Raw genomic sequence first — 239660 nt, 5'->3', positions numbered from 1 at the left:
TGCTCTGCTCTTTATTATTTCTCTTCTCCTGCTGGGTTTAGGCTTTCTTTCTTGTTCTTTCTCCAGCTCCTTTAGGTGGAGGGTTAGGTTGTGTACTTGAGACCTTTCTTGTTTCTTGAGAAAGGCTTGTATCACTATATACTTTCCTCTCAGGACCGCCTTTGCTGTGTCCCAGAGTTTGAACAGTTGTATTTTCATTTCCATTTGTTTCCATAAATTTTTTCAATTCTTCTTTAATTTCCTGGTTGACCCATTCATTCTTTTTTTTTTAAAGGTTTTATTTATTTGACAGAGAGAGATCACAAGTAGGCAGGCAGAGAGAGAGGAGGAGGAAGCAGGCTCCCTGCTGAGCAGAGAGCCCGATGCAGGACTCAATCCCAGGACCCTGAGATCATGACCTGAGCCAAAGGCAGTGGCTTAACCCACTGAGCCACCCAGGTGCCCGACCCATTCATTCTTTAGTAGGATGCTCTGTAGCCTCCATGTATGTGAGTTCTTTCCAACTTTCCTCTTGTGATTGAGTTCTAGCTTCAGAGCATTATGTTCTACAAATATGCAGGGAATGATCCCAATCTTTTGGGACCAGTTGAGACCTGATTTGTGACTCAGGATGCGATCTATTCTGGAGAATGTTTCATGTGTGCTAGAGAAGAATGCGTATTCTGTTGCTTTGGAATGGCTTTCAGCACTTTGAATGCATCATCCCAATCCCTTCTGGCCTGTGAAGTTTCTGCTAATAAACCTGCTGAAAATAGTATGTGGGCTCCTTTGTACATAACAAGTTGTTTTTCTCTTGATGCTTTTTAGATTATCTCCTTGTTTTTAACTTTTGACAATTTAATTATAATGTGTTTTACTCTGTAGTCATCTTTTTTAAAATCTGCATTTCTTGAATCTACATGTCTCTTAGGTTAAGGAAGTGTTCAGCCGTTATTTCTTTGAATAGACTTTCTGCCCCTTCTTTCTCTCTTTGCTTCCTGGGCCCTTATAAATATGTATGTTGGTCAGTTTAATGATGTCCCCTAAGTCCCTTAAGCTATCTTTAATCATTTGTCTTTTGCTCCTATAATTGGATGAGTTCTACTTCCCTGTCTCAAGTCCACTGATTTTTTCTTATAGTTTAGTCTTCTGTTCAATGCCTCTATTGAATTTTTAAGTTCAGTAATTATATCCATCAGCATTGTAATCTGTCAGGTATTTTATTATATTTCCTTTCTCTATCAGTTAATTCCCTTACCTCTGTTTCATTAAGATCTTTCTGGAGATTCATCTTGTTCTTTAGTTGGGAATATAGTTTGTTTCATCATTTCCTTTGACACTCTGTGTTCGTTCCTGTGCATTAGATGAAACAGCCACCTAAATCAGTCTTAACAGTGGTCTCATTGTAGGAGACAAAATTCATCTATCATCCTAGTCCATGTTCTTGGTTGTTTTTTTAATCATTGTAAGTGTTCAAGCCACTATCTTTATTCCTACTAGCTCCCAGTAGTTGAGGGTTGCCAAAACTTGTCAGGGTTCCAAAGGGAAGGATTGCAGTCAGCACCTACTTGCAAGCAAGTTGGAAACTGGATCCTTAGGCAGCACCTAGGAAAGTATGTACTTGGGGGCTCAATTTAGGGAGAAATGGAAGGGGGTGTTTTTGCTTCTCTCTTTGCATTGGGCCTAGGAATGTAGCTGTGTGTGTAAGGGTATTCCTGAGCCTGTTAAGAACTGCTTTGTATGCTACAGTAGGACTCATGAATGCAAGCCTCATTCTCTATGAGACCCTGGTGATTGAGAAGCCCATCCGTTAGGTGGCAAACACAAAAGCTGGACCAGAAGCATGTACAAGTGCATTCTAGGGAGATCTTAGAGCAGGTAGAGGGATAGGCCAAGATACCAGATGTCTGCTGGCATCCCTGGTCTTCAAAGAGGTTCCAGTCAGCCTCTAGGTGCACAGTAAATTAGAAGTCTGGCCCCCCAGGCAGCAGCTTTTGAAGTATGCAAATAGACCCCTTTCAGGGAAAGATTGGAAGATGGGCATGTGTGTCTACTTCCTCTATACTGAGTTTGAGGGGGAAGGGGTTAAAAATTACCTTTTTGTTTCTTGACAGTTCTGTGGGATTCCTGAATGGTAGCCCCATTGGCTCTCAGAGTCAGGTGACATAGAGACCTGTCTGTTGGCAGCAGCCACAGAAGCGGGGCCTTAGATGTGTATAGAAGTTCTTTCTATAGGGATATTGGTAACTTGGAGAGGGCTAGTGTGAGAGAGCAGAGTTTGTGTCTACTGGTTTCCTTGGTCTTTGAGGAGGATCACAGCTCCTCCCTGGAGACTAAACCAAAAACTGCTTCTCAGGCAACAATTTAATTGAGTAACTGATATAAAATATTGTATTATTTTCAAGTATACAATGTAGTGGTTTGATATTTATGTACTTTAGTAATGCACCACAATATATCTAGTTCTCACCTGTCACCATACAAACTTGTTACAATATTATTGACTATATTCCTTATGCCATACATTATATCACTGTGTTTTATATATTTTATAATTGGAGTATTCTACCTGTTAATAGGATACCTATTAATCCCCTTCACCTATTTCATCCATCCTTTCATACCTCTCCCTTTCAGCAATCATCAGTTTGTTCTCTGTATGAGTCTGTCTTTGTTTTGCTTTGTTTGTTCTGTGTTTGGTTTTGTAGATTCTACATATAAGTGAAATCACAATATTTTAATTTCTCTTATTGACCTTAGGACAAAACCCTCTAGGTCCATCCATGTTTTTGTAAATGTCAAGATTTCATTCTTTAATATTATTTAATATTCCATGTGTGTGCATGCACACACATCTTCTTTGTCCATTTCATCTATTGATGGACATTTAGTTTCCTTCCATGTATTAGCTATTCTAAATAATGCTCCAATGAACATAGTTCATATAATTTTTTGAATTAGTGTTATTTTCTTAAGATAAATGTCCAGAAGTGGAATTGGTGGATTGTACAGTATTTCTAATTTTTTGAAGAACCTCTATACTGTTTTCCATAGTAGCTACTATAATTTATATTCCTACCAACAATGCATGAATCTTTCCTTCAGGAGGTTTTATACTTTTCAGATTATGGGTCTTTGTTCTGTTGGTTAAATTTTTCTTTGTTTTTTAATTTTATTTTGTATTTATTTATTTTTTAAATTTTTCATTGTTCCAGAATTCATTTTTTATGCACCACACCCATTGTTCCATACAATATGTGCTCTCCATAATACCCACCACTAGGTTCACCCAACCTCCCAACCCCCACCCCTCCAAAACCCTCAGATCGTTTCTGAGAGTGTCTCATGATTTATCTCTCCCTCCAATTTCCCCCAACTCCCATCTCCTCTCCATCTCTCCATGTCCTCCATGTTATTTCTTATGCTCCACAATAAGTGAAACCCTACAACTGACTCTGCTTATTTCACTCAACATTTTAAAATTTTTATGTTAGACACCATACATTAGTTTTTGATGTAGTGTTCCATGATTCATTGCTTGCTTATAACAATCAGTGCTTCATGCAATCCATGTTCTCCTTAATACCCATCACCAGGCTAACACATCCCCCATCCTCCTCCCCTCTAAAACCCTCAGTTTCTCAGAGTCCATAGTCTCTCATTTTTCATCCCCTCCCGACTTCTCCACCTTCATTTTTCCCTTGCCTCTCCTAATGTCCTCCATCCTATTCCTTATGTTCCACAAATAAGTAAAACCATATGATAATTGTCTTTCTCTGCTTGACTTATTTGACTCAGCATAATCTCCTCCAGTCCCATCCATGTTGATGCAAAAGTTGGGTATTCATCCTTTCTGATGGCTGAGTAATATTCCATTGTGTATATGGACCATATTGTCTTTATCCATTCATCTGTTGAAGGGCATCTTGGCTCTTTCCACAGTTTGGTTATTGTGGATAGTGCTGCTATGAACATTGGAGTGTATATGGCCCTTCTAAGTATTTTATTATTTTTGATGCAGTTGTAAGTGAAATTGTTTTCTTAATTTCTCTTTCTGATAGTTTATTAGTGTGTGTAAATGCCACAGAATTTACTATATTTTCTATCTGGCACTTTTATTTATCTCACTTATTAGTTGTGACAGTTTTTTGGTGTAGGATTTAAGGTTTTCTATATATAGTGTCATGTCATTCTGCTAGTAGTGACAGTTTTACTTTTTCCTTTCCAATTTGGATGACTTTCTTAAAAAATTGAAGTATATCAACATACAGCATTGAATTATTTTCATATGTAATAGTGGTTGATATTTTTATATACTACAAAATCCCCACAATGTCCAATTACCATCTGTCACCATAAGTATATTACCATATTATTGACTATATTTCCTACACTGTATATTACATCCCCATGATTTATTTTGTAACTGGACATTTGGATATATTAATCCTGTTTACCTCTTTCACTCAACTTTATCCTCTTCCCCCTTAAATAGCCAACAGTTCATTTCCTGTATCTTGGGTCCATTTCTGGTTTTTTCTTCATTTTCTAAAATTCTACATATAAGTAATCATATGCTATTTGTCTTTTCTGTCTGCCTTATTTCTTAGCATAATACTCATCTTTAATTTCTTTCACCAATGTCTTGCAATGTCAGTGTTCAGATCTTTTAACTCTGGTTAAATATATTTCTAGGTTTTCTTTTTCATGCAAATATAAAAGGCATTGTTTTAATTTTTTCATAGTTCTATATTAGTATATAAAAAGATTTTTGCTTATCAATTCTGTGTCATGCTATTTGTTTATTCTAACAGCTTTTGGTGGCCTCTTTAGTGTTTTCTATATATAACAGCATGTGATCTGCAAGTATTGACAATTTTGCATCTTCCAATCTGATGTCTTTCATTTGGATGCCTTTCGTTTCATTTTCTTGTCTAATTGCCAGAGCTAGGACTTCCAGTACTATACTGAATGAAAGTGGTAAGAGTGAATATCTCTGTCTTAATATTGATCTTAGAGGAAAAGCTCTCCATTTTTCACCATTGAGTATGATATTAGCTTTGGGTTTTTCATATATGGCCTTCATTGTGTTGAGGTATATTCCCTCCAGATGCACTTTGTTGTAGTTTTTATCATAAATGGATGTTTATTTTGCCAAACACTTTTCCAGTATCTATTGAGATGATCAAAGTTTTTATCCCTCCTCTTGCTAATAGGAAAATTACATGGAATCCCACCAAATAACATCTCATTTATGACCTGCATTGGGTCTTTGTGGGCACTTCTATCTTGAGTGCTTGGAGAGTGTCAAGAACCAAGCTAAGCATTTAAAGGAATGATTTTATTCAATCTTCTGAACAGCCTTTGAGGGAGAAGTGTTTACTAGCCTCATTTTACATGAACAAGTATAAAGAGGGAAATCAAGATGGAGTTGAATCTTTGGCCACTTTATACTACTTGTGTTTCACTGGGCAATTAATCTCTTGAAACTCCAGATTCCTCTTTAAGCATGGGGAACATGACAACTATTTTATAAAGTTATAAGAAACAGTAAATGAGAATATGGTAAAGGAGCCTAATACACACTAGGTGCTTGATTTTTAAGACTATTTTAGAATATGGACTGTTGCTGAATCAACAATTTAGGTTATCTCTCCCCTAAGAGAGATGGGGCCTTGCATCACAGATGTGAGAATCCCTGTTACTGGGCAGGTACCAGGAAAAGTGTGACATCAAAAGAAAAAAAAAATCAGTAGGAACAGTGGTCTGGACATTCATATTTAAACACACAGTGGAGGCCCAAGAACTACCCCACGCTAGCTGTAGCTCACATGGTGACCTGTGATTCTAGATTCTGACAAAGATTCTAGATTCTGTCTGCCTCATTTCGTTTGTGACTTTGGGGTTTGAGAAGGCCAAGTGACTTTTCCAAAGTAGAGCTCAACAGTGGTCTGCATCTCAGAGATATGCTCAACCAACCTGTTGTAGCATTATCAATTTTGAAGTACTTGGATTCTTCTTGCATAAAAAATTCCTGTGGGTACAATAAACAGGTTGAAAGGGCTCCAGTAAGATGACAATGCAGCAGATAACAGGGACCTGGGGGGCTTCCTCCTTTGGCAACAGATTCAAGTATATTTTTGCAGACATTGATTAATGAAGCTTCTTCTCCCCTATGAGGAGCAGATACCACTGTTTTTCTGCAGGTGGGTTGAAAGGTGGGAACCCTGGGACAGAGAGGTTCAGCCATATCCCCCCACAGGAACATCAAGAGATTTGAGCTCAGTCTTCTATGTGTCCCAGGTGTTACTCACAGATGCTTCCCCAGAAGGATATAAAAAGTACTTTTCCAGGCCAAAGCTGGAATCTCCCTGACCCCAAAGAAACACACATCACCTTACCATTGTGGCTGGAATACTGCTCGTATTTATTAAAAAGGCAGAACATAATGCATCTGTAGGGATCCAGGTTCCACAGTTCTCAAAACATTAGCTGTAAATCACCCTTAGGCTTGTCATTCCCTTGGGTGGAAGCCAAAATGATTTAATGAAATGGCCCCAGAAAGACTAAACTATTGTACTATGAAGGATACAGCTAATAAAGGAGTAGTAGAAGCTTGGAAATGAAGCAAAAACCGCCATTCTATCCAGTCCAGAGTGCAAACAACCCCTTTTAAGCAGTAGCCTCAAGTGACACAGGTACATCCTCCCAACCAGCTGCCAGAGCCAAAAAATGTGGTTTTCCTAAAGGCAGTGGAAGGGAAATCTGACCATGTAATTGCCATTTCCAGTGGTGGAAGTGGTCTGGGGGCAGATTTCCTGATGAGGAACCTGAAAGTTCTATCTGGAAAAGCAAGAGGGACTTCGAGATCTGAAGGTCCATCAGAAGGTAGTCACAAGATGACCACTTGGTTGCCTTCTTAAGAACCCAACTGCCACTGGATGAAATGTACCTAAATTAAGGGCTCAGCTGTTCTATATGTGGATACCCTTCTTACTGGCAGTACTGTCTTTACAGGTTCTTTCCAAACAGGGGGAAGTGCTCTGAGGTCATGTACAAAACCTGATATGCTGACAGGTGGGCTCATGTGCAAACATTATTACTCCCAGGGGTGGGCAGTCCTGGTGGGTAGAAGGTGTTTGCATACAGAAGCAGAGACTGGAATGCCTGGAACCCTGTCTGGTATTTCCACCATAAGCATTTTCACTGCATAACTCATTGGGCAGAAGGCAATTTGGCCATAAAAGATAAACTAACAGAAAATACAAGAGGGACCTTACTAATTTCTTTATTATGTCCTTTCTAAGAGAAGTATCTGTTTTCCAAAATCCTAGGATGCATGTTTGTAACTGAGCTTTGTATTACATTATGAAAGATGTCTACATGACTGTTCATTCTTAGCATAACGATACATGTCTGGTGATAGACATTCAGAAGTTCTATGGGACAGACAAAAAAGCTGTAAAGCATTTGAGTTTTTATAACTGATAATCTTTTTTTTATATATCTCAGTTATTTTTATAACTCATATCTATTACAGTATGGTATGCAATCTGGCCTTCCAGTCTTATTTCACACTCCCAGTTACTGTATTTTCTATCAAGTTGATATATGGAGTTATCATCCACTGTTTTAAAACCACTATGTGGACTGGTCATAGACTACTAGGAGGGCTAAGCTTCACGTAATATAAAAATGAAACTTAGTTTGCTTTCATGTCTCTATTGACAGTTATTTTCTCTCTGAGAACAAAACTACCTTACAGCCAGTTTAGTTAGGTGGTGAAAATGCTTGCATCAAGCCTCTGTAGAACCACCTGGAACAAGCTCTTTGGGTGCCTGGATGGGAATGAGGCAAGGTCACTTGATTCCAATAGGTAAGGAGGTATCTTTGCAGAAGTTAACAGTGTACTGGGTCAACTCACCTCAAATTCAGAGCAGCTGGAAGGAATTAATGAGCCGACAGTAAGTTTGCATTTAGCAGGGGCTGAGATATTGTGCAGGCTCTTGCCAACTCAGCAACACAGTTTGATAAAACATGACCAGTCCACAAAGGCAATTCCCCTTTAGATTAAAGTGACCCATAGGTATCCTCTTTAACTCTGGGTAACTGGTCTTGGAAATCAGGTATAATTCATCTTGTTCAATTACCCCTGTCTCCCCACTGCACTGTTACAAGCTGTGCTTCAGCTGGCTGGAGTAGAGACACCATGCACGTGGTTATTTACAGACATCCTTGGGTGCTTTGCAAGGTTGCCATCCACCTTCCAAAAGTTCCAAGACTTGCTGCAGATCCCTTCTCAAAACCAATGATGGTCCTGGAGCTCAGAGCTGGAGATCTCACAGCCTCTTCTGCAATAAGGCTGAGCCCCTTGATTCTTGTATATCTAAAGATTCTAAAATATTCTTTCCCCAGACTTTCCAGTGTGCTCCTGAAAGCTGAAGACAGGCCCTAGGAGAGCACATGACATTCCAGGATCATGCTGCCTCTGGACTTGTAAGCACTGAGTCTGGGAGCGAAGCAGGGAGGAGAAGGAGCCCAGCAACTGAGAAAATAACAAGACTTGCCCCTTCAAGTAACTAGCCACTACCAAATGCATATTTAAAACATCTACAAGACTTTTTGACCTATGTGCACATTAAAACCTACCATTAATTTACAATCCCTGGCAAGAGGCAACATGTTCCAGCAGAGTCAGGCAAGACCACTACTCAAGGGCTGTTACCCCCGCAGGTACGTGGTACCTGGTGGCTCCTGCCCCAGGGCATTAATGTGTGGGAGGGCACCTGCTGCAGCTGCTAACTTCTCACTGAGCTTCTGGTTCACCAGCTCCAGGTGGCGACCATTCTTTCGTGCCTGCCTCAATGACCTCTTGACCTTCTTCACCCGATCCCGAAGTTGCTTGTTCCGCTTCTCCAGAGTGGCCACCTTCTGCTGCAGCTTCTTGACATGGTCCTCCTCCTCAAACAGAGCCTTCTGCACTGATGAACACATGAGCTGTGGGGGAAAATGCCATGGGAGAAGTAGGTGAGGTTCATAAAACTTCCCTAGAGCAATTTCCCTGGGTGCTATCAAGTACCCAACAACACAGACTCTGACAGCCAATGGCTCCAGCCCCAGGAAGAGGACAACCCTCAAGCGCCTTTCTTTTTTCACCCTGTGAACCCTGCCCTCTCAGCAAACACAAAGGACCCTCTCTGTACTTCCATAGTTTAATTTTTAAAAGCTATTGCATGGTTTATCTTTTTGCATGTTTACCAACTTGTGTACTACTGATTCCCTGAGGGGGTTGGTGAGTCTTCACTTTTTTCTCTGATTCAGCAATTTTGCCTATTGAATTCTAACCTGAGTTTAAAACATTTTCCAGGGGAGCCGGAGTGTGAGGATCAGCCACAGAGGGCCTTCAAGGTATTTCTACTTATAGGGCTTTGCTGTACTCTGCATCAAATACTCCCACTCTGCAAACTGTTTTGGTCATGGCAGGATCAGCTTGAAGGAAGAGGCACTTTTTAAAACAAAGTTTTTCTTTCTTAACAAAGCCACCCTGGTTCTTTTGGTTGTTGTGGTTTTATGGTTTTTGTTTTGTTTTTACAGAAAACAAAGATGTTCTAAATTTTGTTATGCCAATAAACCAATAAGCAAAAGGCCAGGCCCCCAAACAAAAATATACAAAGTGGGGCATCTGGCTAGCTCAGCTGGTAGAGCATGTGACTCTCGATCTTGGGGTTGTGGGTTCGAGCACCACATGGGTGTACAGATTAATTTAAAAATATCTTTATTTTAAAAATTTACAAAGAATTGGGATAGTTCACTGGAAAGGAAGCATAAAGATACATGCAAATGAGAGGTATAATGAATTGCTATTTTCCAGACTGACAAAATCAAAAAGTTAATTAGAGAAATAGGCACTCTTATACTGTGGATAGACTATAAACCTCTATAAAAAGTGATTTGGCTTTATCTACAAAAATGAGAACTACATATACACCATGACCTAGTCATTTTGGAACTTCATCCCATTGTAACATTCCCACTTGTACCAACATATACCTACAACAAATAATACTGTCCTAAGGTTGAAGAGTGATATTAGCATCACAGCAGCCTAAGATATCCCTCGTTTTTGTCCCTCAACGCAACAATAAATGAGCATCCATTACTAAATGTTAGTGCCTTTGAGAGACCTATGGGATCTAGCATCATATGCCAAGGGATTCAGGAGGAGTCTGGGCCACTCATGTATCAGAGAAATCTCATTCCTACCTAGGAACCAGTTCCAGGGTCTCTCAGTCAGAAGACCTCAACAGATTTCTCCAAAGATGACATAAATACAGCCAATAGGTATATGCAACAGTGCTAGACATCACTACTCATTGGAGAAATGAAAATTCATACCACAATTATCATCACTTCCTACTTATTAGAAGGGCTATTATCAAAAAGACAGAAGATAGGGTTCCAGTTTAAGATAGTGACAATAAGCAATTCAGTAATATGGCAGGATACAAAATCAATGCACAGAAATCAGTTGCTTTCTTATATACTAACAATTTAACTGTAGAAAGAGAAATTAGAGAATCAATGCCATTTGCAAACTATAAAAGTTGCTACCTGAAGTTCTGCTTTCCAATCAGCATGAATCCAGATGCTGACTGAGATCCTCCCCTTTGAGACAGTGAAAGGTCTTGGCACAACCTCCACTTCTCGAAGCCACTAAAAATAAAGTAGGCTGCTTGGACAGTCACAGGGGTTGAGAGACAGCCAAGAGCTAATAAGCCAGAGAAGAATGGGAGATGTGACTCTTTTATCTAATGCATAGAAATCAATACCGAGAAATGAAGAAATAGAGGAATATGTTCCAAACAAAAGAACAAGAGAAAACCCCAGAAAAAGATCTTAATGAAATGGAGATGAGTGATGTACCTGGCAAGGAGTTCAAAATAACAGTGATAAAGATGTCCACTCAATTCAGGAGAGTAACACATGAACCAAGTGAAAAATTCAACAAATATAAAAGAAAGTACTTAATAAAAGGGACAGAGCTGAAGAACACAATAACTGAAGAGAAAAATACTACAGAGGGGTTAAACAGCACACTTGAAAACACAGAAAAAAAATGATCCATGAATTCAAAGGACAGGACAGTGTAACTTATCCAGTCAGAACAGCAAAAAGAAAAAAAAAGATTAAAAAATAGTGAATATAGCTGATGGAACTTTGGGGACCCCATAATGTGAATGTTGGTCTGCTTAATGTTGTCTCCTAAGAAGAATAGAGAAAGAGGTAGAAAATGTATTTAAAGAATAATGACTGAAAACTTCTTTAACCTGGAGAAATAGGCATGCAGATCTAGGATGGCCAGAATATTAACCAGCATATGAAATAAGATGAACCCAAAGAGATTAGCACTGAGATACACTGTGATCAAATTGTCAAAGACAGGAGAGGATCTTAAAAACAGGAAAAAAAAAAATAAAACTTACATACGAGGTGACCCCTACACACACACAAGACTATCAGATTCTTCAGAAATTTTCCAGGCCCATAGAGACTTGCATGATGTATACAGGAATACCTGGTTTTGTTGTGCTTCATAAATACTGCATTTTCTGTCAATTGAAGATCTGTGGCAATTTGCTAAGCAAGTCTATTGGTGCTATTTTTCCAACATTTTTTTACTTTGGTAATTCTGTGACACAGTTTGGTGACTCTTGAACTATTTCAAACTTTTCCATTATTATATGTCATGGTGACCTCGGATCTTTGACGTTACTTTTATTTGTTCCATATCCACATAAGAAGGCAAATTTAAATGTATGTGTTTTGGCTGCTCCACCAAATGGGGGGCAATTGCCCCCATCTCTTTCCCTCACTCTGGGTCTCCCTGTTCCCTGAGAAAAAACAATAGTGAAATTGGGCCAGTTTATAAGCCTACAATGGCTTCTAAGTGGATAGTGAAAGGAAGAGTCATATACCTCACACTTTATATCAAAAGCTAGAAATAATTAAGCTCAGTGAGGAGGGCATGGCAAAATCTGAAACAGGCTGAAACCTAAACCCCTTATATCCAATAGTCAGCCAAGCTGTGAATGCAAAGGGAAAGTTCTTGAAGAAAATTAAAGGTGCTACTCCAGTCAACACAAATGAGAAGAAAAAACAGGTTTTTGGCTGATGTGGAGAAATTTTTAGTCGTCTGGAGAAAAAAAAAAAAAAAAAAAAAAAAACCAGCCACAGGATTAAGCCAAAGCCTCACCCAAAACAAGGTCCTAGCTTTCTTAAATTCCATGAAGTTAGAGAGGTGAGGAAGCTACAGAAGAAAAGTGTGAACTTAGCAGAGGTTGGTTCATGAGGTTTAAGGATGACACCATCTCCATAACATCAAAGTGCAAGGTGAAGCACAAAGTGAAGATGTAGAAGGTGCAGCAAGTTCTCCAGATCTGAGATAATTAATAAAGGTGGCTATACTAAATAAGAGATTTTTAATGGGGATGAAATAGTCTTTTATTGGAAAAAGATGCTATCTAGGGCTTTCACTGATAGCAAGGAGAAGTTAATACCTGGCTTCAAAACTTCAAAGGACTGGCTGACTCTTTTGTTAAAGGCTAATGCAGCTGGTGACTTTCAGTTGGAGCCAATGCTCATTTATCATTCTGAAAATCTTATGGCTCTTAGATATTATGTTAAATCTACTCTGTTCTATAAATAAAACAAAAAAGCAAGCTGAACACACTTGCATTTATAACATGGTTTACTGAAGATTTTAAGCCCACTGTGAGACTTGCTCAGAAAAAAAAAAAAAAATTCTTTCAAGATATTATTGCTCATTGACAATGTAGCTGGTTACCCAAGAGTTCTGATGGAGATGTACAAAGAGATTAATGTTTCATGTTTACTAAAACAATAGCCATCTGCAGCCCATGGATCAAGGAGTCACTTCATATTTCAAGTCTACTTATCTAAAAACTATATTTTATAAGGCTATAGTTGCCACCGACAGTGATTCCTCTGATAATCTAGGCAAAATAAAAACTATTCTAGATGCCATTAAGAACATTCATCATTGATGGGAAAATGTCATAAATCAACATTAACAGGAGTTTGGAAAAAGTTTATTATTCCAAACCTCATGGATGACTTTAAAGGGTTCAAAACTTCAGTGGAGGAAGTCCCTGCAGATGAGGTGGAAGTAGAAAAGAACTAGAATTAGAAACAATGGATTTTGGAACAACATTGCTTCAAAAACTAATTATTTTTATGGTGACTAACATAATACAATAAAAAATGTAAAAAAAAAATTGTAGCCTAAAGATTGGACAGAATTGTTGCAAAGTCATGATAAAACTTGAACAGATGAGGAGTTACTTCTTCCGGACAAAGGAAGTGGTTTCTTGAGATGAAATCTACTCCTGATGAGGATATTATCAAGATTGTTGAAAAGAAAATAAATGACTCAGAATATTATGTAAACTTAGTTAATATGCAGCAGGGTTTGAGAGGATTGACTCCAATTTCGACAAGGAGGTTCTACTACAGGTGAAACACTATCAAACAGCATTACATGCTACAGAGGAATGAAAGGAAGAGTCACTTGCTCTGGCAAACTTCACTGTCATCTTAAAGAAATTGTCCAGTCACCTCAACCTTTCACAACTACCACCGTAATCAGTTAGTAGCCATTAGTGATTACTACTCCCTGCAAGTTCAGGTGATGTTTAGCAATTTTTAACAAAGTATTTTTAAATTAAGGTATACAGATAGACAGATATAGATATAATACTATTGTGCACTTAGCAGACCACAATATAATGTAAACACAACTTTTATATATACTGGGAAACAAACAAAAAAAACCCCCTCATTTTACTTCCTTTATTGCAACATTCATTTTGTTGTGGTAGTCTGCAACAGAACCCACAATATCTCAGAGGTATACCTATAATGAGTGGAAAGAAAAAACTGCCAACCAAGAATACCCTATCCAACAAAACTGCCCTGCAGAATTGAAAGAGAATATTTTCCAGAAAAGCATAAAGCACAAAGAATTCATCACCACTAGACCCAACTTTCAAGAAATATTAAATGTCGTTCTTTAAGCTGGAAAAAAAAAGGCAGGTAAAAATATATAAAAGTATAAATCTCACTGGTACAGATAAATATAAACTAAAATTCAAAATCAAGTAAGTTTGGGAGTGGGTTAATCACTTATAAAGTCTGTATAAAGGTTAAAAAACAAAAATGGTAAAGATAATTATACACATATTTGTTAATGGATTAAAATGATGTTGTAAATTGTGATATCAAAAACAAAATAGAAGGGGAGAGTTAAAGTATAGAGATTTAGAATGCTTTCAAAAATTAGTTCTTATGGTCTTTAAAAGAGTTTTTAGTTGTTTTATATAGACTTCATGGTAACTACAGTACAAAAACCTATAGTAGATACATAAATGTCTCTAAGCATACCACTACAGAATATCATCAAATAACAAAGAGCAATAGAAAAATAAAAAGGAATAAGAAAGCAACTGACTCTGCTGCTTTCTTATACACTATCAATGAAAATATAGAAAGGGAAATTAAAGAATTGATTCCATTTACTATAGCAACAAAACCATAAGATACCTTGGAATAAACCTAACCAAAGAGGTAAAGGATCTTTACTCAAGGAATTACAGAACACTCATGAAACAAATTGAAGAAGACACAAAAAGATGGAAGACCATTCCATGCTCCTGGATCGGAACAATAAACATTGTTAAATGTCTATACTGCCCAGAGTAATCTATACTTTCAATGCCATCTCAAGCAAAATTCCACTGGCATTTTTCAAAGTGCTGGAACAAACAATTTTAAAATTTGCATGGAACCAGAAAAGACCCCAAATTGCTAAGGAAAGGTTGAAAAAGAAAAACAAGCCTGAGGGCATCATGTTGCCTGATTTCAAGCTTTACTACAAAGCTATGATCACCAAGACAACATGGTATTGGCACAAAAAAAGACACCTACATCAGTAAAACACAGTAAAGAGTCCAGAGATGGACCCACAACTCTATGGTCAAATAATCTTTGACGAGCAGGAAAAAATATACAGTGGAAAAAAGACAGTCTCTTCAATAAATGGTGCTGGGAAAATCAGACAGCTATGTATAGAAGAATGAAACTTGATCATTCTCTTACACCATACACAAAGATAAACTTGAAATGGATAAAAGACCTCAACTTGAGGCAGGAATCTATCAAAATCCTAGAGGAGAACATAGGCAGTAATCTCTTCAACATCGGCCACAGCAACTTCTTTCAAGACATGTCTCCAAAGGCAAAGGAAACAAAAGCAAAAATGAATTTTGGGACTTTGTCAAAATAAGCACAGCAAAGGAAAGACTCAACAAAACAAAGAAGCAATCCACAGAATGGGAGAAGATATTCGCAAATGACACTACAGATAAAGGGCTGATATCCAAGATCTATAAAGAACTCCTCAAAGTCAACACATAAAACAGATAATCACATCAAAAAATGGGCAGAAGATATGAACAGACACTTCTCCAATCAAGACATACAAATGGCTAACAGACAATGAAAAAAATGTTCATCATCATTAGCCATCAGGGAAATTCAAATCAAAACCACATTGAGATACCACCTTACACCAGTTAGAATGGTCAAAATTAACAAGACAAGAAACAACATGTGTTGGAGAGGGCATGGAGAAAGGGGAACCTTTTTACACTGTTGGTAGGAAAGCAAGTTGGTACAGTCACTTTGGAAAACAGTGTGGAGATTCCTTAAGAAATTAAAAATAGAGCTACCCTATGACCCTGCAATTTCCATTACTGAGTATTTACCCCAAAGATACAGATGCAGTGAAAAGAAGGGTCATCTGTACCCCAATGTTCATAGCAGCAATGGCCACAATCGCCAAACTGAAGAAAGAGCCAAGATGCCCTTCAACAGACAAGTGGATATACGAGATACGGTTCGTATAGACAATGGAATATTATACCTCCATCAGAAAGGATGAATACCCAACTTTTGTATCAACATGGACGGGTCTGGAGGAGGTTATGCTGAGTGAAATAAATCAAGAAGAGCAAGTCAATTATCATATGGTTTCACTTACTTGTGAAGCATAAGGAACAACATGGAGGACATTAGGAAAAGAAAAGGAAAAGTGAATTGGGTTAATTGGAGGGGGAGATGAGCCATGAGAGACTGTGGACTCTGAAAAACAAACAGAGGGTTTTGGAAGGGGGTAGTGGGAGGATGGGTGAGACTGGTGGTGGGGATTTTTGTTTTTTACTATAATTTTATTTTTCAGTGTTCTAAGATTCATTGTTTATGCACCACACCTAGTGCTCCATGCAATATGTGCCTGGTGGTGGGTATTAAGGAGGGCATGTATTGCATGGAGCACTGGGTGTGGTGTATAAACAAAGAATCTTAAAACAGTGAAATAATTAAATTTTAAAAAGACAAAGAAAGGAATAGAGGAATTACAAAACAACCAGCAAACCATTAACAAAATAGCAATAAGTACATATCTATCAATTATTAAATGTAAATGGCCTAAATGTTCTAATCAAAAGGAATGGTTTAATGGATCAAATACATAACCCATCTATGTGCTGTGCTGCCTACAAAAGACTCACTTCAGCTTTGAGAACTGCTGCTTCCAGTCGGTGATGGGAGAAGAATTAGGCACAAATAAGTCAGCTGCAAGAGATTGGGAGCAGGGGACACCAGTCGAAAAGGACTGCTGCCACGAGCAACTCCACAGTCTCACTTTTATTTGATAGAAACAATAGCCAACAGAAGGACTGATGAAGGTCAAACGGGATTGTCTTGCGGACAATCAAGGAGGAGGATAAAGTTAATAGTTAAACAAGCACATTCAAAGGACTCATCTAACTAACAACAGGCGCTTCGCTTTGGGGAAGAGAAAGGAGCGATAAGGGAAAAGGGAAGCAGGCGGTTTTCCTTCCACCTTGAGCTGACCCCGCGTTCCTCCCGGGTGCTCGGGTGATCGGCTTCCCCGAAGCAGGCGGTGTTCTGCCCGGGGCGGGCCGGGCGTTTCCCGCTGCCCGGCTTCTGTGAAGGGGTGGCATTGCGCCCTGAGCGAGCCGGGCATCCCCAGCTGCCCAGCTTCACGGTCGTACATCGTCCTTCTCCCCAAAGACCCGTTGCCAGTATACGTTTTTCTTAAGGCCATATCTAAATGTGCTTGGCAACTAGTAAAATCCTCCAGGGGTTACAGTTTAAGTAACAAATTGTTCCACGGGGCAGCAGCAAGATCACACAGACGAAGGTGAAAAGATGGGAAATGATACCCATGTAAATGGAAACTAATGGAAAAATGGGTAACTACATGGTTATCAGAAAAATAGACTTTAAGAGAAAGGCAATAATAAACGTAGATCATGATATAATGATAAAGGAATCAATTCATCAAAGGGATATAACATCTGTAAATATTTATGTACCCTACAGAGGAGCGCCCAAATATATAACAGAAATAATAGACCTAAAGAGATAAATAGTCATATGATAATAGGGGTCTTTATTATCCTTCCATCAAAAATGAGTAGACTATGCAGACAGAAAAAGAAGGCAACACTCAACTTAAACTGCATGTTAAACCAGATGGACTTAAGCAATATATATAGACCATTTCATCCAGAAACCATAGAATATATATTCTTCTGAAATGCACATAGAACATTCTCCATGATCAACCCTGTATTAAGATTATTTTTTAAAATTTATTTTCAGTGTTCAGATTAAACTGCTTTTCTAACCAAAATGATATTAATTACAAGAAAAAATTGGAAAATTCACAAATATGTGGAGATAAACATGCTGCTGACAAAACAAAAGTAAACATGCTGACCAAAGGTAATCAAAACCAAACCAAACAAAAACATGCCAAAACTTACAGAATGCAGTAAAATCTGAGAAACAAGAAACTTCAAATAAACAACCTAACTTTACACCTCAAGGAACTAAGAAAGGAAGAAAATACAAAGTACAAAGTTAGTGAAAGGAAGGAAATAATAAAGATCAGACCAGAAATAAATGAATTAGAGAATAAAAAGACAACAAAAAAAGATTAGTGAAACAAACAGAATAGATCAGTAACCAAAGAGATGCTTCAACTTTTACCACAGAAACTGAACAATGAAAAGAAATAGATAAATTCCTTGAAACATAAAACCTACCAAGAGTGATTCATGAGTAAATAGAATATCTGAACAGATTACTGGCAAGGAGATTGAATCAGTCATCTTTAATCACCCCCTCCAGAAGTCCAGAATCGTATGGCCTCAGTGATGAATTCTACCAAACATTTAAAGAAATATTAATACCACACCTTGTGCAAACCTTGATACTGAATCTGACAAGGACACTACAGAAAACAAATTACAGGTCAATATCCCTGATGAACATCTGTGAAAAAAATCCTCAACTTACTAGCAAATGAAATTAAACACAAGATCATACATCACAATCAAATAGGATTTATTCCAAGGATGCAAAGGTGGTTCAACATCTGTAAATCCATCAATGTGATACATTAATAAAATGAAGGATAAAAACCATATGATCATCTCAACATAGAACTAGAAATTGACAAGATTTAACATCCCTTCATGATTAAAAACTCTCAGTGTTACACAGGGAATATACCTCAATATAATAAAGGCCATGCATGAGAAACTCCCAGCTAACAACACACTCAGTGTTGAAATGCTAAGATTTTCCCCAAGATGAGCAACAAGACAGGGATGCCCACTCTCACCACTTTTAAGTCCTAACTATAGCAATTAGACAAAAAGAAAACGCATTCAAATTGGAGTAGAAAAAGCTGTCTATTTACAGGGGACATAATAATTACATTTAGAAAACCCTGAAATGCCACAAGCTGTTAGAATAAAAAAGTTCTGTAAAATTAAGAAAACCCATTTACAACCACACCAAAGGGTATATAAAATCTAGGAATAAATTTAACCAAGGAGGTAAACGGCCTGTACACCAAAACACTGTAAAATTAAATTCAGTCCCTATATAAATTCTAATGAATTTTTTCACAGAAATGGAATAATCATAAAGTTTGTATGTAACCACAAAAGTCTCTGAATAGGGGCGCCTGGGTGGCTCAGTGGGTTTTAAGCCGCTGCCTTGGGCTCAGGTCATGATCTCAGGGTCCTGGGATCGAGTCCCGCGTAGGGCTCTCTGCTCAGCAGGGAGCCTGCTTCCTCCTCTCTCTCTCTCTCTCTCTGCCTGCCTCTCTGCCTACTTGTGATCTCTCTCTGTCAAATAAATAAAATCTTTAAAAAAAAAAAAGTCTCTGAATAACCAAAACAATTCTAAACAAAGGTGGAACAACACATTTCCTAATTTCAAACTGTACCACAAAACTCCAGTAGTCAAATAGTATGATACTGGCATAAAAAGACACACAGATCAATAGAAGAGAGTCCAGAAACAAACCTATGCATATACTATCAATTTACAACAGGGAGAGAGGAATATATAGTAGTAGGGAGAAGACAGTTTCTTTGATAAAGGGTGCTGAGAAACCTGGAACCCCATCTTACACCATACACAAAAATTCACTCAAAATTAATAAAAATACTTAGATGAAAAACTTGAAAATAAAAAACTCCTGAAAGAACACAAAGGGTAAGCTCCTAGACACTGGTCTTGGCAATGAATTTTTGGATTTAACACCAAAACAGAAAAGCACCAAAATCAAAAGTAAACAAGTGGGACTCCATCAAACTAAAAAGCTTCTGTACAGCAAAAGAACCATGAACCGAATGAATAAACCTCCTAGACTGGGTAGATGGTGGAGTACAAGGATCCTGAATTCAACTTGCCCCACAGACAGAGACAACCACATGTATTGCAACTCTCCCTGAAAAACAGGCAGAGCAGATCCTCCACAGTTAGTTGTAGAGAGAAGCCCATACTGAAAGGGGTAAGAAGGGGTAGAAATGCAATCAGGAACTAAAACCCTGGTGCAACCAACCACAAAATTAGGAAATATCACAAGCATGGAAAAGAGAGGGTATCACACTCCACATGGGGCACTAATCCCCTGCCCTAGGGACTCACACTAGGAAAACAAATCCCCATAATGTCTGGCATTGAAAGTCAGTGGTTTTTTTTTTTTTAATTTTTAATTTTTTTTTTTTAGGATTTTTTAATATTTTTTTAATATAATTTTTTATTTTTTATAAACATATATTTTTATCCCCAGGGGTACAGGTCTGTGAATCACCAGGTTTACACACTTCACAGCACTCACCAAAGCACATACCCTCCCCAATAATTTTTTATTAACATATAATGTATTATTAGCCCGAGGATAGCCAGCATTCCAACCAATTCAGCCCAAACAGTTTGAAAAGCACCTAGGATATATGTGAAAAAAAATATGTTGACTAATTTTAAGATGAGGGCCAGAAGTGCAACCACCTGCAGATTCCTCCAGGAACAAAAGTGCTGACAGGTACCGTTTTTCCTGCCCTTCCCCAGCCTAGGCAGCCTGACACTTGGAGAGAGTTAACACTGGCTGTCACGTCTACCTTGCTAGCACTGCAAATCTCACCCCAGCAGGCAGTCCTCCAGAGTGGCTCCTGCACCACCACACCCATCAGGCAGCCCTGGATGGGACTGGCACCTTTCCAAAGTGACTCCTGCCCTGAGGTGGGGGTTAGCTAACACCACACACTAGTATACCCACAGCTACTGCAGCCAAGCCTCTCACTGGCTGTGCAGGGAGCAAGCCGTACTCCTCAGTATACTCACAGCTGTCCTAGTATTAAGTCCTAGTGGTAAGTACCTAGTGGTAACTCAGGTTAAGTACCAACCCCACCCACCAGCCAGCCAGCCTCTAAATTGCACATAGGAAGGAACACCTATATACTAGTGTGCCTACAGCATGTAAAGTGGGTCATTGCAGCCAGCTGAGCTGAGGGCCAACTCCACTTATGAGCTTGCTCACATCAATCATAGTTCAGCCACAACAAGAGCACATATACAGCCCACACAGGGGACACCCCTGGAGCACCTGGTTCTAGTGACCTGAGGGAACAAGACCACAGGGCACTATAGGATCCCATACACATAAAGCCACTATTTTCAAAACTTAATTTGGCCTACCTAATACATAAAAAGAAGCACAGAGAGACAAAATGAGGAGACAGAGACATGTATCTCAAATTAAAAAAAAAAAAATCACAGTAAAAAACCAAAATGATTATCTGTTTTTGTGTGTGTTGATTTGAGGAGTTCCTTATAGATATTGGATATCATCATTGAGATACCACCTTACACCAGTTAGAATGGCCAAAATTAACAAGACAGTAAACAACATGTGTTGGAGAGGATGTGGAGAAAGGGGAACCCTCTTACACTGTTGGTGGGATTGCAAGTTGGTGCAGCCTCTTTGGAGAACAGTGTGGAGATTCCTCAAGAAATTAAACATAGAGCTTCCCTATGACCCTGCAATTGCACTAGTGGGTATTTACCCCAAAGATACAGATGTAGTGAAAAGAAGTGCCAATGTTCATAGCAGCAATGGCCACAATTGCCAAACTGTGGAAAAGACCAAGATGCCCTTCAATGGACGAATGGATAAAGAAGATGTTGTTGTATATACTATGGAGTATTATGCCTCCATCAGAAAGGATGAATACCCAACTTTTGTATCAACATGGACGGGACTGGAAGAGATTATGCTGAGTGAAACAAGTCAAGCAGAGAGAGTCAATTATCATATGCTTATTTATGAAGCATAAGGAATAACACAGAGGACATGGGGAGAATGAGATGAGAAGGGAGTTGGGGGGATTTAGAGGGGGAGACGAACCATGAGAGACTGTAGACTCTGAGGAACTAAATGAGGGTTTTGGAGGGGAGTGGGATGGGAGGTTGGGTGAGCCTAATGGTGGGTATTGTGGAGGGCATGTGTTGCATGCAGCACTGGATGTGGTACATAAACAATGAATTCTGGAACACTGAAAAAAAAAAAGTAAAAAAAAGAGCAAAATGAAACAGATAAGTAATATGGTTGATACTCACTGGACTTGAGGGAAAAGTAAATTAACTCAGTGAGAACTTCTACAATGGGACAATATAAAACAGAGCCAAAGAATACGCTAATGGAATTGAAAAGTATACTAGAAGGAATCAACAAGAGATTAGAGGATGCCGAAGAATGGATCAACTTACTGGAAGATGGAGTAATGGAAAGTAATCAAGCTGAGCAGCCAAAAGATGAAAGTATATTATAGGAGAAGGGAATATGACAGCAGGCAGAGGACCCTTAGTTTGCCCCACCCCAAGAATACAATTAGATAATTATCAAATCATCCTACGTACCCCAGAAATAAGCCTGAAAACTCACAGAACAAACTCCTTAACTAAAGGTAGAGAAAAGGCCACATTGAAGAAGATGGAAAGTGCAGAGACATGGTTTGGAGAGAGAAACAGATAGTGATCACCATGGACACAGAGAAGGGTGAAAGGCAGGAGTGCATAGGGGAAATTAATCCCCACAGCAAGTGGCTTAGAAAGCGAGAGAGGCCAAATTTTCTGATTTTTGGAAACCCATGGGCTTAAAGTCCGGAGTTTTAAAGGTCATTGGGCTTTGCTTTGAGACAGCCCAGATGCTGCTCTTGGAGTGAAGACAGGGAAAACACCCCACAATATACAGCATGGAAACTGATCTGAAGAGCATCTGGGAACACAGTGGGGAGGTTATTTGTACCTCTCTGAGTACATCCCAGAGAGGCAGCATTCATGGAGACATCCCTCACAGGGAACAAAGGAACTGGCAGATGCCATTTCCCTCCCTGGTCCCATAGCATAACTGCAGGAATCAGTGTAGTGCAGACACTGGCTGACTACTTTGCTTACACCAAACTTCCCCCGACCCACTCTAGTGGAAGTGCCTTCCCAGTCATGATTGCATTAGTCCCAGCATGGCAGGCCCTATTTCCCAGATCAACCCAAACCCTTACCCACACCATGTTTCCTGACCCAGGAACTTTGCAGGACATCAGTTCTGACAGTGGTGGTGACAAATGTCATTTCACTAGCAGGCCAGAACATAGCTAGTTAAAAATTGCCTCATTCAGTCCAGGGACAAAACATTGCCCACAAATAGAGCCTCTGCAGGTGACTGGCTTGAAAGACAAAGGGGCAAGTGCTAAACAACATAGTGCACACAGCACACACTGGAGATACTCCCTGAAGGTAATCCCTGAGGAATAAGGAACACTATATCAGGGAACTACAGAATTTCTCCATAAAGCCATTACCCTCATGAACAGGAGATCTAGCTGACTTTCCTGACAAAGAAGCAGGCACAGAGACTTAGACAAAGTGAGAAGACAGAGGTATTTCTCCCAAATGAAACATCAGGACAGGACCACAACCAGAGACATATGTGAAACAGATATGAGTAAAATGCTTAATAGAGAATTTAAAGTAATCATCAAGAAGATAGTCACAGGGCTTAAGAAAAGAGTAGAAGGCATCACTGAGACCAACAAACAGAGATGAATAACATAGCAGGGATAAAGGACTTAATCAACAAAATGAGAAACATGTTTGGTGAAGAGAACAGCAGGCTGGAAACTTTCAAAGCAGAGAAATAATGACCTAGAAACCAGAGTAATGGAAAGTAATCAAGCTGAATGAAAGAGAGAAAATTATGCAAAATGAGAATACTCAGGCAACTCAATGACTGACTTCATCAAATGCAGTAATATTCACTGCATTTGTGAATATTACCCAAGGAAGAGAGAGAAAAGGAGCCAGAGAGTTTATTTGAAGAAATAATAGCTGAAATTTCCCTTATCTGGGGAAACAATCAGATATTCAAATCTAGGAGGCACACAGAACCCCCAACAAAATCAACAAAGGCAGATCCATACCAAAACATATTGTAATTAAAATGGCAAAATATAGTGACAAAAAATATTAAAAGAAGCAAAGGAAGACATTAATACACAAAAGAAACCCCTTAAGGCTAGCAGGGGATTTTGCAGCAGAAACTTTCAAAGCAGAAGAGAGTGGCATGATATATTCAAAGTACTGAATAGGAAAAACTGCAGTCAAGAATATCTTTTCCAGCAAGGATATTACACAGACTAGAAGGAGAGATAAAGAGCTTTCTAGACAAGCAAAAACTAAAGGAGTTCATGACCTGCAAGAAATATTAAGGGGGATTCTTTGAGTAGAAAGGAAATCCAGGAGTGATAGTATAAAGGTAGGAAACACAAAAGCCAGGAGGGGAAAAAATGAGTGTTTCTGTAAAAAATAAAGGAACTCACAAAATAAAAGATTTTTTTTTAAAAGATTTTATTTATTTTATTTGACAGAGAGAGAGATCACAAGTAGGCAGAGAGGCAGGCAGAGACAGAGGGGGAAGCAGGTTCCCTACTGAGCAGAGAGCCCGATGCGGGGCTCGATCCCAGGACCCTGAGACCATGACCTGAGCCGAAGGCAGCGGCTTAATCCACTGAGCCACCCAGGCGCCCCCAAAATAAAAGATTTTTAAATATGAAGCCATATACCAAAAACATGGAGAGGAGTAAACAATGGGTTCAAATGTAAACAACCCTCAACTTAATATAGACTGCTATGTACAGAAAGTGTTACATAAAAACCCAACCACAAACCAAAAACCACTAATAAGAGGCATGTGGGTGGGTTGAGCATCCAAATTATGATTTTGGCTCAGGTCATGATCTCTGGGTTCTGAAATCAAACCTCAAGTCAGGCTCCTTACTCAGCAGGGAATCTGCTTAAGATTTTCTCTCTCTCCCTTTCCCTTCACACTACCCCCCTACCCCGGTAGCACTCTCTCTTTCTCAAAATTTTTTTTTAAAAACCACAAATAAATATGTAACAAATAAGAAAAAAAAATCGAAACAAGAAAGGATGAGAGAAAATCTTCAGAAACAACTGCAAAACAAGTAATCGCTATAAATACATATCTTTTGGGCGTCTGGGTGGCTCAGTGGCTTAAGCCTCTGCCTTCAGCTCAGGTCATGATCTCAGGGTTCTGGGACTGAGTCAGGCCCTCTGCTGAGCAGGGAGCCTTCTCTCTCCCCACGCACCTACCTCTCTGCCTACTTGTGATCTCTCTGCAAATAAATAAATAAAATCTTTAAAAAAAATAAATACATATTATGCCTCCATCAGAAAGGATGAATACCCAACTTTTGTAGCAACATGGACGGGACTGGAAGAGATTATGCTGAGTGAAATAAGTCAAGCAGAGAGAGTCAATTATCATATGGTTTCGCTTATTTGTGGAGCATAACAAAAAGCATGGAGGACATGGGGAGTTAGAGAGAAGGGGGTTTGGGTAAATGGAAGGGGAGGTTAATCATGAGAGACTATGGACTCTGAAAAACAATCTGAGGGGTTTGAAGTGGCCGGGGGTTGGGAGGTCAGGGTACCAGGTGGTGGGTATTATAGAGGGCATGGATTGCATGGAGCACTGGGTGTAATGAAAAAATAATGATAATGTTATGCTGAAAATAAATAAATTTTTAAAAATTTTTTTAAAAAAGAAAGATTAAAAAAATTACTTTGAATGTAAATCCTCCAATCAAAAGACAAAAGGTGAGAGGAGGGATAAAAACAATTAAAAACTCATCTATATGCTATCTACAAGGGATACATTTTAGACCTAAACCCACCCACATATTGAAAGTGAAGGGATGGAGAAATATATATTATGCAAATGGATGTCAAACGAAAGCCAGCCTAGCCAATCTTCCATCAGACAAAACAGACTATTTTTGTGATCATTTTTAAATTTAAATTCAATTAGCCAACAGATAATACATCATTAGTTTCAGATGATAAAACAGACTTTAAAACAATGACTGTAACAAGAAACAAAGAAGGACATTAGATAATAATAAGAATTATAAATATTTATGCACCAACATGGAGGGACTCAAATTATAAAAACAGGTAATGAAGGAGCAAATTGATAATAACACAGTAATAGTAGGGGACATTAACACCCCACTTAAATCAATAGATCATCTCAACAGAAGATCAGTAAGAAAACAATGGCTTTTCAAGTACACAGGGAATATCCTCCAGAATAGATCACGTATTAGCCCACAAAACAGCCCTCAACAAATTCAGGAAGACTGAAGTTATATAGGCCATCTTTTCGGACCACAATGCTATGAAAATAGAATTCAACCACATGAGAAAATCTGTAAAGATCACAAATAAATGCTATTAAATGATCAATGGGTCAAGTGGGAAATAACAGAAGAAATAAAGTACATGGAAACAAATGAAAATTTTTAAAAATGATTCAAAACCTTTGGGATGCAGTGAAAGTGGTACAAAGAGGGAAGTTTATAGCAATAGAAGCCTACCTCAAGAAGCAAGAAAAATCTCAAATAACCTAACCATATACCTAATGGAGCTAAGAAAAGAACAACTAAACTGAACAGAAAAGAGAAAATAATAAAGATTAGAGTAGAAATAAGTTATACAGGAACTAACAAAACAATAGAACAGATCAATAAAATTGAAAAACTTCTAGGCAGACTTACCAGGAAAAAAAAGAGAAAAGACTCAATAAAATCACAAATGAGAAGAGTAAGAATAACCAACACCACAGAAATACACTTATAAGAGGATATTATTTAAAAAAAAAAAAAAAACAAAAAACTATGCCAGCAAGTTGGACAACCTGGAAGAAATTGATGAATTTCTAGAAACATAAACTATCAAAACTGAATTAGGAAGAAATAGAAAGTTTGAAAAGACTGATAGCCAGCAAAGAGATTCAATCACGAATGAAAAAACTCCCAAACAAAACTCCAGGAACAGACAGCTTCAAAAGAAAATTCCAAACATTTAAAGAAGAGTTAATACCTATCCTTCTCAAACTATTCCACAAAACAGAAAAAGGAAGGGAAACTTTTCCAAATTCATTCTATGAGGCCAGCATTACCCTGATACCAAAACCAGATAAAGTCACCACTCAAAAGGATAACTATAGGCCAGTATCTCTGATGAATATAAATGCAAAAATCCTCAAAAGGGGCACCTAGGTGGCTCAGTCAGTTAAGTGTCCAGCTCTTGGTTTCAGCTTAAATCAAGTTCTCAGGGTCATGAGATCAAGCCCTGTGTTTGGCTCTATGCTCAGCAATCTGCTTGAGATTCTCTTTCCCTCCGCCCCTACTCCCATCTCATATAAATAAATATTTAAAAAATCCTCAACAAAATACTAGCAAACCAAACACAATACATTAAAAAATTCATTTGCCACAATCAAGTGGGATTTATTCCTGGGCTGCAAGTATGGCTCAATATTTGCAAATCAATGTGATAGATCAGTAAGAGAAAGGATAAGAACCATATAATCATTTCAATAGATGTGGAAAAGCATTTGGCAAAGTACAACACTCATTCATGGTAAAAACCCTTAACAAAGTAGGTTTAGAGAGAACATACCTCAAGATTATAAATGCCCGATATGAACAACTCATAGCCAACACCATCCTCACTTGGGAAAAAGTGACCTACCTTAAGGTTAGGAACAAGAGAGGAATATCCATTTTCACCATTTCTTTTCAGCATAGTACTGGAAATCCTAGCCACAGCAATCAGACAACAAAAAGGGATGAGACATGCAAATCAACAAAGAATTAGTAAAACTTTAACTATTTGCCAATGACATGATAGGATATATAGAAAACCCAAGACTCCACCAAAAAACAGATGAACTGGCCCAAATTCATTGAAGTCACCAGGTACAAAATCAATGTACAGAAAACTGTTGCATTTCTATACACCAATAACAAAGCAGCAGAAATAGAAATCAAACAACCATGCCATTTTCAAGCATACCAAAAACACTAAGATACCTAGGAATAAACCTAACCCCAAATAGGTAAAAGACCTGTACTCTAAAAACTATAAAATACTGATGAAAGAAATTGAAGAGGACACAAAGAAATGGAAAGACATTCCATGCTCATGGATTGGAAGAAAAATATTGTTAAAATGTCTACACTGCCCAAAGCAATGTACACATATAATGCAATCCCTATCAAAATGCCAACAGCATTTTTCACAGAACTGGAACAAAAAACCCCAAAATGTGTGTGGAATCACAAAAGTCTCCCCAAATAGCCAAAGCAACCTTGAAAAAGAAAAGAAAGGTTGGAGATAGCACAATTCCAGACTTCCAGTTCTGTTACAAAGCTGTAGTAATCAAAACATTATGACACTGGCACACACAAAAAAAGACACATAGATCAATGGAAAAGAACAGAAGTCCCAGAAATAAACCCAGTATTACATGGTCAATCTTTGAGAAAGCAGGAAAGAATATCCAATGGGAAAAACACTGTCTCTTCAATAAATGATATTGGGACAACTAGATAACAGCATGCAAAAGAATGAACCTGACCAGTGTCTTACACCATACTCAAAAATAAATTAAAAATGGATTAAAGATCCAAAGACCTGAAACCATAAAAATCCTAGAAGAGACACAGGCAGTAACTTCTCTGATATTGGCTATAGCAATTTTTTTCTGGATAGGTCTCCTGGGGCAAAAGAAACAAAAGCAAAAATAAACTTTTTGGACCACATCCAAATAAGAAGCTTCTGCACAAAAAAGAAACAGCAAAACTAAAACGAAACCTATGGAATGGGAGAAGATATTTGCAAATGACATATCCAGTAAATGGTTAGTATCCAAATATGTTTTTTAAAAAAACTGACAAAAATCAAACACCTCAAAAACAGTCCAGTTAAAAAATGGGCAGGAGACATGAACAGACATTTCTCCAAAAATGACATCCAGATGGCCAACAGACAAATGAAAAAATTCTCAACATCATTCATCATCAGGGAAATACAAATCAAAACCATGATATCACCCCACAGCTGTCAGAATGGCTAAAGTCAACAACACAAAAAACAGCAGGTGTTGGCAAGGATGTGGAGAAAAAGGAACCCTCTTTCACTGTTGGTGAGAATGAAAACTGGTGGTGTAGCACTATGGAAAACAGTATGAAGGTTCCTCAAAATGTTAAAAATAGAACTACCTTATGATTCAGCAATCATACTACTCATACTGAAAGCATACCAAAACACTAATTCAAAGGAATACCTGAACCCCTATGTTTATAGCAACATTATTTATAATAGTGGAGATATGGAAGCAGCCTAAGTGTCCATCAGTTGATGAATGGCTAAAGAGGATGTGAGATGGATATATACATACATCTATGTATGAGTAATATTGAATATTATTCAGCCACCAAAAGGAACGAAATCTTGCCATTTACAACAACATGGAGCTACAGAATATTATGCTAAGTGAAAGAAATCATTCAGGGAAGAACAAATACCATATGATTTCACTGATGTGGAGTTTAAGAAATGAGCAAAGGGAAGAAAAAGATTCAAACTAATACATTCTTAACTAGAGAACAAACTGATGGTTACTAGAAGGGAGGTTGGGGATGGGAAGGAAATTGTTAAACAGGCGATGTGGATTAAAAAGTGTACTTGTTGGGAAGGAGCTGGTGATGTATGCAATTGGTAAAGCACTCTATGTACACCTGAAACTAACAAAATAAAAGCTTAAGAGAATATTAAAATGGGTAGGTTAAGGAGACCTCTGTGACCTCATCAAGCATAATAACATTCCCATTCTAGAGGTCCCAGGAGGAGAAGAGTGAGACAAAGGAGCAGAAAACCTATCTGAATAACTAATAGCTACCAACTTCCCTAATCTGGGGGAGGAAACAGAAATCCAGGTCCAGAAAACACAGACCACCCCTAATAAGATGAATTCAGTGAGGTCCACACCAAAACATATAATAATTCAAATAACTAAGATTAAATGTAAAGACAAAAACTTAAAAGCAATAAAAGAAAAATAGTTACATATAAGGGAAACTCCCTGAAGCTATCATGTGATTTATTAGCAGAAACTTTGCAGGCCAGAAGAGAGTGGCACAACATTTTCAAAGTGCTGAAAGCAAAATACCTACAGCAAAGAATACTCTACCTGACAGGTTTATTTAATTGGAGAAGAAAAGGCCATAACTAGAAGAAAGTTACAGAAGGAAAAAAATTGACAGGTAAAAGCAAACATATAGAAAAAGTAATAGATTTATTACTTATAAAGGCAGTATAGAGGTGAACACACAAAACTAGTATAATTACATCTATAAAATCTAGTCAGAAGATACTCAAAGTAAAAATATGTAACACGTGACATATACATAAAATGTGGAGACAGCACTAAAAATTGGTTCTTTTAGAATAGGTTCAAACTTAAGTGACCAGCCACTAAACATAGACTGCTATATACATAAGATGTTATACATAAACCAGAGGGTAACCAAAAACCTGTAACAGATACAAAAATAAATAAATAAGTAAATACATAAGAGAAAGGAAACATGGGAGCCAACCATAACTGTAAAGGAAACCATCAACCCACAAAACAGGAGAGCAAAAGAGAAAAACAGATTTACAAAACATCCAGATAACAATGAATAAAATGGCAACCAGTATATACTAATCAATAATTACTTTAAACATAAATGGACTCAAGACATACAGACCAAAAGGATTAAAAAAACAAGACCCATCTGTATGCTGCTTATGTGAAACTCACCTTACACCTAAAGACACAGACTGCAAGTGAAGGATGAGAAAAGAGCTGCTGGTTGTGCACAAGGTTCTCCGAGTTCACTCCCAAGTGCATCTGCAATTCAAAATGTCACTCTCATCCCCCCAAACTACGCCCTCCAACCCCAGTAACCTCAGAGCCTGCCTTGACATGGACATTAGAGGTGAATAAGTTGGTTGAATTGTTTGCAGATTTGTTTGCAGATATGTACCCAAAACTGCAGAAAACTTTCACACATTGCATACAAGAGAAAAAGGCATTGGACCCACCACCGGGAAAACTGTCCATTTCCTAGGATGCCCTTAATATCAAATTACTAAGAAATTTATGATTCAGGGCAAAGACTTCTCAAATCAAATTGAGACAGGTGGAGAAAGTATTTATGGTGCTAAATTCGAAGATGAAAATTTCTATTAGTGTGATTGGGAAGGTTTTTCAAACATGGCAGATGCAAGCTGCAGTATATCAGTGGTTCTCAGTTCTTCATCACAACTATCCTGACTCCTCACTTGGATAGGAAATATGTGGTATTTGGCCAAGTAATTAAAGGAATGGGTGTGGCAAGGATACTAGAAAATGTAGAAGTGAAAGGTGAAAAACCTGCAAAAGTAAATAACAGAAGACAAAAAATATTGGGAATACTTTTTTCAAATCTCAGAACTGGGAGATGGTTATTTAAAAAATACACAAAATTCCACCCCCACCAATTATCTCTCTGCCTGCTTGCTATCTCTCTCTCTCTCTGTTAAATAAATAAATAAAATCTTTGGGGTGCCTGGGTGGATCAGTGGGTTAAAGCCTCTGCCTTTGGCTCAAGTCATGATCCCAGGGTCCTGGGATTGAGCCCTCCATCAGGCTTTCTGCTCAGCAGGGAGCCTGTTTCCTCCACCCCCTCTGCCTGCCTCTCTGCCTACTTGTAATCTCTTTCAAATAAAAAAATAAAATCTTTAAAAAAATACACAAAAGTTTTAAGATATGTGGAGGATTCAAAGACTGTTATTGAGCCAGCGGATAGAACAAAGCGGTAACCTATAGCTTTAAGTGGCACGCTGAATATTGGTGCTTGTAAACTGAACATGTCAAATTGGCAGGGAGCCATCAACATTTATTTGGAGGCACTTGAAGTAGACCCATTCAATACCAAAGCACTGTACCGTAGAGCTCAAGGATGGCAAGGATTAAAAGAATATGATCAAGCATTGGCTGATCTTAAGAAAGCTCAGGAGATAGCACTGAATAAAATAAAGCTATTGAGGCAGAACTGTTGAAAGTCAAACAAAAGGTAAAAGCAAAGAAAGAGAAAGAGAAGACAGCATATGCAAAAATGTTTGTCTAACAAATTCAGTTTTATTTAGATATGCACTGATTCTTGTACAAAGGCAATAAGAAAATTTAAATGTTTTTGCCTGTTACATATGATCTCAGAAAATCTGAAAAGACTAATTACTAGTAACAAAATTCAATGGGTAATCAAAAAATTCCAGACCAGAAGGCTTCACATGTGAATTCTATCAACATTTAAAGGATAGTTAATACCTATCTTTCTCAAACTGTTCCAAAAAGTATAAGTAACAGAAAAGCTGTTCCACAAGTCCAGCATTCCACAAGGCCAGCATTACCCTGATATAATCTGTAAGGCCAGCATTACCCTGATACCAAAACAAAACAAAGACATTCCAAAAAAAGCATAATTAGACCAATATCCCTAATGAACATAGATGTAAAAATCCTCAACAAAATATTAGCAAACCACATTCAATAATATATTAAAAGTTTCATTCACAATAATCAAGTGAGATTTATTCCCAGGATGTAAGGATGGGTCAATAAATCCCAATCAACCAAAGTGATAAACCACATTAACAAAATGTAGGATTAAAAGCATATGATCATTTCAATACACGCAGAAAAAGCTTTGGACAAAATTCACTATCTCTTCATAATGAAAACCCTTAATAGGTATAGAAAACACATACCTCAAAAGAATAGAGGCTATATATGACAAACACACAGCTAACATCAAACTGAATGGTGAAAGCTTAAAGCTTTTCCCTAAGACCACAAACAAGGAAAGGATGTCCACTCAACATAGTACTGGAACTTTAGTTCAACATAGTACTGGAAATCCTCACCATTACAGTCAGACAAGAAAAGCAAAAGGTATCCAAATTGGTAAGGAAGAATTGTTTATCTCTGTTTGAGAGGACATGACACTATAAATAGAAAACCTTAAAATTCCACCAAAAAATGATTAGATCTTATAAATCCATAAAGTTGCAGGATACAAAATCAATACAGGAAATCTGTTGTGTTCTGGTACACTAATAATGCAATAGCAGCAATAGCAGAAAGGGAAATAAAACAATCACATTTACAGCTGCAAAGAAAATAAAATATTTAGAAATAAATTTAACCAAGTAGGTAGAAGGACCCTTTATTCTGAAAACTATGACAGTGATAAATGAAATCAAAAGTGACACAAATAAATAGATATACTATACTCATGGACTGGAAGAGTATTATTAAAATGCCCATACTACCCAAAGTAATCTACAGGTTCAATAGCAATCCTTATCAAAATACAAATAGTGTTGGAGTTCCTGGGTGGCTCCGTCGGTTAGGCATCCAACTCTTGATTTCTGCTCAGGTCATGATCTCACGGTCAGGGGACTGAGCCCTGAGTCAGGATCTGCACTCAGCATGGAATTTGCTTAAGATTTTCTCTTTCTCTCCCTTTGCTCCCCACCTCAAATAAATAAATCTTTTTAAAGAATACAAGTTGTGTTTTCACAGAACTGGAACCAAAAAAATCCTAAAATTTGGGGGCGCCTGGGTGGCTCAGTGGGTTAAGCCACTGCCTTCGGCTCAGGTCATGATCTCAGGGTCCTGGGATCGAGTCCCGCATCAGGCTCTTTGCCCAGCAGGGAGCCTGCTTCTCTCTCTCTCTCTCTCTCTCTGCCTGCCTCTCTGTCTACTTGTGATTTCTCTCTGTCAAATAAATAAATGAAATCTTTAAAAAAAAAGAATCCTAAAATTTGTATGGAGAGAAGACCCTAAATGGGCAAAGCAACCTTAAGAAAAAACAAACCTGGGGGTTTCACAGTATTAGAATTCCAGATATACTACAAAGCTATAGTAATCAAAACAGTATGGTACTGGCACAAAAATTGACACAAAAATAGGCACAAAAAATTTGGTACTGGCACAAAAATTGATCAATAGAACAGAGTTGAGAGCATAGAAATAACTTAATTGACCATATATGTGTGGTTTATGACAAAAGAAACAAGAATATACAACTGCGGAAAAACAGTCTCTTTAGTTAATGGTGCTGGGAAAACTGGATAACTACATGCATAAGAAAAACTCTAAATGAATTACAGACCTAAATATGAGACTGGAAGTCTTAAAACTCCTAAAAAAAAATGCAAAGGCAGTAATCTATTGGACCTTGGCAGTTAGTTTTCTGGACCTGTCTCCTCAGCCAAGGGAAACAAAAGCAGAAACAAATTGTGATTACAACAAACAAAAGCTTTTGCTCAGTGAAGGAAACCATGAACAAGATAAAAAGGTGATCTACCAAATGGATGAAAATGTTTGCAAATGATGTTATCTGATAAGAAATTAATATCCAAAATATATCAAGAACTTGTTACAACTCAATACCAAAAAAGCAAATAATCTAAATTAAAAATGGGCAGAGAATTTGAATAAATACAGAGAACTGGTGCTTGCCGAAGTGGAGGAAGTAGAGGGATGGGCAAAATTGGTGGAGGGTTAAGAGCTACAAACTTCCAATTATAAAAGAAGTCAGTCACAGGGATTAAAAGTAGAGGATAGGAAATACAGTCAATAATATCGTAATACACTTATCATGGCATTTCATAATGTATATAATCACTGACACACTATGTTGTATGCAGGAAATATATATCAACTTTACTTCAATTAAAACTTTTTTAAAGTAAAAAAACAAAGCCAACCTATGGAATAGGAGAAAATATTTGGAAATTATTTATCAAATAAGGGGTTAATAACCAAAATATATAAAGAACTCCTACAACTCAATAGCAAAAAACCATTTAATTAAAAAATAGACAGAGGATCTGAATAGATATTTTTCCAAAGAAGATAGCTAACAGGTACACAAAAAGGTGCTCAACATCACTATTCATCAGGGAAATGCAAATCAAAACGACAAGGAGATATCCCCTCAAATCTGTTAGAATGGTCACTATCAAAAAGACAAGATAACAGATGTTGGTGAGGATGTGGAGAGAAGGGAACACTTGCGTACTTCTGGTGGGAATATAAATTACTACAACCACCATGGAAAACACAGAGGTTACTCAAAAAATTAAAAATAGAACTACCATAGGACCCAGCAATCCCCCTTCTGTGTATATAGAGATAAGAAATAAAAACAATCTTAAAGAGGTATCTTCACTCCCATGTTTACTGCACCATTAGTCAAAATAGTCAACATATGAAAACTACTTAAGTGTCCATCGCAGGATGAATGGATAAATAAGATATGGTATACATACACAATGGATTATTATTCCCACTGTGAGAAAGGAAATCTAGCAATCTGTGACAATACAGATGGACCTTCAAGGCATTACGCTAAGTGAAATAAGTCAGAGAAAGGTGAGTCCTGTATGATATAACTTACATGTAGAATATAAAAAAAGCTAAAACATATTCTGAGAAACAGAACAGTAGTTACCAGGGGCTGGGAGGTTGGGGAAATGGGGAGGTGTTGTCAAAAGTTACAAGCTTCCAGTTATTAGATGATAAGTTATAGGAATCTAATGTAAAGATGGTAATTTTAGTTAATGATACTGTATTATATACTTGGAAGTTGCTAAGAGGGTAGATTTTAATGATCTCGCTGCAAAAGAGAAGGGGTTATTATGTGACATGATGAAAGTGTTATCTAATGCTCAGGTGGTAATCATTTTGCAACATATAAAGCAGTCAAATCAACACGCTGTACACCTTGAACTTATATAATGTTAGATTCCAATTCTATCTCAATAAAGCTGGGCAGCAGGAAGAAAATTGAGAGCAATCCAAAACTCCCCATCAAGAGGGATGGTTCAATAAGTTATAGTAAATCATACAACGGAAACACCTCTTCCATCTGAAAGAAAAAGACAGCTGTATATAATTGGTACTGTAGCAATATCAAGGTTATGTTCTGATTATAAAATCAAGGCCTGGAGCAGTGTGAATCTTGTGATACAAGAGTATGAAAATATAATAAGGTATCCATATCTGTCTATACCCAAGTATACATACACTGTGTCTGGAAGCAGACAGAAGAAACTGGTAAGGATGGCTGTATCCAGGGATCAAGGGAACAAGAGTGAGGAGATTTTCACTGTGTATGCTTTCATACTTTCAGAATTTTCTCTTTTATGTGAGTATTTCCTTTATTGTAAAAACAAAACAAAACAAAACCTTCAAATCCCTCTTCCCCTACTTACTCTTCATGTCACCATTAAGACTTAGGTCGCCAAAGTAAGGCTTGAGCTGCAGTTTACTCCTACTTCAAAATCTCCATCGAAACCCACTGTATACACTGCAGTATAGTACAATGGTGAAATGGCCAGCCTCTGAGGTCAGGCTACTTTAGTTTCAGTTCCTCCTCTTCCACTGATGAGTGGTGTGACCTTGAGCAAGCTTCTTAAACTCAGTGTGGTGGGATCTGTGCTATACCACCCAGATCCTGCTGGCCCTACAGCCCTCCACTGAGTCTCTCCAGAAACTGCCCCTGCCCTCAGACAGCCACCTCACCAGAGGTCGCCGCACCTCATTCCTGGGCACCCACATCCAATGACTGGCTGACACAAGGGAATGAAGAGCAGGACCCGCATCCAAACTTCGAACATGGCTGAAGGGAACTCAGCCTTGGAGCTCCCCATGGGGTAGTTTACGGCCTTTGCTAGACTGCACTGCAGTCCAGCTTCCTCTGCCCAATCCCGCTCTTTCCTCTCCTTCCCACCCCTTCTCCAGAAGCAACCTAAAAAATCTCAACCTAAAAAAATCTCCAAAAAAAACGCAAACAGGGGCACCTGGGCGGCTCAGTGGGTTACGCCTCTGCTTTTGGCCCACATCATGATTTCAGGGTCTGGGATCGAGCCCCACATCGGGCTCTCTGCTCAGCAGGAGCCTGCTTCCCCCCCGCCCCCGTCTACTTGTGATCCCTCTCTGTCAAATAAATAAATAAAATCTTAAAAAAAAAAAACAAAAACAGGAACCCATCCTGCCCTACTTATCTCAGTGGGGATAGTGGCGGTTCACAGAGTTGTTTCAAAGATTTCATGAGTTTTACTTGTAAAATGCTTAGAACCACACCCCATGCTATGGTTTGAATGTATCCCCTCCAAAATTCCAATACTGAAATCCTAATGCCCAATATGATAGTACTGTGAGGTGGGGCCCTTGGGGATGATTAGGTCTTGGCAGCAGAACCCTCATGGATGGGAGTGATACTCCTTTGCTCCTCTTATCCCATGAGGTTCTGACAAGCAATCTGTGACCCAGAAGAGGCTCCCCACCCAATGGGGCTGTCACCTTGATCTCAGACTTTCAGCCTCCAAAAGGAGAAAGATACATTTCTGTTGCCTGTAAGTCACCCAGTCTGTGGAATTTCATTATGGCATTTCTGACAGATGAAGACTTCCTGGTCCAGCATAGATGCTCACTAGATGTTAGCCATTACTCTGATATCAAGGTCAATCTTTAAAATCCTTAATTAACCTTTGTGATTGGACTCAGCCAACATCTCCCATCTTACTTTTCATTCTTCTGTTCACACACTTTATGCTCAGAACAACCTGGCTCCTGGTTGTCTTGCTTTTTTCTCATCTCTGGGCCTCTGCCATGTTCCTCCTTCTTCCTAGAGGGCTGGGCTTGCCCAGTTGTGTCTGGAAGTTCTATAACTGTTCCCCAGACCACCTCTATGCTACTTTCCACAGAGCCTCCAACCATACATCACATCTGCACAGCACACACCAAGTATCACACGACACTGGCAAGATACTCACTGCCCTTGTCACATGACAGACCCCTCAAGGCCTGCTTTACCTTTGCCCTTGTAGACTCATCATGCTGGCCATTTGAATCATACCCTGAAAAATCTGAACCCAGTTAAGCATTCCCAAAACATCTGTCATTTAATAGAAGGCTTTGGTCCCCTGGAGCTGCCACCCTTAGCAAGGGGGAGACCACACATTCAACAGTGCCCTCTTCTGGCCAAAATGAGCCCCTTTGAAGAGAAAGGAAGGTGGGCACAGGTGACGTCACAGGACTTTTTATGTTATATATGACCAGACATTATCTGTATAACTTACTGAGGCTTTCCTATGGCCACATACTAGGGGAAGCACTTTATACCCACTCTTTCATTAAGTCATGCTCTTTCTAGAAGGTACAGCAGATTCTTCAACCAAGAACAGGATCAAAGCATCTAAGCAAATTCTATTACAACAAGAGTACTGGGTTTTAACATGTTTGTTCAAACTTTAGAAGGACAGAATCCAATATTGTGTTGCAACATAATATCGAAGAGAAGGTTAAGTTCTATTTTATGACATTCTTCAAAAACTACATTTTAAAACAGTCAATAAAAGCAGACAGAGTGGGATGCAATGAGATCTGTCCTCTTGGTAGCACTGCAGTGATCACTGCTAAGACATCAACATTCTCCAAGGGGCCAGGTGTTCCCTACTCTAAAAAGTTAGACCACTTTCTAAGAGGAAGACTACTTTGACAATGGCCTGAAGAAACCAAGATGGAATGAAGGGTCACTTGGTACTATGTGGCAGGGGTAGTTACGACGGGATGGACTGGGGGACTGGAGTTCCTTAGTGAATATGTCATTCCTGATCCCCGCGGCCTCTCTTTGAGCTGGATATGGTTTGAGTCGGAGCAGAAAGACACAGAAGGAATCTTGGTAACTTGTCCAATGTCACCAATCCAAACTGTGACCCAGGACCCATTCCCAGGCAGAAGGTCTTTCTCTGTGTGGAAAGTGGGCTATGGTTGCAAGTGGAGAGACTCTTCGCCCTAAGAATAAGGCTAACCCTACAAAGTTGAGGAGGCCATTATCAACAGCTTCTCAAGAAAGCCACCTGAATCCTGCCCATCACCTCTTAAGGCAGCAAGAATTTCTACACAAGAGCTATGCTTTCAAATACATGTGTTTCTTTAAGAAGAAATGGGCTGCTTTCCAAATGAAATTAATTTCTTTATAAATTTGCTTTTAAAACATATATGAAAAGAGGTCATTTGTTCATTTAGCTTTGTGGTAGCTTTTGGTAAGCTGAGGTGGGGAAAGAATGAGTCAAGCTGAATTAGGTATTGCCATATCTTCTTTGAAGAAGAACAAAAGAGAAACAAACGATACTATCAGGACCCCAAAACAACAGACTCCTAATCACCACCACTGACTGGCTCAGGAGGGGAAAGAACTCGCCCAGCAGAGTTCTGTGTGGCCCAGCATTAGCCTATGGCAGGGATGTCTTTCTCAGGGAAACTTTACATTACCAATGGGATGCCTGCTTCAGGGTAGATGGGGAGCCTACACTCCTATTCTCAGCGAGACCAAAGGTGGGCTAAAGATACCTCTTCTTCATCTTTTCAAAATAACACCTTTGGAACCATAAAAGCAATGCTTGTTTATCACAGAAAAACTTTTTTAAACTATGGGACCAAGAAAGAGAAAATCGTCAGTCATTCTATTGTACCGAGATAGCCACTGTTAACATTTTAATGTATTTCATCCTAGGACTGTGTCTGTGGGTACAGGTCAATACTTAAACAGAGTTGGGATCATGCCACGTTAGACTGAGAACAAGCCACTTGGATCACGCCATCAGTTCTAATTGTTTCCCTTTGGCATTTTGTCTTAAATAGTTTCAGGACATTCTTCTGCGCGCGGCCATTGAGCATTTCAGTGGGAGCTGGGGGAGGGGGAGTCGGGTGGTTGTGCCCAGCTACCATGAACTACAAGACTGCTCACTAGTTGCTAATTCTCCTTTATCCTTAGGACCACAGGCTGACAGGGAAGGACGCCAGAATGGGCCTCCCTGTGTCTGTGAGGCTGAGTGCTCTTAGTATGGTCTTTGGGGTGGTCGCCTATCTCCCACAACAGGACAAACCTGGACAGTTTCTCACCTGTGCCTCTACCTCAAACCTTTCTATGTGTTCTCCACTTCCCCTAGGACTCTCAGATGCTAGAAGAATGTTTCACAAGAATATGAAAGATAAAGGAATGCGTCCTTGTTACCATCTAGATTGACCACACAGAATCACCACAGAGAATCCATATACCATCAGGTCACTTCTAAATGATTTTTAAATTTCTAAACGGTTTCAGCTCCTGTAAATGCACTCATTCCAACCAGAAGCACTTATTATACCATGCCTGGCAATGTATGGTATAACATTTTCCTGAATTATTCTGTGATATACCAATAAACTCTGTATGTAACTAAACAAAAAGTGCATTAAAAATTACTATTTCATGGCAGCAGACATAGCAAATACTTAGGATTCTTGCCTTCCACAGCTGCTTTCAATTTAAATAACCAGCTATAAAGACAAGACAAAGTGTATTTTCTGAAATGTTAAAAATGAGGGAAGGCAAGTCCAAAAGAAACAGCATAGACCGACAGCTTTCCTTTTTAACACTTTGTTCCTGTTCTTAGGATTCAAATAAGAGAATGAAAAAAAGGAGAGGATTAAAATCTCAACCAGGGGGCAGCAAACTACGGTCAGTGGACCAAATCAGGCCCCCTGCCTACTTTTGCGAATAAAGTTTTATTGGAACGCAGCCACATTCATTTGTTTCCATATTGTCTGTGGCTACTTCTGTGCCACGGTAGCAGAGCTGAGTCATTGCAACATAGCATGCATGGTCCAAAAAGCCTCAAATATTTATTATCTGGCCCTTTGCAGGAAAATCTCCCAAGCCTTAATCTCCAGAGGGGTCCTGGACTAATGGAGATGCAAAGACAACAGCTGACAACTGTATGGGTTTGGAGGGGAAACCGCCTGCAACTGAAGAATGAAGGGAGAGCCAAGGGACAGGAAGAACACCCGATACCCAAGTCCTCCCCCCTCCCCCAAGCTCCTCACTGCTCATACCTCGCGCTTCTCACACCACTCTCAGATCACCAATTTATGATTACTAGTCCCAGCTCTCAGCAATCCCTGTCAAAGATCCTTTTCACGCCATCTACTGGACTGCTGCCAATTACAACCCTCCAGGCAGAAATGAACAGATCAGCTCTCTGCAAAATGATTACCCAACTTTTTCTAAAATGCTTCCTGGGAGACCCTGGAAAGATAAGTTCTCTAGAACCTACAAAGGTGCACTGCTCAGGAACGTTCACTATCGGTATGGAGATCCAGGGATCAGATGGTCATACAATTTGTCAGTTCTGAATGTTTACATTGTGCTGTGTTTTCTGACCCAGGCAAGGGCAGAAGGAGGGATTCTTTTATTCTCTGTATGATTCAGGAACTCTTGGGGGCGGGGGGAGTTGGGCAGGGGTGGGTAAGCCTCAGCCCAAATTGTCCAAGGTCTCTTTGCCCTTGTCTTTGTTCCATTATTCCATCATTTGTTCCTTGTCATTATTTTAAACCCCTGAGAGGCAGAGATGTGTGAGGAAGTGGGCAGCAGGGCCAAATCCATGCAGAATGGTTTCCTGAATGATTCAGCACCAAAAGGCTGGATGAGACCCAGAGCTACTGGGAGAAAAACAAAAAAAAACAAAAAAAACCTCCCAAGCCATGGAAATGACAACAGGGCAGTTCTTTTGAGGACTCTCTGGAGAAACAACCTGAGACTCCTACAACTGTATTTGACTTGGCGCCTGGTTTTTGGCTCCACCCAAAGTCGAAAGAGTTACCTCCCTGTGCCAGAAGCCCAACAGATGGGAAAGTGGATGTCCCAAACAGGCTGTGGCTGGAAGGGGAGGGAGGGAGGACTGGCAAAATGGGGTGTGGGGAAAGGCAGGGGTCAGGAGAGGGAGCTGGGGCAGGAGCAGACCAGCGCCCCCTCCACCTGATTCCCCTGCTCCCCCACGCTGCCCAGGCAAGCAGGAGGTGGTTAGTATCCTGGGTAGGAGCGTGGGGATATGAACACCTCCACCGTGGACTTACTTGGAAGGTGAAATCGGGTAGTATGTAAAACACATTTGACACAGCACCTAGTATACAGTGAACAATAAATGGAGCTTTTACTAGTTATTATTCACCTGCACTTGAGCTTTCCTAATCAAAGTACTGCTCCCTAGCCAGACTGGGCTCCCTCCCATAGCCAGGCCTTTGCACATGTAGTTTTTCTTTATTTTTTCATGGAAAATCTCCACCAACCCACTCCTCACATTTTTATCCTACTGATAGAATTCTTTGGCTTCTCCAAGTCTCAGTTCAAGAGTCACCTCCTCAGTGAAGCCTTCCCTGACTCCTCCAGACAGAGCCCTGTCACCATTCCCTGATTCCATTACGTTTTACCCCATTGTGCTCTCTTGGCAAGCCCAAGTTTCTCCAAAGACCATGAGCCCCTCGAGTACAATGGTTCCAACTTTTGTGTCCAGGACCCCAGCACACAGCATGCACTCAATAAAGGAAGGGAAGTGTGCAGACTGAAACAGAAACAAGTTCAAAGGACTTAAAAGTGAGTAACAGAGAAGCAGAAGCTACCTTTTGAAAGGGGGTACTGAGCTCATCATGATCTTTCTTATTTTTTAAATTTTTTTAAAATTTTATTTTTTATTATTTTTATTTTTTTATTTTTTAAAATTTTTTAATTTTTTATTTATTTTTTAATTTTTTTAAATTTTTAAAAATTTTTTATTTTTTTACATCATCATCTTTCTGAAGTCCTGATTCTTAAGAAAGTCGGGTTTGACTACCTGTTCCGGGAAAATCGGGAACTGCTGAAATTAATGCATTTCACTTTTCTGATCTCCCCATCCACCCAGCTGGCTGGGTGGTTTGCTATATCCCCATACCAAATCCCACAAAAGTTGCAGAATAAGAAGGAGAAAAGACCGTGAGTTTTAAGAAGTAATACTGAGCTACAGGACACCTAGGTTAACCCGTTTCGGAAACTGGCTCCAGGGAGCAGCCATGGCTGGGTGGGGATAGGACGGGCACAGGCCCGTAGAGAGCCAGGGCTTAACTCCTCAACTGACCCTAATTAAAACCAGAAACTTCTGTGCTGCCTTAGGTCACTAGCTGCCATCACGAAAAGGTAAATTTATTGGTTCAGTTACAGAGAAGTAAAGTTCTATCTTGAGATAATTTCACTACAAAGTGTTGCCCCAAGTGAAGACTACAAGGGGCTTCTCAACTCCTGAGATGCTTGCATGGGGACAAAGGGATTTTTTTTGGTCAAAAAAGTTAAGAAATGCTGCATATGAGGTCTCTCTCTTTGATGTAACACTAACATATTAGCCATGCACGTGAGTCCTACATTAAATACACCTCTTATAACTCTGTTTTACCCCAAATCTTAGACGACTATGGTAGAGCCCAACAACAGACAGCAAGAACAGACTACAAGAGTGTGGACACTTGGATCCTCTTGGCTAGGGAGGCGCCCAGAGCTGCCTGCAGGTCCCCTGCAGCCCACAGCATTTCCCCTGGGGAACTGCTGCTCAAGGTCAACTACAAAAATCCTTTGATGTGGTTGGAAAATGCCATGAGTCTAGGAGTTCAGTAACTTTTAAAATTAATTTTGAAGACATTTTTATTTCCATTCATACATAAGATGAATGAATTTCCTCATTAAAGCCCCACTGTTCTTTCTCTATAAATGTTACATAATTGCATGCAAGTGGACCTCACGATGGAAACCGAACTTGTCCCGTTGTGACATTTCAATCTAGTTGCTAAGTTTCTTGTGGGTGAATCTGCATTCTTCCAGAGAGTTTGGCAAGTATCATTTTCCACTGTCTAGGACATAAAGGAGACTGGAGAGCATTAGATCACAGAGTACAGACTTCAATTCTCAATGCTTTTCCAGACCTACTAAGGGGGAAAAGAGTGACCTCACAGATCCCTGAGTAAGAAGACTGCCAGCAGCTCTCAGCAAATGCTATGCACTCTCCAAGGTGCAGTGGAGACAAGACTCCCAAGTAGGCCCATTATAGACTTGCTGATGCCGGGAATCCCTGGGGAGGGATGAGTGCTGTTCGTGGTCACTGGCATCTCAGGTTTTTGTAAATATCTGACCACTTGCTTTCCGATGTGTATGTGCTCGGCCTCTATGGCATCTCAGACTCTGGGAAGGAAAGCAAAGGGCCTGATAACGCAACCTCCTCCCCCAAACCCAGCTAATGACAGATGTGCTGGCAACTGGGGATAAGGGGCCAAGTCCCTTCCTGCTCCCGCCTGGGGGTGCTGATTCTGAGTGAGATGCACTGAGCTACTTAATCTCCACACCTTGGGTCGCTACTGTGCCCAAGGGAACGGGAGGTCATTAAACAAGTCAAATCTTCCACCTTGCTCTGTGGGCCTCTGAACTTGATCCAGGGTGATCTAAAGACAGTCCCCTCTGATCTCAGTGCCTGCCCCTGAGGATGCTGAGAGTGAGAGGGCTGGGCCATGGCCCCGGCTCCCTACTGAGGAGGGGAACCCAGAGCCAGACTGCTCCACCCCTGCTCTTTCCCCAGTGGCACCAGCGGCCTGGCTCCCCTCTAATCTGATGCTCATTTCACGGACTGTCTTTCAAGGTCTTGGGTTCTGAATACTTGGGAGTCAGTCTTTAAGCTCTTGCATGAAAAGGGCAGCTAGGGACCAGGCTCTACTTTTCCTGGCATCATCACTGGCTGAAAACCCCAGAGAGCTCCTGCCTCCCACCCTACTGGGGAATGTGGCGGGGATTTACGAGCTCTGAGTGGCTCCTGTTTACTTCTCAGTGACCGGTGACTTGTCCACATGGCCTCAACCAGGGCCTAACTCAGCCTGAAGTCTGTCCATTTGGGAGAGTTTATCAAACCCAGAAACAGGTTTTTCTGCTACTGAATCAAGACAGGGGGCCCTGGAGCAGTCTCTTCTTCGAGTAGAGAGAGCTGGGGGTGGGATTTGGTGGGCTCTGGCTTCAAACCTGGCTCTGCCATTTGCTGGCTACATCGAGGTTTTCCTTCTTTTGTCAAGTAGACCTACCGATAATATTGGTGAGAATACGCGCAGACATAGTGAGCCTTAAAGCCACAAAATCCCGACTAGTGTTCCTACACATTGTCGGGCTCAATCAGCTCATGTCCCAGAATCAATTCACAGTTAATATTAGGTAAAAATATTGGAAAACCTTTAAAGAACAGATGACAAATAGATACTAAAGCAGTGATGGGTTTCTGCCAACTTTCAAGGCCTGTCCTTTCCGGTGTGGTATCTGGCACAAGTCCTTGCTAGCTTGAAAGTTTCAGCAACATGGTCCAGGATAAATTTACATGTGAAAGGCATGACATTACAGAATTCTGCCCAGAGCACAGTTACAGACTCTGTGACAAATGAAAAGTGGCTAGTAGCTGCAAGGAGAAATTTTAAATATGCCTTCATGAGGATTCCATTAGATAAACCTACGTTATTCCTAGCCACCTTCTTCAACAATTTGCTGTTCCACCTTTCTGGAATGCTGTTCCATGACTCTGCATGGCAAGCTCATCTGCAGCGTTCTGGTTCCTATACCACCTCCTCAGATGTGTTCCCTTACCACCCTGTCTGTCACCTCCCTCATCACTTATCTCAGCACCCTGCCTAGGCTCCCAACAGCACTATCAAGTCCGCTTATCAGTGGTTAATGGTTTCTTTCCTCCGTGACACCATAAAACGAGGACCTCTCTCATTTTTACCGCTATAGCACTACTGCTTAATACCGTGTCTGGCACACAGTAAGTGCTCCAAAGAGTAACTGTTGGCTGACAACAAGCTATAAAACTATTACATGCTAATTCATTTAAAAACTGGAAGCTACTGAAAAACAGAAACAAAATAAAAAGTCACCCTCAAAGACAACTTTCTTTTTCAGTGCATGATTTTTTCTTAACCTGGCTATAAACTTGCTTTATTTTCAATTTTCAATTTTACTTGTAAAACTTACATTTAAGAAAATTACAATCTAAGAATGTCATTATTCTATTCCATTAACTTTAATATTTTTTATAATTTTTTTATTTCAGAGAGAACACGGTGGTGCATGCACCACCACCCCCACACACAGAGGCATGCATGTGTGCCTGTGTGGGGGGGAGGGACAGAGACAGAGACAATCTTTTTAAAATTAATTAATTAATTAATTTTTAATTTCTTTTCAGCATAACAGAATTCATTGTTTTTACACCACACCCAGTGCCCCATGCAATATGTGCCCTCTTTAATACCCACCACCTGGCTCCCCCAACCTCCCACCTCCTTCCCCTTCAAAACCCTTGGGTTGTTTTTCAGAGTCCATAGTCTCTCATGATTCACCTCCCCTTCCAATTTCCCTCAACTTCATTCTCCCCTCCATCTCCCTATGTCCTCCATGTTATTTGTTATGCTCCACAAATAAGTGAAACCATATGATAATTGACTCTCTCTGCTTGACTTATTTCACTCAGCATAATCTCTTCCAGTCCTGTCCATGTTGCTACAAAAGCTGGGTATTCATTCTTTCTGATGGAGGCATCATACTCCATAGTGTGTATGGACCACATCTTCCTTATCCATTCATCCGCTGAAGGGCATCTTGGTTCTTTCCACAGTTTGGCAACCGTGGCCATTGCTGCTATAAACATTGGGGTACAGATGGTCCTTCTTTTCACTACATCTGTATCTTTGGGGTAAATACCCAGTAGTGCAATTGCAGGGTCATAGGGATGCTCTATTTTTAATTTCTTAAGGAATCTCCACACTGTTTTCCGAAGTGGCTGCACCAACTTGCATTCCCACCAACAGTGTAAGAGGGTTCCCCTTTCTCCACATCCTCTCCAACACACGTTGTTTCCTGTCTTGCTAATTTTGGCTATTCTAACTGGTGTAAGGTGGTATCTCAATGTGGTTTTAATTTGATTCTCCCTGATGGCTAGTGATGATGAACATTTTTTCATGTGTCTGATAGTTCTCCAATGAAGACATACAAATGGCTATCTGTTCATATCTTCTGCCCATTTTTTGATATGATTGTCTGTTTTGTGTGTGTTGAGTTTGAGGAGTTCTTTATAGATCCTGGATATCAACCTTTTGTCTGTACTGTCATTTGCAAATATCTTCTCCCATTCCGTGGGTTGCCTTTTTGCTTTGTTGACTGTTTCCTTTGCTGTGCAGAAGCTTTTGATCTTGATGAAGTCCCAAAAGTTTATTTTCACTTTTGTTTCCATTGCCCTTGGAGACATATCTTGAAAGAAGTTGCTGTGGCTGATATCGAAGAGGTTACTGCCTATGTTCTCCTCTAGGATTCTGATGGATTCCTGTCTCACGGTGAGGTCTTTTATCCATTTTGAGTTTATCTTTGCGTATAGTGTAAGAGAATGGTCGAGTTTCATTCTTCTACATACAGTTGTCCAGTTTCCCCAGCACCATTTATTAAAGAGACTGTCTTTTTTCCACTGTATATTTTTTTCCTGTTTTGTCGAAGATTATTTGCCCACAGAGTTTAGGGTCCATATCTGGGCTCTCTACTCTGTTCCACTGGTCTATGTGTCTGTTTTTATGCCAGTACCATGCGGTCTTGGTGATCACAGCTTTATAATAAAGCTTGAAATCACATAACGTGATGTCCCCCGTTATATTTTTGTTTTTCAACATTTCCTTAGCAATTCGGAATCTCTTCTGATTCCATACAAATTTTAGGATTATTTGCTCCAGCTCTTTGAAAAATACCGGTGGAATTTTGATCAGAATGACATTAAAAAGTATAGATTGCTCTAGGCAGTATAGACATTTTAACAATGTTTACTCTTCCGATCCAGGAGCATGGAATCGGAAGATTTGGAATGGATGGAATGGTCTTCCATCTTTTTGCATCTTCTTCAATTTCTTTCATGAGTGTTCTGTAGCTCCTCGGGTACAGATCATTTGCCTCTTTGGTTAGGCTTATTCCCAGGTATCTTATGGTTATTGGTGCTAATAGTAAATGGAATCAATGAGAGAAAGACAATCTTAAGAGGCTCCATGCCCAGTGCAGAGCCCAGTGAAGGACTGATCCTGGTGACCCTGACTGATCATAACTGATCAAATCATGACCTGAGCCGAAATCAAGGGTCAGATGCTTGGGGCACCTGGGTGGCTCAGTCAGTTAAGTGTCTGCGTTCAGCTCAGGTCATGATCCCAGGGTTCTGAGATCAAGCCCCACATTGGCCTCCCCGATTTTCCCTCTCCCTCTGTCTCTTCCCCTGGCTTGTGCTCTCTCTCACACACACTCTCTCCCAAATTAATAAATAAAATAAAATTTAAAAAGAGAGATGCTTAACCAGCTGAGCCACTCAGGCGCCCCTTCATTAACTATTTTTAATAAAGTTATTTAATTTACTGATCCATACTCCTTATATTGGGTATACACCCTGCCAAATGCTGTACTATTTCAAATGATGTTAAAGAGAAATGAAATTATTAGATTAGATTCTAAGTAAATAAACATTCCAAAGAATTTTACTTTGTTACCAAATTGTTTTCTAAAAGCACTGTGTTTGTTTAAAATTTAATTTTTCACATGTATTTCCTGAATTTACCTAGAGCTTATGTGGGTATATGTGATATGACTGCATAAATTTGGGGGCCCAATTTTTTAAATCCAGAAGAAGGATGCGTGAAAAACCTTAAAACGGATGGGCGCCTGGGTGGCCCAGTGAGTTAAGCCTCTGCCTTCGGCTCAGGTCATGATCTCAGGGTCCTGGGATCAAGGCCCACGTCAGGCTCTCTGCTCAGCAGGGAGCCTGATTCCCCCTCTCTCTCTGCCTGCCTCTCTGCCTACTTGTGATCTTTCTCTCCCTGTCATATAAATAAAATCTTAAAAAAAAAAAAAAACCTTAAAATGGACCTATGCTTCTCTGTACATATTTTGAGTAAGTCAAACACTATAGACTAATATTTAATTTCACATAAATTTAAAAATTAGTTCCAAGTTTAGCCATTCAGACTGGTGTGAGGTGCTATGTTGCTGGGGGGTAGTTGGGTGGGGGATGGGGTAACTGGGTGATGGGCATTAAGGAGGGCACGTGATGTGATGAGCACTGGGTGTTATACACAACTCATGAATCACTAAACTCTACCTCTGAAATGAATAACACACTCTATGTTAATTAATTGAATTTAAATTTGTAAAAATTAAAAATTAAAATTAGCTTCAAGTATATTCTTTTCTGATCCACCTCCCTGCCCATTACTTTTCTTTAAATACACTCTTGATTCTATCTCTGTCTTGTTCCTATGGAGGGAATAAAGCCAGGGAATTTTATGTTTCATACCGGATATAACCTATAAAAGTTGAATTATCCCCTCTTCTCATGCCCTAGCTAGAAAAATATGCACAGTTGTTCCTAATGACACAAACAAGGGTGGTCACTGCAGAATTCTTTGTAGGACTGAAAAATTGGGAACAACTTTCCTGCCCATCAATTTATAAAGGAACAGCTACATAAACTATAGCCCATCCACTCCATGAAATGCTATGGAAAATAAAACATAAAAGGGGACAGAGTTCAACATATATTATCAAGCTGTCAAAAACCATCATGCTCAAGAGCCATTCATGTTGTAGGATACCATTTATTGGGGAGGGAAAGCCCAAAAATTATCTTTAAGGGGGCACCTGGCTGGCTCAGTGGGTTAAAGCCTCTGCCTTCAGCTCAGGTCATGATTCCAGGGTCCTGGGATCAAGCCCCACATCAGGCTCTCTGCTCAGCAAAGAGCCTGCTTCCTCCTCTCTCTCTGCCTGCCTCTCCGCCTATTTGTGATCTGTCTGTCAAATAAATAAAGAAATATCTTTAAAAAAAATTATCTTTAAGGTTCACAGATTTGTATATAAAGCCCTGCTTAGAGATCTAGAAAGATCCTTACCATTAGTAAGGTTGCCTTTGGGAGAAGCTTGGGTCTGAGTGTATAAAGGAAGCTGTACTTTTATTTGCAACACATTTTTTTTTACACAGATAATGTATTCAAACCTTCTCACATGGGCAATTAGACCTTATTAAATAGGGGCACCTGGATGGCTCAGTCAGTTAAACATCTGCCTTCAGCTCAGGTCACTATCCTTGGGTCCTAGGATGGAGCACCGTGTTGGGCTCCCTGCTCAGCAGAGAGCCAATTTCTCCCTCTCCTCCCTGCTCATGCAATCTCTCACTATCTCTGTCTGTCTGTCTCTCTCAAATAAATAAAATCTTAAAAAAAAAAAAAGAAATCATTCAATATTTAGAGGTCATGCTCTTTGAAGGAATAATCAGCTCTTGGGTCACATACTCTCACATATACCTCGATGCCACAGCACCATGCAGGTCCTTCTGTGGGCGCTCAGCACCAGCTCTGCCCTGGTGAGCACCCACAGCGTGAACACTCTGCAGAGCAGGAAGACATTCAGCCCCCAGGGAGATGTGCTAGGACAGAGTCCTCACCCTGCAGGAATCACAAAAGACTCTGTCATTTTAGGTAAGATAACCAGGATCAGTAAAGAGAAGGGATTGCCCAGTGACTGGGAGCCTGGCACAAGTGGCATCTAGGCTAACCAACAGATGGGTCATGAACAGTTGCTACACATACTAACTGTCCCAGCCCATCAATGCCTAGTCAGAGTCGGTAAATGGCTCTTGGAGGGTGTCCCTGGTGATATGGGTACCTCCTTCCCCCAAAGCACTAAGATCCCCAGACTTGGGACTTCATCTTCACTATATGCCAGTGTTCAACAAAGAGTAACAGTAAGGGCCATTTACTGAGCATCTACTATGTGCCAGGCACTGTCCTGAGGTCTGCGATATATTCTCTTAATAAATTTTGACATCCAACCCCTACAGTAGGTTGCACTCTTTCCCCCATTTTAGAGATTATACAAACGATACCCAGATAGCTGAAGTAACTGACCTAGGGCCCCATGCGATGGGATGGAGCTTGAACTTGAAATCAGACCATCTGTCTTAAAAGGCGTGCTCTGCACTTCTCCCCTAAACTACCGAGGTTTTCAAAGAAGGAGATTTATTTGCAAACCTGAAGCTCACATGGAGTTTCCAGAGGGGCTTAGCTTTCCTGTCTCGGCTTTTCCCCAACCCCCAACAGCAAACACAAGGGCACACTCTTCTTGCACAACTACCCCCTCCCAGCTGCTCCCTGAAAACAGAAACTACATAGGATACTCGCTTGGGAGACAGTGGTTCTAATTACCAGAAAGTAAAATTTGAAACCACCATTCCCAAGGACCGCCTTCTCCTCCTGTTCCATAATCCTACTTGCGAGCAGTCTGGATATTCCATTTAAAACAAATTAGGACAGCAACCTGACTGAGGAAGGACGTCAGCCCCAACTTTAAAAAACTCAGTTAAGGAACACAGAATTCCACACCTGTCCCCGAGAAACGTGACCATTTGTCTCATCAACTTGATACACCCTCTGTGGCCAAAGCCGCCCCTGTGCCTTGATGCCGTCTGCTATGAGGGCAGCCCAGAGCAGGCAGCAGCGCCCCCATGTACCCCGACATGGCCACTCACTGAACAGGGAGCCAGAAAGTCCCACCCACTGACTGACTTCACTGCCCAGTGGAAAAGTCAGGCCTTGATTTTTTTTAATGATTTTTTTTTTCCTATTGTGGTAAAACACAGAGAATATAAAAAGCACCCTTTGAATCCTTTGTATGTATGAAGTTCATGGGCATTTGGTGTGTTCCTGGGGCTGTGCAGCTGCCATCAGGCCATACCTTCAGACTCCTAAAGTGTTTCCATCCTGCCCTAACTGCTCTCATTTGGTCCATTTCTCCAGATGGTTCTCTGGTTTCCACAGAGGTGCTGTGTTTGTGAGTGAAGCCTACACTGTGACCAGTCCACGCTGCACAGGCTCCTGCGTGATCCCGGCTCCACCAGCACACCCGGCTCGACACTGCCCACCCCCCACACCCAAGCAGAGGGCTCAGGGGCTGCCACCTGCACCTGGCCAGGCCCCGCACCCACCCTCCTCCTCCTCCTCCTCCTCCTCTAGGCTCTTCTGCACCAGGAGCCCCAGGTTACTGTCCAGCACCTTCCTGAGCAGCTGCATGGCCCTGGGCAGTTGACAGAACCTCGTGGAGCCTATTCACCTCTCCCCAAAATGAGGCCACCATATCTAGCTGGGGCGGGGAATGGGGGTGTCAAGTTCAGGCACTGGGGCAGCTGTATCAGATCCTGATGTCCTGCCCTATCTGTCCAATAGCCGAGACCTCCTGCTCCCACTCTGGTCCATCACGTTCCTCCCTGTTCTCATCTCCTCCTTCCCTGCTCTCCTTCTCCCGACTGCCCCACTCACTCCCCTTCGGTGGGACCCCCCCCCACTCCACCCCCATGTTCAAGGCATCCCAGGAAGTGTAGAAAGTAAATCTCTCAGTTATCTGAACCCTAATGAGCTTGCCTTTCCAACCTCTTCCCTTAGGCAGAATCTGGTAAAAAAAAAAAAAAAAAAGTGCCCACTTAGGTGTCACATCTCATAGAGCAGAATATGCAAATAGGGCCAATTCCCCAAAAGCCAATTCACAGCCTAGAAGGGGAGCCTTCGAGGCTCTGGAAAATGTACTCATGTTCTGATTCTTGCCAAACCATTGATATTCAGACTTCTGACAACCTTTCTTTACTTTCCCTCTTTATGAGACAAGAGAGACAATCCCTTGACAGACTGGAAGAATAAATCGTTTATTTTTAAAAGTCAGTGGGGGGGGGGGGGGGGAGATGATCCAGAGCCTCTGAAAGCCTCAGAACACAGGAAAGAAAATGAGTAGACAAAACCAGATTGGAAAGGCCTTCTACAGACGTCCCATGAGCCCACTGTCTGTAACTTTAATCTTCTAGAAGGGAAAGTAATCTCTGGGTGATGTTCCCTTGTTTAGGGGAACAGATGCTGGTCACTGGCATTAGGTCATTTCTCTGCTCAGAAACCATCAAAGGCAGTGAGAGCTGCCAGGAGATGATCCTCACTTAGCTTCCTGATTTAAAATTCCTCTTTCCCAAGCACTAAGTTACAGGCCCACTGAACTAAGATCGCCCCTGAGTCTACTCCAATGCTTCTTCCGCCCGGCACGTTTCTCCGCCGCCATCAGCTTAGCCAGCACCCTCCCCCCAGCCAGACTCGGAAGCCACCTGCAGTCTCTCCGGGATCCCTCCGCTGCCTGGAATCTACTCGCTTTGAACCCCATGGCACTAGGAGGTTCTCTGTTTGCATCTGTCTTGCGGAGGCAACGATGAAAACCAATTCCGTTCTATTTTGTTATCAAATACATAGGTCTACCTTTGGGATAGACATCATAGTCACGTACACCTCGTTCCTCTCTTCTACACTCAATCATCAGCTCTTTCAAAGCAACAAGTGTGTCTGCTCTTGTCTTCCTCACTCACCACCTCACTCCATGCCTGGAACGTGCTGGGGGCTCAAGAAATCTTACTGTATCTAGCTTTGCAAGTCATAGCTCTACTCTGAGTCTACAACCTGTGGACAACCTCCCCCTGCCACGTGGATTTTTGCCAACATTGATAAGGACACCTGAGCTCAGCAAGGCTCACATCCCCATGGGATGGCTGCACTTTGCGCAGAAACCAAGAGGGATGAGAACTTCCTCCCTTCGGCTGATGAAACGCTAGTTCTGGTTTGAGATGGATGTGTGAGTCCAAGTTTGTGCCCTCGAAGAGACTGGTTTCAGATGCTAGAGAATTGCCATGGCCTCAGTTTCTGCTTTACATATCTGGCATCATTAGCTTAGGCTATACAACCTCCTCGATGAAACTGTGAGTTTTTAGATCCCTTCTCAATTGCCCAGAAAGCTGCAAAGAAGTCAAAGAGCTGGACATTCCTTATTTCCAATTTAACTTTAAACCAATTGCCCATACATTGTGGCTTAAGACAAAACATGTTGCACCAGGAGCCTGCGAAGACTTTTGAGCAGAAACAAGCTTGTTATAGGTTATGCCTTAGGAAATCCTATGCTTGTGGGTTGAAGTAGAAATCCTAGAATGCCTTCCGAAGTAGAAATTCGTTGATAAAACAAATGTATAACTCAGTTGCCATGGCAGCCAATCTGTCACGTTTCACTCAGCCTGAGAATATTTAAAACCCGATGGTTCTGAGAAAAGGCTAAATGGGACAGCCAGGTGTGATCACTGTAAGGGGCCCAGGTTAACATCCATTTTCCTGCTCTTAATCCCCTGCCTTTCTATGGATTAAAAAAAAAAAAAAAATACCTGACTTCTTCCTCACAATGTCATTATTGGGACGCAGGCTTTAACTCCTACTTTTCTGATGCATTCTCTGCGTGTATGCATAGGTGTGAGACTCTCCAAAATATGTGAGAAGCTTAGGTCTTGAGAGCATGCAGGATGACCATGGATGAGAATGGGAGAAAATAAATTGAGAGTAGCTACAGATTTTCAAGGGAAACTTTACCGTTCTGGAAAAGCCTGCAGAGGACAGTGGAAACACTGTCACAGGTATAAAGGATGGGGGTTAGCCTAAAGTTCTAGAAGCTTCTGTGTGCTGAAGGAGAGGGAGCCACCCATGCTGTTCATGGGGCAAGATAGGTTTGGGAGGGAGAGATAGTGTAAATAAGATGTATAGTCTCAGGAGAGTCCAATCGGGGAGCAACAACCCAGAGGGTCTCCATTAGAAAACAGGTTGGTACAGAGGGGGATCCCAGAAAGGCTATAAGCAGCAAAGTGTGCAGAGATGGCTCAAGGTGCTGAGAAATACATCCAGTGGGGGCCTGTACGTGTCCCCAAACTGGGGTATACTCTGACTCTCTAGCTTATATTCAACAAGTAACTGATCCTAGTTGAAAGAACATCAAGACTTCATTTCCACAAAATCCTTTGTGGCCCACAGTTAATCAAGAATAATTTCAACATCCAGACCCACAGAATCACATGTTTCAAGGTCCCATAGGCAACCTCTCACCCAGCGAAGGCAACCTTCAGTATCTCCTCTGACAAGTTGTCAGTCTCCTGTGGCAAGACAATCCAGGCACACCTGGTATCCAGCCCACTATTTTTTTCTAACCCAACAACCTAACCCAAAGGTGAATATACCCACGTACCTTATGACAAAATGTAATATAATTGGTTTTGCCTCTTGCTTCTGGAGTCACACAGACTAAAGCCATTTCCTTTTTACAAGGTAGCATGCCAAAGGTTTGAACACACATCTTACCTTCCCCATGTCCTCTCTATTCTGTGGTAAACACCCCTGAGTATCTGGACCATTTCTCAGCAGAGTTTTCCAGACCCTTCATGGTCTGACCCTACATCAAAAGAAATTCTCCAAGTCATCCTGATATGGTGCCCAGAGCTGAGCATTGTACTGAAAGATAGTTTGATGACGGGTGTCAAAGCACAAACCTTATATATGAGGAAAGAAGGAGCAGGGAGAGAAAAACTAGGAAGGCCTAGGACTAATGCTACTTAAAACAACAGAGATGATCAAATTGGACACTAAAGCAAAACCCAACTATATATACTATTTACAAGAAATGAGCTGTAAGTATACAGACATGAATAAGTTCAAAGTAAAACAATGGAAAATGCATACATGCATATCCTGGAAACTATGCATAAGATAGCTGGTGTCACAGGGCACCTGGGTGGCTCAGTCAGTTAAGCATCTGACTCTTGATTTCAGCTCAGGTCATGATCTCATGGGTTGTGAAATCAAGCCCTGCCTCGGGCTCCACGCTGGGCATGGAGCCTGCTTCAGATTCTCCCTCACTCTCTCCCCTCCGACCCCCCCCACCCCACTCACAAGCGCTCTTCTCTCTCTTAAGAAAAAAAGGTGGGGGGCCCTGGCTGACTCAGTGGACCAAGCGTTTGCTTTCAGATCAGGTCATGATCCCAAGGTCCTGGGCCCCCCATCGGGCTCTCTGCTCAGCAGACAGTCTGCTTCTCTCTTTCCCTCTGCCTGCTGGTCTGCCTACTTGTGCTAACTCTCTGTCAAATAAATAAATAAAATCTCAAAAAAAAAAAAGTTGGTGTGGCTATAGTGTTATCAGGAAAGTAGACTCTAGCACATGAAATTATTACCCAAGATAATAGAGGATATTTCATCAAAATAGAGGATATAAATATCAAGGATATTTATATAAGAAATATAAAACATTAATATTAAACTGTAAGGGCCTATTCAGTCAGAGCAGCCCCACCCTGGTTGAACGGCCATTTTGCTGTAAAGCTTAAATTGACCTTGCCCACCCCCACCCCTGCCCCGGAACTTATTTAAAAGCAAGTCCTGGAAGCCAGTCCCAGGTAACAAAGTCCAAATACAAAGGTGGGTCAGGCCAGGTGGAGGTATTCAATCAGTGGGGGCACATGCTGTCTCCTAGTTACCAAGGAGTATGGGCCCCTGCCTTTTGGGAGCCTTTTGGCACCAATCCTAACCAAGTATGATAGGCTGGTTCAAATGTCTACTAGGGTAAATTGTAATTCAGCTGGTCGCCTAGCATCACTGTGGAATTTCCTGTGTGTGTGTTACAATCTCACTGGCCACCTGTGTGTGGCCAGGCCCAACCACATGACCTTTGCTCTATAAAAGTTAGTCTGGAAAGCAGGGAGGGGTCGTCCTCTCTGGAGGGGCGGCCCCGACCGGTCTGGTTGACCGTCGATATGATTCCTGATGCTTGATGCGAAATAAAGCTTTGCTTGACCTTCGCTTTGTATCAGTCTCGCTCCTTTAATCACGGACCCATTACTGGGGTACCCAACATTGGGGGACCCAACAAAACATTAATCTTCACTTAACGTGAAGATACTATAATCAAAGACGTTTATATCCTTAAAAAAAAAAAAAAAAGTATGCCAAATCAGGAAACACGATTTAGCACTGAGGACATTAGAAGATTAGTAAAACTGGGATGCCTGGGTGGCTCAGTTGGTTAAGCAGCTGCCTTCAGCTCAGGTCATGATCCAGCGTCCTGGGATCGAGTCCCACATCGGGCTCCTTGCTCAGCAGGGAGCCTGCTTCTCCCTCTGCCTCTGCCTGCCATTCTGTCTGCCTGTGCTCGCTCTCTCCCCCCTCTCTCTCTCTGATAAATAAATAAAATCTTAAAAAAAAAAAAAAGAAGATTAGTAAAACATAGTCACTTCCCCAGGGCAACTTCCATCTTGTAAATAAAAAAATTACAAACACACGAACACACACACACATAAACCCCTAAGTATTTAAAGACTTTCAAAGTGGATATTAACAGCAAAAAAAAAAAAAAAAAAAAAAAAGCACCCTAATATCCCAGTCTTCTTCCTATCAGCTGATGTGATATTTTTGCCAGCTCCTATTTTCCATCTCCACCCAGAAAAGGAATCTTTTTTAAAAAAATCTTTTATTATGGAAATTTCCAGGCACACATAAAAGTAGAAAGATTGGTATAGTGAACTGCCATGTACCTATCATCATTGGCCTTCAACACTCCCCAGAATTTACCTTTTCTGTTTTATCTACCCAGTGGTCCTTCTCTTACTATTTTCTGAAAAAGTATTTTAAAGGAAATCCCAGATATCACATAATCTAACCTGCAATTACTTTTGTAGGCTTCCCTAGCCGATAAAGGCATTTTTTAAAAAGTGTAACACCACAAGTACCTGGGTGGCTTAGTTGATTGAGCCTCCAACTCTTGGTCTCAGCTCAGGTCTTAATTTCAAGGTCCTGAGTTGAGGCCCTGTGTTGGGCCTAGCATGGAGTCTATTTTAAATTAAAAAAAAAAAAAAAGAAAAGAAAAAAAGCATAACCCCTATAATGTAATAGAATAACAACTCCTTACTATTAGCTAATGCCCAGTACAAATAAATGCCTCACAGATGTCTTTTTTTTTTTTCTTTTGGTTTGTTCAAATTATGATCCAAATAAAGCCCCTATATTGCATTTGGTTGTTTGAGTTCCTGAGTCTTCTTTTATGCTATAATAATCCTCTTTCTTTTTTTTTTAATGCCACTGATTTAAGAGAAACTGGCTCGTTTATACCAAAAGGTACAAAAAAGAGCTCTTTCTGATTTAAAAAAAATCTCATCTAGAGATGATTACGACCACCACATAAATAAGGAGCAATAATATGAAAGTTAATGAGTGAATTCTTTAATACATACTCTTTGTTCCAAAACACTCCAAAGAGATTGCTTCTTGTTTCACAAGGAATACACTAAAACTATTTAACTCAATTTGAACCACACTGGAATCCCTTAGACCCCACTCTAATCATCAAGGGCAGAGACATTTTTTTCAATTCAATCTCAAGTGAAATTGCATCTGCATTTCAAAAGCACTAATGAGATGCATTAGACTCTATCCATCTCAAACTACAAGCAAATTCCAGAAAATATAATAAAGCAAGGTCTTCAGAGAGCCCCCTAAGTCTGAAGGAGATGAACACTGCCAAGTCCTAAATAAGTTTCTTCTAACCTCAAGGCCTGCTGGGGCATATGGGAGCCATCAAGGAATGCAGGTTTGCACACCCAGGGCTTCAGCGTGTTCAAACACAGCCAAGGATATGGCATCTCCATGCTTTTCAAACATAGCTTCATACAGACATACTCAGAGCTTGGAAGAAGTGCCTATGAAAACCATGGCCCAAGGCATGCCGTGTTAGCTAGCCGGCACCACAGGAACTATTTCCGACACTTGCCCACAGCAAACCCAAACTTTATTCTCTCTTAGAGAGCTTAGAAAGCCAAAATCTTGGGAAGAAACGTTCAAAAGGCCCAGGCCCAGAAGAGAAAAATACACGAAAGAAAACAAGAAAAGAGAAGAAAGACAAAGCCTGAAATGACTCCTTTTCCTGGCTGTTTCCTGCTGAGTATCTGTTTTTTTTTTTTTCAGGAACTGCAAGGCTTGAGAGCCTCAGTAGACTGCATCAGTGAACTGAAGAAGTGAACCAACAGCCACGTATCATGCCTCCTCCTGCCCACTGGCAGGACTGCAAGCAGTCACCAAACAGGACGTGGTCTCTTAAATAAGGAAGGTTGCATAACCTCAGTAAGCTCCCCCTGGAACTCCTTTTTGAGATGTGTAATTTATACCAATAGTCAAGTCTTAATTTGGATTTGTATCACCTGATCTTCCAGTCTGCCTGCATGCCTCCCTACAGGAGGGGTTTCTGCACACAGGAGCCCCGACTAGAATGGAGTACGAGGTATCTAGATCATCTGTTCTCTGACCCCCATTCCATTCCCAGAGCAGTAACTGTGAAGCATCACCCCTCCCTGCAGAGCTGATTCTGACATGGCAAGGAGGTCCTGTTCCACTGAGGACATTGCTACTCCTCCAACATCCAAGAGAGGGTCTCTATCACCAAAGCACCATTGCTAAAGGAGCCTCTTTGGCACCTGTCCCAGAGTGGGTAACAACAACTTGATGGGCACTTGCTTGACCTCAACTGGAGGGGAGTATGATGGGTAACTTTATGTGCCCATTTGGCTGAGCTGAAGGATGCCCAGAGTTAGTAAAACATTTGTGGGTGTGACTTTCAGGGAGTTTCTGGAAAAGATTAGCATTTGAATTGGTGGACTGAGTAAAGATCACCCTTCTCAACGTGGGTGGGCATCATCCAATCCCTTGAGGGCCTGACTAGAACAAAAGGGCAGAGGAAGGGCAAAGGCTTGTTTTCTGCTTGAGCAGAAATGTCCACCTTCTCCCGTCCCCTGACACCTACACTCAAGACTGAGGCTTACTCCACTGGTCCCCTGGTTCTCAGGTTTTCGGGTTTGGACTGGAATTACACCACTGGCTCTCCTGGGCCCTCAGCTTCCAGAAGACAGATCATATGAGCCAACCCCTTCTAAGAAGTCTTCCCATATTCCTCTTGGTTCAGTTTCTCTAGAGAACTCTGACATCCCCACTGAGGATCCAGCCAACTGGGACCATCAAACTAAAAGAGAACTCTCAAGTTCTACAGGGGGAATGTTGCCTAAACAGGACCCCGCCCAACTCCAAGTTTTATTTTTGCACCATGTCATTTTAGACAAACTACTTAACTTGCCTCTGCGTTTTCTTAAGGTCACAAACTTTGATGTGCCAAGGCCACGTGGAGCTCTGACAAGGCCCTTTTACAAAGCAGAGCTTGGGGGCCTGGGTAAGACTGTAAGGGCCTATTTAGCCAGAGCAGCCCACCTCGGTTAACAGCCATTTTGTTGTTTATGCAGTAAAACTTAAATTGACCCTGCACACCCCAGGGGAATTTATTTAAAAGCAAGTCCGGGAAACCAGTCCCAGGTAACAGCCCAAATACAAGGGTGGGTCAGGTCAGGTAGAGACATTCAATCAGTGGGGGCGCATACTATCTCCTAGCTACCAAGGACTGTGGTCCCCGCCTTTTGGGCGCCAAATCTCACGGAGGTGATAAGCTAGTGCAAATGTCTACTATGGGGTGAATTGTAATTCAATTGGCCACTGGTGTGTGACCTAGCATGACTGTGCAGCTTCCTTTGTGCATTGCAATCTCATTGGCCACCTGTGTGTGGCCAAGCCCAATCACATGGCCTTTGCTCTATAAAAGTTGGTCTGTGAGGCCGGGACGGGTCCTCCTCTCTGTAAGGGGCAGCCCCGACCAGTCTGTGGACGGTCGGTCTGATTCTTGATGCTTGGTGTGAAATAAAGCTTTGCTTGACCTTCACTTTGCATCAGTCTCGCTCCTTTTGACCATGGACCCATTATTGGGGGACCCAACATTGGGGACCCAACAAGACAGCTGCCCTGCTTCAGTAACTCTGTGGTTTCCCTGTGATGACACCCATGTACACAGATGCTGGTTAGATTCCACTCTGACCCTTTCTGCCAAAACTTCTCTCCACCACTGTCAGCCACATGACACTGACCCCAGCAGGATTGCCTCATCCTTCATGGCACCCCAGTTACTGGCTTACCCCTTCTCCACTGGTGCATAAGACCAATATACCTCAAGAATGACCTCATTTAGACAATCCAACACCACGGTCCTGAGCTTGTCAGCTCTACCTCTTTTTTTTTTTTTTTTTTTTAAAGATTTATTTGGGAGAAAGGAGAGAGAGAGAGAGAGAAAGCAAGCATGAGAGTAGAGGGGAATGGCAGAAGAAAAGGGCAAGGGATAGGAAAAAGCAGACTCCTTGCTCAGTGGGGAACCCAAGGCCAGGATCCAGCCCAGGACCCTGAGATCATGACCTGAGCCAAAGGCAGCTGCTTAACCAACTGAGTCGCCCAGGTACGCCTAAACTCTACTTCTTGAGACTGTTTCTGTAGATTTAAAATGGGAGTAATGATGCCAGTCTGATAGAATTTGGGGGAGTATCCAACATGGAAAAGTGTATGGAAGGTCTCTGAAAACTGTATAATGCTATACAAAAGCAGGCTAAGAAATCCAAGTGGGAGGGGTAACGTAATCCTCTGCAGGGCCCAATAGGAGAAAAGCTAGAATGAGAAAGAATGTTCTGTTTTTTACCTGGCCCCTGAGATGTCTTTTAGTAATGAGTACATGGAAAGGTAAAGAGCAGTAGAAAGTGGTTTGCAAACATAAAATGAGAAATGACAATTAACAGTTACATTTTCAAATAAAAATCACTGTTTGCATATGCTTTTATATGTATAGACAAGAGATGCTAACTCGGGAGCAAGTTACAATGATGATTTTCTTAGTGTTCCGTAACTGAACAGTTAGAACAGAATTCCAGATGTCATGGAGCTCCTTCCTGCTCCAGGCCAAACCTCAGCCAAATCATTCTCATCAAATAGGTCTCTAATCTTTTTTTATTAAAAAAACTTTCCAGGAAAGGGAGATTGTCAAGTTTTTTTTTTACAAAATAGCCCAATATTTCTGTTTCTCTCCTACTCCGGGACAATAGCTCATCTACTTGCAACATGCCCTCAAAAAACATTTATCACCACAAAAAGCCGTTTGCAAACATTTAACAGCGGAAAGTATAATCATCTATTATTTGGAGGGAAAAGCGTTACCTAATTTCTAGTGATGAACACTGGGAACAGGGGGAAACAGGCTCTACACATGATCAGAGTAACAGTGCCCTTTGATTTGTCAATGTTCCCCTGTGTTATTAGTAACAGGTTAACATGACAAAGGGGATGGATGTCATTCCAAAATATGCAGAGCTGTCTTCCTGTGAAAGTGACGACTGCCATAGCAAACAGGGGCTGTGACAATCGGGTCAACAGCTGAAAATGTGTCCTAGAACAACAGCTCTCAATCAGGAAGGATTTTAGTCCCTAAGGGACATTTGGCAACATTCAGAGATAATTTTGGTTGGCATGACTTGGGGAATAATGCTACTTGCCAGGAGTGATCAGGGTTACTGCCAAACATCCCCAATGCACATGACAGCCCCACAACAAAGAATTATCCATCCCTAAATGTCACTAGTGCTAAGGTTGAGAATCCCCATCCTAGGAAGAGATCTGGAGCATAGAGCAAAGGAGGGACTTGTAAGAATGTGGCTTCAGTGTGAACTCCAGTGACCTGTGTTTGTCCCAGGCTCTGAGTGACACAAATCACTCTAAAGCTCTGATAATGATATTGTATTTGCAATATTTTATGAATGAGGTCCACCCATTAAATGCAACCATTATCAGCTCTATTAGTTTCTAATTAGTTCTTTACAATGTATGGTTGATACAGTGGAATGGGAAAAGCCAGAAATCCTCAAATGTCAGCATTTCAAGAATATGGTCCTACTGGTGAGCTTCCTCTACACTGGGTTCTTAATCTGGGCTTCTCACCACCCAAAGGGTCTGTGAGTAGAATTCAGAGGCTATGTGGATCTGGGTGGGAGAAATATTACATAGTTTTTTCACTAATCTCTAACTGAAATAGAGCATTTCACTGTATTATGCATGTAGTGAACAGACCACAGCAGTATGAACAACTCCTGACATTTTGTCAGCAATAAAAATCACAGGAATCTTGGGGCACCCTGGTGGCTCGGTCAGTTATACCTTTGACTCGTGATTTTGGCTCAGGTCATCATCTCAGGGTCATGAGAATGAGCCCCACCTCAGGCTCCATCCACACCGCAGAGCCTGCTTTAAAGTCTCTCTCTCCTCCTCCTCCTCTCCTTCATACTCACCCCTTCCTCTGCTCATACTCACATGCTCTCTCTCAGGGTTCGGGGGAGGGGAATCACAGAAATTTTCATGTCAATGTATATCTTATTATTTATGTTCATCATTTCTTTGACATTTTAATTGTTACTAGACCTGCTGCTGGTTCTTATCTTAGTAATTAGTGTGTTAGTAACAAAGCATGTGCCTTTCTACATTGCAAATTTGTTTTTCATAATCTGATAACCTATGTGCATTAAATTGGTTGCCTCTGTAATCCTGGGTGTCTCATTTGATGCATTTTAAAATAGTCATCTGAAAAGGGGTCCATTAGCGACTGTCAAGAGCTACAAGATCAAGGAGCTTAAGAACACAGGATTAAAAATCCTGTTGTGTAGGGATGGAGTATAACTCAGAATAAGCCCATTTCACAGCTTCTTGCTGTGGCTAAGGGAGAACTGATGGTCCTGTGGAAAGTGTGTTCATTGGTCCAGTTCATATGGAAGGCCTAACTTGGTACCCTTGGACGAAAGCTGGTAGGGAGCCCTTGGCCTGCACTGAGGCCCATGCAATCTTATACAAGTCCACACTTGGCCTTAGGCACTTTCTCCTACTGCAACATCACCTGGAATCTTCCACCTGTAACATCCTGCATCCCATTCTGACCACAAGCTTCGAGAGACAGTGCAGTATGGAAATACTGAGTTTTGATGCCAGACTCCTTGGGTTCAAATCCCAGCTCTACCACAATGGTAAATGGTAAACTGGGAAATGATGGACAAATTACTTGATCTTTCCATGCTTGTAAAATGTGAGTAATAATAGTTCTATCCCATAGAGTTACTAAAAGATTCAAATGAGTTTGTGTGCAAAACATCCATAATAGTGCCTGGCACAAAAACAGAACTACTGAAACACTGGCTTCCATTTTTGTACTTTCAGATTTCTCATGCCCTCACTTCCTCGGTTGATCCTCAAACCTTGCGAGGCTTCTAATCTCCCAGTCCTCCATTTCTTCAATAGTATCCTTTTACTCCTATCTTTACCTCCTTCCCTAGCCAGCCATACTGTCTCAATGCTCAAATTCATTGTCTAATGAATATTAGACAAATATGGATGACTGAATCAATGATCTTTGGCTTCCAACTACATTCCTATCCATATCTTTAGCTCTCCTTGGTCCTTTCTATTGGACACCCTCGACAATACACCAGCCCTAGATCTAACAAAAAAACACCTATCTTCTCTCTTCTTACTCCTTTTGACTGCATTCAACACAACTTCAGCTCTGCCCGTCATTCCTTTGTGTGTCTAGCCAACTCTCTTTCCTGGTCCTGACAACACTGATGTCTTGGCAGATAACTTTGCTTCCCACTTTACAGAGAAATAAAGGCTGACACATACACAAACACATACAGAAGTAAATGCCCCTCAACTTTCTTCCCCATTCTCTAAATGTATCTCCATCCTCTAATCTTCCCATTCTAGTAGAAAAAATAGCCTCTTTTTGAGTAAGGTCAGTTTCTACTCCAGTGCTCAACCTCTGTCTAACCCATTGGATCTGTAGCTTTTTCTTTTAGTCTTTTTATGCTTTTTTATTAATTCCAGTATGGCTAACCTACAATGCTATGTTAGTTTCAGATGTACAATATAGTGATTCAACAATTGTGTACATTACTCAGTGCTCATCATAAGAGCACTCTGAATCCTCTGCACCTTCATCCATTCCCCCCACGCAGCTCTCATCTGATAATCAGTTTGTTCTCTAAAATTAAGAGTCTACTTTTGGTTCATCTCTTTTTCCTTTGCTCTTTTGTTTCTTAAATTCCACATATGAGTGAAATCATATGGTATTTGTCTTTCTCTGACTCACTTATTTCACTTGGCATTATATATTCCATCCATGTCATTGCAAATGGCAAGATTTCATTCTTTTTTCATAGCTGAATAATATTCTTTATCCATTCATCTATCAAACACTCAGGCTACTTCCATAATTTCATTATCATAAATAATGCCACAATAAAAGTGGGGATGTATTTATCCCTTTGGATTAGCATTTTAGTAAAATAAATTTACTAAATTACTAAACTGTAGGGTAGTTCCATTTTTAGCTTTTTCAGGAACCTCCGTATTATTTTACACAGTGGCCGCACCAGTTTGCATTCCCACCAACAGAGCAAGAGGGTTCCCCTCTCTCTAGAGGCTTGCCAACACCGGTTTCTTGTGTAGTTGATTTTAGCCATTCTGACAGGTGTGAGGTGATATCTCATTGTAGTTTTGATTTGCATTTCCCTGATGATGAGTGATACTGAGCATCTTTCCATTTGTCTGTTGGTCATCTATGTCTTCTTTGGAGAAATGTCTGCTCACAGGATGTCATGTCATCCCATTTTTAATAGGATTATTTGCTTTTTAGGTGTTGAGTTTTATAAGATCTATTTTTGATACTAACCCTTATTGGATATGTCATCTGTAAATATATTCTTCCATTCAGTGGACTGTTTTTTAGTTTTGTTGATTGTTCCCTTTGCTTGGCAGAAACGTTTTGGTGTAGTCCCAATAGTTTATTTTTGTTTTGTTTCTCTTGAGACCTGTAGCTTTTAAGCTCTATGAGAAGGAAGCTTCATATTTTATAACTAAGATTATTAGTAGGTAATAAATGGCAAGAGTGGATTAATTCTGTCCTGACATCAGCTGGCCTCTAAGAATAAATTAATAAATTAGAATAAATTGTGAAGGTCCATCTCACACATGGAAGCCATATAAAAAAAAAAAGTATTGCATGACTTCACAGCAATTCTGACCAAATCATAATGATGAAAAGAGTGACAAACTCAAGGCTGGTCAATCGCATTAAGACTTACAAAAAACAGTTCTTCTTACAGAGAATGACTTAATAAAAATATTAATTAATTGGCTAATCCTAAGAATTTCCGGAACATTAAAATTGTTTGGTACCAGCACAACTCACCAAAGGAGGTTGGAGGCCTTTAAGAGTAGCATAGACCTGTCCAGGATGGATTAAAGGCCTGTCTTAGGACCCTCACCATTTCTAATTTTTCTTCCGCATGAATACACCAGACTGAAATGTCTGGAAATACGCAGATTTTTCTGAAAAGCACAGGACCCTGCTAGCAGATGTTTTACACAGAAAAGAAAACAGCTCAAAATAACCAGACTATTTCAGTTACAGAAGCAACAACGCAAAAAAGAAAAGTAAGGCATCTGGGAAAAGAGTCATTGAAATAGTTTTTTCCCTAAGCCACAGCCCTGTTCCCTGTTTCTCCCGGGAGTGAGACTATACCACCAGGACACGTGACATGGACAGAGCGGCTGCCTTTCAGGTATATGGCTGGCACACAGGAGACTGCAATGACAGGTTCTGCAGGACCTTCCCACCACATGACCCTCGAGGGCTTCAAGTCTGCAGAAGTATCCTGAGTTCCACAGCCCTAGGGGGAAAGTGTAGCAGAAATAATCCAGGGTGTGCAGTCAGACACATCCGAGTTTAAATCCTGCCTAGCCACTAACTAGTTGCCTGACAACCACTCACTTAATCTCTCAGATCCTTATCTGACCATATAAGCACATTTCCTCCCTACATTGGTGGTGAGGATTAAGCTAATGACATAAGTCAAGTGTACACAGAAGGTAGATAATTGACCCTCTCCTTTGTCTCCTGACTTGAAAGCCTGTAGCCTGACTTGTGGTGTTACTCCTACTTCTGAAGAAAGAAATGATCAACAACAGGGAATGGCCTTGGGAAAGTCTGGAAGTCACCGCATAATTGGACATACAGCTGCCCAGAATAAAGCCCACATATCTCCACCAGCCTTGAGCCAAATGTGGCCATGTATATAAGTTCTAGCATGGGATGTTAGTGGGAGGACTGTACACAACTACTGGGAAGTGCTTCATAAAGAGAAAAAGCATGTGTGTACCCTTTTCTCTTTCCCTTTGGCTGGAAAGCAGACATGATGGCTGGAGCTGGAGTGGACACCTTGGACCATGAGGTAAACTCCATAGTAGAGGCTATGCATAGTGCAGCAACTAGATGGAAGGCCTTGACCCCATGGAGTACTGTTCCAGTACGGGACTGTCTAATGACTGTTGCATGAGAGAGGAACAAACTTCTCTCTCAGCCTCCTGAGTTTTCTGGTCCTTGAGTTGAACCTACTCCTATAGAATACAGGCCAATTGACCCAATGTGACATGACTGGCTCGCTTGCTGTGAGAGAAGTTACAACAGGCTCACTATTCTAAGTCAACGGAAGTAATAGCCTGGCCTGGCTCTTTGAGGTCAGGGTAAATTCTTAGACAAAAGACTATTCAATGAATACCGCTATGCCTAGGTTTTCTGACCAGACAAGTATAACCATGGACTGCTCTGAAAGCAGATCACAATCAGTGCAGAGACTGTCGAGAAAGGAAACACTCACACCAGGTTGAGGTTATGATGTTTAGTAATTGTGTAGGCCCAGAGACTTATGCATCAAAAAGATGTCAAGAATGCACTGGGGATTGCACTGTAGGTCTGAACATGTTTCGTGTGCTCATCTGACTTCTCTCCTAACGCACCAGCACTTCCTATGTCCCTTGGCTCTCTCCTCCTTAGAACCTTTTGACTTCCCCTTCCTGCATCTATTTTCTTCAAGAAAGATCCAGCCCCATCCCCTCCTGAAAGCAGGTCCTTTTCTCATCCATCCTTCCAGAAGCTCTCATCTGTGCACTGACCAATCCAAGGGCTCCCTCTGACAAGCTAAAGCTCGACAAATACTTATCAAAACCAACTAAATATGATCAATAGGAATTCAGACCTGAGAAGTTCAAGCTAACAGAAAAGTCTATTCAAAGCATCCCCCAGAAGCCTGCAAGTGTGTATATCGGAGAGAGAAAATCAATCCAAGGAGTCACCAAGCTGGTCTGCCTAAGGGATTGTTTTAATTGAAAATAAAGGACACTGCAGAAATGCTAAGCAAGAGCCCAAAGGAAGGAATCCATCCATCATCCTATCAGATTCTAGCAATTGCGACTGAGATTAGTCCAGGAGCAAACAGCAGAACGAGGTGAAGTATTCTCTATTAAAACCACATGAAATCCTTGGATATGTCAGGGTTGGTGATCCCCAGAAAAATGCATATTTATCATTTTCCCCCTCTTATCCTAGATTTTCTGGGTAAATCTTCTGAACACCTTTAGAATAGAGGAGACAAACATTTCTAAATTTCCCTCCTCCTCACCCATATCAGAAACCCTTAAAAGAGTCCATGTACTCCAACCAGAGCCAAACACACAAGCTCAGACCTGCAGTCTTCTCTGGGGAAAAGTGTTCTGTCAGGATAATTTATTTACTCAGACCTAACAGTGAGGCCCTCTCTAAGGAACAGAGTGTGGCGAGGCCACTACTTTCCCACCACATCTGAGTCTGTTTAATGCCCAAAGTCATTACCATAGAGCAGCCTGGCTTACCCCACTAGGGGCAGAGTCTGCAACAGGGCAAGGAGGGGCTGGGTTTCCTCCGGTAACACAAAGACTCAATGATCTATAGCTCAGTTTGTATACAGTTGCTTGGGTTCTAAAAGGCCAAGTAGAAGCTGAAACAATTCGTCAACAGCTACTTAGTGAGAACCGAGAGAAATAAAGCTTAAAACCCCATGTCAGCCAACAACGAACGTTCAATTTCATGCAGTGTTTCTTAGCTTGGAGGCAGTGACCCAGTCGCGATGGGTTGTGAAATCAATTTGGCAGGTCCCTGCCAACATTTGTAAGTAAAGCAGGATCAGACAGGAAGTCTCAGGGCATCACTTGCATGATTTTGTGAAACTTCTTTCTTGGATCTAAAATGTTGTTCTTCGAGCCACAGCCAGAAAATGTTCGGAAGCCACAGACTGAGCAAATAATGGATCAGCCCATGTTCTCCTGGGAACTTTTCCTTTTATGTTTCATGTGTGTTCACCTGCCACAGCATTCAGCCCTGACCTGTAGAATGACAGATACCATCCTTCTGGTTTTTGCACCAAAACAGTCATGAGGATACCCTTTTGACCGAAAAGGGATAAAAGTACAAAACAGAAAATGACTTCCTGTGGCGACACAGAGAAGAGAACCAAAATGGTTGAGCCAACACAGATAAAACCAAACAACAGGTTCGTGTGGTTCTCCCCAAACCTTCTAGGTGGTCAAACAATGAAGGACCACAGACAGCCCATGGGCACCAGCTGAAACATAAGCTCCACAAGGGAAAAGTTTGTTCAGATCACTGCTCTATCCCTTGTTCCTACCATAGTCCCTGGCACAAAGCTGACCTCAGTAATTGTCACTTGAATGAATAATGAATAAAGAAATCAGGACAATCCCCAAACCCCAAAATAATTACTTACTGATACAAACATTTACCTAAACCTACAAAGACATCATGTTTCACAGCGGTGTAACAAATACACTCAGCTAGATTTAGAAAACTAGTTAGGAACAGAATGAGGATTATCTGCCTCTAGCTTAAAATGTTTGGTTGGCATCTTTTAGACTCAACACTAAAGTGGCCCATGACACCTCTTCCTACCTTCCTAGTTCCCATCTACCTTTCTAGCGGCACCTTTACCCTCCCTCTTGTTCCATCTTAAAACTTCTTCTTTAGCAATAACGAACTATTTTGAATTCTCCAAACACATGGGGTCTTTCTAAGACTTAGTGCCATTGCACATTCGGTCTCCTTTGCCTGAAACTGTTGCCCTTTCTATCCTGCAGTCCATTCTATCCTGCAGTCCCAGGCCAGGTATGACTCTTCAAAGCCTTTCCTGACCACATGCCCTTTAACTCCAGCCTCGACAGAATAAACCAAGTTCTCGTCCATGCTATCTCTGCACTGTGCTCATATCCATTTTATTTCGTATATCCTGTTGCACTTTATTTGGTTATGGTTTTATTCCGCTATGGGATTTTGAGTTTCCTGAGGGTCACATTGGCTCTTCTTCAATAAGCTTTTGCAAGAGGCTTGAATAGATGAATGATCCAGTCAGTCCTCTTGGAGCCCTCTCTGCCCACTCTTAAGTAGCCTTCCTCAGCATATCCCTGTAAGTTATACATGTGGGGGAATACTGAGGAAATTAAATGATTAAAATATACACATGCAAATAAAATACTCATATGCCCGGAGGCAAAAGGAAAATAGGAAGTAAATGATTATTCATGTTTTCACAGGAATACCATGGAGATGTTATTCATCTGCTATTTGGGCATCAACTATTTAAATGTGGACAGGGAAAATTCTTCCCCCGAGTCTCCCTCTTCATTTGCTGAGGAACAGTGAGCTAAAAGGAGGGCTCACTCAGGTTTTAACCCTGTGTGGTTGTAATTTGGGAGGAGCCCCAGGAGCTCATGGGCACTCAGCCCAAGGGAATGCTCAGACAGGTTGGCCCCAAGAGAAAGGAGCTTCCTTCTCCTATGTGGGAAGAAGAGAACAACAGAAGTCATTAAAAGACTCTAGTGAAGAAATAGGCACACTTTTTCTGTAAAGGGCAAGTTAGTGTTTTCAGCTTTGAAGGCCATGTGGCCTGTGACCATTATTTACTTTGGCCATTGTAACATAGAAGCAGCCATATACAAGATGTATGGAAACAATTGACCAAAGCTGTGAACCAATAAAATTTTATTTAAACACACTGAATTTTGAATTTCATTCAGTTCCCATGTATCATAAAATATTTTTTTACATTAAAAATTGTGAAAACCATACTTAGCTGGGCGTCATACAGAAATAGGCAGTGGACTGGATGTAACCAGTGCACCACGTATGGCCTGTGGACTGAAGTTTGCCAATCTCTGGTCTAGTGTGAAGTCCTGATACATAATAATATCTGAAAACCCTCAGTCAGGAAACAAATACTGTAGTAGTTTACCCAAAATGCCCATTATCTGATCTATTCTAAATTATCGGCATTTCCAGAACTTGGATATTTTAAATCCAAACAAACATGATATTCATGAAAGACTTCATGCAATCCAAACATTTATTTTGAATGGTCTTATGTGTCCTTCAATGATATAGATTATTGGATAGGATATATAAAATATATTTGCCCAGTTATAATCTAACACTCCAAAATGACTGTTATTTGGAAAAACTTAAGGGACCTATACAGTCACGATGCATTTGTCACCTGTGAGACTGCCATGAGAGCCCTGCCAACATCCATTACCATCTGCCTCTCCATTTTTAGCCTGTTGACTAGCCCACCTAGACATCACCAGTTGTCACTCACCAGCCCAGTACTTCGCGCGATCACTACACACCACCCACGACAGCAGACTGTTTTTCAAATTTGGGGGGATGAATTGTCACTGATTTTTTTAAATGTTTGGAATAATTCTATTATTGTTCAGATGTGTCTGGCCTTTAGACTTTTTGATATACCAAACAGAGTTATGATTCACCAAAATTGTTTACTTCTATTTCCATAAAGAGTCACTATGAGATCCCTTTAAATACTAAATTCTCCTAATTCAAAATCTAACTTTTCAAGGACATATTTTTTAGGCAACCTGTAGTCTTTTGCTTAAGAAAATCTTCCTACTTGTTCTCCAATAAGGATTCTACTTCTCATGCCTATCCAGAGTTATTACAGGGCAGTGAAGAGGGGGTCAGTTCAAAGTGAGGCCTGTGGATCATTTGTTTTGCGACTAAGACCCAGATTCAGTAGCTTCATCCTTCTTTCAGTGACTTGTGGCTACTACCTTGCTGTTCTGCCAAACCACCATCCCTGTGTCAAAAAGAAGAAAACATTCTTACCCCATCATTCTATGCCTTTCAAGATATATTGGGCTGTCCCTGAGGAAGCAAAACAAATTAGGCTCTTTAGACCATTCTTCCTCCCTCTAGAATTTTTGTGGAACAGGAATGTGGTTAAGGGACAGTAATAGGCCTTCTGCCCATCACAGCTGGGGAACTGGCATAGAGACCCACTGGGAGACCCAAAGCTGACACTCATCCCCTTCTTCCAGCCCATGGAACTCAGATTTTGTTCACCAGCTCAGAAAAACAGTCTTTTCCAGCTCCAGGAGAGAATCCCGAGCAGTCTAAGTTTAGACTCTATGCTAATAACAGAAATCACCTCCCTTTTGCCACACTATAAGCCTGGAGCTTCTTAGGGCTTCATCTATTATGGACTGGTAATTTAATTCTAGCCAAGGAAGTGGCAAAGACCTCTCCTTGAGCAAGCTTTTGGTCATGCACCTTGGAGCCCTGCCCAACCAGGCCTCCATCTTATGCTCAAAAAACAGCAACTTCAGGCACAAAGGACTTGGTCCACTCTACCACACCAGAAAACTCAAGCAAACTCTAACATGGCTTCTAGCTGCCTTCCATCATGTCCCTTGCTTGAACCGTCTCCCTTGAGTTTCTGTCTGGGGAAAAACACACACACACACACACACACACAAACTCAAGGATCTCAGAAGAATTTCCCATTTTTTCCATCCAACAACCTCAAAGGCCTCTGATCTTGCTTTTTATAATGTATTTAAAAACTTAGAATTGTGATTCTTTCCACTGTCCATTTGAGATACGTATGTATCTCCTACAACCCTGGCATATCTTTCTCAACAACCTGAAAGACTTATTCCTTTAAAACATTATTATCAGGAAGGATAGGACCCCGTAACCTAGTCTCTATGGGACAGTAGGTGGTTAACTTCGATAAGCACGCATTAGCAAGTCCAGATGTCCTATCACACTGACCAAGGCCCTTGGTATCCGTTTTTTTTGGACTTTCTACTTGTCTGTCTCTGTTCAATCCTCACTTCATCCCCCTCATTCTCCCTTTAAAATACCCAGTTCACCTCTACACAGATCAGATGTGCACTTGCATCTCTTTCCCCTATTGCAAAGGCAATGAATGAAATCCGCCTTTACCATCCTTAACTAGTGTTGGGGTTTGCTTTTCTTTAACAGAAATATAAAGGTAAGTCTGCTAAAGGGCTGTGAGAATTTCTTCCCTCTGATCTTAACAAAAATGGAACCAAAAAAGTAAACAAACCCAATAAAACAACAACTCAAAACAGTGAAGGAATTTGGGAAGAAATTTCCATTTAAAATAAAGCAGCCATGTGAGGAGGCAATTTCTAGAGTTGCAACCTTGCACCATGAGGGGGACAACCTTAAGGGCCAAGCCAGAGAGGCAGAAGACAACCTAAGCATCTGATGACCCTAAATACCAATCCTGGACCCATGCAGCCTGGGGCTCCTTGTTGTAGAAGACTGATAAATACCCTGCCTGTTTAAGCTACTGTGGTATAGTCTTGAAGTCAATAGATCTTGATTGAACCCACTTGGTAAAAAGCTACCCAGAGGACATGACAGAAAGACAATAGTGCCTGAAGAGTTATACTGAATAAGACTCAACTGTAGGTGACAGACAATCCAAAATTTGAACATGGGAAAACAGAATATATTGGCCAATATAACTGACAAGTCCAGGCCCCACTTTACATTCTCACATAGCTGGACTCAAGTGAGCTGGGCTCAAGAGCTGATGATACCTTCAAAAGCCCCCTCTTCTCCTCTCCTCTTTCCCCCAGTGTCAACCTCACTCTCAGTAAGTCCATCCCATTTCAAGGTAAAGGTGACCACCAACAGCATCAGGGGTTCATTCCTCTTGCCTGGCAACCCCAGTGGGAACAGAGACCCTCTGTCCCTGCAGTTCCAGCAAATCTCATGGCTTGGGTTTCTGAAGAAATGGCTTAGGTTTCTGCCCATTTCTTAATGATTGAACATGGCCAGGGAATATGGGCTCTAAATTGGCCAGACCTAGATCAGAGATGTGATCAACCCAGTGAAAAGGGACAACCAAGGAAAGGCAGGGTGCCATTACCCAAAACAAGGCAGACAGAAGCAGAAGCTGTCCACAAGTGGGGAATAAAGAATTCAATCCTAGGTTCTAATGATACTACAACTGCCCTAATTTATCATCAACTAGAGCAGGCCACCACTCCCATTCCATTCATCCTCATATATTTTATAAGCTACGAAGAATAGGACTATGCTTTATTATTCCTCAGCAAATACTAATTACCCAAGTGTTCTATATATACTAGGGTGAGGTTGAGCCAAAGATCAGCCCATGGGAAGTCATCTTTATGGACACAGTATCGCCTCCACTCAAACAACAGAATGTCAGAGCTGAAAGACACCTCAAAAATCATCTAGTGCAAACCCCTTGTTTAAAAAAAAAAAAAACATACAAATACCAGAGCCTGAGAAGGTAAGTGCTATGGCCTTATTCTCAAGGCTAGTCAGGGCAAAAGTCAGGGCTGGGGCCTCTTCCAGCCCAATGCTTACCATGATGTCACATGGTGCCCAGAACACATTCATGTGAGACTCAAGGAAAAGTAGAATTTCCTTTGCTTTCTTAAAAAAGTTTTCTCAGCATAACCATACTGTCCTTGGAGCGAAAGCAATAAAAAGAACAGACATAAGGCTTCTGAATAACTGTTGTGTTTTTATCCTTTAGCTCTACAGACTTTGGCATTGTTGTATTGTTTCTTCCTGTTTCTGTGTGTTTGGGAAGAGGTCGGGAGAAAAGCCAGAATGGAGGAAGGTTGGGCAAGATAGATCACGAGGAGCCAAACCACACGTCTGAGTCCTGGTGCCTCAGAACATGGAAATCCCCCCATCCCTTGGTTCAAGGCTTATCTGTTTATTGACTCAGGGCAGGCAGCTGCCAGGCACAAGAGATTTATAGGTCATTCCAACCCTGACCTATGTGGAACAAATGGAAGTCTGCAACACTCAGTATGTGTCCAGAGCTTTTGTACAAGGCTCAAGAGCTTTCCACCAAAATGACAAAATATACAGAATCAAAATAGAAGGTGGGGAAGGGGAACACAGCAGTGGGGGTGGGAGAGGCAAAAAATTGTGGGAAGTGGCTAGGAAGCCCCAGAAGGGGTCAAGTTTGCACAACCCTGCCCTAGGGTCTGGAAAAGTCAATACTGATCCCAAGTACCACTGCTGCCCAAACTCCAACCACCATATCACAAGGTTGGGATATCTGCCCTGACTCCCAGAATGAGCCCTACTGACCCAACCAAGCAGGACAGTAAAAGGAAAAGCATTCTATAGGATAAACAGTGTTCTGCACAAATACAAGGGAGTTTTGCTAACAATTAGATTTTCTTATCCTTCACGATTTGAGTCGGTATTCTTAGACTATAGTATCTCAGTAGGAGAAAAGTAGGTAGGAGGGGGAACAGAAGTGCATAACAGCAGGGGTGGAGCCTAGAAATACACCGTCCACTTAACAACATGGATATTCTTTAAGATGTTGGCAGAGAGCACTGCCACCAGGAAATAGCTCTATGTCATGCTGTGAATGAGCATGGGCTTAGAATCCCACAGACCCAATCCCCAGGCAAGATTCTGCCCCCACTAGCTCAGTGGCTTCAACAAGTGGCTTAGCCCTATCATGCCTCTGTTTTTACATCTACAGTATGAGGCTAACAACAGTATACACATCACAGGGCTGTTGTGAAAACGTAGCATCACTAGAGCCCTACAAGTGACCGTTACCCACACTATGTGCCGTTCCCAAGAACATATCAGGACAGAATAGAGCAGATGGGTCAACTCGTTTCTTAAGACTAGTATTTCCTTTAAAGCCAAAAAATAAAAAAATAAAATAAGAATAAACCCAAATAGCATGTAGGGGAAGGGGAAAATCTTTTATCTGTCTTAAATCATTCTAGCTACAGGTGTCTACCTGACAGTAGAATGTGTCATGTCAAATTATCCTAGCTACAGTCTTTGTAGCAAAACTATTAATACAAAAGGTCACTATGAGCCTTTGCAAAGATGTTGGCATACATAATTTCAGGTGTTTTTCCTGTTGCTTCTTCCCAAAGACTCTGGGACCATGGCATACATGTATCCTAGCTCCCATCCATGTTTGCTCTTAAGCCTACAGCAACTTAGTACAGCTGGCGAAGTCCATTAGATTGATTTCCAAAGGAGGGCTTTGCATCAGGAAGTTAATGGATTTTATGCTCATAGAACAGTGGACACACAAAGCCTCTCCCACCCCCAAGTACGCAGCTTGAAATCAGTACAGTTCCCATTTCAACCCTCTCCTGGTGTTGGAGGTTTGCTCTAACTACCCTCTAACAAAGCTTCCAAATAGCTGGCTGCCATCTCAATTTCAAAGAGACTATTCCAGAAACAGAGAAACATCCCTGATCCCTTTTTGAAGTGTATAAGTAGGAAGAAACGTGAGCCTCTGATAAAGGATGATTATTTGGATTCGTAGATGCTAAGTGCCAAACCAGATATAGTGGCAAACATCAGATTTCCTACCATTGATTATAAATAATGGGGCATTACTTTCCGATAAGATTCAAAGTAAAAAAGCATGAAAATAGAAACTGCAGTTTTCACACCAGAGTAAGACCTCCAAGATTTCTCCCTGGCTTCTTTGGCCTTCCTGAAGTAGAAGGATTTGACATGATACATTCTACTTTCCTTTAAAGTCATTTGCTTTGCATTTAAGAAAAACACATAATAGGGTGCCTGGGTGGCTCAGTGGGTTAAGCCGCTGTCTTCGGCTCTGGTCATGATCTCAGGGTCCTGGGATCGAGTCCCACATTGGGCTCTCTGCTCGGCAGGGAGCCTGCTTCCTCCTCTCTCTCTGTCTGCCTCTCTGCCTACTTGTGATCTCTCTCTGTCAAGTAAATAAATAAAATCTTTAAAAAAAAAAAAAAAAAGAAAAACACATAATAGAAAAACACTCAAACATCTCTTCAAGGCTGTGAGAATAAAACTCACTCAATGCATTGGTGTGAAATGGGTTTTTACGTTTAGAACTGCTGCTTCCGATCTTCTAAAGAAATAGTTTTACAGTTGTCACCTGTCACACTTAAAACGCCATATCAAGTAGCCACAACAAAAACCTAAGACCCAAATGGCATCAAATGCCAGCAGATACAACAGGGACCCTCTTTAAGTCACACAGCATGAAAATGAACTCTAAAATTCAGAATACAGAGGCGATTTCTCAACGAATGCATCAAATGTGGACCAGAAAGATTATTTTTAGTTACAGCTAAAAAGTTTCAAGAGCCAATTTTTTTTTTTCTTTTCCTTTTTCTTGGCTAAGACAGCTATAGTTTTTACATGGCTCCTTTCAGTGTGTGTGTGTACATCTCATAAAAAGGTATTTAAATTTACACGTATAGACATCTAACACACGATTTTTTACCTCCGTTCTCCCCTCACCCTCCATGAAAAGCAATAAAGTCTGAAGTTTTTATTTGGCTAAAAAGCCTCTGTCTGTCTTAAAGACTTCTGCTGTTAAATACCATTTTCAACCAGTGAAAGAAAATAGCTGTGGGAAAGAGACTAGTAGGACTGGAACTCATTAACACTTTGGGCAATAGCATTTTTCCTTTATTTAGAAGGCTGTGCTAACTCCTCCTGATGGAAAGAGCCAGCTGCTCACCCGGCCTCCTCTTCGCCTCCAAGTATCAACTAGATTTCCTCTTGTTTACCTTTAACGCCCACCTCTTTTATCTCTAATAAAACACCACCACTCATAATGTTATTTTTCATTGGTGAGCCACTCAGTATCCAACATGTAAACTCATTACAATAGGCACACACAGGTAAAGCACTTCCCATTTCCCAAGCAGTGTTTGAAGAGTTTTGTATGTGTTCACACATTACGCCGTACGTTATGCCACATAGTCTTCACAACAATCCACTGGGTTTATTTTATTGGTTGGTTCAATCTTTTCCCCACCCTAATTAACCCTAATGTTACAGTTCCACCCTTTTTCTCTTGGCCATTACTTCTGGAGGGGCTCTCCCAGGAGGTAGGTCTTTTGTTCCAAGCTAATTAAGGAGACCCCACTAGGTACAGGTATGGGACACCGTTATGGCCAATGACACGAGAGAAAGCCTGCTGGTTGTGGGGAAGGGGGGCTGTTTGTGAGAATAATTTTTGTTTTTAATAAAAGCCACATAGAATGAGAGAAGGTCTCCCTCTTTTGGATCCTGTTAGATCTGGAGTTGATGCTTAGAACTGCTGTAGTCTTCTTGCAATGAAGAGGGAAGCTAGTCTGAGGACAAGGGCACCAGAGACAGCATACCAAACCAAGAGAGTCACCTGGGAGGAGCCAGAGCCCTGATTATACTGTGTTTGGAGCTGCCATAGCTTTTGTTCTTGCCTCATGTGATAATACATTTCCTCATTGTTTTTCCATGAAGTGATTTCTCTTTTACATGCAGCCAAAGGTATCCTTTATGACATAGTTAACTCTACACACAAAGAAAGAAAAACTAAGAGGGCGAGTGACTACTGAAAATTGCACTACTAGTAAATGTGCCAAGAACACATGGGCTTTCAGGACTAAAGTATATATAAAATTATTCTAAAAGGTGATAAGAGAAGGACTCTCAAATAACAACATTTTACAAATTGTATACATGCATGTATGTATAATTTTTCAACCACACAAATATACACACTAATCTTGAAATTATGGTTAGCAAGTTCATCACCTAGGGTTCAATAAATATTTGATTCCTACTTCTAAAGATTGTTAGATATTGGTTGTATGTATGTGTGTGTTTGAGTGTGATAGAGAAAATAGATATAAGCCACTAAAGGTCTCATAAGGCACATGGAAAGCAAATATATTGTCATTTGTTATTAAACTCTAATGCTTTTGACTCTAACAGTTCATCTTAACAAGTGATTAACCATGATAGGCAAAGTATATACACAGGCAGTAATTTTCTGTTAATCAAGGCTTCTTTTCTCCTGAAATCATGAGTCATTAACTTCTGGATACTCATCTTTAAAGAAAAGACTTCATTACTATATACTAACTATAAAAATAACATGTGGAAAAAGGAAATCCGACTCAAGTGGGCAGCAAATGGGATTCAGAATACCATTTGCTTTGGATCATCAATCACTGAATTTTATGAAAATGAATAAAGAGTTCATATCATTAAGAGTCTCCAGCACAGAAAGTGCATCTCCCATCCAGGCATTTTTCATATAGGTCTTCTTTGCAAGCCTTTTCCCAGATGTTCCTACAGTCATGTCTCAATATACCTGTCATGGTCTATAGACAAGAAGCATCTGGAAGTGATTTAAATCGGCTGCACTGAATTCAGAGCCCATAGCATCTATTCTTGGGCAATCAATTACTTCTAAATGGTGCTATATATAGGAGGAATCTCCTCTCCCCTGATGTCTAGTTTCTCTGTAGAGGGTCTTTCATCAGATATAGTTCCTGGTCTCCACTGGGACACTCACTCACACTGCTCTAGGGACAGGGAGTGAATTCTCACTGGTGTGTTCAGGAACAGGAAGTGAGCATGCATCATTCTACCCTACCCTCACCCCTTATCCTCTTGAAAGCTGGATGATCACAGGGAGCTGCCAGTCCAGTCTTCTCATCAAAGCTGAAACTGTTACAGCATCTGAGCCCACAGACATGGGCCATGGTTTTCCAGGGCTGCCTGCGCTCACCTAGGTGGGCCAATCCATAGAATCGTGAGTTTGGGAATCAGACCACTCACCTACAAAGAGGAATGCCATTTTCCAATGGCATCTTGATCATTTAAAAAAGAACTTTTTTAAACCAATCATCTACACATTTAAGTCAGAACTTGGATGAAGAAGCCAAGGATGACTTACTGAGTTCATCCAAATCTCAACATTTTCCAAAAATGGAGAGGCTTCACTGCACCATGCTTTTGTATAGTGCTTGATGGCAGTCAAAGCAATCTCTGGTATTTTATCTCTTTGGACCATCTCAACAAACCTGGGAGGAAGACAGGTTTTATTATCCCAATTGGACACCCATGTGGAAATGGAGACCCAGAAATTTTAAATGATCTGTCCAGGGTAGAGTTCCACACAACGTTCCAGATCTCAATGTTCCATGCTTCTTGGTTGTTTTTCTTTTTCTCTTTTCTTTTCTTTTTTTTTTTTTTTTCCTGGAATAGCTTTCCCTCCCAGCTTCCTCTAGCACCATAAGAGTCTAATGAGCTGAGTGACTTGTGCAAGATGTGGACACAGGCTCTTTTTAACTCCCCAAAATAGAAGTTCTGCTTTTTAAAGGCTACCTCAATACATAACATAATGCATTGACTTTAGTGCCACTTCATAAATAGCCTAATTTACCAGAATCCCCAAGTTTTGCAAGCTTCAGAGTTTTGCAAGCTTCAGAGGCTTCCACCAGGCAAAAAAGATAATTAAATTACTTTTTGTGTCACTTTAAGTGACCTATTTTTCATTCTTAATCAGTATGTCTCTACACAAATTAGAGACTCTTACAAAGTTCTTTAAAAGTCACTCTATAAATTGACTAATAAACTAAGTAATTATAAAGCACTTTGAAAAGCCTGGTAAATCATTAAATCCTAACTTCTCAACTTCTTGGTGTCATAATTTAAATTGAGAATCTATCTACTTACAGGTGTAGTGTCAAGGCTCATCTCTCAAATACAGAAATCGACTAAGTTAGCATATTTTAAAGGGAAGTCCTTGACAGCCATTACATGGCATCAGACACTAAGTTATCTACTGCCTCCCTGCCATCCCTGGGTAAAGCCTCGTAGACTCTATTTACACCATGGAGTAAAACTACCTTGCTAAATAAATGGGAAAGGGGCCATTGTGATTAGCCGCACCAATGCCTAGGCAGAAGACACAAGTGGCTAGTATCCTTTCTAAAATGAAGTAGGACATTTTGTCCTAACAGGTCCTGCACAGTGAACAGAAATCTCTCTTTGAGGACCTCAGACCACTCTCAGAGCACAACTTCTCATCATAACCACTGTAGGTAGAGCTTTCAAAAACTGGGAAATTGTCCCCTCGGGTCTTAAATGACTTTCTTCTTGCCAAATCCAATGTCCTATCCATGCCTTGAATTTCAGTTCTTGACACTACTGCCCTCTTCCTCCTGATTGTCTCCGTATGTGGATGCCACCACACTATGGTCTTCTGCTCATCCACCCATGGTTCTCATGGGTCGCCAACTGTCTGCTGAGTCTTATCCCTGTTTTCAGCCCCAGCTGCAGCCATGCCCCAAGGCTGGGTTCTTCCCTGTCTTCTCTGAGATGGACTCACTCTTCCTCATGGCTCCAACCATCTCTCTCCCAGGTTGGGAATGTATCTTCTCACCTCTCATCCCCACTGCCTATAAGCAATCCTCATTGTCAAACCGTCACCTTAAACCATCCACAACCTGGACCAAGCTCATTATTTCCACCCCAAGGCTTCCAAGGCAGCCCCCCTCCCCAACTTCATTTGTGGTATTTTTTGTCATTATATTCACAGCCACACAGGCTTACACTCCAAGAAAGCACAGAATACTCAGGATTCATTCACACCTTACCCTCACTTTCCAAACCAAACTCTGAATGCCCTCCAGTTTCCGCCATAGGGCTGGGCCATTTATTTGAGCTTCTCCCTTATTCTCCAGCCTGGCATTCTAGATGCCCTGCTGGACCTCACTACCTACCCTGAGCTACATCCTTTTTATTGTTGGAGCCCTGTCTTAGTTCTTGCCAAGTCCCTACCCACCAAGGTAAAAAACCTATCCCATAGTCACTTAGAACCCCCAGATTCCTTTAAAATATGGAACCCCAAAAATCAGCTCAGTCTGGGGTGAACAGTACAGCAGAAGGAAATGGAGTGGTACAGAAGAACGCCAGCTTCGGATCTGGACTGACCTGGGTTTGAATCCCACTGATGCAACTCACTTACGAATTTGACTGGGCAGACCTCTCCAAGCCTGGTTCTTCATCTGTGAAATGGGACAACACCAACCTTACTTTCAGAATTGTGAGGAGTAAAGGAAATCCTAAGAACAATGATAGCAACTATTATTTATGGAGCCCTTAATTGTGCACACCTAGGGACCCAGAGTAGACAAAGCAAAGCTTACGGCTTGTTTCATTTCTTGAAGACCTGAGATCTCTTGTGCTAATAAACAGTCTGCTGGATCACAGTGGGAATAAGAGATTAGCTGAGACTTGTCCTTAAGTGTGTAAGAAGCACAATACCATAGCACAACACAAACACCTAACCCAGCATGGATCCTGGTACAGGGTCCACTGCAGCAGCCCAACCCACAAGGTGAGTTACAAGGCTGAACAGAGGCGGCTCAACAAAGAGTCCAATCAAGGTGGGAGACCAAAGCAATGGAAAAGAGCAGGACAACAAGCAACACATTTTGACCTCTTCCCTAAGGAGATACTTTGGGGAAGGCCGCTGGTCCTTGTCTGTCTGTCTGGACTGGCACTGTCTGTTCAAGGAAGGTAGGGAAGCAAGCATATTCTTCCAATATGGAAGTTTCCTCCAAAAGGTCAGAGGCAGTGATTATCTTACGGGCTCCCAGTGCCACCTGAAAACTTGCTGTTTCCATGTCAATGAGGAGGTAGCCTCTCAATCATGGCACGAAGTTTCCCAACTTGTACTGGACTTTGAATTTCCAGATTAACATGATCCAGGTCTCATATGCCCAAGACCTCTTATAAATGATACCTTAGCTCTTTTCCAAGCAGCATGATGTTGAAAAAAGGAAAGGAAAAAGCACCAAATAAAACATTAGAGAATCTGAATTTCTTTTCCTACCTGTTACCAAGCTGTATGACCTGGAGTATGTAGGTCACTTACTTCCAGGTTCTCACCTATAATGTCATCTGTGGTTGTGAAGTTCCAAAGAGAAGTAAAAACACCCAAGAAATAAGCAGACAGCCACAAAGGTCCAAGATGGTCAAAGAACACATCCAGCAGCCCTTCTAATGGTAGAAAAGAAGGAGCAATGGCCAGAGCATCCCAAATCTGAAATAACCTCAGCCACTACAATGAAATTTTTTGGACAGGAAAGGCCTGTTGGGTACACTGAAAAAAGTAATAATTGTATCCATGCAGAAATCCATGCAGGGCCAGATTCTCAAACTTCCTGTCTGGAGTTTCCATTTATTAGAAGGGCTGCTTTCTGAAGCAGAAAGCCAGTTGGCCAAGCCAGTTGGCATGCTTCATGAAAAGCGTCATCAACAGAATATAAGAAGAGGACAGTTCAGGGCAGGCCACAGGTTTCCACTACCACCAAAATGGCTATCCTGCTAGCAGGAACTGGCCACATTCCTCTCCTCCCATTGTTCTGTAAAATTGTTTTTACAGTTGTTATCTCTACCAGCAGAGGGGATGGAGCTGACTGATAGTAGATTGATATATTTAAGTGATAGCAATCATATGGAATATGGAAAAAAATACATGTGGCCTTGTATCCACTGAAAGTTGGCCTCATAACTTTCTTGAAAAGACAGAGGGGTGTGGAGGGCAGGGAAGGAAGAAAGGAATAGTGACCCAGCCACAACAGGAGGTAATGGCAAGTGAAGGGCATGGGGCAAAGACTGAGCTCTGGTTGTGAGTCAACAAAGAGCACTGAGACCTAGCTCAGAGTTAGGAAGCCCCAAACTGAACTGTGTTCCCAAGCCAACAGGATATCCCCAGCTTTCGAGGAGAAAGGAAGGTAGGCCAAAGGGTCATTAAAGAGAACTAGTTTTTGATAGTAATAGGATCTCCCCCTTGAATCCCAAAAAAGAAACCGGTGTATTGTTTTAAGAGAGTTGTTCCCACAGCCCAGAAAAGCCCCATGTGTATCCGAGCCTATGGTCTGCTTGCTTCCTTCTTGCCCTAGAGGCCTATCCCTCAAGGTCTCATAAGGACACATTCCTACCAGCTCCTACAATGGTAGCAAACTACCTTATGGAGAGCAAGATCTGATTTCTCCCAGGCACATGGGAAGAAAACTGGGCTGACTCAATGCAACAGAGATGGGTGGGGGAGAGAAGAGGGGCAGGATAAATACAGCATCCACAAGGCAACTGGTCCAAACAATCCACACCCCTCCCTGGAAACTTCTTGAAACCCAAACTGAAAGTAGAGTAATGGAAGGAGAAAATGAAAGTATGGGGGAGAAGATAAAAGATAATCACAGTAATAAAAATAGAGCCATTATTCACTGAACCCTTACTGTAAGTACATTAAGTATATGCAGGAGTTAATATAAAGTAGGTTATATCATCCCACCTTTCCACATTAGTAGACTGATCCCAGAGCTCATACTGACATTCACATTCATGGTTCACATTCACAGGTCTTTTTAAAAAAAAAAAAAAATACCCCTGAGACTTCAAGACGTGATTAACTGTCACTATGAGTAACAAAATAGAAAATGGTAATGTGTCTTGAAATGCCATTCTGTGTCACAAAATGGGAGCATGGCATGCTGCTGTTGAAAGCTTCTGTAAGGCTGTAGGTGAGAGAAATAGATGCAGCCCTGAGCAGCCCTGGCGCACCCTCTGGTTCTGAGCCACCAGCAGAAGCACGTCCCCTTCTGAGCACCTGGGTCCTTGCTGCCCACTACATGGGTGGGGTCCCATCATTTTAAAGCTTTTTATTTTTTTAATATTTTATTTATTTATTTGACAGAGATCACTGCCCAACTTTGGGCTTTCTATGGGCTTTTGGGTCTTGATATCTTGGATTCCTAATTGAGTCTCAGTAGAGCACAAAGCACAGCCATATTCTTGAATCCTATCCAGGGGCAATGACTGATGACCAGATATGGATCTTCCTGAGATTTCATTAGAGTTAGAGCATAGTCTCCTCTATAACACATCTAACAGTCCTCCCCCAGTTTAAGAGTTGACAGGAAGTGTTTGAAAATGGTAATTTTATCAGAGACTTGTGGTATTTAGTGTTTTACATACACTAGCTCATGATATCATAACCCTATCAAGGTAGGTATTATTGTACCTTCCTTGCAGGTCTCTTGACAAATGAAGAATCTCAGGCTCTCATGGTTAAGAGATTCTCCCTTCAAAAAGCTAGCAAGGTCAGGAGTCAGCTCTATCCTAAATGATTATCATTACATGGGCTTCTCTGATCTCTCCCACCCATAGGTTTAAATTGTTTAGTGCTGGGATACCCGGATTACACCATTAAGTGTCCAACTCCTGGTTTCAGTTCAGGTCATGATCTCAGGGTCATGAGATCAAGACCCACATTGGGCTCCACCCTCAGCAGGGAGTCTGCTTGAGTTTCCCTCCCTCTCCCTCTCCCCCTGCTCACATGCTCTCCAAAATAAATTAAAATTTTTTTAATTGTCTAGTGCTGTAGGCTTTAACCCCCTGTTCACATCTTCTTCTCAAGCCCCTAACTTGGCAGACAGCAGGGACTGGTCCCCACCCCACATAAATATCTTCTACCCAAGTCTTTCTGTCCTTGGCCCATCTCAGAGAGGCTAGTGAGGAAGGTCCTCACTAACCCTCCCACTAACCCCTTACACACACATGCACATCCCAGGCCTCTGTAAGCCCTCCAATAGAAACAAACCAAGGATTTGGGGGGCTGAGCCACCAGCCCAAGTTCTGAACATACAAGAACCTTCCCATATTCTGCTCAGCTCCCACTCCCCCTGCTATGTGGGCATTAGTTCAGCCTTATAAAGGAATAGGAAACAATGGGCTTCAGGAGGCTTTGAAGAAAAAGGATTAAAGAGAAAGCAAATCCACCAAACCAATCTACCCTTTATTGCTTTTCAGTTAGAGAAAGGATGGGCATAACAATACTGAACCACTGCTCCCCTGGTCTTGGGACTCAAAATCTTCCTTTGTGTAGAGGACCAAACCTGCAGCAGGAAGCTCTGAAGGCAGGTACCCACTGCCAGGCCTCAGGTGGGCAAGTCCTGCTAACAGTAGTTCTTTTGTTGCCAACACCCTCTGCCACTCAAAGGGGTGCCCCTAGCAGTTGACGGAAAAAATGGACACATGGTACCTTCAACCTACAACTTTCACAGAACTACCTTAAGGCATTTCACTCTTATTAACCTTTAACTATGTTACTGAGGGTCATAGAGTTAACCCAGTCCCAGTTTGCATATGCAAAATTTAACTTCCCCAGGTTTCAATGAGGTAGGCTAGAAATTCGGGATAGGGTGCAGTCATGGGAACTTAATCCCTAAAACATACACTCCCATACTGCTTCCTAGTGACTTAAAGACAAATGAGAATGCCCAAAAGGCTAAGATTGCTATTATTTGCAGCTAAGTCCCTATATCTCCCCAGAAGAGGTCCAGACAATGGACCAATGCCATCCCAACCAACTCACACCCTTGCTTTCACTCAAAGCCATGTGCCTTGGTTTGCTGAGAAGAAACCTTGTTCATGTCTCTGGAAACTCGGGCCTCTGCCCTGTTTCCCTTAGATGAAATGGTAGAAAAATGAGCAAGGGCAGTAGCTTAAGTAAGGGAAGGGCAGACTATGGTCAGCAGATTATGGAGAAGCTTCAATGAAAGCAAGTGACAATTTAGGAGCTGGTAGGTGAACATTCACTCACTCGCTTACTGAGCATTTGCTGAGCAAATGCTGTGTGTTAAGCTCCAGGAGACAAAGATGAGGAAGACATGGTCCCTAACAATTGACTATGTACTATAATGGAGAAGTGAAAGTTGAGGAGTGGCAGAGATTGGAAACAGCAGTAACTATGAATTCTAAAAATTCTACCACATTAAGTTTAATTATCAAGATAAGAATCCACAGCCACAAAGAAACAGGTTATAAAATTTATTTTTCTTCATCTGATCCATGAACCTACTTTTATTCATAATCTCACAATGCAAATAGATAAAAAAGATACATAGATCTCTAAATATGCCCTGTCCGGGGCGCCTGGGTGGCTCAGTGGGTTAAGCCGCTGCCTTCGGCTCAGGTCATGATCTCAGGGTCCTGGGATCGAGTCCCGCATCGGGCTCTCTGCCCAGCAGGGAGCCTGCTTCCCTCTCTCTCTCTCTCTCTCTCTCTCTGCCTGCCTCTCCATCTACTTGTGATTTCTCTCTGTCAAATAAATAAATAAAATCTTTAAAAAAAATAAAAAATAAATATGCCCTGTCCAATATGCAAAATCATTTAATACTAGCTAAGAAATCCAGTAAGACTGAGGGGGAGAGAGGAATGAATTGACAGAGCATAGGGGAATCTTAGGACATTGAAACTACTCAGTTTGATACTATAATGATAGACACATGTCATTGCACATTGGTCCAGACCTATGGAATGTACAACACCAAAACTGAACCCTAATGTAAACTATGGACTTTAGGTGATGATGATGCGTCAATATAGGTTCATCAACTGCAACATATACACAACTCTGATAGAGATGTTAATAATGGAGGAGGCTGTGCCTATTTTGGGGCAGAAGTTATATGGGAAATATCTGTTCCTTCTATTTGATTTTATAGTGAACCTGAAACTGATCTAAAAAATTGAGCATTTTCCCCTTCTTTTGGGGAAGTTTCTTATACTGTTGGTGGGAATGCAAATGGGTACAGCCACTCTGGAAAACAGTATGGATGTTCCTCAAGAAGTTAAAAATAGAGCTATCCCACAACCCAATAATTGGGCTACTGGGTATTACACCAAAGAAGGGGCATCTACACCACAATGTTCATAGTAGCAATATCCACAACAGCCCAACTGTGGAAGAGCCAAGATGTTCTTAACAGATGAATAGATAAAAATAATGTGGTTCATATATACAATGGAATATTACTCAGCCAGCCATCAGAAAAAATGAATAACTACCATTTACATCAACATGGACAGAACTGGAAAGTATTAGGCTAAGTGAAATAAGTCAATCAGACAAAGACAATTATCATATGGTTTTACTCATATGTGAAATAGAAGAAACTGCACAGATAATCAGGGGAAGAGAGGGAAAACTGGGAAGAAGTCAGAGAGGGACACAAACCATGAGACCCTTGACTCTGGGAAATAAACAGGGTTGTGGGAAGGGAGATGGGGGGGATGGGTAACTGGGTGATGGAAATTAAGGGGGTACATGAAATGATGAGCAGTTAATATTCTATGCAACTAATGAATCACTAAACACTACATCAAAAATTAATGATGTACTGTATGTCAGCTAATTAAAATATTTTTTTAAAAATCCAATAAGACCATTGGACCATAATATTGATATGTGGCTTAGTCTATTTAGCCTACTTTAAAAATTACTAAATAGGGAATATTATCAATAATTATTTTGAATATAAATGGACTAAACAATCAAAAGACAGAGGATGCCAGTACCATGCTGTCTTGGTGATCACAGCTTTGTAATAAAGCTTGAAATCAGGTAGCATGATGCCCCCAGCTTTATTTTTGTTTTTCAACATTTCCTTAGCGATTCGGGGTCTCTTCTGATTCCATACAAATTTTAGGATTATTTGCTCTAGCTCTTTGAAGAATACCGGTGGAATTTTGATCGGAATTTTGATGGCATTAAAAGTATAGATTGCTCTAGGCAGTATAGACATTTTAACAATGTTTATTCTTCCGATCCAAGAGCATGGAATGGTCTTCCATCTTTTTGTGTCTTCTTCAATTTCTTTCATGAGTGTTCTGTAGTTCCTCGAGTACAGATCCTTTACCTCTTTGGTTAGGTTTATTCCCAGGTATCTTATGGTTCTTGGTGCTATAGTAAATGGAATCGATTCTCTAATTTCCCTTTCTGTATTTTCATTGTTAGTGTATAAGAAAGCCACTGATTTCTGCACATTGACTTTGTATCCTGCCATGTTGCTGAATTGCTGTATGAGTTTTAGTAGTTTGGGGGTGGAGTCTTTTGGGTTTTCCATATAAAGAATCATGTCATCTGCGAAGAGAGAGAGTTTGACTTCTTCATTACCAATTTGGATACCTTTTATTTCTCTTATGCTGAGTGAAATAAGTCAAGCAGAGAGAGTCAATTATCATATGGTTTCACTTATTTGTGGAGCATAACAAATATCATGGAGGACAAGGGGTGTTAGAGAGAAGGGAGTTGGGGTAAATTGGAAGGGGAGATGAATCATGAGAGACTATGAACTCTGAAAAACAATCTGATGGGTCTGAAGTGGCAGGGGGGGAGGTTGGGTACCATTTGGTGGGTATTATAGAGGGCATAGATTGCATGGAGCCCTGGGTGTGGTGAAAAAATAATTAATACTGTTTTTCTGAAAATAAATAAATTGAAAAAATTAAAAAAAAAGACAGAGGATGATAGAATGGATAAAAAAAATAAGACCTACCCACAAGTTGCCTACAGGAGATTCATTTTAGACCTAAAGACACCCACAGATTGAAAATGGGGGATGAAGAAATATCTATCATGTAAATGGATGTCCAAAGAAAGCTGGAGTATCAATACTTATATCAGACAATTAAAGCAAAGACTGTAACAAGAGACAAAGAAGGGCACTATAAAATAATAAAGGGTAAGATCCAACAAGAAAATAGAACAATTGTAAATATTTATGCATCCAACATAAGAGGACCCAAATACATAAAAAAGTTAACAAACATAAAAGAACTAATCAATAATAATACAATAATAGCTGGGGATTTTAATACCCCACTTACACCAGTGAGCAGATCATCTAAACAGAAAATCAACAAGGCAACAATGGCTTTGAATGACACACTGGAACAGATGGATTTAACAAATATATGCAGAACATTCCATTCTAAAACAGAATAGACATTCCTTTCAAGTGCACAGAATATTCTATAGACTAGATCACTTATTAGCCCACAAAACCAGCCTGAACAAATTCAAGAAGATCAAAGTCACACCAAGCATCTTTTATGAACACAGTGCAATGAAACTACAAACCAACCACAAGAAATCATCTAGAAAAACCACAAATAGCATAGAGGTTAAATAACATGCTACTAAACAATGAAGGGCCAATCAGGAAATGAAAGGAAGAAATAAAAATGCACCTGAAAAAAAAATGAAAAGGAAAATGTAATAGTCCCAAACCTTTGGGATACAGCAAAAGCAGTGTGAAGAGGAAAGTTTATAGCACTACAGGCCTACCTCAAGAAGCAAGAGCAATCACAAATAAATAATCTAACCTTATACCTAAAGTATCTAGAAAAAGAACAAACAAAACCTAAAACCAGCAAAGGAAGAAAATAATAAATATTGGAGCAGAAACAAATGATACAGAATCTTAAACAATACAATAGAACCGATCAATGAAACCCAAAGCTGGTTCTTTGAAAAATAATTTTGATAAAACCTCTAGTCAGACTCATCAAGGAAAAAAGATAAAGGACCCAAATAAATAAGATCACAAATCAGAGAAGAGAAATAACAATTACCACCACAGAAACACAGTCATATTATGAAAAACCATATGCCAACAAATTGGGTGACCTAAAGGAAATGGGTAAATTCCTAGAAACATGAACTACCCAAATTGAAAAAGGAATAGAAAATTTTAACAGACTGATAACCAGCAAAGAAATCAAATCAATAATCAAAAAAATTTCAACAAACTGAAGTCCAGAACCACTTGACTTCACAGGCAAATTCTAGAAAACATTTGAAAAATAGTTAATAGTTATTCTTCTCAAATTATTCCAAAAAAAATAGAAAAGGAAAGCAAACTTCCAGATTTCTTCTATGAGGCCAGTATCATCCTGATACCAAATTAGATAAAGATACCACTCAAGAAGAGAACTGTAGGCCAATATCCCCCATGATCATAGATGCAAAAGTTCTCAACATAATATCAATAAACTGAATTTAATAATACATTAAAAAATATTCACCACAATCAAGTGGGAGTTGCAAGGGTGATCTGATATTCACAAAAATCAATGTGATACGTCACAATAAATAAGGATCAGAACCATACAATCATTTCAACAGATGCAGAAAAAGCATTTGACAAACTACAACATACATTCAAGATAAAAAACCCTCAACAAAGTAGGTTTAGACAGAACATACCTCAACATAATAAAGGCCATATGTGAAAAATCCACAGCTAACACCATCCTTAATGGGGGAAAACAGAGCTTTCCCCCTGAGGTCAGGAACAAGACAGGGATGTCTACTCTCACCACTTTCATTCAACATAATGACTGGATCTCCTAGGCACAGCAATCAGACAATAAAGAAGACATCAAAGGCATCCAAATCAATTAGAAAGAAGTAAAATTTTCACTATTTGCAGATGACAGGATACGACATATAGAAAACCCAAAAGACTCCATTAAAACAACAACAACAACAACAAACTGCTAGAACTGATGCATGAATTCACTAAAGTTGTAGGATACATGATTAATATACATAAATCTGTTGCACTTTTATACACCAATAATGAAGCAGCAGAAAATTAGGAAAACCATCCCATTTACAATTGCACCAAAAATAAGATACCTAGGAATAAGCCTAACCAAAGAGGTGAAAAACTTGTACTCTGAAAACTACAAACACTGATAGACGAAATTGAAGAGGATGCAAAGAAACGGATGAACATTCCATGCTCATGGATTTGAAGAATATCATTAAAATGTCTGAACTAGCCAAAGCAATCTACGCATTTACTACAATCCATACCAAAATACTAACCTCATTTTCTACAGAACTAAAACAATTTCAAATGTGCATGGAAGCACAAAAGACCTGAAGAGCCAAAACAGTCTTAAAAAAGAAAAGGCAAAGCTGGAGACATCACAATTCCGGACTTCAAGTTATATTACAAAGCTGTAGTAATCAAAACAGTATGGTACTGGCACAAAAACAGACACATAGATCAATGGAACAGAATAGAAAACCCAGAAATAAACCCACAACTAAATGGTCAACTAATCTTGAACAAAGTAGGAAAAAGTATCCAATGGGAAAAAGACTCTCCAGTAAATGGTGCTGGGAAAACGGGACAGCAACATGCAGAAGAATGAAACTGGACCACCATCTTTCACCATACTCAAAAATAAATTCAAAATGGGTGAATGATCTAAATGGAAGACCCAAAACCATAAAAATCCTGGAAGGGAACACTAGCAGTAACCTCTTTGACATCAGCAATAGCAACTGCTTTCTTATCTTGTCTCCTGAGGCAAGGGAAACAAAGGAAAAATAAACTCTTTGGACTACATCAAACTGAAAAGCTTCTATATGGCAAAGGAAGCAAAACTATGGAATGGGAGAAGATATTTGCAAATGATATATCTGATCAAGGATTAGTATCCAAAATATAGAGAAAACCTTTAAAAACTCAACACCCAAAAAACAAATAGTCCAATTTAAAAATAGGAAGAATACATGAATAGGCATGAAAAGCTGTTCATCATCACTAATCATCAGGGAAATGCAAATCAAACTACAATGAGATCTTACCTCGTACCTGTCAGGATGGTTAAAATCAACACAAGAAACAACAAGTGTTGATGAGGATATGGAGTAAAAAGAACACTCTCACACTGTTGGTGGAAATAAAAACTGGAGCAGGCACTCTGGCCAACAGTATGGCAGTTCCTCAAAAAGTTAAAAATAGAACTACCAGCAATTACCCTACAGGGTATTTACCCAAAGAATACAGGAACACTACTTCAAAGGGATACTTACATTCCTAAGCTTACAGCAATAGTATTTACAATAGCCAAGGTAAGGAAGTAGCCCAAGTGCCCATCGACTGACGAATGGATAAATCTATACAATGGAATATTATTCAGCCATAAAAAAGAATGAAATCTTGCCATTTGCAACAACATGGATGGAGGTGGAGTATAACGCTAAGCAAAATTAGCCCAAGACAAATACCATGTGATTTCACTCATACATATAATTTAAGAAACAAAACAAATGAACAAATTAGGAAAAGACAAATCAAGAAATAGCTTCTTAATTATAGAGAACTGATGATTAGAGGGAAGTGGGGGTGGGGAATGGGTTAAATCAGTGATGGAATTAAAGAGTACACTTGCCATGAGCTCCAGGTGATGAATGGACTTTTTTAATCCCTATATTGTATACCTGAAACCAATATAACACTATGTTAACTAACAAATTACAATAAACTTTTTAAAAAATGACTACACAGGTGGCTTATAAATAAAAATTTACTTCTCACAGTCATAGAGTTAAAGAATTCCAAGTGAAAGTTGCCAGCACAATTGCTGGCTACATAGGACCACTTACCTTGCCTACCATCTGGGGGGGGGGGGTGTCTAAGATATAAAGAGATGAGATGTCCCCTTGGAAGTCCCAAGTTTCTTGATCTGCAAGGTCTACACACACACACACACACACACACACATTACATTCTAAAATGGTGACTAAATGACCCAAAATGCATGCCATTTGGGGATTTACCAAATTATAGATCTCCCATTCACCAGCTAGACACTTCTAACTCTGCACCAAGTGTTGCATATATATCTCATTTAAATCTCAAAATAATCCTGTGAAAAGAGATCGTGATCCCAGTTTTGTGAATAAAGCAGCTGAGGCTCAGAGAAGCTGAATGACCTGCCTACCGTCACACAATTAGTTTGGACCAGTACTAAGATTCAGCCACTGGGTCTGCCTTAGTCCATCACTCAAGATGGTACACATCACTTGAAATATACACAAAAAAGCCCAAGTTGCACCTTCTGTATTATTCCTCAATCATCCTAGTGCCTGGTGAGATCAACACTGATGAGGAGAGCAAACCCACTGCCCCACTAAGTAGCCGATCAAAATGATGCAAAACGATCTAAAGCTAATTTCCTCAGGTCTCCAGAAAGCAGAACATTCTAGCCGTGAAGGAAACCTATCAGCAACATGAATTGACTAGAGGGGGGAAAAATGACCTTCACTAGAGCATTTCAATGAATTCATGTTTCTTCTAACATAAAATCCAAGCCTTCATGGGGTCTTTCCAATCAGGCTTTATACACAGTTTGCAAACACAAGGAAAGACTCCTTCGGTCATATTACTAGTTCATCATTGGTAGATACATACTAAGTTCCTACTGTCTATGAGAAGAATCACATTTAAAAGATAGGATTCCTGCTCTTTAGTAGCTTATAACCTAATTATACAGATTCTTATAAAAGACACACCTAGCATAAATGTGGCTGAATATTCCTGAGGAATAACCTTTTTCCTAGAGAAAAAGACTCAGGCCTGGGCTGTGCATCACTAGATCAGCCACATGGCTTGAGTGACCCATTGTAGCATCAAGAAAAGCTATTTTTCCCCTCTTGCTTGAAAGACCTGCTCTACTTACCTTAATTCTTTAAAAAAAAAAAAAAAGTATCAAAAGCTTTCAAATCTACAAGCTTACAGAAAGCAAATAAATAACGTCCCTCCTACCGTTTTATCACTTAACCTTGACCAATTCCATGGGATGAGTTCAAGTGTCTAGCAAAGCCTAGGGGTTACACAACATGGATCAGCCAAGTGCAGGGTTGGGGGGCGGGGGATGCTGGACAATGGTACGCTGAGAAAGAGACAGGGCAGGAAGCCGTGGGCATCCAGCAGGCAGCCAACCTGGGTCTTCGGGGAGATTCCAGAGAGGAAAACTAGACAGATAGCACAGAGCCCAACCTTGTCTCCAAGAAAATACAACCATCACTCAGAAAACAGAGACATCAACCCTTCTCTCCAGCCAGAGAACAAGTGGAAAAGGACCCTCTCCTCAGAGGAAATAAAGAGACATAACTCAGAAAGCACATACAGAGTTACCATCTGATACTGTGCAAAAAATGTCCCTCCTTTACTTTTTGTGTGCATGTGGGTGGCTGTGTGCACATGTGTGATTTTGTATGTGTGTACGTGTGCGTGTGTGTGTTCACCTCCCCCTTTGCTATGACTGTTTGGCTTTACTACAAAGCTGTGAAAAGGCTTGCACATTTTTGGAACCCTGTATTAGTTTCTAATTGGTTAATATTTGTATCACTCAGTTTTGATCATTGTATTTAAAATCAAAATAACATCAGTAGGGCACATGCTAAGAGTTATAGCTGTGGGTGGGTCTTTGTTTTCCTAGGAAATTCTTTGGTGATGTTGCATTAAGAGATCAGACAGCTCCTTCTAGCCCCTGACATTCTTCATCCTGTATCTGTGCAGAAAAAAAAAAAAAAATGGACTGACCCTGAGTGCACCCCAGGGACAGTGACCCTCGGAACATTTTGGCAGCATCTAGGTCTGCCCAAGCCCCAGGAGGGAAAGCATGGCTCTGTCCTGTGTCACAGCTGATTTAACTGAAAGAGGAGAACCAGCCAGGGGAACCGAAGCTTGACAGTGTCCCTGAGGGTCTGTCCAGTGACAGCCAGAGCAGTATGGGGGACACAGGGGAGACTTCCTATGGCCCAAGATTCACAAGCAGCCTTTGTTCTAACCACTGAGATCAACCCCCAGAAATGTCCCCTCCCCTGCAAAACCACAGTGTGTGTGAGAAAAACGAGAGCTGAAGCTGATGTGTTGTAAGGTAGGAAAATGCAGAAGCAAAGGGCTTACAGAGAGGAGGAGAGGGTGTGGGGATTAAGGCAAAGAGATTTTTCCGCCTTTGCAGGAAACCTTGCATGAGCTAAGACATCCACAGGGAGAGCTCAGATGGTGGCAGATTTTCCACTTCTAAGACAGAAGGGGGAAAAATGATCACCATTTTTTACTGAAAACCACATCCCGATGGCCAGAGATGTTACAAAACTCTTGTGCCTCTTTGCAAAGCCCCTGCACAGACAGTCAACACATTCAGCCTCCTTGTCCACAGGGGGACAATGAAACATTAAGAAAGTATTTAAGAAACAAAGAAACTGCAGGAGACTTTGGGAATAGAAATCACAACTTCTATTTCCCAGACTGGAAGACTCTAGGAATGCTTTATTTCCTTCACCTCCCGTCCTGGAGCACATTTCCATAGTAACTCTCCATGACCATGGTGCCTCCTATGGCCAAGTAGATAGAGGCTGGCTAGAAGATTCTCCACCAAAAGGGCGCAGCAATCCCTTCAAGAAACACACTCCCATGATTCCCTCTCTTTCCATATCAGTATACAGAGATGGAGGTACTCTAGAAAGGTTTTGGGATTGAAGTGTGAACTTCGTTATGGAAGAAATGAAGAATTAAGGAAGAAATGAAGCCACTCAGTGAAGCTTCTTAACAAACTAGGATGAGCATTTGTCTGTCTGACTTCCAACTTTCTGGAATGGGTGTTATAACTGATGGCATCTGGGAGGCAGTCCACAGGACCAGAGCACAAATTATGTACAAAGCTCTGAGTTTAATTACTTCTACGTTCCATGCCATAATGACCTACCATGGCCCATTCTGCTGGTGGAGGAACAGAGTCATGTTGAGATCGTGTGTTTATCAGTGAATTAAACATGAGAATTGACCTAGCATGGTTCAAAATCCGCAGCTATAGTAACGGGCTACAACATGGATAAAGTTTGGGGACAACATGTTAAGTAAAATAAGCCAATTACAGAAGGACAAATACAGAATGACTCCACTTATATGAGGTATCTAAAGTAGTCAAACTCCTAGAAGCTACAAAAATGGTGGTACCAAGGGTTACGGGTGAGGCAGGGATGGGGAGCTGCTATTCAGTGGGCCTAGAGTTTCAGTCATGCAAAATGAAAAGTTTCAGAGATCTGCTATAAGGCGATATGCATATAGTTAACAAATCAGGGTGTACAGTACAGTTTTAACAGGATAGACTTCATGGTATATATTTTGTACCACCATAAAAAATTTATAGCTGTGAGTGGCTTCACAGCTATGTCTCTGATCCACTTAAAGTGTTATTTCAAGAAGTTTGAGGATGGATTCCTGTCTCATGTTGAGGTCTTTTATCCTTTGAGTTTATCTTTGTGTACAGTGGAAGAGAATGGTCAAGTTTCATTCTTCTACATATAGCTGTCCAGTTTTCCCAGCACCATTTATTGAAGAGACTGTCTTTTTTCCACCGTATATTTTTTCCTGTTTTATCGAAGATTATTTGACCACAGAGTTGAGGGTCCATATCTGGGCTCTCTACTCTGCTCCACTGTCTATGTGTCTGTTTTTCTGCCAGTACCATGCTGTCTTGGTGAGCACAGCTTTGTAGTAAAGCTTGAAATCAGGTAACGTGATACCCCCAGCTTTATTTTTGTTTTTCAACATTTCCTTAGCGATTCGGGGTCTCTTCTGATTCCATACAAATTTTTGGATTATTTGCCCCAGCTCTTTGAAAAATACTGGTGGAATTTTGATCGGAGTGGCATTAAAAGTATAGATTGCTCTAGGTAGTATAGACATTTTAACAATGTTTATTCTTCTGATCCAAGAGCATGGAATGGTCTTCCATCTTTTTGTGTCTTCTTCAATTTCTTTCATGAGTGTTCTGTAGCTCCTCAAGTACAGATCATTTACCTCTTTGGTCAACATGAGACAGGAATCCATCAGAATCCTAAAGGAGACCATAGGCAGTAACCTCTTCGATATCAGCCACAGCAACTTCTTTCAAGATATGTCTCCAAGGGCAAAGGAAAAAAAAGCAAAGATGAACTTTTGGGACTTCATCAAGAGCAAAAGCTTCTGCACAGCAAAGGAAACAGTCAACAAAACAAAGAAGCAACCCACAGAATGGGAGAAGATATTTGCAAATGACAGTACAGATAGAAGGTTGATATCCAGGATCTATAAAGAACTCCTCAAACTCAAAACACACAAAACAGACAATCATATTAAAAAATGGGCAGAAGATATGAACAGGCACTTCTCCAATGAAGACATACAAATAGCTATCAGACACATGAAAAAATGTTCATCATCACTAGCCATCAGGGAGATTTAAATTAAAACCACATTGAGATACCCCCTTATACCAGTGGGAATGGCCAAAATTAGCAAGACAGGAAACAACATGTGTTGGAGAGGATGTAAAGAAAGGGGAACCCTCTTACACTGTTGGTGGGAATGCAAATTGGTGCAGCCACTTTGGAGAACAGTGTGGAGATTCCTCAAGAAATTAAACATAGAGCTTCCCTATGACCCTGCAATTGCACTCCTGGGTATTTACCCCAAAGATACAGATGTCGTGAAAAGAAGGGCCATCTGTACCCCAATGTTTATAGCAGCAATGGCCACGGTTGCCAAACTGTGGAAAGAACCAAGATGCCCTTCAATGGACGAATGGATAAGGAAGATGTGGTCCATATACACTATGGAGTATTATGCCTCCATCAGAAAGGATGAATACCCAACTTTTGTAGCAACATGGACGGGACTGGAAGAGATTATGCTGAGTGAAATGAGTCAAGCAGAGAGAGTCAATTATCACATGGTTTCACTTATTTGTGGAGCATAACAAATAGCATAGAGGACAAGGGGAGATGGAGAGGAGAAGGGAGTTGAGGGAAATTAGAAGGGGAGGTGCACCATGAGAGACTATGGACTCTGAAAAACAATCTGAGGGTTTGAAGTGGTGGGGGGGTAGGAGGTTGGGGGAACCAAGTGGTGGGTATTAGAGAGGGCACGGATTGCATGGAGCACTGGGTGTGGTGCAAAAACAACAAATACTGTTATGCTGAAAAGAAATTTAAAAAAGAAGAAGAAGAAGAAGAAGTTTGAGGATGTTTAATTTATAAAGGGAAAGGTCTACAGCCATAGGTATAGTAGGAAGAAAGGACAAACATAGATAAAAATACCTGAATAGATATGGCTTCTTGGGTGAAATATGGATGAAAAGTTGCTCAACATCATTAGTCATTAAGGAAATACAAGTTAAGGTCACAGTGAAAAGACAGCCCTCAGACTGAGAGAAAATGTGTGTAAATCATATGTCTGGTAAGAGTCTACACAGTGGAAATTCTTGACATTAAGTTTTTCAATATCATGAAAGTTTCTGACATTTAACTTTTGGTTGGCAAGGCATCCATTTCAAAGACCTCCATCTTGAATAAATACACTGCCAACTAGCTAAACAACTAGCTGAACAACTAGATAAGAAACCAGGCTGCTCTCCCACCATTAAGTTCTCCTTCTATAAAGCCCTGGGTAATCTAGATAAACAGCCATGTGAGTGACCCCACTTTCCCCTTCCCATGCCTAATTCCTGTTCTTATGTTTTCAATTGCCCAATGAAGAATAAACCTTTAAAACCCGAGCCACTTTGCCCTCAGACCCTAATAAATGTAGAGACCTGGATCCATGCTCCCCTCTCTCTCCCTCTATCCCTGTGACCTTGCTGTGTAGCTCTCAGTGTGCTGTGTCCTCCAGAAACTGCAATAAACCCCAGGGCTCCCTCTTCCCCCACCCAGAGTTGCCTCATGGTTGCTGCTGAGGTCCATTTTGAATCATAATAAAGCCACAGGGTTCAGTCCAGCCACAACATGGGCTCCAGTAGGTAACATGTCTGTGGGGGCTTTAGCCCCAAGAGTACAGGGCTGGGCAAACACCTCAGACTTTCCTAGCCAGAAGCATTAGTATCAATAGGCTGTGATCTGATGCATTAGTCTAGTATTTGGTACATTTTAGGAACTATTACAATCCAATGACAAAAAGACAACCCAATTAAAAACTGGGCAAAAGACTTGAATAGGTATTTCTCCAAAGCAGCTACAAACAAGTGGCCAATAAACACAGAAGATGCTCAACCTTAGTTATTAGGAAAATACAAATCAAAACCATGAGATATCACTTCATTCCCAGCAGGATGGCTAGAATTAGTAAGAAATACTAACAAGTGTTGGTGAAGATATGGATAAAATGAATCCTTCATACACTGGTGTGGATGTAAAATGGTATAGCTGCTGTAGGGCAACAGTTTGGTAGTTCCTCAAAAGGCTAACTATAGAGTTACCATATAACCCAGCAATTCCAGTCCTAGATATAGACCCAAGAGAAATGAAAATGTGTATCTATACAAAAAACTTCTACATGTTCACAGCAGCATTATTTCTAAACAGGAAAAGTGGAAACCATTCAAATGTCCATCCTCTGATGAATGAACAAAATGTGGTCTAACCACAGAGTGGAATATTAATCAGCCTTATAAAGGAATGAAGTACGGATTCATATTATAACATGGATCTCTGTGAAAACATTGTGCTAAATTAAAGTAGCAAGACAAAAAAGGCCACATACCATAAGACTCTGCTTACATGAAGTATCCAAAATAGGCAAAACCACAGACCTGGAAGATTAGTAGTTGCCAGAGGCTAGGAAGAAGACAGAATTCCAAGGGACTGGTAGTGGTACTGGGTCTCTTTTTGGATGGATGGAAATGTTTTGGAAACGGATGATGGTGATGGTTGCACACATGTGTGAATGTATTAAGAAGCCACTGAGTTGTACACTTTAAAAAGGGGAGTTTTTGGCCTGTGAATTAGAACTCAATAAATAAAAAGGAAGTTGAAACTGCTATGTGATAGCACCTACACACCTATCTGAATGGCTAAAAGCAAAAACAGTGGCCAAAACCAAACACTATGAGAATACCAAAAGCTGGCAACAATGCAAAAAACTGGACCACTCACACTCATTGTGTGGGAACATAAATGATTCAGCCACTTTGGTAAACAGTTTATGTGTTTCTTTCAAAATGAAAAATGACCTTCCACATGACTTTCCACATGACTTTCTACATGACCCAAGAATTTATTGCAGAAAAATGAAAACTTAGGTCCACATCAAAACCTTGTCTGAATATTCAGGATAGCTTTATTTATAATAGCTAATCACTGGAAACTACCTAAATGTCCTTTAGTGAGTGAATGCTTTAACAAGGATGGTATATCCATAATACAGAATATTACTCAGCAATAAAAATCAATATAACTCAGATTAAGCCCAGAGAAAAGATGCAGAGTCAAAAAAAAAAAAATCTCAAAATGTTACATACTGTGTGGCACACTTCTAGAACCCCTGAAACAAAATTCTAGACAAAGAGGAAGCAGATTAGTACTTGCCTGTGCACAGGAATGGTCAAGAGAGAAGGTATAGTTATAAAGAGGTAGCACAAGAGAACCTTGGGGAGATAAGATAGTCCTGTATTTTAATTGTGGTGATAAGGACAGAAAACCACGCATGTGACAAAATTTCACAGAGTTTTGTGTGTGCTCGTGTGTTAACTGGTAACATCTGAATCAGCAGGTTTTATCAGTCATTACCTGGTTTTACTACTGCATGTAGTTACCCAAGTTGTTTGCAATACAGGAGAACAGGTGATGGGTACCAATCACCTCTCTCACTTTCTTTGCAAACACCTGTCAAACTAGTTTTTCTAAATTAGTTTTGGAAAAAATTAGGTTTTTTAAAGTAACTATACAGTGATAGCATTAGTCAACGTTGAAGAGTAATGGCTGTGTTTCAGTAACTCGTATTTGAATGCAAAGGAAATGATGCCTGCATGGTACAGCCACGAGCTATCACCTCTGCATGTCAGAGGGAATCCTCCTCTTAGTGTGAACTGCTCATACTCAAAAATGAGTGAAGAACTTCCAGTGTGGACCCGTCCTATATGTATCCTCATTTGCCCCGGTTGCCCCTGCATGCAGCTCTATTGTGCTCTAACACACGTTCAGTCTGAACTCTAGGCCTTCATTCACACCCCTCTTCCCCACCTATCCAAACCCATCCCATCACATAAGGCCCAGCAGCAGTATCCAGCCTTCCATGTGGGTTAACAGTATCTCTAACTGGATACCGGAGTTCATATATGTGCTGCCGAAGAGAGCACTGGATACCAGAGTTCGAACTCCAGGTTTTCTTCTATTATTTTCCACAATACATGACACAGTGCCAAGAATCCAGGGGGTACTCAAAAATCATCATTGATAGAGAATCAAGGTCTATCACCCTCAAGATTCTTATGCTTATTCTTATTCTTATGCTTGTGCTTTATGTGATGAAGGAGACCAGGCATATACATAGAGGCACGAAAGCCATGCTAGAATGTTTCACACATACTTGGTACTTTGCATATGTTTAAATAAGTTCTTTCATTTATTACAGTGCCATGGATGGAGCCTAATAGGTATTATCAGACCCATTTTGAAGACAAGCAAAAAGAGTTCAGAGTGGGTAAGTGATATGCAATGTCACACTTGGTACTGACTTGAGTTAGAATTCAAGACTCACTTGAAATCCTTATCAAGATGCAAATTGCCACTGTAAAACTTTTTTTTAATTAATATACAGTGTGATGTTGGTTAAGTATCGATATGATTCAACAATTCTACACATTTCTCAGTGCTCATGATGTTAAGTGTACTTTTAATCCCCCATTTCTCCCATCCCCCCCCCCCCAGCAAGCACCAGTTTGTTCTTTGTATTTAAGAGTCTGCTTTGTTAGTTAGAATGGCCAAAATTAACAAGACAGTAAACATGTGTAAACCTGGTGATTCACAGACCTGTACCCCTGGGGATAAAAATATATGTTTATAAAAAATAAAAAATTAAAAAAAAAACACAAGACAGTAAACAACAAGTGTTGGAGAGAATATGGAGAAAGGGGAACCATCTTCCACTGTTGGTGGGAATGCAAGTTGGTGCAGCCACTTTGGAAAACGGTGTGGAGATTTCTTAAGAAATTAAAAATAGAGCAATTGCACTACTGGTTATTTACCCCAAAGATACAGATGTAGTGAAAAGAAGGACCATCTGTACCCCAATGTTCATAGCAGCAATGGCCACAGGGACCAAACTGTGGAAACAGCCAAGATGACCTCCAACAGACGAATGGATAAGGAAGATATGGTCCATATATACAATGGAGTATGATGCCTCCATCAGAAAGGATGAATACCCAACTTTTGTATCAACATGGACGGGACTGGAAGAGATTATGCTGAGTGAAATGAGTCAAGCAGAGAGAGTCAATTATCATATGGTTTCACTTACTTGCAGAGCATAAGGAATAACATGGAGGACATTGGGAGATGGAGAGAGGTGAGTTGGGGGAAATTGGAGGGGGAGATGAGAAACTGTGGACTCAGAAAAAAACTGAGGGTTTTGGAGGGGAGGGGCCTCGGGGGATGGGTGAGTGGTGGTAGGTATTATGGAGGGCACGTACTGCACGGAACACTGGGTGTTATACATAAACAACGAATCTTGGAACACTGAAAAAATTAAATTTTTTTAAAAAGAGTCTGGTTTGTTGCTGTCTTGTTTCTTTGTTCTGTTCCTTAAATTCCACATATAAGTGGAATTTTTAAGGATGCAAATTATTAGTTGGTAGATGCAGATCTTAAAGCAAGTGTAACATTTTGCTGCACAAAATAGTATATTTAGCCAACACCTTAATGATGGCCGAGGCACACAGCAGAGGTCTTAAAAAGTAGGGACAGAGGATTGCACCAATCAAGAGCAGATTGGAAGAACACGCTCTACTTCCAAAGTATATTCTGAATCCAGCCATTTCTCTCCAGTGCCAATGCTGCCCCCTAATCAAGCTATTATTACTCAGATCAGATTGCTCCATTCAATGGCTCCCCAGAGCACAAAGGGTTACCCTTCTTACCCTTGCTTGGGCAACTCTCAACAGTCTGGCTCCTGCTTACCTCTCCTAATTAACTTTGTTCCATTCTTTCCCCAGCAATGCTCCCTTCTCATTTTCCCATCCTTCATGTATGTCAAGCAGTTTCAGCCTTGGCTAATGACATTGGTTTTTTCTTTACCTGAGATGCTCTTCTGCCTGATCTTTGTATGGCTGGCCCTGTGGGATTCAGATTTCAGTTTGTTATCTCCTCAATCTTAAGTACCTACCTGTTCTTGTCCATCATACCATCCTCTTAATTCTTCGTCAAACACCTATGATTATCTGACATTTTTCTTGTTGACCCAGGTATCAATAAATGTACTGACTGCCCCTCCCTTGCTGGCTCCAATGTAATGTAAGCCTCAAAAGAGCAGGGAGCTCTTTTCCTCTGGTCTTTTTTGTTGTTGTTATTGTTTGTTTGTTTTTTATTATGTTCAGTTAGCCACTGTTTAGTACATAATTCGTTTTTGATATAGTGTTCAATGATTCATTAATTATGTATAACATCCAGTGCTCACCACAGCATGTGCCCTACTCAATACCCATCACCCTGTTACCCCCTCCTCCCAAGACTGGCAGGATGTTTCTCATGTTCCATAGTCTCCATGGTTCATCTCCCTCTCTGATTTCTCCTCCTTCAGATTTCTGTCCCTTCCTATGGTCTTCCGTGCTATCGCTTATGTTCCACATATGAATGAAACCATATGATAATTGTCTTTCTCTGCTTGGCTAACTTCACTTAATAGAATCCCTTCCAGTTCCGTCCATGTTGATTCAAATAATGAGTATTCATCATTTCTGATGGTTGAGTAACATCCCATTGTGTATATGGACCACATCTTTATCCATTCATCTGTTAAAGGGCATCTCAACTCCTTCTACAGTTTGGTTGTTATGGGCATTGCTGCTATGAACTTTAGGGTACACATGTCCCTTCTTTTCACGTAAATACCTAGTAGTGCAGTTGCTGGGTCCTAGGGTAGCTCTATTTTTTTTTCCAATTTATTTATTTTCAGAAAAACAGTATTCATTATTTTTTCACCACACCCAGTGCTCCATGCAATCCGTGCCCTCTATAATACTCTTAACATCTTGAGGAACTTCCATACTGTTTTCCAAGAGTGACTGCACCAGCTTGCACTTCCACCAACAGTGGAGAGGGTTACTTTTCTCCACATCCTCTCCAACATTTGTTGTTTCCTGTGTTGTTAATCTTTGCCATTCTAACTGGTGTAAGGTGGTATCTCAATGTGGTTTTTATTTGTATTTCCCTGCTGGCTAATGATGATGAACATTTTTTCATGTGTCTGTTAGCCATATGTTTATCTTTTTTAGAGAAGTTTCTGTTCATGTCTCCTGCCCATTTTTTGACTGGGTTATTGTTTTTTTTGAGTGTTGAGTCTGAGAAGTTCTTTATAGATCTTGGATATCAGGCCTTTATCTCTTGTGTTTTTTTTTTTTTAAATCCTCAGTGCCTCACATATGATATGTATTTAATAAGTATGCATCAAATAAAGGTATGAATGAATGAAAGAGACTACCACCCTATGTACTTCAGTTTTGGCTCTTTCTGGCCAAAGAAATGGTCTATTAATGATAGTCTGAGAATAAGTTAAGAGTTTTCACCTAAAAGGTAAGTGAATATTTATCCTTTCTGATAGCTGAGTAATATTCCATTGTATATATGGACCACATCTTCTTTATCCATTCATCTGTTGAAGGGCATCTTGGCTCTTTCCACAGTTTGGCTATTGTGGACATTGCTGCGGTGAACATTGGGGTACAGATGGCCCTTCTTTTCACTACATCTGTATCTACATCTGGTAGTATGTACTACCCAGTAGTGCAATTGCCAGGTCATAGGGTAGCTCTATTTTTAATTTTTCAAGGAATCTCCACACTGTTTTCCAAAGTGGCTGCACCAACTTGCATTTCCACCAACAGTGTAAGAGGGTTCCCCTTTCTCTACATCCTCTCCAACATTTGGTTTTTCCTGCCTTGTTAACTTTTGCCATTCTAACTGGTATATGGGACTGGAGGAGATTATGCTGAGCAAAACAAGTCAAGCAGAAAAGTCAATTATCATATGGTTTCACTTACTTGTAGAACATAAGGAATAACATGGTGGTTATTATGAGAAGGAAAGAAGGGATTGGGAATTGGAGGGGAAGATGAACCATGAGAGACTGTGGACTCTGAGAAACAGGGTTTTGGGAGATGCAGATGGGTGAGCCTGGAGGTGGGTATTAAGAAGGGCACGTACTGCATGGAACACTAGGTATTACAAATAAACAATGAATCTTGGAACACTGCATCGAAAACTAATGATGTACTTTATGGCGACTAACAGAACACAATAAAAAATTTTTAAAAAGAGATACGTAAAAAAAAAGGTAAGTGAGTAACATGACACTACATACCTCAAAAACACTTTGAACACAGTTTATTACAGGTCATCTTACAACATCCAGATCAAGGCCCCTCTCCTCTCTGAACTCTTCCTAGACCCCAAGACCTTACTGATCCCTTCTTTCTCTGACTTTCTAAAGCTTTTATTGTCTTCATCATCAGTCATGTAAATTTGGAGATTAAGTAGCACAACAGTAGGAGGGCCTACCATGTGAGGGAACTGGGCTAGGTCCTGGAAATACAATGAATTAGTAGTTTATGTAGAATTTATACTGTGGATGGGAGACATAGGTATTAAAACAGTATTTGCACTAATGATTACTTAATCATATTTGCAATAAGTACCACAAAGAAAATTGAAGTTGTGCCAATGGCATAATTGGAGGACAAACCCAGACCAGCTGGATAAAGGAAGGAAAGAGAGTACAAAGTGGGTCAGAGATATAACAGTTACTTTACAGGCAGATTTGGGAGGCAAGAGACCACTGAGCAGGAGGGATGAAGATCATAAATAACATTGACTTGAAGTAAGGAGATCATGGTCTCACTTCCAGTTCTGTCACTTGACTTGTCCAGGTTCATGTGATTCAATGGCGTTATTAAGAACAGAAGTAATGTTTAGTGTTTGTAGAACCCTCTAAAGAATAAAACCCCTTCATTTTCTAGAGATGAAATAATTCCAAAGAATATTAAGCATATATTATTATGTCCTAAGCACAAAGATCCATAAAGGTGAATGGCTTTGCCCAAGATTAACATTAGTTAGTAGGTAGTGTCTCAATTAGAAACCTTAGCTCCCGAATCCCAGCCCTAGATTCTTTCCAAAGGCATCCAAGGTCATCCACAATGTGATCCAACCATAACTATGCACTTTTCCACTATTCTCAATCCTGGATGCCCAGCTGCTGAAATCACCCCCAGCTCAATGCTTACTCCAGGTCTTCTGAAATTTTGGCCCCCAACGTGAGGTCACATAGTTTTACAGTTCAGACTGAAATGTCCCCCACCCTTGAGCGCTCAACTATCACTTCCTCTTGTACTACTCTCCCATCACTAAGTTGGTCTATAGCAGTGGTTCTCAAAGAGTGAGGATTCTTGGGGAAATCTCAAGATCCTTTCAGTGCATCCAAGAGATCAAACTATTTTCAGTATAATACTGAGAGGTCTTTGTCACTGTACTGAGATTTGCACTATTGACACGGAAGCAAAGTTAAGAAAAACTACTGGCACCTGGTACAAATCAAGGCACTAGCGACAAGTTATACTAATAGTTAATTGTATTCTTCAGTGCTATGTTGGCAGAAAAGAAAAGTCACGCTTAATGTTTTTGATGAAGCAGTAAAAATCATTAATTAAATCCTGACCCTTGAACACACATTAATACTGTGTGTGAAGAAATCAGAAGTATACATAAAGCACCACTGCTGCTTATCAAAGCACAATGGCGATCTCAAGGAAAATGATTACTTTTGCCATTCTAACTAGTATATGGGACTGGGTTCTGAGCTGATCTAGTGGCTTTCTTCCTGAAACACTATTTTCACTTAAAAAATTGCAAACTACACTTACTCAAATTTGAGTATCCAATAGACATTCTCTTTAAAAAGGATAAAGTGTGGGGCGCCTGGGTGGCTCAGTAGGTTAAAGCCTCTGCTTTCGGCTCGGGTCATGATCCCAGGGTCCTGGGATCGAGCCCCACATCAGGCTCTCTGCTCAGCAGGGAGCCTGCTTCCTCCTCGCTCTCTGCCTGCCTCTCTGCCTACTTGTGATCTCTGTCTGTCAAATAAATAAATAAAATATTAAAAAAAAAAAAAAGGATAAAGTGGGACACCTGGATGGCTCAGTGGGTTAAGCCGCTGCTTTCAGCTCAGGTCATGATCTCAGGGTCCTGGGATAAAGCTCTCTGCTCAGCGGGGAGCCTATTTCCCCCTCTCTCTGTCTGCTTGTGATCTCTTTCTCTGTGTCAAATAAATAAATAAATGAATAAAAATAAAATGGATAAAGTAAGCCTGTCACTTCAAAGAAAAACACTCACAGTATTTGTTGCCAATGACAAAATTCGAGATTTCAAGCAAAATCTGGAATTTTAAGAAACCTGCCTCTGTGTGCTTATTTTCCCAATGCTCTAAGACTTGATGAGATTGATGATGATATTCATAGGATTTTTTAATATTGTGTAACTAAAAGTCTCAACATTTGCAAGATCTGTGTAACTCTGTGAACTAATTTTCCATATAGTCAATTCATTGTGTTACAAAAATCACGCATGGGTCAAAAAAATTACATTTAAAGTATGAAACAGACTGAAGATGGATTTTCCTGTAGGAATACAAAAAGTTCATTGATAAGGTTTCAGTTTCAGCACTGAAGCTAGCTTTTAGGAGACCCACTTTTTGAGTTCTGATGTGGTATTTTCTTGATTTTATTATTTTCTTGATTAACTGTGGACTCAAACCTTTAAAAACTTTAAAAACTACCGATCCTCTTTCCCATTTCTATTTGCTTTTGATCATGAAGATGGGAGGGGGAAATCAAGTAAATGCTGTTCTTTCCCTTCCTGCAATGTTCTACTCAAGCTTGACCAGATGTTCTTAATGGACCAAATCAAAGATGGACTTCCAGTGCCATTCAAAACAAAATAAGCTGAACACAGCCTATGGCTCCTCCTGATTACCATTAAAATCTCTGCACCAAATACAAAAGGCAACCACCTGAGGACTCTGAAAACTACACAGTTAGAGACAATGAAACCTGAACCAACAGAGGCTGAATCACTTATTCAGAGGCTGAATAAATAACACTTACGCCAGGACAAATCCCTCACTCCTATCCAGAAGACCTAGAAAAGGGGTCCCAGTGTACAAAACAGTACAGACTAAGTCTCTGTATTTCTTCTCTTTTTCTCATGTTTCTTCTAACTCAGCCTCAGGTCTGCATGCTCATCATGATAAAGGGAAGTAGAAATGGGTAACCTGAACAGACTCATTAAAGAAATTTAATGAGTGGTTAAAAACCTTCCAACAACTCCAGGATCAAATAACACACTGGAAAATTCTATCAAACTTATTACGGACCTAATTGTGTCCCTCCAAAATTTGTAACTTGAAGCCCTGATCCCCCAATACCTCGGAATGTGACTCTTTGGAGACAAGGCCTTTAAAGAAGTGAAGGCCATTCAGGTGTGCCCCAATCTCACATGAATGGTATCTTTCTAAGTAGAGGAGATGAGGCTGCCTGAAGAGACACTATGGATGATCACATACAAATAAGATGTGAAGAGGCAGCAAGAGGGCAGCCATCTGCAAATTAAGAAGTGAAGCCTCAAAGAAACCCAACCCTACTGGCACCTTGATCTTGACTTCTTGCCTCCAGAACGGAGAAAAAAAAATTATTGTTTAAACCAACAATTGTGGGGTGCCTGGGTGGCTCAGTGGGTTAAGCCGCTGCTTTCGGCTCAGGTCATGATCTCAGGGTCCTGGGATCGAGTCCCGCATCGGGCTCTCTGCTCGGCAGGGAGCCTGCTTCCCTCTCTCTCTCTCTCTCTCTCTCTCTGCCTGCCTCTCCATTTACTTGTGATTTCTCTCTGTCAAATAAATAAATAAAATCTTTAAAAAAAAAAATAAAAAAAAAATAAACCAACAATTGTATGGTATTTTGTCATGGTATCTCTAGCAAACTAGTACACAAATATTTAATAACAACAACAACAATAAACATCAATTCTACACATCTACACAATCTCATCCAAAAAAATCTTAAATCTAAAACCTCATCCAAGAAGAAGGAACAAAACTCATTTTGTGAAGTTAATATTACCCTAATACCCTTTTTTGAGTATAAGAAAACTACAAATATTTCTCATGAACAGAGGTGTAAAAAAAATCCTCAACAAAGTATTAGTTTGTTAATAAAGGAAAACTACATTGATATTCAAGTACAGAAACACATTTATATTCTTAGGATAAGCCCTGCTATTCATATGTTGATGGACTTACTTTCAACTTCAACTCATGGTTAAAGTTCTTATCTAACTAGAAAGAAAAGTGAGCATCCTTAACCTGATAAAAATTATCTACAGAAAAAAACTACAGCTAACATAGGCAGTCCATTCTCACCAACACTATGCAGATCATATGGTAAGTCCTAGCCAATGCAAGAACAAAGTCACACAGACCTGAAAGGAAGAAATAAACTATTTATTGACAAAATGATCATTTACATAGAAAATGCAATCTATAAAAAGCTTTTAGACTAATAAGCGAGATTACCAAGACTGTGAGTGACAAGGTTACTATGAATATATCAATTGTATTTCCATAGACAAGCAACAGACTACAAAAAATGAACCCTAAAAGGAGTACCATTGATTATAACAACAATAAATAATGAATAAATAATGAGGTATAGAGCTAATAAAGTATGTACAGGATCTGTATGCTGCAATTTTAAATATGTAAAAGTACTAAAGAGGAATCATAGAGCTAAAGAATACAATAACTGAACTGAAAATTTCAATAAAGTAGCTCAATACCAGACAAGTACCAGAAAGGTACTTTCTGACAAGTGCCAGAAAGGACTGGTAAGCTTGAATACAGATCAGTGGAAATCATCTAAACAAAGGAACAAAAAGAAAAAAATTAAAAAGAGCAAAGAAAGCTTAAGAGACCATTAAGAAGACTAACTGAAAAAAAAAAAAAAAAAAAAAAAAAAGAAGACTAACTGATATGCATTATGGGAGTCCCAAAAGGAGGAGATAAAGGGGCAGAAAGCTTACTCAAAGAAATAATGGCTGAGAATTTCCCATACGTGAAGAAATAGATATCCAGATCCAGGACACCTAACAAATACCAATAAGATAAACCTCAAGAAGCCCCTACCACAACGCATTATTATCAAACTGTCAAAATTTAAAGATAAAGGTAGAATTTTGAAAGCAAGAAGAGAAAGGTGACTTGTGACACTCCCTTGCCAAAAAGACTATCAGGGGATTTTTCAGCAGAAAACTTGCAGGCTAAAAACAAGTGGGTAATATATTCAAAGGACTGAAAAAAAAATGCCAACTAAGAATAACTTTCAAAAATGAGAGGGAGATAAAGGCTTCCTGAGTCAAACAAATGCTTAGAGAATTCACCACATGCCTTACAAAAAAAAAATGCTAAACAGAATTTAAGTTGAAATAAAAGACCCTTAACAGAAACCTAAGGGATTAAGTATAAAACACATTAGTTTAGGTAAATATATAGACAAAAATAGAATACTACAGTAATATAAAAATGGTAGACAAATTACTCCTACTTCTATAAAAGCTAAAAAGCAGAAGTATTAGAAACAAAAACTAAATTTTGTTAATGACTTTATCAAAGTAATCGTGACATTATGAACACAGCATGTGGGATTAGGATCAAGATGGCAGAAGAGGGGAATCCTGAGCTTACCTCATTCAACAACACACCAAGTCTGCAATTACATATAGGCAAATCTCTCAAAGAATAACCTAAAGACTACCAGAACAACTCTTCCATGCCAAAGATATAAAGATGGCAATGAAAAGGGTAGGAATGGCAGACATAATCTAGTCAGGACCATACCCCTACCATGGGATCACACAAGCAGAAGGGATTATCACGGGATTGAAGTCCTCCATGAGAAGGGAGGGGCTCAAACTCCATATAGGGCATCCTAGGGACCCACACCAAGATAAGCCACCACAATGTCTGGCTTTCAAAAAAAAAAAAAAGGGGGGGGGGGGGGGGGGGACTCTTGGGTGGCTGAGTCAATTAAGTATCTGCCTTCAGCTCATGTCATGATCCTAGAGTCCTGGGATGGAGGCTTGCATTGAACTCACTGCTCAGCAGGGAGTCTGCTTCTCCCTCTACCATTCCCCCCTGCTCATAATCAATCTCTCTCTCTCTCTCAAATAAACAAAATATTTACAAAAAAAAAAAAAAAATCAGTGGAGCTTAACTCTAGGAGAGAAGGGCTATATTGAACACCATGACTCCACTATTAAAGGGCCCATATATAAACTCACTTGTTCCAAGACCCAGCTGTGAGAAAACAGTTTGATAACCACCTGGACCACACATGAAGGACATTTGTTGACCAATTTTAGGGCATGTGCCAGAAGGGCACGAATCTAAAGAAATTTTATCCAGGAATGTAATTGTTGGCAGGTGCCATTTTTCTTGCTCTCCTTCTGCCTAGCTAGATGGAAACGAGTTCTGACACTTCTCATCTTCCTTGCTAGTGCCATTGGCCCTAGCCCTGCATTCCACTGCAAATATGTCCTACCCAACCCACCCACTCCAGCAGGTACCCATCCAATGCGGCTCCAGCCACACCACACCTGGAAGGTGGCCTTGACAGAATGCCCCTCCCCACACTGAAACCACCTCCTACCAAGCACACATCCCCAGCCAAAATCAGTACCCCCCCCATCAGCTCCTCCTGTGTCAGACGTGCCCCCCACTTCAGTTCCTATCCAGTCGGCCACACCCAGCAGGTGGTCTCAGCTGGGACCAGCACCTCTACAAAGTGGCTCCTGTCCCCCCATACCTAGCCAAATGGCCTCAGAACCAGTGCTCCTCCAAAGCAGCTCCTGCCCAGGGAGAGGGAATAAAGCCTTATGGAACAGTGCACACTACAAGTGCAGATAGGACTTTTGGCTAGCTACTCTACTTGTCAACTCTACCTGCAATCATAGCCCACATGTCTCAGCTCAGCCACAAGAGGAGGGTGCATGTACCTACTCAGGGGACACCCCTGGAACACGTGATTCTGGGGACCAGCTGAACTGTACTTCTGGGCTCCATGGGACTCCTTCAAGAAATGTCTTTCATTTCAAGAAATGTCTCCTGTCTCCTTCAGGAAATGTCTTCCTGATCTACCTAATATGCAGAGACAACATATCTACCTGTCTAGCTAACACACAGAGAGCTAGGCACAATGGAGAGAGAGGAGAATTTTCCAAATGAAAGAACAAGAAAAAAAAAACCCAGAAAAAGAACTAAATGAAATGGAGATAAACAATGTACCTCTTGGGAATTCAAAGTAATTATCATAAAGATGCTCAACAAACTTAAGAGAAGAATGGATGAACACAAACAGAACTTCAAAAAGAAAATATTTAAAAGCAGTCAGAGCTGAAGAAAACAAATGGAGGGTATTATGCTAAATGAAATAAGTCAATCAGAGAAAAATAGTTATCATAGGATTTTACTCATATGTGGCACATAAGGAATGGTGCAGAGGACAAAAGGGGAAAGGAGGGAAAACTAAATGGGAAGAAATCTGAGAGGGAGAAAAACTATTGGACACTCTTGACTCTAGGAAACAAACTCTAGGTTCTAGAAAGGGAGGTGGGTGGGGGAATGGGGTAACTGGGTGATAGGCATTAAGGACAGCACATGATGTGATGAGCACTGGATGTTATACACAACTAATGAATCATTGAACTTTATATCAAAAATTAGTGACGTACTTTATGTTGGCTAATTGAATTTCAGTCAAAGAGAGGGTACCAGGTGGTGGATATTATAGAGGGCACGGATTGCATGGAGCACTGGGTGTGGTGAAAAAATGATACTGTTATGCTGAAAATAAATAAATGGAAAAAAAAGAGAGAGGATATGACAACAAATGAAAAATCTACTAGAAGGAATAAACAGCATATTCAAGGATACAGAAGAAATGAACAGTGATCTGGAAGAGAAGGTAGTGGAAAAGTTACAAGATGAACATCAAAAAGTAAAACAAATTTTTAAAAATGAGGCTAGTTTAAGGAACCTCTGGGACAACATCAAGGAGATTATCTTTCTCATTATATGGTTCCAGAAAGAGAAGAGGAAGGGGCAGAAAGCTTGTTTAAAGAAATAATAGCTGAGATCTTCCCTAACCTGGTGAAGAAAACAGACATCCAGGTCTGAGAATTGGAGAGCCCCAAACAAGATGAACCTGAAGATGTTCACACCAGGACACATAAAAGTTATAATGTCAAGAGTGAAAGATAAAGGAGAATCTTAAAGGCAGCAACAACAACAACAACAAAAGCAACTAGTTATGTACAAAGGAACACCCCTAAGACCATGAGCAGATTTTTCAGCTGAAACTTTATATGCCAGAAGGGAGTACAGGGAAGTATAATCTACATGCTAAAAGGGAAGAAAAAAAAAAAACTATAACCAAGAAGACTCTACCTTGTAAAATATATCATTCAGAAGTGAAAGAGAAGGAATTTCCCAGAGAAGCTGAAGCTAAAGGAGTTCATCATCACTGAAGTGGCCTTATAAGAAATGTTAAAGTACTTCTTGAAGCAGAAAAGAGGTCATAAACAAGCTTAAAACTGTGAAAGGAAAAATCTCATTGATAAAAGCAAACATAAAGGTAGGGTATTGACTATTTATAAAACTATTATGAAAATTTAAGGACAAATAGCAAAATCAACTAGATCTATAGTAATTATTTAAGGCATACACAAATTAAAAACTTAATATATGGCATAAATTACATAAAATGTGGGGGATATTAATGTAGTACTCTTAGAATGTGTTAGACCCTATATAACTGACAACTTAAAATAGACTGTTTTGCACAGGATATTTTATATAAACTTCGTGGTGACCACAAACCAAAAACTTTTAATAGATACATAAATAACAAAGAGAAAGAAATCCAAGCATAACAATAAAGTCATCAAAGCACAAGGGAAGAAAGCAACAGAAGAACTATTAAAAACACCATATACGAAAAATAAACTCAAAACGGATTACAGACCTAAATGTGAAATCTGAAACCATAAAATTTCTAGAAGAAAATACAGGCAATAATTTCTCTGACATTGACCACAGAAACATTTTTCTAGATATGTCTCCTCTGGCAAAGGGGAAAAAAGCAAAACTAAACCATTGCGACTATATAAACATAAGAAGTTTTTACACAGCAATGGAAACAACAAAACAATATGGCAAGTGAAAGTAGATATTCACAAATGATACATCTCATAAGGGGTTCGTATCCAAAATATATAAAAGAACAACTCAACACCAAAAAAACAAATAGTCCAATTTAAAAATGGGCAAAAGATCTAAATGGACTTTTTTCCAAAGAAGACATACAAATGGCCAACAGACACATGAAAAGATGTTCTACAACACTCATCATCAGCATAATGCAAATTAAAACCACAATGAGGTATCACTTTATACCTGTCAGAATGGCTAAAAATCAAAAAGACAAGAAATGACCAGCATTGGCAAGGATGTGGACAAAAAAGAACCCTGGTACACAATTAGCAGGACTGCAAATTGATGTAGTCACTGTAGAAAACAGTACGAACAGTTCTCCAAAAATAGAAAATACAGTTACCACATGACCCAATAATTCAACTACCAGGTATTTACCCAAAGAATACAGAAATGCTAACTCAAAAAGATATATGCACCCCTATGTTACTCCAGCACTATTTATAACAAGATATGGAAACAACCCAAGTGTCCATTCACAGGTTAACAGAAAATGACGGGTATATAGACACAATGGAATATTACTCAGCCATAACAAGGAGATCTTGCCATTAACAACAACATGGATGGATTTAGAAGATATGATTAGTGAAATCAATTAGTCAGAAAAATACCATATGATTTCATTCATATGTGAAATTTAAGAAAACAAGCAAACAAAAATTAAAAAACAAAATGTCTGTTTTTTTAATTTTATTTATTTGAGAGAGAGTGAAAGCAAGCACATGAAAGAGAGCGAGAAAGACAGAACAAGCAGGGAGAGATGCAAAGGGAGAGGGAGAAGCAGACACCCACCCCAACCCATACCCCCACTGAGCAGGGAACCTGAGGTGGAGCTCGATTCCAGGACTCTGGGATCACAACCTGAACCGAAGGCAGATGCTTAACCAACTGAGTCATTCTATGTACCCCAAAACAGACTCTTAAATACATAGAACAAACCGGTTGTTGCCAAAGAGGAGAGTGAGGGACTAGGTGAAATAGATAAAGAGAATTAAAGGTGCACCTATCATGACAAGCACTGAGAAGTATAGAGAATTACTGACCAAATATAACATTATATGTTAGTTCTATTTTTTAAAAAACTAAAGTACTACCAAAAAAAATCCCATAAATCAACAAAATAAAAGTACATAGCTACCAATGATTACTTTAAATATAAATTGTCTAAATGCCCCAATCAAAAAACATATGGTAACAATAGATTTAAAAAAATAAAAGACTCTATATGCTGCCTCCAAGAGACTCACTTCAAACCTAAAGATACATATAGACTGAAACTGAAGGGATGGAAAAAGATATTCCATGCAAATGAAAAGTTAAAAAAACAACCTGGGATAACAATACTTACTAGATGAAATAGACTTGAAACAAAGACGGTCACAAGAGACAAAGAAATGCATTGCATAACAAAATCAATCCAACAAAAGGACATAACAATAATAAATACCTATGCACCTAACATAGAAGCATTTGAATAGATCAAGTAAATAGTAACAGACATAAAAGAAATTGACAGTAATACATTAAGAGTGCAACTTTAACACTCCACTTATGGCATTGGTACATTATCTAGACAGGAAATCAATAAGGAAATGGTGGATTTAAATGACACATTAGACCAGATGGGCTGAACAGACATATATGGAACAATTCATTGAACTGCAAAATACACCTTCTCTTCAAGTGCACATGGAACATTCTCCAGGATACATTACAAGTTGGGCTACAAAACAAGTATCAATAAATTTAAAAGGACTAAATTTATATCAAACATCTTTTCTTATTTTTATTTTTTCAGCGTAGCAGTATTCATTATTTTTGCATCACACCCAGTGCTCCATGCAATCCGTGCCCTCTCCAATGGGTATTGAACCCACCACCTGGTTCCCCCAACCTCCCCGCCCCTTCAAAACCCTTAGATTGTTTTTCAGAGTCCATAGTCTCTCATGGTGCACCTCCCCTTCCAATTTCCCTCAACTCCCTTCTGCTCTCCATCTCCCCTTGTCCTCCATGCTATTTGTTATGTTCTACAAATAAGTGAAACCATATGATAATTGACTCTCTCTGCTTGACTTATTTCACTCAGCATAATCTCTTCGAGTCCCATCCATGCTGATACAAAAGTTGGGTATTCGTCCTTTCTGATGGAGGCATAATACTCCATAGTGTGTATGGACCACATCTTCCTTATCCATTGTCCGTTGAAGGGCATCTTGGTTCTTTCCACAGTTTGGTGACCGTGGCCATTGCTGCTATAAACATTGGGGTACAGATGGCCCTTCTTTTCACTACATCTGTATCTTTGGGGTAAATACTCACTAGTGCAATGGCAGGGTCATAGGGAAGTTCTATTTTTAATTTCTTGAGGAATCTCCACACTGTTCTCCAAAGAAGGTGCACCAACTTGCATTCCCACCAACAGTATAAGAGGGTTCCCCTTTCTCCACATCCCCTCCAACACATGTTGTTTCCTATCCTGCTAATTTTGGCCATTCTAACTGGTGTAAGGTGGTATCTCAATGTGGTTTTAATTTAAATCTCCCTGATGGCTAGTGATGATGAACATTTTTTTGTGTGTCTGATAGCCATTTGTACGTCTTCAAATATCTTTTCTGACCACAAAAGATATGAAACTAGAAATTACAAGGAAAAAAACTCAAAAAATTACAAACACATAGAGGCTAAACAACAGGCTACGAATCCAATAGGGAAATCAAAAAATACCTTGAGACAAATGAAAATAGAAACGCTGTGTTCAAAAATCTGAGACATAGCAAAGGCAGTTCTAAGGGGATGTTTATAGTGATGCAGGCCTATGTCAAAACATAACAAAAACCTCAAACAATCTAAATTTACACCTACAGCAACTAGACAAAGAAGAACAAAGCCCAAATTTAGAAGATGGGAGAAAATAAAGATCAGAGGAGCAATAAATAATATAGAGATTAAAATTACTATAGAAAAGATCAATCTAAGAATGGGTTTCTGAAAAGATAAAACTGATAAACCTTTAACCAAGACATCAAGGAAAAAAAAAAAAGAACTCACACTGATAAATGAAAAAGAAGTTACAATTAACATCATAGAAGTACAAGGGATAAGACAGGACTACCAACAATTATATACCAACAAATTGTAAAACCTAGGAGAAACAGATGAATTCCTAAAAACATATAAACTTCCAGGACTGAATCAGGAAGAAATGTAAATTCTGAATGCACTATTAGCAACAAAACTGAATCAATAATCAAAAATTCCCAAAATTCCAGGAGCAGACAATTTCACAGGTGAATTTTAGTGAACATTTAAAGTAAAGTTAATACCTATCCTTCTCAAACTATTCACACAAATTAGAGCAACGTTTCCAAATTCATTCCACAAAGCCAGCATTACTCTGTTATCAAAGCCAAAAACACTACAAAAAAAAATTATAGGTTAATATTCCTGATGAGCAGCAATGTAAAAATCTTCAACCAAATATTAACAAAACCCAGTTCAAAACTTTATTAGAAGAACCATTCACCACAAACAATTGGCATTTATTCCAGGAATGATCCAACATCCACAGAAACCAGCATGATAATTTATGATAAAGAATCTCAACAAAGTGAGTACAGAAGGAACATACCTCAACATAATAAAAACCATATATGAAAAACCACAGGTAACATCAGGTAAGCTGAAAACTCATCCTTACAATCAGGAACAAGACAAGATTATGTCCATTCCCATCACTTTAATTCAACATAGTACTGGAAGTCCTCACCAGAGAAATTAGACAAGAAAGAAAAGGCATCCAGATTGGAAAGGAAGAAGTAAAATGGTCTCTATGTGCAAATGATAGGACAATATATATAGGAAATGCTAATATACAAAATTTATATATATAGACATCTGTTCCATTTCTATACACTGATAATGAATTATCAGAGAAATTAAGAAAACAATCCCACTGACAATTGCATCAAAAATAATAAAACATTGGGACACCTGGGTGGCTCAGTGGGTTAAAGCCTCTGCCTTCGGCTCAGGTCATGATCCCAGGGTTCTGGGATTAAGCCCTGCATCGCGCTCTCTGCTCAGCGGTGAGCCTGCTTCTCCCCATCTCTCTCTGCCTGCCTCTCTGACTACTTGTGATCTCTGTCAAATAAATAAATAAAATCTTTTTTAAAAAAGTAATAATAATAAAATACCTAAGAATAAATTTAACCAAGAAGATGAAACATCTGTACTATGAAAATTATAAAGCACTAATGAAATAAGTTGAAGACACAAATGTTAAGATATACCATGCTCATGGATTGGAAGAATTAGTATTGTTAAAATATCCATACTACCCAAAGCAATTTACACGTTCAGTGTAATCCCTATCAAAATGCCAACAGCAAGAATATGCTATAGGGAAAAAACAGTCTCTTCAATAGTGTTGGAAAAAGTGAACGGATACATGAAGAATGAAACTGGACCACTTCCTTACACCACATAAAAAAATAAACTCTAAATGGATTAAAAACTCTAAGTGCAAGACCTGAAACTAAAAAACCCCTAAAAGAAAACATAAGCAGTAAACTCTTAAACGTCGGTCTGAGCAGAATTTTTGTGTAAGTCTCCTTGGGCAAAAACAAAAAAAGCAGAAATAAAAAATTGAGATTGCATCAAACTAAAGCCTTTTGCACAGTGAAGGAAACCATTAACAAATAAAGAGGCAACCTACTGAATGAAAGCAGATATTTGCAAAGGATATATTCAATAATAGGTTAATAGCCAAAACATACAAAGAACTCGCAGAACACCAAAAACCAATTGGATTTTAAAATGGGCAGAGGACAGCAAAGGAAACAATCAACAAAACTAAAATAAAGCCTGTAGAATGGGAGAACATATTCACAAATGACAGGTAAAGGGCTAGTATCCAAAAATATATAAAGAACTTACCAAACTCAATACCCAAAAAACTAAGAAAATCCAGTGAAGAAATAGGCAGAAGACATGAACAGAAACTTCCCCAAGGAAGACATACAAATTGCTGACACATGAAAAAAACACTCAAATCACTCAGCATCAGGGAAATCCAAATCAGAACTACAAGGAGATACCACTTCCTACCAGTCAGAAGGGCTAAAATTCACCACTCAGGAAACAACAAATGTTGGCAAGGATGTGGAGAAAGGGAAATCCTCTTACACTTCTGGGGGGAATGCAAGGTGGTACAGCCACTCTGGAAAACAGTATGGAGGTTCCTTAAGATGTTAAAAATAGAGCTACCCTACCACCCAGCAATTACACTACTAGAGATTTATCCAAAGGATACAAAAACAGTGATCCAAAGGGGCACACGCATCCCAGTGTTTATAGCAGCAAAGTCCACAATAGCCAAAAAACAGAAATAGCCCAGATGTCCACTGACCAATGAACGAATAAAGATGTGGTGTATATATGTATGCAATGGAATTTTACTCAGCCATCAAAAATAATGAAATCTTGCCATTTGCAACGTTGTGGATGGAACAAGAGGGTATTATGCTAAGCAAAAGAGTCAGAAAGACTGACCATGAAAAGGCTGAAAGACGGACCAGACAAAGGCATACCATGTGATTTCACTCATGAGGAATTTAAAAGACAAAGCAAATGAACAAAGAGCAAGGGAAGGAAAAATAAAATAAGACAAAAACAGAGGGAGGCAAATCCCAAGAGACTGCGAACTACAGGAAACAAACTGAGGGTTGCTGGAAGGGAGGTCGGTGGGAGAATGGAGTAATTGGGAAGATGGGCATTAAGGAGGGCACTTGACATAATGAACCCTGAGTGTTAAATGCAACTGATCGATCACCACATTCTACCCCTGAAACCAATAATATGCTATATGTTAACTAAATTGAATTTAAATTTTTTAAAAAATGGGCAGAGGACCTGACTAGACACTTTTCCAGGGGCACACAGAGGGCCAACACACACACTAAAAGATGCTCAACATCACTAATCATCAAGGACATGTAATCCAAAAGCACCATGAATTATCACCTCACACATGTTAGGACAGCTATAATCCAAAACCTAGAAGATACCACGTGTTGGCAAGGATGTGGAGAAGAGGTAGGTCCCTCAAACAGTGTTGGTACAAATGTAAACTGATACAGCTGCTATGGAAAAACAGTATATGGACCTTCCTTAAAAAACTAAAAATAGAACTACCAAATGACCCAGCAATCCCACTTCTGGGTAGAAACCCAAACTGGATGATAGCAGTACCTTGAAGGTTTAGTTGCATTCCCATGTTCAGTGAAGCATTTTTCACAAGAGCCAAGACAGGGAAACAACCTACATGTTCACTGACAGATGAAGGGATAAAGAAACTGCGGTATATATATATGCACAAAGGTTACTTAGCCTTCATAAAGGAGATCCTGCCATTTCCAACAATGGATGAAGGATGGACCTTGAGTGCATTATATAACGTGAAATAAGTTAGAGTAAGATAATTGCCATATGAGTTTTTTTAAGATTTTATTTATTTGACAGAGTGAGAGATCACAAGTAGGCAGAGAGGCAGGCAGAGAGAGAGGGGGAAGCAGGCTCCCTACTGAGCAGAGAGCCCCATGCAGGGCTCCATCCCAGGACCCTGGGATCATGACTTGAGCCGAAGGCAGAGGCTTAACCCAATGAGCCACCCAGGTGCCCCATGAGCTCATTTTTTAAATTTTCTTATTTTTTTATTATGTTACATTAATCACCATACAGTACATCATTAGTTTCTGATGTAATATTCCGTGATTCATTGTTAGTGTATAACACCCAGCACTCCGTGCAACACATGCCCTCCTTAATATCCACCCAAAGATACAGATGTAGTGAAAAGAAGGGCCACATGCGTCCAATGTTCACAGCAGAAATGTCCACAATAGCCAAACTGTGGAAAGAGTGGAGATGCCCTTCAATAGACAAATGCATAAAGAAGACGTGGTCCATATACACAATGAAATATGACTCAGCCATCAGAAGGGATGAATACCCAACTTTTGTATATGAGCTCATTTATATGTAGAATCTAAGAAAAAACCAAGTACACACACACACACACACACACACACACACACGGAAATACTACCACACACCTATTAGAAAGTCTATTTTTTCTGACCATAACAAGTGCTGATGAGGATGCAGAACTGGAGCTTACATACATTGCTAATGCAAATGCAAAACATTACTTCAATTCCCAGAACAGTTGTACAGGTTCTTAGGAGTTAGACATACACCTATTATATGACCCAGCAAACCCGTCCTAGGTATTTACAGAAGACACACTGAAATTTATGTGCATATAAAAACCTGTACATGTGTCTTTAGGGAAGGTCTAGTAGCCTAAATTCATAAACTTAAATCTCTCTCAGCTGGTGACTGGGTAAATCAAACCAAGGTACATCCCTACAATGGAATATCCCACAAATAAAAATAAAGTGAACTACCAATAAACACAAATAAATTTCAAATGTATTATCCTAAGTAAAAGCATCCAAACTAAAAAAAAAAAAAAAAAGCAACATACTATATGATTCCATTCATTAGACACTCTGGAAAATGCACTACTAGTGTTGGAGAACATATCAGTGGTCCCCCTGAGAAGGCAAAAAGGGGAGAAGGGAGGTTCTTACAGTGATGGTACTTTTCCACACTGTGGTTGTAGTTGTGATTATACAACAATGTGCATTCATCAAAACTCTTAACAGCATATGTAAGAGAGTGATTTTTACTGTATATGGATTTTTATTATTAATGTAGAAAATGAGACAGAAAGAAGAGGCTTCTTCTGCTTCCTTAGACATCAGCTATCTCTGGATTGGAGACAGGATTCATTTAACAACCATTTGAGACCCATTTTAAAAAATGCACCAAATATAAACAGTCAGCAAAATAGACATCCCTGTCCTTGGGTGGTTCAGTCAACTTGACAGTATCTGAAGAGTAGGAAAACAGAGACCAAGTGGTGTGAATACCATGGCTGCCATCCTTAAATACAACAGAACCCTGCCCCTCCACTGTTCTACTCCCTTCACCTGAAGCTTTTTATGTATTAAACCGTCCACAGCAAACTTCATCAAAGAGTTGTCTACCCTCATTCATGCCCACCACCCAACTCCCTCAATATTATGGAAACTGTCCTCATTTAAGTCACCAAAGAGAGGTTACTCCTCAGTCATCATTTTACTTGACTTCTCAACAGCTTCTGACTCTGATCATCACTCATCCTTCTAGAAATACTGTGTACCCTAGACTCTCCTACTATTTTCCTTCTCAAGCAGTATTAGCATTCCACAAGGCTCAGTCCTACCCTGGGGCCTACGCTCTGCTCTCCCTATGTGCTCTCTCTTGAAAATCTCATTCACTTCCAGTCTCAACTGACATCCAATTATTGTTAAGTCCCAAAGGTCTATCTTCCACTTAGAGCTCTTCTCAAAGCTCCAAACTTAGAGATGCAACCACTATTCAAGATCTCACTTGGCACCAAATGGCTCAGATGACTCAAAAACACCTCAACTCCATGTTCAGCATCTGACATACAAATTCCTCTCGCAAACCTTTCCTATTCACATTTCTCAGTGTCGGTCCTGTCATGAAGTTCACATGACAGAAAGCTAGAAGTTATCGTTGACCATCCTCCACCTCCTTTGCAACCAAACCATCAAGAATACCTACTTATTTCCTAAATAACTTCCAAATTTTTCCACTTTATCCTTACTGCCTCTACCTAGTCCATCAACTATCTTGTAGCTTTGTAACTACTACCTGTTCACGTCACTTTGATTCCTTCCAACCCAGTTGGTTTTTCAAAATGCAAATTTGACCCCCATCACCACTGCCTTTCACAACATAAAAGGTTTCCCATTAAAGTTAGAACAAAATGCAAATCCTCACTAGGTCTGGCACCACTTCCAGTTCTTGTCCCATCCTTCTCACTCACTCCCTTTTCTCCATCCAAGTAGCTTTCTTTCATTCCCTCAAAGGCACCATGCACTCTGCCACCACAGGGACTTTGCACAGACTGTCTTTCTTTGGACTGCACTCATCTCTCCTTGATCCCAGGGGTAGCTAGGACACCTCTTCACCCATCAGCTCTTAAATCAGTATCAGTTCAACAGAGAAGGCTTTCTTTACTCTGAAGTCCAGGTCAGATTCCCCAATTTCTTTTTCTTGGAGCATAGGTTTCCATTTAAAATTAACCAATAATTAGCAGGATGTTCTGATTCTGTCCATCAACACTAGGACTATAAGTTTCAGGAGACCAGGGACTTTGTATTTTTGCCATTGCTACTGCTCCCCTATCTGCCAAGAGTTGAATTTCCTCAATTAGTTAAGCTTCACTATTCCAGTCCATAAAAAGAAGAGAATAACACCTTCTTGCTGGTGGTGGAAGGTTTTCAACATTGAAAAAACTAGCATCTAATACAGTAGCTGCTGTATAGTGGACACACAATATAGGCTAAAGATTAGACACTTGCAGTCCCACCAAATGAGGTATGTATAATATCCTACATGTCCACACTCTTTGGAATAACATACTGGAAACCTATTAACAGAGGACTTGATTAAATATATTGCGACATATGCACACAACAGAACATACTACACACTACACAGCCTGTAAGGCAACTTTATCCGTATTGATGTAGAAAAATCTTCAAGATCTACTTGTGAATAAAAGCAACATATAGCCAAGTGTGCATAGTGGGCTGCCATTTGTGTCAAAGACTACAGTAAATAATACAAGTTTGAATTATCTTTTGGGTGAAAATGCTCTAACATTTATAAGAAACAAGTAACAGTAGCTACTGGTTGGAAGAGGAGGAGGGAGAGAAACCTCACTACCATTTTTTTTTGTATTTATAGTAAGATTTTATTTAATAAATTATTTTAGGCAAGGTGAAAGTGACTGTGACTATTTAGACTTTTAATAGGTAAATGAGCTAGTAATTTTTAAATTAATTTTTTATCAAAGTAAGCCATGCATTTAGTATGTTTATGAAGCTTAATAATGTTGTAAGACTTATAATGAAAACTAGCAGACCTTTACTTTGACCTCTTATTCTTTACTTTAAGTCCTGCTTCCAAGGGCAATGACTTTCCGTTCTTTTAGATATTTCTCTTGGTATTGCCACCATATTTCTAAGTAACACAATTATAATTTTAGTTCCTGATTCTTCAGTTTTAGAAATTATAAATTGAGTTTCTCTTATGAAGGGGAGTATTTAGCCCTCTTAAACCCTTTTGCCCCCAGCACACATTCTCCTCCTCCTCTTTGTCACGGGTTTTGGTGAAAAAAATCAGATGATTTTCAATGGGGGCAGGAATAGTCATTCTTAAACACTATTCATTGAAAGATTATAATAACCTACGTTAAGGAGCATGAAGGCCTAATACTACGGTTGAGACCGAATGATACACAGAACATAAAGAAACAAGCTGCTTCCTAGACTTCAAAGGAATGTAGCAATAGCATAAAGACATGTGCCCACAAAAGGAAAGCAGACCTAGACACTCTCCTGGAGAGGGAACTGGCAGGTCTTATAGTCCCTTACCTAGGTGACCCCACCACTTTTTTTAAATTTTTTATTTTTTATAAACATATTTTTATCCCCAGGGGTACAGGTCTGTGAATCACCAGGTTTACACACTTCACAGCACTACCATTTTAACACTTCTAGATCTGGGGACCCATGTGAGCCTCTTAACATGTGCAAACTAGTTCATCAATCCATCAAGATAGTCCTTGTCCTGGGACGCCTGGGTGGCTCAGTTGGTTGGGCGGCTGCCTTCAGCTCAGGTCATGATCCCAGCGTCCTGGGATCGAGTCCCACATCGGGCTCCTTGCTTGGCGGGGAGCCTGCTTCTCCCTCTGCCTCTGCCTGCCACTCTGTCTGCCTGTGCTTGCTCTCGCTTCTCTATGACAAATGAATAAATAAAATCTTAAAAAAAAAAAAAAAAAAGATAGTCCTTGTCCTATTAGATACTTAAAACCGCACATCAGAATGCTCCCAACCATCTGTCACACTGCCCTAAAAACATCTCAGATGGGAGACTGGGTCTGGCTACTTCCTCTACAGTCCCAGTCCTACGATCATCCCAGCTCAAGTATAGCAAGGCCGTTTGGGAAAGGGACAGTCTTTAAAATCTCCCAGCTTTGGCATCGGTCTCAGATGGGCAGATCCCTTTTATATTTTCAGATTATCTTAACTCTTACATTCCAGCCCGCTTTGGCCACCCTGTACCTCTGAAGTCTTCATAACTAGAGTTAACGATCGTGGACGTGTTAGCTAAGACAACCATTTCCTTGAGGACTTTCTCTTCAGCCTTAGAAGAGTCCCTAGATTATGCCATCAATAAGAGTAATGATATAATAGTCATAACGGCTCTCAGGTACTGAGTACTTTGTCAGTCACTAGGTTAAAGGCTTTAACATTTTCATTTTTTTACTTTTTTTCTTTAAACAAAGTTAAGTCATATTGCATCAACTCTATGATGTAGATTGTTTCCATTTTACAGGAGAGGAAACTGAGGCTGTGTGCCAAATTTCATTCCATCTGTTCTCTCACTTTATGAGGAATCCCAAACAACTAGTCAAGCCTCAGGAATCCAGTTTATGAACAGTGTTCTTTTTCTTTTTTTTTTTTTTAAGATTTTATTTTTATTTGTCAGAGAGAGAAACGGAGAGCGAGCATAGGCAGACAGAGTGGTAGGCAGAGACAGAGGGAGAAGCAGGCTCCCTGCCTAGCAAGGAGCCCGATGTGGGACTCGATCCCAGGATGCTGGGATCATGACCTGAGCCGAAGGCAGCTGCTTAACCAACTGAGCCACCCAGGTGCCCCAACAGTGTTCTTTTTTTTAACTTTTTTTTTTTTTTTTTTTTTTTTTTTAACCGCAGGGTAACAGGAGGGATAATACTCTTTGGTCTGGGCTTCTAGACGAGTACACTTGACTCCTTTGGTCATAATATTCAGACAACATGTAGCTAGTCTGTGACTTTGCTGTGACACAGGGAACAGCCAATTCTTACCCTATTGTCTTCCTGGATCTCCCAGTCGCTAGAAAAAGCTGCCAGTTGCTGCCCCTGAGAACAGTTCGAAAACTGGAAAAGACTGGAAAACATCCTTCGGTTCTCTTGAGTGTCCGGAAAGATAGCATCTTGGAAATTGACTCCGTGAGGCAAGAGATTATAATTCTCATCCATCCTAATGGGGAAAAAAAGAAAAATCTCAACTCTAGACTGGACAGCCATAGGGCATACCAGCTTTCATCAAGAGTTGTAAAGACTGGCAATCTCGCCATTACACTAGTTCTCACGTGGCTCTCATTTGAGGACTTACCATTTCTAAATGTTTCTCTGCCTCACATTACAGGAGGTAAAATCCTTAAGGTTTTCCCAAAGGGGAGTTTGGGTGAAGGGTTGTGGGGGTGGGGGAGTGCATATAGATTTGTCTACTTGTAGATCTCCCAAGTGGCGTTCTTTCTCACCGAGTGTTCCTCGTTTTTTGACCAAAGGAAAGCCAGTTCTAATGACCCAGGTTCGAATCCTGCCATTGCTACTGCTCTTCTGTCAAGAGTTGAATTTCCTCGATTAGCTAAGCTTCACTATTCCAGTCTGTAAAAAGAGAATAACACCTTCTTGCTGGTGGTGGAAGGACTGCACTAGATCAAGTAGCTGGTATAGAGTGAGTACAGTAGAGATCTTAACATTTTTATAGAGCTCAGAGTAAACTGTGTGTTGGAAAGAGAAAGAAATCCCATAGAGGAAGAGGAGGTCGAAGTTACCCTTCAGTACTAAGAAGGGATGGAGGCCTCGCCAAGGAACCTCCACTGCTACTTTCCCCTGTGACACTGCCCAGAATCTGTTCTCATCTCACTGGGTCCCAGAATAACAGGGGAGGAATGATTTGTATGCGGCTGTTAACGCACTTCAGGGCAACACAGCCCTGTGAAATGGAAATCTGTCAGACTACCAGTTGACTCTATTTCTGCCCCTAACTTTTTGTAAATATGTCAGAGGGAAAGATGAAAGAGCTGGCTGACCACCACACAGCCACCGGACAAAGCTCTTTCATGATAAAAATCAGGGAAAAAATCATGTCTGCTCAAGTTCTCCAGCTCTTTTTTTTCTTTGGAAAAGAAAGTTTCAGTGATTAATAGTTTTATAGCTGAGGTCTCAGTGTCCTTCCTAAAGAAACACATGAAAAAGCGGAGTTAAGTTTCTTTGCATCAAGGATACTATCTCACTCCTTGCTGACTTTATTTAGAAACTATACTTCCTCAGCAATTAAAGAAAAAAAAAAACTTAATCTCACTAAACCACTCAAGCCAACACGAAGCACGCCACGTATTCTAAACTTAGAGGTTCTGGCTTCAATACGGGAAACATGTGTTGCCATGAGCTTATGAACGCCCCCCGGGTGCATCTTACTTTTTTTTTTTTTTCTTTCTCAGCAGGATATGAAGTCTCAAGAACTAAAAATTGAGTCTGCAGACTGGGGTCACAGTCATTCCAACTGTCCTTGCTGCCACTTCACAGACTGGGAAAACTGGAACCATTACCAGTCTCAACTGTGGATTAATTCCCTCACTAGTTTAATACGGAGTTTACATACTAGTTCAAGGCTTCGCTCAGCTGTCCTATATCACCCTGATTCAACTGGAGACAGCCAATGCATTCAGGGTTCCACCTGTTCTCCATTTCAAACTGCAAACCCATTGACTGAATTCTTATACACGTGAATTCCGTCTTGACTGCAGGCCAACTTTCATGGAACTTAACAAGATTCCAGGAGCCTCCGGTCAGAGCACTGCCTGCCTGTTTCACCTATACTCTTCAAAGCACTCTGAACCAGACACCCCTCTAGAAGGCCCCCACAGAAACCTTTGCTATTGTGCAAAGCCCAGAGCTGAGGTCAGATGGTGGTGGATAGTCAAACAAAGGAACAGCTGGGCTGCATTCCACACCATGCCCATCTTGGCATTTCAGCAGGTGGGGGAAAGAGGGACTATTCCTTCCACATCTAACCTGCACCAGGTGTTCTGCGTAACTGTGCGCTAGTCTCAACTGAGCTGGTTCCTCACATTATGGAAGTGAGGATAGGAAGGTTCTTCAAAAGACAATTTTCTCAAAAAAAAACAAAAACAAAAAAATCGCAGGAGGAGCAGAGCCAGAATTCCAACGAGTCTGATTTCAAAGTTTGGGGTTTTTTTCCCCCTCCTCACCATCCCAAGCTACTCCCAGGGAATCCAATTAAAAGTATACATTTAAAGGAGAAGAGTCAAATGGATTTTTGGAAACCACCTTGGGCTTTTGCCTGAAACAATCTTCTACGCTTTAAGCACAGAAATCAAACCTCGTTTTGTTTGTTTTTAACAGCCTTAGCCAAATGCACCCAGGACCTTTGTCAGACGTCCCGCGGAGCAGGAGAGAAAAAAGAGGAGGGAAAAGGAGCCCAAGGCGTATTCCCGAATGGCACGGACAGGATTCCCTGTTGTTCCGGGCCTGGCTCCAGATAACGGTGCCCTCGGGAGGTCATGAAATAGCTGGAAGAGGAGGTGTGGGCGGGAGGTGCCGCGCTCACCTGAGGAAGAAGAAATAGGAGTAGTCCTGGACCACGGTGTGGGAGTGACATGAGAAGTAGCCCAGGCCCGTGAGGTTGAGTCTGGAGCCTGCGGGCACCTCGAGCATGCTGCCCCACGCCTGGTCGCAAAGCATCTCGATCTCGGCCGAGTAGAAGAGCCCCGCGTCGCTGGCCTCGTACTGCCACGGCAGGTAGTTGTACAGGCCGTGCACCTCCTGGTGCAGCGCCAGCACCTTGGCGTACACGATGATCTCGGCCAGCTCCGCGCGGCAGCCCTCGCTCAGGGGTCTCCACTCGGAGGGCAGCTGGCAGCCGCGGGCGGCACCGAGCCGGCCGGCCAGGCAGAGCGCCGCGAGCAGCAGCGGGCGCAGCATGCCGGCGGCGGGAGCTGGCGGCTGGCGCTGCCGGGTTCGGCGCTGCGCCCTAGGCGCACTAGCCTGGGCGCATGGCAGGGACGCCGGGGACTGGCAGGACAGAGCGGGGTGGCGCGGCCGCGGCGAACAGGAGGCGTCGGGGAGCCCGGAGCGCCCGCCCCGGCCGACAGCGCCGCCCCGCCGGCGGGCGAAGGGCAGCCCTGAGCGCTGCGCTCGGAGCCGCTCTCTCCGCAGCCGAACTTACCGCGCCCGGCCCTCGCCCGCGACGCTTTAAAGGGTCTCGGGGCCGGCGAGATGCCCGCCTCCTGCCCAGCCCCCCGCGACGGGGCGTGGGCGGCGGCGGGAGAGGGCGGGGAGGCGGCCGGGGCGGGCGTGGGCCGCGGGCCAGGGACGCTCGGGAGTCGCGGAGTGCGGTGTCCATACCCCCAGGCCCAGCGCGGAGTCGGGGGAGTGCGGAGCCTGCGCGGGAAGGTCACTTGCTGCCCAGAGCGGCGGCCCAGCCCTCCTCCCTGGCCCCACGGATGCGCTGGGTCAAAGCTTTCCAAGCGGAAAGCCTGCTCCAAAGTGGCCTGCAGACGACAATCGTTGTGGCTTTGCATGAGTCTTCGGCAGACGCGTTTACATTTTCTGTGTCATTCTTTTAGAGTCAAAATGCGTAGAAATCAACTTCTGTTTCACGGAGGTTCATTCGGAAACTCAGCGTGGGCTAATAAACTTTTTTGGAGATCTCTCTTTTGCTCTCCTTCAAGTCGCTTATTTCATGATAATCTTAGAAAAGCCTTAATAAAAGATCTGAAAAGCCATTTTGTCCTGATTTTGCTAAAGCGACATGATTTATATAATTCCTACTTCCAGATTCTGAACACCCTACACCCGAGGAATAAATTACGAAGTAAATTTCAACCAGCTTTTCACAAGTCAGTGTGTGAGTCTGATGAGACTCAGGCTCAGCAGTCTCTCTCTCTCTCTCAACTCAGTGGCTCCGTTTATGTCCAAATGGCCCTAAGTGTTCCTGATATAGTAAGAAAAAGAAAAAAGAGGACATTTATTTATAACTATATAATATTTTATATATGCATTACATCATGCATATAATCATGCACGTAATATGCATTCCATGGCACTTCTCCTACATATTGTATGTAATACATATTTATAATAAATATGTAAGCAGAACTGCCTTAACATGGAAGACTCCTTGTGCCCTAATCATCTTATTTACTTGGGTTTCTGCAAGTGTGAGTCTCGGAGCCCAGCTAAATTTTTCCATGTCTTGAAGGGAAAGTTCTTAGGGAATTCTGTAAGGAAAGGTGAGGAGAAAAGAGGATAAAGCAGCAGGAGAGGAAGTTTCAAGGCTGGGCTTCACCTCCCTAAGGCCCCCATCTTCTTCCTCTGATCCTTAAATCTTTAGTGCAGTTTAACTCGTGAATGCTTGTTATGACTGTAGTCTTTCAAAGGCAACTCTGTCGTCCAGCCCTATAGGACTGAAACTGGAGGAAGAAACCGTGAGAAGGGCAGGCTCGGGCAAAAGGGGACAAACAAGGGAGGGCTTCAGGCACCCCCAGAACTGGAATGATCAGGACTTCACCCAGCACTGCCCAGCTGGTAAGGGAATGGGAGGCTCCAGTTGTCCCACAATCACATTAGCCCAGAATCTGATCAGTGACTCAGTCAACCAAGTTATTCCTACAGAGTCCTCTATGATGAGCCTAAAAGCAGGCAGAAGTAACAGTGAAGCTTCTCACAGATAATAACTTGTACTTACATATCTAGTAGTCAGCCTAGGGCTTTGATGAATTTTTCAGGGGAAAAAAAAAAAACAATTATCGTTAGAGGGAATCCAGTGAACAGTAGTCCTAATAGTGTATATGACCCCCCCAACACACCCCATGGTAGATACCAGACTTTCACACGATGGGTAAATTGTGTTCAAGGATGATCTTGGACACCATATATCAGCACTGCTCATTTGTCTCACTGAGCATGTAAGTTAGGAAACTTCATCATGTCTTGCTCTTAGACCACTCGGGCCACCATGACAAAATACACAGACTAGACAGCTTAATCAGCAGACATTTCTCTTGTTGCAGTTCTAGAGGCCAGAAGTCCAAAATTAAGACATCATCAGGGTTGGTTTCTGGGGAGGGCTCTCTTCCAGGCTTATAGACAGCTGCCTCACACTCTATGTCTTCATGTGGCCTCTTCTTCCCTGCATGGAGAGAGAGAGAGAGAGATGTGATGTCTCTTCCTCCTTGTATAAGGACACCAATCCTATCAGATTAGAGGCCCACCCATGTGACCTAAAGAAGTAATTACCTCCCTAAAGTCTTCATGTCCAAATGCAATCTCTTTGGGGGTTAGGATTCCACATGTGAAACTGGGGGGAGAGGGAAGGAGACACAATTTGGTTTGTTACAGATACTTAGCAGGCATTCTGAAGGTTTGCCAGAGAAAGAGAAATAGAGGATATAAAATGGTCTGTATTCCTGGCAAGCAGACGTTGAGCAAGCATGGCTAAATGATTATATTACTTGCTAAAGTGTATCCATTGCTTACTGTGGGCCAAGCAATACTGTAAGGACTTTGAATGTGTTATCTTAATTAATTCTCCAAACAACACTCCGAAGTACATACCACCATCATCCTTGTTCTGTAAATAAGGAAACTTGGGCACAAAGAGGTTACTTGACATACACGAGATCACAGAGTTGGAAAGTGACTGAGCCAGGATTCAAACCCCAGTATCAGACACCAGAATAGGTGCATTTAACTACAACATGAGAATACAGATGAAAGAGGCACTGTTGTAAAGGTGCAAAGAGGGACATCTGGGTGGCTAACTTGGTTGAACATCCAGCTGGTGATTTCGGCTCCGGACACCATCTTGGAATCATGGGATCGAGTCCCACACCCGGCTCCATGCTCCACAGGGAGTCTGCTCGAAGATTCTCTCCCTCCTCACCCCACTCTTTAAAATAAATGGGGCACCTTGGTGGCTCAATCGTCAAGCCTCTGCCTTTGGCTCAGGTCCTGACCAGGGTCCTAGGATGGAGCCCAGCATCAGGCTCCCTGCTCAGCTAAAAGCCTGCTTCTCCCTCTCTCACCCCCCCCCCTGTTTGTGTTCCATCTATGGCTGTCAAATAAATAAACAAAAATCTTTAAAAAATATGGGCGCCTGGGTGGCTCAGTGGGTTAAGCCGCTGCCTTCGGCTCAGGTCATGATCTCAAGGTCCTGGGATCGAGTCCCGCATCGGGCTCTCTGCTCAGCAGGGAGCCTGCTTCCCTCTCTCTCTCTGCCTGCCTCTCCATCTACTTGTGATTTCTCTCCGTCAAATAAATAAATAAAATCTTTAAAAAAAAATAAAAAAATAAAGGTACAAGTGGGCCATTCATCTAGAATGTTTGCATAGTAATAACATTAGCATAAACACCAGGGATGGCTAAAGCAGTATGTCACCAGACTAACATTAATTTTGTGTTAACCAGCAACCCAGCTCTGTGTTAGTCTTATGCCATAACTTACAGATAGGATGGTATGCAAGCTTTTCAACGGCATCTTCAAAAGTCTCAGAAGCCTGGGCAAGATTTGTCCACTTCAACAGTTCTTGAAACCCTGACTTTTCTTTCCATTTAGACAAGCAAGTAAAAAATCTGTATGCATGGCTGATTTCTCTCTTCTTGTATAAACCTGACAGAATCCAAACTCTTCCAATACTACCCAGAATGTATTATCCAGAAATGAGCACCTTTGAGAGATTGTCTTTCTCCTGGACTCTTCACAGAAATGTCAGTGATGCTTCTCTTCTCCTCAGTCAGGTCTGGCAGAGCGCCACAGTGACTGGGGTGATTCACCTGGGGCCATAGGGAGTCCTCTGGAGAGCATCTTCTCTTTGCAGACTAAGAATTCCATACAAGTAGAACACACGGCAGCCAGGGTAGGAAGCAAAAATTCTACCAGTGAATGATTAGGCTTACAAGTCAATGAGCCACTTCCACTCCTTGATTCCAAGACCCATATGTTCTGATTGGGGGGAAACACCACCTTGGATTATTCTCTGTTTCAAAGCATATCCGGTATTCTTTTTCTTTTTCTTTTAAGATTTTGTCTAGTTATTTGAGAGAGAACGAGAGCCACAGAGGGAGAGTGAGAAGGAGAAGCAGACTCCCTGCTGAGTGGGAAACCTGATGTGGGACTCTATCCCAGGCCCCTGAGATCATAACCTGAACCAAAGGCAGATGTTTAACTGACTGAGCCACTCAGGCAGCCCTTGGTATTCTTTAATATAGCACCCATTTCTTTTAAGGCATGCCTCTCAACTGACACAAATGAGTCTTCAGTGAGCCATTCTATTACATTAGTAAGCTTTCAAAATTTGCCTAATTGCTTCTAATTGATGGAGTATGGAGAAGACCAGTTAATTTCATGGCCAAGAGCCCATTGCTGCATTCCTTTTGCTATAAAAGAAGCAGTGCTATGGAAATCACCGATCAGAAACAGTTTTACGGGAAATACCACGATGGGGGTAAGGGGTTCTGTGAGTCCATAGACAGTGCTACTGGCGGAGGCATTGTCGGGCAGGAAAGGTGTATTCAGGTCCGGAACATGTCTATTCCACTGAGGACAAATCTCTGCCCTCTCCAGGATGGAATAGGTCCAATGTAATCAGCCTGCCATGAGGTGACTGGTTGGTTCCCCCAGTGAAGGGGACCATAGTAGGGAATCACTATTGGTCTCTTGCTAACACAGTAGGCTCTCAGCAGTGGTGTTTGACAGGTCAGTCTTGGTAAGAGCAAATCCATGCTGTCAAACCAATGCATAGCCTCTATCCCTATCACCATGGCTGCTCTTTTCATGCACCCATTGAGCAAGCACTGGAGTGGCTGGGAAAAGAGAATGACACCCACAGAATACATGATTTGTCCACCTAATTACTGAGAGCTTCTCTTCAGTGAATGTCTTTGGTTGTCATTTACTTGGGACACAAACATCTTTATAATCTGATCTTCTAAGAGGTCCATCCACAGACCTCCTCCCCAGACATCCTTGTCACCCATTTTCCAAATCTATTCTTTTTTCAAGTACCTAGCGATCTGTGATGGTTAATTTTATGTATCAGTTTAAATGGTCCACAGAGCACCCAGATTAACCATTTCTGAGTGTGTATGTGAGGATGTTTCCAGATGACATTAGCATTTGAATTAGTGGATTCAACGAAGTAAGCAGCCCTCCTTAGTACAGGTCAGACCCTATCCAATCCACTGAGGGACTAAATAGAACAGAAAATGGAAGGAGGAATTTGCAACCCTGTCTTTTTTCTCCCTGCATCACTCCTTTAGCTGGGACATCTCATCTCATCTTCTCCTACCCTCAGAATTTACACCATTAGTTCCCATGGTTCTCAGTGCCTGGGACTCAGACTGATATACATACCACTATTTTTTAAAAAGAAAGTGGGCATATCCAGCACAAGGCATAGATATGCTCCAAAATCCTAGAGCTTGGTGTTGTGACTATATGGTCAGTGCTTGCCCACAGGCTCCTTATAGCATAACCATTTGCCACAGACACTTTAAGTATCATTGGACCTAATGGGTAAAATGTCCCAAGGGATAAAGTGGCTTATACTACAGCCTGAACTTGTGGCAGTGGCAGAGCATTCTTTTGCTCATCTCTACTTAGAACTGGTAGCCTTATCGTTGATTCTGTAGATGATCCAAATAGCACATGCAAATGCTGTGTATAATGTATATATTGCTCCCCAAATACAAAAAGGCTCACCAAGAATTTTGCTTTTTTTTCATTGTAGGTGGTTCAAAGAACAGCAACTCAACCATCCCTCGGGAAAAGTGACATTTAAACTTCCAGAAACTTCACCGAGGTCACAGGCCCGTGAATTTTTCTAAGATCTATCTCTTACCTTCTAGTTCCCATTAGGAAGGCCCCTCAAGTATCTGCTACTTTGTGAACATCAGAGCCAATCATCAGAATGTCACCAGCAAGGTAGAGTTTGATGTTTTGTAACATGTCAGGACAATCAGGGTCTTGGCAGAATAAATGCAACAAAGAGCAGAATTGGCCTAGCCTGGGGCAGAACTGGGAAAGTATACTGTTAGCCCGGACAAGAAAAGGCAAACTATTTCTGGTGGTCTTCACAAATTGGTATAGAGAAAAAGACATATGCCAGGTCAACAGTGGCAAAGCAAATGTCAAGGAACATGTCATTTTGCCCCAGGAAAGATACTATACCTGGGTTAGCATGTGAAATTTTAGTTACCACCTCAATAGTTTGCAGTAGAAGTTGCTCCTTTTTCAAGATGCATGTGATTTTTGCCCAGGCCAAACTGATGAGTTCAATGGAGATGTGATAAGTATCGTGTTTTGTGTCAGTCTCAGCTGGAAACCAGGGTCTGGACCAACCCCATGTGGTTCTCCTATTGATTGCAAGATGCCCTCAGCAGTAACCATCAGGACACTTTGAAAAACAAGTTTGTTACTTACAAGTCCTGCAAATTACATAGCACACCTGAGGCTACACAGCAAGGTCACGGGTAGAAAAAGAGCAGGGACCTGGAGTTCTGCTTTTATTGGAGTTGAGAATAGGTTGCCTAGTGTTTAGCAGGCTCCTTCTTCATCAGTGAATTTCAAACACAAGAGCAGAAATTTATAGCCTGTGACTAGAAAAACCAACAGCTTCAATGCTCAGTTATCAAAATCAACTGAGATCTCTAAAAAGAATGGAGCCTGGGGGCAGCTTGATTCTTCATCTAGCCCTGTGGCTGGCACTGTATTTATTCAAGATCCCTGTCTTTGAAGTGCAGGCCTCTATGAAGTGCATGCTTCAGCCATCAGAAAAAAGGAAAAAAGAAAAAAATAACTGTCATGTCTTCCACGACTTGCATTTTTTTCATGCCTTCAGCAGCATTATTTTTATGATCACCCTGGGGTGCAGTATTACTTCTGACTTCCTTTCTTGTTATGACTGGAAATCCTAGGAGCTTCCACGTAACCCTTCCTACCCTAATAGCCATCGCCCAAGGGTCAGAGAGCACATGTGGGGATTCTGCCAGTTGTCAACCCTGTCTATTCCATGTGTACCTCCAGAAACTGGGAAAATAAGCACTAGCTGAGTCTCTGAACCAAGTGGCCCAATATGGGTCTGATTTGAGCTACACATCATCTATAATCTGAACATCATAAAATTTCACTTTGGCTGTGGGGACCTCTGGGATTAAGATCATTTCAGAACTGGTTTCTAAAAATCCCCAAAACATTTTGGTATTTCCTTTTTCCAATGGACAGTCATTCTAATAAATTGCCTCCAGTCCTTTTAAAGAAATCTTAGAAGATAATTACAATGTATGTTGGTGGCAGTGGTGTGGAGTCCTTCCTCAAGGGTCCCTGGTCTACCTTTCAATCAAAGGTCTCTGTCTCTGTGACTTTACCTATATCTGGAAACTGGGTAAGAGACCTCAAGCCTCCTTGGTAGCAACTTAAGTCTGGCTTTCTACTGTGAGGCTTACAGTTTTTCCTGTTCTGTAGATCAAGCAATATTCTAGTAGACTCCTTGTAATTACTTCTGAGTGACACCATGATCAACTAGCCACTGCCAAAGATCTCCAACATTCAAAACATTCTGATTAGTAGTATGTACCTCCTGTCCTTTATAATATAGGTGCTAACCTTACCTTAGGCAGTTAAATGTGCTGCTTGTCCCCTGCTACTTCAAAATCCCATCACCCCCTTTAAAATCAGGGAACCCAGTGGTGCCTGGGTGGTTCAGTGGGTTAAAGCCTTTGCCTTCGGCTCAGGTCATGATCTCAGAGTCCTGGGATCGAGCCCCACATCGGGCTCTCTGCTCAGCAGGGAGCCTGCTCCCCCCCCCCCCACCTCTCTGCCTACTTGTGATCTCTGTCTGTCAAATAAGTAACTAAAATCTTTTTTAAAAAACAACTGAGGGATTTGAAGTGGCGGGGGGGTGGGAGGTTGGGGTAACAGGTGGTGGGTATTATAGAGGGCACAGATTGCATGGAGCACTGGGTGTGGTGAAAAATAATGAATACTGTATTTCTGAAAATAAATAAATTAATTTAATTTAAAAAAACGAAATATTAAAAAAAATCAGGGAACCCACATAAATGGTGGCATCCCCTAAAGTCAGACCTTGCCTAGAAAGGAGAACAGGCACAGAGATTTTTAGGGAGGCAATGGCTTCCCTCATTTATATTTCATTGCTTTTGTGAAGGGAGTGTCTTTGGGCCATCTTGTGAAATATATTTGGGAGCTGGATGTGCAGGTAACATAAACATTCAGTTCAATATTCCCAACTTCTTAAGCCTTTGGAGTATCTCCTCCACATTAAGCTATGGAAGCTCTGACATCTCAATCTCATTAAATATATGCTATCATTGAATCTAAATTTTCATCAACCAATCAAGAAAACTCTTAGAGCCACGTCTAGCAGTACACTGAATCTATACTCTCTAATAAATACATCAATATCAATAAATTTGGCCAGAAATAGTGTTACACCCCTCCCACCTTAGTTCTGTCCAGATTCTGTTGATACATATTGGCAAAGTCTTGCAATTCCTTTAGTGCGTAGGCTATTTCCTTCTGGGTCATAGTCATACCTGTCCACTGAAGTATACTGAGGTTTGACCTAATTACAGCTCTAGCTGACTTTAACTGTGGCTACAGCTGCCCTATGGGAGACTCTTCTGCACTAATTGAGCAGGACCATCCAAAGATGGAGAGACCCAGTACTGCCAATATGTCATTTCCTTCTAAAATAAGTTTAACAAAATCCCAATCAAAAGCACAATGGAAATTTTTAAAGTTTGAATTTAAAAAATTATTCTAAATTAATCACAATAAGTAAATGAGTGAGTTCTTCCATTCTTTCTCCTCTTCATATCATTTCCTGAAAAACTCAGTCCTAAACCCCATGGGACCAAACCACATTATATGTCCAAGTTGGGGTGGGAAACGGAATATAGGAGGCCACACAAAATAAGTAGAATTCTGAATACAGCTGCCCATCACAGGAATAAGCCACAAAGGCTAAGGACAGCTCCATGCAAAGGAGAACACAGCACAGGATATCAGAGCTCCAGCAAGGTTAGGAGGGAGTCTCTGCTTATAAACTGTATGTCATGGGACTCTGGAGCCCAAGAAACTGAGGAAGATAACCATGGGGGAAAGCAGCCTTTGCAAAGATGCATGTCTAAGTAGGGCAAAGAAGAAGCTCTATAGGGGTATAGCCCAACATGAGTTTCAGAAGCCAACGGGGTGAGGACATTCACATAATTGTCTGGTACAAGATGTCAGTCCATAAACCAGTGGGGAGGGCTTTCATGTAGAAGGTGATAACAAGTGCAGAATGTCAAAGCAAGGTCAGAGTAAGGTGGTGACCATACAGAAGAGCAGCTTAGGGCATGGAGTCAGAGGCTTAGCAAGGTAAAGAGAGTGTCCATATCAGGGAAGGCACCAGCAGTCCAGTGAGTGTCAGAGCCCAAGTACATCTGCAAGAGGTATGGGATGGTACAGTGGTGGGAGAATGGATAGACACAGGAAGTTGGCCAAATAAGCAAATATCTTAAGGATAATGGAAGCTGGGTTTCTACTGTCAGAGAAAGGAGTTACAAATATGAAAACAGAGAAAAACAGAATAAAGCATGTGGTTCATGGTCCTCAATATAATACAAATTGTTTTTAAATAATGTAAAAATATAATGGTATATGACTGTGCATGTATGGATATACATCTTTGTCTCAAAGTCTTAGTGCAATTTTGAGTTTTAATAAACTCAGAAATATACATGTTACATGCTTACAAAAGAGAGAGAGAATTCTTGATTAAAGACTCTCAATAGGGGCGCCTGGGGTGGTTCTCAGTTAAGCGTCCAACTCCTGGTTTCAGCCCAGGTCATGATCTTACAGTTGTAGGATCAAACCCCACACTGGGTTTTGTACTCAGGGCAGAGTGGGCTTCAGATTCCCTCTTACTCTCCCTCCTCCTCCTCCTCCTCCTCCTCTCGCTCTCAAATAAATAAACTCTTAAAAAAAAAAAAAACTCTCAGTAAACTAGCAGTAGAAGGGAATTTCCTAAATCCAAGGCACAGCATCTGTGAAAAATGTATTGCTAACATTAATGCGAGAGATTGAATATTTCTACCTAAGACTTCTCTTACCTCTTCTATTCAACACATTACTAGAGGCTCTAGACAGTGGTAAGCAATAAAAAGAAATAAAAAGCATTGTGAAAAGGAATACTTAAAATTCCATTTTTAAAAAAAATATTTTATTTATTTATTTGACAGAGAGAGAGATCACAAGTAGGCAAAGAGGCAGGCAGAGAGAGAGGGGGGAGGCAGGCTCCCCACTGAGCAGAGAGCTGGATGCAGGGCTCAATCCCAGGACCCTGAGACCATGACCTGAGCCAAAGGTAGAGGCTTAACCCACTGAATCACCCAGGTGCCCCTAAAATTCCATTTATTTACAGCTGACATAATCATCTATGTAGATAATAAAAGTGAATCTAGAAAAAAGCTACTAGGACTAATAAGCAAATTTAACAAGATGCAGAATGTGTGACCGATATACAAAAATCAGTCTATACTCTAACAATGAGCAATTGGAAATTGAAATTTAAAAAATAATACAGTAGCATCAAATACATAAAATATCCAGAAATAAATCTGGGAAAAAAAAGTCAAAGCCTGTACACTGAAAACTACAAAATATTTAGTGAGAGAAAACATTGAAAAATGATGATACATGCTTTGCTAATAGGTTAGGAAATTCAGTATTGTTACAGTGCCAATGTTAATCAAATTGATCTGCAAATTCAATGCAATCCCGATCAAAATCTGGCGGACTCTTTAATATAAATTAACAAGCAGATTCCAAAGTTGATACAGAATGCAAAGAACTTAGGGGTGCCTGAATGGCTCAACTGGTTAAGCATCTGCCTTTGGGTTGGGTCATGATCTCAGGGTTCTAGAACTGAGACCCACATCAGGCCCTCTGTTCAGTGGAGAGCCAGCTTTCCCCTCTCTCTGTGTCTGCCTCTCCACCTGCTTGTGCTCTCTCTGTGTCAAATAAATTTTAAAAATCGTTTTAAAAAAATAATGCAAAGATCTTAGAATAGCCAAAATTACTAAAAAAATAAAGAGCCAAATTAGAAGGTTAACATTATCTGGTTTTAGAACATAATAAAGTTAGCGAAATCAATCATGTGTGCTTTGTTGTGAACACAGACACATAGTCAATGAAACAAAATAACAAGTGCAGAAAAAAACTCATATATATGATTTTCTATAACTGATGTTCTGCAAAGATACAGAGGCAGTCATTGAAAAAATGGTAGTGTTTTGAACAAATGGTGCTAGAATAATTGGATATATGTATGCAAAAAAGAAAAAAACACAACAAATAAAAACAAAATAGAAAAAGAAGTCTTCAACCCATACCTTGCATCATATACAAAAATTACCTCTAAAGCTTTTAAGAGAAAGCCTCTGCTAACTTGGGTTAAACAAATATTGGGTTTTGTCAAAATTTAAAACTTCTACTTCTCTAAAGACATCACTAAAAGAATGAAACATCAAGCTATAGACTGGAAGAAAATATTTGCAAAGCATATATCTTATAAAGGATGCATATCCAGATACAAAAAGAAATCTCAAACCCAGTAAAAAACCCAATTAAAAAAAGATAAATTACCCAATATAAAAATGGCCAAATACTTGAACAGACACTTCACCAAAGAAGATGTAAGGTTGGCAATTAACTATACACAGAAAAATACTTAACATTGTTAGTCACTACAGAAATGCAAATTAAAATACTTAACATTGTTAGTCACTACAGGAATGCAAATTAGAGCCATTGCAAGATACTCTACAAACTTACTAGTATGGCAACAGTTAAAGAGACTGGCCAAACCAACTATTGCTGAAAAGGTGGAAAAAATTGGAACTCTCACGCGCTGCTGGTGGGAACATTACAACCGCTTTGAGAAACATTTTGATAGTTTCTTAAAAAGCGAAACATATGATCAAGCCATTCCACTCCTAGGTATTTACCCTAAAGAATTATAGCATATTTCATACAAGGATCTGTATATCAATGTCCATAACAGTTTTATTTGAAATTTTTATAAAACTGGAAACAATCCAAATGTCCATCCTCAGATGAATGAGTAAAATGATATACAATGAAATATTACTCAGCAGTAACAAAGAATGAACTATTAATACACACAAAACATGGAAGAATCTCAAAGTAATTATGCTAAATGAAAAACACTGGATTCTTACAAAAGGAATATATCATATGGCTTCTTTATATAAAATTCTAAGAAATACAAATTAATATATAGTATCAGAAATAAGATTAGGTGTTGCCTAGGGTCTAGGGAGATGTGAGAATTACAGAGAGATATAAAGGAACCTTTGGGGATGATGATGAATAGGCTAGTTATTTTCATTGTGGTTATATTCTCATGCGTATATTCACATGCCAAAATTTACCAAGTTGTGCATTTTAATATGTGCAGTTTAGTTTATGTCAATGGCAATGAAGAAAACTGTGTTTTATTTTTTAAAATTTATTTATTTTGTATTTATTTTCAGCACAACAGTATTGATTATTTTTGCACCACACCCAGTGCTCCATGCAATCCATGCTCTCTATAATACCCACCACCTGGTTCCCCCAACCTCCCACCCCCCACCACTTCAAACCCCTCAGATTGTTTTGCAGAGTCCATAGTCTTTCATGATTCACCTCCCCTTCCAATTTCCCTCAACTACCTTCTCCTCTCTAACTCCCCATGTCCTCCATGCTATTTGTTATACTTCACAAATAAGTGAAACCATATGATAATTGACTCTCTCTGCTTGACTTATTTCACTCAGCATAATCTCTTCCAGTCCTGTCCATGTTGCTACAAAAGTTGGGTATTCATCCTTTCTGATGGAGGGATAATACTCCATAGTGTATATGGACCACATTGAAAACTGTGTTTTAAATTCACATAATTACTATATTGTGCTATACACAATTCTAGTCAATTTTCAAATTGTGTAAAACTTTCATCAGCTATTCCTCAATAACATAAAAGATTTCCTTTTAATTCTAGCTTTCAGACCATACAAAAAAATAAGGGCTTTGGACTCATTGGTTTTGCTTTATTTTATTGAGACATAATTGACATTCCATAAAATTCATCCCCTTAAAGTATAGGATTCAATGGTTTTTAGTATATTCACAAGGTTACATAACCATTGCTATGTAATTTCCAAATATTTTCATCACCCCAAAATGAGACCCCAAACCCATTACCAGTCACTGCCAATTTCCTCTTCCTTCAATTTTTGGCAATTAATAATCTACATTCTATATCTATCATTTTCTTATTCTGGACTAAATAGACTAAACAGTTTGTGGCCTTTTGTATTAGGCTATTTTGATTTTGCATAATACTTTCAAGGTTTATGCATGTTTAATATGAATTAGTGATTCATTCCTTTTTATGGCTGAATAATATTCTGTTGTATGGATATACCATATTTTGTTTATCCATTCATTAATTACTGAACATTTAGGTTATTTCCACTTTTTGTCTCTTATGAGCAATGCTTCTGTCAACATTCATTTACAAGTTTTTGTATGAATATATGTCTTTAATTCTTTCAGGTAAAACGTAAGCATGGAATTGCTGGGTCATAAGACAAATATATGTTAACATTTGGGGAATTGCCAAACTGTTTTCCCAAGAAATGACACCATTTTACAATCCCACCATCAATCTATGACGGTTCATATTTCTCTACATCCTCAGCAACATTGGTCTTTGTGTTTTATTCTAGCAATTGTATGTTAAACCAATCTTGCATTCCTAGGATGAATCTGTAGATCCCTTTGGGGATTATTATCATCTTTATTCAATGTACATGGGATACCCCTCCATTTATTTAGGCCTTTAATTTCTTTTAATTTTTAAAAAATTTTTAAAATTTATAGATGTTTTGTAGTTTTCAGTGTGCAAGTTATGCAGTTGTTTGATCCAATCTATTCTTATGCATTTTATTCTTTTTGATATGATTTGTAAATGGAATTGTTTTTCTAAGTTCATGATTTGCTTCTTCGTTGCTCTGTGTAGAAATACAACTGGTTTTTGTATATTGATTTTGCATCCTACAACCTGGATGATCTCCTATATCTGCTCTAATATTTTTTGTCAATTTTTTAGGATTTTTCTATAAAATACCATGTCATTAGCATATAAAGGTAGTTGCACTTCTTCTTTACCAACCTTAATGCCTTTTTATTTCTTTTTCTTACTGAATTAGCCTGGCTAGAATTTCCAATACAATGTTGAATATAAGGGGCAAGGACAAAATCCTTGTCTCTTCGTGATTGTAGACAGAAAGTTCCTAGTCTTTTAACATTAAATATAATGTTAGCTGTGAGCTTTTCACAGATGCCCTTTATCACATTAAGGATGTCCCCTCCAATTTGTAATTTCTAATTGTTGTATTTTTTTCTTTAAGGTGTTGTGTTTTGCCAAATGTATTTGTCTATTGATTTGATTATGTATTCTTTTACTTCTATTAATATGGTGTATTGATTTTCATGGGTTGAACCAACCTTACATTCCCAGGACAAATCTACTTGGTCAAGGTGTACAATTCTTTTTATTTGTTGCTGGATTCAGTTTGCTAGTGTTTTGGTTTTTTTTTTTTTTTGAAGATTTTTGCATCTATACTCACAAAAGATATCAGTCTGTATTTTTCATTTCTTGGGGGTGATGGGGGTTTTTCATTGTTTTGTTTTGTTTTGGTGTCAAGGTATGACTGGTCTCATAGAATGAGTGAGCGAGTCTCCCAACTTTTTTTTTTTTTTTTGGAAGATTTTGTGATTTATTGGTATTAGTTCTTCTTTAAATGTTTGATAGGATATACCAGAAAAATCATGTCTACCTGAACTTTTCTTTGTGGAAGGAGTTTTGATCACTGACTCAATCTCTTTACCTGATATATACCCATTCAGATTTTCTAATTCTTTTTGAGTCAGTTTTGGCAATTTGTGCCTTTTTAGGAATTTTTCCCTTTCACCTAGATTATCTAGTTTGTTGGAAGAATGTTGTTTTGATGAATTCATGACAGTTTTGATGTGATCCCACAAGAAAAAGTTTAATGGAGAAAGATAGGTGACGGGGTGGCCAAACAAGGGAACCCCCACTACTGAGAACCAATTCACTGGTCTTAGAAATTCTCATCCATAAAACTATCACAAATAAAACATTTAAATAAAAATTTTTTATTCAAAATTCAAAAAACTAAATTTAAAGAAGTATAAGAAACTAACCTTCCCAGTGATTTTTGTTTATTTGTAGCTCTTGCACTTCTGAAGTTATTAAAACCTAAGACTACACTAAGATGTAAGGACACCATGATACACACAGACACACACACACACACACACACACACACACACACTCCCCAGCTCTGTCCACTGAGAGAGCCAGGAGCACCTAGTGACAGATCTAGGTTTCTAACTATCATCCTCCAATAAAGGAACCAGGGCTTTTTGGAGAAATGACTGATTCCATAGAGTGGTTTTGAGAACATGCCAGGAATATTGCTGTGCCAAAAAAATAAAAAAGTAAGAGTATTCAGTGAATAACAGGGACATGTCAACACACATACCCATGCACACACATACAATCTAGACTGAAGGAACTCGCAGTCATCAATTAAAATTAATAATGATAATAATGGATTACAACCTATAATTTACTATTTATGATAATTGTAATTATAAATAGCTTACTATTTACAATAGTAAATGCATGAATGAATAAACAGAACATTCTAGGGACATTTACCTAGTTACAAATAGCTCCCAACAACATATTTATGTATTACAAAGAAAAAAAAAGAATAACTTTATGATTCAAAAAGCGTGGCAGATACCACCTTCATCAAAATAAACATCCTGAGTAATGAGACACATTAAAATCACATGCTACCTGATAAAATGCAATGACAACATCACTTCTATGATGTTCTTAATGAAGGTATGTAACACAAATATGATAGTGAAGAAATATCAAAAAAACTGATGAATACCCTACTAGTCTTTGAAATTGTCAAGTTCACAAAAAATCAGCAAAAGATCCAGTAGCTGTTCCAGATTGAAGGAAATGAAAAAGACATGCAAAAACATAAATGCAAACATGATTCTGAACTGGGTCCTTTTGGTATAAAGGACATTATTGGGAGAAGTGACAAAACTTGAGTAGAATCTGACATTTCAAAGATAATAATACATCAAAGCTAATTTTCGATTTCTACAGCCTTGATTGTAGGAAGCGCACACTAATACATTTGCAGGTAATGGGACATTATGAACCAAATTTTTCTCAAATTGTTCCAGAAAAAAATTTGTTAGTACTGAATCTGCAACTTTTCTGTTGATTTGAAGATGTTTCAAACTAAAAAAGGGAAGGAAAATTAATAAGGGGAATAGTTAAGATATGTTTAAAAGAGGACTGGCAGAAGGGGCGCCTGGGTGACACTGTCGGTTGAGCATCTGACTCTTGACTTCGGTTCAGGTCATCATCTCATGATCTGGATTTGAGCCCTGCACTGGGGCTCTGCACTCACACAGAACCTGTCTCTCTCTCTCTCTCTCTCTCTCCCCTTTCCTCTGGCCCTCCCCCAACTTGAACATACACACACTCTCTCTCTCTCTTAAATAAATAAATAAATAAATAAGGACTGGCAGGGATAATTTGCCCTTCTAGATATTCAAGTATATTGCATAGCTGCAATGCTTGAAAGGGTGGTAACTATGCAAGGAAGCAACTGGCATATTAGGAGAAAAAAAGAGATCTGTGTTTATAAGAACTTAATACAATATGTGGGAATGACCCAAATTGCCAACAATCAGGGACTGCTTTATAAAATGTCACACGTTTATAGATTTATCACAATTAAATATAATTTAACAAATTCCAAATGACAAGCACACGATGTAATGTTAAGTGAGGGAAGAGTAGAAATGATCTATGTGCACGTGATGGGTTCTTCAGGTACTGGTAACGTTCTGTGTCTTGACTATAGTGGTAGCCATATATGGTCATTAATTTTGTTTCATAACCCTGTCCTACGATTTGTCCTGATGTATGTTACAACAAAAGATCTTTAAAGGACATTAGGACCCTTTATCATACTGGACTAGATTTCAAATATGCTAAGCAGATCAAATTTCCATACTTTCTTACACAGATGAGGAACCACGTTCCAAAAAAGTTAAACCATTTCTCTCTGGGAGCTGTTAGATACCAAGGCCAGGATATAGACTCCTCTGAGCTTTGGCTACAGCACAATCCTGTGTCCCCAACGTTAGTGGTAAGAAAGACAACAGTTCCTGGGTTACATCACAACAGTTTCTGTGATTATATGCCCCTAAAAGTGTCAGAGAGTGAGCTGAGCACTTTGCAGGTATCACTCACATAGCCCTCACGGTAGCCTGAAAAGAGGGTATATTACTTCCAATTTACAGTTAAGGAAAAGGGGCACAATATTGGTAAATGAAGCTGCAATTCAGATCCTAGTGCACTCATTAGAGAAACACTAATTTGCAGGTCTGTGTAAAGTTCTGGAAAGATACCGGAGACATAAAGATGTTAAGACACAATTCCTACCCTCCAGGAGCTTACCATCTTGATGAACTCCAAATTTAGGCCATTCCATCTATGCCTACTGCTGTTCTCCAACAGGAGTGCCTCTCTGTTGTACCTAAATACAGTCCAGAGTCAAATACTTCTCCCAACAGCAATCCAGTTACCTAACCCCAAAGTTAACAAATGAACAACCGTCCCCCCCAGCAGCTATGATTCAGAATTATCCTACCTGAATTAGGTTCAGAAGTTTCTTTTATGTTTGCCTCTTCTTTTACTACTATACATGGGGAATCAACCCTGAAAGACTAACCATAGATCAACTTAAAAATAGAAGATGTTCTTCCTATTATATCATATTTCCTACTCATGCAGTGCCTTTCTTGGAGGCTCCCAATGCAGCTATGTAAATGTTAACTCATTCTTCCTTCTGGTATCCTTGGGAGGCAGGAAGCCAATGTTATTTCATAGATAAAGAAGCTGGAATCCCAAGAGGTGAAATGCCTTACCCGGGGTCACATAACTATAGGCTGTCAGGGGTGCTGGGAATGGGGCAAGGGGTTAGGAATCCCTGCCTGGGGCCCCCTGGCTCCCAAATGGGGCCTCCTCCTCATGAGATAACTTTGTATGTTAAAACTCTGTTGGAATCTTGCTCTATTGCAGGAAAGTTATGGGACTGCTGAGAAAAAACATTAATGCGTGGTACATTTTCAGGAGATGGGTTTAAAACATGTAGCCACTGACTACTTAGTTGAAAATACATTCAATTTAGAGATAGATATTTAGCCCAAATGACCCTTCCAGTGACCATGAGTCTATGACTTGAGTCCATGAGTCTTGTCAGGAAAGGACAGAAACAGGATAATTAACTCTCAATAGACATCTTAATCTGTGTCATTTTGGCATCTGCATTTCAGGGGGGAAAATCGAGCTAAGTTTGGGGTCAACAAGCACCCCATAACAATGCGCTATGCTTCCCTCCTCACTCTACTGCCTTGATGAAGACACTCCCAGCAGCCCTTTTCACAGTTGGCAAAACAGAAACAGTTGATTTTTCAAGTAATCAAGATGAGGCTCCAAGATTCCTGTGATATTTTTAAGTCCATCAAATCAAGTTCCCAACATTCTCTTGTATAAATTTTTAGACACTAAATGGAAATATGACGTATGGGTTGAGCATTTTATACTCTATACTCTACAATCATCACTCCGTATTTATTTCAACAAATAGCTTTCAACCTTTGCCTTTCAACTACTATGTGTCAGGCGCTATTCAAGTCCCTGAGGGAATAGAAATGAATAAAACAAAGACCCTGTGCTCAAAGTTAAACTGGTACCATTTATAAATTGAGGAGAGAAAAAAATCACCTTTGAAGGCATAGCCTTTATCTAAAAAAGAACACCTTGAAAATCTAGTTCCACATCCTCTGAAACATCTTCATTTAAATGTCGGTGTATGGGGCACCTGGGTAGTTCAGTGGTTAAGCCTCTGCCTTCAGCTCGGGTCATGATCTCCAGGTTCTGGGATTGAGTCCTGCATCAGGCTCTCTGCTCAGCGGAGAGCCTGCTTCCCCCTCTATCTCTCTGCCTGCCTCTCTGCCTCTGCCTACTTATCATCTCTGTCAAATAAATAAATAAAATCTTTAAAAAAAAAAAAAGAATTTTAAATGTCTGTGTAACTGACAAGGTAGGGTTAAGAATGCCAGATGTCAGGTGAGTCTCTAAGAACACAAACTTTCCTTTTTTACTTTTGAGTATAACTAACCCTCAGACCTAAACAAGCTGGTTTTCACTGATCTTCTTTTCACATCAATGTCCTTGGAATGAAATGGGGGAAAAAATAAGCCAGAGTTAAGTAAGGGTGGAGAGAGAGTATATGTGTGATTATCATAAAGCTGCCCTGAGTTTCCCTGAGATACTGTCAACAAGTGGCTCTTTCCCATAGGAAGTGAAGTCTCCTGGGGAGGTGGTAGAAGCCATGGAGGCTGGAGTGGAACAAAGTTCTTAAAAGGGACGAGCCCTCCTGCTGAAGGGAAGGCCCACAGCTGGGCCCACTCAATAGAATGTAAATCCACAAACGGCACATACTAGACCAATTTTCACCTCTGAGCACTTGCATGATATCTCAGCTCATCAGTATCTGCTCTGGGAATATGCAAAGCCAATGGAAGAGCATGCATGGGAAAGTTTACAAAGACTCCAAACATACATACCACTGTGTGTTTTCAGTCTGCTGGGTCAATGTTTTTGCCAGTTGACAGAAGAGTTAAAATCCTGTTGAAAATCTTGTTGGAGAAATGGTCTCTTACTCTGGAGGAAGGATCTCACAGGATTTTTGGTTTGGTAGGACATTGTGACAACTATTAAGCAATGAATAGAAAGTGTGGAAGAAATTGGGATATTACGTTTACTATGAAAGCACTGTATTAAAGGGCTTAACAAATATTGCTCTGAAACATAAATGAAAGTACATGCCCTTCTTTGGGGCATCAAATTGATTCATTTATAACAAAACCCTGAAAACATCACAGTTAGTGCTTTTTCCTTAAGTGATTTTTCACTTGCCCTCTGTGTTTACTTGTGATCTCATTGCAAAGGCATAATTGTGGTATTTCAGCAATTTCTATGCCTAAGGTAAAGTACTTTGTAGAAGAATATCTGTTTTTCTGTTTTTTTCCAAATTTTCCATTACTGACTTTGTTCCATTTACAAATATTATGACTTAATGCCAGTGACCCCTCCCATTTTATACATTACAGCTATTAAAAAAATAAGTTATCTGAATCTGCTTTAATAATATGAACACTAGGTATAGTGATTGGCACTCATCAGGTGCTCAATATTTGTTGAATGAATTAATGGATTCAACCTCAGCTTTCCAAAAGTTTGTTCCACACTAAAACTGTTTATTCCGTTTCAATGTTCTCTTGTGTATTGAATTTGTATATTTAAACTCAGGAGGGTGGGCTTTGAGGGGTAGATTATAGTTAATTTATGAAAGAAACATAGATGTTCTCCTACTTATTTACAAAAATGAGTTTTGTGGGAATGACTAAGTTTAATATTGACTAATAGAAAATAGATCTAACTCTCCTGGAACAACCGTTTAAAGGAAACCAACTCAAGTATACCTGTTCCTTCCTATCTCTGTACTATTCTCAATCATAGCTTGATCCTGTCCCCATCTCCAGATCCTCACTCAAGACTTGTTCCCTCCATTTCAAGCCTCCCTTGGAGTCAATGCCCTCCTAGCCGCAGTGCCATACTTTAGGAAAATTTGGCTTTAAAAAACATTGCATGGATGTAACGCAGTTTTTGGACATTCGGCTACTGAAGGACATCTTGATTTTTTCCAAGTGTTGGCAATTATGAATAAAGCTGCTATAAATTTTTTAAAAATTGCAGCTTTTTAAAAGGTATTTTTTATTAATTTTTATTAACATATAATGTATTATTAGCCCCAGGGGTACAGGTCTGTGAATCGCCAGGTTTACACTCTTCACAGCACTCACCATAGCACATACCTTCCCCAATGTCCATAAACATTGCAGCTTTTTTCCACAATAAGTTAAGAGAACTTCAATTCAGAGAAGCTCGGGTCCTATGAACGCCTTCTTTAGTCTGTTGCTAAAGTGGTTCTGCCCAGAGAAGCAATTCCTTTGCTTAGTTCTCTCTCCACAGTTCCATGGGGGCAAACGGGGAGAAAAATACAGAGTGATATGCCCTCACAGTGTAAGGCCTCCCTTATTCCTCAACTGGTGATTTGATGAGATGTGGGGACATCTCAACAAAATGGGTAGATTCTCCCCTAGTAAGATGGATATTGCAGAGGGATGGGATTCATCAGTCTTCTCTGTCTACTCTTCTATTTCTCTACCCCCCTACCTCCACCCTCCCACAAGAGATGAAGATTTACTAATTTTATTGATGAGAGTCCAAGACATTCACTAGGTCCCATCTACTAGGTTCTTGGTGCCTTTAAAGGCTACACAGGTTAACAGACCTCTTTCTCTTTCGCCCCTCCCTGTGCAGACTGAAAAAACTGAATTCTCAGAGCATTCATCTGTCTTTTTCCCACCTCTTCCATACCTATAATGGCATGCTAAAATGGGCTTGGGAATCTAGACATCTCTCTAGTTCTCGCCCTCCTCAAAGTTTAACCTGACTGGGTCGTGCCATGATCTAAATTCATGGTAAAAAAATATGAAAATCCTGGTCACCTGGGTGGCTCAGTTGGTTAAGCAACTGCCTTTGGCTCAGGTCACGGTCCCGGAGTCCCGGGATCGAGTCCTGCATCAGGCTCCCAGCTCCATGGGGAGTCTGCTTCTCCCTCTGACCTTCTCGCCTCTCATGCTCTCACTGTCTCTCTCTCAAATAAATAAATAAATAAATAAAATCTTTAAAAAATATATTAAACTCCTCTTAGATCATGAGCTTAACACACATGCTTCAAACTCAGCTTTTAACAGAGAGCCCAGCATTGTCTGGTACCAGGGTCTGCTCAGCTATAAATATAATAGTACAGGGAACCTCTCATTATATGAACATACATTATCTGATCTGTTGAAGAAAAGCAAAGGATCATAAAGTAAAATATGTATTAATAAACCAACTTCTTATAAAATTAATCTCTAACCAAAGCCCCTTCAAGACATCAATATCTACCTCACCATTATAACAAATAATAAGTCAAATATGGTAGAGGTCTACTGTGAAAAGAAATTATAAATAATGCAAAAGATGCAGAATTTCATGAATTTGACAGAAGAAATATTGCAGAACTATTTAAAATATAGTTAAAGAGAATCCAGTTAAAGAGAAAATAAACAAGAATGATAACATAAGGGATACCTTAAAATAAAGATATCCAACTATCAAAGGATTAACAAGGCACTTGGGGAAAATTAAATACAATTTTTGAATATTTTTACAAAAATAGTCCTTTTGTGATTATATGATAAAAGTCAAATATGAAGCAAAAGATATTTTCTCCTATTGTTATACAATTTTATCTAAAAATTATTAACTTCCTGCTTGGTTTATTTATGGTTGTGTAACAAACCAGTCATACATTTAATAATTTAAAAGAATGACAATGTAATATTTCTCACAGTTTTTTTTTTAAAGATTTTATTTATTTATTTGACAGAGAGAAATCACAAGTAGATGGAGAGGCAGGCAGAGAGAGAGGAAGGGAAGCAGGCTCCCTGCTGAGCAGAGAGCCTGATGCGGGACTCGATCCCAAGACCCTGAGATCATGACCTGACCCGAAGGCAGTGGCTTAACCCACTGAGCCACCCAGGTGCCCCAATTTCTCACAGTTTTATTAGGTAATCTGGTAGTTCTTCCACTTCACAAGTTATTGACTTGATTGACAAGAAAATCCAACATGATATCATTCACCTGGCTGCAAGCTGGTACTAGCCATTGGCTGGGAGTTTAGCTTTGAGTTTTTTCTGAGGTCTCAGTTCTCCTCCACATGGTTGCTTGGGCTTTTTCATAACTTAGTGTCTAGGTTTCAAGAAGTACTGTCCCAAGAGAGTAACACCCAATGTACAAGTGCTTATCAAGTCTCCTATTGCATCAAACTACACCAAATTTCCATTTTCCAAAGCTAGTCACATAGCCAAGCCCAGAGTCAATGAGGAAGGAATACCAGGAGATAAAATTCACTGAGGGCTACCAAAGTACAGTCTACCACAAAAATCCCTCTGGCCCCTAGTGGGTCATGTCCATTCCACATCCAAAATACATATACCCTCTCCAAAGCTCATCCCATTATGGCATAAAGTACAAACACTCAGCATCCAAGTCAGGTCTAGAAGCAACCAAATTCTCCCGAGCGAAGTTTTATGATTTGAGGTTTTTTGTTTTGGTTTGGTTTGGTTTGGTTTGGTTTTTTGTCTGAAGAAGTATTAACTAAAGAGACAAGTTTTCTGGCCCTTACATGATCAACATGCAATGAAGAGTCAAGGCAAAGAAAGCTGTAATAGGTACTTCTACTCAAAAATGTGGAAAAAGGGAAAAACATAGTAGTTACTGGTCCCTAGCAATTCTGAAATCCAACCAGGCACATGTAGCCAGTTTCTTGATAATGACCCAATTCTATTCCCTGAGAGTGACTTTTTGTGGCTCTTACTTCCACCCTCTGTGCTCTAGACACTGTTCTGAGCTATCATTTTGCCAAGAGAAATGACCCAAGTGTACAGCTGAATTTTCTTCTCAGCTTGCTTCCTCCTACCTATAGGAGTCTGGGGATCTTAAGGCATCTTCTCATTTTGAATTATCTCTGTCCTTTTAATCTAGGCTTGTATAATTTCATTACATCTTTGTATTTTTTCCATATCAAGTTATATGTACCTTATTAAACAAAATAACACACAGGAATCTCTTTAAGACAATCTTCTGTTTGGGGCTGCAAATCAGAATCCTATGGGAAAATACCCTTTAGATCTTAGAAGTCTTCCTGTCTAGCTGAGGAAATCTTTGAGATACTCCTCACATCTTTCAGATGCCTTAACACAGACCTTGACCCTGAGGGAATATTTCACTACCAGCACCCTGGATTTCATCTTCAAACCAAAGCCATTTCTTACTTTGAGAAAATTTTTCTTGCAGAGACTGGGGATGAAAAAATTTTTATTATCAAACTCATACATTCTAGCTCCTCTTGAGCTCAAATTCTGCTTGAAATCTGAACAATTCATTCTTTTGCTCAGCATGTTCCTTCTATGCTTCAGCATAGGCAGCTAAAAGAAGCCAGATGGCACTTTCCACATCCTTCTCAGAAATATCCTTAGCCAGATTCACAGTTTCATTAGGTACCCTATTTCCCATAATACCACAAGCAATTTTGATCATTATTCTGCCAATACATAACTCAGGTTCCCTGCTCTTCAACCTCCAGTGGGAATTTCCTCACTAACTTCCAGCCCCTACTAACAGTCCCCTTGTAATTCCTCTAAACTTCTCTCTTCCTTCTACCAGACTCAAAATCAGTATCTCAAGTTTTGGCAAGACCTCACTTTCAGGTAGTAGTTTCTGTTTTAGTTATCTATTGATGTATAACAAACCACCCCAAAATTTAACCAGTCATTACAATTTACTACTTCTTACAACGTTCTGAATTGACCTAGAGGTTATTATGCCACATGTTTTTGGCTTGGAGTCAGGATGTCTAGAAGATAAAAAATGGGCTCACATTTGTGGTTGGAAATTGGTACTGGCTACTGGCTGGGAACTCGGCTGGAATTGGCTAGAAGGCCTCATTTCTTCTCCATGTGGGCTTCTTCGCATGGTTGCTTTTGCTTTCTGATAGCATGGTAGATGGGTTCTGAGAAGCTTCCCAAGACAATAAGGCCCATTGTGCAAGGATTTACCAGCCATTCATTTGCATCACTCTTGCTAATGTTCCGTTGGTCAAGTCCAAAATCAATATGTAAAAGGACTCATAAGAATACAAATACAAAGAAAAATGGCTCATTGAGGGCTACCAGAGTTAACAGAGTATCACACTCCTCAAACCAATACTTGACTTATTTTTGGTTGAGCAAATGTTTAGTGCCTAATTGTCATTTTAGAATTATTTTGTCAATTATAAGACAAAATAAACTTGTTTTTACAAATTTTCATTTTTTTTTTCAAAAATCATACCTATCAAACCTCTTTTACATTGTCTACTATGACATTCTGGTCCCCACTTTATGTGGATTCCATTTGAGTGAAATTTTTCTGGTTATTCTATTTGCCCATTTAGTTTGTGTGCCTTAGATTCACTCTTCAGTCAAGAACCCTTTGTTTTGCAGAGGAGGAATGAGTCACAAAACAGAAGTTAGGTATCCGTGGTTCTTAGAAATAATATCATCATAATAGCACCCACATATCAGCCCTCATCCTGACATAGTTTCCTAACTTCACTTATGAAAAATTAAATGGTCACTCTCCTAGCAGCTGACTAGGCACTGATAACCAGATGTGGCTTGAAATTATATACAATAGTACCTACTGCATCAAGCCTCAATAACCTACAGCTTTTACAAACTGCTTCTGTATGAGAGTTCTACACAAATTTGTTTTGAAAGGCCTATAGTCTATATGAAGAAAATTTGAACAAAGATATACTTTTTGAATAGAGGTTTAATTTTGTTCTCCACTACAAATGTAAGTTTTCAATGCAACTTTAAAGAATAAGAATAAGAGTATTTTGTGTTTTATAAGACTGTGCAGTCTATACTTGGCATTACATAATAGAAAAAATCTGAAGTGTTTGAATTCACTGAGACTTAGGAAACACTCTCTATTCTTATTTAATCCTTGATGAAATTACAGGAATTTGTTTAAAAAAAAAAAAAAGGCTTTAAAGTCCAACCAGAAAGTAAATTTGTTGACCATTTCTTCTTCTCCCATGAGATTCTCAGTTTAATCATACACTAGTCAATGTAACATAAGCTGTCTTTTTTTTACCCTAGCATAAATCTGACAGGTAGCATAACTGAAACTAATCAAAATGCTCCCACAGAGCCAATGATTCCAACAGTGCTGTTTTGGGCCTTCCCAGGGGTGTTGTTACCTATGTTTTCATTTCCTTTTCTTGAACAGATCTATCATTTTACCAGACCCAAACTTTCCATTCCTTTCACATATCTTCATAAGCAATTAACAAAGGATTCCCCCACCCTGGTGTTTTGTCATTTTGACTTCAGTTTCCTGGTAATCTCAGTCATTTTTAAAGGACCTATAAATGCTGCTTCAATATGATCTCTGTTTCTGTCACACTTGAAAACAAAACTGCCAAAGGCAAACCAGCTAGACTGTCGCCAAGTGAGAAGGAAAGACCTTTATTAGGGATGAGTTTATGAGAAGCATCAGTGTCTAGGTTCACAGATGATTTCAATAGCAATTCTTCTGTTAATAGCATTTCCCAGAACCCAAAGTGCACCTGCGGAGGTAATCCACTCTACAGCAAACTCTCAACAAATGGATGCTGTCATATTAAAGAATCTAATGAGAAAGAGATTCAGTAGCTTCCTTCAGAAACAGTTTCCATTAGTCATGATTTATCAGGAATTTCTTCACATCCCTTAATATTGTGAAGTCTTCCCCTTTGTAATCTTTCTCTCTGAATTCTCACTGCAATAAACTCTAATCATTCATTCATTCACAGACACAATTCATTGAGCAGCTACCATATGCCCATATTATACATCAACACTCTACCGGGTGTTGTATCATTTCATCACTGTGACCTTACAAGGTAAATATTATTAGCCCCATTTCACTGGTAATGAATTAAAGCGATAGCTCAAAAAAGGTTATATTAATTTGCCCGAGTTCTCACAGTCATACAGTGAATAAATTTTGAAGCCAGAATTTAAACCTCATATTCTATCTTCTCAATTAGTGATGGAAGCCAAGGTCAACACTCCTCTTGGGAAGATATCATTATTCTGCAGTAGAATGTTTACCACATGTTTAACTAGGACCCCTTGGCTTACACGGCTAAGTTGAGGCAATAGGCAGCATCACAATGCCAATAAGTCAGGGGAATAGCTCAGGACAGAATTTAGAACACATGTGACCCGGACCACCCAGACACTTGAATGACCTTACTGGGATTTCAAGTTTATTTTTTTCTAATGTGAGAACTCAATTCTCAGTTTATAGAGCACCCACAGATGACAGAGAAGAATCAAATCTTAAGGAATTTAAATGGGTTGTCCTATTTCACATACACGCACGCGCACACACACACACACACACACAAAAGGTAGTAGAGTGAATTTACAGACTATTACTAGTTCCTAGGCCTCATCTGCTAAATAACTTGTTTCGATGAAAGTCCTATGAAGATGAATTGATGACATACAAATATGCACAAACAGAAATTACGACAGTAAAATCTAAAGGCACTGTCTAATAGTTAAATCTACCAAAACCAAGTTCTACTCTTTTAAAAAGAAGTTATTTTCCCATCCAGACAAAGACTATAAATGACCTAAGGACAGGAAGCACAGTGTTTTTATCCCTACCACACCATAGCACCCTACAAAATGACAGCTTATTGTCAACTCTCAACAGATATTGACTGCAATTTCCCTTTAATTTAGAGTAACCTGTTCTACAACTAAACCAAATGTGTGGGTATGTGATCAAGGATGAAAGTGGACTCAGATGAGTTATCACCCTCTCTCCTTATACTGCTGTGGTATATTCTGATACTACATCCTTCATCACAGATTTCACCTCCAACTCCCAAACTTCTGGAAATTTCCATGGCATAAGAAAAGCTGTTTTGACATTGCCTCAAAAATCAGTTTTGTTTTGTTCATTTGAATTCAAAACACAAATGACTGAAAGAAATACTACTAAACCCAGTCTTAGCATCATTTTAGGGTGCCCAAATAGAAAGCACCATTGCTCTTTCCATTTCTGAAAGCAGTCTTATAGATGGAACTTTACAGATGGGCTTGCATGGCTTCAGTGCATTTTGCTCCTGTTTCTGCTTTAGTGTGTCTTACATTATTTTTTTCTGCTAACATCCTGGAAGCTAGACCAAAAAAAACCCCAAAACCAAAAACCAAACAAACAAAAAAAAACCACTTTTTGGCATGACTGTTATCATGGTCTGGTAACTTGGTTCTGGAAAGAATGGCCATATTCTTCAAAAACACTTTGCCAGGATAGGCCCCCTACTGTATGGGACCCTTTCAAAAAGTTTCAATTTTCCTGTGGTTCCACATTTATCATTTTGGCTAGACCTGTGAGCTTCTCAACGGCAAGAAACATACCGTGTTTGTATATGTTCTGCTGAACCAAGATTACTCTGTTTGAGTCATACTAAGAAAGGTATTTGTTAAAATATCAAGAAAACCAAGGATCTCCTAAATATGTAAGGCAAATATTAACAGATGTAAAGGGAGAAGTAGACAGCAATATAATAATAGTAGAGGACTTCAATACCCCACTTCCATCACATATATAAGATAAGAAATAAGTATTACTTTGAAGACAGAAAAATGAAGCCCATATGTACTGTGGATGGGAATGCAAACTGGTGCAGCCACTGTGGAAAACAATATGGAGGTTTCTCAAAAAATTAAAATAGTACTACCATGTGATCCAGCAATTTCAAAATATCCATTTCTGGATATTTATCCAAAGGAAATGAAATTCCTATCTCAAAATCATACATGCACCCCCATGTTCATTTTAGCATTATTTATAAAAGCCAAAACATGGAAATCACCTGAGGGTCCACTGATGGATGAATAAAGACAATGTGACATATACATGTAGACAATGTGATATATATATTTCTAAAATATTTTATATATGAGTATATAGAATACATGAAATATTCCATATATTATTCATGTAATAATCCATATAATAAATGGGATAACGGAATATTATTAAGCCATAAAAAAGAAGGACATCTTGCCATTTGGGACAACATGGATGGCCTTTCAGGATATTACATTAACTGAAATAAGTCAGAGAAGGATAATGTTGTTATGATCTTACTTATATACCAAATCAGAAAACAAAAACCAAACTCACACACCCAGAGAACCAATTACAATTGCAGGGAGTGAAGGGGTTGGTGAAATGGGTGAAGGTCATCAAAAACTATAAGTTGCCAATTCTAAGGTAAATAAATCGTGGAGATATAATGAGAGCATGGTGATTCCAGATCACGATACTGTATCACCTATTTGAAAGTTGCTGAGAGTGTAGATCTTAAAAATTCTCATCACAAGAAAAATCTTTTGGGACTATATGTGGTGATGGGTGTTAACCCAACTTCCTGCAGTGATCACGGTCAGATCATTATGTGGCACAGCTAAAATGAACACAATGTTATGGCCATTTACATCTCAATACAATAGATATTATTTTTTTTAAAAAAGAGAAGAACAAGGTCCTACAGTCACCAATCACATATATGATTCATGGTTCCTTGACTTCAGGCAACCTGGTGTTGGAACCACTTGGGAAGACACTTCAGAAAATTGACTTGAATGGAAATGTTTGGACAAACAAAACACACAGCCTAGGATCTGCAGATTCGAAATCATCAGGATGCTGTTTGTACAGCACCTTGTTCCAGGTGGTTTGGAGCACTTGGCAGGCAGCACCTTGCTCAAGATGCAAGAACTCCCAGGTGGGAGGGATTTATGGGCTGGCGAGGAGACTCCTCCATGCACCCCACCCAGCAGCCCCAAAGGCTTATTTGGCCACCTCCTGCACACCTGCTTTCCAGGTGACTCCTTTAGTTCCCACTCAATCTGGACTTCTTTTCAGGGTCAAGTTTCCTTACCACAATCCAAGCAAGCCCCAACCTGGGCCCCTGGAGTAATTAGAAATGAAACTCCAAAGAGATGCCTTTTGATAAACTGGAAGAATAGCTCAAATGCAAACATGCCTTTGCCTCAGATCCAATGAACAAACATTGGCCCACTGGCAGCTTCAGGCCAGGCTTCCCGCTTAGCACTGGGGTGTAAAGAGTATATTCCATACCTGTCCTCGCACAGCTGTCATTCTGGGCACAGCTGTGTTCTTCTACCCATCCCTGATCTGTTTCTAAAAAGTACTTCCCTAAAGGATTACATGTAAATTTTTATCCTCTGATGTATATGCTTGTTCATAGTGCCTTGTGCTATACATAGATTAAAAACATAATTTGGGGTCTTTTGCCTAGGACTTTAAAGCATTTCACAAACACCGCCAGTAAATAGTAAATTAACTAGTATGTTACCTCTTTGTTTACAGATGGATAGTAGTGGTAGGGTGATTAATGTCCCAGATGTCAGAGTAAAAAATCTGACTCCACTGCTAATTTGCATCATGACCTCAGGCAAACCACTCCCTGTCCCTGAACCCTGGTGTCCTACCCGTACACAGCACTGTCACCTGAAAATCTTCCGACCCTCTCCTCCTAATCTTTGGAAATGCTGTCACGGGAACTGCAGCAGATGCATTATTAAGATGTAGGGACAGAGGCAGAGTGCTGTTCTCCTGCACGAGAATATTTTGCAGAAAAAGATTTTCTTGCCCCAAATGCCAATAGCCCCAAACGACCCTGGGTGGTCAAACCCAGGTCAATTACCTCTAACGTCCTTCCCAATGTGACAGACTATGTACATCTGTCTTGGGAAGTTCAGCCACAAAGGGATTCAGTTCTACGTTCCAGTAGTCTGTCCCGTGCTCAGTGACATTACAGAGGGCAGATCAGAACCAGAGGTGAGCAAAGAGAACCAGCAAGGTGACGACCAGCTCCAAGTTTTTCAGGTCACCCAGATTTTGCTCCAGGAAAGACCCTACCCACTGTTTCACCCAGATTTGCTTTTAATCCATATAATAATTTAGTATTTGTAACCCTGTCAACTTGTGCTAACATGTTCACCAGCCCTAGATCAATTCTAACAAAAGCAAGCAGGTCCCACTTACCAAAGGAGCCTGAGTAACTGTCACGTGAAACTGTACTCAGAAGTAAACAGCTGGAGCCAACTAGTGAGACGGGTTTAATACATTCCAGGTGGCTAGCCTCCTACTTAGCTGCACCCTTGAACTTCCAGGTGGTCTTTGAGGCTGATCCCCGACTGTTTACAATGCTGTAGTCCTTTCGTTAGTAAATTATTTCTGTGTGTGCTAAGAGGCCGTTAATTATTTACTATATATCTTCACACATTTACTCCTTTATGACCTAGAGAATCCATCACTTTCAGAAATCCCAGTTATAATGTTCTTGAAGGGTCAGCTTCAAGAAACATCTCACACTGAGGAACCAAAAATCAAGACCCCAAAATGGAGTAATTATTTTTCTAATATATATATGTCTAGCAGCCTGAGTGCATTTAAAAAAAAGAAAAAGTTTTCCTCCAAAGTTTGCAAAAGAACATGTAAAACATAGAGAAAGTCAGCTTCTTCAGCCAAAAATACCTATTAATGTGGGCTTTTTGAGGTTAAATTGAAACAGATTTAGCCCTGCTCTTGGTTTTTGAAAGTCTTTGTCTTCAATTAAAACTAAAAACTGAAGCTAGATGATTGGTATTTTGACATCCAACCAAGTGTTATTTCTGGTACAACTATACAGACTAAAACACCACTCGTGGCAAATCTTGTGCATTTTTATGTGAATGTTTGTTTATACTCATCTCATCTTGGCTCCGCACCATCATATCTTGTTCCACATCAAGCATGCATATGTGTTGATTTCCCTGTCGCCATCTGCATGTCTATTCCAAGTTTCTGGCAAAGAACCTTGATGGAGACCCGAAGGAGGGCCCGGCAGACTAGGACACTGTGCTAACACCCCCCACCATCTCCAGCAGGTGGGCCACTCCAGCTTCGGGGAGATCCCAGTTGGTTTGCTTTGAACTTGGGCTGAAAAAGTCTCCCTAGCAGCAGTAAGACATCATGGATAAAGCAAGGATTTCAAAGACGGATGACCCGGACTCAAATGTTAACTCCCTCACTTCTTGCAAATCACTTAAATCCTCTGAGCCCCAACTTCTTCATTGAATGCAGCAGGTTGTGGTAAAGAATAAATGAGAGAATATAAAGAGGGAAGAATCTTGAAGACTGCGAACCTACTCATTAAGCTAAGTGTCGAGATGGTGATGGGTGGACTGGGGCTCAGGGGCCAGGATCAGCTGTGGGATTCTGAGGATATACGGGATGGGGGCAAGAATGAGGTGGGAAGTGTGAGGTAGTAGACTAGGCTAAGTTGACATGGTCGGTTGTCAAGTCTAAAGGGAAAGAGTGCTGGGTCCAGGAGGAGGAGGAACGGGGGGAGGAAGTCAAGGGTACGGTGGGACATTAGGTTGGGAGGTAAAGGACCCAGACCAGGTGGATGGTTGTGGGTGCCAGACCAGAATGAGGACTCCATAGAGGAAGGAAGAGTAAAGTAGGCATGAGGCAGGAGGGACAACCCGAAGCCGATTCAGGCGAAACATTGCCATCTCTAGACCCATACCTTCTCCTTCTCCTTATGTGCTATTGGACACAGAGCCTTCAACTTCCCGCTCACTTACCCCTGAAACTAATTTTTGAAAACAACACATCTTCTCACACCCTTTGAGGTTAACATCTAAAATATATCTTTATCAGTTTAAATAGTTACAAAGGGTATAATTGCTGGTGAATGGATATAATTGACACTAAAAAATAAAACTCATATGCCCTTCAAAAATGTTTCCAGTGCAATAGCAATTTGATATCTATCATAATTCATTTTAAATATACACAAGGAAAAAATTACTTCATTTACTCCTAAAATTATATTTGCATTCTACTTTCTCCACATACATGTATGATGTGGTATTTTCTGCCTGAAATCCTTTTATTGATCACCCAGAATCATGTGCAGCAAAAATCTGTATATAATTTGAAATTAATCTTGTACATTTTAATTAATTTAAAATTAAAGTTTAAAATTTCCTGTGACTCCATAGGTCTAGGTAAAGAAAATATTGCTGGACTGAATTGTCCTTATAGGTATTATTAACACACAACTTATGAAAATTAAAAAATGCTATTTTTATAAGTAATTATTCAACATAAGTCACAAAATTTCATTGGAAAAACTACTCTTCATCAGACTTTTTAGTAAAGTTGATGGGGTTTCTTATTAACATTATTCCTATCTTGCCATTACAGTTGTTATATTTTAAGCATCAGGAGACCATTTTCATAAAAATAAGTTTAGAATGGAACGGTTTTATCATAGCTATGTCAATTACCAAGCCCCTTCTGGTATGGGGATCTATCATCAAAATTATTATTAATGATCTAATTCTCTGACAACTCAATTAGGTCTTCCCTCAATTTGCATGAAAGCAGAGAAATAGAAATCATCTGAATTGCAAAAAGATTACTCCTTCAATAAGCACAATGACTTTCTCAAAAAAGCAACATTTGTCGGCCCCCAGGGATTTGTCTGCCCTGGGGCAATGAAGCATTACAAGAAGCTTTGCCAGTGTACAAGAAGATCAGAAAGGGGGCGTAGATCCTCCCTGCCGTTTAGGTCTCTGCAGAGCAGGTGGAGGGAAGTGTGCCCATGGAAGTGGAAGACCTAGAATGTTTTTTTAATCCACATATATTTATATACTCTTAACAAACCTTTGTGTGCCCCCACAATGCAGGTACCCAGATGTGAAACCCATTGGGCTAGGACCTGAGTGTCAGTGAAGTTGGTGACCCTGGGCAGCTAGGGCTTCCCTGACTTCTCCAAATGGCATTCTCCAAACTGGGTTTTGCAGAATTTTAGTGCTCTTCAGAATGTCAAAGATTCCCAGGGAAGAGGAATTCCCAGATCAAAAGAGTTTGGGAAAAGCATCCTGTTATTCCCCCCCTTAAGAGATTTACAGTAAAATCTGAATATTAAAGGCTGGGGAAACCTATTTCACTTTATTTAATGCAGAATTTCCTAAACGAACTTGACCCAGTCCCCTTTCTCCCCCAAAGAATACCTAGTTATATTTAAAGGCACCTTTGTAGTCTGCGCTGGTCCTGATGGCTCCAAGCTGAATCCCCTCTGTCTTGCCTACATGGCCTGACTTATCCATGACAACTACAGATTCCCTAAAACATTCCAGAGGGAACAAGACCTCCGATTGCTTTGTTCCATGGACTCCAGTATCTAGAAAGGAAATATTACCTTTTGCTGTAGCTTTCCTATTGAGTTCATCCATTTTTTTAAAAGATTTTTAAGATTTATTTATTTATTTTAGAGAGAGAGTGTGATCACAGGTGAAAGGCAGAGGGAGAGAGAGAATCCTTAATCAGGCTCCCCCCAAGCACAAAGCCTGACACAGGGCCGGATCCCGTGATCCTGAGATCATGACCCCAGCCAAAACCAAGAGTTGGACGCTTAGCCAGCTGAGCCACCAGGTGCCCTGAGTTCACCCATTTTTAGGTAGAGGCCCTGATATACTAGGAAGACTTCTGTGCTGTTGATTTTGGCTAGCATCCATTGGGTCCATGAACTTGAAAGTGTTTCCCTAAGAGCCACACATGGATGGTCAGCTTGGTGCTTTCCCAGCTGTCCTTCTGGGTCCCCCGGACATTGGCAGTATGGAACAACCCAAAAGAGGATTATAATTAGATGCAAAGTAAAAACCCAAACATATATAAATGGGACGTGGGTGTGTGTGAGTGAGACACTGTGTCTCCGTAAAAGACTGTTTTTCATTACATCCATAGCCACGTGGGTTTTAACCATCTAATTTGAATTTTCCATCTTTTCATTGCAAAACATGAAGAGTCAGCTATATCATAATGATGATTAGGAGTATACCGAGTTCACATACTCCTAATCATCACTCTCTCCTAGTCACAGCTGGAGAGAGCAGCCTGGGAATGAGGTCTGGGTCACCTGACCTGGCTCCTGCTTTGGGTCATTTTGGGCATCTGACCCCTGTAAGACATCACCAATGAAGATAAACAAAACTAGGTCCCTGCCACCCTTTCCCTTTATTCAGCAGAAAGACTACAAGATGAGAAGTTAGAAATTACTCAGTAATCTGTACATAAGCCCTGAATACATTGGTTAGCATGGATATCCACTTAGATTCTCCATTCCCGACTGGAGCTCAAAACTCAAACAAATCAGTCAGTACCTGTGGAAACGAAGGTTGGAGAGTGGGCCTCCAGAGCTCCCTCCAGAGCTCTTGGAATAGAGGAACCACAAAGCATTTCTGTGTCTCCATTCCCGCTACGCACCTCCTCAGAGCAAGCAAGGTGGACAGAGCCAAAGGCCAACAAAGCTGGTTACTGACCCAGCCTCAGCCAGAACCCACCTGGCTCTTTAAAAACCTCTGCTCTCGGTTGTGAAGCTGGAAACTAATGCATTTTTATAAGCCTCTACAAACCAAGGAGAGAAAAACTCAAAATAGCTGCAAGAAAAGAGAAGAATCAAAACTAGTGTCTGATTGAAACCGCTTGAGATTTCTTGGAGAATTCTCCCCCAAAATCCCTTTGGTGGGAAGACAAAGGCAGCAGAAACCAAATGACTGGCCTGCCATCGAAGAGGGCGTTGGCAATGGGAATAGGATGGAAATAAGAGCTTCCACTTACCCCAGGTCTCCATTCTAGGAGCCAAGGTTCAGAGAAAGCCTCCCCTGAAGGACCTGGAAGTAAACACCAGCAGCAGGACCATCAGCTAGATTCTCACTTGAAGGAAAGAATGTTTTCTAAAACCCTCAATCACCTAGCCATCCTCATCTGTGTGGAGGAAATGTACAAGCAGCCGGGGTTGTTACCTTTCCTTTGGCAAGGAAGGGATGCCCACCCTGTTTCAGGACATTTGATGCATCAGGTCCTCATTAGATGAATCCCAGGTGTGGAGAGCAGCTGTAGCAGGTTTTCAGGATGCTTCTGACTATTTCCCAGGAACGATGTTCTCCTCTCCACCAGCTCCATTCTTCAGGTAGTAGCTAAGGGTGGGGGAAGCATAGAAGAAACGTGTTGCTCAAGGACACTGTCTGGTCTAAACCCACAGCGTCAAGTAAATCTGTGGTTTGGATCCCACGGGAGGGACAATGGCAAACCTGAAAGGTGGAAAGTGAAATCCGTCCAGGTATCAACTGGGGTGTGAGGCAGAGTAGAGGGAAACATTGTGATGTGACCCCAGAGGCCCATGGCTGGGGAGGGTCTGTTTTCAGCCCGTGGCCATGGCCGTGGCTGTGGGTGTGGCTGAGCTGAGCTGCAGGCAGTGGCAGCCTGGCTGGGCTGGGCTGCTGCACCCGCTGTCTGGATGTAGAGGAACCCATCAATCCTGTGGACTACCCAAAGCTCTCGACTTCAGAATTCCTTTGGAATATTATTCTGAGTCCACCCCAGATGAACATCAAGTATCTCCAACCAATCTAATTTATTTATTTTGATCACAGCCTGCAAATTAGATCGTGTGCTTAGAGAGGAAGGGGATATTTCTCTTGGAGTCCTGATTTGACATAACTAATCCCCACTACGCTGCGTACTGGTGAGAAAAGGGATGGGGTGTGGCAGAAAGATCCAGACTTTGGTAGTAGACAGGTCATTTGTGTACAAATCCCAGCTCAGATATTCAGGCTTACAGTCTCAGCTTCAACTGTGGCATCCCAGAGGTGGGAATGACAGACCTCCCCTCAAAGAGCTGTTGTCAGTGTTGGAGATTATCGTAAAGCACAGGTCACTAGCAGCACACAGATGGCAGCTGTCACTACGGTTATTATTGTATAATTACTATTCCTTCAAAATCGGGGAAATGCTCACTAGGAGAGGCACCACTCCCTAAGGACAGAATGTAGATACTTTTGAGACAGGGCTGGGGTAGAAGCCAGCAGCCGGCTGCTGGAGATTGTGGGCAGGAGGAGGTCAGGAGGTGGTGTGTCTGAGACCAGTAAGGATCGGTGCCCCTCCTCAGGCAGAAGCGAGGGCTGGGGAGGATAGAAGAAAGGTAACGATGAAGTCACCAGTACTCAACTGGGCAGGAGCAGACTTCAGGACCAAAAGTTCTGCCAGAACAAGATAAGCAGGCATGGACTGGAGCCAAGGAATGGGCTGCAGGGGAGGAGACAGGAGAGGCTCACTTCCCTAGGTTACTCCTTCAGAAGGTGTGCAGCTGCTCACCTGAGGATAAGGAGAGGACGCCCGTCCTGTGGGACTTTAGGAAGAACCTGGAACATGCAGACGACGAGGGTATATGTTCTCCAAACTTTGTTGATTGCTCACCTGATAAAATCAGGTACCTTCCATACACATATTTTTATTTACACATTTTTCATTTGCATTATTATATATTAAGTATGGTTTAGATTAAACACACACACACACACACAAATGGGGCACTGAGATGGCTCGGTCAGTTGAATGACCACCTCCTGATTTCAGCTGGGGTCATGACCTCAGGGTCCTGGGACAGAGCCCTGAGTCAGGCTGCACGCTCAGCAGGAAGTCTGCTCCAGAATTCTCTCTCTCCCTCTTCCTCTGTTCCCCACCTCCCGCTCACTCATGTGTGCTCTCTTAATAAATAGATCTTTAAAAAAACACACATAAAGAGATGTCCTGTACAACACTCTACCCATAGGTAACAATACTGTATTGTGCACTTCAAAATTTGTAAAGAGGGGAGATCTCACGGTAAGTGTTCTTACATAATTTTTTTTAAAGGGAAGTTTCAGTGTTTTCTTTGTCCTGCCCCTCAGTGGATTCACTTGCACACCCAATTTTGGATACTCCTCACCCCTAAAATAAGGAGTGGCCTCAGAAGGAAGGGCACTCACCTCCATTCTCAGAAAGATCACAACTCACTTTTCTTTCTCCAACACCAGTAGTCTGAAAGGGAGTTACCTGTTGGCATTTTTGTTTCTGTTTCTGTAGGCCAGAGGGTTAAAATCAGACAGAGAAAAACATTTGACTTGGGTAATAAAGGCACATGGAACCCACATTAATGCTCTTTAGAAAAACACAAAGTGATAGAAACAGAAGGATGACCATTTGCTACAAGTAAAGGATGTTGACTCATTGTTCTTGTGTCGCTCACAAACCCAAGCCCGATACTTCATCTGTACACCACTCAGACCAAAACAGGAGCTGCCTCATTTGCTCCTAGTAAGGTGTGTAGGCAGGTTCTTGTCACACAACTAACTCACTGTGTCATCTGGCACAGTGTGGCGCCCGGCACAGCCAGGTAGCCATGTTAAGAACAAGGAGACTCAGCAAAGGTGAGCCTCACCTGGTTTGCAGGCTCTCGGCCCAGCTTTAGCAGAGTACTTGCATTCCTCCTGTTTACAGCCCTGATTCACCTCTCTTTGTCTATGTGCCTACCCATCCCCTGTCTGGAATGCTTAGGTTCCTCCCCTGCAATTCCCTCCAGCTACTCATTAAATCTCCTCAGCTTATAAACCCAGTTTAAGCTTTTAAAAATGGATCGCCTCCCTTGTGTTGCCCCCCACTCAATATCAATTCCAATAACTAGTTGTTTGTGAGAATTTCTGTCTCCTTCTGCTCTGCCACGAGCTCCAGGAGGGCAGGGAGTGGGTCCTCCTCGCCCAACAGACTCAACTGTAGGGGACTTCAGTAATTCATACTCATGTAACACCCCAGTGTGCGTCCAAATCAGGAAGGGTCCTCAGCTCCATGAAATCATTCAGGGACCCAGGTAAGTACCAACTCTGCCATCTTCATCTTGTGATTTCCAAGGTCATCTTGGGCATTGATATCCAGCTAGAGGATGGGGCGGGGGACAGGGGGGAGGAAGTCCAGGAGACTTTCATTGGCCAAGGCTGGAAGTGGGGAAGATCTCTTTCTCCCACACAACCCTGGCCACAGCTCCGTCCCTACAACAGAACCAAGAGATATAGTCCAGTCATGTGCCCAGGAGGAGAGGCAACAAGCTCAGTGATGAACCAGCAGCCTCTGCCACACCATTCTGGACCAGCTCACCCTCGCTTTGAGCCCTGGAACCCCAGAAAAGGTGGGTGAGCTTGCCTGTGCCATCGAGGCAGGGTTTTGTTGGGAGCTTGAGTGCGTTTGGTCTCAGTATCTTCCCAGACTTGCTCACAGCGCCATCTGCTGGTCAAAATTAGAAGCAGGAAGGAAGGTGGCCCTAGGTTTGGGGGATCTGAGGAACCCGGTTAAGAGGAGCCAGAATTTAGTGCTCTGGAATCTTCACTGGCGTGTACCCAGAAGAGGAGACTAGAGTACATTCATAAGGCTGTCATTTTCATCTAACAGACAACAACCAACAACTATGAGGACAAGGAAGAAGAGTTGCCTAGATGGTTTTGCCGACTTCGTTTTTCTGTGACATTACTAGGAGGTAAACAGGATGAGAATCAAGAGGAATATATGGACGTTCTTAGATGGGAGGCGCTAAGTCCAGTGGAGCACTTGACTCGAGTCAAAAGACCTAGATTGGAGTGCCAGCTTTGTCAAGAGCAGGCTGCGGTTGTGGTTTCCTTGGTTTTTTGTTTGTTTGTTTGTTTTGTCTGAAGAAATCATTTATTTCTTCAGCTGTCAAAGAAGTTGACAAAAATTAAAAACAAAAAACTAAAACATTTAAGTATCAAAAAATATTCAGTGTATAAAAATATAAACAAATAGGACCTTAAAGGTGTAACTCAAATTTCAGTCTTGGCTACTGTATTAAAGGACCTTCTGATGATTTTGTGTGTGTGTGTGCCATTTCTTTTTTTCTTTTCTTTTTTTTTTAATTTATTTTCAGCGTAACAGTATTCATTGTTTTTGCACCACACCCAGTGCTCTATGCAATCCGTGCCCTCTCCAATACCCACCACCTGGTTCCCCCAACCTTCCACCCCCCCACCCCCCCACCCCTGCCCCTTCAAAACCCTCAGATTGTTTTTCAGAGTCCATAGGGAACAGGGGTGCCTGGGTGGCTCAGTGGGTTAAGCCTCTGCCTTCGGCTCAGGTCCTGGTCTCAGGATCCTGGGTTCGAGCCCCGCATCTGGCTCTCTGCTCAGCAGGGAGCCTGCTCCCCGCCCCCCTCTGACTCTGCCTACTTGTGATCTCGCTCTCTCTCAAATAAATAAATAAAGTTCTTTAAAATGAGGGATCTGGCTCTCTGCTCAGCAGGGAGCCTGCTTCCCCCCCCCCCTCTGACTCTGCCTACTTGTGATCTCTCTCTCTCTCAAATAAATAAATAAAGTTCTTTAAAATGAGGGAACAAGGAGACTTTCGTGGATCCCTGCTGGCTGGGAGTTTGAATCCAGTCATACAAGACCCTTTTTAAAAAAAAATGTGTTTAAATTCTGGTTTGTTAACATACAATGTAATGTTAGTTTCAGATGGAGAACATAGTGATTAACACTTCCATACAGCACCTGGTGCTCATCACAACAAGCACGCTCCTTAATCCCCATCACCTGTTTCACCCATCCCCCCCACCCCAACCTCCCATCTGGTAACTATCCATTTATTCTTTATAGTTAAGAGTCTGGTTTTGTTTTCTCTCTTTTCCCCTCCCCATTTTTGCTCATTGGTTTTGTTTCTTAAATTCCACATATGAGTGAAATTATATGGTATTTGTCTTTCTCTGACTTATTCCACTTAGCATTATACATTTTCCAGCTCTATCCATCCATGTGGTTGCAAATGGCAAGATTTCATTCTTTGGGAGGGGGTTGAATAAATATTCCATTGTGTATACATACCACTTCTTTACCCATTCATCAAAGGATGGACACTTGGGCTGTTTCCATAATTTGGCTGCTGTAAATAATGCTGCTATAAACATGGGATACATCTGTCCCTTTGAATTTGTGTATTATTTGGCTAAATACCTGGTAGAGTGATTGACAGGTCATAGGGTAGTTCTATTTTTAACTTTTTGAGGAACTGCCATATTGTTTTCCACAGTGGCTGCACCAGTTTGCATTCCCACCAATAGTGCACATGGGTTCCCCTTTTTCCACATCCTCGCCAACACTTGTTTTTTCTTGTTATTAATTTTAGCCATTCTGACAAGTGATATCTCATTGCAGTTTTTGATTTGTATTTCCCTGATGATAAGTGATGCTGAACATTTTTTCATGTGTCTGTTGGCCATTTAGATGTTTTCTTTAGGAAAATATCTATTCGTGTCTTCTGCCCATTTTTAACTGGATTATTTATTTTTTGGGTGTTGAGTTTCATAAGTTCTTTGCAGATTTTGGATACTAACCCTTTATCAGATAAGCCATTTGCAAATATCTTCTCCCATTCTGTAGGTTTTGTTGTTTCCTTTGCTGTGCAGTTTTTTTTTTTATCTCGATGAAGTCCCAGAAGTTTATTTTTGTTTTTGTTTCCCCTGTCTCAGGAGACATATCTAGAAAAAAAAAAAAATGCGATGGTCAATGAAGTGCTTTTTCTGCATCTATTGAAATAATCTTATGGTTCTTATCCTTTCTTTTATTAATGTGATGCATCTCATTGATTGATTTGCAAATATTGAACCACACTTGCAACCCAGGGATGAATCCCACTTGACTGGGGTAAATGATTTTTTTAATACATCGTTGGGTTCAGTTTGCTAGTGTTTTGTTGAGAATTTATGCATCTATGCTCATCAGAGATATTGGCCTATAGCTCTTTTTTTAAGTGGTGTCTTTATCTGCTTTTGGTATCAGGGTAATGCTGGCCTCATAGAATGAATTTGGAAGTTTTTCTTCATTTTCTGTTTTTTGGAATAGTTTTAGAAGAATAGATATTAACTCGTCTTTAAATGTTTGGTAGAATTTGCCTGTAAAAGCTTGTGGTCCTGGACTTCTGTTTGTTGGGAGTTTTTCAACGACTGACTCAATTTCTTTGCTGGTTATCCGTCTGTTTAAATTTTCTATCCTGTTTCACTTCTGGTACTTTATATGTTTCTAGGGATTTACCTATTTCTTCTTTTCATAATATCCTCTTGTAACTGTATTTTTCATAATATTCTTTTGAATATTTTTATAATATTTTCCTATTTTCTCTTTTTTCATAATATTCTCATATAACTGTATTTTGTGGTATTAGTTGTTATTTCTCCTCTCTTATTTGTAATTTTATTTCTTTGGGTCCTTTCTCTTTTCTTTTTGATAAGCCTGGCTAGGGGTTTATCGATTTTATTGATTTTTTTCAAAGAACCAACTCCTGGCTTCATTGATCTGTTCTGGTTTTTTAGTTTCTATATCATTTATTTCTGCTCTAATCTTTATTATTTCCTTCCTTCTGCTGGCTTTAGGCCTTGTTTGTTGTTCTTTTAGCTCCTTTAGGTATAAGGTTAGGTTGTTATTTGTTATTTTTCTTGCTTTTTGAGGTAGACCTGTATTGCTATAAAATTCCCTCTTTCCACCACTTTAGCTGTATCACTAAGGTTTTGGATTGTTGTGTTTTTGTTTTCCTTTGTTTCTGTGTATTTTTTTAATTTCTTCTTTTATTTCCTGGTTGACTCAATAGCATGTTATACAACCTCCATGTATTTGTGCTCTCTCCAGATTGTTTAATTTTTTTAAAGACTTTATTTATTTATTTGACAGAGAGAGGGTACACAAGCAGGAGAACAAGAAAGAGAGAAGCATCAGCAGGGAGCACAATGTGGGACCCGATCCCAGGTCCCTGGGATCATGACCTGAACAGAAGGAAGATGCTCAACCTACCGAGCCACCCAGGCACCCGCTCTCTCCAGATTTTTACTTCAAGTTTTATAACACTGTGGTTCAAAGAGACGCATGGCACGGCTTCAATCTTCTTGAATTTGCTGAGTCTTGTTTTGTGGCCTAATGTGTGATCTATTCTGGAGAATGTTCCATGTACACCTGAAAAGAATGCGTATTCCACTTTTTTTTTTTTTAATAAAGGTTTTATTTATTTTTTGACAGAGAGAGAGGGGTCACAAGTAGGCAGAGAGACAGAGAGAGAGAGGAAGGGAAGCAAGCTCCCCAGTGAGCAGAGAGCCTGATGCGGGGCTCAATCTCAGGACCCTGGGATCATGACCTGAGCTGAAGATAGAGGCTTTAACCCACTGAGCCACCCAGGCGCCCTGTATTTCACTTTTTTAAGATGAAATGTTCTGAATATATCTGTTAAGTCCATCTAGCATACAGGACCCATTTTAAAGATGGCAGTTGAAGCCATATAAATGCATTAGATCCCCCAGGGAGGGTGGCTTTTGTTCCCTTTTAAAAAAAAAATATCCAGATCCATATGTTCTGATTTTCATATCAGAAACATCTATTTCTTGCATTTAAAGACACATAGATATCTATGTATTTTTTTAACCAGGTAAGTAGGACTCACTGGCTGATTGGCAGTTGGTGATGAGGTCAAGAGAGTCTCTAGGTTGGTATAACAGGGCAGGTGATAAAGTCCTGCAACTAACTAATAGCAAGAATAGTTAACCCACTCGGAGGCATCAGTGGTAAGTCAGGCACATTCTAATTGCTTTATACAAGTTTTCTCACTTTTCACAGCAACCCCTGGGAAGAGCACAATTGTTGGCCCTTTTAACAAAAGAGAAAACTGAGACTCAGAAAATAGTGGTGGAAGAACAAATTAGGAATGGGAAGGGAAGAGAACGACAGATGACGACCTCTCCACGGAAAGGTGATGCTATGCTCCCTCTCGTGGTGCAGACTTGGTGCTGGTTGGGAACTCTTCCCCTGGCATCCAGGTGGTCTGGTGGAGTGGGAGTAGAAGTGGTGTGATACTAACACACAGACGTGCCCTTGCCATGCTCTCTTCCACCCCCTTTCCTGACTGCGTGTTGATCCCAAAGCAACCTTGGAAGCTACCTGTGGAAGATGGCAGAACTTTCTTGAGTCCGGATGTCTGAATGACATAGAGAGTGGGCCTCCTAGGGCACAATGCACCCTCCACCTCCTGGCCTACCTTGCAATGGGACACAGATGAGAAATAGACTTTTCTTTTTTAAGCCACTGAAATTGGGAATATCTTTATAATGGCAATAATAGAGAGTGGATATCTTGTTCTAGCCAAGTAAAACTGAGGGGGAAGTAAAGATGAGAAATAGTGGGCATGTTAAGTTTGAAATCTTGTGGGAAAGCCAACGGAAAATGTCCAGGGGACAGACAATGGAGACGCGTGGAGTCATCGCAAATGCCTGCAAAAGCACCTGTGTGCTTGGTCTTAAATAAATAACAGAGAGAGGAAGAATTTTCTCTTTGCCATTTTACCCCATAGCAGTAGGCTCTAAGCAGGCAGTGAAGTGGGAAGTATGGACCTGCTCCTCCTTCAGACGGTCTCATTTCCCTCATATGTCCTCACTCTATGACCGCCTCACCGTTCCAAGTAGAATTCCAGTCTGTAACAAAACGGTTTTTTCTACATAATAGCTCCCAATATGAGCCAACTATTTTATCTTATTCAACTGAAAACAAAAACAAAAACAATGAACAAGACTCATGTTGAAGAAATGTTGTTTTTCCTCAAACCCTGATCTTAGAACTCAAGCTCATACAGGATGTGACTCTGCTCTGTACTTTAGGGGATTACCGTTTTCAGGACAGCAGCTGATTCATGCAAGAGGACGGGCTCTCTTGGAGAGTATGAAGAGAGGACCAAAGATGGAACCCTGGGGACCCCAACGTGTAGGAGGCAGGTAAAGGAGGTGCTTGTAAGGGCTAATGAGCAGAAGTGATAGGGAAAGGAGGAGGAAGACCAGGAGAATTTAGTACTCCCCAAACCAAAGAACAGAATGCCACGGAGTGAATAACTGATTGTTACAAATTTAAAAAAAAAAAAAGGCAAGCTGAGATAAAGATCACTGGATTTGAAAATAAAATAGCATTTGTGGCTTTTGCCAGAGCAGCTTCAGTGGAGCTGTAGGCATAAAAGTCAGATGTTGGTGGATAAACGAGTGACTGAGCAGTGAGGCGGAGGGCTCAGAGACATCCGGAACTGGGTCAGAGCTGAGGGTCCAGATGAGCTCCGGAGCCAGCTCCTCCATTCTCTCCCACCATTCGCTAGCTGTCCAAGTACTCTCAGACTCAGTGTCTTTATCTGTAAAATGGGTTTGATGATCCCTCTCTCAGAGATTTCTAAGGATTAAATGAGAGAACAGTTGCAATTGGCTTTTAAGAAACCAAACAACTTGGGAGGGGAGAGAAGTTTTGGGCATTCCAGGCATCTTCCTCTCAATGACTCAAGATGGTGAGGCAGCCAAGCACCTGTCCACACAGGCCACACAATCCATCTCGTCCTGGAACTGCGTTGCTGTGTGTCCCGTGGGAATGACTCAAGGACCCCATTATCAGAGCAACCTCATGAAACCCTGGAGTTCCACAGCTGAGAAGATGCTGAAGACGTTGTATATTGCATCACTAATTCTCAGCCTAAACTGATCTGGTGGGTGTCCCCTTGGGTCACAACGGTGCAAGTAATTGTATAAGTAATTGTGTCTTTTTGGTGTCTTTTTATCTTGTAACTGACCCTGTTCCCCTTTTTTGCAGTGATGACCAGAAAGTTCAGAGGCAAATGTGTGGTCCACTCATTGCATGTACATAAGACACCACAAACATGTTTTTGTACTAGACTTCTCCTCTCCAGTACTTTTACATCCCTATTCTTGTTATTCTCATATTTAGAACATGTGTTATGTGATTTTATATTATGCATTCTTATGGTCTAAATGTTTATCTGTTACAAGAGAAGATATAATTTTCTGGGGCGGTTGAATAATTTTTAGCCCCATACTATAGCTAATTTTCAGCTATAATTATATGTTATACACATAATATATAATTTTATATTTGTATATTTATTTATATGTATATATAATTATATATTAATACCTCTCCAGTCTACCTATATATCCTATGAAACTTGTCCTTGTGTATCTTCCTTAACATCAGCATTCATGACCTTAGCTGACAATGAGCCCTTGCTGAGGCCTCTAAAAGTTAAGTAAGTTCACCAAAGCTATACATATATAGATAGATACACACATATATAAATAGAAAGTAATCGATCTAAGGTTAAAAATCCAATTGTTGGGGCACCTGAGTGGCTCATTCAGTTAAGTGTCTGCCTTCACTCAGGGAGCCCTGGGATCGAGCCCTGCATCAGGCTCCCTGCTCGACAGGGAGTCTGCTTCTCCCTCTGCCTGCTGCTCCCCCTGTGCGTGCGCTTTCTCACTCTCATTCTATCTCAAATAAAAATAAATAAAATCTTTAAAAAAAAATTGTCTGGCTTCAGAGTCTGTGTCCTTTATCAGAAAGTATGGCGGTAGAAAAATGCCACTTCTCTACACACTCAGTGACTTAAAACTTTATTTGGTTTTGATGCTTTGTAGGAAACTGGCAATCAGGGCTGGGGCAGGGGAGAAAGGGAGCTGGATTAAAATTTTTTTCACATAATGAAACAGGCAAAAGACAGCTAAGAAAAATACATGTCTAAACAGGGGTGTGAGGAATATAGATCTCTTTGTTAAGTAAGTGATGTTTGATTTAACTGATCTCCCTCGCCTGTCTCGGAACAGTCCTAATCTTCTTCTTCAGTACTAATTGTCCCTACCTGTCATGTGTCTTATCATGATTTTAACTTTTTGAAGGCAGCTGGATGAAACAGATACCGATCTATGAGGAAAACAGGTTATGTGTCATAAACAAGTCATGTCAAGCATATCTACTCTTTATCAACTTAGCAAAGGAAGGAATATTCCGGGGGGATCAGAATATTGAAAAAACAAGGGGACAATGTTGCTGATTCAGGAACTTCTGGCTTCGCCATCTTTTATTTCTCCTCTGACAGCAGCTCATGAGATTATACTTTTAATCCCTGGCCATGCTTTGCCACTCTGCTATCTTTAGTATAAGCTTATGGATGATAAGCAGCAACGCTGTTCCTGCATCTCAGGTATCCTGCTCATTCTCAACATTCAGGCCCCAGGCAATGTCCCAGCCCTTTCACAGACGGGTGCCAGCCAGCTCACATGAACAAGACTTCTTCTCGACCCCTGAGGTACTCTTTGACACCCACATCATTTCTACAAATGCAGTACTTAAACCTGACATTGTCATTTGTATAGATATGGATATCTGTATCAGGCATTAAACAGAAGTGCCTTCAAGCAGGAACAGAGTCTCCTTGTATTAACTACATCCCACAGTAACAAGTTCAAAGGTAGGGAACCAGAAATGTTCAGTGCGTTAGGTATTCAGAAGAAACGGAGGGAGTGAGAGAATGAATGGAAGTAAGTTTGAGGGTTTCTCTGATTGACTAATCCTGCCTTGCTCCTAAGTAATATTTTTCTAAGGAGGGTCTTTCCATCTTTTGTTCTGAACTACTTGAAAAAAAGAAACTAACTCTAAAATGCAAATCCCTGAGGCCCACCCCCAATCTCTGTAATCAGAATGTCTGGATCTGGGGTAGGAATTTGCTTAACAACCAAATCCCAGGTGATTTCTTTTCTTCTCCTTCCTTCCTTCCTTCCTTCCCTCCTCCTCCTCCCCCTCCCCCTCTTCTTCTTCTTCTTAGAACTACTTCATAGTTATTGAAATTCAAGTCACCTACTAGGATTCCAAGGAGTAGAGGAATAGGACCCTTTCTTCTGGGCTTTCCATAGTAATACTTTTAGAACTAAGTTTCCTACTATGCTCACTGGAGCATAGTGTGACCTGTGGAACAAAACCCCTTCTTCTTCTTCTTCTTCTTCTCTTCAGTAGGCTCCTTGCCCTAGAACTCAATGTGGAGCTTGAACTCAGGACCCTGAGATCAAGAGTTGAGATCAAGAGTAGGATGCTTAACCGAATGAGCCACCCAGGTGCCCCCGCACTCCCTGCAGGTGACTCTTTCGCATACCACTGTTCAGAGCTACTGGCTTATCTGAATACATTCACAAGATATTTTTTGAATGATGAATTGGAATAATCTGGATTAAACACTGTTCCTCTCCATAAATTTTATGATTAAGCTCAAATTTGTAACAACCCAGGCATCATACTCTTTTTGTAGGAAATCAACTCTCATAAAAGAAAGGGATTTTTAACTTTTTCTTCAAGTAATGTTGTAAATCCATTGGAAGTGAGGTAAATTGCAAAGCCCGTAATTATATATTATTATGCTTCAGTGACACTTCTGCCTGTAGCATCATTTTACTTAAGACTTTTTTAACTTGCACAATTCCCAAAAAGCCACATTGTGTGTAATAGGGTCTGTAGTAGGGTCTTAGTCTGGTCTTCAGCGACCGTCCGTGTACAGTCATTGGAATATCTCACTGATCCTCTTCTTGTGTCTTCCCTTTTGAAATATCTCCAGGTAGGGGCCCCAGGACACAGACAGAGAAGCTTTTTCCAGACTAGGGCAGTGGTCCTGCTCTGGAAGCAGCTTCTAACTTGAGCAACAGATGCCCGAACAGTAGGAAGAAACCCCTTCTGCATAGCCTCTGCCTTATCCAATGCAGACTTTTTATTTCAATGGGAGAGTTTTCTTTTCTTTTTTTTTAATTTCTTTTAAGACTTTATTTATTTATTTTAGAGAGAGCAAATACAGGGGAAGAAGCAGAGGGAGAGGGAAAAACAGAGTCTGCACTGAGCACAGAGCCCAACATGGGGCTCAATCCCAGAACCCCAAGATCATGACCTGAGCCGAAATCAAGAGTCAAATGCCCAACCAAACTGAGCCACCCAGGGCTCCCTTCAATGGGAGATTATTAAGGCCTAAAGAGAAAGTGAACTCAATAGGTCTACCATGACCATCAACTCTGCTTTTTGCTTTTCTCCTTTACTGCAGCAGAGAATGTCCTCTTTCAGAACCTGAAGCTTGGACTTCCCCTTCCCTAACTGGCATTATGTGTGGTTTGGGTCCTTCCTAGTCTGTGAGAGTGCAGGAAGAGACCCTTGAAATGAGTTTCATTGAATTAGTTCTAGACAATTTGGTGTCTTTTTTCCTAATTCTCTACTTACTTCATAGTTATTGAAATTCAAGTCACCTACTAGGATTCTAAGGAGTAGAGGAATAGGACCCTTTCTTCTGGACTTTCCATAGTAATACTTTTAGAACTAAGTTTCCTACTATGCTCACTGGAGCACATTCTTTCATCTTCTCCAACTCTTTTATTCTCTTTATAGTTTTTTTTCAAATACTTTCTCATTACCTTTTTTTTTTTTTAGGTCTTTCTCACCAGAAGTACACACACATGCGCGCGCACATACGCACACACATGTCCACTCCATATTTGGATGTCACTTTACTAGATTATCTCTTATGTTTCACCTACATTTCCACTATTCCCCAACATTACCACATTCCAGGACACGCAGCAATTTTTTTTTGTCCTCTTCTTATTTTGTTCCGCAGGTCACACTAAAAAAGAGCAAAAGAAGGGGTCTCAAGGGATACCTGGCAGGCCCAGTCAGGAGAGAAAACGACTCTTGATCTCCGGGTTGTAAGTGTGAGCCCCATGTTGGGTGTGTAGAGATTACTTAAAAAATAATAATTTTTTGAAAGGAAATGAAAGGGTCTGAGACAATTTGAGAGCCCTAAGATGCCAACTTTATAGAAATACTGTTTAATATTTTCTGGAGGAGCCTGCGCACCCCACCTATAACCGGTCGTTTGGCGCCATCTGCTGGACACAAACAGTCGCTGGTTGGGGAACATCCGATCCGGCTTGATGTGCATCAGGTGCCTAGGGTTTACCTGGAGTTGTTCCTCCTGGAACGATGCTCTCCTGCCCTTTATGACAGATCTCTCCAACTTTTAATATCTCAAAAGCTAAGGATCTTTTCTACTACCTCCTATTTCCTCTGCTGTTTCATAAAGCACCTTTTATTGATTTAGTTGAACATGTTATGAGGACTTAAGGAGCCCCATGACAACCAACAACATTGAGACAGTGGAAGTCGGGTTTCCTGGCACATGGTAGTAGCTCTGACCTTGATTTTGTGCTGTTTTTGTGGCTTTCTGAATGCAACAGTAAGCAAGTATTACCTGAGGTGGGGATATAGGACACGTGGATGTCTTTAATTGAAGAAAGAGTTTTCTAGACTTCTCTGCCTGGGTGAGTCCTAAAAAGCTTCTAACCAGGAACCCACTCCCCACCTCTCATATAGTGAATCTTTATCAAGGGATGAAACACCATAAAGTTACAAAAAAATCAGTAACAAACTCCTGGGTGGGGAGGCAGGAGGGACTAGGACTAGGATTTTGCATTCTAATTACTCCATGAAAACTAGCCTAAAACTGGAGAAATATTAAATGCTCAATACGTTTTTTAAAATTGATAATTAAAATTATGCTTATTATGAGTTACTTTTGTATCAGAATCGTGTTCGCCCAGTTCTACGGGAGCTGCGCATGCAGCACCCCAGTAGGGCTGGGGACAAACCAGCGTGGGACTCAAAGAAGAGGTCTGACAGGGAGATACAAACTTGGGAGTCATCACAGAGAGATGGGATTTGAAGACATGGCAATGATGGGGCCCCCTGGAGCGAGAGTGGAGCCCAGGAGCAAGACCTGACCATTCCAGCCATCAGACACCAACAGTAGGAGTACCTGCTGAGGAGAGAGACCTCCAAATAGGCAGCAGAAGAACCAGGAGAGAGGAGAGTCACAGAAGACCAGCCAGTGCACGACAGGGACCAGAATTCAGATCTGAGGTCTTGCTCCGCTCGCCGCCTTCGCCTGGTGCATTTGGAACGTGTAGCGTTGCGTGCGTGCGTCACGCCCTGACCGTCACGATGGCGTATATGAGCGCACCTGATCCTTCAGCTTGAGAAGACAAGCGAAGCAGGTGTTACGGTTTTGCACACGAGGACACTGATGCTCGGAGAGGTAACCATTGAATCGTGGAGCTGGGCTCTAGCCCGAGTCTTCAGAAGGCTGGCAGAGCATGTTTCCTGCTTAATTCACATCCTCGAAGATCATTTTTATGGCTTCTTTATCATTAAAGGCTTGCATTTGGGGGCGCCTGGGTGGTTAAGCTTCTGCCTTCAACTCGGGTCATGATCCCAGGGTCCTGGGAGCAAGCCCCCTTTCAGGCTCCCTGCTGTGCAGGAAATCTGCTTCTCCCTCTCTCACTCCCCCTGCTTATGTTCCTTCTCTAGCTGTGTCTCTCTGTCAAATAAATAAATAAAATCTTAAAAAAAAAAACTTTCCTTTTTAAGACATTCTCTATTGCACAAAATAGGGTGTAAAAAGCCTTCCACTATTGTGAATTGCTGGTGAAGAGGTTATCTGTGATAAATGGAGGGAATGGGAAACTATCCATTCCAGTGGCAGAGATCAGGACCTAGAGGGATGACAGGGAAGGAAAACATGAATTGCAGGTTTTAAAAATAAAAACTCACCTTTTTTTTTTCTTTTTTTCTTTTTTTTTTTTTTTTTTTTTTTTTTTTTGGACCTACGATCCACCAATCAAAGCTCCCAGGGCTTTCTCTTGATAACTTGGCTTACAATGTCACCATTTTAGTTACTTTAAGGAGACAAATGGTCAGATGCTGAAAGACCCAGGAAAGGTTTCAGCCTCAGGAACTGAAGGAAAAACATGGAGCTTCTGACCTAAAACTTAGTCCGTCATCACTGAAAGCGGAAAAAGCATATCTCAAAGCCCTCTTGTAGTGTTGGGGGACCACAACCTCCAAACATGGGAATAGACAGATGACAGTCATCGTGGCAGGACAGGTTGGGGTGGGAGCAGTGCACAGAGGAAGTCCACTTGCAGTGATACAGAAGGAGTCCAGCCACTGAGGTAGCTGTGTGTGGGGACAGAGTCCTGAGGAGTCCAGACCGTTTGAGTATTCCCAGACGTGGAGGTAAAGAAGTCTTTGAGACGGCTGCCACTCCAGCTCCCATCTGACTGCAGCTGGGAGTCTTAAGAACTCAGCTCCCATCTGACTGCAGCTGTTTCTGCAGAAGAAACTAGGGCAGGGCTGCTTAGCTGACCCCACTAAACCCCAGGTTCATGAACAGAACAACCGCTATTGTTCTAAGCCACAACTGCGGGAGAAGTTATTACACAGCGACAGGTCAAACCCCCCACCTCATCCCCAGTACACACACACACTCACACACACACACACACACACACACACACCTGCAGAACTTTGATAATCTTCCGTTAGTAATTAAGAAGTATTTATCCATCGATTTTAGGGATAACTGGGCGGCTCAGTTGGTTCGGCATCTGCTTTCGACTCAGGTCGTGATCCCAGGGTCCTAGGATCCAACGGAACCCAAAGTTGCTCAGCAGGAAGCCTGCTTCACCCTCACCCTCTCGGACCTTGGGCTTGTGCTCTCTTGTGTGCACGCGCTCTCTCTCTCTCTCTCACACGTATATAAACTAAATCTTTTCAAAAAGGAAAGAAAATATCCTTATTTAAAAAAAAAAAACTCTGTATTGATTAATTTCAATGAGAAATCCACTGTTCCATATATACAAAGCAAGGTGAAGAAAACAAACACATGATTTCTCCCTTGAGAAGTTTACAGACTCGTAAGAAAGACCAAAAACAAAACCCCATAAATACAAGATTATAAGCACAGTAATCAAAACTTACTGAGATGGGGCAGCTGACTCAGCCTGAAAAATGGTGGAGGGGGGTTTCAGTTGAGCCGAGCCTCAAAGGAAAAAAAAAGATAGGAGCCAAGAAATGATACTGGAGAGGTAGGCAGGGCTTTGTCTTAAGAGCTCAGCGCACTGTTAAGGGGTCAGTGCACAGTGCACTGATAAGGTGGAGTGAATCACCCAGCAAGCCATCAGCAGCGTTTCTGAAGGGGGGTGGCATGGTCAGAACTGAGTGTAGCAGCTGACTGCAGAATGGCTTAAGGGGAGAGAGGAGTTTGAAGAAGGATGGCCTGAGAAGTACCGAGGAGGGATGGGGCTGGTGCGTGCTGGAGTGGCTTGTGCCATCTTGCAAAAGCAAATGCAGTTTCTAGAAATTTTCAATACACTATTAAACCTTGGATGGGAAATCAACCATGGTGGGAGTACTTAAGTATAGACATCAGGCAAATGTGCCAAATCAAGGCTTCCCCCCAGAGTTGTTTATTAGTCACTTACCAACACAACACTGATGGAAGCAGAGATGCTACTAGATTCCAGAAACTCTTAAGAAGTTTTTTTTTAAGGGTCAGATCTTGATGACTAACTCAATGTGGGGGGCAGGGGGCAGGTCTTGATGACTCACTCATACAACTGTCTGAACATCACGACATGAATCGAGGTGGAGAAAGTGAGAGAAAGCCAGTTTGGCCAAGATGATGAATTCGGGGTTGTAATGTGTTGATTTTGAGGTGCTTTGAGGGTTGCAGTGGGTAATTGGTTATGAAGGTCTGATGATGGGAGAAGAGCAAGCACAGGACCAGAAGAGGGAGAGAGACTTTTCAGGGCAAGGAAGAGCACTGAGCATTAACCTTTGAAGTATGTCGATGAGGAATATCAGGAAAACAAATTTCAGCTGTGAGGGAGGCTAGGCGGAGCACTCAGGGCAGCGTGAAGAGAACCCAGGAGCTATGTGTATGATCACAGGTGTGAAATGCTGCAGAGGCATCAAGAAAATAACACAAGGGAAGGAGCTAGAAGTCATGCCTCCATCACTCTTGAGGTACAAAAAGCAGCATTTCTTTAGTATTCAAACCACAGGATGGTGAGCTCCCAGCTGTAAGGGCCAACAGCCCATTGAAAGATATCCATCCCAAGAAGTGTCACTTTACAGAGAAGGGACAGGAGAGGTGGCCCATGGTATCGCTGCTAAAAGCCACCAGTTTTGTGTCAGAGTCTTGAAACCAGGGATCTGAGGTTGCTGCCAGCCCAACGATCTTGCCTCTGGACATGGGAGGCAAGATCACCTGTGTCTTCAGTATTACCTTGAGCCCACGTACCACTCCATGGAACACACCATACCACGCAGTCCTTTTCCCCCAAGAACCCCTATGATTCTGGTGTGTTTGGAAACAGAAGCGATGACAGCATCACTTACCTGCCATGCATGGAAAGCACCCCCCCATCAGGAACCCCAGGGTACCCCAGGTACTCTCCCACCAGTTGACCTTGTTTTAGTTCTCCCTCTTCCATTAGTCATGCTAATACATGTCAAGGAGACATGTCTTCCTTATTCCAGGTGTTTCCTCCAGGAAGGAAGGCAGGAAGGAGCTCACTGGGGTCACCCTTCTGGATCTTTCTGTCCATTTATTTACTCCAACCAAGGGGAGGCAGGGTGACTTACCTGAGTGGTAGATTTTGGAGGAATCAAGAGCACACTTATTCCCTCCCTTCTGTTTTTCCTCTTCAGAGGGAGTTTCCCTCAAGAGCATGAGTTCTTCTTTGCTTCTCTAGGGCCTCCAGCGTGTGGTAGCCAGGAAAGGCCTGGGTGGACAGGTCTGTCAAAACTTAGCAAGCCCAGTAGATAAGTCATGTCCTCCAGCCAGGCCTTAATCAGTCAGAAAGGAAAATGTTAATTGTTCCATCTGCTCTTCTCTCTTATGTCTCAATTTGTTCAGAAACCAGGCAGAGAGGAAGATCTAAGATACCCCAAAAGGGTTCTCGTCAAAAGCATTCAGGAGGGGCACATGCACCCCCATGTTCAAAGCAGCAAAGTCCACAATAGCCAAATCCTGGAAGGAACCGAGAAGGCCTTCGACAGATGAATGGATAAAGAAGATGTGGTCCATATATACAATGGAATATTACTCAGCCATCAGAAAGGATGAATACCCAACTTTTGCATCAACATGGATGGGACTGGAGGAGATCATGCTGAGTGAAATAAGTCAAACAGAGAAAGTCAATTATTATATGGTTACACTTATTTGTGGAGCATAAGGAATAGCCTGGAGAACGTTAGGGAAAGGAAGGGAAAACTGAAGGGGGATGGAATCAGAGGGTGAGGTGAACCACGAGAGAATCTGGACTCCAGGAAATGATCTTCGGGTTTCATAGGGGAGGGAGGTAGGAGGATAGGGTAGCCCAGCGATGGGTTTTAAAGAGGGCGTGTGTTGTGTTGAGCACTGGTTGTTATACGCAAACAATGAATCATGGAACACTACATCAAAAACTAATGATGTACTGTGTGGTGACTAACATAACATAATTTTTTTTAAAAAGCATTAGGGAACAACTGAATTCTGTGTGAATAATGCATGTCAGCCTATGAAAGGCCACGGAAAGGAGAGGTCTTATTTTCAGAGCTCCCACCAAGACTCTGCCGAAACAAAAAAGAGAAAAGTTTCTAGTGTCAGCATCCTTCAGCCCTGAAAGCTCTTTCCCCCTGAAATCTTCAGCTATGGTCAAGGCATGGGGTCTCCCTCAAGCCAGGAACCCAGCCACTGCCCAAGGAAAAATTAAGTAAACATGCTAGGGCACACTCCCCTCAGAAACACTGCAGCTCGGGAACTAAAAGGGGCAACTCCCATGACCCTTTCCAGAACAAAGAAGGTCCGCTCCAAGACGACCCAGGTGTTCCAAGCCACATAGAGAAATGGCTAACCATTTTGAAATGTCAGCTTCTTCTGCTAAAAACAATTCTTCATCCCGTTACACATCCACTGAGCTTAGCGACTGGAAGTCCTCAGTGCTCTTGGATGGAGCAAAAAGGTTCTTAGTCAGGAGCATTCAGGAAATACTGGATTCTGTGTGAATAATGCATGCCACCATGTTAAAGGCCATGGAAAGAAAAATTTCCTCAGCTTTGCTTAACAAAGGCTTTTTGACCCACAATCACCCCTTCCAGGCCAAAAACCTTGTGAATACACCCCCAAAAAACAATGGAAACTCAGGGAGTCCCATATCACTTAAGGCATCTGGGTATAAAAAACTAATTAGAAAGGATAAAGAAAAAAGGCCTTACTTACTTAGTGATGGAATTATTTGGGGAATGGGAGGGTCCACCATATGCTGCTAGGGAGGAAGGCCCAAGAAAGGGAACAGTAGCAAATAGTATAAACAGAATAATCTCAATTCCTCAAGGAGTTTATATGGTAAATATGTCCCAACGATGCCAATGATAAATGAAAGGAAGACCCAAACTTATAAGTTGTAAATGCAAAATACACGGGTTATTATCCTTTTCAGGTATGTCCAAATATCTTGGCCCCACAGTTTCAAGTCACTCTTTTTTTTTTTTAATTGAATCAGCCACCATATATATACCATTAGTTTCAGAGACAGAATTCAGTGATTCATTAGTTGTGTGTAACACCCAGTGCTCATCACATCCCATGCCCTCCTTAATACCCATCACCCAGTTACCCCATCACCCCCCACCTCCCCTCCAGCAACCCTCAGTTTGCTTCCTAGAATTAAGAATCTCTCATGGTTTGTCTCCCTCTCTGATTTCTTCCTTTCCCTATAATCCTCTACACTGTTTCTTATATTCCAAATATGAGAGAAACTATATGATAATTGACTGTCTCTGACTGACTTATTTCACTTAGCATAACACCCTCTAGTTCCATTCATGTGGTTGCAAATGGCAAGATTTTATTTTTTGGTGGCTGCATAGTATTCCTGTGTGTGTGTGTGTGTGTACACCACATCTTCTTTATACATTCATCTTTTGAAGGACATCTGGGCTCTTTCCATAGTTTAGCTATTATGGTCATTGGTGCTATAAATATTAGGGTGAATGTGCCCCTTCCGATCCTTACATTTGTATCTTTGGGGTAAATACCTGGTAGTGGAATTGCTGTGGTATAAGGCAGCTCTGTTTTTAACTCCTTGAGGAAGCTGTTGTCCAGAGTGGCTGCACCGTTTGCATTCCCACGAACAGTGTAAGACGGTTTCTCGTTCTCCGCATCCTCGCTGACATCTGTCATTTCCTGACGTGTTAATTTTAGCCATTCTGACTGGTGTGAGGTGGTATCTCATTGTGGTTTTGATTTGTATTTCCCTGATGCTGAGTGATGTGGAGCATTTTTTCATGTGCCTGTTGGCCATCTGGATATCTTCTTTGGAGAAATGTCTGCTCATGTCTTCTGCCCATTTTTTTATTGGATTATTTGTTTTTTGGTGTTGAGCTTGATAAGTTCTTCATAGATCTTGGATAGCAGCCCTTTATCTGATATATCATTTGCAAAGTCACTCTCACTGATATTTAAAATGTAAAGCAGTTGTTCTCAATATTTGGGGAGTTATGGGTAAAACTCTAATTCCCTACAAAGGCTCCTACAATGAGCATCAAGGATTCACCCCTAATTTCCAGGTTTGACCCCAGAGCTGTGGCCCAGAGGTTGCAACTGCCACCCAGAAGTCAGAAAAATATAGAAAACCATTGTCAGTGGTCACAGATGTCCACAACCTGGGAGCTGAGAACCATCAAAGGAATGTGAAAGGGAACACAAATCCATCTGTTGAAGCCCCCACACTTGGTGCACTCACAGTGTCCTAGCCTGGAACAGACTCACCTTCTAAGCCCTGTCCCGAAGCCTCGTGAAAAGGCAGTCTCAGAAATAGAGTTCCCAGACCTCTCTGACACAGGGGAGAGCACGAGAGACAACTTGGACACTGCTGCCCCTGTCCCTTCTCTATGCTCACCTCTGCTCCTCTCCCCATGAAGAATCAATATGAGAGCATGCAGCCATGAGACCAGATGGATTCCCTGCAGACCAGCATAACAGGAGTCAGAACCCTGGAAGCGGGGTGGGTGAGAGAAAAGCACAGAAGTGTTATGGGTGACAGAGGGAAAAATAGGAGGTCTGACAGGGAAGGGTCTTCCCTCCTGACCATAAGATGTTAGCTGTGTTGGGGCCAGTATGGTCCAGTATCAGGGGAGAATGGGAGCAGGGAGTTAGCTGCATAGCAGAGCCTGCGGCCGCACACCCCTCATGACTCCATAATGGCTGGTATGTAGAGCTGGAAGCTGAAGGCAAGACTGATAGGTTCTTCTAGACTTTCTGTGTGTGCTCAAGTGAAGACAAGATCTCTATAGTAACGTAGCCTGAAGAGCTATAGAAAATGATCAAATCCAGGACTCTGCTGATCCATGCAGGTCCTTCGTGTAAATTAGAAAAAGAAATTGCTTCCCCAAGGAGAAGCATGGCTTGGTGCTTACAGTACTAGCTGTGTGGCTGCCTGCACTCATCCCTGCCACCAAGCACCACTGGGCCAGGAGCAGCCTGCACAACCACGCAGAGCAGCCTCAAGCAAATCCTAGCAAGACTAAACCACAGTAAATTCATGTTAGCAAATTTATGTACAGAAAGTGTGGGCAGACTTACTCACCATTTAGTCTTTTTTTTAAAGATTTATTTATTTATTTCAGAAAGAGCGAGTGAGCTGTGGGGGAGGAGAAGAGGGAGAAAGAAACTCAAGCAGACTCCACGCTGAGTGCAGAGCCCAGTGTGGGGCTGGCTCTCAAGACCCATGAGATCACGACCTGAGCTGAAACCAAATGACAGAGCCACCTAGGTGCCCCACAGTTTAGTCATTTTTTATCATTTTTTTAAATTGGTTCTTAGTGATCATGAAAAGATTCAACAGTTTAGAAATAGTTTTGGGAAGGACCAAAAGGATTTACATGCTATTCCAAAGAGAGAAGGATTCTAATTCCATAACAGAGATATAAATCTTGGAATAAAGGAGGGGAAATATGAAATGAGCAAACCAGTGTTTACAAATACAAGAAAGGAAAATGATAAGAAGACATCCCCTAAATGCAGTGGAGTTGAGATCGACTGTAATTAGTACAAGCCACTAAGTAGGATGAATCATGTTGAATAGGGGGTTTTTTATATTGAAAGGTAACATGAGCACCAGGAAGGTGCAGATCTCCCATGGATAACATTATAAAAATAATCAAAGCCACCGAGTAAATATAACGAGACAGGTTGTCTCTCATTTGCCTGCTCTTATCTCCAAAAAATTAAGCAAAAGAAGTAAATGAGGCATTAAGCAGCATCAAGGAGACAGGATGAGAAGGAGAAAAACATTTTTTTATTAACTAAATATTGAGATACATGTGGAATTAGCTTTAGAATAAATTTTCTCCCCAAATTCTCTAGGGTTTGACTAAGATTCAAGAAATACATAGCCAACCATATAAACTATATCCTGCAGCTTACATATAATGATCAAATCTGTAGAGTCATTTTTATATAATGAGTTTATTATTTAGCATGTGTAAGTATATTTAATCAAATAAAGAACACAACCAAACATTTTAGTATTATTGCTTTATTCTTTTGAACTTTTGCATTTAAGATCATTTCTAACATTGTAATAAAAACTTTGTCTATTAGAGGAGCTCCAGGGATCCGCCAGCAGGGGAGGAATTCTTTTTAGGTTTGGGCCCTTCACAGTAAACTTGAAATTGATTGACTAAAGTCCCCAAGTTTCAAACTTACTTCTCTGCACGCAGCCTTCTCATGGCACTATAGCTTTTGACATTAATCTCTCTCTTGAGGTTCATTTCCCCAGGTGGTTGTGGATATCACACAGTTATCCCACAGGTATTTTATTTACCTGTTCCACACATTCTTCAAATTCTTCAGACAGGACTAATCGCCTTCCCACTGATGCTGCTGCCCACCTATCTGGTCACCCAGGGCAGAAATTTCTAATTGTCTTCAACTGTTCTCTACTTCTCACCTGCCCCATCTCATCATCCTGAAATTCTGTCCACTCCACTTCTATAAAAACTCCCAAATGTATCCCCCTTTTTATGACAGAGTCAACTATGTGACATTTTTGTAGCTGAGATGGAGGTCCCCAGTAGGTCCAATTTCAAGCTTACTGTGAAGGGCCCAACCCTAAAAAGAATTCCTCCCCTGCTGGCAGATCCCTGGAGCTCCTCTACTAGACAAAGTTTTTATTACAATGTTAGAAATGATCTTAAATGCAAAAGGCCCTGGAAAGGTAACAATCTGCATTGAAAACACACCCAGGTGTCATGGCTATATCACACAGCCTTCCAGGGGGAAAGGGCGACAACACAAACAGAGAGTGAGGGTGTGAAATCAGAGGGTGGGAGATAGGAGCAGGAAGAAAGGGTGCCCGGGGCAGAGAGAAATTGCTGAGTGAGATTTCATGAACACGTAGACAAACAAGGTACACTTGGACCAACCAAGCCAGAATCAACAAAAATATACTTTTGCACTGACTCAACAAAAATATACTTTTGCACTGAAGGTGAATAAAGAATTCATGAGGATGTGAGCCAAGGTAGACAGGAAATTATTTTATAAAAAGATCCACAGAGACTCTTCCTTTCTTTCTAGAATAAACAGAATGAAGCAGTTTTCCAGAATTTCAATAAGACCCAATGAATGGGAAAGCTCTACATTTATGTAAGATCTCTGAAATCATGGCAGTGGGAAATAATGCCTCAGCACTTCCAAGTTCACAAATAGACCTTCCTCTTAGAGTTTTCACAGCCAGCTTTTCAAATCTTGGCCACCAGTGCCATAATATTCCATGAATATCCAATTGTCTCTGCAAAAAGTGTATTTTGGCTGGGACTTTTTCCCGCCTCCCTGGAATTGGATCACATTAACTTGGGGAGAACTGCTTTATGTGAATTGCTTGATGTGACTTCCACATTTGAACAACTCCTGTGTAATCAAAGTCATTTCTTCCCTTAATTTCCAGTGGAACTAGAAAGAGGAGTGGATGAGAGCAGGAATATCAATGGAGTCACTGGTTGCAAAATTTAAAGCCTATTTGCTGGAGAACTGACCCATGGAGCTTAGGAAAGAAATGTGCTCCTGGAGTCCAGTTGTGAAGATCTGAGGAGACCAACCCGAAAGAAAGCTGATTTCCTGCCCAGCAGGCTATCATGTCTATGAACTTAATAACCGTCTATTGGCCTATGACAGGGAAAAAGAACTTCTGTCCACAAAACCAGAAAAGGGCTAATGTAGTCTACTGAGGGGAACACTGAGGTTTTGTGGGTACAAAAGGTCATTGACAATCCAGCTAAGATTTTTTTTTATTTTTTCAATTTATTTATTTTCAGAAAAACAGTATTCATTATTTTTTCACCACACCCAGTGCTCCATGCAATCCGTGCACTCTATAATACCCACCACCTGTACCCCAACCTCCCACCCCCCTGCCACTTCAAACCCCTCAGATTGTTTTTCAGAGTCCATAGTCTCTCATGATTCACCTCCCCTTCTAATTTACCCCAACTCCCTTCTCCTCTCTAACACCCCTTGTCCTCCATGATATTTGTTATGCTCCACAAATAAGTGAAACCATATGATAAGTGACTCTCTCTGCTTGACTTATTTCACTCAGCATAATCTCTTCCAGTCCTGTCCATGTTGCTACAAAAGTTGGGTATTCATCCTTTCTGATGGAGGCATAATACTCCATAGTGTATATGGACCACATCTTCCTTATCCATTTGTCTGTTGAAGGGCATCTCGGTTCTTTCCATAGTTTGGCGACTGTGGCCATTGCTGCTATAAACATTGGGGTACAGATGGCCCTTCTTTTCACGACATCTGTATCCTTGGGGTAAATACCCAGTAGTGCAATTGCAGGGTCATAGGGAAGCACTATTTTTAATTTCTTGAGGAATCTCCACACTGTTCTCCAAAGAGGCTGCACCAACTTGCATTCCCACCAACAGTATAAGAGGGTTCCCCTTTCTCCACATCCTCTCCAACACATGTTGCTTCCTGTTTTGTTAATTTTGGCCATTCTAACTGGTGTAAGGTGATATCTCAATGTGGTTTTAATTTGAATCTCCTTGAGGGTTAGTGATGAACATTTTTTCATGTGTCTGATAGCCATTTGTATGTCTTCATTGGAGAAGTGTCTGTTCATATCTTCTGCCCATTTTTTGATATGTTTGCCTGTTTTGTGTGTGTTGAGTTTGAGGAGTTCATTATAGATCCTGGATATCAACCTTTTGTCTGTACTGTCATTTGCAAATATCTTGTTTATATGGAAAACCCAAAAGACTCCACCCCCAAACTACTAGAACTCATACAGCAATTCAGCAACGTGGCAGGATACAAAGTCAATGTGCAGAAATCAGTGGCTTTCTTATACACTAACAATGAAAATACAGAAAGGGAAATTAGAGAATCGATTCCATTTACTATAGCACCAAGAACCATAAGATACCTGGGAATAAACCTAACCAAAGAGGTAAAGGATCCGTATTCGAGGAACTACAGAACACTCATGAAAGAAATTGAAGAAGACACAAATAGATGGAAGACCATTCTATGGTCTTGGATCAGAAGAATAAACATTGTTAAAATGTCTATACTGCCTAGAGCAATCTATACTTTTAATGCCATTCCGATCAAAATTCCACCGGTATTCTTCAAAGAGCTGGAGCAAATAATCCTAAAATTTGTATGGAATCAGAAGAGACCCTGAATCGCTAAGGAAATGTTGAAAAACAAAAATAAAGCTGGGGGCATCACGTTACCTGATTTCAAGCTTTATTACAAAGCTGTGCTCACCAAGACAGCATGGTACTGGCATAAAAACAGACACATAGACCAGTGGAACAGAGTAGAGAGCCCAGATATGGACCCTCAACTCTATGGTCAATTAATCTTCGACAAAACAGGAAAAAATATATGGTGGAAAAAAGACAGTCTCTTCAATAAAGGGTGCTGGGAAAACCGAAAAGCTATATGTAGAAGAATGAAACTCGACCATTCTCTTACACCGTACACAAAGATAAACTCAAAATGGATAAAAGACCTCAACGTGAGACAGGAATCCATCAGAATCCTAGAGGAGAACATAGGCAGTAATCTCTTTGATATCAGCCACAGCAACTTCTTTCAAGATATGTCTCCAAAGGCAAAAGAAACAAAAGTGAAAATAAACTTTTGGGACTTCATCAAGATCAAAAGCTTCTGCACAGCAAAGGAAACAGTCAAAAAAACAAAGAGGCAACCCACGGAATGGGAGAAGATATTTGCAGCTAAGATTTTTTTTTTAAAGATTTTATTTATTTATTTGACAGAGAGAGATTACAAGTAGGCAGAGAGAGAGAGGAGGAAGCAGGCTCCCTGCTGAGCAGAGAGCCCGATGCGGGACTCGATCCCAGGACCCTGAGATCATGACCTGAGCCGAAGGCAGCGGCTTAACCCACTGAGCCACCCAGGCGCCCTGCAGCTAAGATTTTTTGTCCAGGTTTATTATAGTCTCTTTGAAAGCCATGTATGAATACATTTTCTCAGGGGACTTGTGACTTTTCAAATTGCAACATCATTTGTGATCATTTAACTAGCCAAGCATTAAGCCAGCCTCTATAGAAATATGACAGTTAATTTTGTGTCAACATGACTGGGCTGTGGGGTACCCAGATATTTGGAAAAACACTATTCTGGATATTTCCATAAGGGAATTTGGGAATGAGTTTAACATTTAAATGGCTAAGATGGAATAAAGCAGATTGTTCTCCCTAGTGTGGGTGGGTCTCATCCAATCAGTTGAAGGCTTGAATAGAATTGGATGCTGACCCTCCCCCCAAATAAGAAGAAATTCTTCCTGCTTGACTGCCTTGAGCTGACACATAATTTTTTCCTGCCGTCAGGCTCCAGCTGAAACAGAAACTTCATGGGTCTCAAACCTGCCATCTTTTGGATTAGAATTACACCAGCAGCTCTCCTGGGGCTCAGTTTGCCAACTGCAGATCTAGAAACCTGTCAGCTTTTATTGGCATGAGCCAATTCCTTATAATAAATATATTATATACATAAAGTTCAAATTGCAAAATCAAAATAAAATTATATGGACACACACACATATATCTTATCAGTTGTTTCTCTAGAGAACCGCAATTAACATAAGAAAAAAGAAGTCTAAACTGAAGTTAAGTTCATTTGACATCTGCTAAGACAGGATGCCAAATATAATGAACCAAAAGGAATGCCGCTTTCTCAGAGCTGGAGGTAAGCAAAGAGATCACTGATCCAGCCTCTCTACCTCATGATACAGAGGCCAAGAGCCGAGGAACTCTACTCCTTCATGTGTTCTCAGGCCAGACCCGGGTAGCCTGAAACCCAGGACTGGGTCCCCGATACCACCCTGCCCTTCTAAGAAAGGAGAAATTTCATTCTGGGAAAGAATAAGTGAGATGGAATAAAGACAAATCACATGGGCTTCAACAGTGACAGATGAATTATTTAACCAGAAGCAAGGAACTATGTAGAAAACCACCCAGGCCATTTCCCACTGGCCAGGCATCTGACAAAGACAATGGCAGTGTTTTTCAGACCATGACCAAGAGCTGTGGTGTTTTGGAGGGATTATGCTCCAAGATCACTGGTCTGACTCAGAAGTACCTCAACAGAAAATTTTATTCCAGGAATTTTTAACAGTTCTATAGCAAAACAAGGAAACAAGAATTTAATGTGTAATCTACGCTCTGCTTTGCCTTGAGAGAAAACATGGGGGAAGTCTAGGATAACTTCTGGGTGTACATAATGGACAGGAGCAGGAAGTAACTGATGCTTATCAGTTTTACTTCGTATTACTATGGTTTTGTTTTTTTTTTAATGTTCACAGAGGACCAATGATCACCTAAAAGATTAACAGAGTCCTCCCCAACGAGATTACTGTTTCAAGATTTATAGACATGAGGCAAAGGAGAGGAATTATACACAGACTACACACACTGTGCTCTGGCTTTTCATAAAGCAAGGTCATTGTTCCTGGCACTCAAGATACTTGGCTTGCAAACTGATGGCAGGTTAGACTCTATTCGCAGAGCCTCATTCTGATGGAAGTTTCAACTATACACCTCACTCCTCTTACAGGCAGATGCTACAGTGCCAGATAACTGTAAAAGGAAATACACACACTTGTTTGAGTCCTTGTTTTCAATCCTTTGGGAGACTGTGCCTAGGAGAAGAATTACAGGGTCATGTGGTAATGCCATTGAACTTTTTCGAGGAACCCATTCTCAGAAGAATGGACAGACGTACCCTTCGTCAGAACTCATGATTAATTAATTATAACTTAAGTTTCCAGGGTGCTTCTTGGTGTTGGTTTTGCAACTCTATTGAGGTATCATTAACACCCTATAAATTTCACCCATTGTAAGCTCAATGATTCTAATTATGCCGATAGAGTTGTACAATGATCATGACAACCCCGTTTTAGAATATTTTCATCAACCCCCATAATTCCCTTGAGCTCACTTGCAGTCAAGGCCACTCCCAGCCCCAGGGAACCACAGGTCTGCTTTCTGTTTCTCTCGGTTTCCCTTTTCCAGACATCTCATATCTATGGAATCATGGTACAGACAGATCTATAGTATAATTGTTTTTTTTTTCCCATAGACCTTTCTTTATTGTTAAGCTGCAACATACATGGTTTAATACAACCAAAAAAGCATTTAATCAAGAGAAAAATAATAAACTGAACAATAAACAAATAAACATTCAAAACCAAATATTTTCCACTGGAAATGTGTTAAGATGGTACAGGCTTTGTGACCACCTTACTGCAATTTTCTTATGGGTTACCAGCCTACATACTCCTTGTTTTCCACAATCATTCAGATGTGAATGGAAGTGTGAATGATTAAATAAATAATAAGTTTGTTTACTGCAGAGAATCATTTCACAAGGAAGCCAAAGTGGGTTTAGAGAACAGAATTACTTAAGAACAGAATTATTTAAGAAATTCTTTGTGTAGTTATGTTCACTTTAGAATCCATGAACCTAAAGCTGTTCCTCCTTGTCAATACCAACCTCCAATACCAAACTGACAAATGTTTTTTCTTTGGTCACCATGAGGTTCAATCACAGTATCATTATAGGCAAAGGCACTGAGTCAAGCCTCTTTGGTGCTCATTAGACCACCAAGCTCTATCCCTCTCCCACTTTGCGGGAGTCACGCTTCCTTCCCTCCAACTGCTGAAAAGCCCTCCACCTAATAAAGAAAATTTCAATTTTCAATGCTGTGGGCTCTACTCCAGGGATCTCAGGGAAGCTGTATTTTTAACTTTTACCAAGGTCAGAACAATTTGACCAAACTTTAGAGCATGGGCACTATTTCCGCTGAGAGCACACTTTTTGCATCTGCTTCATTAGCAAATCACCTAAAAGAAACATTTCTAGGGGCCCCTGGGTGGCTCAGTGGATTAAAGCCTTTGGCTCAGGTCATGGTCCAGGGGTCCTGGGATGGAGCCCTGCATGGAGCTCTCTGCTCAGCAGCGGGCCTGCTTCCCCCACCTCTATCCCTGCCCTCTCTGTGCCTGCCTCTCTGCCTACTTGTGATCTCGGTCTGTCAAATAAATAAATAAAATCTTTAAAAAAAAAAAAAAAAAGAAAAGAAAGAAACATTTCTAGAGAGAAGAGTAAGACTCTCCCTACTCCCCTACCTCTGAAGGCTGCACCCTTGACCACACTTAAATCTAAGATAAAGTTTGTAATTTTCTGAAATGTCTTATGTCATGGTGAATTGTAACCCTGGATGTAAAAAAGACATATATAATCCTGAATCAAACCTTCTTTCTCGGGAGCACTCTCCCCTTTGTAAAGATTGTGGATCCAGGGAAGTTGTCCTCACTTGGGCTCCGATAAAACTTTCTTCTTTTTCTTCTTTATTTTATTTTTTTTTTTTAAGAAACTAAAAGTCTTGCTCATTTTGCTTGGACACACATCACCTGGCCTCTCTCCACTTTCCTCCAGGATACCTGAGATAGATTGCATATAAAAGCTTGTTTGAGGCACCTGCGTATCTGCCTTCAGCTCAGGTCATGATCCCGGTGTCATGGGATTGAGCCCCGCATCAGGTTCCCTGCTCTGCAGAAAGTCAGCTCTCCCTCTCCCACTCCCCCTGCTTGTATTCCCTCTCTCGCTGTGTCTCTCTGTCAAATTAATAAATAAAATATTTAATACATAAACTAATTAATAGAAATAAAAAGCATGTTTTTCCAAGAGTCCTGCAAATGCCCTTGAGGTAGCAGCCACGAAAGGATGGGCTGCCTTCTCCAAACAGCGGGGGAGGGGGAGGGGCAGGAGCACAGAAAGCATGAAATAAATGAATATCTCACTGACTATGCTGCCACACTGCTTTGCATTTGCCTACCACAAAACCACATCAGTGAACAGCTAAAAGCTCATAATAATTTCAGTTTTTTTAATCTACACTTAGATTCCAACGACTCCCGGAAGAGTGAGAGGAAGGAGGCACCACCCCGGACCAGTCAGGCTTAACACCAGCAACAACAATAATGACATTGTGCCCCCCTGTTACTTTCACTCGTCCTAGCCCCCCATCCTCCCAATGGCCATAGGCAGTAGGGGCTCTAGATCTAGATTCCTTATTTAAAGCAGTCTGAGCAAGCTCCAGTTTCAGAATTCAGAATTTTTTGGATTTTAGAAAGGTGAGACAGGAATGTATTACAAAGTATGTAATTTGTATAACGTAACTTCCCAAGAGTGTCCGAAGCAGATCTCAGACTAACTAATTAATGTCTTCAATGAAATAAATAATCCCATGAAGTGGTGGTCTAAGGACTGTAAATAACTCTTCATCAATGGAGGTCATATTTTGCCGCAAAATGAACTAAGAAAGGCAAAGTTCTCAGAACTTCTTGTACTTTGCGGTTAAAGAGAATGCAGCACGTCAAGATCGGCAAGATCGGGTAACTGCCCAAGGTCACGGAGCTACTAAGTGGTAAGTCAGAGGCCCCCTTCCCCGACTGCTGAGAAAACTCCCTTGACCATTCCTTACCAGAAATTCAACTCCAACCTTACTTACTACTCCCCAGCTGAGTGCAGCCTGTGTACGACCTTCCTTCCCTGCCTCCCCGCCCCCACATCCTAGTTTTATCTTACCTTAATATGGTTTGAAATAGAAGGAAACCCAGTGGGAGTAGGACTCACCCCAGGCACCCAGACAGGCTCAGGAGGGACCCTCGGAAACTGGGTGTTGGGGGTGGGGCAGGGACTGACTTGCTACCCCTCCGCCCAATTTTAGAGATTATTAACTCAAGAGTGGTGTGAAAGACGAGGCTGGGGGAACCTGACTGAAGCAGGCGGTCTAAAAAGTGAAACTGAATCCTTCCCAGATGCCAGAAGAGGGCGCATCCGCCTTTTCGCATTTAGTTCGGATTTTCTTCCCCCTTGCCTTCCAAGCTTTGGGCAGTTTGGACGCACAACCTCAAGCTGCGTGTTACTGGCGAGCGGCGTCAGTTTCTTCATTACTAACTCAAGTTCTTACCGCATATGAAATCCACCCTCCCCCCTTTTTTTTCTTGGTTAGGGGTTCGAGTTAGCGTATTTTGCAGTTCAGAGACTCCAGAGAATAAAAGCCCAGATTACTGCTGGGTTGGGGTTAGGGGTTAAGGATAGGGTGTAAGTCTGGTATTTAAAGTCCTTTTTTATCTTTGGCCCAAACTTACTCTCAGACCCTCTCCTTTCACAACTCTCCCCTCTTCCCCCTCTCCCTCTCCCAGTTCTGTTTTATTGTCTTGATGGGGTCCTGTTTCTGGGTCACAGGCTTCACCACCTTCGTCAAGACCCTGCCCAGACCTTTATCTCATTATCAGTTCCCTTCTGTGTCCTGTGTCTGCGTCCTTCCGCAACCCTTCTCGCTGTGCTTAGGACTCAAATTACTGTGCTGCTTCCTCCTTCCTCGTCTGGTTTCCTCCCTCTTAAATCTGTCTAATCCAGAGGCATCTTCCCCGCTCCCGGACAAGTAGATCAATACTTCTACTTCCCAAAACAATCCAGGTCAATCCAGTAATACCACCTGCCTGTGGCACTTGAACTATCCAGGCGTCCACAATTGGCCTCTTCTTGGGAACAAAGAGCCCAAGAAGCATCCTGCAGGCTTTGTGTTTTTAATTAAAGGTCTAATTTAAGGGCAAAGTCGGATGGAAAGCCATACATGCTCAGTTAACTATATTAGATGTAAGGCTTTTAAATGAGATCCAGGGTTCGGTCAAAAGATGTCTTGGGCTGTACCCCTTTTTCCGTGGGGCGCAGGGAGCCCCTGCGGCTCCGGCCTTGTAAAGGGATCCCAGCAGAGGAGACCGACTCCGCACATCCTTTAATTAATTATCTATTTAAGTGAGCGCCACGGGTCACGGCCGTTCACGGACCCGTTTAGCCCTCATTTCCCAGGCGGGGACCCCTACCCGCGCGAGCCACGGGGCTGGGACCGCGCACCCGGAGGAGGGGGCGGGGTCTGTGGGGGCGCGACTGCGGGGCGGGGCCTGGGAAATTCCCGGCGGGGGCAGGGAGGCCCGCGCGGCGGTCAGCTGAGCGGCGCTGGGCGGGGTCGCGAGGCCGCAAGTCAGCCCGAGGCTCAGCGAGCCCGGATCGCTGCCCCTGGCGGGTCCCCTGGTCCGCGTCTGCATCCGGGTCCGGAGCCCTCCCCCAGCGGGCACGATGCCGAGAGAGCAGTGACCCCGATAGAGGCCAGAGCGCGGGCGCGGGGTGAGCTGGGGCAGAGGGCGGGCAGGGGCTTGGAGAGGTGGCGGCTCCCTTTCCGCCTTGGAAGCTGTTCCCGCGGCCCCGTTCCCTGCGACGCCGGAGCCTGTCGGGTGTCGATGGCGAGGGATGGGACGTCCTCTCCCCCGGGAGGGTTTCCGGGCCTGGGCGAATTCTGACCTGGTGGGAAAGGGCAGTAGGGCGGCCGTCCCAAAGCTCCCTCCCCCCTTTTTTACCGGCCCGGTTGGCCGCCAGTGACTTCCTCTGTAGGTCACGGAGGTTGTTTGAGGGTGACATCCTTCCGCAGGTTGGGAATGATTACAGCCAGTTCCTCATTATATAGGAAGTGGTTAAATGTATACCTTTGAGAAATGAAAAGTATTCTAGCTATTTGAGGTGACCCAGGGACACTAAGGAACAGGTGACCTCTCTCTCTAAGGTGCTGGGACTCCTGAACAGCTGAAAGGAATCTTCATAAACTGTTGTGTCCGGGAGAGCATGTGTGTGTGTGTGTGTGTGTGTGTGTGTGTGTACATACAGAGACCATGAATGCTCCATGAGGCTGAGAACCCCAGAGGAATTGTTTTTCCTGTGAGAAATGTGTAAGCTGGAGGCAGAGTCAGCATCGCTAAGAGAAAACGAAACCCAGATTCTGGTCTGGCCTCCTCCTCCAGGAAAACTGTTGTATGGAAATGTATGCCCCAGATCTATTGAAGGATGAAGTGGAAAACAGAACCGTGGTCCAGTAAGGTGGTGTTAGAACCTCAAAAGCCTCAGATCTGGTAAGCAAGAGCAGCGCTATTAACACAAGAACCAGCCCCTCCCCTTGCTCTTTGCCTAGGGAGAGAACTAGGGAACCCTGGCTACCTCCCAGGATGTGCCCAGTTTGTGCTGGGCTGGAGAGATCCTGGGGCAGAGGCAAAGGCCAGGAACTGCCCTAGGAATGGACAAGGCAAGTGAAGTTTAAATGTGGCCTGGAGAGAGAGGACAGGGACAGGAATCTTCCAAGTGACTGATCTGTTTTTCTACTGGGCCACTTCTAATGGTTCTTTGTATATTATGTACAACATTATAAAAATAATGTCTTTTTTTGGTAACTGATCTCAGGTTGCATATTATGCTGTGGAGTCCAACTAACCCCTCCAAAAAACAAAAAAAAAAACTTTATTCTTGAAAGAAATTGGTCATTGTATTACCTTCCTTCAGAACCCTCTCCCTTAAGTAAGGATACCTGGGTATTTTCCTCTCCAAGCCCTGCTTTTCCTGAATTTTATAGAGACCTGAACTATTTGATATGTTCCTTGGAATCAGTGGGATTAGTAAATCCAAAGGAAAAGGAAGAAATTAAACTCTGTTTTTGAGAAGTGAAGACTTTTCAGAGGAAAATATTATTTTAAAGGTTTTCATTTTGACATGTATAGGAGGATGGGATAATAAGATGTGTGTTATGAAATGACACTCAGATACCTTTGGGGATGATAAAAGAAACAGTACTAATTTTCAAAACAAGTTTTAAAAGTTGAGGTCAAGAATTAGGGAATGAGTGCCGTAGAGTTGGAGAAAAACTCATAATTCTAGCATGCTGGGTTTGTCACTATGGAGCAGAAAGTGTCTTACTAGTGCTAGACCTTAAAATACCTCATTGCACTGTATTTTCATTTCATTTCAACGAACATTTACTGAGAGCCTGCTGTGCGCCGCTCACAAGGTAGAATAAAATAGAGACCTTCCCTGAAGTTTGACGAAGATCTCCTGAATGGGATGATCATAGAACTTTGCAGAAAGAGCCCATTGCTACTGGGTACTGAGAGGAAAGAACAGGCTGTTTTACACAGCCATCTATCTCAGCTGGACATGGAGCTGTCTGGTGCGTATTTGCCAGGGCAGACGTGGGGCCAGATATTTTGTGCAGAGAGGAGAGCAGAGATAAGAGCAAAGAAGTGGAAGAGAGCGGGAAACTGTGAGCTCTTTCATGCCTTGCGTGCCAGTGGCATGGTGACAAGAGATGATACCGGTGGGTAAGTAGGGGCCAGACTCTGAAAGGCCACGTTTTTCTCATTTAGGAGCTGGAAATCTGCCTTGCATGGGAAGGGTTTTCAGCAGGAGGGTGACCTCATGTTGGGAAAGAATCTGTAGTGATAGGGGGACTGTGGTAGAAAGAGGCCAGGCAGACAGCATAGGTAACTACTCAGCAAGGATTCTCGATGCCGGGGACACAGTGGTGCACAGAACAGACAAAAATCCTATACTCCGTGGAGTGCATCGCTACTGTAATTGAGACAAGACACGGAGAGCCTGACCTAAGCTGGCAAGGATGGGAATGAGGAGGAAGTACCAGCCACTTACTGACCCATGAGACTCCAATGGAGAGAATCAGGATACTCCCAGGCTCATGCCTTACGTGAGAAGGGTAAATCAATTCCCATTTTCTGTAGGTTAGCAAATTTCAAAATCAGAATTCCATTTCTGGCATGAAAAGTGAAACTTCTTTTTCCCCCTTCATTGGATACAGGCTTTGAGTTCTTTTTCCAGGATGATGATGGTTTTAGTTGATATAATCTTGGGATCACACTCAGCCCCCCACCCTGGCATAAGTGTAGGACATGGAGTGTTATGCGAGTGTCTGAGGATGAGGGATATAAGGCCATGATTCTACAATCTCAGCCACCTAATGGTCTGATCAGGAAATAGGTTTTTACTGTTTAAAATTAATTTATTCATGCAGGGATTGAACCTGTGAATGCTTATTAAGCCAGTTTAGAACACATCAGGGTAAGAGCCTGGACGTATTCTGCATAATGCCCATTAGTCCAATGTCCAGAGGGTGGAAGTCAGTATAAGGCAGATTTCTGTTCGATACAGAATGACTTTCTAATGATGGGAATGGTCCTGGAACAGAATGGGCTGTGTTGCCTGCCAAAGTCATTGCTCATATATTCTGTCATTGAAGCCTTTCAGGCCCGGTCTGTATGACCCTCTTCCATGGAAACCAGATAAGAGATTCTTGCAGCGAATAAGAAGTTGGCCTGGATCATTTGTAAGGCCAACTCAGAAATGAGATTTAAGCTCATGCCCACGCCCACAGAGTCGAGTCATTGCTACTTGACCTCTGGAATTAAAAATGATAATATATTTAAGAATTCAAATAGGACTGGGAATAAAATCAAGGAAATTCTTCTAGGTAGTTTGCTGCTTCCTCACTGGTGAAATCTTGATAAATTGTGCTAAATTAACTCACCCTTCTGTAGTTAAATATCACCTTTGCTTAGAAATGACGTGTTTCAAGGATGCTTGGCTGATTCAGTAGAGTATGTGACTTTTGATCTCAGAGCCCCATGTTGGACATAGAACTTATATTAAAGAAACAAAAGAAAGGAAAAAAAGAGACATGTTTCAGATCCAGGTTAGTTGGATTTTTATGGGAAATTCTGTTATTTAAAAAAAAAAAAAAAGCAATTCCGTTAATGGATAGAACCTTGGAATAAATGGCTTAGTTCCAATTTCTGTAACCTTTGGAAATGTGTGCAAGAATTTATAATTCATCTCTGTATTTGTTCAGTTGAATGTACTTAAGGCCGTGTTAAAGACTTAGAAAATTCAGCTTTCCCTAAAGGGTGCTCTACCAATAGACATTTCACATAGGCACTGAACTCATAACTCATAATGATGCCCCCCAAAATACCTAAAATCATAGGATACTCTTTGGGTCACCAAAAAACAATTAAGTTGCTTTTGGTAACAATTTGGTAATAAACATGCTTGTGTTTGGCATATACACTAACTTCTTATTTCCTATGACATTTGAATTACCAAATAATTTTCCCTAACAATGCTGGATAATGAAGTGTTTGCAGTGATTAGGACAGGCATATAATACATATGTGGCATGGCCATGATGGTGCTGGGTTGTATGTGTTGGATGGGGGGGGGGGGGTTGGATCTTTCTAGAAATTCAAGAATACTTTTCATGGGGTTTTTGAGCTAAAAGCAAATGTAATGATCATCATTCGCTAGACAAGTCAGTAAATTATCATAAGAGGTCACAGATCTGGGTAAGGCAGCCAGTGTTTTTTCGACTGTCCCCTAGCATGACCCTGCTTTTTCCCCTCATGTCCTAAAATCTGAGCAACCTGAAAAAGCTAGAAGCCCTGATAAAACAGCTAGAACCAGGTTTTTTTTTCCATTTTTTTAAATTAATTTTCTATTTTTTATAAACATATATTTTTATCCCCAGGGGTACAGGTCTGTGAATCACCAGGTTTACACACTTCACAGCACTCACCAAAGCACATACCCTCCCCAATGTCCATAATCCCACCCCGTTCTCCCAAACCCCCTCCCCCCAGCAACCCTCAGTTTGTTTTGTGAGATTAAGAGTCACTTATGGTTTGTCTCCCAGTTTTAACTTTATTGTGGATGTCTAAAGGAAGTATAAAGGAAAGTTGAGGAGGAAAAATAACCTGGATAATTTTCAAAAGAAAATCTTTGTTTTCTCCCCTCCCATTTCTTCCTCTTCCCTGCTTCCCCTGCCCTTCCCTCTTCTCTCCCCTTTCCTCTCTCTTGGAAAAGCAATGAAAGAGAAATGTGTATATACTAAAATGAAATTAAGCACATCTCTAGAGAACTCCTTAGGAACTTAAAAAAAAATCTGTTGAATGTTTCCATTTGCTTTTGCGAAGTGTATTATAACCTTTGAGTACCTAAGCAAACTGGACAGCTGACAAGTAAATGATACATATTGTAAGGTTTTTAAATTTTTTTATTTAAATTCAATTTAACATATAGTGTACTGTTAGTTTCAGGGATAGAATTTAGTGATTCATCAGTTGCATAGAACATGCAGTCCTGGGGCACCTGGGTGACTCAGTTGGTTAAGTGTCTGCCTTTGGCTCAGGTCATGATCTCAGGGACCTGTGCTAGAGCACTGTGTCAGGCTCCCTGCCCAGCGTGGAGCCTGCTTCTTCTCCCTCTGCCCCTCCCCCTCCACTTGTGCTCTATCTTAGATAAATAAAGAACACCCTGTGTTCATTCTGTCAAGTGCCCTCCTTAATGCCCATCACCTAATTACCCCATCCCCCATCCCCCTCCCCTCCAGCAACTCTCTGTTTGTTCCCTAGATTTAAGATTTATGGTTTGCTTCCCTCTCTGTTTTAATCTTATTTTATTTTTCCTTCCCTTCCCCTATGTTCCTCTGTTTTGTTTCTTAAATTCCACACATGAATGAAATCATGTGGTATTTGTCTTTCTTTGACTGACTTATTTCGCTTAGCTTAATATTCTCTAGTTCTATCCACATTGTTGCAAATGGCAAAATTTCTTTTTTCATGGCTGAGTAATATTCCATGTATATATATATACCACATCTTCTTTATCTCTTCATCTGTCAGTAGACATCTGGGCTTTTTCATATTTTGGATATTGTGGACATTGCTGCTCTAAACATTGGGGCACATTGTGAGGATTTTATCTTTAGGTCTCTTTACTATTCCTATTATTTGGTAAAAACCCATGTTTATGAAAGCTTAGCTCCAACATCATACTGTGCATAAACAAATGTTACAGAAAGCCAGAAACTGGCTTTTTTTCTAAATTATTTTTTTCTTTTCTTTTAAATATTTTCTTTTTTTCTAAATTATTTCATCCAGATTATTTTATTGGGGAAACCAAAAGCAGTCTTTTCTAATCACTGAATACCAGGAACCCACCTCAGCACTAGACCACTTTACTAATACATTAGGATATGTAGAACATAGGCTACCTTCCAGAGGCCCACAGTGGAGTAGTATGCCTCGTCAATGCTTTTCACTTCAGAAACTGACATCCTCCTTAAAGCATTTCATGGGACTGCCTCTCCTTAAGGTGGCTGCTCAGGGGAGAAGCAGGAGCCTGCTGTCCTGTCATGGTACTGTCCCTCATGACCTGCAAGTTCCTTCAGACCAAAAGCAGATCACCAGGCTCTTGAGTCCAGGGGGCCTCCAGAGAACCCCAGGCATTGCTTCCATTGGGGGTGGGGGGAAAAGCACTGTACCACAACCTGTGTGTTTGGTTTAATACACAGTCACCGAAAGCTCTCCTAGCTGTTAATGATATGGTGCTGTGTCAGAAAGAATGCACTTATCCTTCTTCATCTTCCATGACAAGGCTTATCATGATTGTCATGAAGCACAGAAAAGAAAATGTTTGCCTGTAGCATGCCACCAGTTGTTAGAAGAGATTCGTATGTTTGCCCAGGTGGTAGGGCATACATAAACGGATCTTATTTTTGTCCATCTTGTCTGTCTTGTCTTGTCTATCTCATTGATGTCCACATTGACCGCTCTAAAAAATAAAGTGGTATGCTTAAAATATTCTCAGAATATGCAATAAGTGAGCAAGGTTTCTTAGTCTTTTTAGGATGCCTTGCAGAATTATTGAATATTGAAGCCTAAATATTCAGTAGCATCTTTATTGTATGACAGAGCTGGGTTTTGGTATTATTTATACTCCTATAGTTCATACCTCTTCTGAAGTGACCTCGGCCAAGCTCTAACACCCCTGGGAGCTCAGCTCGGTCTCCTGTCAAGTAGCCATCCAGTTGGGTTTTAGTGAGGATTAGAAACTGACGTGTTGGCTGCGGTGATTCAGCATGTAGTAAGCATCCAAAAAATGTTCCTTCTCCCTTTCCTCTTAGCCAAAAATTCAAGAGATAAAATATGGAGATTTTTTAACAGCTTTATGTGCAGTTCACCCAAAACAAAAAGATCTGAGCTTGAAAGATTTGCATAGGAAAACCAATTTAATGATACTTTACCCATATCCACAAATATACGTTTGGAAGCCTTGAATTCCTGTTAGGATCCCTGATTCTCATGCTCTTCTCTCCCTCCTCCGTCCCTCAGGCCCTCGCCGCACCCACGCACACAGACACACGCACAGAGGCTAGAATACACCTCTTTGTTTAAAAGGGAAGAACCAAAAATGCCCAAAAAAGAATTGGAGAGGAAGGAGGCAACTTTTGGAATACACACTAGCAGTTCCCCATGGACTTATGGGACTCAGGGGGGCCCCTTGCAGTGGGAAGACAGCTCTCTCTTCAGTCTGTGACGCTTCCCTAGGTCCTGCAGCCATGTCCCACCAACCGCTTAGCTGCCTGACTGAAAAGGGGGACAGCCCCAACGAAACCACAGGAAATGGGCCCCCCAACCTGGCTCACCCAAACCTGGACACGTTCACCCCGGAGGAGCTGCTGCGGCAGATGAAGGAGCTCCTGACTGAGAACCATCAGCTCAAAGGTGAGAAGCCCCTGGCCACCACGTTTCTTCATTCACCCTGGCCCTTCATGAACAGCATCTCTCTGTCAAAAAGCTTGTTGGTGAATTCCCTTCTCTCTCTTTCACTAGCGGGAGAAAGAGCACAGAGTCTAGCTTTTGGTAAAGCTAAAATTGTTTCCATTGTTTACTTTTGGGAATACAGGTAAGAATAAAAGGTACTTACACACCCCAGGGAAATGGTGTAATGACATAGAGTCCCTTTAGAAAGAAAGGAAGAATTACAGAGTTCTAAATATGACCCTGTTCATAGAACGCATTCTGGGATCTCCGGCCATGGCTTCTGGCAGGACCTGTGTTCAAATCAGTGCTCTAGCGTGTGTGTCGTCATGGAGGAACCCAAACTAGTTTTATTTTCTGGAATCTTTGGAGCACTAGAAATGACATTAGGCCCCCGAGTCTTGTCTGGAAGCAAAAACCACTCAACTTTCTACATTTTCTGCCAACCCTGGGGTCCAGGCCAAGGAGGGCTTCTTTAGATTCACAGCTAAGTGATGAGGATGGTTGGAGGTTGGATTCATCAAATCGAGTCTGATGTGTGACACTCTCACTCTGAACCCCATACAGAAGCCATGAAGCTAAATAATCAGGCAATGAAAGGGCGATTTGAAGAGCTTTCAGCCTGGACAGAGAAACAGAAGGAAGAACGCCTCTTTTTTGAGATACAGAGCAAAGAAGCCAAAGAGCGCCTCATGGCTTTGAGTCACGAAAATGAAAAATTGAAGGAAAAACTTGAAAAACTAAAAGGGAAAATGGAAAAGTCCCTTGAGGTGAGCAGACTAGTCAGTTGCAATTTTATTTTATTTTATTAATATTTAGAGTGGAATCTTCCTTATCTAGACTTCTAGATCAAAACCTTTCATGGTTCAGGCTAGATGAGTATTTTGCATCATTTGAAAGAACGGTTCTTCCTGAGAAGGTGGCTACAGTTTCAAGGGTCGTTTGCAGTCTCTGTTGGGGGAGGGAAATCTGTACGGTTTTGACCATATTGATTATAGTCAAAAGAGGGTTGTGGTTATAAATCAGTATTTTGTATTCATTATAGACCTCGCAGGAGAACCTCTGCCTCGAACCATCCAAGTGTTAGCTTTTAGTTTATGTCTTTGATAGAAAATTACATTAAAAAAACTATTACTTCCAAGTTTTACTTACTATTTTAGTCTTTTCCTAAGTCTAAAATAGAGATTCCTCACTTTACATTTTACATCTACTTTTGAGAAATGGTGAGATACTTATCATGTTGTGATAGGAGGCTGTCAGTTTGCCACATTTTCATTGACCCAAAGACCCTAAGAAATGTGCTCATGGCCAAGAGTGGGTGCCAAAGATGTTAGTGATAAAATATGTATCAGAACCCATTTGAAGCATCTGCCCATATTCTGAGGACTGGTTGTTCCTTAGGCTGGACATCTGCTGTTCCTTGTCTTCCCAACCTGGAACGTAGCAGCCCCCTGAGGGATGGACCACTGGTTTGATTCAGAGAAGATAGAAACCCAGACTTCAGAGATGTTCCTTGAGATACCTTGAACTCTGTTGATCTCTGATTTCTTGGGTAAAGTATGCAAACAAAGAAAGATAAGAGGAAAAAAAGGGGGGACAATATGGAATAACCTGAAGAATGAAAAGTTGTTTAGGGAACTGTATTGTGCTTTTTGTCAGGGCTTTACTCATTGATATCGATCCCTGCTTATGGGACCGTGTGAACATTCTGCTTGAATAAAGTTACATTTGTGTAGGAAATGATTCATTGCTGATTAGATCTATCACATCTAATGCTTCAACTTGTCTTATAGTTCAAAAAACAGTAAGTTATTACTTTGGGGGAAATCTCTTGGTCTCTAAATATTTGCAAGGTAGAATATGCTGAAAAAATGATCAGCTAGGCTATGTGAATAATTTTCTACTCTCTGTAAGAAAATATCTTTTTTTTAAGATTTTATTTACCTGAGAGAGAAAGAGTATACAAGCTGGGTGGAAGGGCAGACTCCCCACTGAGCTCAGTCCAAAGGGAGGCTCGATCCCAGGACCCCAAGATCATGACCGTAGCCGAAGTCAGATGCTTAACTGACTGGGCCAACCAGGTGCCCCAGAAAATATCTTATGCTGTTTTCCTCCTTTGGCTTTTGGGATGTGAGCTGACAGCTGACATCAGTCTGTTGGGGCCTATCACATTGAAGCCCAGAAAGAAGCTTCCAGAAGCAGTTTGTCTGTTTGAAATCATCTGTGTGTGGGTTTTCCTAAGAAGTCCCAGTACTGGAAGAGATAGAGAAAAGAAGCTGGAGCTCCAGACAGCTTCTTTCAATGCAGAAGATAGCTGAAACAAACTATAAGCAGGACTCAGAAGTGAGTCCTTGGGACAGATGACATGGGTACTTGGACAAAGAGACATTTATAGCTCTTTAATACCCTTGGTCATCAGCCTTCTGTCCCCAGAAATGTGCTTCCCAGGCCTGCCTATTGCCTCCCTGCCTCTTCTTTAATTTTTATTTCATGGACCAGTTGAGATGATTTGTACAATTTAGGCCGTCATCTTCCTGACTTAAAGCTCTCCCAGCCCCTGCCTTTTCTCACTCTTGCTGCATCTCTCCAGGGAATCCCCTCCAGCCACCAGGGACTCTCATGTGTTCTGTGCCACACAACTAAAGGGAATAGCGCATTTCTTTTGGAGATCTGCCTTCTGATCCTCAGGGTGAGGCTGAGGTTTTCATGGTTCTGTCTAGCTCACAGAATTATACATTATTATCATCTGTAGAGAGAACTTTTTAACTTTTAATGGTACAGATTGCTAGGCAGAGATCATTAGCTGGGTATTTCTTCTAGGATTATAAAATGCATGGTAGCCTGGGCAGATTTCCGGGACAGCAAGTTGGAGACATGATACAAGTACAAAAGGAGAGCCATGGTGTTGCTTGAAGGTCAAGGGCAAGCATTCAAAAATGATGAAAGGTAACAAATCATGGAGTTGAGTTTGATCAGAGAGAATAAAACATGTGAGTTCTAGTCCAGGAAGGGATTGAAAGGAGTCTCAGTAGTGAAATGAAGAGAGATTTAAAATGTTACCTTGTGAGGTATTTGATGGCCAAATAAGTAGATAGGAATTTCCCAAGGATAGTGAAAAGATCCTCACCCTTGTAAAAAAGAAGATTACCCTGACAAGTCTGAGATTCTAGAATCATGGCCTTATATCCCTTGTCATCAGACACTTGCTTAAAACTCTGTTTCCTACCCTTATGCCAAGGTGGTTTTAAAAATCCATTCTGAGGTGCCTCGGTGGTTCAGTCAGTTGGGTATCTGACTCTTGATTTCGGCTCAGGTCATGATCTCAGGGTCATGAGACCAAGACCTGAGTTGGGCTCCTCACTGGGTGTGCAACCTGTTTAGGATTCTCACTCCCTCCCTCTGTCCCTCCTCACCCCCACTAACACACTCACTCTCTCTTCAAAAAAAAATTTTTTTAATCCATTCTATAAAATGTCCTCAGAGGGGTCCAGCAGGAAAATGTGAAGATACCTAATAGAACCTGACTTTGCCCTTACCTGCTCGCTTCCTAGTCCAGGCTAAGTAGGGCCTCTCCTTTGACTTTCTACCGCTTTCACGGTTTCATTTCTTTGGAATGAGTCATTACCAAGAGAGGATGCCCAGGCTGATAACCTTTCCCTGCACATCTAACTCTTCAGCTTCACAATGAGTTCTTTTCTCTCAGGCCTGTGGTCATTTCCTGGCAAGGGAACACTCCCAGTGAAGCAAGAACATGATCTCACTGGTGTGAGACATAGTCCTGTGCTGCGTATTAATATCTTTCTCTCCAGGTTTCAATATTTCAGGGACCAGCTGGTTTACGCGAATCCTTTTAATGCTTTTTGGTTGTCCTAACAACCTTTGGGTCTATTTCTGGTTCCTTAGGAAATCTGTCATGGAGATGGGTGGTGTGTGTGTGTGTGTGTGTGTGTGTGTGTGTGTGTGTGTGTGAAAGAGAGAGAGAGAGAAAGAGAGAGAGAATTGCTGTGTTGTAATGCTCTGATAACCTCAAGTGTGTATTTCTGGTGGCACCATGCCCATAAACACAATGAAGGTTTCCTGAGGAGGGAATCAGAGAGGCCTCCTAGGTCATGGCTGGAAGGGACCACAGAGACCACAGAGACCACTTAGGACCATGTCTTCCTTTCTAACCCAACACAACCAAGGCCAAGACTTTAAGTAAATCTGCTCAGGATGTCATACACAGCTATTAGCAGGCTGTGGACTGGAATCTGTTTTCTCTGCTCCCAGATGAAAACACTGCATCTAAACAGACCCTTCCTCTTAAGACTTTGTCTCAGGTAGTAAGTGTAATAAGAGGAACGCAACACATACTTGGTATTAGTAAATAGGAGTATTTGTTCTTTGTGTCGACATAGGCTGAAATTTAATTTTTTTACCTTTCATAGCAGCCTCCAAATTTTCAGTTTTCTTATTTCTCGCTGGGCTTCCTTTAAGCAGCCTAAAAAAACACCAACATAAGGTGTAGCAAACTGCCTGAGAGAATTTAGGACTTTGCATTGTCTTTACCATTCATGTTTCATGTAATGAGATGGCTTGATGCTTTGACTTCAAGCTATACATGACAAGTATGGAGAGAGCGAGGGTGGGTCTCCCTTTGTGTGGGAAGAAAAAAGGCAAGGGGTTGATTTGGTAGCTTTTTGTCCTTATTTTCTGAGGTTTTGGACAACTTAACCGTTGTCGAAGTCTGATTGGTTTCTTTCATGTCATATTATCCTGTATGCTGAGAAAGTCTTTCTTTCTTGTCATGAGATTATTTTAACTTTGTATTGTTTGAATATAATAAAATAATGTAAAATCTTCCATTTGAAATGTTGTATCACAATATATATCCAGGATCCCACTGGGGACCCCAAAGTCCCCAAGGCAGAAGCAGACCAGGAACTCGAACAGCTGAAGACCCAGGTGGCCTATCTCCAAGCTGAAAAAGCAGATCTGCTGGGGATTGTGTCAGAACTACAGCTCAAGCTGAATTCGGGGGGCTCTTCTGAAGACTCCTTTGTTGAAATCAGGATAGCTGTAAGTGTCCTGGTTTTCATTTCATTTTCAGCAAATTACAAAAGCTCACCTAGACACCTAGATTACCATCATGTCTTTTCAACACACCAAAGCCAAAGAGGGCAGGAGTTTCAGCATCAATATCACCAAGATAAATTGGCTCTCCTTTTTAAGTATGACATAATCCTAGGGGCACCTGGGTGGCTCGGTGGGTTAAACGTCTGACTCTATTTTGGCTCAGGTCCCGATCTCAGGGTTATGAGATCCTGCTTGGATCATGGAGCCTGCTTGGGATTCTCTCTCTCCCTCTGTCCCTACCCTTGCTCTCCCATGCGTGCTCTCTCTGTTTCGCTCTCAAAAAAAAAGTCTTAATACTGATGAGGGCTATCATGGCTGAAATGGAAGAATACTGATTATCTTTTAGGACAAAAGGGATTGGGTTAGTTTTTCTTTTCCTTCCCGTAGGTACTGACAAATCAGATATCTTGTGACTGATCTATAAAACAAAACAGAAAACAAACACTTTTCCAGATCAGGTCCTTCACTGTGTCCCGCACTGCACTTGGGTGTACAGACTCATGAGAAGATGGGGCAAACTGATGGCTTTAAAATAGTTTTTAATAATAGAACCCTCTTTTCAGACAAGCCTTATGAGGAACCTTGGTTTATTAAAAACAAGAAGTGAAGAAAAGAAATTAGTGCCATTGGGGTTGTGGTGGAGGGTTGACCTTGTCTTTGCCCCCGCTTCTAACAGCAGGTGCCTGGGCACCTCCAGGAGCTGAGGGTGAAGCCCTGGGTGTCTGACACATTTCTGTGGAACCGAAAATGAAGTGAGCTCAGTGAAGTGGCGTGTGCTGGCCCCTTCCTGAACATCTGACGAGTATCTGTGGTGTCCGTGTCTGTGAGCCCCAGAGCCGCTCTCCTTCACCGCCGCTAGAAAATATTAAATGTTGAGGGAGAAAAACCCACAAGGATAAGATCCTCTGTGATACCCGCTGGCATGTTAACTTTATCAGACCATACATCAGACAGGAAAAAAGAGAGTGTCTCTGAGAGAGAAATACGGACCTTGTAGGTAATGTGTGGGAAGCTTGTAAAAAGGTGAACTCCTGGGCGTGTCAGAATTATTAGTGTGTGACTGTCTTTGCTTTCCAGTTCCTTTGCTGCACTGAAGAGTAGTAGCATGGGGAGACAGCTCTCAGTAACTTTGCCATCCATGCTCCCTAATAAATCTTCAGGAGTATTCATAGCAGCCGAAATCAGGAGAATTGAAATACCAAATGGAAAGCACGCTTTGCCAGAGTACCCTTTCTGCAGATGACCAAAGATAATGAAATGCAGGTTTGATCGAACAGCTTTCACCTTCTCCAAATACCTGGCAAAGTTCAGGAAGGCCAAGGAGCATATGAGAAGTTTCCAAATGAGGCTTCTTCCTTTGGGGCGCATGGTGAGCACAATACGCTCCTCCACTGGTCCCATGAGTGACAGTTAGTTTTAGTGTAAACATGCTTTTCTTGCCTTGCTTCTTGTGAACTGGAAAACACTGCCCAAGGTTTAGGAAAAATGTACACAATCAGAGTTGTTTCGAACCATCTTTGTTCATGCATTTTCGGAAGACTTTCCTGCTAGCTCATTGGAATATTAATGTCTTTCCTATCATGTGACTGGTCTTGGACTTCTTGTATGCTTAAGTGGCCCATGATGTATACAGATTTCTCTAGGAGCCAATGTTGTGCTTTGTGAGCTTTGCCCATAGAAAACAGCCTCTTTTTCAACATTGCTTCAGCAGGTTCTGACATTTTGCATTTTAAAGGCCTGTACAGGGAAGCTGGATGGAGGTATCGCTAGCTTCATGTGACCTTAACTTGGGAAAGAAGGGAATGAACTGCCAAGGAGAGGGAGGAGATAAGTTTTCATGTGTTCGGGGTCAGGTTGACTCTTCTGGATGAGACATGAACCTTCACACCTTGGCCTAGATATTTATAATCCTGACAGGGTGTGCAGAGTAAGGGAAGGCTAGATTCCCATTCCATTTCAGTGACCTGGTTGAAACATCTCACATTTAAATGTCGGTAGCTTCCTTGGGTTGCAGGCCATCAACATTCTTGATCTTACTGCCTTTTTCTCTTTTGATAAAAAATTTGTCTTGTGGACATTATCATGGTAAAGCCCTTTCAATTCTGCCTTTACAGGAAGGAGACGCAGATGTGGCAGTGAGAGAAATCAGGACAAGTCCTGGACCAACAAGAACTGATTCCATTGACACGTATGTAGACAAGGGCTAGGGCTAGTGGACAACTCCTACCCCACCCCCGCACCAGGCTGTCTTGTCACTTGCAGCTCGCCGCTAGGAGGTCAAGCATCTTGGGCTGTGAAAGTTGATTCTCATTAATTGATGCCAGGACCCTTTTTTTGTTGTTGTTAAGAATTTATTTATTTATTTGAGAGAGAGTGCAAGAAGGGGGAGAGGCAGAGTGAGAGGAACCAGACTCCCCACCAAGGAGGAAACCTGATGCAGGGATGGATCCCAGGGCCCTGGGATCTTAACCTGAGCAGATGGCAGCCGCTTAACTGACTCAGCCACCCAGGCGCCCCATGCCAGGACCTTTTAGGAATGTCCGGTTTGAATGTGATTTAGTGTTACAGCCAGGCTGGCAGAGAATAGAAACAATGTGTGGTCCCTCTGTGGGCCAACTCAACCCTCACCACTCCATTTAGAGGTGTTTCATCTCCCATAAGATGAGAAGAGAAGACAAACTTGTTCTTAATCAAAAGACTCATGCTTGCTGATTTGTTTACTGGTGCACTTTGCCCTGGCCTGGGCTGTTCAACTCGATAAAGTGGGATGTTATCATTTTGTCTTCCCTGTTCATTCCCCAGAATGAGCCCAGACGACTGATCCTGAGTGATCTCCAGTAAGGACTGTAAGTGCTCTAAAACGCTGTCATACCCCGTGGCCAGATGTCTTACCTGTGGAGTCTCAAGCTGACCTGTTCCAAATAGACATCAGGAAGCAGACATCTAGTTGACCTGTTCCAAATAGACATTAAGAAGCAGACACCTAGGGGCACCTGGGTGGCTCAGTGGGTTAAGCCGCTGCCTTCGGCTCAGGTCATGATCCCAGGGTCCTGGGACTGAGCCCTGCATCGGGCTCCCCGCTCCACGGGAAGTCTGCTTTTCCCTCTCCCACTCCCCCTGTTTGTGTTCCCTCTGTCAAATAAATAAAATCTTTAAAAAAAAAAAAAGAAGAAGAAGAAGAAGAAGATGCAGACATCTAGGTGACCTATTCCAAGTAGACATTAGGAAGCAGACATTTTAAATGGTGGTGGAGGTGGGGGGGTGGGGTTTGGCAGAAGAGATGACAGAAGAGCTCGGCATTCACAGCTCTCACCTGGAATGGGCTGTTGGCTCATCCCCTGGATGCAAATTACTGCTGGGTTAGTCTCTTTGAAATAGACAGTTATTTGAAAATTCATCTAGGAATCTCTTCTCTCATGGGCTTTTAATACCTTTTTTCCCATAATGTGACAAATGTACTTAGAAAAACAGGCTGTTTCTTTTTTCCCAGTTTTGCTCCCAAGCCCTTGCATCAAGTATAAAATAAGTGATAGATAATCTTTCATTAAACAGGGCTGTCAGCATAAATGAAAGTTGCTTCCTCGCTTAGCAGTTCCTCAGCTTTCCCCCATCCTGCTGTTTTTAATATCGAAAGACTTTCCTGGAAGTGGTGGGAAGGAAGAAGGCCCTGACTGAAATTTCCAAGCCACTTCCTCTTCAGCTATAGCCACCTGCTAAAGCCATTTCCTCTTTTAAGCCATAGGTTGTTTTTGTTTTTTAAGATTTTATTTTTAAGTAATCTCTATATCCAACGTGGGGCTTGAACTCACGACCCTGAGATGAAGGGACACACGCTCCTCTGACTGAGCCGGCCAGACACTCCAAGGCACAGTTATGTTTTAGTAACTGTTTTCTTACCTCATTTTAAGGTATATTAAGGAGTCAGAGATTGATAACTGGGTGTGGAGTTCAAAGTCAGGAACTGGGATTTAATCCCGGCTGTGTATGAAATGTGTGAACTTGAATGTGAGCATCATTGCAGTCATCCGGGAAGTGTAGCTGTCATACCGGTGGTCCTGGTCTTGTTTGTCATCATCCTGCTTGTTGATATAATCAGATTTCGAAATCAAGGAAAATATTTCACATACCAGTGGTGCTTACATTTCTCTGCTATAGTTATTTTAAATCAAAAACAAAAAGTACCTTCTTCTCTTGACCTGAGAATATCAAGTTGGAGAAAGGTCAGCAATCTGGGTATTGCCAGGCAGCACACATGTTCATGTACTTTGTATGACTGTGATCCTCTCTGAGGCTAGTTCTCTAGGAAGGCCAGGCCCCGGAAACTGGGGCCACCTCTGCTCCACTATTCCTGGGGGTTCTGGGGTCTGATGTAGTGGGCACATGGGCTATTTGGAGGAAGCGAGCGTGTACAGTGCAAGGCGAGACTACCTGAGAGTCCCTACCCCTTTCCTGGACAGTGTGGAGGAGTGTGAACCTGGTGGTCGCAGGCCAGCTGCGTTTGGTCTGTAGATGAAAATTATTTGGAGAGTATTCTAAAAAGTAGTTCCTTTACGTGGTTTCAGTTACTTTCTTAGACACTTTGACATTTGTGTTTTCTGATGAAAACCTTTTAATCTTTATTCTGTTCTTGGTACAGGAACAAATCTACAGAAAGTGCCAGGAATTATTTGGAATTTGAGAAATTAACTGTGAGCCAGCTCCTGCTTTGTCTAAGGGAGGAAAACCAGAAGGTGGAGAAGCTTGGAATTGCACTCAAGGAAGCCAAAGAAAGGTATGAAATAGGTAACTTGAAATATGCATACATTGCTTTTTTAAAACAGCTTTATGGAGATAAAATTAAGACACCAGATAATCCAGGCATTTAAGGTATACATTTCAGTATAGTTTAGAATATTCCCAGTTATGCTTTCTGCCCGTGGACGCCGCCGAGTAAGCATCGTTAAAGTCTCCCCTCCCACCGCTGTCATGTCTAAGTCAGAGTCTCCCAAAGAGCCTGAACAGCTGCGGAAGCTCTTCATCGGAGGTCTGAGCTTTGAAACAACTGATGAGAGTCTGAGGAGCCATTTTGAGCAATGGGGAACACTTACAGACTGTGTGGTAATGAGAGATCAGAACACCAAGCGCTCCAGAGGCTTTGGGTTTGTCACATATGCCACTGTGGAGGAGGTGGATGCAGCTATGAATGCAAGGCCACACAAGGTGGAAGAGTTGTGGAACCAAAGAGGGCTGTCTCAAGAGAAGATTCTCAAAGACCTGGTGCCCACTTAAGTGTGAAAAAGATTTTTGTTGGTGAAAAAGAAGACACTGAAGAACATCATCTAAGAGATTATTTCGAACAGTATGGGAAAATCGAAGTGATTGAGATCATGACTGACCGAGGCAGTGGCAAAAAGAGGGGTTTTGCTTTTGTAACATTTGATGACCATGATTCTGTAGACAAGATTGTCATTCAAAAATACCATACTGTGAATGGCCACAACTGGGAAGTAAGGAAAGCGCTCTCTAAGCAAGAGATGGCTAGTGCCTCATCCAGCCAAAGAGGTCAAAGTGGTTCTGGAAACTTTGGTGGTGGTCGTGGAGGTGGTTTTGGTGGGAATGACAACTTTGGTCGCGGAGGAAACTTCAGTGGTCGAGGTGGCTTTGGTGGCAGTCGAGGTGGTGGTGGATATGGTGGCAGTGGGGATGGCTATAACGGATTTGGTAATGATGGAAGCAACTTTGGAGGTGGCGGAAGCTCTAATGATGTTGGCAATTACAACCATCAATCCTCAAATTCTGGACCCATGAAAGGAGGTAATTTTGGAGGCGGAAGCTCTGGCCCTTATGGTGGTGGAGGCCAATACTTCGCCAAACCACGAAACCAAGGTGGCTATGGTGGTTCCAGCAGCAGCAGCAGCAGCTATGGCAGTGGCAGAAGGTTTTAATTACTGCCAGGAAACAAAGCTTAGCAGGAGAGGAGAGCCAGAGAAGTGACAGGGAAGCTACAGGTTACAAGAGATTTGTGAACTCAGCCAAGCACAGTGGTGGCAGGGCCTAGCTGCTACAAAGAAGGCATGTTTTAGACAATACTCATGTGTACGGGCAAAAAAACTCGAGGACTGTATTTGTGACTAATTGTATAACAGGTTATTTTTGTTTCTGTTCTGTGGAAAGTGTAAAGCATTCCAACAAAGGGTTTTAATGTAGATTTTTTTTTTGCACCCATGCTGTTGATTGCTAAATGTAATAGTCTGATCATGACACTGAATAAATGTGTCTTTAAAAAAAAAAAAAACGAATATTCCCAGTTATGTAGCCATGACCACATTATAATTTTGCAACATTTTTTTCCTCAAGTAAGAAACCCAGTACCTGTTAACACTGATCCCTCATTCCTCCCAGCAGTCTGTTCTCTGTCTCCACAGATTTGCCTATTCTGGACATTTCATCCAAATGGAACCATATGACATGTGGTCTTTTGTGGTTGACTGACTTTATTTAGCATCATGTTTTCAGAGGTCACCCACGTTGTAGCACAAATCAGTTCTTCATTTCCTTTTTGTTGCCAAATAATAGTCCATTGTGTGACTAGTCAGTATTTTGCTTATTCAACAGTTGGTGAACATTTTGGTTCCCACTTTTTATCTATTGTGAATAACGTTTGCTGTAAACATTCTTGCACTTTTTGCGTGGACGTATTTTTTTAACCCTCTGGGGGTATATATGCAGGAGTGGGATCGCTGAGCCGTCGGCATCTCTGTGTTGAATGGTTTGAGCAGCTACCGACCTGTTTCCTGCAGTAGCTGCGCCATTTTACGTTTGAGGGTCCTGCTTTTCTCCATGTCCTCCTTCACACGTGTAATCATCCGCCTTCTTGATGACAGCCATCCTCGTGGATGTAAAGTGGTGTCTCATTGTGATTTTGATGTCATTTTCCTAATGACTGATAATGTTGAGCATCTTTTCATGTTGATCATTTGTATATCATCTTTGAAAATATCTATTGAAATCCTTTGCCCATTTAAAAAAAATTGGATTGCCTTTTTATTGCTGAGTCCTAAGAGTTCATTATATATTTTAGATGCAAATCCTTTTTGAGGGTATATGATTTGCAAATATTTTCTCCCATTCTGTGAATTACCTCTTTACCTCCTGCAGCACAACTTTTTATTTTTTTTTTAATTTTGATGTAGTCCACTTTATCTCTTTTTCTTTTGTCATTTGTGCTTTTGATGTTGTGTCTAATGAACCACTGACTAACCCAGGGTCACAAAGATTCACTCCTATGTTTTCTTCTAAGAGCTTTATAGTTTTAGCTCTTACAGTCAGGTCTCTGATCCGTTTTGAGTTCATTTGGGTATATGATGTGAGATCAGGGTCCAACTTCTTTCTTTTGTGTGTGGATATCCAGTCACCCTAACACCGTTTGTTGAAAAGACTCTTCTCTCCGTCAGTGAACTGCCTTGGCACCCTTGGTATAAATCAGTTAGCCATGTATGTAAAGATTAATTTCTAAACCTTCAATTTTATTCCTTTGATCTATATGCTTATCCCTTGCATATGCTACACTGTCTTGATTACTACAGTTAAATTTTTTTTTTCTTAAAGGTTTTATTTATTTATTTAACAGACAGAGATCACAAGTAGGCAGAGAGACTGGCAGAGAGAGAGAGAGAGAGGAGGAAGCAGGCTCCCCACTGAGCAGAGAGCCCGATGCAGGGCTCGATCCCAGGACCCTGGGATCATGACCTGAGCAGAAGGCAGAGGCTTTAACCCACTGAGCCATGAGGCGCCCCTACAGTTAAATTTTGAAATCAGGAAGTGTAGGTTCTTAAATTGAAAGATTATTTTGGCTGTCCTGGCTTCTTGCTTTTCTGTATAAATCTTAGGATAAATTGGTTAATTTCTGGTTAAAAAAAAAAAAAAAGAAAGTCAGCTGGGATTTTGTTAGGGATTGCATTGAATCTGGAGTTTGGTTTGGGGAGCATTGCCATCTCAACAATATTAAATCTTCTGATCCGTGAAAGATAACCCGTAATTTCATTAGGTCATCTGTAACGTATTTCAATGATGTTTTGTCATTTTTGGTATACAGGTCTTAAACTAGTTTTCAAAATTTGTTACTATGATTTCTAGTCTTTTTAATCCTTTTATACATGAAATTGTTTTTTAGATTTCTTTTTAAATTTTTTTTAAAGATTTTATTTATTTATTTGACAGAGATCACAAGTAGGCAGAGAGGCAGAGAGAGAGAGAGAGAGAGAGAGGGACCCTGAGATCATGACCCGAGCCGAAGGCAGCAGCCCAAACCACTGAGCCACCCAGGCGCCCCAGATTTCTTTTTAAATTTTTTAAAAATTTCTTTGTTAGTGTGTAGAAATACCACTGACTTTTTTGTATATTGTATATTGTACATTGATCTTGTATCCTGAAACCTTGCTAGAACTCATGTATTAGCACTAATAGTTTTTTAGTGGATTCCTTGGGATTTTCTTTATACAAAATCATGTCCTATGCAAAGGAATAGTGTTCTTTCTTTCTTACCAGCAAGGGTACCTTGTATTTCTTTTTCTTGTGTGACTTCCCTGGCTAGAATCTCTAGCACATGTTAAGTAAAGTGGAGAAAGCAGTCATGCTTGTTTTGGGGGGAAGGCCTTCAACCTTTCACCATCAAGTATGATGTTAGCTGCAAGTTTTCATAGATGCTTTTATCAGGTTGAGAAGCTCCCTTCTATTTCTAGCTTGTTGTACTTTTTATCATGAAGAGTTTTGAATTTTGTGAAATGCTGTTTCCATGTCCATGGGGACAACTAATGGTTTTTTTAAACTTCTGTTAATATGATATATTGTAGTGATTGATTTTCATGTGTTAAACCAATCTTTCATTCCTGGGTAAATCCACTTGGATGTATAATCCTTTCTATATGTTGCTAGTTTAGGTTATTAAAATTTTGTTAAGGATTTTTACATCTTTATTCATAAGTTGTATCAGTCCATAGTTTTCTTTCCTTGTAATGTCTTTGTCTGGTTTTGGTGTAAGGGAAATACTGGCCTCATAGAATATGGTATATATGAGAACACACACACACACCCACTTTGGGATAGAATTCATACACTGTAGAGTTGTGAAGTCAATGAATTTCTATGTGCAAATGCACTTTTAAGAAATGCAAAGTGCTAAACTATGTAGGATATGGGAGAGGTTATGCAATAGTTTTAAGGCTCCAGCAATTGCAACATTTAATCGTAAATATACTATGACATCATTGATTCTCTCAGACATTATAAATGGCTTATTAATCTTAACATTATAGCACTGTGAGAAGTACTTTCTAACTGAAGTAGTTTACACCTTAAGATTTATTTATTTTAGAGAGGGAGGCGGGAGGGGCTGAGGGAGAGCCAGAGACAGAGTCTCCAGCAGACTCTGCCCTGAGTGTGGAGCCCAGGGCAGGGCTCAGTCTCACAATCCTGAGATCAGGACCTGAGCTGAAACCAAGAGTAGGATGCTTAACCAACTGCACCATCTAGGTGCTCCTGAAACCATTTTAATTTTCAACTATAGAAAGATCTTTTGTCAAATATGAAACATAAGTTCCTTATTCAGATGATGTTAACCTGGAAGACACATCGGCTTTGGTCCAATGACTGATTTCATGATCAGCGCATTTCAAAAGGTGTGGAGGGCACGTCGGCTCTGAATCCTATATGTTTACACCATATCCTCTTGTTGTCCCTTAGAAAATTTCAAGGGTTGACTTCTAGGAGACTAGTAGCATGTATTCTAATGGAGCAAAATATTTGTCCTGTCTTTTCAGCAAATCCTAAAACATAGTAATAATGCATAGATAGATAAATAAAAGCACTCTTTTTACACCTTAGTTACCAAGCTATTTTTAAAGGGAAAAATGTTACCCTTTGAAGGAGACCTTTAGGAGCCATGAACAAGCAGCATGTTTTTATTTCGTAGACACTTTTACCCCTCCTGTGTTCTGCACACCATTCTCAGAAGTCAGGTTGAGCCAGTAATTCATCTGTACTTAGACAACATGATTAGCTTTCATGATGAAAGTGTCAACTTAGGAATTTACTAATTATACCTCCTCATCATTCATATGATATATATAATTCCTGCTTTCAGAATAATCACAGCCTTCTCCCTGTAGCAGTAGTTCTTCGGATGGCCCTAGGAAGTCAGGCATGCCTTTGAGATGGCTGTGTTTAGTCTCCCACCTTGAGCACCTAGAAAGGGTTGCTTTCTCAATAGCATTAAATCTCCATTCTCTGAGCCAGCCCTCTCTCAGTATTTAACAACTGGTAAGTCAAAAGACTCGTGCTCTCTGGGTGGGTATCAGGATGATGATTTCCCCCTCACTATGGCAGAACTGAAAACCAAGAAATAAAATCCCTGATATCTGGATAGCCTTGCTTGTACGTGCTGTATAGGATATGATGAAAACACATCCCAAGACCTAACATGTCCCTTTCTCAAACAAGTGAGTCTTCAACTGTTTTCATTAATCACAACAAATAGGGATACAGACCGCATGCAATTTATTCTGAAAACTCTTAGGAGATTTGTGGGGCAATGGGACTGTAGATTTGTCTTTTTCTTTCCCTGATTGTTTTCCAGGGTTCATATTTCATGTGATTTGTACTTTCTAAACAAATTTAACTGACAGCAAGTAAAAAAGGGGAAAGTGGGGGCGCCTGGGTCGCTCAGTGGGTTAAGCCTCTGCCTTCAACTTGGGTCATGATCCCAGGGTCCTGGGATCGAGCCCTGCATCGGGCTCTCTGATCAGCAGGGAGCCTGCTTCCTCCTCTCTCTCTGCCTGCCTCTCTGCCTACTTGTGATCTCGGTCTATCAAATAAATAAAATCTTAAAAAAAAAAAAAGTGGGAGGGAGTGTAGGAAGTGTGGCCCAAGAGAGTCAAGAAGTTGCAGGGAAGGTCACTCCAAGATGAGAATTTGCCCTAGAAAAGTAAGATAAATGATTATTCAAAAGTAGAGCCCTGGGTCATACATGAGTGGTGTGAAAAAGGCCCATCCATCAACTCCACACCAGCTGGCTCTTACCCCATTTATCTGGCTTAGCCCAAAATAGTGTCTGTTCACTAGTTGGGTTTGGCAATTTGTGACGTTGTGACCATTTTGATATTTCCCTCCATGCACCAGGCTTAAATTGCTACTGAGTTGTCCCCCTATTGTGAACACAATCTACTGACCTCCCATTGCACACACAGATGCTTGTGGACCTGACTTACCTGCCCCACCTCCGAAATTGGCTATACTGAAATTTAGTTAGGTAACTACTCGGCATTTTACGTTATTAGGCGCGCCCAGGGAGTACTCAGTTGAGCTCTGCTCTGTGCCTTGAACACCTTTCCTTTTTTTATACAACTTTTTTTTTCTTACTTCTGTGCATAATTACATCTTTAAAATTTGCTTAGTTTCCTCATACTCTTCTTCAGTGCAGAACTCTCTCAGATGCATTCAGACATGTTAGTAGTCTAGTCATATTCTCTCTGGAGAATACTTGCTTTCTAGATCCTGTCTCATGGCGTCTCCCTTTGCCTTCAGCTTGAGAAATTCCTTCAGCTCTCCTGTGTTCCATCACTTGCTTCCTGAATCCAACACCTTTTCTACTCTTTTTAAATGTTGTTATTGTTTTTCTCAAACAAAGCTTACCACATTTCCACTAACTGACTAAAAAGGAATATATGGGCAGTATATTTTCTCAGACCTGCATATCTAAAAATCTCTCCTTCTGCCTTTATACTTCATGGATAGTTGGGCTAGGTATAGAATTCTGTTATCGGATATAATTTCCCCTCCACATTTCAAAAGCTTTGCTTCATTGTGTCCTAGCTTCTGGTGTTAATGCTAAAAAGACCCTCTGCCATTCTGGCTCCTCATCTTTGGGGATGAGACTTCTCACATACTTTGGTGTGAGCCTGTTTTTCATCTGTCCTGGACACTCTTAGGATCTTTCATTCTGCAAACTCATGTCCTTCAGTTCTTGAGAGATGATCTTGAATTAATTTAGTGATGATCTCTTACCCTCAATTGTCTTTGTTCTCTCTTTATAGCATTACTATTTTTTTAATTGGATCTCCTCTCCTCTAATTTTCTTTTTCTTTTTTTTTAAAGATTTTATTTATTTATTTGACAGAGATCACAAGCAGAGAGAGAGGCAGGCAGAGCAGAGAGCCTGATGTGGGGCTCAATCCCAGGACTCTGGGATCATGACCCGAGCTGAAGACAGAGGCTTTAACCCACTGAGCCACACAGGCGCCCCTCCTCTAATTTTCTTAACTCCTTGTTCCTTTTCTCTGTCTCTCCCTTTTTCTCCTTTCTGATAAATTTGATCAACTTTCATTTTCCCTTTTTTTGTGGAGGAGAAGCTTTTTTTGGAGAACCTTTGAGTAGTAATTTTTTATTGTGTTCCATTTTTTTTTGGTGGTTGTAATGTTTCCTCATCTCTCTAAAAATCTTAATGATATTTTTGACATTTATTTCCCTGCTGGGATATTCTGTTTTCAGTAAGTTACTTTTTTCTGTTTCTTATTAAGATTTTCCTTAAATGTCTAGTAATCTTGGCTGTTTGATTAGATTTAGCAGGATTACAGGGTATCAGAAGCTGATTGAAGCTCTCAGTGCACATCTAGAGAGATCCGGCTTGGAGGTTTCCTTGGGGAAGTGCTGTGTCAGAAACTTTCAATCTTTTCCCTTATCCTAGTTACATACTCCAGAGGATACTCTTCCAGCCTCCTGCCTGGAGGGCATTTCTCAAATGTGGAGGTTCTTGAGATGAGTAAATGAGGGGGCTGAGGGTCCTAATGTTCTGTGTGTAAGTTCTTCTTATAGAAGAACCCATGTCTCATTTCTGACTAATGTCTGAACCCAGAAAGCCCTTATTTTGTGATATTCTAGACCCTCTTTTTTTTTTTTTAAAGTAGACTCCACACCCAGGGTGGAGCCCAACATGGGGCAGAATTCATGACCCTGATGAGATCAAGACTTGATGCCCAACTGATGAGCCACCCAGACATCACTTCCAGTCCCTCTTAAACAGGCCCCACCTTTGTCCCCACATCCAGAGGTACCTGGTGTCACGGACTCCTGATCCTTCTACTTCCCACAGTGTAGATTAGGTTAAGTCTTGGCTTTCCCTAATGTTGGCTTCAGACCCAGCCTTACTAGGCTTCCAAGTCAGTTCCCACTCATAGTCATACTCCCCAAATCTTCTTGCTGTTATTTCCTCTCCCTTTCTCTTTGTTCTTGTATGTAGATAGCTTTTTAAAAGTCATTTTGGTGGAGTACAGAGTGGCAAAAAAAATTATGTGCATATATTCAGTTCACTGTCCTTAACGAGAAATCTCTTCTTGTTTCATTTGCCTTGGGCTGGCTTTTGTGTGGTTATGATTCACTGTAAGAATTTTGGTACATTTGTTTGTTTTTAAGGACTTGTGAACTTAGATGGGTCCAAAAAGTCTTCCTTTCTCTGCTGGATCTTTATAAATGGATGCATACTCATGTAACACACACACACATGTATGTACAACAAAGACACAGATTTTTAAGATATTTGTGTGTATTACTGTACATGGAAAGAGTCAGTTTTTGTAAGTATTTGGTGTGATTTATGCCCATCTTTTATCTCTACATGAATTCATCCCTTAAATCACATCTAGCCAATTTTAGAATGAGAGCTAAACCCCAAAAGGTTAATATATAATATAGCAAATACAGAGAGATTTTGAAATCCCTGATCTTCCATCCAGATTTCAGACAATGTTGGTTTTGGGGCTTCTGCAATTGCTGTTCCTGTTGAAGCCAAAGACAAAGTAACTTTTCCATTTTCTATATTTTTCAGAGTTTCATATTTTGAAAAGAAAGCCAGTGATCATTCTGACATTGAGACCCAGACAGAGAGAAGCACAGAAAAAGAGAAAGAAGAGGAGAAAGGCCCCGAAACTGTAGGTACTTGGGTTCTAAGGATGCTGTCACACCCCTGATGTACCTAAGAGTCATATCTGAAGTCGCGTCTTGTGCTGTGTCATTAGATTTAGAAATAGAAATAATCATAAAGTTGGATATATTATATTCTATTTCTCTCATATTTCCTTGACCTGATTCGAATTTCATCCATAGTAAATTATAGTGAGATGTGCTCCTATCCCAGTGATTCTAGGGAATCACACCTCTGTATCTTCTTTTTTTTTTTTTTTTTAAGGTAGATTTATTTATTTTAGAGAGCAAGAGTATACATGAGTGAGGGGAGAGGCAAAGAGAGAGGGAGAAAGAGAATCCAAAGCAGACTGCCAGTGGAGGGCAGAGCCCGACACAGGGTTCCCATCTCATGACCCTGGGAAGAGTCAAGAGTCAGATGTCCAATCTACTGAACCACCCAAGCTCTATCCCTTCTTGGCTGATTTTCACTCCTAACTTTGTGAGTGAACAGGCCCTCTAGTGGAGAAGGAATTTTGCCCACTTTATAGTGAGATTATTTGAGAATATGACCCAGAAACTTGGGATAAAATTGAAAGATCTCAGTTCTCCCCTACTACTGGTTTGAATGAAATAGTTTGAATGTAAAGGTTCATGTTTCTGTTGCCAGTGTTCTGTGGCACCAAGCTGTGCCCTAGAGCCTGTCACTCAGTCTTAAGCTTAGGGAGGGTGGATGAAGGCAGGAAGTTGTAAGAGCTGTAGTCGTCCACATGAAAGACATTTCTGTAAGATGCTCACTGTAGCCAATTCACTTATTCAGCAAATACATGTTGAATGTCTACTGTATTCCATGCTCTGGGCTGAGTTTCCTACTTCAAGAGACTGGAGAACACTGAAAACACTGAGATGAAGAGACAACCCGGGAGTCATAGTGTGTTGTGGACTAAAGCCAATTTGACAACTGGTAGTAGAAGAGTACTGAGATTTCCAAGGCACCATAAAGCTCACTGATAGCCATTCTGGAGCTGCCAGGAAAAACTCGGTTCATTGAAAAGAGTGGAGTAAACTAGAAACATAAATCAGCCAAGGACTATGATCATAAGCTGCTCTCTGGGTAAATTAGATTTTGCTTTGACTCTGCTGTGCTCTCTGATCCCCTGAACCATGATCAGGATTAACTGAGGTCTGACAGAGGGTGAGCAGAAACTAGCAAAACCTAGAACCTTAACGTCTGGGAGTGTTTGTGTGAATTTTCACCCCTACAAGTCTTAAGAGGGGATGTTCTTGGGTTGCCAGAATCAAAAAGGAGACAATTCTTCTACCCTTTAAATAAACTCCACACATGTCTATAGGAAAAAAAAAATTATGATGAAGTCATTATCACAATGCATACAAATTGATCAGTTATGTAAGAAAAACAGTTTTATATATGAATATTGCCATATGTTTGTAAATTACATATTATGAAACATAGAATGTATATGATTAGTAAATGTAGACATATAAGGAAACAGAGCTGTAGCTAAAACATTTCTTTTCATGGAAGATATTTGCGACATTAATTGTCAAAATTGTAATCGATTTACCAGTCTTAGTTGGACAATGATAGTTCACACAGTTTTCTCACAAAAAGGTTCATTTAGTCTGGATCCGAATCACATGTGCGTGTTTGGGATTTCCTGAATGACAGGTTGGAAGTGAAGTGGAGACATTGAACCTTCAGGTGACGACTCTATTTAAGGAGCTTCAAGAGGCTCATATGAAACTCAGTGAGGCTGAGCTAATGAAGAAGAGACTTCAAGAGAAGTAAGAATGAGAGATGAATTCTATTTTCTTTAGAAAATGGACATTTTTACAAAATATATTGTTATGTAAAAACATAGTTTCATTACTGTGCTACTAAAAATAAAATAGAAACCTAATTAAAATATGAATTCAGAAAACACTAATGTCTAGATTAACATACAGGTTCATTTATAAATATGAAATACTTGTAATGTGGGGGAATGGGGTCCAGGGAAATCTGATTCCGCTGATCCAGGATGTTGGTTACACATGCTATAGCCTATGGGATGACCTATTAAAAAAAAAAACAGTAAGCCAGATTTCCTGTGACTTACCTGAGCTGACAATATTGATGTAAGCAAACATAAATGAAGCTGCAAAGAGAAAGAAGAACTTCAGGGAGATTTCTTGAGGAAAAAGAATTCATTTTTAATCAATTATGAAGGCTAATATTTAAATTCAGAACTTTGCGTTTATTTTTCTTAATGTAGCAAATTACCCCAAATCTTAAAAAGCTAAGTTGATGTTGTTCTTTTGGATTAGTTGGCAAACATAAATCCAGTTCAGTACATGAGCATGTGTTGCCTTAGAGTTATGCTTACTAAGGCTCTACCATCTTATGGTAAATCAGCAGAGCATAACAGCTAAAGCTAAGGACTTTGGACAAACAGGCTTAGTTGAAACATGGATCTAGAATTTATTTGTGGTATTACCTTGAGCAAGTTATTTATTTAACCTCTCTGAGCCCTAGTTTTATCATTTGTAAAATCTGTGTCATTATCCCTACCTTGTAACATATCGAGAGGTTTACCATGCTTGGTGTTAATGCCTTGCTATTAGGAAACTGTGGTTCATGTTTCCTATGATTATATCGAAATTCTCTTTCTGATCTTTAAGAGACCTTAAGACACTTCCTTTTCCCTTATTGAATCTTTGGACATATTCTTTGTGCATTTTGACAGAACCCACACTTCTCAAAATACTGAAGATATCCGTGTATCACTCTATGAAAAGCACCTTTAGCCAATTACTACTTTGGTCTGTGTTGAAGAACAAAAATATACTGGCATGTCTACTTAAGGCCATTATTCCATAGCTTCTTTGACCTTAGATCTGTACCTTTTTTTTAACATTAGGCATAAGGGTTTAAGAATATGTAAATTTCTTTTCCAAAAAAAGGTCTGTATTTTTTAATGTTTAGTCATGTGGGTTTAGAAATATTATTTGCTTCTAGTAAAGAAGCAAGGAGTATAAAATATTTTTTTGCACCATTAAGTCCTTGAAAATGGCAATCCTAAATTTCTTTGTTTTGGTACATAATCTTGGGTTTGATTTAAAAGCCGCTGAGAAATGAAGGATCATTGTTTATCCTCATGATATTTCCTAGATGTCAGTCCCTTGAAAGGAAAAATTCTGCAATCCCTTCAGAGCTGAATGAAAGGCAAGAGCTTGTTTATAACAACAAAAAGTTGGAGCTACAAGTGGAAAGCATGAAATCAGAAATCAAAATGGAGCAAGCTAAAACCGAAGAGGAAAAGTGAGTATGCCCACTTGCTGGAAGAAGGTAGAAGAGCACTTCCATAAGATTGGAATTAGGATTTAGAATAAGTTTAAAATTTTTCTCTTTTATGTATCTCTTTTATGTATTTGTATTTATTCTCTTTTATGTATTTGAAGGGGTACCAGGAGACTTCTTTGAAGAGATAAACTTTGTTCTATTATAACAAAATTACTAAGTTACTTGTAATCTGTGTTGATTTTTTTTATTTTTTATTTTTTTATTTTTTCCTTTGGATTTGTCCTTTATTAAGAGTTTTTTTTTATAAACATATATTTTTATCCCCAGGGGTACAGGTCTGTGAATCACCAGGTTTACACACTTCATGTTGATTTTTTTTAAAAGATTTTATTTATTTATTTATAGGCAGAGGTCACAAGTAAGCAGAGAGGCAGGCAGAGACAGAGAGGGAAGCAGGTTCCTGGCTGAGCAGAGAACCCCTTGCGGGGCTCGATCCCAGGACCCTGGGATCATGACCTGAGCTGAAGGCAGAGGCTTAACCCACTGAGCCACCCAGGTGCCCCAGTATTGATTTTTTTTTTTGAAAGATTGTTTTCTTTGAGAGTAAAAAAAGGCTGGCAGGTAGTGGAATGGGAAAGGTAGGAGAGAAGGTTTTACTAGTCAAGTTTTCAGAAGAAGGTGGGAAAGTAAGACTAAGTTTTTATATTTTCTCCCCAAATTCTAATTCTTATTTTTTTTTAAACAGGTCCAAGTTAGCCACTCTTCAGTTGACCCATAACAAACTTCTTCAAGAATACAATAATTCATTGAAAACACTGGAGGAACTGAAAAGGAAAGAGGTACTCGTAGAAAAAAATGACTTTCATAGCCGCATAAGGAACAGAAACTATAAACATTTTTATATGCAAAATGTTGTGCTAATCCTTAACTGACTCTGGTTTCAAAGGCGGTTCTTCGGTTTATAATTGATTTCTTATGTCTAAGTGTATATAGCTTCTGAGGTTGCCCCAGTGTTATAATGTGCTTTATAAAATGCTTTTAGCATTTCTTTTTTTAAAGATTTATTTATTTAGTTATTGAGAGAGGGGGAGAGAGTGTGGAGGGGTATGGTGGGGCGGGGCAGAGGGAGAGGGAGAGAGAATCTCAAGCAGACTCCTGATGAGCATGGAGCCTGACTCCGGGCTCTATCCCAGGACCCCAAGATCATGACCTGAGCCGAAACCAAGAGATGGACACTTAACCAACTGAGCCGCCCAGATGTTATAGCTTTTAGCATTTCTAAAGTGAGTGGGTTCATAGGAGAGCTACCAGCATGGGTTCCCACGTGACCAGAGCACAGTGAGACTATGGGTGGCCACTGGAGGGGTTGTCTCCATGGAGCTGTTACAGGGCTAGCTTGCTGCTGCCAGTGACCTTGAGACCCTGGACTCACTGGACTGCAACTTACATTAGTATAACACCAGCAAGGAGTGGCAGTTTAAAAATGGGAAGATGTGTGAGGTGATAGATGTGCCTGTTAACCTAGTGGGGGGAACTCTCTCACACTGTATATGCATATCAAATTATTACATTGTTCACTTTAAATATCTTATAATTTAATTTGTCAGTTTTACTTGGATAAAGCTGGGATAAATGAGTAAAGATCATGAATGCTTTGAATTAGAAGGGATCTTTGAGTTTATATGCTTGTAAATGGACTCTTTGTTTTCCTTTTTTTTTTTTTTAAGTTTTATTTATTTTTAGAGAGAGAGAATCTTTCAGGGGAGGGTCAGAGGGAGAGAATCTTTCAAAGAGACTCCCTGCTGAGTACAAAGCCGAGGACACAGGGCTTGATCCCTCAACCATGAGATCAGGAACTGAGCCAAAACCAAGAGTCAGATGCTTAACTGACTGAGCCACCCAGACACTACATATTTTTTTTAATAAAATATTCTTCCTGGGGCGCCTGGGAGGCTCAGTGGGTTGGGGCCTCTGCCTTTGGCTCGGGTCGTGATTCCAGGGTCCTGGGATGGAGCCCCACATCGGGTTCTCTGCTCAGCAGGGAGCCTGCTTCCTCCTCTCTCTTTCTCTGCCTTCCTCTCTGTCTACTTGTGATCTGTATTTGTCAAATCAATAAATAAAATCTTTTAAAAAAATATTGTTCCTCTCTAGGACTAGTAAAATTTTTTCATTATTTATATACTTATCTATTTTTAATTGGAGTAGAGTTGACACACAATGTCATATTAGTTTTCAGTGTCCAACATAGTGATCTGAGATTTATATACCTTATGAAACATTCATAATTATAGCTACCACCTGTCACTGTACAGAGTTATTACAATAGCATTAACTGTACAGTTGACCTTTGAATGAAAGATTTGCACAGGTCTGCTTAATATGCAGATTTTTTAAAAATACAGAACTGTATACGTGTTTTTTCTTCCTTACGACTTTTTAAATAACATTTTCTTTTTTTTTTTTTAGCTTACTTTATTGTAAGAACACAGTATATAATACATATAACATACAAAATATATGTTAGCCCACTAAATTATTGGTAAGGCTTCCAGTCAGCCATAGGCTGTCACTAGTTAAGTTTCTGGGGAGTCAAAAGTTACATGTGGATTTGTGACTCTGCAGGGGCTCAGTGCCTCTAACTTGTGCATTGTTTGAGGGTCAGCTGTGTTCCTGTGCTGTACTGTACATCCCTTGACTTATTTATTTTATAACTACAAACTACAAGTTTGCACCTCTTGATCTCCTTCATCCCCCTATGTCTCTCTCCTTAACAAAACAAATGTTTTTTTACATTCCACATAAGTGAAATTATATAGTATTTGTCTATTTCTATGACTTACTTCACTTTACGTAATACCCTCTAGGTCCATCCATATTGTCACAGATGGCAAGATTTCAGTCTTTTTATGTCTGAGTAATATTCTCGTGTGTGTGTGTGTGTGTGTGTGTACGTATATAGATCGCATCTTCTTTATCTATTCATCTGTTGAAGAGCAGTTAGATTGCTTCCATATCTTAGCTATTGTAAATAATGCTCTAGTAAACATAGGAATGGATATATCGTTTTGAATTAGTGTTCTCATTTTCTCTGGATAAATACTGGAGAGTAGGATTACTGGATCATATGGTAGTTCTGTTTTTAACTTTTTGAGGAACCTCCACAGTGTTTCCAGAGTGGCTGCACCAGTTTGCATTCCCACCAACAGTGCTCAGGGGTTCCCCTTTTTCTCCACATCCTTGCCAACACTTGTTGGGTTTTGTTTGGTTGGTTGGTTGGTTTTGATACTAGTCATTCTGGCAGGTGTGAGGTGATCAATTTTTAATTTGAACATGTTTCTGCTTTTCTACGGACTTCGCCATTTAAGAGTAACATCAGTGGGGAAAGTAACAGTATCAGCAAGTTACAGCCTCACTGAGATCAGGGTTTGTCATCGTTTCCCTTCTTTAAGTGTTTTTTCTAAGTTAAATGAGTACAACTTTCTGAGTAAGTTATCATTGCTAATTAACAGAACAGTTTAGAGCCAGGCATTTAAAAAAATAAAACTTCATTTAATGTTTTACCAAAATAGCTTGAATTAGAGGTGCCTGGGGGGCATCGTTGGTTAGGCAACCGTCTCTTGATTTTGGCTCAGGTTGTGATCTTAGGGTCATGAGACCAAGCCTCACGTTAGGATCCACGCTCAGTGAGGAGGCTGCTTGAGACTCTCTCTGTCCCTCTGCCTCTCCCCACCCCTGTTCATGCACACTCTCCACTTAAATAAATTAATCTTTTTTAAAAAGATTTTATTTATTTATTTGACAGAGAAAGAGAGAGAGATTACAAGCAGGAAGAGAGGCAGGCAGAGAGAGAGGGAGAACAGGCTCCCTGCTGAGCAGAGAGCCCGATGTGGAGCTCAATCCCAGGACCCTGAGATCATGATGACCTGAGCTGAAGGAGAGGCTTAACCTACTGAGCCAACCAGGTGCCCCTAAATAAATAAATCTTTTTTAAAAAATAGGTTAAATTATTTCACAGTCATTTCTAGAATAATCTTGTCTCTCTTAGTCTGAAAAAGTGGATAAGGTGGTACTTCAAGAACTAAGTGAAAAGCTGGAAGTGGCAGAGAAGGCCTTGGCTTCCAAGCAGCTTCAGATGGATGAGATGAAGCAGACCATCGCCAAGCAGGAGGAGGACCTGGAAACCATGACCGTTCTTCGGGCTCAGGTAAGCTATGTTCTGAAACATGAACTGAGTGAGGCCAACCATGGTTCTGTTCTCATATGGGAAAGTGATGGTGTTCAAAATATATTTTTGGATGTTATATAATTTCCACCAATATATTTAAAGATTTTTTTTTTATTAAAGCATATCATGGTTGGAAAGTGCACCAAACTTTTAAGGGTAGAGCTCAATGAATTTATCTATGCTACAGTTGATAAGTAGTTGGATTATTTTCAGTTTGGGCCGGTATAATTAAGGTTGTTCTGACATTCTTGTGCGTATCTCTCTTTGCTGGACTTTGCCTTCCTTTCTGTGGGTACATACCTAGCTAGGAGTGGAAGAGCACATTGCTAGAGTTCACGTATTACTGAATGTTAGTGGATGTGGCCAATACTTTTACAAAGTGGTTGTATCAGTTTTCGCTCCAACCAACAGAATCCCCATTGCTCCACATCCTTACCCATACTTATATTATCAATATTTTTACTTTTATTTATAACCATTCTGGGGGGCACATAATGGTGTCTCATTTAGTGTGCATTTCCCTGATGACTAATGAGACTGAGTACTTTCTCGGATGTTCAGTAGTCTTCTTGATGCTCCCTTTCGTGAAGTGCCTGAAGATGTCTTTCCCCATTTTTCTTCTGGTTTACTGTCTTAATTTTATGAGTTCTGTGTTTACACTCCAGACACAAGCCCTTGACAATTCCGTTTGTTGCAGGTTTCTTGTTTCTGCGATTTGTCTTTTCACACCCCTAAAGGTGTCTTTTGATGAACAGAAGTTCTTAATTTTAATGTAGTCTACGTTGTCAGTCTTAATGCTTACAATTAGTACTTCTTGTGTCCTTTTAAAAAACTTTCACTACCTCAAGGCCATGAAGATACTCCGCTGTGTTGTTCTAAAAGTTTTACTGTTTTGCCTTTTATATTAATATCTAGAAACCACCTGGAATTAGTTTTTCTTTATAGAGTGGGATAAGGGTGAAGACTCATTTTTTTATCTTATTGCCTTGGCACCATTTATTTATAATGTCATCTTAAGTACCGTGCTGCTCTTGGTTGTATATTGTGTTCGGGTATCCATGGTCTATTTCTGGACTCTGTCCTGTTCCATTGAGCTATTTTTGTATACTTGCTCTGGTACCATACTGTCATGACTTATTATAAAGCACCAAAATTTTGATACCTGGTAGAGTAAGTCTTCCTACCTCATTGATACTTGTCAAGAAGACCTTATATTTTCCTTCCCTTTTTCATTGTCATTTTAATTTTAGCATCCACTTGGTATTTTACACACATACAGGAACACAGAAGAACCTTCTGGAGCTTTGACTGGAATTATATTAAATACATTATCAATCCATTTTGAGGTAACTAACCTCTTTACAACAGTGACTCTTCCAGTGCAAGAATGTGGCGTAGCTTCTGTAATTCTTCTTCTTTTTTTTTTTTTACTTTTAAAGATTTTATTTATTTATTTGAGAGAGCATGAGCAAGAGAGAAAATACAAGTAGGGACAGAGGGAGAGGGAGAAGCACACTTCCCTGCTGAGCAGGGATCCCGATGCAGGGCTTGTTCCTGGGACCCCGGGATCATGACCTGAGCCAAAGGCAGACACTTAACTGACTGAGCCATCTGGGCATCCCTTCTTTAAATCTTCTTCTTTCTTTTTTTTTTTTATTAACATATAATGTATTATTTTTTTAATCCTTCTAAATAATATTTTTAATATTCTTAGTATTAGATTATTCATAGATACTCTATTTCAATGATACTGTTATAAATAGCACCTTTTTAAAAAAATCTTCATTTTTTAACACCTACTGTTATATAGAAATACAACTGATTTTTATAAATTGATTTTGTATGCAGTAGACTTGCTCAATTCACATTTTAATTTTAATAATATCTCTGAATATTCTTTTGACCTCTTTGCACTCACAGTCATATCATTTAAATAATGACTATTTGGGGTGTTTTCCTTTCCAATTCTTCCTTTGCTTTATTTCTTTTTCTTGCCTTATCACACTGACCGGGCCCCTGTTACACAAAGTGTTGTGTAACAGTGCAGATGGCAGGCAGCCTTGCAGTGTTTTTACATTTTACTGCTAAGTACATGGTGTTTGCTATAGCCTTTGTTGATCTTACTTATTGAATCAAGGAAATTCCCTTTTCTTTCTTGTTTGCCAAAATTTTTATTTCGAGTGGATATTGAATTTTATTGAGAGAATGTTTTTTTCTTATGGTAATGATATAGTTGGATAATTACATGCCTTTTTCCTTTAATTTGTTAATGTGGTGAATCACATTGATTTTTAAATATTAGGAAAATTACATTTCTTGAATAATTCTTCATACATATTGCTGGATTTGGTTTGCTTATATTTTGCATAGGACTTCTGTGTCTATATTCTTGAGTAAGATTGGTCTGGGATTTTCCTTTTGCTAATGTCATTGTGAGGTTTTGATATCAAGGTTTTCTTGGCCTCATGAAAATAAGTTGAGATACATTCCTTCTTTTACTTGAGAAGAATTTGTGTACCATGGCTTATTGTTACTATTTGACCCCACTCTTGCTCCTGGTGGGTGGAGGACTTGCAGAAAGTTATCAATGAGAATGAATCCTGCCTGAGATATTAAACTACAGGAAATGTGGGAGAGAACCTTTGTCTTTTGTCGTTATTTTGTTTGTTTGCTTAATTAAAGTAGGATTGCAGTAGACCTTTTTTACTACAACTCTTCACTCATGATATCTTAGATGTCTCTCCATATTAGTACTCATAGCCATTTGTTATCTTTTTGAACAGTTGTATGGTATTCCAAAGTGTGCATTACCATCATAGACTTAACCAGTCCTTTAATATGTATATGCTGTACCAATATTCTTGCTATTACCAACAATGGTGAACTGAACAGTCTTGTATGTATGTCTCTGTGCACTTGTGGAATCTATAGTGAGATGTAGACATGGAATGGTTGGGTTATTGGGTATGTCTGTCTTTAAGTTAAATAAAAATTAACAAGTTGTCTTCCAAGAATGCATAACCAAAATTATCCTCTCACCGAAGGACAGAAGAATGTCTATTTCCCCACCTCCTTGCATCATTCTTTTAAATGTTTGCCAATCTGATAAAGATAAATTCTTTTTAATATAATGAAGTTAACAGTTTATTATTTCCTAGTGACTACCTATATAGTCATTACTCAAATATGAAATCCAAAGGTAACCACCTTTGGATTTACTGGATGTACGGTCTTGAGTTTTATTTCTATAGGAAGAGAATTTCAACCCAAGCCCTTTATAGCATTTTGTTTGTTCAGGTACCTCATGGTATTGCTGTCATGTCCTTTTCCTTCTGTACACGGACATTTGTTGTGTTTTGATAGATACTCCCATTCATTCACTCAGCCACTTCTTTTTGAGCACCTTGATGTGAGCCACTGGTGTCGCTGCAGGGCACGTGGGAATGGACAGAATGACCCAGGTCTCACTGGCTCAGAGCTAATCATTGGTAGAAGTAAGACAGTAACTTAAATTGAGATTGGTCTCAAAAATTCCCCTGATGCATAAGTGATCGCATACCGTGTTGGACCATTCTTAAATGGCAGGAAGTCCCTTAAAAGGACCTTTTATCACATAGCTGTGGACGGGGGGTTGTAACTAAAACTGTGATATTTAAGTTTTTATTAATTTTTACTTTTAAAAGTAAGAGATAAGGGGGCCCCTGGTTGGCTCAGTCATTAAGCGTCTGCCTGCTTCTCCCTCTCCCACTGCTTGTGTTCCCTCTCTTGCTGTGTCTCTGTCAAATAAATAAATAAAATCTTTTTTTAAAAATGTAAGAGATAAATATTTGTATCCTAGAACCATGAAACTTGGGGGAAAACCTAAATTTTAAGTATAAAAAGTTTAAAATTGTTATTAGAATAATGTTCATTTCACTATTAAGGAGCTCATTTTTACTTTAGAATTCTTAAACAGTGAAGAAATCTCTATCACAACATAATATTTATATATTTCTAGGTTAGAAATTACCCTCCAGCTTAGCAGCTGCTACAACAAGCGTTTGTCATCTTTAGGTTTCTGTGAGTCAGGCATGCAGGAGCAGCTTAGCGGGGTGATTCCGACTCAGGGCCCCTCATGAGGCTGCACTCAAAATGGACCGAAAGACCCGTTTCCAAGCCAGCTCACTCACACAGCTGCAGGCAGGAGGCCTGAGTTCCTCACCCTGTGGGGCTCCCCACACGGCAGCTTGCACACTCTCATGACCTGACAGCAAGCTTCCCCAACAGCGGGTGACCCAGGGAAGAACAAGGCAGAAGCCATGCACCATCATTTCTGCAATATCCTAGTGGTTACATGGGTTGGCTCTGTTTGTTGTGGAAGGGGACTATGGAAGGGTGTGAATACCAAGAGGGGAGCATCACCCAAGCCATCTAGGAGGCTGGCTACCACCGTGAGAAGGAGGCATAGAATACAGGCTTCCGTCTTGGTTCCAGTGCTGGCTTGACAACATACCTAAACTACCCCAGACTGAGAGCTGTTAAACTTGTGAATGTAAAATGAGCATAGCAATTATACATTCACAGGACCTTTGATCAAGTGAAGTAAGGTAAGAATATAGGCACCTGACATAAGACCTTGTACATGTTTGGAATGCAATGAATAGCATCTATTTATTATTGTTGTTTAAAATTTAATTTAAGGCCAGCCTTTGTAAATATACCTGACAGAGTAAATAAAGCATTTACTATATTAAGCTAATCCTGAATATGACTTATTTATTTATTTTAATAAAGATTTTTATTTATTTATTTAACAGACAGAGATCACAAGCAGGCAGAGAGGGAGGCAGAGAGAGAGGGGGAAGCAGGCTTCCTCCTGAGCTGAGAGCCCGATGCGGGGCTCGATCCCAGGACCCTGAGATCATGACCTGAGCCAAAGGCCGAGGCTTAACCCACTAAGCCACCCAGATGCCCCTGAATATGATTTTTTTTTAAAAAAGACCAGAGAATTGGGGCACCTGGACAGCTCAGTTATTAAGCATCTGCCTTTGGCTCAGGTCATGATCCCAGAGTCCTGGGATTGAGCCCCACATTGGGCTCCCTGCTCGGCAGGAAGCCCACTTTCCCTCTTCCACTCCCCCTGCTTATGTTCCTGCTCTTGGCTGTCTCTCTGTCAAATAAATAAATAAAATCTAAAAAAAAAAAAAAAAAAGACTGGAGAATTTTACTGAACAAATGTTATGTGCAGTACTTAAACCACCTATATCAATGTTATTGTTGGGTTCTGATTGCCTAAAGTGTGCACGCATGCATGCACACGCACATACAACTTGTCTTCCGTCTGAAGGTTGGGAAGTCATGTGCTGGCTTCTAGCAGGACTGTGCACACCTGTTCCTGATGAGGGAATCACAGAAGGCAGCACTCCCCCTGTGCCTCGTCACCCAGTGGGCTGTAGAGTATCCATGGGTTCGTCTATGTAGTAACTTCTGTCTCTCTTAACATCTACCAGATGGAGGTTTACTGTTCGGACTTCCACGCTGAAAGAGCAGCGAGAGAGAAGATACACGAAGAGAAGGAGCAGCTGGCCCTACAGCTGGCAGTCCTGCTGAAAGAGGATAATGTTTTTGAAGATGGAAGCAGGTGAGGCTCAGGAAGGCTGAGAGCACATGCTGGGAGCCCAGGGCATAGGCCGAGCATGGGGGGCCTGTCCGAGGTGCTCCCTATGAGCTATCGCTCAAGTCAAGCTGAGCACACTTCGCTTGACTGTGTCCCTGACACTCAGCGTGACTTCCCGCGAGGCCTGGCCGCGTCCTGTGGGAACATGATGAGTTCTTTGCTTTCAGACATGCTGGGAAGACGTGACCTTGTGTGTTCCGAAGCCCTGTCCTGCTGTCCTGAGGGGAAGTCATAAACACTTCGATTTTGCAACATGTTTTAAAAGAAAATAGGGCTAAAATTACTTCTGTCTTTTAAATGTCCATTTTGAGAAAAATTGGAAACAGAGAGAAATAGAAATAGAAAAATACAGGGATAGAATGTCACACGCTATGATGTGCTCCACCCAGAATTGAGAGTGACATACATTGATTTGCATCGTGGATTTTTTTTTAAGATTTTATTTATTTATTTGACAGACAGAGATCACAAGTAGGCAGAGGCAGGCAGAGAGAGGCAGGGGTGGGGGGAGCAGGCTCCCCTGCTGAGCAGAGGCCCCGATGCAGGGCTCAATTCCAGGACCCTGGGATCATGACCTGAGCTGAAGGCAGAGACTTTAACCCACTGAACCACCCAGCACCCCCTGCATTGTGGATATTTTATACTGCCTGGAGCTCGGGTGGTAACATCCCCATCTGTTGTATACTTCTACATAGTATCAGTATAATACCTATGTCATATCTTGAAACAACATAATATTTGTTTCTCTGTGTGTAAGTTACAGGATGGTCGCTAGGTATTGTTCTGCAGCTGGCTTTATCTCACACTGGGATTTTAAACTTTGGAGGATTTTGTGTATATATGCAGTTTATTTCATTGTAACTGCTCTATAGTATCTTGTTTTAGAAATATGCTACTTGGGCGCCTGGGTGGCTCAGTGGGTTAGGCCACTGCCTTCGGCTCAGGTCATGATC

The 239660-nt window shown here is 40.9% G+C and overlaps 2 protein-coding genes, 1 long non-coding RNA gene and 2 pseudogenes across 5 annotated transcripts in view; 3 read left to right on the top strand and 2 right to left on the bottom strand.

Moving 5' to 3' along the window:
* Positions 1-6382: 6382 nt before the first annotated feature.
* CCDC3 (coiled-coil domain containing 3) lies at positions 6383-129980 on the bottom strand. Its single transcript, XM_059404311.1, has 3 exons — positions 129322-129980; positions 126768-126942; positions 6383-8976 (listed from the first exon to the last, which is right to left on the bottom strand). Exons 1-3 carry the CDS (start codon positions 129693-129695, stop codon positions 8701-8703), a joined length of 825 nt encoding a protein of 274 aa, XP_059260294.1. The 5' UTR covers positions 129696-129980; the 3' UTR covers positions 6383-8700.
* On the top strand, positions 30779-32027 carry LOC132020219 (peptidyl-prolyl cis-trans isomerase D-like; annotated as a pseudogene).
* A 46156-nt stretch (positions 129981-176136) lies between the features above and the next one.
* On the bottom strand, positions 176137-197643 carry LOC132020170 (uncharacterized). 2 transcript variants are annotated; one of them, XR_009404945.1, is made up of 3 exons: positions 197573-197643; positions 184036-184565; positions 176137-181100 (listed from the first exon to the last, which is right to left on the bottom strand). It is a non-coding gene; the product is annotated as an uncharacterized LOC132020170 (long non-coding RNA). The 2 variants fall into 2 exon arrangements; XR_009404944.1 differs by lacking the exon at positions 197573-197643 and adding an exon at positions 187341-187395.
* A 1337-nt stretch (positions 197644-198980) lies between these two features.
* Positions 198981-239660, top strand: part of OPTN (optineurin) — a 45113-nt gene continuing 4433 nt past the window's right edge. Inside the window, exons 1-12 of one of the 2 annotated variants that reach the window (XM_059404310.1) lie at positions 198981-199177; positions 206266-206442; positions 207046-207248; positions 211354-211536; positions 213708-213781; positions 216230-216364; positions 225449-225551; positions 227213-227328; positions 228695-228844; positions 229572-229665; positions 232872-233030; positions 238541-238671. In XM_059404310.1, coding sequence (XP_059260293.1) covers positions 206277-206442; positions 207046-207248; positions 211354-211536; positions 213708-213781; positions 216230-216364; positions 225449-225551; positions 227213-227328; positions 228695-228844; positions 229572-229665; positions 232872-233030; positions 238541-238671 — 1514 coding nt within the window. In that variant the 5' untranslated portion in view covers positions 198981-199177; positions 206266-206276. The remainder of the gene's footprint in view (positions 199178-206265; positions 206443-207045; positions 207249-211353; positions 211537-213707; positions 213782-216229; positions 216365-225448; positions 225552-227212; positions 227329-228694; positions 228845-229571; positions 229666-232871; positions 233031-238540; positions 238672-239660) is intronic. The other variant, XM_059404309.1, reaches the window with a different exon arrangement.
* On the top strand, positions 216481-217796 carry LOC132020169 (heterogeneous nuclear ribonucleoprotein A1-like; annotated as a pseudogene).

The sequence above is a fragment of the Mustela nigripes genome, chromosome 6, assembly GCF_022355385.1.
Source record: "Mustela nigripes isolate SB6536 chromosome 6, MUSNIG.SB6536, whole genome shotgun sequence".
Lineage (NCBI taxonomy): Eukaryota > Metazoa > Chordata > Mammalia > Carnivora > Mustelidae > Mustela > Mustela nigripes.
Note: the sequence above shows the minus strand (reverse complement) of the source record. Positions and strands in the feature narration are given on the sequence as shown.

What these genes read in the sequence shown, in the direction of transcription:
- CCDC3 (XM_059404311.1), bottom strand. Translation starts at nt 129,695, where the DNA reads ATGCTGCGCCCGCTGCTGCTCGCGGCGCTCTGCCTGGCCGGCCGGCTC. An exon ending in TCCTATTTCTTCTTCCTCAG is followed by an intron (nt 126,943 to 129,321) that starts GTGAGCGCGGCA and finishes TTTCCCCATTAG; the next exon opens with GATGGATGAGAATTATAATC. An exon ending in AGATCCAGGAAGACAATAGG is followed by an intron (nt 8,977 to 126,767) that starts GTAAGAATTGGC and finishes TTTCCCCCACAG; the next exon opens with CTCATGTGTTCATCAGTGCA.